Raw genomic sequence first — 288,358 nt, 5'->3', positions numbered from 1 at the left:
TGAGTAGTTCTGCCACATGCAGGTATCCCAGAGCACTTCTTTCTATATCTTCTTAATTGTAAACATTTGCCTTACTTCAGGAAGGCCTGTAGAAACACTTAAGAAAGAACATAATATGCAGCCTATGCAAACAGGCTACAGTGGTGTAATTCTTCGGATTGTACTTAGAAAAGGGTCAAAACATTCATATAAATGCATAATTTGAGGTAAATGCTTTACACAAGAACTCAGATCTCTTTCACAAACACTTTTCTGGAAAAGTAAGAGATGAAGACTAAAAGGACAGAATAGCCCCATAGGCTGCCATTATGTGAGTCTAAAACAGTGTCTGTGCCTTTAGGACTACAGAAACCACCAGTATCCCATCATGTTCAGAAGGTGGCAGTTGCTTCATTTGTTTTTGACGATAGTTACCAGGGATCAGTAAGTGCAATACTTTCCTCTGCTATGTCAACTGGGGAGGATGGAGGGCTGCCTATGATTTCAATGGAAATTCCCCTGCAAGAAAACTGGAGTTAGAGGTAAAAAACTATTTCTTCTCTCGTAGGGAATCTATCATTGTTAGTCATAAGCATTTGAATAGAACAGCTAGCCCATCCCCCATAATCATGGAGGAAAGAACAGCGGAAAGGAGATCAGACAAGGCAAATACATTCTGAGGGAGGCTTGTCCTACTTGAATATCTGTTCTAGCATGAGAGTCTAAACAGTAGTGTTCAGTTAATGTGTGAACAGATCTCCATGTAGCTGCTTTAGAAATTTCTGCTTTGCCTCTTGGGCCTTAGGTCTTGCTAACAAAGGTTTGTTGGCCTTTTGGTAACACAAAAGTATGCAGGATACTATCGAACGCAAGAAGGATTGTTTGGAAGTGGCCAAACCTGTACAGACCGGCCCATAATTGACAAAAAGTTTGTCCGATCAGCTCAGGTTGTGCGTCTTGTCCAGATAAAACTTCAAAACCCTCCTTACATTTATGGAACCAAGAGTTTACTATGCTGGAGTAGGAGCATTCTGAAAGAAAGTTGGCAAAGAAATTGTTTGATTGACATGAAAATTTGAAATAACCTTGGGAAGAAATTTTGGATGGTTTCTGAAAACTACCTTGCATGTGCTTCTCCCCTAAACATGATAACATTGGTGTATCCACAATTGGCATAGTTAATTTGCATGCAAGTCCCCTGTAAATTGGTATACCATTTACCAATGGCCTATAAATGAAATGCTACTAGTAGGCCTGCAGCACTGATTGTGCCCCACTTAAGTAGCCCTGTAAACATGTCTCTGGCTTACCACTGCAGAGCCTGTGGGTGCAGTCTTATTGCCACTGTGCATTTAAAACCCCTTGCTAAGCCTTAAACTCCCATTTCCTTACATATGAGTCACCCCAAAGGTAGGTCCTGTGTAGCCCATAGAACAGTGTGCCATGTAAGTAAAAAGCAGGACATATGTTTTTACGTTTACATGTCTTGGTAATGAAAAACTACCAAAGTCATTTTTCATTACTGTGAGGCCTGCCTCTCTCATATACCAGCATTGGGAATTCCTAAGCATGTTAAGCTGTAATTCCTGATCAGAGAGGAGCAGCTGCAGCATGTTTGGTATCATTGGAATGGTAATGATAAATCCTCTTCACTGGTAAAGATGGATTTATAATTACTGTTTTAGGAATGCCACTTTTACAAAGTCGGCATTTCTCTGCCCTCACTGCCCTGTGTGCCTACAGCCTCTCTCCAATACACTTCTGGCTGGGCTTGGTGACAACTACGCTGTGTATTCCCTTCAGACAACCACAACACAGGATACTCAACAGCATCTATATTCATCTGCATACTGATGGGTCTTTCCGGGGAGGAGGTTGGGTAGGGCTCCCAATTACATCTCAAAGAGTAGTGGCCTGAGCACACACAAAGGAGCTGATTACCTCCTGCTGATAGTCTGGAGCCAGGGCTGGGCTTAGAGGTGGACTGGTGCACTTCAGAGACACCTTTCGAGTTCATCCCCCACATTAAAGGCACTTATTGGTAGAAGTACTGGGTCTCTTACCCCCTAAAATCAGATCACTCCTGGACCTGGAAGAACCTTTGCTGGAGTAAAGGCTGCCCCAATGCTGTGAATGACTGCTCCCAAGAACTGCTGCCCTGCTTTGCTGCCCTGCCCTGAACTGCTGCCCTGCTTTGCTGCCCTGCCCTGATGCCTGCTGACCTCTACTCTGCCAAGAGGGGCTACAGACTGCACCCAGAGTGACACCAATGGCATGCTGGCTTTTCGCCTGTTCTCCTCCAAGGTCTCACAGACATCAAAGACCTTGTGAATTACTCTGGTGAACTGCCACACCAATTGTAAGAACTCCGGGCGCAGCTTCAACTGAGCCTGCCACTCTTGTTCCTCAACAACTCTGGGAGTGGCTTCATCTGAGCCTGCCGCCCCGTTCTGCAAAAGCCTCAAGAGCGGCTTCATCCTAACTTGCCATCCTGGCCATCAAAGATGCAAGAGCAGCTTTATTCTAACTTGCCACCCACTCGTTCCAGCCGCTGCTTCCTAAAGCCTCAGTAAGTGGCACCTTGGTTGCTCTCTTTCCAGCGCTGCAGCCTGTAGTAACTTGCCTTGTCCCCTTAGCAATGGACATGCTGCACTCCATCGGCCGGTGCGCCGCATTCCCACACAACTCTGCTTTCCTTCCGCAGTGCCGGCCTCATCCGTTCCCGGGTCCACTGCCTGAGGCAGCAGTGGTGTACCCCCAGGGTGACTAGACCCAAGCGTTTTTGCAAAATAAACGCACAGATGGATTTTTGTACACCAGCATCGGATCCGGACAGCCCGACCATATCTCCATATGCTCCTCATTGTGGACGGAGCGTGAGTTCAGCAATACACTAAACACTCTAAAATGAGTACTGCATAAGGCGCCCTTGGCTTGATGAACTGTGAAGTGAATTGCATGTGATATATGTATTGGATTTCTTTTTTTTGCTCTTAATCTACTCAGATAAATAATCTCTATTTTTCATAAATCTGCGTGGAGTCCTTTTGTGGTGTTTCCACTGTGGTTGCTGTGTGTGTATTGCAAAAATACTTTTCACATTGCCTTCTAAGTTAAGCCCTGCTCTGTGCCAAGCTACCAGAGGGTGTGCACAGGTTAATTTAGGTTGTGTATCTTACTTGCCCTGACAAGGATTGTTACCCCTACTTGGCCAGGGTGCATGACTACGCCAACTAGAGACCCAAATTCTAACAGTCTTTAAGAACCCAGGGACCACCAGTATCTCTTCATGCCCAGCAGGTGTCAGTTGCTTCAGTTCCTTTTTCCGACTCTTGTGGATAGGATCCTAGAGCATTGAGCTCGGCCTTTTATACTTTTTCTCATCAAAATGTTCCAGTAGAATCTAGTGCCAACCTTTTCTTTTGGTAGTTTTCATCTCTCCCTGATCTTTTCTGCCATTTTCTGACAGAAAAGTAAGGTATTTTCTCAAATAAAATTTAATCTTTATTTGACAAGTGTCTTACCTATGGGAGAAAGATTACCAAATCAGACCCTCAAGAGGTCTGTATAATCTGCCTTCCAGTAAGTCATGCCCCTGACTCTTGTCATCACTGCAGGAACTTTTCATGATGTACCTTGAAAGAAAGGAAGAAACTTAGCCTCCATGACATGGAGGAAAGACGGAGACAGTAAGCACAGGCAGAAGGTGGGACCTCAGAGTGAGGGGAAAGTCAGTCTTCCACCAGGGCTCTGCCATCTACCTCAGAAGGACGTGTGAGGTCCAAAAAGAGGTTTCCAGCCCAAAAAGGCATCAGTTATGGTCAATGTTGAGAGGTTTGACGTCAGTACAAGGTGCGGTTCCCACCTGTTTGCCATCAAGGGCTGGATTAACGTTGAGGAACAGACTTCGGTTGTCATCGAAACAACAACAGTCAGCGTGGAAGACCCATACAATGTTGACGCGCAGACCGCGAACAACATCGAGGAGTGTGTCGATGTAAGGGAGGAGTGGATCGACGTTGTGGCGCTAATGGAGGTCGACGTGTAGGAGCAGATGGACATTGAGGCATCATAGGAAGTCCAGGAGTCTTTCATTGTTGAGGACACATCAAGAGACAAGAAGAAGAGAAGATGCATTCACTCACCTTCAGATTCTCAATATTCAAGAATGTACTCCCCTTCTCCACCCATTGTTCTACCATATTTGTCTCCATCGCCTCCTCCTACTCCCCCTCTTCCTCCTCTATCACCACCACAACATCCAACATCTACTTCGCAACCTTCACCACCACCTTCTACTCCCCTCCCACTGGCACAAATTCCACCATCTGTGGAGGCTTCTTTGCCAAGACATAGATCGTGTGCCCGAATACGCCATCTCTCACACCATCACAGATGTCATGGTTCCAAGCCCTCATCACCATCTTCAGGAACTCTCACAGCACCATCGGTCACATGATATAGATCATATAACAATATCTCATCATCGTTCTAAAGACACAACCTCCACCACTATGAGAGGGTACCCACCAATATTGTCCAATTTCCCACAACCTTGTATCTCTCCAGTGGATGACATTACTATCTTCCAGCAGGTCCTGGTACGAGGCACTGCTAAACTTAATATACAGATGTCAGTTCCTTTTCCTTGAACAACTGTAATAGTTGAGACGCTACACCAACGGTCAGCATCAAGACCACTACTACCACTGGTGCCTGGCCTCCTAGAGCCATAGGACAGTGTTTGACCCCGGCCTCACTTGAAGCTGCTTGTTTGAGTCTACAGAAAAAATATCATCCCCTGACCAAGATTCTCTCTTCCTCCGCTCTGATCCACCTCTGGACTCAGCAGGGGCATAGCTTCAGGGGGGTGTTACACTCCCCTAATAAATGTATTTTATGATGAATAGTTGGGTACAGGTGATTTTAGTCAGGTATGGTGAGATGTCTGTTGGATTTCACCTGGGATTTTTGCACACACTGGCAAAAACACACACTCTTTAGAAAGCCCTAAAATTTTTTGATTATTTTACAGAATATTTTGTTTCTTTCACTTAGTACTCCTACCAATCTGCATTCCACTCTCTTTTCACTCCCTCCTAAGCCCCTACTATGCACCTTGCTTGTTATATAATGCATTTTAAATGTATATGCCAGAGTCTTTGTTGTGAAATCTGAAGCTCACTCCCCCCAATCTTACTGACCAAGCTACGACCCTGGGACTCAGTGGTCATTTTAGTGGCAAGAAAGCATCACTCCACTACCCTTTCTTCATCTGTACCTCCTGAGAAGGAGAGTAAAACACTGGACTCTGCAGGCCGCAAAGTCTATAGCGCTGCCGCAGCAGCCATGAAAACAGCCAGCACAGCTTCCCTTCTCAGCAGATATGACAGAGCTTTGTGGGACTCTATCCAACATTTTGTGGAGCATCTTCCCAAGGACAAATGGGGAGACTTTATGGAAATTGTTAATGAGAACTTGATGGTGTTGAATCAAGTTATCATTGTGGCAGTGGATTCCCTGTTAGCGGCACATGAATCCTGCCACGGAGTAGCTTTAAGGAGACATGCTTGACTTCGTTTAACATCTGTCAAGCCGGAATCTCAGAGAAGGATCCAAAATCTTCCATTCTCAAGCTCCACCCTCTTCGGAAGCCACACTGACAATGTGATAGGGCACATGAAAAATGAGATGAAAACCCTTTAAGCAGGAGGTCTGGAAAAGCCAAAAGAACAAAGAAAATCCTTCACACATTACCAACGCCGTTTTTACCCTCAGAGGGTTCAAATCCCTCAGTGGTATCAGGATCAACAACAGCAACACCAAAGACCTTACCAACAACAATTAAATCAGGCTAGAGGAAGATCTACTCATCAGCCTGCTCAAGGAGGTACACAGACAGCGGGATCCAAAACATGAGTTGTCTCTTGCCCCTCTTATGTTAACCACTCCAGTAGGGGGGAGCATTTCTCATTTTCTGGCAGAGTGGCAAAAAACTCACACAAGATGCCTGGGTTCTGAATATTGTGACAAATGGGTATTGTCTCAGATTTACAACCCTGCACCATCCATAACTCCAAAACTGTCCAATTACCATCCAACGTTGCTAACGTTGCAAGTCAACATCCTCCAGCAAAAATAGGCGGTGGATGCCACTCTTCTAAGTCAGCGGGGAACAGGCATTTATTCCAGATATTTTTTAGTAAAAAGGAAAGACAAGAATGAATTGAGACTCATTCTCAACCTAAAAGTAGTCAACAAATGGATTTGGAGTGAAAGGTTTGGGATGCTGGCCTTACATTAGATATATCCTCCTTACAACAGGGAGACTGTCTCTGCCCTATAGACCTTCAAGATGCGTAATTTCATGTACTGATTTCCAAGAAACATGGCAAATTACTAAGGTTCGTAGTGGGGTAGGATCAATATCAGTACAAAGTACTTCCATTTGTCCTCAAGTCAGCATCCAGAAAATTCTCGAAGTGCATGGCAGTAGTAGCTGCTCACCTCAGAAATCATTGACTCTTCATCTACACATAATTAGAAGGTTGGCTTATCAAGGTGTCCACTTCTCAGGAAGCCCATCTGCATTAAAACTGGACCTGCGACCTCCTTTGACAGTTGGGGCTTCATATCAATTACAGCAAGTCAACATCCATACCTGTTCAGACTCTTCATTATTTAGGGTCCTCCATCAACACCATTCAGTCAAGAGTGTGTCCTTCAGAGGAGAGATGGTTCTCGATCTACCTGAAGTGTCCTTGTCTCATGAAAGCCTCTAATCCCATGGTGGGGGCAGTGTCGTCTTTCCTCGGCTCAAAGACCTCCTGTATTTTCCTGACTTCAAATGCCCGTCTCCACATGAGACCTCTCCAGGAATGTTTCGAGGACCAGTGGGATCAATTAAGGGGCACTGGGAGGACAGAATCAACCTATCCTTTCATGCAAAATGTCCCTTAAATGGTGGTGCTCAGCAGACAATCTACTTCAAGGGATGCCCTTTCATTAACAGGTTCCCTCTCATACCATAGTGACGAATGCATCACTACTAGGGTGGGGAGCCCACATGGATCAATTCCAAATTCAGGGCACCTGGTCCCCAAGAGAATTCACCTACCACAACAATCTCCTCAAGCTCTGGGCAGTTCATCTGGCGCTGAAAACCTTTTGCCCATCCTTCAAGACTCAATCCATGCTTGTTCAGATGGACAATACTACCACCATGTACTACCTCAACAAGCAGGGGAAACAAGATCCAGACCCTTATCTCATGAGCAAAAACAATCTGGAAAGGGTTCATAGCCAGGAACCTGAGGTGCGTGGCCACTCACCTTCCAAGTGTACAAAATGCTTGTCATAGAAATCCCATTATTAGAATGAGACTGCTGGATTCGGTGCGGCAGTACCACCATTTGTGGATGACAGTCAATCACACACTGTCTTGGCAGTTGTCGGCCAAACGCTTTCAGCTAGCTAGCAGCACCACAACCAAATATGAAAGAAAAGGTGATTTGTGGCAGTTTGAAACATGACACTCTGTGGCTTCTCAGGGGAAGTCGTGGTCAACAAGTCTCACCCCTCTATCTTGTTAGCAAAAGGTCTCGTACGAACACACATAGGCCAAAGAAAAGATGTAGGTTCTTGAAAAGGCTGCAATCTACAATTAAATATATGAGCTGCAATTATTAGGGCAATGGGACATTACAGGAAAAGAATGGTGGTGACCAGCGAGAAGAAAATAAACAGTCCCAACATATTGAAATAACATACATAGATTAATTCTACCTAACCTCTAACTCCTCAGAGAGAGCATAGCGGTGATAGCCCAATCTGACCATTCTTAGTCCATGAGAGGAGCACCAAACCCCCATTACCTGGAAGATTCTCCTGGGTCAGTTGTAGAGACCAGGCTGAGGTCAGCAATGAAATGGCATGCAGTGTGGATGGAGTCCTGGCCGGAATGACCTCCCTGTTGTCCTGTAGCCCATACAGTGTTTTAATAAGCAAACATATTTCTGTTCCGTGAAAAGTGGCGTGGGCTTGTGCCTAAATATCAGACTGTTTACGTACTCTTGTGGTGACAGTTGCCAGATGGATTATCATGTACTGTTCTTGTCAGTCTTGGACAGAGGTACACGGTAAATGGTGTGCACAGAATAATAATAACAATGCTTTCGCAGAATCACAGAGTTACATCTGATTAGAAAATAAAAACATCCCACTGAAAGCAAGCTACCTAAAAATGCATAAAACTGAATGCATGAAATCAGAGCACATATGTAGGTGAAAGTGTACACGTTGCATGCATAAGCTAAGCTAAAATATGTGTGTCCAAGCAGAGTGTAAAATGAATCCACTACATGCTCAAGCAGACGCTCTCAGCAGAGTGCTGTAAGAACATCATGAATGGGTCTTGCACAACGACCTCATACAAAGCATTGTCAAACTGTGCGGCTCTACAAACATTGACCTGTTCGCCACCATGGAAAACGAAAAGTGGCTAAGCTTCGCTTTGAGGTACTTTCAACGAGGGACATTGGGAAATGCCCTCTGGATCACAGGCCAAAAAAAAGATGCAGGATCTTTTTCAATATATTTATTGAAAAGGCTGCAATCCACGATAAAATATATGAGCTGCAATTATAAGGGCAATGAGACATAACAGGATTAGAATGGTGGTGACCAGAGAGAAGAAAATAACATATTGAAATCACATACATAGATGAATTCTGGGACATGCCCTCTGGCGTGACTGATCTGGCAAGTTTCTCTACGCTTTCAGCCAATTCCTTTGATCCCGTCAGTCCTCATCAAACTATCCCACTATTTGAGAGCCAGGATGATCTTAATAATTCCAGAGTGGCCACACCAGTGGGGGTTCACAGACCTGGTTACCAGTCAGTGTATCCACATCTCAAGCTGCCATGCAGACCGAGCCTGCTAACAAAATTTGGAGGCCAGATGTTTCACCCCAATCTCTCCTCCTTGAATTTGGCTGCATGGCTCCTGAGTTAGTGCAATACTGACACTTGAACCTGCCACAAAACTGCATGGATATTCTTAAAGAGTCTAAGTGGCCCTCAACCCGTTCCACATATGCCTTTAAGTGGAAGAGATTTGGTGTTCTTCCAAGAACATAGACCCTACCGCCAGCCAGTAAGGTGTCATTCATCCATACTTTCTAAATTTGGCCAAATCTGGCTTGCTATTATTTTCAATTAAAGTACACTTGGAGCCCTTACTGCCTACAGAGAATGTCCTTCACAAACCTCCTTTTTCTAGAAGGGTTGAAGAAATTTGCAAGGCAGCATGGAGATCTGTTCAGACGTTCACCAAGCACTACTGCTTGGACTCGGATGCCAGAACAGATGGTTAAGTAGGACAAGCTTCCCTTAGACATTTATTTGCTTAAATGGCTAGATTACTCATCCCTCTGTCGTTTCAACCGCACTTGGTGGGTGTTGGAAAATGACCCTCTCTCAAGGGTCACTCCAAACTTTTTGCCTTTCTTCTTCCTCCTCTTTTTCTGACCTAGTTTTGCTGGCCTAAGGACTCTGGACACTTTACCACTGCTAACCAGTGCTAAAGTGCATGTGTTCTCTCCCTAAAATATGGTAACATTGGCTCATGCCCAATTGGCATATTTAATGTCTTTGTAAGTCCCCAGTAAAGTGCACTACGTATGCCCAGGGCCTGTAAATTAAATGCTGCTGGTGGGCAAGCAGCCAGCATTGATTGTGCCACCCGCAGAAGTAGCCCCTTAATCATGTCTCAGGCCTGTCATTGCAAGGCCTGTGTGTGCAGTTTCACTGCCAATTCAACTTGGCATTTAAAAGTACTTGCCAAGCCTTAAACACCCCTTTTATTACATATATGTCACCCCTAAGGTAGTCCCTAGGTAGCCCATGGAGCAGGGTGCTCTGTAAGTAACAGGCAGGACATATACTTGTAAGTTTTACATGTCCTGGTAGTGAAAACACCCAAAGTCATTTTTCACTATTGTATAGCCTGCTCCTCTCATAGGCCAGCATTGGAAATTCCCTTAAATAATTGTGTCTTTATCATTAAGAAAGAGGCTAAATAACATCAGTATGTGCAAATCGAGCTGCAATAGCCGTCAGAAGGACCATGTACCTTAATGGCAGTGCAAAAGACTCAGTTGTAGCAGAGTGCATCTCTAGATCACAGTTTATATGCGTGCCCAGCACCACCACCTTCTTCTAGTATCTCTGCAGTCTAACAAAGTGGTCACAGTCAAACCAGTGCAGTGGCAGTCTCAGTAGCAGCAATAACCGGTCCTACAAAATTCTCTCCGCACAAACAAGATGAGAGCCCACCTTGCATAATACTTGAAAGAAGTAGCAATCCTGCAAAAAGTAAGGCAGAATTTGCTCAGTGGCTTATTGTTGTTTTCTGTCTAAATTGGAGGCTAACCTTCCTTGTGAGCCAATGCCCTGGTAAATCAGAAATGTACAAAGCAAATAAAAAGTGAGGCAGGATGCATCCTTGCTTCAGGCCATTCACAGTGTATAGTTTCAGACTAAAGCCCTGCTTATTGGAAAGTTTTAACTGAGCCCATGTTTTCTGTGTAGTTCAGTCATAAGGTACAAAAGAGCTTGAGCAATGCCTCTTGAGTGTAGTTTTCCCCATAAACGTACTCTGTCCACTTTGTCAAAGGCAGTTGAGTAGTGAACGAAGCAGGTAAAACGTTTATTGTTTATTTGTTGTTTAGTTCTCCTGGCCTGTACAAGGCTATGGTGTTATCAGTGGTAGAACATTGTGCTCTAAAGCCTGTTCGGACGCATTAGATGATGTTATGACCTGAAATCCATTGTGTAAGTTTAGTTAGTAAGTACTTGGCTAAATTTGTTCCGCTCACATCGAGAAGGGCAACTAGTCAATAGCTGTTCAGTTCTGTTTTTTTGACCACGTTCATATATTGTTGTATAACGGAGCCTGTCCAGGAGGACGGTATTTTACAACTAGAAGGTACCTTAGGAAATAAACATGATAATATTGTAATGTGGTTCCTTGGATCTTTCTTTATTAATAATGCACTGCCTGAAATGTTCTACAGGATCAAAAGCCCAGAGAAGACCAGTGGTACATGCACAGTACGGAATCAGCCATGACAGTCAAGGTCACACATAATGATGACAAGGAGTGGCTACCCGAGGCAGATAAACAGAAGGGTATCGAGAAAAAGGAGTAAAATTAGTGCTTCAGCCAGCGAAGCTGCAAGTACCAAGATAGGACTAAGGGTTACAAGAACAAAGATTTGATAGAGCGATTTCTTAATTGCAAGTTCCTCTGAATCACATTTAGGAAATCACCATTTTAAATGTATTAAACACTTTTGAGTTTCATTTGCAACTTCTAGTGTGTCGCAAATAGACCTACTTCATGAATATTAATGAGTAGGTCACAACTTGTGACCCATTAGGAATCACAGCCATCACAGGGATAGTGGCCTGCTGGGGTCAGCACACCACAATATCTGTGATTATTTTCAAATAAAGCAATATTTTTTGTTTACGCAGCTTGTTTTCCTTAGACGAAAATGGGATGGGTTTAGAAAGAAATGAAACTTTAAAGTTTCATTTTTTATGAGTAGGCAGTGGTCCATTGGACCACTGCCTGTTCCAAAAAAAATACTTGTTTCCCATTCTCAAAGGGGGAGAAATCTCTTGAAGACTCCTTCCCATTTCCTTGAAGGAATCAGTAAAATTTGAATGTTTTACAACCGAAATTCAGTCGTAAAACATTCATACATCCCATTCAGATTCGGTATTTGGAAAGGGCCCCCTAAACATGCCCCCTCCAAATACCGAAACCTGTTACCGAATCACAATTTTTGTTTTGTACATATTTAAAAGCATTTTTGTGGTGGGGAATGGCCCGATCTGGCCGTTTCCGACTGCAAAAATGGTTTGTACATATGGCCCTTTGTGCCTATTTAATTTTCTAAAGCCACTGGGGGCATTGTCATGGAGACTGGTCACAGCTCTCCAGGATCTTTTAGGTGTATTTGATTAGGATTACGTATGACTACAGGTTTATATTTTGTGATCGTGGGAAGAAAGATTTCTGAAAGCAAAGTATTGAAGAAGAATGCAAGGCCATGGAACTTTGGACCGTTGACAAGTTGCAAACCTATTAACTTTCCTGCATTTCTGGGGTGTCACTAGCATTCACAGTTGCAGGCCCTCAATATACACCCACAATATCGTCATCATCAAACAATTTTATTTCGGTTTAAAAAACCATAACAGCACACAGATGAGGACAAATACAAATTTCATTGAACATAATAAATTACAATACTTGATCTGAGGCAATGCAGTTAGTTAGACTGGTGTAAGTTCTAAATGCATCCTATGGCACAACTGCTTGATGGATCAAGTGGACTACCCCCAGTAAAATGTCTACATACTAAAACAAGAACAAGAAGCCGGAAAACCTCAAGTAGAAGCACTAGACTAGCTCCAAAGGGGTCCGTCATGCTGTTTTGCAAACTGATAGTAACCGCGAGAGGCAACTCAGACACACTAGCTAGGATAAAAGTGCATTGTACGATTTGTCAAACAAGAGAAATTGAAAAAATATCGTTAAAAATTTGCAATAAAAGCTGTCTATAAAATAGTGTACACACAATATTTCTCGAACACAGTCTATGAAAAACGTTATAAATTGGGTATAAAAAGATACAATTCCGTTGTTTAAGGAGTGTTATTAGGGGGTCTAGCATCACTAGCATGAATACACTTGGACCGACAAATTCAGGCTGCCTGATGGTATCTTGCAACCGGAAGCACCACCAGCCTGGAGGTATCAGTTCTTAAGATCCTGGTGGTGACCAAGGAGCTCCTAAGAACCAGGGATCTGTGCAAGGGTAGTAGCCATTTTCTGCTCTGGACTTTGCACGCTGGACAAAAAAATAAAAAGTGGGGTAGACCCACAGTATAACCAGAATTTAAATATGGATACCCACTCATAATATAAATATAAATACCTAACTCCTATATTGCATTGTGCAAGATGAGAGCAGCTAATTTAGTGATTCTATCAGCAGGCTTCAAGGTACAACAAACCTGGCAAACTCAACATTCTAGGTGGAAACATAGCTAGAAATCCTGCCATGCTGTTGCTTTCCTCAATAGGGTACCAAGTTGGTACTGTAATGTTGTTGCTTCCATTCAGAATGCATGGGCCTCATAGCTGTGGAAGTAATGGAGGCTGGGAAGGGAATACCCATGGTATGGACTGAGGAAGCAGGTGCAACTATGGAACATTCCCTCTGCTGTGGTTCTTTTCACCTGATCTTGAACTTATTGCTATTTGAAGTTACTTGCTAAATAAAGAATATATTTTGCCTGCATAATGTGACTCCTTGTTGCACTGCATAGTACATACTGGCACTCCAGAACAGAAGCGATTGTTGCAATAGATGCACTGATAATCTGAATGCAGGATGGTGAAGCAACTGAAGATAGGTTTTCAGCTGGATACATAGATGGTCTCGATAATAGAAGTGCCATTTTTCCAGGGACGATGTGGTTCTCAGCATTACCCTGAACTTGGATCTAGCAAAGTCCAGGAATTTGGGACTCTGCTGAAATAGACAGTGCCAGGCATTTTGTGGATATTGCATAGATTCAAATGGGGATTTATCATACACTGAGTGGGTCATGATGCATCAGATATTTGAATGTACTGATGATGAATCAGATACATATGGGAAGCTAAAAAGCAGTTTGCCTCAATACAGTGTGCCTCACAAAAACCTGGACCATGAAATATATATTTTTTCTTCCTATGCATGGCAAGGCCAACCAAGGAGAAACCATCAATGCATGTCATTTGTAGGGGCTGGCGGAGCTCCCGGAGTTGTACTCTGCGGAAATCTGCTTAGTTGTCTAAAAAATCTGTGAAATTCCGTTGAGTACTGTGTGCGGCTGAATGCCACACGGTCCTGAGCAGCTGATGCTCACCCGGTCTCCAGCTCTCCCTGCTGGCTTCAGCAGCGTACCCCATAACACCACTCTCTTTCTCAAGGACTCTACGGAGACAGGTTCTTTTCAATTGGGCTCTGACAGCTTTTTCCAAGCACAGACCTTCCCACTCCCCATATGCAAATACTGTCCACTCCCAGTGCCGCCCCGTGTGCACATAGAAGAGAAAGCGACACCAGGGTCTGAATGCTGTCTGGGTCCAGGGTCCCCGTTGTCAGCGACCTGGCTCTTTGCCTCCCTCTGCCCACCCGGCTCCTGGGCTGCTGAGGACAGTGAAAGAAGGGAGGCCTGCAACCGAAGCTGGTGCCGGTGCATCCTCTCAGCAGCAGCTTGCGGCAGCTCGATGCCCACTGACAGAAAGCAGAGCCTTAGCTAGGGTTGCCCTTGCCTTTCGTAGGGCAAATGTTTTCTTCATTTTGGGCTGAGTGTAAAGTGCCTAGCCTTGCTTCCCACTGGGATCTAAGGTACTCACATAGATCTCCTTGTGGAGGGGGCTGCCGGACTACTACTCAGCAGCAGCTAATGCTCACCCGGTCATCAGCAATCCCTGCTGGCCTCAACACCACTTCTTTTCTCAGAGGCCCTGGGGATACAGGTCATTTTCAAGTGGAGCTCTGACTGTAAGTTTCCCTTTTTTCCAAGAACAGACCCCTCACCTTCCTCATACACAAATACTGGTCATGCCCAGTGCCCACCCCCATGTGCTAAAAAAAAAGAAGGGAAAGCAACACCATGGTCTGAATGCTGTCTGGGTCCAGGGACCCTGTTGCCAGCGACCTGGCTCTCAGTCTCCCTCTGCTCTCCCTGCTCCTGGGCTGCTTAGGACAGTGAAAGGAGGGAGGCCTGCAACTGGAGCTGGTGCTGGTGCAGCCCCACAGCAGCAGCTTGCAGCAGATCAACACTGACCAGCAGAAAGCAAAGCCTTAGCCAGGGTTCCCCTAATCCCTTTGCATCACTCACTGGCTAGTAGTACTAGCAACAGGTCTGCTCAACAGCCCTGAAGCGGAAGCGGCAGTAACAGCAGCAGGAAGTAGGGTGGGGTGGAGACGGAAGTGATGCACTAGTAGTACAGAGTACAGACTGGCTGACGCCACTGGCGTGCCAGTGTGCTCCACTTCGCTGCTGTGTGGCGGAGTTTTTTTTCCAAACTCTGCGCGGAGTGCAAAAACTTCGTGAACTCCGCCAGCGGAGCGGAGTTCACCACACACCCCTAGTCTTTTGACTCAAAGCGAGCACAAAAGATTGTGCCTTCAACAAATTCAGCAAGTCAGAGGCGTTTAAGTCAGGGACATGGAGGGCTGCAAATCATCCTCCTTGCACTGCAAACCTCTCCGAAAATTAAGGTTGGAGGGTAGTGTCTTGGTGAGGACACACTGTAGATATGGGTGATTAGTAAAGATAAATGCAAGGACAGAAAATGTGCATGTGAGACAAGATGCTGTGTCAAAAATATAACCCAACCTAGGCAGCTACACTGCAAATAATGTCCTTGTGGAGTCACATGAACGTGAATGTCCTGCTAGGTGTCTGGTCTTTGGCACCAGAAGGCAATGGGTTGCTTTACCCCACAGAAGGAAACGCTTGTACCAAGTCACTTGTCTGGAGTGGGTGACTACTCCCCAGTAAGATAGAGATCCTAGCAGACACAATAGTCAAAATGGGGAGCACCCTGTCTTCCATTCCAGCATTTGTGACCCCAAGGCATCATGGTAAATGCAGTCATTAGCACGAATTTGAACAGAGTTTTAAAAGTTTTTCACCATAAGTTGGTGCGGCGAGTGCCGTATCTTCGGACACGTGTTTCTGGCTATTTGGCCGTCGTCAGCGAAGAGCAACGTGTAGCTGGCGGGGTTGCTTGAAATGCCGCCTTGAAAGTATTCACAGGTTTAAGTACCACTCAAGAAGGCGCACAGGTGCTTCACCCGAGCTCGTCAGCTCAGAGGCTCACGGGAGCCTTAATTACAACAGTCAAAATGGGGAGCACCCTGTCTTCCATTCCAGCATTTGTGACCCCAAGGCATCATGGTAAATGCAGTCATTAGCACGAATTTGAACAGAGTTTTAAACGTTTTTCACCATAAGTTGGTGCGGCGAGTGCCGTATCTTCGGACACGTGTTTCTGGCTATTTGGCCGTCGTCAGCGAAGAGCAACGTGTAGCTGGCGGGGTTGCTTGAAATGCCGCCTTGAAAGTATTCACAGGTTTAAGTACCACTCAAGAAGGCGCACAGGTGCTTCACCCGAGCTCGTCAGCTCAGAGGCTCACGGGAGCCTTAATTACAACAGTCAAAATGGGGAGCACCCTGTCTTCCATTCCAGCATTTGTGACCCCAAGGCATCATGGTAAATGCAGTCATTAGCACGAATTTGAACAGAGTTTTAAAAGTTTTTCACCATAAGTTGGTGCGGCGAGTGCCGTATCTTCGGACACGTGTTTCTGGCTATTTGGCCGTCGTCAGCGAAGAGCAACGTGTAGCTGGCGGGGTTGCTTGAAATGCCGCCTTGAAAGTATTCACAGGTTTAAGTACCACTCAAGAAGGCGCACAGGTGCTTCACCCGAGCTCGTCAGCTCAGAGGCTCACGGGAGCCTTAATTACAACAGTCAAAATGGGGAGCACCCTGTCTTCCATTCCAGCATTTGTGACCCCAAGGCATCATGGTAAATGCAGTCATTAGCACAAATTTGAACAGAGTTTTAAAAGTTTTTCACCATAAGTTGGTGCGGCGAGTGCCGTATCTTCGGACACGTGTTTCTGGCTATTTGGCCGTCGTCAGCGAAGAGCAACGTGTAGCTGGCGGGGTTGCTTGAAATGCCGCCTTGAAAGTATTCACAGGTTTAAGTACCACTCAAGAAGGCGCACAGGTGCTTCACCCGAGCTCGTCAGCTCAGAGGCTCACGGGAGCCTTAATTACAACAGTCAAAATGGGGAGCACCCTGTCTTCCATTCCAGCATTTGTGACCCCAAGGCATCATGGTAAATGCAGTCATTAGCACGAATTTGAACAGAGTTTTAAAAGTTTTTCACCATAAGTTGGTGCGGCGAGTGCCGTATCTTCGGACACGTGTTTCTGGCTATTTGGCCGTCGTCAGCGAAGAGCAACGTGTAGCTGGCGGGGTTGCTTGAAATGCCGCCTTGAAAGTATTCACAGGTTTAAGTACCACTCAAGAAGGCGCACAGGTGCTTCACCCGAGCTCGTCAGCTCAGAGGCTCACGGGAGCCTTAATTACAACAGTCAAAATGGGGAGCACCCTGTGTTCCATTCCAGCATTTGTGACCCCAAGGCATCATGGTAAATGCAGTCATTAGCACGAATTTGAACAGAGTTTTAAAAGTTTTTCACCATAAGTTGGTGCGGCGAGTGCCGTATCTTCGGACACGTGTTTCTGGCTATTTGGCCGTCGCCAGCGAAGAGCAACGTGTAGCTGGCGGGGTTGCTTGAAATGCCGCCTTGAAAGTATTCACAGGTTTAAGTACCACTCAAGAAGGCGCACAGGTGCTTCACCCGAGCTCGTCAGCTCAGAGGCTCACGGGAGCCTTAATTACAACAGTCAAAATGGGGAGCACCCTGTCTTCCATTCCAGCATTTGTGACCCCAAGGCATCATGGTAAATGCAGTCATTAGCACAAATTTGAACAGAGTTTTAAAAGTTTTTCACCATAAGTTGGTTCGGCGAGTGCCGTATCTTCGGACACGTGTTTCTGGCTATTTGGCCGTCGTCAGCGAAGAGCAATGTGTAGCTGGCGGGGTTGCTTGAAATGCCGCCTCTGAGCTGACGAGCTCGGGTGAAGCACCTGTGCGCCTTCTTGAGTGGTACTTAAACCTGTGAATACTTTCAAGGCGGCATTTCAAGCAACCCCGCCAGCTACACGTTGCTCTTCGCTGACGACGGCCAAATAGCCAGAAACACGTGTCCGAAGATACGGCACTCGCCGCACCAACTTATGGTGAAAAACTTTTAAAACTCTGTTCAAATTCGTGCTAATGACTGCATTTACCATGATGCCTTGGGGTCACAAATGCTGGAATGGAAGACAGGGTGCTCCCCATTTTGACTGTTGTAATTAAGGCTCCCGTGAGCCTCTGAGCTGACGAGCTCGGGTGAAGCACCTGTGCGCCTTCTTGAGTGGTACTTAAACCTGTGAATACTTTCAAGGCGGCATTTCAAGCAACCCCGCCAGCTACACGTTGCTCTTCGCTGACGACGGCCAAATAGCCAGAAACACGTGTCCGAAGATACGGCACTCGCCGCACCAACTTATGGTGAAAAACTTTTAAAACTCTGTTCAAATTCGTGCTAATGACTGCATTTACCATGATGCCTTGGGGTCACAAATGCTGGAATGGAAGACAGGGTGCTCCCCATTTTGACTGTTGTAATTAAGGCTCCCGTGAGCCTCTGAGCTGACGAGCTCGGGTGAAGCACCTGTGCGCCTTCTTGAGTGGTACTTAAACCTGTGAATACTTTCAAGGCGGCATTTCAAGCAACCCCGCCAGCTACACGTTGCTCTTCGCTGACGACGGCCAAATAGCCAGAAACACGTGTCCGAAGATACGGCACTCGCCGCACCAACTTATGGTGAAAAACTTTTAAAACTCTGTTCAAATTCGTGCTAATGACTGCATTTACCATGATGCCTTGGGGTCACAAATGCTGGAATGGAAGACAGGGTGCTCCCCATTTTGACTGTTGTAATTAAGGCTCCCGTGAGCCTCTGAGCTGACGAGCTCGGGTGAAGCACCTGTGCGCCTTCTTGAGTGGTACTTAAACCTGTGAATACTTTCAAGGCGGCATTTCAAGCAACCCCGCCAGCTACACGTTGCTCTTCGCTGACGACGGCCAAATAGCCAGAAACACGTGTCCGAAGATACGGCACTCGCCGCACCAACTTATGGTGAAAAACTTTTAAAACTCTGTTCAAATTCGTGCTAATGACTGCATTTACCATGATGCCTTGGGGTCACAAATGCTGGAATGGAAGACAGGGTGCTCCCCATTTTGACTGTCCTAGCAGACACAATACTGGAGTACCATAAACGACAAAGGAAGGGGACAATCAGTCTATTTCCTTTGTTGGGATGGAAAATTCCTCTGCATAGTTTAACGCGTGCAACCCTGCCCTGAGTGCCCCAACTGTACTCATGACTGGAACCCTAATGCTGATTTTCGCTGTCATAGGCAAACAAGGATGATGCATGTGCACCATGACATAGGCTTATCTCAGGGATTGCAGTCTTGTTGGACCAGGATGGCACCAAAGCACTACCCTTAGAGCGGTAAAAGGCTACTACCGTAACCAGGAGTTAGGCAGAAAGAGCGCAGTGGTGGCAGCGAATCGTGTAGTGATCAGTTGGCGTGAACATGTCCTTTATAACCTGTGTCACTGGAGTGAGGCAGACAGGCTCACTCATTGAAAGTTCCGCTTCTGTGTGCTTAATTCGCCCCTTGACCTACACCGATTTAATGTGAAGTGGTGCACAGCGCAGGAGTGGTGTGAATGCGCTGGGTATTTGTGTACGTGGGAAGAGTACAATACAGGGATAATGTAGTACGGTGCAGTACATGCATACTGAATGCATGTGCTGAGTGAATGTATGCCTGTGAGTAGTACAGTAAACGAAAGATGTAGTGCTGTGCCTGCTAAATGTGTGTGCTGAGTGTATGTGTGTCTATGAGTGGTACAGTACACAATTGAAACAACGATGTGCAGTCCGTGTATATTAAATTCATGTACTGGGTGTATGTGTGCCGGTGGATAGTTCAAACCATGGCAGACAAAAGGTTCCATTTTAGAAGATCCAGGCATGCATAGTGAAACATGAGGAGAGTCGTTAGATGAATCCCCTCAGGCAGATATGTGTATTTCTTCATTCCTGTAAGCTGGGTGAGTTACACTGGAGAGGGGAGAACCACGCGACCCCAATGCACTTCAAAGGGTACTCTTTGATTCAGAGAAAGGTCACAAGGAAGTGGCCTGGTCACATCTCAGGATGGTGATGGGGTTGATAAGAGAATTATAAAGAGTAGGGCTGAGGCCCTGGACTAACCGTTTGGTACACATATCAATGCAGCTGACATCAAAGTGTGAACTCTAGTCACTCCAATGGCCTATGTTGTGAGTTTATCTGCTTTGGAGTCACTCCCACTGTGACAGGCTGCTTTCAGGAGGAAAAGAGGGCAGAGGAGTGGACACTTCACAGGGAAGCTGGCCCCCAACATAAACCTCAAAGACTCAGACTCTAAATCACATTTGGTGACTGAAAATGGACTATAAGAAGGGGAGCTTGAGACCCCGAAACATGTCAGCTACCAAGCAGCCAGATGGGCTGTGTAAGGAGGGAAAGCTCTGCAAGATGTCTGCCTGTGACCAGGATTGGGAGTCAAGGCCTGCTGATCTCCCTGCTGGATGAGGGGATGTCACCCAGGGAATCCTAGACCACCTGTCCTAAGGCCTGTAGCACCATTGTCTGCTTGCTTGCCAAGACTAGAATCCCCTGCAGGTGCAGGTAAGACTGATTTTGGGCCTGCCAAGCCAGTGGAACTTGCTAGATAGCATTGCAGCACTGGAACACTGTTGACTTTAATATAGACTTGGACTGCTAGTGGGGCTTATCTTGGATGTTCCCTATAGTGAGTGGGAAATACCCACTATCACTAGGAGGGAGGAGGTAGGAGGAAGTGGTACCCACGGAACCACCTGAAGAAACACTAGGGCCCTGACCTCAGGGGGACTGTGTAGTTGTATGTGAATGTCATATTTACCTCTGTGTTGTTAGCGGTAAAATAAAATACTTCTTTTGTTGCAAGAGTAAGTATTTGGCTGGACAATCATTTATTGCTGCGGCGCACATGTTGAGTTGCGAGCCAGTGTTCACCCACCTGTATCCACCTCCCATGGAGGGAGTCTTGGACAGCTCAGACCATGCTACCCTGAGAGTCAAGTTCTGAAGGGCTACTTGGCCCAGTTGCACAGGATCCTTAGTAGGTTTGGCCCTGGGACATCTGGAGTAAAAGGCCTCATCCTCCACGGCTGTGCCTAGTAGATCCTTCTGTTCCAGTGTTGCTCTGAACGGGGGTTCTGACATCAAGTCAATCACTCCTTCTTCCTTAAACCTCCAAGTGCTACTAACCTTTATAGTTCAGTGACTTCTGTAAAAAAATCAGACAGGAGCAGTAGTTCAATAAAAACAAACAGAAGAACTCCACCCCACTAGGAAATGAAATAATGCAAAGTTCCAGAAAAATGACAAAATACAGCCTGTTACCCAAATAACTTACTTTAGCAGCCAAAACCAGTATATACAGCTCTTTTTGAGGGATGCCTCAGCTACAACCAAATGAAACATGTAGAATTGTATCTTTCCATCTGTAGCTATTCCAGTAGATAGAATATTGCAAAGACCCTGGATCCTCATCAGTCGGCTGTTTGTGAAAGCTGGTCAGTCTTACCTCTTCCTCTATGGCAGCATTATGTCAGAATTTGCGCAAATCACCCGTTGGTTAATTTTTGACTAAATAGCTGTCTTTGAGTCATGCGGTGATGCATTTTGCTCTGTGAGATTTTATCACACTGCCTGCTCTAAAATGCCCACTCTGAGCACAAAGACTTATCAGTATGGGATAGCAGTGGCAGGAAGAAATGCAATTATCTGATTGTGGAACATCTAAACCACACCATCCATTGCGGTTGGGAGCCTTCTCTGGAAGCACAAACGACACAGTCTAAAAACTGCATACAAATTATTGACATGTTATGTACTGATTGCAAGAGCTCTTGAAGGCAGCCATAGTGCTCGCACACAGGCCCAAAAAGGGCTTGTAAAGGCTGGGTGCACAGGGAAATCCATTACTGAGAAAATGCATCGAATAGAAGAGTTATATGAAAACATCTCAATCAAGCTTCCAGGCATTTTTTTGAAATATCAAGCAACCTCAGTTTTTACAGGAAGGAGAATTATATCTCAAAAGGGTTAAATCTGTCAGTATTTGCCCTTAATTTTGTAAAGTGCACCGATAACCAGACATGACATGTCACTGTAACTGTGAGAGGAAAGAAGGAGAGACTTAGGTGAATCAAGGAGTTAAGGTCAGAATTTAAGAGATGAGTCTTTAGAGGTCTGCGGAATTTCAAATGGTTCCAAGCCACAGCGCTGCAGACAGGAAAAGAGCGACCTCCCAAATGTGTTTGCGGACGTTGGGGACAGAAGCAGGCGAGCTGTGGAAGACCGTAGCTTTCTGGAAGGGTTGTAGCTCACAAACAGCGAGAAAATATAGTTAGAAAGCGTAAGGGGTTTGAAAATAGCCTTATGGCAGAACCATAAGGCATTGAACAGGCAGCTTTTGTGAACTGGGAGCAAGAGTGAATTGTTGAGACGTGTAGAAATCCTGACCCGTTTAGGGATTTCCAGCACACGCCTGGCCACAACATTCTGTATCAATTCAAGTTTGTGTATCAGATAATAAGGGTGTCCAAAAAATAGCGCATTGCAGTATTCGAGCCCGCTTATTCTTAATGCCTGAGTAAGAAGATGAATATTAGAGCGGGAGATAAAAGGTAAAACTTTCATTAGAAGCTTCATCATGAAAAAGCAAGTGGAAGTGAGTTTATTGATGTGGGCCACAAAGTAAAACTTATTGTCAAAAGTAACATTCAAATTGCATGTGCTAAAGACAGGTGGGTGGCAGGAGCCTATTTCTGAAGGCCTCTTAGTAGGGGACCTTTGGAACGGACATTGGCTATGACATAAGTGCCCCAGCTGCATCAATATCTGGATCTTCGGTAGGACATTTTTGGTCACGGACAAACACGGATCATGCGTATATGCCATGGCCTAGGACTGTCTCACAGATTGCGGTCTTGCTAAATCCTGGAGGAGTGCACCTTACACAACCCTCCTATGGGTGAAAGGCTTCTGCCCCTATCCAGTCCTGGGTAGCACAGAGGTGGCAGCACACCGTTTTAAGTAATCATTAGTAAGACCCAGCCTTGTTACTTTTGTCATTGGAGTGGGGCCATTTGGCCCAATCATTTAAAGTTTATTTTTCTTTGTGTTTAGCTCACCCTTGACCTGCATTTGATTGAATGAAATGCCAGGTGGTGCATGCGTGTGCACAATGGGATATATGTGCACATGTGAGCGCCACCATACATGGGAACCAGTGCATGTATCTGTGTGCGCACGCTGGGATGTAGGTGCGTCTGTGAAGGGTGCAGTATATGGAAATCAGCATGTGTGTCTGTGTGTGCACGCTGGGTTGTAAGTGTGCCTCTGGGGAGTGCACTACATAAAAGTTAGAACATGTGGCTGTGCCAGTGGAATGGTACAATTTATGAGAGCCTGTGTATGTGTGCAGTGTACGTGCACAAAGATGTACGTGTGCTTGTGAAGGGAACATTATATAGAAGTCTCTGGGTTCCATTTTGGGAGAACCAATGCTTGCTGGGGGTCATGTGGAGGTAGAGAAGCCAGTCCCCCACAGGCAGATTTGTGGATTGCCGCATTCCTGAGAGCTGGTGGGCAACACACTGGAAGAAGGGAGAGCCAGACTCCTCAGTATACTTCAGGAACAGCTCTTTGACTCTAAAAGAGGTGATTAGTCAAAGGGGTCTGGAAAAATATTGGAAAGGAGATGGGGCTGATAAGGGAATAATAAGGAGTAGAGCGGGTGCCTTTGTAACCTTTTGATAAACATGTATCATTGAAGATGACATCCTGGTGTGATCTTCAAGTCTCTTCCATGGCCTGTGTTTAGGCTATCAGGTTTGGAGACATTCCTGCTGTGAAAGACTGCTCTCCGGAGTGGAAACATCAAAGTGGGCAATCCCAAGAACATGAACTTCAAAGACAGAGAAACTAAATCACTGTTGTGTCTGGATATTGATTATAAAAAGGGGAGCTCAGGACTCCCAAAGTGTCAAACTTGAAGCTGGTCATCAGAATGGAAACCTGGGCACAGGTTCTGACTTTGTGACCAGTACTGAGGACTGAGGGTCTGCTAGTCTCCCTGCTTGGAGAGGCGACATCACCTAGGAGAATCAAGAATAGTTGCCCTGGAGCACCAGCTTCTGCCTGATCCAAGACCAGTGGACCCTGTGAGGAGAAGAAGATTGTTTGGAGAGACCATCACATTGCTCATTCTGCTTGCACCCTCCTTATGCCCACTGGGGGCTGAGGTGAAGATTGAGGACTGTGGTCCTTGTGCATCACTGAATCGAGAAGAGGGCTGTTGCCCTGTGCAGTGCTTTGGTGTGAAGGGGGCATTGCCATGTATACACTGTTTTAACCCTCATATGCCAGGAGGGGGCAATGGTAACGTGAGAGGGCCGTCGCCCTGGGACAGTGTGCAGCCATGAAGGTGAAACGATTCAACTACCCAAATGGAGGAGCATCCAAGATCTGGCACCGGACTCAGAGAGAGACTGACCGCGTTACAGGAAGTAATTTGTATAACAACGCATTTAACTAATGTGTTTGTGGTCTGAGCACTGATTCCATTCTCTATCAGAATGAATGCTCCTTTTCAAATTGACCAACAAGTAATTTAAAAATTACTAGGCCCCCTCAAGGCTTTGAGCAAGAAAGGAGAAGCTAGTCCTCTGTTTCTGTTTGCCGAGTGCTCATGCTATGTGATCGACATTCCTGGATCTATGACCAGTTTGTTGGGTTTTACCAGCACACCTGACACGGATTACTGGTATAACATTTGTGGATCTATTGGCTAGCCTGTTTTTGGTGGTTAGTCATGTGTTCTTTTTTTATACATGCTTTCATGACCATAATTGTTTCCTTTCTCATACATTTTGATTGATGCTAAGACATGATTCTCTTTCTGTGAGTTTTATGTGCTTGTGCATGTTTCAATGAACATGTGTGTCTTCAGTGCCAGTGTATCTTTTATGTTCTCATTTGTATTTTAAGGGTATGTGTTCTCTTGTGTTTTTCATTGTTCATGCCTTACATACAGCCTACTATGGGCTCCATGTGCGCTTGACCCTCTGGGCTGTAGGCTCCGCAGGTGATAGAGCTCATGTGTGCACCTTAGATGCAGCTCGCTCCCTGCGACTGCTCGTGGGGTGTCAACATGACAGTGATCTGCCTTCCCCACCTGCTGGGGTGCAGGTGTGGGTACAGCTTGCAGGAGTTTGGAATGGTAGGCATGTCACACTCTTGAGAGCACAGGAATGAATGAATGAATGGAGGGATTTATAGAGCACACAGTTACTTAGAAAGTGTTCTGGCGCTGACAGCAAAAATGATATGCATCCAGGGACAGAAGCCCTATGCCCTAGAAGAGAAGAGCCAAGTTTTCAATTGTCTTTTAAAGGCGGTCTCAAGAGTAATCTTATGCAAATCACAAGGAAGCTTGTTCCATGTTTTAGCAGCGAGAAACGAAAAAGCTTTGACACCTTTCCTCAAGTGCATAATGCACTAGACAACCAGCGATGCATCAGAAGCTGAGCGCAGCACTCTAGAAGGGAGATAGGGCACAGATCTCCTGCAAGATAGCCTGGGCTGGTTAGAAACACTGCCCTGAGAACCAAGATAAAGGATTTGAATAAGATCCACTTCCTGACTGGCAACCAATGTAAGCATTTCAGTACAGGGGGGATAATGAACCTAGAATAATGCACCGAGCCGCAGCATTTTGAACCACTTGAAGGTGACTTAGCAGGGCTTCCAGTGCTCCCAGATAAAGAGCATAGCATAATCCAAGCACAAGGTAATCGAAGCGCGGATCAGTGCCCTCCTGCATTGAAGGGGCAGGAGGAAAAGAAATGTTCTCAGTGTACAGAACGTCGCAAAGCACTGACCCAATACTGTAGAGATCTTCGGTTGCCTGGACAAAAGGTTATCCTGCTTGCCACCAATGAAGGAGGAGGAGGAGGAGGGGCTGGCAAGACAGAAGGCCAGATGTCTTCCCACCAATTTGAAGTGTATGAACCAAACAAAAGAATATCTGTTTTATCAGTGTTGCATTTAAGTTGCCTGCCCTGCATCCGTCTAAAGAGTGCAAGCATGCAGTCCTTGAAGGTAGATTCAATCAAGGCGAGGGGGGGGGGGGGTCCCTCGAAGGCAAGAGGCAGTTGGGTGTCATCAGCGTATGTGATACTTTTACAGTCAAAAGACTCCACTACAGAGGCCAAAGGTGACAGGAAGACATTAAAAAGGGTGGAACTCAACGAGGATCCTTGAGCCATGACTGCACCTTGAAGTCACAAACAGTGAGTGACATTTCTTATCTGTGGGAGTGCAGGCATTATTGCAACTGAAATTAAACACACTGTCGGTATTGTGTAGGCATGGAACTATAATCTGCATGCCCCACATGTGGAATTCACACATGCATGTACACATGCACTTTAAAGGCCTGTGTGGTAAGTGGAATAATGCACCAGCAGAGGCACAGGCACCACTGCACCTCACAGGTACACATGAGGATCACCTTACCTGTATAACACCCAGAGTAGGAGTACAGCCATGGCTGCACCTTACAGCCACACAGCGAACGTTTTCTGAAAAGAAGCGCAGGTCAGAACACTTGGAAACAGTTGCATTGCTAACCCACTTTCAGTCCATATTCAATTATGGTATTCCTTTCACCTTCCCTTGTTGGAATATTGTATCTACTGCCCTTTGGCATTACTGTTAATAGTTTGCATGCTTTTAACCCCCTGCATTTACAACACACGATTTGTGAGCTTTCCCCAAGAATTAGCTTCACCATACTTGGCACTAGCAGGCAGGCACACTCTTTTTTGGACTTTTAGTGATGGGATGAACTCAGGAGAAATAGTTGTCATTTTTATAGTTAAGAAACTGGAGAAATCAATGACAAAAAATCAGTTACTACGCCTTCACCACCCTTGTTCAGATAGGGATGTGTGCAATACTTCTGAAACCTCTATTTCAGCGATATTCAAACGAGGTGGCACGCACCCCACCTCATGGGGCTCGGTGCTATGATGGTTGGAAGACCATTAGAAAATAAAACTAATTGCGTGGGTTGAATTGGTTCTTATCATAATTTAAATACACAGAACCATTTTGGGGTGGTTTCCTTTTCAGGTGCCTCGAAAGGCTGTTCTGCAGACAATGCCTTTGTTCAGATTGAGGCTCCTCACAACAAGGAAGTCTCCAGCCTGGAGTATCCACAGCAAAGGCACAAAGAGGTGTCCTCTGGATATCAATAGACACACACACACAATGATCAGGGAAAGAGTTAAAAGACTGGCCTAATTTCAAGAGTCCTTCTCACCCTTTACAACAGAAATCGCAGTACCACTGTTCAGCCCCACCATATACCAAGGGGCAGTGCTACAGGAAGACTTATCAGCAGCCCCTCTAGGCAAAAGACCTAATAGAATATCTATAGGAGCCCTGTCTGCACTGTTTGTTCTCCTTTATCATTGTCTCTTTCCACTTAGGCAGGTGTCATGCATTCTGCTATCTATTGTTATAAGTTCTGTTTACCTAAGTGCACATGCTTGGATTTTGTTTGTTTGACCAAAGTGGTGTTGTTTAGTTAACAGCCTATGTTTTCTGCTGACCTCAAGGTTGCCTGATGTGCTTGCTTGTTGTATATTTGTTAAACTGCCCAACCATCTAATCAAAGCCCTCTATTTCCTGCTTCATTTTCCTTTCAGAGACAGCCTTCTAATTGACAAGAAACACCGAGTAGTCTTCAGCAAAACTCCAGGGCCTAATGTGTTTGTTACCAGCCTTCTGTTTCCAGGCTCAGTCTCCTACTGAGGATAGCCTTCTAATGTTCAATAGTCTTCTAGAAGGCTCCAGACTAACATTTGCATGGCAGGCTATAAATATTGCTTTCAAACATATGCCTCTGCTTGGCTTCGTTGTTCAGTCTGAAGAGAGAGCCATCAGTGCCGTCTTTCGGTTTCGAGCACCACACCATGTGACAAGAGTAGCCTAGACACCTTCACTTGGAAGCTGGGAGCCAGCAACCCCTCTTGGAATTGCGTCCCTTTATGGTAGTTTCCAGCAGTCTTGAATCCTGGAACATGGTCACTCAGCTAGCACTGCAGTAGCCCCATTGCCTAGACTACAACCATCATTCTCTGACCAACGTTCGGTTTCCAGCAATTCTGGCTCATTAAATGGACCTCAAGGTATTGCACTAAAAGGGCACTTCTAGTTTTGGTATCACCTTTTATACACACTTCAATGGATCTGCTCCTTCCTGACTGGAAGGACCCAGTTAGTCAGCCTGGCAGCATCCTCCTCGGACACCTGCAACCTCATTTGCAGAGTTCTACAAGGAACCTCCTTGAGTCTAACTCTCTTCGAAGCATACTTGATCACTCCAGCCAGCATCATCCACTCTCACCACATCAATGTCCTCTCCTACGCTGATGACTCATCTCTCCGTCATGGACAAGGTGCCCAAAACCCAGATCAAGTTCAATGTCTGCATGACTGACATTGATCACTGCATGAAGATCAACTCTCTGAAGCTGAACACTACCGAAACTGAAATAGAGATATTCGGAAGATCACTTAACTGTGGGACTCCACCTACAGGCCAATAGAGCTAGGACCGACACCCACTCCTACCACCTGCGCCAAAAACCTTGCGGTCATCGTCGACAACAAACTCGACATGATCACCCATGTCAACTCCATACTGCTTCATGGTTCCATTTCCATCTCCTGAAGTTACTGTGGAAGATTTTCAAATGGCTCCCAATCAGCACCCAAACTGCCTCATACGCCCTCGTCACAAGCAAGCTTGACTATGGAACCACCCTCTATGCCGAGATCAACATAAATCTCACCAGAAGGCTGCAGAACTTTCAGAACTTGGCAGCTAGAATCACTCTCTACCTCCCTCGACAGGCTCACATCACACCACACCACACCTGAAGGAGCTCCACTGAATACCCATAAATAAAGGAGCACAATTCAAACTCCTCGCTTACACTTTCAAGGCATTACATAACACTTGCCCAGCTTATCTGAACAATTGCATCTGGTTTCACAAACCTTCTCGGTACCTCCACTTGTCCGGACCTCTACTTGAACACATCCAACATATATGGAAAACCAGATCCGGCAGTCTAGCCTTCTCCTGCATTGCTTCCAAAGTGTGGAACAATCTGTCGCTACACATAAGAGCCTTCCTGAATTCTGCAAGAAGCTGAAGACCTGGCTTTTTGAGTTCTCCCAAAAGGCCTTCTGCAATAGTCCGGGGAATTCAGGTCAGTGGACCTTGGTGTGAAATTCTCTGTCCCCACTTCAGTATCCAGGTCTCCTCTCCCCTTCTTCATGAATGCCAGCAATACACTTCTACTTTCTAGTGAAACATCCTCACCCCCATTGTGTGCACAGGAACGTGCCAGGGACTTCCAAAACGGAACACCTGTGCCTCCATTACAGATACATATAGGCCCTCATTATGATATTGGTGGTACAAATTACCTACCGCCACGGCAACGGCCGCCAAAAGACCCTCGCTGTGGCTACCAGCCATCTGCCATAGTATGACCACAGCCAGATTTCCGCCACAAGAAGGATGCAAATCCGTCTGTGGCCATACTGGCGGATGGCGGTACGGTGGCGCTGCTACCAACAGCAGCGTCACGCCAGTAGACGGCCACCAGCCATATTATGACAAATAATACGGCCTGGTGGTGTTCTGCTGGCGGTAGCAGCGTCCCGTCCCGTCTCCTGCCGGAAGACCCCCTGGATCCAGGTAAGTCGGGTCACCGACAGGGGTGGGGGGTGTTGTGTGTGTGGGTGTGTGCAAGTATGTGTGAGTGTGTGCGTGAATGTGGGTGTGTGTTTCATGTTGATTGCGTGCATGAATGTATGGAAGTGTGAGTGTGTGTATGTATAGAAATCGGAATGCGTGTCTGCATGTCTGTTTTGAAGTATGTGCAGATGTGTGTGTGATTGGATGTATGCATGTGTGTATGTATGTGTGTATGAGTGTGTGGGGTGAGGGGGTTTGGAGAGGTGGGGGGCTGGGGGCATCCTACCAGTGACAGGGAAAGTATTCCCTGTCACTGATAAGGCCTACCGCCATGGTTTCCGTGGTATTGCGAACCCCACGAAAACCATGGCAGTAGGCAGGGTCATAATCCCGCCGGCGGCGCAATGGCGGCCGCCGTGCTGGAGATTGCTATCTCCAGCCCGTCATCTGCTACCGCCATGGCGGTCGGAGTGGTACATTGGCGGGTTGGCTCCAGCCAATGTCCAATGTACCACCGTCACATTAATGCCGACCGCCGGAGTCATAATGACCCCCCTGATGCATGCACCACACTGGGTCATACACAAACATGTACAACATACTCTTGGGATTTTTGTGTTAAGTACCTTTGATTTCTTATATTGTTGTGCTGTGCTGTAAGGACAACCTAGAATGGAATTAAGTAATAAACCAAGGTATAAATCTGACTGCTCATTGGCGAAATGCTCTCAGTCTGTGCCAAATAACTCATGAGGGAGTGATACAATCTTTCATGCAGAATAGTGAGGGAAGATCATTAAATGAGACTGTTTTTAAAAGAAGGAATCTCCGTCATCTCCCCGTGACATTAAACAGACTTAGTACCAAGCTTAGAATACTCTAAACTAGGTTTAAAATGGCTGCCTTAGCCTTGGCACACAGCAGACTAAGGCTGTTAATGTTTAAATGGTCTATACACTCTGACTTGCATGTTTAAGCTGTCTGCCATGAACAAGAAACACTATATATAATGTTTCGTTCTACAGCATACTTTCCCAGATTGCTGGCTAGCTCAGAAAGTGTTCTCCCACTATAATCCTAAAACTCTGCATTAAAATTTTACCTTGACTTACTCCTAATTTATTTCTGTCTATGTAGCACTCAAAAATGCATTTTTGCTTTAGTAGTCGGGTTTGGGTACCCTCAGTTGGGTCTGCTATATCTGTGTTGATTTGTCTTGTCATGCTCCAAGAACAAAAGACAAAACTGTGACCTTTATCTAAAACAGGAGAAAGAGAGATAGAGATGTTTATCAGGTGGCTGAATTTCAAAATGTGAAAGCAGAAAACCTGGAATCAATTTTTAATCATATATAAGAGCACTTTTAAAAATTGAGTTCAGGGTGTATGTTGCACACTTTCCTCTTATGTTTCATTTAATAGACTATGATGTTATTCCATCTATAATAGGAATCTAGGCCATGTTCAGGATTTATATGACAACTGACTTGCTACTTTGTTCTCTAATGGCATTATCGTTGGGGGGTGAGCCATTAATGTTTCTAAGTTCATGTTTGAAAACTATCACTTTTTAATAATTGTCTGTGCATTCAATTCAATTTATTCGATCACTTAAAAATGGATCATAAAAGAACACATCATACAATACTGCAAAAATATAAAGCCATTCAACACTGTTGAAGGTCATTTTCGCATTGAGGGACAGAAGCGCCGCCTGCCCCTCTGTCCAATGGTCCGTCATGTGTAAGACCCCGTAGATCTTCCTCAAATTCAAGCGCGTCGATCTGGACGACATAAATCCCGATTGGTCCGGATGAATGAGCTTAGTAATAATTGCACGTAATCTAGTAGCCAAGACCTTTGCCAGGACCTTAACCTCCGCATTTAGAAGGGAGATAGGCCTGTAGGAGGCACATTTCTCAGGGAGTTTACCCTTCTTAGGGATCACTGCGATAGTCACAATTTGCTGATCCAGCGGCAGCGCCCTTACCTCCCTCGCCTCCAGGAACATGGCCAACATATAGCGTGTTATCTTGCTTCCCAGGCATTTGAATAACTCGATCGGGAGTCCATTCGGACCGGCCACTTTACCTGACTGTGGCCCCCTGAGTGCCACAGTCACCTCCTCCTCTGACAGCTCTGCGTCCAACACATCCCTTTCCTCAGCCGAGAGCCCTGGAAGCGGTATGTCCTGCAGGAGGTCCGTGAAATCCTCCTTCATCATCCGAGTCACCGAGGTATACACCTCCTCGTAGTATGCCGCGAATGCCTCCGCTAAGGACTCATTCATCTCACAGAGGCCGCTGTCCTTAGACTCTACTGCCCTGACCCATGATTGTTCTCGGTCCCTCTTGTCTAACCAAGCCAGCAGTTTATTGGCTTTGTCGCCCACATCATAGAGGAGACACTGGGTCACCAGCGCATATGCCCATGCATGATGTTCGACCACGGTGCACAGCTTGTAGCGCTTAAGTCATAGCTGGTGCTGAAGGTCACCCTCCAACCCCCCTGTCCGCCTCACAGTGGACCTCAAGAGCCGCGATCTTCCGTTTGGTCTGCGGCTTGTAAATTACGCTCCTTTTTTTTCCTGCCAATCAAGTCTTGTGCATGGCCCCTGAGTACAGTTTTTAGGGCCTTCCACAGGATATTTGCAGAGTCCACGGACCCTAAATTATCCTCGAAATATTCTCTACAAAAACTTTGTCTTTCAGGTGCCAAGGGTCAATTTGCGGCAGCAGAATGTAGGACCCAGAAGAACCCAGCAAGGCAACCCCAACGGGATAGTGGTCCGAAATCCCTCTTGAGTAATGAGCTGCCTCTCGAAACTCGCCCACATGGGCCCCTGACATGAGTAAGTAGTCCAGCCTAGACTAACTACCATGGGGGACAGAGGTATAGTTATATTGCCGCTTCCCCTGATTTAGTGCCCTCCACAGATCTGTCAAACCAATGGAGTCCATAAAGGAGTGTAGCGCCGCTGAGGCAGGGGGCCCCTTCACATGTAAGAACCTGTCTAACCCTGGGTAAGAAACCAGATTCATGTCGCCCCCCAGGATCAGAAGTCCTGGTGGGAAATCAAGGTGCAGGGCACCAAGGTCCTTCAGAGTGGCACTCTGAAGTCTTGGGGGAACATACACCGAACACCGATTGAGGACTCGGCCTTCCCAAACACCCAAAACAGCCACATACCATCCCAATGGGTCCCACCAGGTGCGTGACAGGATGAAAGGTATTGATTTTTTTAGGAGGACCCCCCCCCTCTTGAATCCGATGTGTAACCCACATGTGCTACCAGGAGGTACCCAAACCTGTCTAGAGCCTTATAATAATTCCCCTTCATGTGTGTTTCTTGTAAGAGGACTGCGCAGGTACTGAAGGACTATGGTGCATTTAATACGACTGCCCAGACCATTCACATTCCATGTCATGACCCTAAGGGTGCGTGTCATCATCCCTGCCATGTATGCACCCTCCTCCCCACCTGGGTCGCTGCGCCGCTCCCCAGATATGGTGTTCCCTTCCTAGCCTCTCCGTCCCCGGCAGCATCGCTCTGTAGCCCATAGCAATACAATGGCATAGGAACAATTTACAACCAAAAACAGTAAATCAACAATTCCCAACCAAACACTCCCCCCAACCTGCTACCCCACTTAGTGGGCTTAAAACCGCCCACCCCCCAATCAGTGGAGCGCCTGTCGCCCATAACATCTTCAACACCTGCGTGGGTAGGCAGGTACCAAGCTCCACGTCACTTCCAACAGTAATGCCAAGATAAAATGCAATTCAAAACCATCCCCCAATACTCATTACAAGCTGTGTGCCTCCCGAGAGTTCTTTGCAAGCACTGAGCCTGTGTCGTCCCCAGTCAAAGCCAGGGACCACCACCACATGGGCCCAAAAGTCTCTGCAATTTGTTACTGCCAACCTCACCATTCCTGTTGACTACTTTCCAGCTGCCTCCACTCCTTGTTCCTGTCTCTGGGAGGAGGGAGCCAACCTACCCCCCATCACTGCCACCTCCGGGACTCGGTCGAGCCGCATGGCCTGTTGACCGGGACCCCTCCAGCCACTCCCAGGCCTCCTCCAGACTGGCAAAATGCCATGCCTTACCCTCTGTAAAGAAACCTGCAGTAGCATTCTCGTATTGAAGATCTCGTGGTCCCCCGCTGTACCAGCCGTGCCGTCGCCTTTGTAGAGAGAAGGGGGGGAATGGAGGGGAAGGGTGAGCCAACCATCCACAGCTGCCCCTTCCCAAGTCCAGCAACCCCCAACGTGGGCCGCCAAGCTAGGGCCTTGGCTCGCGCGCACCGCACCCCCACCCCCTACCTTAGCCGTGTGTCTGCCACTCGACAATGGGCCTCCCTGCTCCTGGTTCTGTCTGCCTCATGGGCCCTGGATGCCGCCACCGTCCCGACCAGTAGAGGGGGGGCCGAGGAATAGAGACTCCACCGACTCTGGCTGCAGCTCCCCCGGCTGAGGCAACCCCGGACAGGGCCCCGCACCTATGGGCCCCCGGACCTGGGCGCCGCCCCAATTGCTGCCTTCTCCGCTCCACCGGCAGATGCAGGCCTGCCGGCCCAGCTCACCATTTCTCGGCGGCAGGTGTACTGACGCTTGACGCTCCCCCGTCCGAATCTGCACCCCCTACGTCAGAGGGTGCTTTTTCAGTCAGCTCTAAGCGGCTGCGCTGCCGCACACCAGGGCACTCCCACCCCCTCCTCAGCACCACTCGGGGTAAGATCGACCCTGGACCACCGCCCTGCCCATGTGGCCGCTCCCGGTCCTTCGCCGCCATCGGGAGGCCGGGTTATTGTGAGGATTTAAGGAGGATTAGAAAGCAGAGAGAGGAGAGAAGCTAAATGGCGCCCGTCGCGGTCGGCGCCTAGCCACGCACCCGTACCCCACAGCTTTGACTGGTTTACACAGTCAAAAGTACTGGTTAGATTCGTAAACGCCAGTTGGACAGAGGAACCCTTGGCGATCTTCTACTTAGCTATTAGCAGATGAAGTTTTAGGCATTTTTCAGTAGTCTCTTTCAGAACCCATACTGTGCTGCAGAGATTGTGTTATTACTAGAGATCTAATCCAACAAGCGGTCCAAGACAATCTGCTCAATAATTTTTGTATCAGACTGAAAGAGGGAGATAGGCATGATCATTCCGGCTACCCTTCTTAAACACTGGAACAATAACTGATTCCCACCAAGATCAGGAATACCAACTTTGGCTACAGAATTAAAGGCATTTGTAAGCAAGGGTCCCCAATACTCTGGATTTTCCTTAAATAGTTCCATAGGGGCAAATTAGTACTATTTTTGCTAGAAGTCTTATTAGCAATACCAATTGAAAGGGCTAGGGGGTTATGATTGTTATGTAGGGTGTAAATCACTTTCCAATCAGCCACCAAGTTACTCATACTCTTACATATAATGATGTAATTTATTACAGAGCCACTCCCCCTCCCTGTAAATGTAGGAGTACTAGCGGAAGTATAAGCTGGAATAGCACTAATTAGATTATACAACAGCACGCAAGAATATAAAATACACCCTTTGGGATAGACGGCATTACCATACGGGCAATCAACCTCATCTGGGTCATGCCACAAAATTGGGAGAGCCAGGGGCAACAGGGCACCTATCTTTGAATTAAAAATCACCTTTCAGAATTAAATTGAATGGACCAGATGAGTCTGAATGTTTGATCACCAAATCATCAATACAAGAGAACAGCCTGACCAGTATTCTATTTCCCTCCCAGAAAAATTATTTTTGTGGAAATTAGTCATGTAAATGACAGACCTACAGGACCTCCTTATCTGACAAGCTTGCATGAACACCTAACTCAGATCTAAAGGGATGATTCTAAACTCAAGACACAGTTTAAACCAGGCCACCAAACCCTCCTTCACTCTCCCAGCATCAGATGGACATTCAAAAAGATTATAGGAGACATAGCCATCAAGGAGAATATCCTCACGTGACCATGTCTCCTGGAGAAAAATAATGTCAAACCCCTTGATGAAGGTTGCTCAATCCACACCGCTCAGTTTGGAATTAACAACCGCAATATTCCAAGTAACAAATTTATGTGGGAAGCCCTCATCCTGTTCAGTGATACATGGACATCCCACATCCCGAATCTGGCTGGAACGCATGGTGTGCAAATTGGGAGCTTGGATCGAATTCTCCCCAGCGTTGAGACTCGCTCGGGGGGTAGGGCAACTATGGTTCACCGCAAGGGTGTTGTGCAAACCTGGTGCATTTAGCAGGGGAGTGGCTGGTTTGAGAGGAGGCTGAATGCACGATTTTAGGGCAACCTCCTTATTCCCCCCATCAGTATCGGCTTCACATGAAACATAGTTTGCCATCTTAAAGTACTCAAGTTATCCATTGTCTTCTAAACCTGCAAGGACACCATACTGATTCCCTCAAAGGGGATTGTGTTGTGTCCTGTTGTTATGTAATTATCTATGCTGCAGCCGTGCGCTGCAGAATGTTACATGTTAGTTGGAAGGCAGCCTTGCGCTGCCGAATGTGAAGGAGAAATTCGGAAGGCAGACCTCGGCAGTTGTAGAGAGTCTTCCTCTCGGTCTGACTACTATTAAACTACTTACAATCAACCATGTTGTAAGTAGTTTAATAGTAGTCCGCGTGATCTTTACATCACAACTAGCTCGTCTAGGAAAATTCCTTTGTAAGTGGATTTGTTTTGTCTGAGAATAATCGCGGAGACTTTTTAACGATTCCTTGCCACAACAAGCTCTGCGAATTTACCAAGTGGATTTGTTTGTTTGGGAACAATCGAGTATTGAATTTATTCCCAGAACAATTATCGTGTTTTACAGCTCAATGTTAACTTGGCAAATAGGAGCTCCTGCAATTGCTGCTAATGTTATAATGCATAAGCTATGAATTAGTACAAATAAAAAGTATGCTGATGAATCACTCTGCACTAGTTCCATTATACTAAGCCTACGCTTCTAGTTTCCTGGCCAAATTGCTCCTATTTTGCATATCATTTGGGTGTTTCGGCTTTCATTGGTGGTGTGATGGAAGGTTTTACAGTGCCTGGGTTCTTTTTAAACAATCCTGGCGAACCAATTACGCCCTGGGAAGACTGGAAAGAAGGCTATGTTTTGGCTGTGGGTGGTGACATATTTACAGCATCTAGAAAATTAGCCATGCTAAAACATTGCTTGGGAGTGGAAGGAAGACATATTTTGAAGCATTTACCTTATCCTGATGATGAGGATGATCAGGACAATGATGAATATGAATTGCGATGGAACAATTGGATGCCAACTTTGGAAAGAAAAAGAATGTAGTAGTGGAAAGATTTAAATTTCTAAAAAGAAGCCAATTATCAGGATAGTCGGTTGAAAGTTATGTGGCGGGGTTGAGAGTTTTATCATCTACATGTAACTATAACAATATTCAGGATGCGGTGTTAAGAAACCAATTCGTTTTGAAAGTAAATGATAAAAAGATACAAGAGAAATTGTTAAATACAGAAGACTTAACACTGCAAAAAGCCATAGGCATAATTAAGAGTGGAAATAACAAACGAGGGTTTGAAGGAGTTATCTACTTCTCCTGACCTGTGATTTCTGTCATTGCAGATTGCGCTAAGGTTAAAAAATGGATCAACTTAGTACTTCTGCTAAATCAGATGGAAAAAATGGCTTGATTTGTTTTAAGTGTGGGCTGAAGGGACACATTGCAGCTGATGCGTGTTGTCCTGCAATTGGCCATGTTTGCAGGAGATGTAAATCCAAGGGACATTTTGCTAGAGTAAGCAAGGGAAGACAAATGGGTGTAAAGAAAAGTAAAGGAATGATCAATTCGATGGGGAGTGACAATGAGGAAGGGGCTGTTCAACAATTTATATTGCAAGTGGTAGATGTTGGGAGTGTAAGTGCTGGTGGTCCTCATTGTGTCATCAAGATTGATGGAGTGGATATGTTGGTGATGGCTGATTCAGGGGCGAGGTACACACTGATTGGAAAGGAAAATATGTCAAAATTTCGGAGGCATGAAATCAAACCGCCGGATGTGCGTTTAGTGCCTTATGGAAACAAGCCTATTGAGCTAGTGGGGTACATGGAGGCCTCACTGGACTTTCAAGGGACAGTTGTAACTTCTAAGGTGTATTTTGTGGAGGAGGGTACCAATCTTTTGGGCTGGCCACAGCAGAAAGATCTTGGTATCATTCTAGACCCAAATCATCCTGATCAAGTGTTGGGGGCATGTTCTAATGTATACATTGTACAAAATGCCAATGTTGAAGAATTTCCGCAAGTGTTCTGGAAGGGTTTAAGAAAACTGAAGGGATTCATGCATAGAATTGTATTGAAACAAAATGCTGTTCCTAAAGCTCATAAACCATATCCTGTTCCTATGGTGGTAAGGGAAAAGTTGCATCAAGAATTATCTAGGTTGTGTGAGCAGGATGTGATTGACAAGATTGAAGTGTCAGAATGGTTGGCTCCAGTAGTGATTGCAAAGAAAGCTAACGTGGATATACATTTGGTTGTGGACCTCCGTGATCTAATTGATACAATCTGGGTTGACAGACATCCTTTACCTAATATTGGAGAAATGTTATCAACTGTGAGAGCGGCTAGTGTATTTTCCACATTGGATTTGTCATCTGCTTATCACCAGACAGAGTTACATCCAGAGTCGCATGCATTGACGTCATTTGTCACACCAGAGGGGGGTTACAGGTTCAAGCGTATGCCTTTTGGTTTGACGTCAGCGTCAGCTGTGTTCCAAAGAGCAATGCATCACTTGTTGAAGGATGTTCCTCATGTCTCTCACTTTCAGGATGACATATTGGTGTTTGGAGCAGTTCAAGCTGAGCATGATTGTACGATGAGGATGATCCTGAGTGTTTTGAAGGAGAGTGGTTTGACCATCAAATTGGAAAAATGTAAGATGAGTGTACCAGGAGTAGAATACTTGGGTCATTGGATAAATAAATATGGTATCTCTCCTAAATCAAATTTGGTGGCTGCCACAGAGAATAATGCTTCTCCTGTCAACAAGGATAAACTCTTTTTTGGGTTTAGCGGAGTATTACTCAAAATGTATTCCCATGTGTGCAGACATAACTAAACACATGAGAAAGTTACTGTGTTTGAAAGAACGGTTTGTGTGGAGCGATGTATGTGAATCAGAGTTTAGATTGTTGAAAAAACAAATAGCATTGGCGCCTGCTCTCAAACCTTTTGACACCAGAGATAGCATCTCCATTAACACTGATGCCAGTTCTGTGGGACTGGGTGTAGTGTGTTGCAGGTTAGAGATGGTGGGGAAGTTATCATTGCTTATGCCTCCAGACCTTTGAGTTTAGCAGAAAAAAAACTATTCTACTATTGAAAAAGAAGCTTTGACTTGTTGGTGGGGTGTAAACCACTTTCGCAGGCATGGGTGGGGAATGCATTTTGTAATTAGGACTGACCATCGACCATTGATTGAGGTGTTTTCGACTAAAGGTGCAGGTAGGGCTACACCTAGGATTGCAAGAATGTTGGAGTACAATTATGAGTTGGAATATCTTCCAGGAAAGAAGAATGTATTGGCGGATTGTTTGTCTAGACTTCTGGTTCAAACAAATCAGAAAGAAGATGATGAACCTGATGAACTCATAGCTATAGTTGAAACTGCTGTGGGAAATGTAACGGAGGGTAGGATTTCTCATGAAGAGTGGGTGAAGGAAATACAGAATTATGTTGTTTTACAAGAAGTGATGAATTATAGTCAGCATGGTTGGCCACCAAAGGTGGTGCTTCCAGTGATGCAGAATGCTTTCAACAAGTTAATGTGGAATTATGTGTGGAAGAGGGTGTAATTTTGAGAGGGGAACTTTTGGTGGTTCCAACTGTTTTGCGTGAACGTGTATTGAAGTTGGCTCACGAGGGTCATTTGGGAATGAGTGCGACGAAAAGACGGATCAGATCAGAATATTTGGTGGCCTGGTTTAGATAGAGATGTGGAGCATCACATTAGGGAATGCGTTTTGTGTGCGTGGAGTGACAAGCCTCAAAAAGTGGTAAGGAACTCTCCTGTGGAATCTGATAAGTCTGATGGTCCTTGGAAGCAAATAGCCATTGACATCATGGGTCTGTTTTATGTGTTGGGGAAGATTCCAAAATACGCCTTGGTTGTTGTGGATTATTTTTCAAGGTGGCCTGTTGTGAGGTTTGTGGAGAATGTCAGCACCACAAATGTGGTAGAATTTTTGATGGATTTGTTCGATTTGGAGGGGGTTCCTGAAACGATTGTTTCTGACAATGGAGTGCAGTTTGTGTCGAACATTGTGACTGACGTTTTGAGAAGGTATTGCATTGAGCACATAAGAGCTTCTGTTTATTACCAACAGAGCAATGGTTTGGTGGAAAGGTGGAACAGAACTTTGAAGGATGGTTTGCAATTGGCAATAAGTAATGGAATGAATTGGTGAAAGGCAGTAAAAGATTTGATTTGGTCATACCGTACAACTCCCCATGGTGTGACTGGGAAATCACCTTTTGAGATTATGAGAGGAAGGAAACCTAGGGCATTGTTTTCTAAAGGGGTGGAGAAGAAGAAGGTATCAGGAGAAGTGGGGTGAGGTGATTATACGGTTGGTGATATGGTCCGGGTTGTGAAGGGCGGGAAAACCACTAAGAGTGAGCCGAAGTTTTCGGAGCCCCTGCAGGTGATGAAAGTGTATAAATATTCCTTGTTGCTCAGTGATGGCAATGTGTGGAATCGTGGAAAGATTGTGAAGTTTCCGGATTGCGTTAGATGGGAAAATTTATCTGATGGTGACACCAAATCAGGGGTTGCTAAATCCTTGACCAATAAGAGTGATTATTCTAGAGTAAGTGTGCGTGACAAGTCAACAATTGCCCAAGAATTTTGAAGACTTTGTTGTACAATAAGTATGTTTTTGTTTCCTCTTCTTTCAATTGTTACATTACTATGAGAAAAGGGGATGTGTTGTGTCCTGTAGTTACGTTATTATCTATGTTGCAGCTGTGCACTGCAGAATGTTACGTGTTAGTTGGAAGGCAGCCTTGTGCTGCCGAAGGTGACGGAGAGATTCGGAAGGCAGACCTCGGCAGTTGTAGAGAGTCTTCCTACCATGTCGGACAACTATTAAACTAATTACAATCACCCATGTTGTGCCTTGGATTATTACACATTGCTTATATGGGGCGGTCTGAAAGATAGCTGCCACCGCCCCCCTCACCCTGGGGGAAGGACCAATGTGTCTATAACCGTTCCGCAAGGGATGAATTTTATAGGTCCAGTGTAAGACAAACCTAATCTTGCCCAAGACAAAATTTCCTCTGCCACATTTGGTCTGCAAAAGTTTATAATAATGCAGTCCCCTAAGAAGCACAGAGGCAAAGACCTAATTCTCCCCACCCTGCGCACAAAAATGACTTCCTCGTAGAGGTTACATAAGGAACCAACATGTTTATAGAGCCAAAGTATTGTCTTGTTTTTGAGTCCAGGGTATCCTCCAGCACCCCACCCGCAAGGGTGGGTATGTCGGCCAAGATCACCACATATGGAGAACAAGCCGGAGCTAGATCAATCACAGGAAGGGAGGGCAATCAGGAGTTCAGCCCCACATCTGTTGGTAGTAGCCCAGCCCTCACATCAGCATCTTCTATATTCAAGGATGATCTGGGAAGGGGGAGAGGGGTAGGGGGCTTTGTGGTGGACAGCAGAGGCGCAGCCAGCCCCACACCGACAGCCGCCTTACCCACATGACTTTGCTCACAAATATTAGACGTATTAACACAGGCTACAGATGTGGAATGTAGTAGGTCAGCAGTAGGAAGCATAGATTGCTCCTTTGTGGCTCTGGCTGACCACCCATCCAGTTTACTACATGCCAAAGATAATAAGGCCTCGACAGCAGAGAGGTGCTCATGTATTGGGCAAAGTTTAAAGTCCAATAAATCACCCAACCGCCCACAAATTCTGTCCCAAGGGGCTCCTGAGGATGCCAATGAATCAGGTTCTGATGGATCTGACTGTTTTTTTATTAATGCGAGGCAAAGTAGATTTGGGGTGAGGCTTGTTAGCATTTCTAAGACCTCTGCATCTCTAGGCCACATGGGGTTGGGGAAGCAATGACACATCAGACGCCGGCTCTGACGAAGAACCATCCTTATCGTCCTCCACAGGACCAAAAGAATCTTGGGTAAGTGCACTGTGAGATGGAAATCCCTCAAGGGACCCTGGCCCAGAGGATCCACATGCAACATTTTCGATGGAACATTCAGCTGGACAAGTAACCAAGACTGTTGAAAGGCCACTCAGCCCTTCCGAAGTTATGGAAAGCCTATGTTCAGAAACTATCAGTGGTGGTGTGGGCAGATGTAGTTACATCAGTAAAATGCCTTCTGCTTCCCCATTTCCCAAATACGTATGCTATAAGACAAGCCCAAAAAGAAAAAGAAAGAAAAACAGGCAAAACAGGGGCAAAACAGGAGAAAGAAGTAAACCCCAACAGTACCTTAGGGCCAGCAATAAGTCCAAAATGGTGTCACCAGACAAGAACGTAGTAGTCGGCAGGACCAAGAAGGGTGGCCCAGCCCAACCTCTACCAGGCAATGATGGGCAAAGACTGGCCTGATCTAGGCCCGGGCCATGCCCAGGGACGTACCATGCATGTCCCACAGAGCGGGACTTGCAGGGCACTTTGTAGCGCGTCTCACCTGGGCCCGCCTCTACAAGAAGAGGTATCTGGGGGACATAGTCCCACCCCAGAACCTACAGCAAGAGAGTCACTGTGGCAGCCAGAAACGGCATTGGAGAACCCACGTTGGGGGACTTGTAGGGCACTTTTGTAGCACGTTTCACCTGGCCCCTGGGACTGCCTCCACAAGAAAAGGTACCTGTGGGATGTATTCCCATCCCAGAACCTACAGCAAGGGAGACGCTGTGACGGACAGAAACTGTGTAGGAGAACCCATGTTGTGGGACTTGCAGGGCAAAAGTGAGTCTCACCTGGCCCCTGGGCCTGCCTCCACAAGAAGAGGTATCTGGGAGATGTAATCCCAGCCCACAACCTACAGCAACAGAATCACTGTGGCAGGCAGAAACAGTGTTAAAGATCCCATGTTGGAAGACATGCAGGGCACTTTTTTAGCACTTCTCACCTGGACCCTGGGCCTGCCTCCACCAGAAGAGGTATCTGGGAGACGTAATCCCACCCCAGAACCTACAGCAAGAGAGTCACTGTGGTGGGCAGAAGCCACGTTGGAGAAACTGTGCATTCATACAATCTCATGTACTAAGGTGAAACCCTTCTGCAATTTGAAGAAATGCACTTTTTTTTAATTTGAAGAGACTTTATTGTAAGATGTTTATTGCATGATATACATGTCAAATACTTTCATGGCTTGGCTCATGCTTGGACTCATAGAGCCAAGCCAGACCAGCTTTGCTTGGCTCTGGCTTGACTTGCCATATTAATTTCCTGGCGGGCCCACCTATATTTGTAACTAGGGTTCATAATTTGGGTCCTCAGCCACTTGATAAATTGATTTGTAACAGCTGAGGACTGGATACTTGGAGCCTCGCCTACATGTAGTGACTTGACAAATCTACTATCAAGGCTTCTCATAGCAGAGAGGGAGAACAGAGCATGCAGTGAAAATACATTTAAAATAAGTGATGCCAGGGCAAGGACTCCAGGCTGTTATGTTATATGTGACTGTAGGGAGAACTACCAGGCTCAGGTTCACCGTGCAAGGGCGTAGCCTCAGGGGAGCGTAGGGTCTTTGGAGTGTGCAAATGCATTCTTCACCTGGTAGTAGGCCCTGGGGGCCTTGAGTCAGGTTTGCTAGGTCTGTGTTGTTTTTTTTGTTATTCTCACTTTGCTAATAGCTTTTAACTTTTTTAGTTTTGGGGGGGAATCAAATGTAAATAGTGACTGATTTACCAACAAAACAGTGAATCTCCATCCATAGAAGTAATCCATAAATGGGCGCAAATTTACTACTTTTGGAATTCACAATCATTGGCAGCAGTAGACTTGGAAATCTGTAAGGGGGTTGGGAGCACACTGGGTCATATTCCAACACAGTTCGCCCCTTTGCATCCTGGTAAATGTAGTTCACAGTTAGCGCTTACTTGAAAATTTGCTGTAGTTTTTCACCAAAGTTGGTGCAGACATTGCTGTATATCTCTAGACACATGTTTCTGGGTTCAGCCCTTCATCAGTAGAGAGTAGAGAACAAAGAAAATTAATCTGGGGTTGCTGGAAATGCTTCCAAAATCCTCTCAGGTCAAGTACCACTCATAGGCACACAGGTGCATCTCCAAAGCTCGTCAGTTTTCTGGCTCAAGGGAGCCTTTTAAACAGGAAGGGGGGTTGGGAGCACACTGCCTCACATCCCAGCACAGTTCGCCCCTTTGCATCCTGGTAAATGCAGTTCACAGTTAGCACTTACTTGAAAATTAGCTGTGGTTTTTCACCAAAGTTGGTGCAGACATTGCTGTATATCTCTAGACACATGTTTCTGGGTTTAGCCCTTCATCAGTAGAGAGTAGAGAACAAAGAAAATTAATGTGGGGTTGCTGGAAATGCTGCCAAAATCATCTCAGGTCAAGTACCACTCACAGGCATATAGGTGCATCTCCAAAGCTCGTCAGTTCACTGGCTCAAGGGAGCCTTTTAAACAGGAAGGGGGGTTGGGAGCACACTGCCTCACATCCCAGCACAGTTCACCCCTTTGCATCCTGGTAAATGCAGTTTACAGTTAGCACTTACTTGAAAATTATCTGTAGTTTTTCCACCAAAGTTGTTGCAGACATTGCTATATATCTCTAGACACGTGTTTCTGGGTTTAGCCCTTCATCAGTAGAGAGTGTCCAGAGACATACAGCACTTCCTGCACCCACTAAGGTGAAAAACTACAGACTACTTTATGGAGTGTGAACAAATTTATACTGCATTTACCATGATGCAATGGGGCTGACTGCATGCTGGAGTGTGAGGCAGGGTGGTCCCATCTGTTTCCTGTTTAAGAAGGCTCCCTTGAACCAGCGAGTTGACGAGCTCTAGTTTAAGCACCTTTGTGCCAGTGAGTGGTACAGAAACCTGAGAGGACTGTTGGCAGCATTCCCAGCAACCCCACTGACAAAGCTTATCTCTGCTGATGAAGGGCTAAACCCAGAAACACATGTCCAGGGATATGCAGCACTAGCTGCACCCACTAAGGTAAAAAAACTACAGACTACTTTATGGAGTAAAAACAAATTTGTACTGCATTTACCATGATGCAATGGGGCTGACTGCATGCTGGAGTGTGAGGCAGGGTGCTCCCATCTGTTTCCTGCCTTGGAAAGCTGTGCCACTCTCAGGTTTCGAAGCATAATACTGGCAATTAATCACCCAAAATGTGATGGCAAGCATGCTTGCAATGAGTCTAACCAGTGGGATTCTCTAGGGGTAGCATTCCAACTCACTGTTTTTGCCCACTGCGCCACTCTAGACAGACACCCACCTAATGCAAATCAGTACTGACCCTGTTCCTCTGGAAACAGATAATTTTGAACCTTGATCATCTCACTCTGCCATCCTGCACCCCACTGCTTTTTTGTTGGGAAATTTGTGGCTCATACCCCCTGTAAAGAAATGGCTCCCTGTTGCAGTTACCCCCCACTTTTTGCCTGATACTGATGCTGACTTGACTGAGAAGTGTGCTGGGACCCTGCTAACCAGGCCCCAGCACCAGTGTTCTTTCACCCAAAATGTACCATTGTTTCCACAATTGGCACAACCCTTGCACCCAGGTAAGTCCCTTGTAACTGGTACCCCTGGTACCAAGGGCCCTGGTGCCAGGGAAGGTCTATAAGGGCTGCAGCATGTCTTATGCCACCCTAGTGACCTCTCACTCAGCACAGACACACTGCTTGCCAGCTTGTGTGTGCTGGTGGGGAGAAAATGACTAAGTCGACATGGCACTCCCCTCAGGGTGCCAGGCCAACCTCACACTGCCTATGACATAGGTAAGTCACCCCTCTAGCAGGCCTTACATCCCTAAGGCAGGGTGCACTATACCACAGGTGAGGGCATAGGTGCATGAGCACTATGCCCCTACAGTGTCTAAGCAAAACCTTAGACATTGTAAGTGCAGGGTAGCCATAAGAGTATATGGTCTGGGAGTCTGTCAAAAACGAACTCCACAGCTCCATAATGGCTACACTGAATACTGGGAAGTTTAGTATCAAACTTCTCAGAATAATAAACCCACACTGATGCCAGTGTTGGATTTATTAAAAAATGCACACAGAGTGCATCTTAGAGATGCCCCCTGTATTTTACCCAATTGTTCAGTGCAGGACTGACTGGTCTGTGCCAGCCTGCTGCTGAGAGACGAGTTTCTGACCCCATGTGGTGAGGGCCTTTGTGCTCTCTGAGGACAGAAACAAAAGCCTGCTCTGGGTGGAGGTGCTTCACACCTGCCCCCTGCAGGAACTGTAACACCTAGCAGTGAGCCTCAAAGGCTCAGGCTTCGTGTTACAATGCCCCAGGGCACTCCAGCTAGTGGAGATGCCCGCCCCCTGGACACAGCCCCCACTTTTGGTGGCAAGTCCAGGAGAGATAATGAGAAAAACAAGGAGGAGTCACTGGCCAGTCAGGACAGCCCCTAAGGTGTCCTTAGCTGAGGTGACTCTGACTTTTAGAAATCCTCCATCTTGCAGATGGAGGATTCCCCCAATAGGATTAGGGATGTGCCCCCCTCCCCTCAGGGAGGAGGCACAAAGAGGGTGTAGCCACCCTCAGGGCTAGTAGCCATTGGCTACTAACCCCCCAGACCTAAACACACCCCTAAATTCTGTATTTAGGGGCTCCCCAGAACCTAGGAACTCAGATTCCTGCAACCTAAGAAGAAGAGGACTGCTAAGCTGAAAACCCCTGCAGAGAAGACGGAGACACCAACTGCTTTGGCCCCAGCTCTACCGGCCTGTCTCCCCACTTCTAAAGACACTGCTCCAGCGACGCTTTCCCCAGGGACCAGCGACCTCTGAATCCTCAGAGGACTGCCCTGCTCTAAAAGGACCAAGAAACTCCTGAGGACAGCGGCCCTGTTCACCCAAGACTGCAACTTTGTTTCCAAAGAAGCAACTTTAAAACAACTGCGTTTCCCGCCAGAAGCGTGAGACTTGCTACTCTGCACCCGATGCCCCCGGCTCGACTTGTGGAGAAACAACACTTCAGGGAGGACTCCCCAGCGACTACGAGACTATGAGTAGCCAGAGTTGCCCCCCCTGAGCCCCTACAGCGACGCCTGCAGAGGGAATCCTGAGGCTCCCCCTGACCGCGACTGCCTGCTTCCCAGATCCCGACGCCTGGTAAAGACTCTGCACCCGCAGCCCCCAGGACCTGAAAGATCGGAACTCCAGTGCAGGAGTGACCCCCAGGAGGCCCTCTCCCTTGCCCAGGTGGTGGCTACCCCGAGGAGCCCCCCCCTTGCCTGCCTGCATCGCTGAAGAGGCCCCTTGGTCTCCCATTGATTTCCATTGGAAACCCGACGTGTGTTTGCACACTGCACCCGGCCGCCCCCGTGCTGCTGAGGGTGTACTTTCTGTGCTAACTTGTGTCCCCCCGGTGCCCTACAAAACCCCCCTGGTCTGCCCTCCGAAGACGCGGGTACTTACCTGCTGGCAGACTGGAACCGGGGCACCCCCTTCTCCATTGAAGCCTATGCGTTTTGGGCACCACTTTGAACTCTGCACCTGACCGGCCCTGAGCTGCTGGTGTGGTAACTTTGGGGTTGCTCTGAACCCCCAACGGTGGGCTACCTTGGACCCAAACTTGAACCCCGTAGGTGGTTTACCTACCTACAAAAACTAACTAACTCTTACTCCCCCTAGGAACTGTGAAAATTGCACTGTCTAGTTTTAAAATAGCTATATGTGATTTATGTGAAGACTGTATATGCTATTTTGATTATTCAAAGTTCCTAAAGTACCTACCTCCAATACCTTTCATTTAAAGTATTACATGTAAAATGTGAACCTGTGGTTCTTAAAATAAACTAAGAAAATATATTTTTCTATACAAAAACCTATTGGCCTGGAATTGTCTCTGAGTGTGTGTTCCTCATTTATTGCTTGTGTATGTACAACAAATGCTTAACACTACTCCTTTGATAAGCCTACTGCTCGACCACACTACCACAAAATAGAGCATTAGTATTATCTATTTTTGCCACTATTTTACCTCTAAGGAGAACTCTTGGACTCTGTGCATACTATTCCTTACTTTGAAATAGTGCATACAGAGCCAACTTCCTACACCCCCTGACTCACTGACTGAACTACGCCCCTGCCTGCCCTTTATTTGTTCAAAGTGACCCTCTCCTTAACTAGCATCTTCTACTTGTTTTCTATTTCAGAGTGTAGGATCCTCTCAATCTCACGCCTGTCTGCCTTAATCTGTTTTATTGTAATTCTGCAAATGGCTCATGTCTCATTTCATAGACGCAATCTCTTTGTCTTTAAAACCCTATTCCTCCAACCTCACAATATCTAACCCTATTCCTGCAACCTCACAATACCTAACCTCTGCCAGCATATTTATCTATCTCACCAAATATTTTCCTGAGACCACAGCCTCCGTTAATGATCACACGTAACTGGGATGTTTTTTGTCTTGAGAGTTGAAGTCTAATCTCAATTACCAACAATCCCACTTGATTAACCAATAACCTTGGATTATGGAGTCCCGTGCTACTGGCGGCAAGGTTCTTCAAGCCTCGTAGTGTGGTAAGCGCTGTATAATTGTAATTACAATGTGCATACTGCTTGTAAACATAGGTCCCGTTTGGTCATTGAAGGTAATAAATTGAGACTATATGCCATGCTGTTTTGGATGTCGTTTTATGATTCTGTGCTTCTGCAATTATAAATAATATGTTGACTAGTGAATTTCCATTTTCGAATATTACTATGTTTTAAGGCTAGTTTGTTTTATATGTATATCTGTGTATGTCCAGTATGTATGATACTATATTTTCTGTATGTGTTTTATGATCTAAAATATTTCTACATTTATTTGGTTCCGTAGGGAAAGAATGGTTTTACCAACTGTGCGGTATGGTGTAATTTGAGTATTAATGTTAATTCATAATAATACGGTTAAACACTATTTCTAAAATCATTTACTTTAAAAAAAGAAGCATAATACGAAATTACTCCCAACTGAATAGTTAAGAACTGGGCGCGAGGCAGTGGAGCATAAAGCCAACAATGGAACCAAATAAAGTAATTTTTCTGACAGCTTTTAGGATGTGCAAGGCTTTTAAAACATGCAACGTCCCGGTTTTCAATCGCTCTCTTTCCTGTTTAGCCCTCCCCCTCTGCCTGTCATTGGCCTTTTAAGTGACGCAGAGCGTCCCGATTAGTCAAGAGTACATTCCGCTTCAGGAATTGTCCTTTCGTTGCATCCTGCGTAAACTTGCTCTGATTGGAAAAACAACCAGCCAAAGAACGCCCTCATAAAGGAAGCACAAGACAAAGCCCTCAGAAAGTCCGATCCTGATTGGGTGTAGGGTTGTCCTTCCCAGCTGACTGACGGTGCAAGGGCAGCGCCCATTTGGCAATTCCCAGGAAAGGGCGTGGCTGGGGAGAACCGTGTGTGAGCTCGTAGGCGAAGTCGGGAGATGATCTGGGCGAGGGCGACAGAGCGGCCTGTGAGGCCGGTGGGGGACGTGTGACTAGGTACGAAGAACCGGGATACGTAAACGGACAACGCGTGCCAGAGAAGCACGTCCAGTATCGAACGATCAACCCACAGCCTCTTCGCTTGCAGCAATGGAAGAGACAGTCTACGGTAAGGAGGCGTCCCCAGGGCTGGGCGCGGTGGGGGAGGGGGCTGTCTGCTGTCGCTCTATTATTTCAGGTCATTGTAGAGGGAGGGGTTCCTTATACATGATGTGGTCTGTCGTTGCTAAGTGACCTGGATTAGATCAAACTGAGGTCTAAAAGGCATTCTTCGGGCCAGGGTGGGGCATGAGAAGCCTATGTGAATTTACTGTAGGCTGTGTGTGTGCGGTTACCCGCATACAATGCGACGATGATAGCATATACATACTTCTACTTAGAACTGGGGTTCTTTCATTTTAAAAGATATCGTAGGCTGTAAATGCACGCAACTGTGTTCTGCAACAAGCTGCGGAGGCTGCAGAAAGGCATACACCCATCTGCTCAACTGCTGGGCAAGGAGATCTTTAGAGATTAGAGGGATATAACCGGCTGCTGAGTGCAAGCCCCGGTAACCCTTGGGTGAGTTTGGGAGCTGCAGTACAGGGATAGCCGTTACAGATGACGTTAGCTTTAGTTCTTTTATTTGAAATGGTTCCCTCGCGTTACCGAAGTGATGCCCACGTCGTAGGCGCGTTTTTTAGGAGCATTCATAGTTTAAGTCATGGGATAGAGGAAGATAATGACTGTGATGGCTTGAGTGAAGTCCCCTGAACTCGAACGTTACTATATTTCGTGTATCACATGTTGGAATATAACATATGATGGGCAAACGTGAAAACTCCAGTTGTCTACATATAAGGCTTTTGACTAGGTGTTTTTTTTACCCTGCTGGCGAATATATCATACAGCCGTAGATGTTGCCACCTGGTGATACAACCGAGCGCAGTTTGTCACGTATGAAGTATGTTGTTTATTGCAGCTAGCTTAGTGTGCGCCTGTCCTGCGCTGGAGGTGGTAGAGTGATGACAAGTCTGTGTGTTTATGAAGATGTCAGAGTCCCTGTTTGCTGTGGGAAGCACTGGGCCTCTGACAGGCAGGCTTAGCTTGGTTGAAGCTTCTTGAGGTTAACTGTAATGACAACGTTGCGAAGGCAGTCTTTGTTTAGCTGTAGCTGCCTGAGTTTCTTAATGATTTAGGCTGGGCTTCCTTGTAAATCCGGGGTCTTCAAACTGGGTGGTCTCAAGTGATCTCGGGGGGCGCAAGGCACTGGTCGAAAGGAGTATCGTGCTGATAACAGTGCCTTTTACGGAGGAACAAAATTAGCAGCAGTAAACCGCTCTGTAATGGTCCATCACTAACATCTTTTGTCATTTATGTCCAAGCTGGGTGTTTGCGCCAAAAAGAGAAGAAACTCCAAATATTCTTCAAAACCCCCATTTCTAATAATCATGCTGTGGATATTGTTAAACATTAGTAAGACCTTGCCTGACCAGAATAGTATGTTTGGCCAACATGTATTTAATTGCCTTTTTAAAAAGAAAACAGAACTTAACGGCAACGTTTAAATATGCCTAGACATATTTAAACATTGCCCACATAAAAGAATAATTGTGAAAAATTCGGTGGGGGGGGGGGGGGGGGCGGCCATGGCATTAACAAGTTTAAGGACCACTGCTGTAGGTTGTCTCTAATGTGCAGCCAGTGGTTAGCTATTGGTGAAAGTCATCCATCTCTAATTGATAGCAGCTTCTTTGTAGCTGTGTGCTTCACTGTAGAGCAGTGGTTCCCAACCTGTGGCCCGAGCAGCCATAGGGGTCCACGAAGCCTCCTTGCGGGTCCGCAACTGCTTATAAAGTGAAATATTATCTGATTAGGTCCCCAGCTTTCAGTAATGACTCAGTAGGGGGGGAGGGAGTCCCTGGATTCCAGTAAAGATTCAGTGGGGATCCCGAGTTCCAGTAGTGATAAAGTTGGGGTCCACGGATGTCAAAAGGTTGGGAACCACTGCTGTAGAGCACGGGGTGACTTAAGCCCAGCATAGGCTTAACTAGATTGTGCTCACTATATAATGTGCTGTGGTGCTTCACTGTTGATAAAACACCATGCAGGTTATTGGGGTACGTAGTGTCTCCTAGGTTTTGATGTAAAAAGATACTGTCTGATGGACAGTCTAGGTTTCACTATGGAACCAATGATTGTCTTTGGGGTAGCCGGGGATCCACTATCGAGGGCTGTGAATCTGATCGACAGCCTGGGTATTGCTGTAGGATGGACAGAACCTGTGTTTTGATCGTAGAACACTGAGTGACTTATGCGGCCTGTTTTTAGCTGCAGGGAGCTGAGTGTCTCGGAAGCAGTCATGGATTCACTAGAGAGGGTTGAGTGTCTGATGGCTGCCAGGGTATAACTGTAGAGGAACCAGTGCCTGAATGTATGTGCAACGATTTTCATAGTCCCTGAACGTTTGTTCAAGTAATTAGTGATTGCTGAAAAGCCGTTAATATTTCATTATAATATGACTTGGTGAATGACAAAGTTGACTTACCATTTGGCCCCGATTATATCACTTCTCACGAAGTCGTGCACGAAACACGTTCTTTGGCTATTGGAAATCTTTAATGTTTATATGAATTATACTATTTTACGTTATGGACCCTACCATTAAGCTCTCCCTTTGTATATACATGTAATGCATGGTAAAATGCTCCACTACCTCGATTGTTCTGATTCACGCTGTGCAAAGGCTACAAATACGACTCCACTCTAGATGGCTGAATGTTTGATGTGCATCCTAGGCTTTACTGTATAGGATTCCCGTTTGTTCTGCTGTCTGTGGGGGTGGAGGGTGGAACTGATGAGACATTCAGCATGTCAGAACAAGCTATAGGGAGAAGGAAAGTGACGGTCAGAAGGGGAATGTGTTACTGGTTCAGGGCATTGAGTCGACCTTTGTACATCACCCCACTATGGTGCACGCAGTTGTAACATGTTGAGTGAGAAAGGCTTCAAGATCAGAGGAGGGAAGTCACCTTATGTCCCATCGTCAGTAGTCGAAACGGGTGCCAAAAGTAGGTCAAAAAGTGTCCCATTCATGCTAGATTTTCAAGATTTCCTTAGGATACATTCATCAACAAATAAAATAGAGTTCGTTTTTTCTTCATAGTGCGTATCCTGAAAGTATGGCATAAACTGGAACAGCAGGACACCTTTGGTCAAGGTGAACATGAAGGGTATGGAATTCCCGCTGCCTGGTGTCCAGGATATACTGTTTGTAGTCAAGGAATGCACATTTAAATGTTGTTGTCTACTGGGCAAGTAGGTCTAAATTCCCCTGAAGCACAAACACTTGCGCTCTCAGTTTATGGTACCACAGTATGTATCTGGAAAAAAGGATTGACCACTATTAAGGAAAGATTTGTATAAGTTGTTGAAACATAAACATATATTTTATTAATGCAACGCTTTTTTTTTATAAGTGTGAGTGCTCAATGCAAATGCTTTGAGCTCAGCTTGTAGTACTGACAGTAGTTTCAGCATAAAAACCTGATCGCCAAATGTAAGAATTTGAGGCAGGTCTAAAAGCAAGATTAATGATTGTTTGCTTTCAAAACATAATGTGGCCCTTGGAAAAAAGGTTTTGCTAAACCTTTGTGCAACATTAACAGACATTTCTCTGAGGCATCATTTATTTCAAAACATGTTTGATGTATGGCAATATTTAAAATAATAACAAATAGAGAATTAATATAAAACCAGTGTCTTAGGAGTCAAATTCTTAACAAGAGCACAAAAGTTCCCCACCGGTATGGACTTGAATTGGTGTAGTTGAACGACTTTCCATTTTTGGTCGAGAAAATATGCATGTTTATATTTGTTCGTGAAAATCTGATGAGTGGTTGCAAATTCTCTTTTGTCCCTTTTTTACCCCCTCCCCCCCACTGTGGATAAAGTTTTACTGTTGTATTTTTTTCAGGAGTAAATGTCCAATTTTTTCCTCTGTGAAAGGAAAATGGAGAGGAGTTGGTGAATACCCTTTAACACATACATTTGGGGTTGTGTACAGGCTCACATGGCATTTCGACCCTGACCGGAACGTTTCCTATATATAGAGGCAAAATCTAAGCTTTACAGGAATGCAAGCTTTGATGTATTGAGTTCTGGCATATTCAGAAATGCTGGTATCAGAGATGTGATATAATAACTGTCAACTCGCTGCCTGACACGAAAAGCGACAATGGATTAATTTTCTTTTTTGCTTAAATGTTTTATTATGCATTTTAATAGTTAACAAACAAGACACATTGATCCAGTTATCCAGCATACATTGAAGTAAATTATTAATGCAAATGAATCAAGAAAGCATGTATTATTTCAAATTATGACATAAGTCTACAGTGAGTGGCTGAGGTATGACGAAATAGGGAGATGTCCAAGATTGTCTGACTATAACCTTCTTACCCAGGGTGGAAAACGTTTGCCTTGGATAGGACGGCTATCCCGACATGTTTAGAATGGGGTGCGGGGAAGGGTCGAAGCCCTGCACCAAAGCAGTGTGGAGTAGCCATGTTAGGAGGAGTCTTCCGCTGACTCTGGGGACAAAAGGACCCACATGTTAGAAGCTCGAAGTGTCTTAGACATGGTGAGAACCAGGCCCCCTAACCTACCCTGGCGGCGGATATAAGTAAGAAAGGGGTGCCACATGCACTCAAATTTGGCCTGTTGGTCCCTAAGTACTGCAGTAAGTTTCTCCATGGCATACCTGAAGAATCCCTACTCTGGAAGAAGTAGATATATTAAAAAAAAAAAAGTTGCACCCCTGCATGGTGTTATGTGGAAATGCATAGTTCCTGGTGTGTAGAGGAGTTGGATGCAGCTTGTGACGTATCACAGTCGTCTCGAGTTGTCTTTTCTGGATTGCACATAGGACCTGCTGCTTGTTGGGTAAAGTGTCTTTAGCTGTTGTCATTCATGTTGATCACCCAGCCCTGTCTTTGCCATTGTAATTCATTGCTAGTAATTGCCTTTTTGTGGGTCACAGGAAGAAAACTTGCTACAGCGAACGCCAGGAAATTCTAGTTCCTACGGCTGTCCATCTTAGAATTAGCCATGATTTTCTATCACGCCATTTGAAATACAATTTTTTTGTTGTTGTGGTTGTTGATACCTATATAAGCTAAGAAGTGCATTATTTCTGGTGGGTGGCGCAGTTGAACAAAGAGCAGGCCAACATATACTCGGGTTTTGGCTGTTTAAATTCACAGATATTTCCTCGGGGGCCTGGGGTATGTCTGGGGCCACATTAATGTCTGGCACACAGTGAGGAGCAACAATAGTAGGCACAAATGTCCAAGAGAGAGAATTTATACATGGGATTCAGAAACTACCTCTTTCAAGAACCTTTTCAAAAGATGACTAGAAATGCTGCATTTTGAAAAGTAACATGAATTGGCTTGACAGAACTGGGCACAGTGGTGGCTGCAAAACAATTGCAGCAAAAAATGCAAGAGTGCGATCGCGCTGCGAAATAAAGAGATAAGGTAGTCCAGAAACCATACGGAAAACATGGAGGCTCGTATGTTTCCAGTTGTTGGTCGGTGCGCTCGAGGAGGGCTAAACACCGGAAAAGGCATGACGTATGCATGCCTTACACTAATGAAAGCAAACCGATTTTAAAAGGCAAGCCCACATACCAGTGTAAGGGACTGACGCGACATGGACATGGTTAGAATCCCAAAGAGAGATTACAACGGAACGGAGCGCTTTGTGCTCGTCCCTAAAAAGCGCATCTTTCACATAATCCGTGGTCTGCTATGTTAGCACATACCGTGGCTCAGATTTAGAAGTTGCAGGTTGTCCTCTATCAGTTTATTATACAGCTCTGATTTTACCTTTAATTTTCCAAGTACCAGAATGCAAAGTACACTCTCAACACTGGATAATTACTTGACTGGGGCAGATTCAGAGCTTGTCTTTGCCACCTATGCCTCTGCTCTTCCTCCCCATGCCTCACGTAGCAACGGACTGAGGCTTCGGGTACCAGCCCAGTGGAAATGCTAATTCCCCAACTGTTTCCAGTTGCTGGTAAGACAGTTTCTATATCTGCAATTAAAGTGAGGTTAGAGTCAGTAGGGATTTCTGGGCCCCATCTAACCGACAGATTTGAGATAAGGGGATGAGATGTGTGAAAAGAGAAGTCAAGATTGCTAGCTGCCTAGGTATTCCAGTGACCAATATTTTACAGACACTGCAAGAATGACAATTGGGAAATGCAACCATGAAACTGCAAAACCAAAATGTGGGGACTCATGTAGACCTCTCCAAACAAAAAAAATAAAATCAAAAGTACTTAGCTTTCAGTATTTCTGATTTTTAATTCATCAAAACGATAAAATGTATTATTAAAAAAGAGCTAAAATCATACATTTCAACTCGCCCTCGCTAGCTTGCAACACCCTTCATAGACTTCACTCTTCACAAAAAACAAAAAAAAAGCCTCCACTATATCACAATGGACTCATGCATGCTGAAAACTTTACTCGGTTTCCAAAATAATTCACTCTCCTTTGACTTCAGTAAACTTACTCTCCAACACCACTCAATATCGCCTTTCTAGGAGGCACACAAGCTGCGAGCTAAGCTAGAATAAAATTAAGTAAATAAAAGTTAGCAAAGGGACCTTGCCGGTTGTACTAAATCAAAATTGAGATTCATAAAATTCACTTCCGCTGTCTCGTGCATTCTCTGCTCACTCAGTGAGCAACCTCACTGACCTGATCAGTGAACTGCTCTGCCTCCGCATAGCTCCACCAGTAAGTGGAAGCCTGTCCTGGCTCGAACTCTGACCTCTGTCAGAAGTTCGAGGCCCTCTTCCATCCCTCTTCCATCCCCAGGCTTGTGCCTGCGCCTCATCTCTGGTGCCTAGTGGGAGAGCTCTGCTCTTCTGCTGGGCTGCCCTCTGCCTCTTTTCTCTCTTTCTCCTCCTTTTGATTCAGTGTGCTGTTTTTGTGACTTTCGCTTCAGCACTTTCCTCTTTCTCCCTCCTTTTTGTTTTTTAGTGCGCTCTCTATTTCTTTTTCGCTTTCAGTGCTTCTTTTCCTTGTTTTTTCTCCTCACTCCTCTCTTTCTCTCGCATTCTCCCCGCCGCTTCTGCCCCCGCTCCCCCTTTTTTCCAATCCGCTCCCGCCTCCCAGCTGTCCTCACCTCCCCCTCCCTACTTAAAGGCAAGCCCATCTGCGCCCAGCGCCAGGACCCCTGGACCTCTCACCAGCTACACGCCAGCAGCACTCATCGCACTCAACCCAGGACACAACAACTGTAAGCAGGCATCTCCAAGCAACACCAACGAACCCTTCACCTGTCGCCACTGCAAATTCACCAGCCTCCGTCACTCAAGCCCACGCCCGAGGACCCACAAAGCAGAACACAGCCTCATTGTATCACTCGCTCCATCCACATGCATGCCATCAAACTCTGGAACCTCATTGACACCACATCCCTGGACGTCGCCTTCCTCCTAGAAACTTGGCTTAACCCCTCCTCGGGTCCAGACATTGCCATCCCAGACGCTACAAGATCATCCGCAAAGACCACACGAACCGCCCTGGGGGAGGCATCGCCATCATTCACAAAGAATCCCTACGCCTAGCCACCAGCACCGAAGACTCCACAACCAACATGGAACTCCTCCACTTCCATAATGGAACCAACCCTAACACCACTCTGCGGGGCACCCTCATCTACAGGCCGCCGAGCCCTCATCCCCTATTCTGCGACCCCATCGCGGACCTAGCCACCACCCACACTCTTACATCCAAGGACTACATCCTACTGCGACTTCCGTCTGGAAAACCTTCAACTTCCGCCTGGAAAACCCAAATGACAACAACTCCACCACCCTGATTAAAAACCTCGCCAACCTCGGACTCAAGCAATTCGTCACCTCACCCACTTACTAGGCTGGTCACACACTGGACCCCATTTTCTCTGCCAGCAACCACGTCTCTGTCAGCCACACCACCGAACTCCAATGGACCGACCACTGCTGCATTCACTTCACTTTCAACAAACCCATTAGCCGACCCGACAGACCTCAAGAACTACATGCCCATCTCCCTGCTCCCCTTTCCGGCCAAAGTAATTGAGAAAGCAGCCAACAAACAATTGACCGCCTTCCAGGAAGCCAACAACATCCTGGACCCCTCTCAGTCAGGATTCAGAAGCAACCATAGCAGCGAGACCACCCTTCTCACCGCCACAGATGACATCCACACCCTCCTGGACCGAGGCGATACTGTCACCCTCATCCTCCTGGACCTTTCTGCCACCTTAGACACAGTCTCACACGACACGCTACGCACCTGTCTTCAGGACACTGGCATCCGAGACCCATCACTGCAATGGCTGTCCTTGTTCCTCACTGGGAGAACACAGAAGGTCCGACTCCAACCCATTCCACCCCCCCCCCCCCAACCTCCTCCTCACCCCCTCGGAAGCCACCAAGACCAGCTGCGGCGTCCCCTAAGCATCCTCGCTGAGCCCCACCCTCTTCAACCTCTACGTGCCCCTACTGGCCTCCATCGTCAGAAGCCATGCACTCAACATCATCTCGTACGCCGATGACACCCAACTGATAGTCTCCCTCACCAACAACCCGACCACCACCAAGAACAATTTCCACGAAGGAATGAAAGCAGTCGCCGCCTGAATGAAAGATAGTTACCTCAAACTGAACTCGCACAAAAACAGAAGGCCTCATCCTCTGCTCCACATCCTCTGCCTGGGACCAGTCCTGGTGGCCCACCACCCTCGGAAACGTCCCCATGCCCACCGACCACGCCCCCAACCTCTGCGACATTTTACTCATCGCTCTCAATGGACCAACAGGTGAGCGCAGTCTCATCGGGTTGCTTCCACACCCTGCTCATGTTTCGAAAAATCTACAAGTGGATCCACACTGAAGCCAGAAGGACAGTCACCCAGGCCCTAGTCAGCAGCCACCTTGACTACGGCAATGCACTCTATGCCGGAACCACCACCAAGACCTGGAAAAGACTACAACGCATCCAGTTTCCATCTGCCCGTCTCATCAAGAGTTACCTGTGCCAAAATGTAGTTCACAGATATTTCCTAGGAGTATAATTTCCTGACCCACTTCTATAAATTCTTGTGAATTCACAAAAGTCCTAAATCTGCACTACTGCAAGGACATATGTCATGGGTGCACTTTTGTGACTTTCTTTAAGAATTGGGCACCTAATTGGGTCTGACGCACTTTTTGTTCTTATTAAAATTCTTTCTATCGCTGGCATTACTGTGAGTGACTGCATTTTGCTCTTTCACGAGGAGAATATCTTCACACAAGTTTTGTTCAGTGCCAGGGACTTCTGAGCAATGTGTGCTTTTTGCCAATGTTAATTTCAAAGGTGCAGGCCCAGCAGCTCTCAAAACAATGTTTTACAAAAACCATGTCAAAGCAAGACACGCATTGGCCAGACTAAAAGGCTTACCACCAATGTTAGACCTGTTGGCTTTGCCAATGCTTGTTTATTTTCATGTTTCCTATAATCTTGTTAAATATGATTACACTGATTTATTTATTTTTTTTCCTCCCCATTATGATTTTGTTTTAGCATGCATCAAAACATTTTACTAAAGGATGCTTCAAAGAAAGAGTACCTAAAATTTCACAGTAGATTAGCAAAACCTTTTTTTTTTCCTAGTAGCATTTTTGTGAACGTTTTGATTCTGAAAGCTAAGAATGAGACTTGATTTCAAGCTTCTTCAAATATTTGCGTCTGATCCGAGAGCGTTCTGGGAGCATTATACATCGTTTCATATTGTTAAACTTTCCAAATGTCTGTACAAATTTTTTTATAACGGAACCAATCAAATCAGTGCAGTCGGAGCTTACAAACTTTCCTTAAAGCGATCACCCTAATAATAAATGGTTTGCATAATGAGCCATGAATACAAGTTCGAGCAGCATTAACATATGGACACAAATATTACCCTAACTGAAGACAATGCCCTTCCCTGATCCATAATGTGGTACTGTAAACTGGCAACCAAACGGTTTGTGCTGCAAGGGATTGGCCTACTTGTCCTAAGAAAAATATAAGCATGAAAACTTGTAGTCCTTGACCCCAAGCAATATTTCCTGGGTGTTCTGCTATAGGAATTCCACATCCCTGACTATCTACCACACTTCCACTCCCACTGTCCACACTATAACTGCACTCACAGATGACATTCTACTCTTCATACTGGTGTTTGACTTCTTTAAGTCCTTGTACACTCATGCAAAATGTCCAATCCTGCTACATTTCTTACATTCTTTGCCTATTGCTGGACAATGAGGCGCAAAATGATTAAAATTCCCACAACTGTAACACGGGGACTTATCAGTTATTTCCCATTTATCATATTTTTTTCCTTGTACGTTTCCATGAGAATTGCTATTTCCCGTTGTGCACACAACTTCACTTTGATCTCTGTTGACATTATCAGCCTCCTGCACAGACTTCATCCATCTTTCAGATTGCTTTAACGCCTTAGCTGTAGTAATCACATCACATAATTTGTGATCTCCCATTACCCATAGCTGTTCCTGAATTTTTTATTTACTCTTCACATGAACAATTATCTGATCCTTAATCATTTTGTCTGTCATCACCCCAAAATTACAACATAAAGATAATCTTTCCAACGCAGTAAGAAACTCATTAAGCTTCATCACTTGAAACTGTTTAGAGCCACACTTGCAGTGGGTTTGAATCGATTTTTCCTGCCTCAGTAATGTCTCTTGAAAAACATAAATTTCTTCCTCCTGATCTTCCTGAGTGACTGTTTATGGCAAGGTTCAGAATACAGTTTGTCCCTCTGAACCCAGGCAATGTAATAAAATATTTTTTCCATTCCTGCGACATAACATCAGTCATTTGCTTTCATACAAGTTAAAAACTATTCTTTTCATCGCATCCAAGGAATTTGTGGGTCACCCTTGTATTGAAAAAATTTAGTTGGTGGTTGAAACTGCATTCCCCCCCCCCCCCCCTTTTTTTCCTCATAACCTTATATGTGTGCAGATCACTAAATGTTAATCTGCATAACATATAAGTGCTGATCTGAAAAATATATGCACGCAAATCACTGATGATATTGTGAGAAATGTAGAAAGCACTGGATAGAGATTTGCAGTGTAGCATACAAATCACTGGTGATGTAGAAATTTTCCAATACTAGTGTGCAAATCGCTGAAGAATGATTTGCACCATACACTCATATAGTCTCTAAGTCTCCTTTTTATATTTCCATTGTATTGGCAGCCCTATTTCTCATTCTGTTACTCTCTGTCAAATGACGTACAGCTGAGTCAGACCTCATCGGGGAAGCGGCGGCTATGAGCGGCAGCTCAGCACTAAGTATATTTGTGATTAGGCAAAATGTAGTAAAAAGTCTTTCTTCCCACATAACTGCATAAAATACTGTATATTACTAAACTTGACTCATACGATCCCTGTAGCAGCGATTGTCCAGTTACAGTTACCAAGAATTTTGATATGCTGTGCATTTCGATCCAAGTGCCAGTAGCTATATAATATAGATGGGTTCTGATGGAGGAAACACTGCCCTGTGCTGCGTTGTAACATGTGTTTCTCCACCTCGTTGCCACTTGTAGAAATCTGTACTCGGTCCAAAAGGAGATGTCCAGGCGATATCTTGTACTTGTCCAGTGAGATAATTATCTAGTACAGGCCAACTCTAAAATTCCATGTTCCAATCTAGAGCACCAATAAAAGACTACTCTATGATATTGAATATTAACATGCATATCAATAGATTGAATATTAATGAAATATAACATATGTTCATGGACGTCATTTTGAGGTAGCTGCTGCTGCCACTGCCTTTGTGTCCTTAAGAGGTGGCAAAAGCAGCCCAAGAGCAGAAGATAAGCAGTTTCCTTATAAGCGCTATTTATGTTCTGCTGCTCAAACTGGGATTGAGTTCTATTAACTTTTTGCAGAATAATGCATACAATTTTGCATAAAGACGCAAATAAAATTAAAACATTGTTAAACAACAAATGGTTTGAAAGAAACCTTCCCTTCGTGTTTAGCAACAACGACAAACCAAAATGCTTTAACAGTGGTAAGGAATACTGTAAGCCAATAACATAGTTCATCTTCAATATATGGCCCACATAAGTCAGAAGAGGTGGACATAACAGGTAACTTTTTTTTCTTTTTTTGAAGTGTTTTCCTGTAATGTTTTAATAAATTTTAAGGCTTTGGTATTTTAATAGGCTAACCATACTGTTTACTTAGCATATCACGCTCTCATTCTTATTAGAATACAGGTGGTATCTAAAATAGGCATTCATTTGTGTAACTGCTGTGTTATTATCAATTGTTTACTTATTGTGGGATCAGAGGTCTTATGACAATCTCCTGTGATGTCATTGAGGTTAAAATATGTGTGATGTCACTTCCTCTACCCCTGGCATTTTAGTTAATCCACATCCATTCATATAGTTGTGAGTAGCCATGCATTAGTCAAACTCCCCTCATCTCAAGAACATTATGCAGATGCCATGTTTATTTTCTTTTTTTAATTAAGACCTGTCGCTGATTGCGTTTTGAACCTGTGGTCAGCCAATACTCTGAAATGTACTGTTTGGGTTTTCTGTTTATTGCCCCGGAGGAAAATTGTAGTGCTTTTCTTTCGACCGGTTTATGCTAGTGGCACGTCTCTTCTTCCCATTAGATTACTTGAGGTATGGATCTAACCCCACTCTCCTGCGAGAGCCGCTTACGTTTGGCTGTTTTATTACGCATAGGACTATCGCAATCAGACTGATTCTTTTCTCTAACTTTTACATATTTAGATGTTTGATTCCCATGCTGGCAGTTCCCATTGTTTAAACTATTAAACATTTTGGTCAGAGTAGGGCTTTGCTCGCTTGAGTTGGCTTGTCTCCAAATGCAGATGTTCTCAGAGTAATCATGTGTCTCGGCACATTGTTGATTCACTCCCGCTGGCGAAAGGTCTGAACTGTTAAGATGCCCTTCCTTCGAAGTTTTTAACTTGCCGATCAAACTGTAGGCAAAATGGAACGCTCAAAGCGTCTGTTTCCTCGCTCGTGTGATTTGTGACTCATTAAGTTTGATGACTCTTACTGGTGAGAGGGGAAGCTGATTCACACCTTCGGGATGTCTCTGCTGCTGGTTTCAAAGAATGTTGCCTTTAGCAAGCTTCCTCTTTTATTGTGGGATGATGTACAGGGCAACTGTCTTCATTACTTGTATTGTTTCCTGTGGTTATTTGTAAAGAGAACCACGCCTCATCCCGTACACTGTAATCTCGATTGTAAATGCTCTGATGGATGCTTTGGTGATGCAGACTATTGGAGATGCCTATGGAAAATTTCAGAATTTGCTTGTGTGCACGCCTAGTAAATGGAACTCCTTAGATAAAAAAAAAAATAATAATAATAATCTGGTTTGTGCATGAAGAGTTAATCACTGTTGACATCATTGTAGCTTGGAGCACATATTGTCGCCAGTTTTCTTTTGTTTGTGTATGAGAGAATTAAGACCTTTTTAGGGTCGAGCCTGCGTTGCATGCACTCGCGCATGCGTATCGCAGCGAGACTCTTTTGTATTTAGAAAAGGGCTCGGAGCCCTGTCAACTTCACGTCAGTGTTTTTTATTGGTTCGTGGGCTTGCCTAATAAAATCTGCTTGCTTTCATTAGTCGAAGGCAGGCATAACTCATTCCTTTTCCGTGGCTAGCCCTCTTCGAGCGCAGCGACCAAGTACAGAAAACATGCACAGCTCGCTGTTTTCCATTGGGCTCGTGGACTTCTTTTTCTCTAATTTACGAGCGTGATCTCGCTTGGCAGAAGTCGAGCGCTTTACATAGTTAATTTCACTTTTTCGGGTTATGTACATAAATGCACTTTTGCCCGATAGGTGAAAAGTCGGGTTAGGAGTTTACAACGCGATCCGCTCTAACATGAGCAAACGCGAGACCTGTTGCATTGTAAATGCTTGTTTTACATGCATCCTCTTTTGTACTGTGCTTCACACAAAAGCGTAATCGCTTTTGGCAGCTCTGTTGACAGTTTGTGCACATAGGGAAAGTGTTGAATAGATACCAGGGCCCAGATGTATCATTTTATCTAATAGCGATTACCTAATTGCAATTTTCTGGGAATCACAATTAAGTAATCGCTATTGGAATGTATGAAACTCCAAGAGTTTCATACTACGTTTCGCAAGGGCTCGCAAATGAACCTACCTCATTAATATTCATGAGGTGGGTCGCAATTTGCGAGCCATTGCGAATGGCTACAATCACAGGGATTGTGGCCTGCTGGGATCCGCAGACCATGATGTCTGTGAATGCTTTTCAATAAAGCAATTTTTTAATTTTTTTTTTAATGCAGCCTGTTTTCCTTAAAGGAAAACAGGATGCGTTTAAAAATGGAAAGTTTTCTTTTCATTTTTTAAGAGTAGGTAGTGGTCTGTGGGACCACTGCTTGCTCTTAAAAAATGTTTTCGCATGCATTCACAAATGGGAAGGGGTCCCTTCCCCTTTGCGAATGTGTTACCACCAATTTGAGATTGGTGGTAACTGCAGTTGTTTTGTGACCATGAATGCAGGCGCAAAACAATCATACATACCTTTGCGATACGATATTAGGAAGGGACGCCCTCGACACGCCCCTTCCAAATACCGAATCGGTATGTAGTCGCAAATCCAATTTTCGTTTCGGTAACAAGTTACCAAATCGCAAATTGGACTTGTTCGGTACCAAAATGCATTTTTGCGATCACAAAAATGTTTGATACATCCGGCCCCAGGTGAGCTTTCCTCACGCTATCTGGAGTTTGTTTGATTCCCGTTACTGAGGCCATGGCAAGGAGTCCTTACTGATGGGCCAGCATGAGGAGAGAACAATCCACTGCCCCTGAGTCAACACCAAGTCCACACCCAACATTCATCCAAGGCCCTAAAGGTGATTAACTTAACGTTGTAGGTAAGAGCCTATATGGGATATATTATATAGGCCTATGGTGCCCATAATTTGAAAACTGCTTTAAAATGTGGGCTGCTCCTTAGGGGGACAGGATGATGGAGCTAGAAACAACAGGACTTCCAAATCACATGCAGTCAGAGCTAAGGAAACACCATATAGATCCCATGTAGTTTTAGCAGGCTAAAATAATTCAAACTAAACATTGTGAAGATTGAAACAGTTGCACTGCTGGCCTTTTTTTTCTGAAGGCCCTACTACAGTGCCTTAGCAAATGTGAGGGTTTTCATTTGAGATGTGGATGCATCGTTCTGTTAAGAAGTGCTGTGCATGTATAATTGCCTGCCTTCTTGCAAACACCTTTTAAAGTAGTGGGTTAGGTACTTGCGTGCAGAGATCTTGTGTAACTTCCGTGCTGCAATACCACCTCCACTATGAAGAAGTCTATAAAATGATTACCATTTATTGGCCACATTTAGATGATTCACGTTCGCGGGGTGCATAATTCGTTTGTGGTGGCTGAGCACTCTAGCCTACAAGCGGACTGAATGAGTTGAGCACTTGTTGCTGACGTCTGTGTGACCTGTGCATTGTTTGTCGACAAGCTCTCGGACGTGCACATGCTCATAAGTATGCACACATGTTCATAAATTAATTGCCACATTTAAAGTAACATGTTCGCCCTATTCTTCCTGCTGCGTGACTTAGCCCATTTACAGTGAAAGTCCTGAACGCCCCTTGATGCCATTGTGTTGCCAGCTCCTGTTCCACTCTCAAGGGTGACCAGTGCTGCATAGACCCTCTAGCTGATATGTGTTTTTAGCCACGAGCTTGAGGGCGGTACTGTGGATGCCACACCAGGGAAGTGATTCTGATAGAAAAGCCCACAGACACTGTATCACACACTCACAACCCTGTGCATCCTCCTCCCTTTGACAAAGTCAGAGCAAAACACAGCCATCCTAGCTTATAAGTACAAACACTGCATCAGCACCATGGCAATGCATAGCCTAAATAACACGAGTGCAAAGTTCTTTGTGTTCTGACTCAAGGTGTAGCCTGTGTTGTGCTCAGACATCCAGAAGCACACCAAGTATGGAGCCTCTTATGCTTTTCGTTGTCCGTACCATCCACACAATCAACACTACCTCATAATGAGGTGGGTATTTGTAGCGTTGGACATGTGGCCCATCCACTCTCTGCAGATGGCAACATTGTAGAATTGCCATCCCGTTGCAGGGTGATATGCTTACAAAAGGAGATGGTTGCCTGCTCCTTGGGGACAGCCTGAGATGATTGTTCTACACCCTTCACAACTCTTTACACCACATCAACAATGCTTATGTGGTATTGCTGCCGGCCAACCAACTAAAATGAGGCATCAACATCTGTGGCCAACACTTTCGTGTCCTTGTTGATACAGAGACATCTCTTAGCCTCATGGGCAGTGTATACATCTATACTGCTGCTACTGGCAAGTGCCATCAACTGACTTAGCCATACACACTCCGACCTGGCATATACCATCTTTTGCATCGTGGAGCAAGGGCTGGATATCATTATTGGCTATGCTGCAGCTGGAGGTATGGGTAAAGATATGTCTTACCTGATCAAGCAGCGGCAATTCCTTCATTTTCCACTATTTAAAAGGATGCAAACGTGTAACTTTGCACATAGAGGAAACTTTGAGGCTTTAGTGGTTCCAGGTACTTCATGTTTCTTCTGCATAAAAAGGTGGAGTGGGATTACCAAAGATTTGAGAAAATTGAGATCGAGTAGGTAACATGTCTTCCGTGTCCTTGGTCCTCTGCCAAAAGACCTAATTAAATTAAACTTCACGTGGACATGTTGCAGTCCAATAGGACCATCAGTTATGTGAGGCACATCTTATCAATTAGTTATGAATTACCAACAACCCTCAACTGATCACAAGTGTTTGCAAGATGTCCTGAAACACCAGCTGGAACTATATCTCTGATTTATCACAACGTTCACCACTTATGCTCAGAGTGTCTTCTACTATTGTAGTCTTTGAGACCACAATAAAAGAGAAACTAGAAAGTCTTCAAGTGGTCCTACATGTTAGCTATGATATTGTAAGCCTCACACATTCCCATGCTGGCCTCAAGCTCAATAAGGAGAAATGTGAGATCACGATGTGGGTTATAACATTCTTTTGATTTATCTATTCTTGGCATTTCTCCTCACCTGCCAAAGGGAGCTGATTTCAAAAACATCCCTTGCTCTGTACATGGTTGCAGAGAGAAGGAGCTTATCTTCTTGAGGCTAGTGAACTATTGCAGATATTTCATTACTTAGAATGCAGCAGTCGCACAAGCTTAATGAAAGTAAGTGCCATATGTAATTGCCTGGAGCAGCATAGTCAATATTTTGAAATTGTGCAGAATTCCTTTATGGAACACCCCACACTCTCTAAATATTTCCCACAAAAACAACAAAGTAGTGAGTTGGCAGTATCCCCACTATTTAACATGCAAATAGAGCTCTCACCTCCACTGACAAGTCATATGCCTAAGTGTTGAAAAGAAGCATCTGCCATAGTGTGAGCTTGGGGGGGGGGGGTCGTGTCTGGCTCTACATAACAGTTCTTCACCTCGCTGTGTTATTACACCACAGACTGACACATTGTCTGCATCCCCAGTACATATAGAATGCTGGGTACTGCAGTTGCAACCTTGAGTATCTACAATATCAGCCAGTGGAGTCCAACCTGGCAGGTAACTTTTTTTGCTTCTCGTTTGTCATGACCACAAGCTATGTGGAGGGTGAAGCCATCCTCACAGAGAACCATTTCGGCTTCATGCTGTAGAATGCATGCCAGGGGCCATATTCTACATTGCACCGTGGGGGCGCAACAGGCATATGTGCCTACTTTGTGTGCCCCTGTGGCACAATGGTATTACAGAAGGGACAGCAGATGCTTGCGCGTCCCCTTCTGTAATTATTATAGCGCTGGTGCACATGTATTACCAGTTCTATCATGAGCGAGCATTCTCTCATTTGCAAGGGGGGGGGAATGACCCCATATCCAAATGAGGAATCACTTTGCCTCTGATCCCTCGCTGAATTATCGATGCAGGTGCAGGGGCAAACATGCACTTAGGATGCGCTTTGAAAGTGTACCACAAAAAGGTGGAACACTCTCCGTGCACTTCTTAAGGGCAACCCTCTGGAGGTGCGAAAGAGGGTCCCTGAACACAAAGGGACCTCTAATTCCTCCTCAAAGTGCAGGCGGCAACCCGCTTACACAGTGAAACATGGAGTGGCTCTGAAGCAGCTGCTCTGTATATCCTTGAATGTGCTGCCTGAGGGAAGCGCATTCTTTGTAGTACAGCGCACTATCCAGGTTGGTGCCCGGTGCACCTTTTTGAAAGGTGCTCCGTGCCTCAAACAGGTAAAGTGCTCCATATTTATATAATAATAATACGGCCGCAGTTGATCATGCAAGAATAAGTTCAACACTGTTGCCTCCAACTAGCCAGAGCAGTTTGCTGGCCATAGCCCTGGTGCAAGTAGATAACTGCCTCTGGCAGATTGTCCAGCCCAAGATAGAGGGGTGTTTTGGACCCTGTCTCTAATCCGCCATGAGACTTCATTAACTACGGATGGCAGCGTATTGAATGGGGTGAAATTCTTTGCATCATTACTCTCATACCATTACAGTTATACTTTTCACTACCCCCCAGTATGTAGTGAAAAGTTTGGCTATTAGGAAGGGGTGACCTAGTGGTCAGTGACTGTGCTATGTAGGTCTTCAATGAAATGACAGTTGTGTGCTATTTATGTAGGAACCATTATGGATAACAGTATTATATGATCCTATATTGCCATTGAGGAGTAATAATAACATGGTAAATTAAATCGGAGGGTCCTTGGTAAATCTCATCAGAATTTAGATTGCAGTGTGAAAATATATCTTGTTAACTGTTTTACGTATTTCTTGCACTTTTTTGAGCAGTTAGCTTGAACAGTGTCCCCACTCCAAAAGAGCAATCGTTATTATAGTCTTATTATGAAGAGTAAGTGAAATGCTGAACTATGCGGTTTGGTTGCCTGTAGAGAAATACTTGAGAATCTAGATTTTTTTTAAACTATTTTAGTTTTGTTATAATTGTGACTGTAGAAAGCAGAGATTGATATAGCCGTTCTCTGTAAAGCACAACTAACAATGTGCACTGATTGGAATTAGATTTCTCTATGTTTTACTTTGCCTTTCACATATAGAATGTTGATTTAAGAATTAGACAAAGGTAAAACAGTGCTGAGTGGTTGTGTGTGACTATCATTACGTTGATACAAAACCTAATATTCCCAGGGAGCCGTGACATATTTTCAATATTTCACTGAGACATGCTTATTATCGGTTTCTTTATCACTGCATTTTGTACAAGAAACAAGCGTGTATTTATTATATTATATATTTTATTGTTCCTGTTAGAGTTTTCCCATTGCTTAGTAAGGAAAAGTGAGCCATCCTGGTGCAGAAAGTGTGCAAAAGCCAGTTACCAGTGATTAACTCGAAGAGACAGTTGTAACCGCTTTTATGTTCTCACGGGAACCAACGTGATTGCTTCCAAATTGCAAAGAGTCGATTGAATTATTGCTCGGTGTAAAGTGGTAAAATAAAATACAGGGAGGTACATATTTCATGTCCATGGGCAGCAACATTACCATATGACACTTCTGCAGGCTTTCTGTTTAAGGAAGGATTTGAATTCGGTTTTATCAGCACAGCTGTAACACAAAGTACACTAGTGCATTGAGGGCTTGGTTTACAGGCTGGGGAGGGGCGGGGTGGCGATGACAGGTGCTTGGCGACGACAGACACGTTCGGTATAGCTGCGGCAGGGCTTGTAGTAGATTATCAATCCGTAATGGTTTTAGTTCGGGGTTATCTGGATGTAGGCAGAACTAATAGAAGCAGAAGACAGGTGGAGTGGCCACTGCCTCGTGAATGCTGGGCTACAAACTAAGCTGTCTTCGTATCCTTGCTGTCTAGTGGTCTAAGGCAAATACATTTATTTTATTGTTTGCGCTTGTTCATGTAACCACGGCATTCCACTGCTTACAAATGAGTATTTAATATGCTGTTAATTTCCAAATCGTCTTGATTTACTTCTCCCATTCATCCACTCCTTAACTACTGTGCAATTCCTTTTCCTTCACCCCGAAGCATATTCACCCTAACACATGACATCAGCCTTTCCTTCCACACCTCTTGCACCTTCCCAAATCTAACAACGTCAGCAGCGTTAACTCCTAAACCCCTGCACTGGCCACAGCCTGTCTAAGCCTCCAGCACCTTATTAACCAGGGCTCCATTTCTGCGTTTTCAGCTGACTGTCTCTGCCTACAAGTCCTCATATTACCTCCCCTGTTGATTCCACCTCACCTGCTGTTTCTGCCTCTACACAAGGGGTCTTCAGACCTGGGAGCGGGCTACCTAGGGGGCCCTCTAGTGATCCCAGGGGCACCAAGCTCTGGCCAAAAGCAGCATGACTATGCTAATAACAGTGCTTTGTTTTAAGCTGAAAAAATTAGCATCGGTAAACCGCTCTGTAATGGGCAATCACTAACATGTTTTATCATTTATATCCAGGCAGGGAGTGTGTGTCAAAAGGAAAGGCACTCCTAACACTCTAAGGAAAAAAAAAAAAAACACCCCACTTATATTAATCACACAGTGAGTGGATACTTTTACATGTTAGTAAGGCCTGCCTGACCAGAATATGTTTGCCATCAACTTAAGGGCAATGTTTAAATAAGTGTATACGTATTTAAACATTGCTAATTTAATATAATTATTGTGAAAAATTGGGAGGGGGGGGCCTCGATTCTTCCTCCACACCTCCCCCCCCCCCTTTAGGAGGGGAGTGGGGCTGCATTAAAAGTTTGAAGACCACTGCTCTAACCCCTGTTTCATGTATTACGAGGTAAACCAGTAGAGGTGTGCTTTAGGCTTTTGCAAGACCACTCTTGTCAGTGTATCAGACGTTGGGGCAACAGGACGTTTAATTTGATAAGTGCTGCCTGGTTTCTCTTGAATCGCAGAATTGAATTACTTCTTTGACTTTCTGCGTGCAACATAGTCAAATAGTTGAGTTTGCTCTTGAAGGATGAAGTGAAAAGAAAAGGCATCTATAGTGGCCACAAGTAATTCTCGCTAAATGAATTGTCCGCTGTGTTCCACTACTTTATTAACCAAAAAAAGTATAGAACATATTTTCTATTATATGCTAAACAGTAGTGCAAAAACTATACCGATACAGTTAAACAAAACTTTCTCGTCGTCTTGGGGGTACTGATTTCTATAGTAAGTGATTTCCCAATGCTGAAGTTTTATTGCTAAGTTCCTATGGGGGAGGGGGAGGGGGGGTGTGTGTGTGTGGTTCGCAGAAACTTGAGTGGGTCTGCGGTGATGCCTTATGGTTATTTGTCGTTAACCTTTGTTTGGGCAAGAAACCACAAGTCCACTTGTGACCACCTGGGTATGAAGGAGTTGTGTGGAGAATACAGTCAAACACCGGCCATGTTGTGTGTGTGTGACGGAGACGAGCTGTGTGGCAGGATGATAGGATCATTACGATGGCACAACTGAACATGGGTTCCCAACTCTGGTGCATCATTGGAGAAGCCCTTCACACTCGGTGCTTGCCAGAAGGCTATGTAGGAAATAAGCATTTGGAGTCCATGAGGTCACATTTTCTTTTGCCCAGTGATACTGGGAGACCGCAATATTGGAAAGCGGGCTTCTCGGGTAGACCTGGCAAAAAGTAACAGTTGACCTTGACTGGTTTGACAAGCTCTTCTCCCTTCTTTCCACCCTGGCATCAAGCAGTTATGAGGGTTTTTTTTTTTTGTGCTCATTCTTTGGATGTTGGTATGCGTTGGAGATCATTGCAGTAATTGGTACTTTGCTCTGTATTGTTGCCAGGCTGGGCAGTGATGGCAGTGCTCTTGTATCAATCGGGCAGCTGCTTGGCCTTGGACAGTGGATCCTCATGGTTTCAATCACAGCAGCTGGGCAAGTAGCTCTACTACTGAAAAAGGGCAGGTTTTCCATGCACTCACAAGTCTTCCACATCTTATTTCAGGAGCCTGGCCCCTTCTCCTTCAGACGAGGCAGTCAAAGTTCCTGCCTCAGATTTAGTTCTTTCATCAATGCTGGTACATGTAAATCCTTGAAGGTAAAAGGTGAGCTTGACTTCTTGGCTCCCATGGACAGTATATATTAAGAAAGAATGACCGTTTCAGACGAACTATCTGGCTATTCAGATTTAAGTTTGCATGTATACTTTGAGGCACCCAGTTGCTTTCGAGAAATCTTACTGTTGGTGTTATTCAGCTAGACTGAAGAACCCAAAATGTGTGCAGTCAATCTTGTTATCGTGGTCATCCTGAAATTTCCATTGGGTATTTCTTACCCATAGAATCCTTAAGCCAATTAGCTGCTGTCCCTCCCAGTGCTAGATACTGATGATTGACAGGCAGCCAATCTGATTGATATATTTTTTGTTTTTTTTGTTAGCTCAAGCCTACCAGACAGCACTGTTATCTGGCTTAAAAAATATATGTTGTCAGCTTACCTAGAATTTACAGTGAGTTTAAAGCCCACCATTCGCTTACCATTGGTTGGCTTTATTGGCACTCATTTACTTGCTTCTTACTTGATGGCCTGCGTGTTCATCTTATATTTGTCCCTCCCCTAGAACATATGTCCTTCTATTGCTCATTTTCAGGGAATTCGTTTTTCCTCTACTCTTAAGCACTCTAGGACAGCACATGTGTTTCCCAGCTGTTTCCCTTGTATGGTTCTCTCTTCCTCCACCCTGAGCTCTTTGTTGCTTTCTTGCACATGTGCTTCTATGTTTTTTTTTTTCTCCCTCTTGTCCTTCTCCCCACTCACTGGACCCTCCGTGTGCTGATTTCCACTTTATTCACCCCTCCTGCTCCTCTGTTACCCTCCCAACACCCTCAGGGCTTTTTCTTTATTGTTTTTTGGTGTTTTTACTCAAAAAAATCTTAGCTTTATTTACTGCTTCTATGAGCATCCGCCATCTTGGAGTGGTAAACTAAAAATGTAAGCAAATGGCACCCCTCCCGCGGTGGCTTTCCCTTTTTTATTTTTTTTTATTAAGTGTTACTTCCCTCGTGTAAAGTTTGTATGTGTAAAAAGCCCTTTACCGCACAGCTATTAGTCTTCTGCCTTCCAAAATTAGAAAATTATAATGTTTCATGATCTGGGTGTGGGGACAGTGGTCACCTCTGTTAAAAGTAGTTCCATTTTGGGCTGACCCATAGAACAGAGTGTAGAACTCTTATAGCGAGCCCACAAAATATTATGGGAATCACCTTTCAGGAAACTCTTGCCATAGGCCACCATAACAGGTCTGTCATGATAATGAAATCTTGAACTCGATAATAGATGGCTATTGTTAATGCAACTTTTGACTGTGCAACCTCCTTAAAGTTATCTTCTTGTCGATCATGGCCTGATCAGGTACAGCACCCATCCCATCCACTTTTTTTTTTTTTTAAACCTTTAAATTGTTAGATCATGCCAATGAACAATCTTCTCTCTCCAAAGAGGGGGTGGGGGGTCGAGATTATCAAGCCTTTTTTCACTCATCATACATATTTAGGTTGTGCAGTTCATCTCTTATCTCACCCCACCCTTACCTGCTCTTGTTTCTGCATTGCAACAGGGCTCCCTGTGCTTACCTCAGATCTTTCCACATTCTGCTGGCCTCCTGAAATCAAAGTAGACCCGGTGTTATTCCCAGGTGTCTTCTTCTGCAGGGTCGACACTGGCCCAATGCTAGAATTTCCACATTGGATCCTGGCCTCAATCTCACTTTGGCACCCATCCTGACAAAAAACAGGTCCTTAGCCTTGCACCATGCTGAGGAAAATTCTAGGGCAGTGGTTCCCAACGTGTGGTCTGGGGACCCTTGGGGTCCGCGACTGCTTAGAAAATTAAATAGTATTAACAGATTAATAAAGTGTATATAAATGTACAAATTAAATTTTTTAAATGTACTGTAAATGACAAGGAATTTGGAATTGGAGGCTAAAAATTAAATTAGTATTCTCCAATTGATTTTGTGGGAGCAGTGCAGGCGCATCAAACAGTATGGATGATGTGTGGCTTTAATTGACTTTAGAAAAGCTTCAGCATTACTATTAATTTTTTTTATTCAGATCGGTTTGCAACTTAAATAAAATGTGTTATTATTTGTGCATACGTTTGATGAATGCTTGTTTGTGTTTTTGTGTATTGTTATACGTTTCAAATTATCGACAATGTTTAGGTCACCGGTTTCCAGTAGTGACTCAATGGGGGGAGGAAGGGGTGTCCCCGGATACTAATAATGATTCAGTGTGGGTCCCCAGGTTCCAGTAATGATAAATTGGGGGGTCCACAGAAGTCAAAAGGTTGGGAACCACTGTTATGGGGTTGGAAAGAGCAAATCCCAATACGCTCCTGAAGGTATAAAAGGCGCTTACATCAGTTCCCAAATTATTCGACAAAAGTAACCTTGATAAGCACCCTAATACTCGAGTACGCTGTGAGGGCAGACACGAACTGCGGAAGCCAGCAGGTAAGGTGATGTGACTGCTTGTCCATGGCAGTGACAAAGGCCGCGGATTATCCTGCGTTATCAGACCCGGGCTCCTGCAGAAAACCCCCCTTATGTTTTGCGTGGCAGAAAGAGTGCAGTCTGCATGGCTGCCACGGGATGCAGAGCCCCGAGTGGGATGTGGGCCATTCTGTATAGCTTCGTGAGTAGGCCTGGATGGAGCCGGGAAACAGCGCAGGCCCCTCCCTCCGCGTGGCTGCGGCTGCAGACAATGGGATTCTTGTTTATGTACGGTCAGTTGGAACTCATCTGTTAATGAAGGCTGCATCGTGCCAGCCATGGGACTTGCTTGCCCTCCGGCTCCAGGAAGGGCGACAGCCAGTAGCAAGACGCCCCTTCTTGCGCTGGCGCTAATCGCGTGCAGATGACGGAGGTTTAGAATGAAGATCACGTCCAGTCTTCACCTGGCATTCTGTGCTCATTTCCTGGTGCCATTGCGAAGACGAGTATGCCAGCGGTTGCAACGTCACCTCTTCCTCGAGTTCAGAAACTTGCTAGTGTGGTGTAAACCAGTTGGTAATAACATGAAGTGCTGCTCATATTATCTTCATATTTACGTTTTCACAATTGTATGATAAGTAACGTGTAGTAATGTTATTGCACATTTTACCGTTTTATTTGCATTTGGTTTCCTCCCACCGCTTGTTAGAAACCACATTCCGTCATCCCGTACAATGCCTTTTTGGCACATTGCAGTAAATACTGGTGCATTCGTGCACATTAACGTCCCGTACCGCATTTACACTTCTGTGGTACACAATAGGATGCTGTAAGTGTAGCTTTTTTCTTTACTGAGCAGAAGAGAAGATCTTGGTTAAAAGTGTGGGATCAGGGATGGAAGCAGCAGCTTCCATCTATACCTTTGTTAACTATACAACCACGACTTTTTGGATGGTTGTGTGCGTCCATTGCTTTCCATTTCGGACATAGCAAACAGCATCACCTTTTATCTTGCAGTTTTATTTGATGCCTAAACGGACCTGCACTGCACCCCCTGGAGAGTTTCACGTGTGTCCTGTGACTTTAATGTCTCAGTGACAGGCAAGCTGTTAGCTGACCCTATGTGACAGCATATTTGTTACTTGGGCTGCAGCTTCTGATAAAGAATAGGCCAAGAAAGCGTGCAAAAGGCTTAAGGCAAACTTACATGATTTTGTGAACCGGTGAAGGGGTTGGACGCTTTATTTGCCTTCCAAAAAGAGGCTGATTCACTTGAGCTGAAGATGGCTATAAAGTGTCCATAAATAAGATTGTATAGAGTAGTCTGTAGATATGTACTCTTTCAGGAATCATTTTCACTTTTTAACACAAAGGTTTAGATTTTAACTTGGGGCACATCACAAACTGGTCACATTCCATAGATGGAGCCACGGAGGAGGGCTAATCTCGTGAGAGCATTAACCACAACCTATTAAGCCTGTGTGTTCAGCAGTGAGTTATTTCAAATATCTGCTTATTGTGTGCATGCTTATCTTTTGGTCCTGTGCGGTTGGGTGAATTGGGGAGATGAGGAGGACGGTGAGAAGAGGGACGGGGGGCCGGTTTAGACAACAAAAGATGGGTGCTGCTTTTCCCTCTTGGCATTTGCAGATGGGGACCCTGACTTTTGCTTAGTCTCTTGCTGTCCCTGTTACCAGAGGGGAATAAATTGGCCTTTGTGGGCTCCTTGGCTCGATTTGTCCATGTGGGTGGTAGTAGACTGCTAAACTGCCTATTTCATTCAGTGTTCTTCTTTCACCACACTGACTTTTCTATTTGTTCTATCTGATGCCTTCCATTAGTTAAGCAGCTATCAAACAGCGTGAGCTTTCTCCTTGCAGTAAATTCCGTTCAGACAAAGAGCCCCTTGTTGAGCCCCAACTATTGACGACAATGTTGCCCCGACACAGCTCTTCCTGTTGGGGACCTCTGAGTGCCCTAATTACACACGCTGCTGCCTTGCCGCGCGCCTGCTCTGACGACAATGGTGCTCTGACACAGCTCGGCCTGGTAGAAACCTCCTTGTGTTCTTGTTGAGCTCCACTTCTTGATAAGTGATTCCTCAATACAGCTGCCCTGCTAAACGTCTCACAATGCCCTGATCCTGCACTCTTCTCCCCTTGTCAAGCTCCATCTCTCGATCAACAGTGGTGCCGCAATATAGCTCTGCCTGGTAGGAACCTCTAAGTGTCCTCACCACACAGACTGCCCCCCTCATTGAGCTTCAGCTCTTGCCGACCATGGTGCTACAATACAGCTATCTCTGGTAGGGAACCACTGGGTGTCTTCTTCACAAAGGCAATGAATATTGTTGAGCTCCAGCTCTTGCCAGTGATACTCTGACACTGCAGTGCTCTCATCTCTCGGGCTGTTCCCCTTACCAAACCACCACACTCCACTCAATCCAGTCCACATCATTCCAACCCACTGCACCCCACCCAAATCCGATCCAGTCCTCCCCACTCCAGTACAGTTCACACGACCCCACACCACTTCAATCTTTTCCACCCCATCCAGTCAACTCCAATCCACCCCATCCAGTCAACTCCAATCCACCCCACTCTACCTTAATCCTCACCACCCCATCCCAGTCCACTGCACTCCAATCCAGTCCACCCATTCCACCCCAATCCACTCCACTACAGTCCACTCATCCCAGTTCAGTCCACCCTGCTCCATCCACCCCACCACAGTGGAATCCAGCCCAGTCCAGTCCACCCCACCCCACCCCAATCCATCCCACGACACCCCAATCCAATTCACCCCTCACAATTTCAGTCCACCCCCCCACTCGATCTACCCCATTCCCCACTCACTCCAATCCACACAGTCTGTCCCAATCCAGCTCACCCAACTCCAATCCATCCAGCCTACCCCATTCCTATACACCCAACAACGTTCCAATCCACCCCACTCCAATCCTATCCACTCCATTCCAATCGGCCACACTCCAATCCAGTCCACTCAGTCCAATCCTGTCCACCCCACCCTATTATTCAAAATCCAATCCCCACCCCTATCACTCCCGTCCAGTCCACCCCAATTCAGTCCACCCAATCACTCAAATCCAAACCACCCACCCCAGTTTAGTCCACCCCAATCCCATCTACCTCACCCCATTTCAATCCACCCACTCCAGTCCACCCCACCCACTCTAATCCAGTCTGCCATGCCATTACCTCAATCCACTCCACCCTGACACCCTCTGCCATTGAACCACTGAACTCTACTCAGCTCTACAACACTCTACTACTCCTACTCCGCTCTACGACATTCCAACAAATCCACTCTACAACACTCTACTACCCCACTCCACTCTGACATGCCACACCAGTAACTTTTAGCCATGCTGAACTGCAGCCACACTGATGTACAGCATTGCAAAACACATTGTCAAAGCTAATAGCTCTTGTATAGACGCGACCTGTTGGCTTTGCCAATGCTTGTTTGAACTTCTGATGTTGACTTTGGTTACGTCTTCATAAAGCTCTCCCATGTAGGAGACATTTGGATGCATCATGTATGCTGCTGTCCTTGTCAAACTCCAGCTTCTGGTGACCCAGGGTGATTTGTGTTGAGCATGCACCCTGTCACCCCCTAATGTTGTACCCCAACAGAGCCACTTCTGGTGCAAGACCTCGCAGTGCCTTACCACAAAGCTTGCTCTTATTGTTGCGCTCCAGCTCTTAAAAGTGCTGTCCTGACACAATCCTCCCTTGTAGGAGATCTTCTGTTACCCTCACCACAGGGGCTGCTCCCCTTGCCTAGGTCCATCTCTTGATGACATTGGTGCCCAGACATTTTCCCCTGTAGAGGACCTCTGCATGCTCTTATCCCACAGGCTGTTCTTAGTGGAATGTGTTTCTTGAAATTGGAAACCGAGACCACATCAGGAGTGTGGTGCAGGTGCCTTGGGCCCTAATGCAAGCATGGCAAATTACTTCCTCTTGTTTGGCAGATCCGGTCTTGTGCCTTGATTCCTGCTTTCCTATGGTTTTTGTTCTAGCGTGGCAGGGTTATTGTTGTGCTAGACTATGTAGTGTCTGGTTTGAATGCAGGTGTGAAATGTGATGCAGGGGCTGTCGGATTCCACTTTGTTGCGCTGTGTATGATTTGTTGCCTACTAAGTAGACACTTATTACGTCGTGCATGTTGATGCCAAAAGGAGAGAAGTCTGTGTTCTAGAAGCCTGCTGTAGCCCAGAGCTCCAGCTGCCTGTTCATTCTGGACGTCCAGTCATACGAATGGAAGAAATCCAAGGCTCGGCCAGGGTTTGCTCCCACGCTTGCTGTTTTTACAGAAAAAAACATCGAGTAATGTCCAGGGAGTTAAACCCACACTCGTTTCCATCTGGATGGGAATTTATCTAGGACTCCGGCCAGGGATTTTGTCCTGAAATTGTTTCCGTACAAACACCGAACGGCTCCCACGGTTGCTTCCATGGGGATTAGACTTTCAGGGAGTTAACTCCGTTTCTGCATCCATACGGAGAGAACAAATGTAGATCTTCAACTAGTAAATTACTCAATCATTTGCTTCTATAAGTAGACAACCAATTGGGGACTGCAGCTTCTCTTTTACTTCTGGTGTCTAATTCCATCTTCGCTTTTCTTCCCTTTGGCAGGGTGTCGTACAGCATCTGGTAGTTCAGTTGGCCTGTTCTGTGAGCTGCGGCTCATGAAGTCTGTGCTGCCATTTTCTTCCATGATATTTCTGAGTCTGCTTACCCAGTGGGACTACCACACGCCTACAGACCATCAGGGACCTGTTTTCATTTCTGCATGTCTTTGAACACATTTAGGGAATCGAGGCAATTGTGCCAAACACTTGCATTGGATCCTTTATCAGCCTTAATCAGGTAATAATGAATGCCGTGCCCCTAGTAGACACTGCTGCTTGGCACATACCGCGACCATAAGGCATTGTTTATGAAGCACTGTGTCTGAAAGGTGCAATCCCAGAAACAGTTTTTCTTTCATGCTGCAATTTAGATAGAGCAATTCATGGCTTGTTTCTCCCAAGCATGCTTCCATACAGAAAAAGTGAATAAAATAGTAATTATTTTTTAGGGCCACCCTAAGCAGCGTGCTTGCCAGCCTCATGATTACCAAAAAAGAAAAACAAATAAGCATTCATACAAGGGCTATCAGCCAGCCCTGTCTATTCGTATCCTCCCCCCCCCCCCCCTTCCTCAGCATACAGCTCACACAATGGGGCAGTAGGCCTTCCACCCACTGTCTTGCCACTGTGTGTGACAGCATTTTACTTGTGAACATGTGCTCAGTTGCCTGTAGTCCACTTTAGTGACAGGGCTGGCATGGTAATGTTCTACTTTTATTTCTGCTTTCGTTTCATTTCTATTGGTAATGAGTTACATTTGATCAATTCATTTTATCCCTGTTTAAATTGTCCCAGTAGTGCAGACTATTCTATCACATAGCTTGTGAGCTACTGGTATATCTTAAGCTACATGTAAGTAGCTCTCCTTTGTGCAGCCCAGCCTAATAAATTAGAAGCTTTTGCTTAGCTGAATTAGTATATTTCTACCAAAGTTGAAAAGTGTGTATTTGAGACGAAACATGTATTCTCAGTACTCATAAACTGAGGGTTGAAGGAAAATGGATGAATTTCTGAAATATTTTTTTAAACCTGATATCTCAGAGATAAAAGAAATGACACTTGTGAAACTTATTACTCTTATCACAATTACCGTGGTGCCACGAGCATCACCGCTAACATTTATTAACAAGCAGAGACATTAGGAAGTGACAAAACCTTTTTCACTTTACTACTGACAGTCCTGCCCAACACACAGAAGTGATCACTGCTGGTAAATGTGCATAGGATAGCCACTAATGTAATCTTGTCAGATGTGGTTAATACTAAAACACTACTAATATTAGTAGCTTGGCATGATTTTAGATTGAACATAAGTGCCTCTTAATATTTGAGAAATCTGGATACCCTTGCTATAGTGCATACCTTTTCAAAAAGACTGGGCGCCTAGCTGCTAAGTCGACACCTCCTCACCCCATTAGGGGATACTTCTCTTTGTGCAGAGTTCTTACCATTTGATATGGGATGTTTGACATTTGAGGAATTATAGTTCAAATCTTTTTATTGGTCTGATTATTAGCACCTGTGAGAAGGTAGCCTCTTTCTAGCCTTGTTACCCCCACTTTTGGCCTGTTTGTGAGTGTATGTCAGGGTGTTTGTCACTGTTTTCACTGTCTCACTGGGATCCTGATAGCCAGGCCTCAGTGCTCATAGTGAAAACCCCATGATTTCAGTATGGTTGTTATGTGTCACTGGGATCCTGCTAGTCAGGACCCCAGTGCTCATAGGTTTGTGGCCTATATGTATGTGTCACTGGGACCCTGTCACACAGGGCCCCAGTGCTCATAGGTGTGCATGTATATGTTCCCTGTGTGGTGCCTAACTGTCTCACTGAGGCTCTGCTAACCAGAACCTCAGTGGTTATGCTCTCTCATTACTTTTAAATTGTCACTAACAGGCTAGTGACCATTTTTACCAATTTACATTGGCTTACTGGAACACCCTTATAATTCCCTAGTATATGGTACTGAGGTACCCAGGGTATTGGGGTTCCAGGAGACCCCTATGGGCTGCAGCATTTCTTTTGCCACCCATAGGGAGCTCTGACAATTCTTACACAGGCCTGCCACTGCAGCCTGAGTGAAATAACGTCCACGGTATTTCACAGCCATTTTACACTGCACTTAAGTAACTTATAAGTCACCTATATGTCTAACCTTTACCTGGTAAAGGTTAGGTGCAAAGTTACTTAGTGTGAGGGCACCCTGGCACTAGCCAAGGTGCCCCCACATTGTTCAGAGCCAATTCCCTGAACTTTGTGAGTGCGGGGACACCATTACACGCGTGCACTACATATAGGTCACTACCTATATGTAGCTTCACCATGGTAACTCCGAATATGGCCATGTAACATGTCTATGATCATGGAATTGCCCCCTCTATACCATCCTGGCATAGTTGGCACAATCCCATGATCCCAGTGGTCTGTAGCACAGACCCTGGTACTGCCAAACTGCCCTTCCTGGGGTTTCACTGCAGCTGCTGCTGCTGCCAACCCCTCAGACAGGCAGCTGCCCTCCTGGGGTCCAGCCAGGCCTGGCCCAGGATGGCAGAACAAAGAACTTCCTCTGAGAGAGGGTGTGACACCCTCTCCCTTTGGAAAATGGTGTGAAGGCAGGGGAGGAGTAGCCTCCCCCAGCCTCTGGAAATGCTTTGTTGGGCACAGATGTGCCCAATTCTGCATAAGCCAGTCTACACCGGTTCAGGGACCCCTTAGCCCCTGCTCTGGCGCGAAACTGGACAAAGGAAAGGGGAGTGACCACTCCCCTGACCTGCACCTCCCCTGGGAGGTGTCCAGAGCTCCTCCAGTGTGCTCCAGACCTCTGCCATCTTGGAAACAGAGGTGCTGCTGGCACACTGGACTGCTCTGAGTGGCCAGTGCCACCAGGTGACGTCAGAGACTCCTGCTGATAGGCTCCTTCAGGTGTTAGTAGCCTTTCCTCTCTCCTAGGTAGCCAAACCCTCTTTTCTGGCTATTTAGGGTCTCTGTCTCTGGGGAAACTGTAGATAACGAATGCATGAGCTCAGCCGAGTTCCTCTGCATCTCCCTCTTCACCTTCTGATAAGGAATCGACCGCTGACCGCGCTGGAAGCCTGCAAACCTGCAACATAGTAGCAAAGACGACTACTGCAACTCTGTAACGCTGATCCTGCCGCCTTCTCGACTGTTTTCCTGCTTGTGCATGCTGTGGGGGTAGTCTGCCTCCTCTCTGCACCAGAAGCTCCGAAGAAATCTCCCGTGGGTCGACGGAATCTTCCCCCTGCAACCGCAGGCACCAAAAAGCTGCATTACCGGTCCCTTGGGTCTCCTCTCAGCACGACGAGCGAGGTCCCTCGAATCCAGCGACACCGTCCAAGTGACCCCCACAGTCCAGTGACTCTTCAGCCCAAGTTTGGTGGAGGTAAGTCCTTGCCTCACCTCGCTGGGCTGCATTGCTGGGAACCGCGACTTTGCAAGCAACTCCGGCCCCTGTGCACTTCCGGCGGAAATCCTTCGTGCACAGCCAAGCCTGGGTCCACGGCACTCTAACCTGCATTGCACGACTTTCTAAGTTGGTCTCCGGCGACGTGGGACCCCTTTGTGCAACTTCGGCGAGCACCGTTTCACGCATCCTCGTAGTGCCTGTTTCTGGCACTTCTCCGGGTGCTACCTGCTTCAGTGAGGGCTCTTTGTCTTGCTCGACGTCCCCTCTCTCTGCAGGTCCAATTTGCGACCTTCTGGTCCCTCCTGGGCCCCAGCAGCGTCCAAAAACGCCAAACGCACGATTTGCGTGTAGCAAGGCTTGTTGGCGTCCATCTGGCGGGAAAACACTTCTGCACGACTCTCCAAGGCGTGGGGGATCCATCCTCCAAAGGGGAAGTCTCTAGCCCTTGTCGTTCCTGCAGTATTCACAGTTCTTCAGCCTAGTAAGAGCTTCTTTGCACCAACCGCTGGCATTTCTTGGGCATCTGCCCATCTCCGAGCTGCTTGTGACTTTTGGACTTGGTCCCCTTGTTCCACAGGTACCCTCAGACAGGAATCCATCGTTGTTGCATTGCTGATTTGTGTTTTCCTTGCATTCTCCCTCTAACACGACTATTTTGTCCTTAGGGGAACTTTAGTGCACTTTGCACTCACTTTTCAGGGTCTTGGGGAGGGTTATTTTTCTAACTCTCACTATTTTCTAATAGTCCCAGCGACCCTCTACAAGGTCACATAGGTTTGGGGTCCATTCGTGGTTCGCATTCCACTTCTGGAGTATATGGTTTGTGTTGCCCCTATCCCTATGTTTCCCCATTGCATCCTATTGTAACTATACATTGTTTGCACTGTTTTCTAAGACTATACTGCATATTTTTGCTATTGTGTATATATATCTTGTGTATATTTCCTATCCTCTCACTGAGGGTACACTCTAAGATACTTTGGCATATTGTCATAAAAATAAAGTACCTTTATTTTTAGTATAACTGTGTATTGTGTTTTCTTATGATATTGTGCATATGACACTAAGTGGTACTGTAGTAGCTTCACACGTCTCTTAGTTCAGCCTAAGCTGCTCTGCTAAGCTACCATTATCTATCAGCCTAAGCTGCTAGACACCCTATACACTAATAAGGGATAACTGGGCCTGGTGCAAGGTGCAAGTACCCCTGGGTATCCACTACAAGCCAGTCCAGCCTCCTACATTGGTTGTGCAGCGGTGGGATAAGTGCTTGAGACTACTTACCACTCTTGTCATTGTACTTTTCATAAGAGAAAAATATACAAAACAAGGTCAGTGTATATACACATAGCCAAAAAGTTTTGCATTTCCTCTTTTCACTCTTTTCTAAGTGCTGAAAAGTACTTCTAAACTTACAAAAAGTTCTTAAAAGTTTAAAAAGTTTTTTCTGTCTTTCCAAAAAGTTCTGAAAACTTTTTTCTCTTTGTCTATCACTTTAACTCTCTCTAAAAATGTCTGGCACAGGCCAAAAAGTTGAACTGTCCAAACTTGCATATGATCACCTTAGCTGGAAAGGAGCAAGGAGTCTCTGCATAGAGAGAGGTTTGAGTGTAGGGAAGAATCCTTCCTTAGAACTGTTAATTAATATGCTTAGAGTACAGGATAAGGCCATAAGTGCCCAATCTGTAGAAAAAGTAGCTAATGGTTCTCAATCTGATCCAGGGACTCCCCCAGGAAAAGGTTCAGGAAAGAAACTTCTCAGCCTGCCCATTACTAGACAGTCTAGCATAGTTGGTACAGAGGTTGAATCACACCATACTGATGGTGTGCTCTCACATTATGCTGGTAGCCAAGCTGTTAGGGTGCCCTCTGTAAGGGACAGGTCTCCTTCTGTTCATTCCCATCATACCTCTGTATCTAGAAATGTCCCTCCCACCCACCCTGATGACAGATTGTTAGAAAGGGAGCTCAATAGATTGAGAGTGGAACAAACCAGACTGAAGCTCAAGAAGCAACAGCTGGATTTGGATAGACAGTCTTTAGAAATAGAGAGGGAAAGACAGAAGTTGGGTTTAGATACCCATGGCGGCAGCAGCAGTATTCCCCATAGTCATCCTGCAAAAGAGCATGATTCCAGGAATCTGCACAAGATAGTTCCCCCTTATAAGGAGGGGGATGACATTAACAAGTGGTTTGCTGCACTTGAGAGGGCCTGTGCTGTACAGGATGTCCCTCAAAAGCAGTGGGCTGCTATCCTATGGCTATCATTTAGTGGAAAGGGTAGGGATAGACTCCTTACTGTGAAAGAAAGTGATGCCAATAATTTTACAGTTCTTAAGAATGCACTCCTGGATGGTTATGGCTTAACCACTGAACAGTACAGGATAAAGTTCAGAGAGACCAAAAAGGAGTCTTCACAAGACTGGGTTGATTTCATTGACCATTCAGTGAAGGCCTTGGAGGGGTGGTTACATGGCAGTAAAGTTACTGATTATGAAAGCCTGTATAACACAATCCTGAGAGAGCATATACTTAATAATTGTGTGTCTGATTTGTTGCACCAGTACCTGGTAGACTCTGATCTGACCTCTCCCCAAGAATTGGGAAAGAAGGCAGACAAATGGGTCAGAACAAGGGTGAACAGAAAAGTTCATACAGGGGGTGACAAAGATGGCAATAAGAAGAAAGATGGTGAAAAATCTCAAGATAAGCATGGGGATAAGGGTAAAACCAAAGATCCCACTTCAAATCTTAAACACTCTTCAGAGGGTGGGGATAAAACAAATTATTCCTCTTCTTCCCAACCTGCACACATTAAAAAGCCTTGGTGCTTTGTGTGTAAAAACAGAGGCCATAGGCCAGGGGATAAGTCCTGTCCAGGTAAACCTCCTGAGCCTACCACCACTAATACATCAAGCTCTAGTGCCCCTAGGAGTAGTGGTACTAGTGGTGGGACTGCTGGCAACAGTCAAGCAAAGGGTGTAGTTGGGTTCACTTATGGGTCCATAGTGGAAACTGATGTAATCAGTCCCAAGACAGTTTCTGTCACACCTAGTGGCATTGGCCTTGCCACACTGGCTGCTTGTCCCCTTACAATGGATAAGTACAGGCAGACAGTTTCAATAAATGGTGTTGAGGCCTTGGCCTACAGGGACACAGGTGCCAGTTTCACTTTGGTGACTGAAAACCTAGTGCCTCCTGAACAACACATCATTGGACAACAGTATAATATTATTGATGTCCATAACTCCACTAAGTTTCTTCCCTTAGCTATAATTCAGTTTAGTTGGGGTGGAGGTACTGGCCCTAAGCAGGTGGTGGTATCACCTAGCTTACCTGTAGACTGTCTCTTAGGGAATGACCTAGAGGCCTCAGGTTGGGCTGATGTAGAGTTTTATGCCCATGCAGCCATGCTGGGCATCCCTGAGGAATTGTTCCCTCTCATTTCAAGTGAAATGAAAAAGCAAAGGAGAGAAGGCCTGAAAACTCAGGATCCCTCTCCATCAACAGGTAAAAAGGGTATCACAGTATCCCCTAACCACCCTACCATTCAGGATACTATTCCTGTGGTGGGAGAAACCTCTCCTGGGGTGGCACCTGTTCCAAGGGAATCATCAGCTGGCAAAGCTGGACTCCCTGAGGTGGAAGTACCTCTCTGTGGGATAACTAACATTGGTGAGAAAAAGAGCACCATTTTAGTTAACATGGAGCATCCCTCCAACCCTCCCAGAGAAACTTTAGTGCAGAAACTCTGCACTGCCTCACAACACTTAGGACAGCATCCCTGCCCTAGTGTGGAGCTGATAGGACAGCATCCCTGCCCTGCTCCAACCCAAGAGAAACAGCATCCCTGTTCTCTCTTCCAGCCATATGGACAAAGTTTTTGCCCAGCTATGGCTTTTCTGAGACAGCATCCCTGTCTGGCATTTCCATCACTACAAATAGGTTCAGTGGACAATTCCCACTGCTCTAAACTAAAACTTACTGATAGAAACTCTGAAAATACATCTTCACATTGTTGCTTAGCTAAAAAACTTCAAACAGGGGGGTTTACATCCCCACAGGGAAGTAACCATATAGTGGATGATAAAGGGAGTAACCAGTCTATTGCAGAGCTACTCTCTACTTATCACCACTTAGACAATAAAGTCTCAACTGGCCAAGGTTAGCCTTATTGTCCTTCGTTTGGGGGGGGGGTTGTGTGAGAAGGTAGCCTCTTTCTAGCCTTGTTACCCCCACTTTTGGCCTGTTTGTGAGTGTATGTCAGGGTGTTTGTCACTGTTTTCACTGTCTCACTGGGATCCTGATAGCCAGGCCTCAGTGCTCATAGTGAAAACACCATGATTTCAGTATGGTTGTTATGTGTCACTGGGATCCTGCTAGTCAGGACCCCAGTGCTCATAGGTTTGTGGCCTATATGTATGTGTCACTGGGACCCTGTCACACAGGGCCCCAGTGCTCATAGGTGTGCATGTATATGTTCCCTGTGTGGTGCCTAACTGTCTCACTGAGGCTCTGCTAACCAGAACCTCAGTGGTTATGCTCTCTCATTACTTTTAAATTGTCACTAACAGGCTAGTGACCATTTTTACCAATTTACATTGGCTTACTGGAACACCCTTATAATTCCCTAGTATATGGTACTGAGGTACCCAGGGTATTGGGGTTCCAGGAGACCCCTATGGGCTGCAGCATTTCTTTTGCCACCCATAGGGAGCTCTGACAATTCTTACACAGGCCTGCCACTACAGCCTGAGTGAAATAACGTCCACGGTATTTCACAGCCATTTTACACTGCACTTAAGTAACTTATAAGTCACCTATATGTCTAACCTTTACCTGGTAAAGGTTAGGTGCAAAGTTACTTAGTGTGAGGGCACCCTGGCACTAGCCAAGGTGCCCCCACATTGTTCAGAGCCAATTCCCTGAACTTTGTGAATGCGGGGACACCATTACACGCGTGCACTACATATAGGTCACTACCTATATGTAGCTTCACCATGGTAACTCCGAATATGGCCATGTAACATGTCTATGATCATGGAATTGCCCCCTCTATACCATCCTGGCATAGTTGGCACAATCCCATGATCCCAGTGGTCTGTAGCACAGACCCTGGTACTGCCAAACTGCCCTTCCTGGGGTTTCACTGCAGCTGCTGCTGCTGCCAACCCCTCAGACAGGCAGCTGCCCTCCTGGGGTCCAGCCAGGCCTGGCCCAGGATGGCAGAACAAAGAACTTCCTCTGAGAGAGGGTGTGACACCCTCTCCCTTTGGAAAATGGTGTGAAGGCAGGGGAGGAGTAGCCTCCCCCAGCCTCTGGAAATGCTTTGTTGGGCACAGATGTGCCCAATTCTGCATAAGCCAGTCTACACCGGTTCAGGGACCCCTTAGCCCCTGCTCTGGCGCGAAACTGGACAAAGGAAAGGGGAGTGACCACTCCCCTGACCTGCACCTCCCCTGGGAGGTGTCCAGAGCTCCTCCAGTGTGCTCCAGACCTCTGCCATCTTGGAAACAGAGGTGCTGCTGGCACACTGGACTGCTCTGAGTGGCCAGTGCCACCAGGTGACGTCAGAGACTCCTGCTGATAGGCTCCTTCAGGTGTTAGTAGCCTTTCCTCTCTCCTAGGTAGCCAAACCCTCTTTTCTGGCTATTTAGGGTCTCTGTCTCTGGGGAAACTGTAGATAACGAATGCATGAGCTCAGCCGAGTTCCTCTGCATCTCCCTCTTCACCTTCTGATAAGGAATCGACCGCTGACCGCGCTGGAAGCCTGCAAACCTGCAACATAGTAGCAAAGACGACTACTGCAACTCTGTAACGCTGATCCTGCCGCCTTCTCGACTGTTTTCCTGCTTGTGCATGCTGTGGGGGTAGTCTGCCTCCTCTCTGCACCAGAAGCTCCGAAGAAATCTCCCGTGGGTCGACGGAATCTTCCCCCTGCAACCGCAGGCACCAAAAAGCTGCATTACCGGTCCCTTGGGTCTCCTCTCAGCACGACGAGCGAGGTCCCTCGAATCCAGCGACACCGTCCAAGTGACCCCCACAGTCCAGTGACTCTTCAGCCCAAGTTTGGTGGAGGTAAGTCCTTGCCTCACCTCGCTGGGCTGCATTGCTGGGAACCGCGACTTTGCAAGCAACTCCGGCCCCTGTGCACTTCCGGCGGAAATCCTTCGTGCACAGCCAAGCCTGGGTCCACGGCACTCTAACCTGCATTGCACGACTTTCTAAGTTGGTCTCCGGCGACGTGGGACCCCTTTGTGCAACTTCGGCGAGCACCGTTTCACGCATCCTCGTAGTGCCTGTTTCTGGCACTTCTCCGGGTGCTACCTGCTTCAGTGAGGGCTCTTTGTCTTGCTCGACGTCCCCTCTCTCTGCAGGTCCAATTTGCGACCTTCTGGTCCCTCCTGGGCCCCAGCAGCGTCCAAAAACGCCAAACGCACGATTTGCGTGTAGCAAGGCTTGTTGGCGTCCATCTGGCGGGAAAACACTTCTGCACGACTCTCCAAGGCGTGGGGGATCCATCCTCCAAAGGGGAAGTCTCTAGCCCTTGTCGTTCCTGCAGTATTCACAGTTCTTCAGCCTAGTAAGAGCTTCTTTGCACCAACCGCTGGCATTTCTTGGGCATCTGCCCATCTCCGAGCTGCTTGTGACTTTTGGACTTGGTCCCCTTGTTCCACAGGTACCCTCAGACAGGAATCCATCGTTGTTGCATTGCTGATTTGTGTTTTCCTTGCATTCTCCCTCTAACACGACTATTTTGTCCTTAGGGGAACTTTAGTGCACTTTGCACTCACTTTTCAGGGTCTTGGGGAGGGTTATTTTTCTAACTCTCACTATTTTCTAATAGTCCCAGCGACCCTCTACAAGGTCACATAGGTTTGGGGTCCATTCGTGGTTCGCATTCCACTTCTGGAGTATATGGTTTGTGTTGCCCCTATCCCTATGTTTCCCCATTGCATCCTATTGTAACTATACATTGTTTGCACTGTTTTCTAAGACTATACTGCATATTTTTGCTATTGTGTATATATATCTTGTGTATATTTCCTATCCTCTCACTGAGGGTACACTCTAAGATACTTTGGCATATTGTCATAAAAATAAAGTACCTTTATTTTTAGTATAACTGTGTATTGTGTTTTCTTATGATATTGTGCATATGACACTAAGTGGTACTGTAGTAGCTTCACACGTCTCCTAGTTCAGCCTAAGCTGCTCTGCTAAGCTACCATTATCTATCAGCCTAAGCTGCTAGACACCCTATACACTAATAAGGGATAACTGGGCCTGGTGCAAGGTGCAAGTACCCCTTGGTACTCACTACAAGCCAGTCCAGCCTCCTACAGCACCTCGATATACAGTACAATATACACTTGCATAGCAAATCTCCAGTACAGCTGCTATCTAGAATAACAAACGACGAGGAACAAACTCCCACCTCCCTCTTCCTACCCCAGGGCACACCAAACTAGTGATCAAAACGTCTTACAGGTAGTTACCGATGTGAGACCCCCTTCTGTATCCTCGCGCTTTGGTTAAGCAGATGATTCTGAGAGTTGCAAAAGCCAAAGATATTTAGGGCAAGTCAACTCGCGAAACTCCTTGGAGAATGGGCCACAAAGTTCTCAAAAAGATTCACCCTGAGCGTTAAGTGTCAGGGTGAGCTTCTCCATCTCCAAATCATGCCACAAGCGATGTAGCCACCCCAGGTGAGTAGGAAGAGTGTCAGTGCCTAAATGAATAAGTATGTTCTGAGTGGCCGCTCCCAAGGCCAAATCTCTAAGTCGCTCCCTTCGAGATTTAAGAGGGTATGTTAAAGCATTGGGTAGTCCCATGAGGACGCAGGCAGGAAAGCGAGGATGCTGCATAATGAGGTGTAGGTCTAGATCGTCCAGTACCTTCTCCCATTAGTGTGCCAACTTCTAGCACTCCCAGGTAAGTGTACTGATGTACCCGTGGATCCGCATTTCCTCTAGCAATCCGGGGCTATGATTAAGGTTATCTTTATGGATACGCAACGGTGTGAAATACCAATATGTGACAGTTTTTGTTGCAGTTTCTACACTAGCCATGTTCTGTGCTGTATGGTGTGTCCTATAATGTACCTCCTATAATGTACCTCCTACTACTCCTTAGTTGTAAGCAGAGTTTCCAATTTCTGGTTACCAGCGTTTTTGCCCTGGTGACTTCGGCGAGACGGGTGTATTTTGCAAGATGCCATGACAGTCTGTGATAAGACCTTTTATCAGTGGATTTAATCAAGAGCTACTTTCTGAAGGTTGTGAGGGTCCCCTGTAACCCCTCCCATATTGCCAGCTGCATTACCCAGTGAACATTTTGTAGGTAGCACAGCCTCTCCGTCTCTGGGAGTGCATGGTTGGTTTGTCATTTTTCAGAGGTGTGTGGGACATCTTCGTCAAAGAGGCGTCCAATTGAGTGATACCCTAGTGTCAACCAGTGATGAGAGGCAGCTGAGTCAATTCTCGGTGTGAAGGACGCATTGCCAACGACTGTAGTCAATGGAGGAGGGGTGGAAAGGGCATTTCGCTTTATCACACTGTTCCATTCTTTCAGTACCGGACTCATGACCGGTGAGGACTACAAGCCCCACGGCTGTTTGGGGAGGGCCAGGGATGAGATCTTCCATAGGGATGTGCCCACGATTTCCCAATCCATAAACAGCCACACTTTTTGGACTCATCCCTGGACCACTCTACTATATAACGGAGCTAGGCAGCTTGAAAGTATTGTAGAAGGTTTGGAATCCCCAAGCCCCCTTGTGCTGGGGCCGAAAGCATAGGGTTTGGTTCAACAAAGCTTTGAAACTCCCCTTGCAAGGACTGAAGCATGCAAACATGAGGGTCAATTGGCAAGGTCTGGAAGAGGAACAAGATCCTCTGCAGTACGGTCATTTTTAGTGTGGCAATACATCCCAATCAAGCAAGTCGGTACAGTTTCCATTGAGGTAAATCACGTTGAACCCCCTGGAGGAGTGTTCAATAATTAATGAGAGATGTTTCCGTGATAGTTGGGGTGAGTTGGAGCCCTAGATAAGGAATACAAGTGGGTTGCCATTGTCTAGGGAACCAATGCTCTAAGAGGAGCTGCTCCTCTGGGGGAACCAAGAGAAAAAGGGCGTGAGACTTCTGAATATTAATCCGGAAGCCTGATACGCTTCTGAGTATCTGTCTCCTGTAGAAAAGCTGGAGGAGCATCTCATGGATTGTCTAAAGTTACAATAACATTGTCAGCCTATAGGCCCTTGGTATACATCTCTCCACCGAAGGTGATGCCTGTAATCTTTGAAGTCTCCTAAACTTGTTGAGCAAATGGCTCCATGAATAGGGTGAACAATAGGGACGATAGCGGGCACCCCTGCAGGGTAGGACTGAGAATAAAGATGACATGTGGCCGTTAACTTGCACCGTAGCCTTCGGCTGGCTATAGTTGCTGAGGATCCAAGATTGGAAACGTGGTCCAAAGCCATAGTGTGCCAGGGTTGCTGTCAGATACGGCCAGTGCACCCTGTCAAACTCTTTCTATGCATCTATGGCCAGAAGCATGTTTTTCCGGTTTAAGGATCTGCCTTTATCAAGGAGATGGAGAGGTGTTTTGTATTGTCACAGCATTGACTATGCAGGACAAAGCTCCCCTGGTCCGGGTCAATAAACTGGCATAAGTGGATTCAGCTGGTTGGCCAAGAAGCTTGATATCAAGTTTGAGAAAAGATATTGGTCTGTAGGACCCACACTGCTGGCGATCCTCCAACATGGAGGGCGGGATTGAGTCTGGGCCTGAAATTGAATTAAAAAGGCGAAAGGCGTGTCAGTATGGGCACCAGGGCTAAATGTTTTTGTAAAATGATTAAGTGAATCTGTCCGGTCCCACGGACTTAAGAGGTTTCAACCATGCAATAGCTGATATGATCTTTTCTAATCTGATTGTAAATTCTAGGTTTCGGCTTGCTCTGTCATCAAACGTACGGTGTGGGCTTCCCTAAGGTATACCTCAGGTTCCTTCCTTGACAGGTCACTATGCAAATAATGAGTTTCGTAAAATTGGCAAAAAGCAGAAGCAATGGGTGGCATCTCCTATATTTACTGTGCCATCTAGTGCTCTAAGGGAGTTCGCCCCTGCAGTCTGTCTCTGGGCCTGAAGTCGGTTGGCCAGTATGCAGCCACATCTATTTCCTCCTATGTAAAATGAATGACTGGGTCTGAATAAAGCACACTCTGCTCTGTCCTGATCCAACCCCGCTTGTTGTGTACGGGCTGTTTCTAGCTGCTGCCATACACATAGTGCACCAGTGCGTTTATCGATACGTTCCAGCTCCTATACCTACGGATGAAGTCAATCCCCTTTTCTTCCGTCTGAGCTTATCTGCCACTGAGATTGCTGTGAGTTCTCCTCTGATAACCGCTCTAAGGGCCTCCGAGAGGAGGAAGAATGAAACATCTGGGGTGTCATTTAATTCCAAGTATCTGAAAATGGCCTGTCCAATTTGTTTCACCACCTCCGGTCTCTGCAGGATATGTTTGTCCCTTCTCCAAGAGCAGAAGGCCCTCTGGAGAGTCGGGAAACTGAGGCCCATATAGACAGTCAAATAATCAGACGGGCTGCAAGGTTCTAAAGCAATATCTGTAAGAAGGTTCTGAATACCTGTGGTCCCCAGAAAGCGATCTATGTCTTGTGGGTGTGTATGAAAAGGTCTGGTCAGAGGGTAGTGTTCATGCTAGAGATCTGGGCCCAGCTTCCCCACCCACTGGGCTTCCTCGTTGGAAATCGCTCCTGCTGCCCCAAGTCGGTGGGCTGACCTATCTAAATCATTGTGGAAAATCAGGTTTAGACCCCCGTCCAGCAACACTAACTTCTCTTGAGAAGACATCACTTCAGCAAAAGTCCGCTTAAGGAATTTTTCTTGGCCCTCATTGGGTGCGTAAATGGAGCCCACCACTATTGAGTAGTTGCCTACATGTACCCTGTACGTTAATAGTCTCCTCCTGGCCTCAAAAACCCTGCCCCCCCCCCCCCAACCACCTTCCCTTGGAATAGCAATGCCACTTCTGCTGTCTTAGTGTCGGCAGAGGAAAAATATTGGTTGGGGAAGGCCCGGGATCTTAGTCTGTGGTAGTCCCCGGGGAATAGATGTGTCTCCAGCAGTAAGCACAGGTCCGCTCCTGAGTTTTCTAAATAAGAGTCCGCAGCATTGGTGGAAAGGTGAGCTGCAGCCCTACTAGGGGCTGCCAAAAGATGTGGCATGGGCATCTCCAGGGTCCTGTTCCTCACCTCCGATTGGAAGCCTCCGTGGGCTAGGCCACTTATTCTGACTCAGGTGGCCAAGCTGCTGCAGCGCACATCCCATCGTCGCCGATCACAGCCTCTGGGTGGTTCCAAGACTAGTGGAGGGCAGCTCTGGGCCAGAACCAGCAGGAGAGGGCTAATTCGTGTCCAGAGTTGGCGATATCTTGCGGCGCCATTATCGCTCCGCAGGCCAGCCTCCGCTCCTCTCCATGGTCCTCCTTTCACCTTCCGGGGCTGAGCAAAGCCCCTGAAGTGCACCCTGGGACTATGCTGTGTCACTGGACGAGGCCGGGAGTTCCGCACAGCCGACGCACTGCTCCGTCTGTGGGGCTGATGGGGACAGAGAGACTCAATAAAGCGTCCTACCCATCTGCCATCTTGGCCACGCCCCACCACCCCATTTGAGGAATTATGACCAAAAACGTACCACTCCATGAAGAAAATGTGAAATGAAGAGTCCTCTCTACATGTAAGTCTGTGTGATAAAATAAAAAAGTTACAATTAAAAGTAAATAAAAAGAAATGCAGTTTGATAAGGTAATTTACACGTACAAGGTGAAAATTAACATTTCATAGCACCCACCATGTAGTATTACTCTAATCAGTATATTGCTCACACCCCTTCAACTCAATCACTAACTGTTTTTTACATCACAAGCTGAAACCTCTAATCATGGTCTGAGGGATTTTAACATTTCTGTTCAGGATTTAGGCAGTCCCATGAATATTTTAAGAAGCTTTGCACAGTTAGTAGTCTGCACATGTAGTGAATTAAGGCAGACTCTGGGTTCTGCTCATCCACTGTCTCCTCTGCTTGTAAACATCGATGTGTGCAGGACAGAGGGTAAGAGCCGGTTTGGCTTACTCAGTCTACCTGTTTTCATAAGGACAACACACGAGTTTAACTGAGATGTTCTTTCATGCATGACACCATGGAATTCAGGAGAATCCGAGACTTCTAAAGTAACTGGTTCACCTGTAAACACTATCCTTACGTTAGAGTAAAGTAGGATCTGTGCACTCTTGCCATGAAGATGAAAGAATCGTGGTTCGTTCATGTAGTCTTAGTAAAGTTGAAGGGACTGCCCGAAGCACCATCTGTCAGGTCTTCAGTGTAATATTCTGCATAAATGCAGGAATAAATTATCTTCAAGCTGATGGTTCAGTTCATGCATTTCATCAAGATGGCGGAATACCAGGGCCTTCAACTGGATGGCTTTGCTCCAATTTAGCTGCTGCTTCCATGTTTTCATCTATAAACATGAAGGGAATTTAAAATGTATATATCTAAGATGTGTTTAATATTTAGATGGAAGAAATCCTTGATCATCACGCAGATGGCCGGTTAGTATATAGAACCATGAGAACCTTATATGTGTTTTATTAGCCTTTACAATCTACAAGGATATAGTATCCTGTTTGCAGGATCACGGAAAGGGTGCCTTAAAATCTAGAATTCAACAACGTTCTCTTATCTGCCTGGTTTTGTGACGTTACAAAATCAAATCTGCTTGAGCTGCAGGGTGAGCTTGAATCAATTGTTATTCTTCCTTATGAATGAGACATATGGAGCCTATTATGGCGCCTTCCTGTGGATCACCTAAGGAATTCCATTCTTCTCCCTTTATGATGTTTACCTCCTCCCTTTTTCAGTCCTGTCCCAGTGATACACATGCTTTCCTGTGAATGCACCAGCACAGGTTTACCCATGGCTGAGGATCTTATATTATTTGCAGCTGGGAGGAACCACACTGCACCCTATTACTGAAATGCAATTTAATATAAACCTCGTGACCTAAGCGTTTCTCATGTCAGAGGCTGTTAAGCTTGGCCCAAATATTTGCTGTGTGTGCCAGAACGTTCCCCGGGGGATTACTTTGGGTTTTGAAGGACTGAATCATCAGACATCCGGCTCTCTGAATTCCTAATGAGACTGCAGTGGAATCTGCCGATGACTTGTCCTTACTGCCAGCCAACCCCCTCGTTTCTGTGAGATTTTTATTGCTTTCACAAACAAAGGGTGCTCATCCGATTTGGTAGCTCCACGTTTTATTAAGAACACTTCCGGTCACACAGTTTGCATTTATTAATGAATATGTGAACTACTAAAATCTACATTCTGGGGCACATTTAAGCAGATGAATTACTAATAAGTTGGTTGAGTACGTAGCTTGGTGGTTTAGATGTATTCAGTGTGTCTATTTTATGTAGCTCTGTTATATTGCTAGAGACTACTGTGGGGAGCACATACAGAACCGCTGGGTTCTCTGTATGTGCTACGAATAATTAGATATACGAAGACCTGTGGAGTGCGTATACTCTCTCTTTATGCTACATATACTGTACACACTCTGCAGACTTAAACCTTCTTGTGATTCCAGCGTGTTCTGTCTGGGTTTTTTGGTGGACTGTGATTGTAGATTGATCGTTAGTTTACTAATCGGTTGCTGAAATGAAAGTTTGTAATATTAAAGTGGCTCCACGCTTTTTTTTCTCTCGGACTACTTGTTAATGTTCAGTATACAGGGATGTGGAATTCCTATCGCCCGGGACATCTTGTTTGGGGTCAAGGGCTACAAGTTTTTATGTTTACTTTGTCCTTGGGACAAGTAGGCCCAACCCCCTGCAGCACAAACCCTTTGGCTGCCTGATTACAGAGAGTGGAACTCTCTGCAGTTGAGTTAATGTGTTTCCAAAAGATAATGCTGTTCGAACTTGTATTTATGGTTCATTATTTGAAAGTCTTCATTATTAGGGTGAGTGCTGTAAATAAATGTTTTAAGGTCACACTTCACTACTGAGGTTGGTTCCAGTACAAAAAAAAAAAAAACGTGTATACACATGTTTGAAAAGTTTAGGCTATGAGGCTAAGTTTAATGCTCCCAGAATGCTCTCTGATTATATGCAAATGAAGTGTCATTTAGTAAAATATGTTGATGCATGCTAGTATTTCCCAAAAATATTTCTAATGGAAAATCAGTGTAACCATTTTCAACACGATTATGGGAAGCATGAAAATAAACAAACACTGACAAAGCCAACTGATCTGACATATTTTTTATAAGTCTTTTAGTTTCATCAATGCGTGTCTTGTTTTGACATGGCTTTTGTAACACTTTATTGTTGTGGGAGCTACCAGGCCCTCAACATTGTAACAAACACTGGCAAACCCCCCCCAAAAAAGTTTTTGAACTCTCTAAAAGCACACCAGCGGCATAACAAAGGCCCCGCAGCCGCCCTCCAGGGGGCCCCTTCAGCATAGCACCTGCCCTGAGTGAGTCTGGAGAGGGGGCTCCTCCATATTCTTTACAAAGGGGCACCCTCCAGTTTAGTTACGTCACTGATTGCCACTGTAGTTCCTGACACTGAACAAAACTACTTTGTGTGGCAATATGCTCCTTGTGGAAGAGCAGAATGCGATCACTCACAGTAAAGCCGGCTGAAAGAGAGAGAAATAGAAGTTTAATAAAAACAAAATGTCTTTGTTAACACCAGACCTAATTAGGGACCAAGACCCACATGTAGGTAGCTTTTTGCATGTCGCAAACAGCGACTTTCGCTGTTTGCGACATGCAAAAAGCACACTGTGATGCACAAACCCAGTTTTGCGATTCAGTAACCTGGTTACCGAATCGCAAAACGGGTTTGTGACTCGCAATTAGTAAGGGGTGTTCCCTTCCTAATTGTTACTCGCAGTGCAATGTAGGATTGTTTTGTGACCGCGAACGCGGGTGCAAACCAATCGCAGTTTGCACCCATTTCAAATGGGTGCTAACACTTTCGCAAAAGGGAAGGGACCCCTTCCCCATTGTGAATGTCACTGTAAACATTTTTTCATTTTTTCATTTTTCTTGTGGACCACTGCCTGCTCTGAAAAATGAAACGAAAACGTTTCATGTTTCATTTTTGTTATGCATCTCGTTTTCCTTTAGGGAAAACGGGCTGCATTACAAAAAAAAAAACTGCTTTATTGAAAAGCAGTCACAGACATGGTGGTCTGCTGTCTCCAGCAGGCCACCATCCCTGTGAGGGCCGCCATTCGCGAGGGGGTCGCAAATTGCGACCCACCTCATGATTATTCATGAGGTGGGCATTTGCGAAGCCCTTGCGAATCACAGATGGTGTCAGAGACACCATCCTACATTCGGATTTGCAACTCGCAATTTGCAGGTCGCAAATCTGAACCTACCTACATGTGGCCCCAAATTCTTAAAGAAAGTCACAAAAGTGCACCCATGGTATATGTTGTACCCTATAAAATATTTGTGAACTGTATTTTAGCATGGGTAAATACGATGTGTAGATTTGCTCATGTAAAAATCTATTGAGCATTTGCAAGTTCATTTTCCCTCCAGCCACTTTCTTCCCAACCCTGGAAGAAGTTCTAATTCTGCCATTGTCAGGAGTAAATGTCCAACCTTTCTTATTATGGGAAAATATTAGAGAGAAGCTGGTAAAAATCTTTAAAACATGCAGGTTAGTAGGTTTGCAGACTCAAAGGCATTCCAGCCCTAGAACTATTGCTTACTGCTTCCTCCAGCCCCAGTATGCAGATCTGCAGAAAGGTGGCAAAATAAGGAAATTGTTACAGTAGGGATTGAAACTGCAAGTATTTAAGCCCTACTATGGTAGTAGCCCTGGCATAATCAGAGAGGCTATTATCAGAGCACTTACATAATGAGATTGCTGCCATAATTTGTCGCCACACTACATGGCACCAAAGGGACAAGTAGATCTTTTTACAGGACAAGTAGATTTGAGAAGCAACCTGTCCACTGGACAAGTAGATATTTTAATAAATTCCACACACCTGGTATAGTAGATTTTTTGTTATACCCTCTGTCATTGCATCATCCTCCAAACTCCTGGGTTGCACATGATGCATTTTAAAGCGCCTTCTTTTTCTCAACACAAAGCAAATAAAAAATTAGAGCCTGAGAACATGCTCAATACAAATCATCCTCGGTCTCGCCCCCTAGAACTACTATGTTTGTTTTTCAGTCCCTTGCTATGATCTTGGTATGGCATCTACTTTCTCCCTCCCTTCCTTACATTTGTAACCCTTTTTAGGTCGAGTGCACAAGCGATCTGGATTGTTGTAATCTATCTGTGGGCTTTTAACCCGCCCACCACACGCCCATCGCTATCACTCGTTCATGGGCTTGCCTTTCAAAAATCCTTTGTTATCATTGGTAAATGCTTTACGTTTGTCCCTCCTTGGGGCAGTTTTGTTACCGCCTTGGCCATCAACCCTGTTACATGCATAATTGCACTTTTGCCAGTACGTTTGACTGCGAGTGAACTTCTTTTTCCTTTTGTGTCTCTCCTTTGTGATCACAGCGGCCGTGGCACTTTGAATCTGCTCGCTTATGTCAACTGTTTTACTTTTTATTTTCAATTTATGTGACAAGAAATGTCCAGTTACGAATTTACAATGCTACTAGTTCTTACTCAAGCCAACACAAGCCCCATTGCATTGCAAATCCTTGTTTGTCCTTGCTCTGGGTTGAACCTGTTAACTAAGATTTTGTAGTTCTTTCGTTTTCCTTTACTAGCTGGTGAATTTTGTTGCACTACACGCTCTTCGGTGAGTCTTCAGGACTGCGGTGTACTCGGACTACTACTGGGGTTTCACCAGGGCTCACGCAATTTTACACCTGCGTGACCTTTTGGCTAGTGTCCCAACCTGATGTCCCTCTGAGTGTAACATCAGGTTCACCTGCTCTTGTTAGTGGTCGCCATCACTTGAAGCTCTCTTTAGGTGCCTCTCTCGAAGTGCCATTAGGGCCATGTTTTTAGTTTCACAATTACCTTTGGGTTCTAATGTCAGGTTCTCTTTAAATTGTTTATCAAGGTCAGTCAGATGCTGTGCCCAAGGATCTTTATTGAGGAGTGCTACTGGATTTCGTCCAAATACTGTGAGGCAATGCTGACTTTTTCCCTTCACAGCTGTTGCAATTTGGCTGATAATCTGTTAGCTTTTTACCCTCTCAATCTTTCAGGGCCTGGTTTCCATTGTCTGCCAAGTGACTGAGACCTGACTAGATCGGCCCGCTCTTCATCATTTTGTAAGACACATTAGCAGCAACAATTTGTGCACACTGACACATTAGAAGACATTTGTTGGGAAACTGGGACTATGAGTTGCGTAGCTAATTTTTGTGGTTTTATTCCATAACCCTTCCTCTAAATCGGGCCCTTTTAAAATAAATAATTGAGTTGGATATTGATTCTGATTACTGCACCGTACTACCTTTGAGTTCCACGGAAGGAAGCTTTGTTGAAGAAATAAACGCCAAAGGCATGTTCACAGCATAGGCCCACAACATTTTTCCCTTCACATATTTACTGGTGTTACACCCAGATCTTTACATTGTCTGTTTGTTTGCATTTCTAAAGGTGACCCTGTCCCAAACGCTGCATTGTGGTAGCTCCTCCCTTACAGCCACAATAAGATGTAGACATCCTGCCAGTTGGTGGTGTGGAAAGAGGGGCGTCTGGCGACCCCACTCCTAAGTGTGTGCAGCAGGGCAGACTACTCAAGCGTGTTTTTAGAGGTACTGGGCTCCAGTCTACCAGCAGCGTCCTCTTAACTCTGTCCTGAGATCATCTGTTATGCACATGATCTGTGAGGGAGCTAGGCAGAACTGTCAAAGTCTTACTTAGGGACATGGCATGGGTTAGAGACTCAGAAATCAGCAGAGTTCAGTACCTGGTAATGCACCGCAAATGCTACTTGCAAGCAGCGACTAGTTCACGGCCTACCTGGTGTTAGTCGATTGTTGGCTTTCACTTGCAACCTATGTTGTTCCCCCCTTAAGGAATGGTATCATCAGCCCTGCCATGTGCCAGAGCGTGCCTTCTCTTCTGCTGCCCATTCGCGCTCTCTGCTTTGGCTGCGTCCTTTATTCTCTTCTAGTGCACATGTTGGTGTAGCTCAGAGTATGCTCTGCAATGAGGCCGACTGTTTCATTCAGGCACAGGAGTCTTCCCTGACTGTGCCATACTGTGGACTGGGAGCACGCTCTGCACGGCCACACAAACAGTAGAGTCCACCTTTGCAAACCAGAGATGATCCTTTTGGGTTGGGTCACTGGGTGGCACATCAAGAAGGCTCTGGACATTTGTTGGGAACTTTTATGAGGCTCCAGTGCTTCACCTCTGGAATCCTCATTGAGGTGGGGTCAAAGTTCAGGGCCCGGAGGCCACTGGATGTGGCTTCAATTAACAGAGCAAGCCCTTTCAGTGATGCGTTGCTTAGGTTTTCATCAACTGGATGGGTTCCATAGGCGTTATGGGCCTCATACCATTACAGAGGACGCCCTCTGTGAACATGCATGATTGTTGTATTCACTGAGGCGAAAAATCAAAATCTACAGATACGTGCCATAAAGTGGAACCAAACATTGGCATTGGGTTTAATGTGCTATTGCATGCAGCATTAGCACATCAGAGCAAGACAGACAGAAGAAATCATGCATTTCAGTGCAAGCACTGTAATATCCTTAGGTAAAAGATGAATACTCCATTGGGCTGACAAAGATGTGCTTGACATAGTAAATCTGAAAGAAGCTGGTTGAAGAAAGCCAGTAGTTGAAATGGGTGGTTCCAAAGCCCACTCTGTTAATTGTTTACAGTAGATCTTGCTTTGCAAGTACATGCTGGTAGCCATTTCTGCCACTAAACGGGTCCAACATTTGAAGCCTAGTGAATGACTTGAGTGATGTAATTTGGGCATTTTTCCTGTTCTACGCTTCTTCCAATTGTCGTCCTAATGTGTTCAGAGAGTGCTTTATCTTAGATTCAATGTAAAGCAGTGGCCCTCTAGGTGTTCACTTGCATATACGGCTTCTTTAGTAAGCATTCTTTTGAGCCTTTTGTTCTGAGCTTTTGTGTGTAACCTTCTTCCTGGCTGTCGGTCCTTCCCGGGTGTCGGTCCTTCCCAGGTGCCTTCGCCTTGACAGTGCCATAATCAGGTGGATGGTCAAAAAACGGTTAAGCTGCCTTTATCTGTGATTGACCATGTTTGCTCATAAACATAAAATAATATGGGTAGCAGAAAGCTTATGGGTATGCAGGGAGTTTGCTGGCCCACTGTTTCTTTGGATCTGGAGGAAAGGGGTCTTTGGGCTGCTTTTCTTCTGCATGGTTTTGTCTTTTCTCTAGCCTGGCACCCTGCATCAAGGAATATCTTGATGAATTGTGGATTGATTAGTATGGATCACTTTGAAACTGTGAGTCTCGTCTGTCTCTTTTTACCGTCATTAAAGCCAAATAAAAGGTCTGTATTGTCACTATGATATGTACTTGCACTTTATTGGTATTCAGCCTTGTTTACATTGCTTTTTTTTTTTTTTTTGGTCTCATTATTATTTCATTAGTCAGTGCGTTCATTACTAGGTACTTAAATAGTGCAGTCCTAGCTAGTACATTAGCATGAGTTAATGGATGGTTTACAATTATGGAGTAGGGGTGGTCGATTGCTGTCATTCAGAGTAGATTTAGCTGAAGAAGTGTGTCTTCAGATAATCGAACTGGAGGATCATTGAGGCAGTTGAGACATCTGTAGGATGATGATAATAATGATGATTCATACAGCATTTAAGTGCTGCAAAGAACGGATGTTACGATTCCACAATTTAGGGTACTGAATTTAGTGACCCTGGAAAAAATTGAAGGCTTAGTGTGCTTTGCTGAAGTTGAAACGTGACCCCTCGATCACCATATTTGTCAGCAGCGAGTGCTCAGTTATCTAAACCATACTGGTTGCTTTTCTTTTCTTGTTCCAGATTCCTCCAGAGGAGGAGTAAATCAATGTTAGTTGTTTTTTTTTTTTTTTTTTTTTTAAATGGAATTTGGTTTCTTCTAGGATCCGAGGGTGGCTCTGCCTGCTTGCTGTGTGTGTGTGTTTTTTTTTTTTTTTTTTTTTCCCCTCCACTGGTACTGTCTGGTCTTGCTGATGTTGTTTGGTGATGGAACTAGTGTAGTCCTTCAAGATTGGGAGAAATTATCAACCTTCTTCAGGCCTTTGGTAAGATGTTGTTCTGAAATGTTGGCAGTTTCTCGGTAAGGCCAGTGGGGTGTCTGGGAGATGATGGAACAGGACATTTCCTTAGTCTATCTGTAGGAGGAGTAAGGCCTGAATTGTAGCCCTGTAGTCTGTTTCAGGGAGGAAAGGCTTCACTATTCTAAAGATAGTCTATGCAATGCAGTTTTGGTTTTCTTGGTGCTGTATTCCTTGAAAGAGAGTTTGTGGTTGTGGGCGATTGCTCACAATTTTTGCATTGGCTATACACTGCAGGTTAATTTTGGAAAGACATGATTGGGTTTGTGGTGGTTTGCTGGTGAACACAGTTAATTTATTTATTCGGGGCTGAGCCGAGTTGTAAGTATGCTCTAGACATCCTGTTCAAGATGACCTCAAGGCTGATTTGAGTCACTGAATGCTGGGAGCTGTGAAGTTTTTTTTAGGAGAGCTGCATAATCCTGTAATATTGATGGATCTTGATGCAGCTGTCGTTGTATGAAATCACAAGGGTTCCACATAGGGCTTGAAGATAAAGGGACATAGGCTGGAGCACTGGTGTATGCCACAAGCGATGGGTAGGGTGTGGGATCTTACGGTTTTCATTTGGGTGAATTACTGGTAGTTGGTGCTGTTGAAGGAGAAGTACTGTAGGACTATGACGAAGAACTCCATGAGTTTTTTCCCAGTGTGTGGATCTCTGTTTGGTGGTTTACTTCAGGGAGGATGAGTAAGATTGAGGCAGGCAAGACTCCTGCCGGTGATCTGGAGTGCATCCTCAACTTTCTGGACAACTGCATCCTCTGAAATCGGACCATTAGTCCTAGTGGAGGCTGTTCTTTCTTATCTGACTTCACAGTTGAATTGAGACTCTTTTCTCTATTTTTCGAATGAATGGGTGGGTGATGGGGGGCTTTAGTTGGTAAGATTGTCGGGATTCAGGCCTTTTTAATTAAATAATGGAATGTCTGGCCGTTTTGAGTTCCTCTATGGAAGATTCCTTGAAAGAAGGAGGTATTGAATATAGTAAGGAAGGGGCTATATTTTTATGCATCCACTTGTTGCTGTCTGGTTGTAGGCCTCTTTGCTGACTAGACAATCGCTGAATCATGTGTCTGTGTTAACACCCATGTGCTCATTCTTACTTGGCTTCTATCTAATATCTTATCTCTGTCCCTTCAGTACCCGCCGATCTGACTCCTGAGGAGCGGATGGAGCTGGAGAATATCCGCAGGCGGAAGTTGGAGCTGCTGGTTGAGATACAGAGATTGCGGGATGAACTGAGTGACGCAATGAACGAGGTGGAAGGGCTTGAGGCTAATGAGGGCAGGTAAGATTGTATATAATTTTCACAGACACAAAATGGTAACATGCATGAGAAGAGAAAATAGGTGCTGGGGAAAATGAATAAAATGGACATGTGTAGGAGGGTGACTTTATGATGTACATACTGCAAATACGTAGGGTTCGCTCAGACCTTGTCCTAGATATGCTACTTTAGTTTGGTGCATTTTCCCTCAAATGCTGAAGATCGTGTCAGCCCGACCCATTTATTTTCAAGGAGTACTATAGTCTGATGTATGTATTACAAATCACTGCAGTTGAACCTATAATGAGCTCTTGACCTGTGGTTTCAGTTTCTTTCTTGGTAGAATTGCACAGAGCAGTGTAATGACAACATGCTCACTACAGCGTATGTCAGTAACAGGTTTGCAGTTGCAAAAAGGACATATGTATCCCACTAGTGGAGGCACTGAGTCTGTATGTTGTAGTGTCTGGGGTGGACCAATCACATGAAAGACGCTGACCTCCTCATGAGAACTCCTTGCATTACCCCCATTCAGCTCCACTCATTCTGTTGCATTATACTGCTCTACTGTTGTTTCCTCCTTCACAGATTTGCCTGACTTTGCTTCCAGCACTCTGCACACTATTTCTGCTACCCTTTTAGTACTTCTTGCTATCCTTTACCCCTCTTGCCCTCCTAACCATCTGGCTCCTTGCACTCACATCCTTTTCCCTGTCTACTTGAATTGTTGATGATATTTGTGTTTGCAATGACTGCTCAGGTACGCAACAATTGTGGCCCAGCTTTCTCTTGGTAGGCAGCAGAGATAGTGTTTTGGAAATAGTTCCAGTTTAATTTTTCTTGCCTTCATTGCCAATAAAGCCAAAATATGAACATTCTCTACTGGGGTCTTGGAATGTCCACTTACCTTGAATAAGAAGGGTTTGGTTTCATGAATTCCTATTGCAGTATTTAGAAGTCCAGTCCTTTTGAATATTTAGTAAGAATAATGGACTTCGTTGCCCTACCTTGAATTTCTGATCTTTTGTTTGACTGTGAGAGGTGTGAAAGCGCCATGCTAAAGCATCACTCGGATTATATTAATGTGTGCCCTTCAGATGTATAAACCATTCAATCTAAGTGGTGTGTGAGCATGCAAAGACTATGTAGTGCCATCAGGACAATGGAATCATTGCACACGACTGGCAGGTTAGAATTGTGCTTTGAAAGTGCGCATGCGCGCAGTTTGTGCACATTGTTCATGGAGTGGTATATGTGTTTAGTACCATTATCCAGGGTAAGCCTGTGCACTGTGTACTTTGGTAATGGTGTATTTAATGTTGGCGTCTTGCACACAATGCAACCTCAGTTTAGACCCAGCTGTCTGAAAATCAGTCTTGACCTTGCTCAAATTGGAACAGTCCAGCCCGAACTGCCAAGTCCGGTCCTCCCTGAACTGTAACACAAGCAACACAGGACCACTTTCGCCCTTGTTATGAGCTTATCAGCTGCGTATAGCTTTGTTCCAGTGACAGTGTGCATGGGACCCACGTCTGGTCATACCCGTCCCACTTGGGGGACATACAAAAAGCGATAGATGGAATTTTGAATTAATCTCAGCCACTGGTAATTACACGTACCGCATCCCAATCTTTCAGTCCCAGGATGCTTTTTTCTGGCCCTGGGATGACTTGGCCTGGCAGTTTCGACTGGACCGTTCCCATGGGGAGCAAGGTCAAGACTGATTTGCATATGGCTGGGTCCAAACTGGGGTGGCATGGTGGGAATAAAAATGGATTGGGATGTGGCCTGAGCAATTACCAGAGGCTGAGATTAGTTCAAAGAGTCCATCTATCACCTTGTTTTTTTTAGTTTTTTGTTTTTTTTGCATTTGCATTTGCCATCCTAAGTGTGCATGGTTTGCCCATACGTGGGTCCCAAGCTCACTATGCTACTGGATTCAAATTAGATGGGCTAATGAGAGGTGATATCTGGAAACTGGTCCCAGGAAGCTTGTTTTCGGTCCAGGGTGGACCTTGCCTGGCATTTCGGGCTGGACTGTTCCCATAGAGAGCAGGGTCAAGACTGGTTTGCAAATGGCTGGGTCCAAGCTGGGGTGGCACAGTTGGCAAAAGAATGATGGATTGGGATGCAGCCTGAGTGATTCCCAGGGGCTGAGATTATTTCAAGCATTCCATCCATCCCCTTATTTTTTGTTTTTGGTAATGCAGTGCAGCACGGCCAAATGGGGGAAAAAAAAATGACGAGAGGAAAAACAAAGCAATGACATGGCCACAGCGGACATGTAATTTTGTAGGAATTCACATTCATTATGATGTGGGTGCATATACATTATTATTACATATGTGTGCGCCCATAAAATGATGCGGACCCCATTATATTTGTTTATTTTTATTTCTGAATCCAAGATGGAGAATTAAATAAAACAAGCAATAGGTCTCGCATTTGCTTGAGTTGGAGCTATTTGCATTGTAAATTCATAACTGGACTTTTCATGCCACATAAAGTGGTCAACGCTGCCTCATAATTTGGTCTTTTCCTGCCACATAATTCCAGTGGCCCTGCATATAACTAGAGCACTTCCATTTGCCATCTTCCTCTCTCTGCAGCCAAAAATGAAAATGTTGCCATTTAGCATCCTAATTTAAATCTGCCATATTAATTGTAATAGAATACCGCTTTCACCACCCCACCATCAGAGTTGCTGAAAGGCTAACACAATTCCTTTTTAAAAAAACAAAAAAGACACAAGAAAGCCACAGTGGAGTAATGAGAGAAATAAACTAGAAGGGTCACCCAAACATATCAAGAGTGTTCAAACAGTCATAGTGTAATAAGAATGTTACGTTGTCCTGAATCATGGTCATTATTGCAATGAGGCTGGATTATTAAAAACATATGCAATTATCACGTAAACCCAATAAAAACCTTTTATCAGAAATACATTTTTGACATTGGACAGTAATGCTCAGAATAGCCCCTAGAGGACACCACAATGAAAATAGCATTTGTAAGAAACATGGTCATGTAACCATATAGTTAGCCACTGGAGAGAATAACCACATGAAAAGAAAATGTCAGAAAATAATACACTCTAACTATATATTTAGCCCCTAGAGGGCATCGCATATTACATATTTTTAGGGCTAGCAGGCCTACCGCAATGAAATTACAAACAAGGACTTTAAAACACAAACTACTCCCAGCTGTAAAACAAAAGTTACAACCAAGAGTGCGCTTAAAAAGACACTTACTAACAGCGTAGGGACCCAGAGATGATATAGACAGAAAGAGCACGTCATGGTGAATGTTTTTGAAGGTAGTTCCATTGTCCTAGGACCACCACAGGCTGAGTTACGAGCAAAAATGGTTTCTAAAAGTAATGGTCTGCAAAGCATTATGGGGTGACTTTCCCGAGTGCAGTGAATGTTGTAGTATCTGCTCTCCCACTAGGTCGGGAGAGCCGCTTAAATGCTTTACGTAAAAAACGCAGAAATCTTCCATCAATTGCAAGTGTTTTTCTCAAAGCTATGGGGCGTAAAGGGGAGAGCCAAAAGAGATTACTTTGATTAGGTAACAGTGTGAACAATGTGACCAGCGCTTCAGTACCACCAATTGAGTTCGCGCTGTTTTGCGCTGTGAGCGCCAGGGTTGCCATGGAGCACGAAGGAGGGATACAAAAGAAAACAATAGTTTGCCCACGATGAAGTATATCGGCAATTGTGTAATTATCCGTGTAGCAGGGTCCGTCTGCAAGACGGTAACAAAACCTCCCCAAGGCAGGACAAACGTAAAGCATTTACCAGTGACATCAAGAGATTTTTGAAAGGCAAGCCCACGAACGAGTGAAAGTGATGGATTAAAAGCCCACAGAATACTTTACAACAGGTCGAAAATCACTTGCTCGCTCGACCTAAAAATGAAATAGAAGTAGCTTAAAAGTGCTTTTTTAAGATGAAGGGGCCAGCAGCAGTTTGCTGCTTGGTGGCCCCCCCAGAAAAAAAGAAAAAAAAAAAAATATATATATATATATATATATGTGTATATATATATATATATATATATTTTTATATATATATATATATATATATATATATATATATATATATATATATATATATATATATATATATATATATATATATAAATGAAGATGGTGGTTAGCAACAGGAGAACAGGTGGGGGGAAGCAGCCAGGTGTGTAGGGGGGAGGGAAGCAGCACACGTGGGAGAGTAAAGTGGGATGAAAGGGACACGAGGGAGGGCAACAGTATGGGGAAGGGGTAGTTTGGCTGAGGAAAAGCACATGTGGGGGACAGCAACATAGAGGATAGTGACTGATATTTAACAAGGGGAAGCACACGAGAAAGATAGCTGGAAAACACATACTCTCATGGAATGCTTAAGCAAAAAGAAAAGAGTAGTTCCCTAAATGTGAGCAAGGATACAAATCATCCAACGCTAAGGATGGTAAAAAGGCTGTGTTTCAGAGAGGGATAAACACAAGCTGGGTCAAGAAAAGCCGTTGAGTAAAAAGCAAGTAAATGACCTGTATATACAACCAACGGTAAGCAAGGAGTGCGCTGTACGCTGTAAGCCTGCTATAAGTTTTTGGTAAGCTGACAGTAGGTCTTTTCCAACCACACAATTTGCGCTTCCTGATGGGGGAGGTTTAATATCTTGAATTTTGCCAAACTTCAGAAAGTTAATAATGAGTAATATGTTAAAAACCAAATTGATATTCCATGTTAACAGCACTGTTCATTTACAGTACTCACAAGTGCTTTGGAATGTGCTGTGCACTAAGAATGTGCACATATATATTGGTTAGATCAAATTTGCAGTTGCTCTGACTCATTCATTTACTGTAGCAGACACCATATAACGGTGCAGTTGTGGCCGTGATTGCCGAGTAGAACTGTCAGTAGGACACCCAAGTTCCCTTACTCCTGACTTTCACGGCAACGCCTAATTTATTGTGCAAGTTGTAGTCCTTATTTGATTTGATTGAAACAACTGCATTAGCATGTTTGAAAAAGTTACTTGCAACAGAAAAGGCCAGAACTGAAAACATATTTCCTTGATGACCATCAACGAGGTGCTTCCCACAAGGAGTTGTCAAGTGGCACCATTTAAAATATGGCACATTCAGTTTACTTGCTGGTATTTATATGCCACTATTCTTATTGTGTCCATTAGAGCTGTGAATCACAAAATCTAAAGTATTGTTGGCTACAATCCAGGACCGGATGCCGCATATTGCATGGGTATGCTTGGCCGCGATGGTCTGGATTTGAAAAACACTGACATTTCCACATGTGTGATGCACTAGGATCCTTACATAAATGTTCATTTTGTTTTCAAGGGGCGTTTACACTGATATGAAACATGCATGATCAGGAGAAGTTAAGGAAGCAGTAGGCGTCCTCCTTAAAAAAGAACTGGTAAAACCCAGTACGTTTTGCTTCTAACTGAAGATTTTTCTTCATTGAATGCAGTGTTGAAGAGGGAACGTACGAAGGCAAGAACGAGTCAATGGGAATGGGTGGGTGAGTGAATGTAACCAATCAATGGAAAGGAACGATGACTTATAGCACCAACATGTTGGCTTCGCCAGTGCTTGTAAAGGTGTGTTAGTCCGTCTCAAGTACGCCCAGTTGCATGACAGGAATGCGCAGGTTAGGCACTGGTAGATACTATTGATATGGAGTAAAGGGTGTCTCCAGTTTATGGTTTTCTTTCTGGTAATTATCGTTTTAATTCACACACATTTTCTTAGAAAGGCCTATAAAATTAGTATCTGACTAAAGAAGCCAAGAAATACTATTGAAGGAAATCCTGGTGTAATTCCATTTGGACTTGTTTATGTCCACTAGGGGTAGACGTTGAATACTAAAAGGTTAAGAGAAATGTGGTTTACTTGGATTCACAGTATTATTAATAATTTATTATTGATTTTTCTATTGATTAAGCCCAGAAGGACGCTAAGTATTTAGAATGCATATTGACAAGCCCAAACTTTAACAAATGTATTTTGTGATTAGTTACAATGTGACACAAGATAATTACATGTTTACATGAGACATTTCTCATCAATGAAGTGCCATGTCGTATATTTATTTATTTTACATATAGCTTAGTCTGTATTCTGATCAAATGTTCTCACACAAAAATGAATACGATTTTTTAATATATATTTTAGTAAGTATTTCTTTCATGTTTCATGTCAAGTGTACAACACAATGGGAGCAGCCAAAATGTCTTAATCTTCAATGTATTGCATTACGAAAAGTGCAGCAACAGAAGCCCCAAGTCCGTCAGTTTCTGAACCACATTAACAAAAATAGGACCCAATATCACCTCCATAAACATGAAAGAAATACTTACTAAAATATATATTAAAAAATCTTATTCATTTTTGTGTGAGAACATTTGATCAGAATACATACTAAGCTATATGTAAAATAAATATACGACATGGCACTTCATTGATGAGAAATGTCTCTTTCATGTAAACATATGTAATTATCTTGTGTCACATTGTAACTAATCACAAAATAAATTTGTTTAAGTTTATTATATATATATATATATAAATATATATATATATAATATGGTTAGAGAGCTTGAGGAAAGCCATATACAGGGAGTGCAGAATTATTAGGCAAATGAGTATTTTGACCACATCATCCTCTTTATGCATGTTGTCTTACTCCAAGCTGTATAGGCTCGAAAGCCTACTACCAATTAAGCATATTAGGTGATGTGCATCTCTGTAATGAGAAGGGGTGTGGTCTAATGACATCAACACCCTATATCAGGTGTGCATAATTATTAGGCAACTTAACAAAAAACAAATATATACCCATTTCAATTATTTATTATTACCAGTGAAACCAATATAACATCTCAACATTCACAAATATACATTTCTGACATTCAAAAACAAAACAAAAACAAATCAGTGACCAATATAGCCACCTTTCTTTGCAAGGACACTCAAAAGCCTGCCATCCATGGATTCTGTCAGTGTTTTGATCTGTTCACCATCAACATTGCGTGCAGCAGCAACCACAGCCTCCCAGACACTGTTCAGAGAGGTGTACTGTTTTCCCTCCTTGTAAATCTCACATTTGATGATGGACCACAGGTTCTCAATGGGGTTCAGATCAGGTGAAAAAGGAGGCCATGTCATTAGATTTCCTTCTTTTATACCCTTTCTTGCCAGCCACGCTGTGGAGTACTTGGACGCGTGTGATGGAGCATTGTCCTGCATGAAAATCATGTTTTTCTTGAAGGATGCAGACTTCTTCCTGTACCACTGCTTGAAGAAGGTGTCTTCCAGGAACTGGCAGTAGGACTGGGAGTTGAGCTTGACTCCATCCTCAACCTGAAAAGGCCCCACAAGCTCATCTTTGATGATACCAGCCCAAACCAGTACTCCACCTCCACCTTGCTGGCGTCTGAGTCGGACTGGAGCTCTCTGCCCTTTACCAATCCAGCCACGGGCCCATCCATCTGGCCCATCAAGACTCCCTCTCATTTCATCAGTCCATAAAACCTTAGAAAAATCAGTCTTGAGATATTTCTGGGCCCAGTCTTGACGTTTCAGCTTGTGTGTCTTGTTCAGTGGTGGTCGTCTTTCAGCCTTTCTTACCTTGGCCATGTCTCTGAGTATTGCACACCTTGTGCTTTTGGGCACTCCAGTGATGTTGCAGCTCTGAAATATGGCCAAACTGGTGGCAAGTGGCATTGTGGCAGCTGCACGCTTGACTTTTCTCAGTTCATGGGCAGTTATTTTGTGCCTTGGTTTTTCCACACGCTTCTTGCGACCCTGTTGACTATTTTGAATGAAACGCTTGATTGTTCGATGATCACGCTTGAGAAGTTTTGCAATTTTAAGAGTGCTGCATCCCTCTGCAAGATATCTCACTATTTTTGACTTTTCTGAGCCTGTCAAGTCCTTCTTTTGACCCATTTTGCCAAAGGAAAGGAAGTTGCCTAATAATTATGCACACCTGATATAGGGTGTTGATGTCATTAGACCACACCCCTTCTCATTACAGAGATGCACATCACCTAATATGCTTAATTGGTAGTAGGCTTTCGAGCCTATACAGCTTGGAGTAAGACAACATGCATAAAGAGGATGATGTGGTCAAAATACTCATTTGCCTAATAATTCTGCACTCCCTGTACTCCCATTGAGTGCTAAAAGAAATGAAAAAAGTCGCTCCCTGCAATGAGCAATGGAATGAAACGGCTTTTATAGTTGATATAATGGTAAGGAAGCTATGCTCCAAATTTGGGATAAAAATTAAAATGGGGGGAAAGCCATCAAATCAAGAGCATCAAACAATCAGACAGTATCACCATCTAATCGTGAGGAAGAGGTCATGAGGATGAGGCTGACGCAAAGTCCACTCTCTGTATTATTGTAAACAGTAGGACTTTGACAACAGACAGCTAAATGTATCTGTAGGTGAGACATAAAAGCACTTAAAATTGTCAAAATCATAACGAGGAAATATGATTTTTCTATCCTCTCTCCGCTTGCATTTCCTATCCAGTGTCATTTTCATGGTCAAAAATGTGTTTCTGTAAGAATAGTGTGTCAATACGTCCAGCTGTGAGCTGTTCGTAGAGATCTGCAATGCTTCTGTTCATACATATGCTCCTGTTATCTGTAAGGCATGTCCTGCCGCAAATATGATATCCTTTTTTGCCTTTTTTCCAATCGTTCTAGTACATTACTGATTTAGCATAATTTGTTGCTTTCCGAAATTAGACTGGAGTGCAATAATGTGCATGATATTCTTTGTTAAACTGCTATAGATTTCTTCTGAAGAGATACCCCTGGCTCTCGTACTTGTGCAAAAGCTGAAGAAAATATTGTACACCGGAAGATAGCTCAGTGAGTTAGTACTCACCTTTTACATCTGCTGTGATCAGCAGGGCACAAGTTTGAATAGTGGCACAGCCGAACATCGTTCCATATTTGCTAGGCTGGTAAATTGAGCTCCATTAAATTATGTAAAATTGTGTCATAGTACCCACTTATACTCACAGCACTGTATAACAAGTTCATTGTTTATATGTATGACAGTCATTATCTAACTATTTTTAGGTCGCCCGCACAATCACTTTAACCTGTTGTAAGCATTGTGGGCTTTTAACCATGCCCACCGCACTCCCATCACTTTCACTTGTTCGTGGGTTTGCCTTTCAAAAATCCTTTTTTAGCATTGGTAAATGCTTTACCTTTGTTTTCGCCTTGCAGACTGCCCCTGTTACATGGATAATTGCATGATTGCCGCTACGTTTGACTGTGAGCGAACTTTTTTCCTTTTGTGTCTATTTCGCGCTCATGCTCGTGGCCCTTTGAATCGGCTCGCTTATGTCTTTCATTTCCGGTTATGTGGCGAGAAAAGTTCTTTAAGGCATTTACAACGCCAATAGCTCTAACTCGAGCAAATGCGAGACCTATTGCATTGCAAATGCTTGTTTCATTCTTCATCTGGCAGACCCAATGTATTGGTTCAGAAAAAGCACCCATAAATGTTTCTTTAGCTTCCTCACTTCTTAAGTAAGACAAATGTTTGAAATTAACTATGCTGCTAGTGGCGCGGGGGTAGTAAAGGCACTCAACATTGGCTTTTGGGCCTTATAGAGAAAACGAGAGCCACTTATTTTAGTTTGGAATTCAGATTTCCAGGACAGTGTCTCTTTGGAGCCCCGACAAACAAGTGTTTTTGATAGGCATTTTAATGTTACTGATTCTGAATTTCACACCCGAAAAAAGCTGTCTGTCTGAAGCCGCCATGCTGATAACAGTCAACTCTGCTTTTTAACGTGTGGGTATTGATAGCAGAGCTTGTTAAACACACCTGTTGTGAACAATATACATTGAGTGGCCTTTGGGTCTGCCCGTTTCAACCAGTGGCTTTCTTTGACCAAGTTTTTTTCATGCTTTGGCTTGAGATGTCAATCACTTCTCGGCTCAGCCTAGTGGTATAGTCATCTCTCACTTAATGTAATTGATTGTTTGGGTGTATCCTTCCACCTCTTAAGCTCTTGCATTGAACTGCATGAGTGGCTACTTCACAACCATAGTTCTTGCTGCGTGCTCTTGTTGGCTGCCTCTTTAACGCTGCATGTGTTAGAACACTTAAACCTGTTGGCTTTGCCATCCTTCGAGGCGAGATGTCTGTAATAAAAACGTTTCCGGATATTAGGTCAGTGACGTGGTTTGAAACTTATTTATATCATCGTCAACCATCGAGTTGTACCTTGTGGTTTTGTATTATCGGAGTGTCGCCATTTTCTTGCGTCTTCCTTAAGTGAGAGTACAGCTCTATGAACGAGGAGCCTGTTGGCAAGAGTTTAGCAGAACTCCCCTTCCAATGACAGCCAATCCATGCGTACTTCATGGCACAGGGAGAGAACGACTATTGTTCATTGGTAAGTGGGAGCATTGCATTCTTTGTGTGGCACAAAGATCTGGTGGCAACGGCACCCTTGCACGTGCACAACCCCTTTCCGAAACCAAATCTTGGAGGGTTTGCCTCTTGTTGGGTTTGAAGGGATTTTGTATTTTCAACCTTTTCCGGACAGGGCTGGCTCGTAGTTTATTACTGCTGCTTGCGGCTGCATGTTGAGCATCCTGCGGAAATCCCTGCGTATGTAAATAAAACTGCGTGTTTGTAAGAGGAAGTAGTCTCTCCTCTTTCACTGCTGTATTGACACAAGAGGGTCACTGTGGTCAGAGGGCAAGAGGTGAAAGAACTGCGCCTGGGAGCGCCCGGCCATATGTGCAGCAAACTTATCGCACCCGACATCCAAACGTCACATCTCGCGCCATAAAATTCCATTTTGTACGAGTGATTTTGTCCTTAACTGGAGCAGCAAGTAGAAAAACATTTGTGTAGCTCTCTGAAATGGTGGAGGTGTCGAAATAATGTTAAGTTAATGGATGCTGTTCCTCGCTCTTCACCCAGATTACCTCCTCAGTGCCTGTAAGCCGCACTCTTGGATGGCACATTAATGGGGGTTGTCCTTCCACGAGATTTGCTGTTCTTAAACCCACCTCGCAAAGTAGCACAACGTTGGTTTCTTCTAGAAAATGGTGCAGCGAAGCAGCTTTTGATGAATTTTCCATTAAAGCAATATGTGTCCAGTTGTATTTTGTCAGTTCTCTGGCTCCGACTGTATGATGCGCGTCTGTTACTTGTTTCAGACTGTTCTGTTAACCAAGTGTAAATCTTAGGGCTGGCTTTAGCAAAGATCTTTTGAGTGTACTATAATTAGGGTGCCGGCCTTCATGGTATTTACTTTTTAACATTTCTATCTGTATTTATCCATATTTATGTTTGCCATCTTCTCAATTATCCATATATATATATGTTCGATGGCATGTGTAACTGCAGATACACATGCTGTGCACATCCCGCCATCTGGTGTTGGGCTCGGAGTGTTACAAGTTGTTTTTCTTCGAAGAATTATTTTCGAGTCACGAGACCGAGGGACTCCTCCCATTTCGACTCCATTGCGCATGGGCGTCGACTCCATCTTAGATTGTTTTTTTTCCGCCATCGGGTTCGGACGTGTTCCTTTTCGCTCCGTGTTTCGGGTCGGAAAGTTAGTTAGAATCTCGGAAAAATCGTCAGTATTGTTTGCGTTCGGTATCGGGTTAGTTACAACACATCGACACCGAATTAAGAAGAGCTCCGGTGGCCCTTTGGGGTTTTCTTCCATCCCCGTCTGGGCCTGGTCGGCCCGGCCACGTGTCTCTTCAAGGCTGATGGAACGGACCCCATTCCGCTTCTGTCCAGAATGCAATAACAAGTATCCATATACAGATCAACATCTGGTCTGTAACTTGTGTTTGTCACCAGAACACAAGGAGGATACTTGTGAGGCCTGTCGAGCGTTTCGGTCCAGGAAAACACTCAGGGACCGAAGAGCAAGAAGACTGCAAATGGCGTAGTTGCCGACAGGACAAGAGCGTTTCGAGGAGGAGGAAGAAACATTCTCCACCCAGGAGTCGGACTCTGAGGAGATCGATCCTGAGGAAACGCCGAAAACCGTGAGTAAGACGTCGAAAACAAGAACTCACTAGAAAAGCGCTAAAGCCCAGGGGACGCCACCGCCAACAGGCCATGGCTGAACCCGAAAAGTAGGTGACCGTTCATCGGCACCAAAAAAGGGCGAGCTGGTGTCGAAGTCATCCAACTCCGGTCGAGATACCGGCACACAGCAATCTCGGGCCCGAGATAGTGGCTCAGAGAAGATTCGGCACCGAGACAGCGGCACCGAAACGGGTCGGCACCGAGAGAGCACGACGCCGAAAGTAAAAAAGGTTTCGTCGGAGCCGAAAAAAGCAGCCGAAAAGGTTTCGGTACCGAAATATCCGGCCTCGGAACCGAAAACAAGTTCCTGCACTGAGGAACAAGGACTGTCCACACAAATGAAGACACATAGATTTGGACAGGAATTACAGGCAATAGAGCCAGATCACACACAAAGATGGCTCTTTATTCAAAAAGATACAGGGAAGATCAGCACTCTTCCTCCAGTCAAAATGAAACGCAAGCTTGCCTTCCAAGACAAAGACAAACAGCCACACGCAAAGGTGGCTAAACAAGTAACACCACCACCATCCCCACATCACTCTCCGCAACCATCACCGGTAGCCACTCCACCAATGATGCAATCCCCAACTCATACAGGAATGAGTCAAGATGACCCCGACGCATGGGACCTTTATGACGCACCAGTGTAAGATAATAGTCCAGAATGCTATCCAGCTAAACCATCGCCACCAGAGGATAGTACAGGCTACGCACAGGTGGTGTCAAGAGCAGCTGCATTTCATAATGTCAGCCTTCATTCAGAGCCCATTGAAGACGACTTTCTTTTTAATACACTGTCGTCCACACACAGCCAATATCAGAGTCTTCCTATGCTACCCGGAATGCTAAAACACTCCAAACAAGTGTTTGAGGAGCCTGTTAAAGGGAGAGCCATTACTCCAAGAGTAGATAAAAAATATAAACCGCCACCAACAGACTCAGTGTACATTACACAACAGCTAACACCAGACTCTGTTGTAGTGGGAGCAGCGCGCAAAAGAGCCAACTCTCATACTTCAGGAGATGCACCACCTCCAGATAAAGTCGAAAATTCGATGCTGCAGGCAAAAGGGTGGCGGCACAGGCAGCAAACCAGTGGCGTATTGCAAATTCGCAAGCTTTGCTAGCCAGATATGATAGGGCCCATTGGGATGAGATGCAACACCTTATTGAACATTTACCCAAGGAGTTCCAAAGAAGAGCGCAGCAAGTAGTAGAAGAAGGACAGGGTATCTCAAATAATCAGATACGGTCAGCAATGGATGCTGCAGACACAGCTGCTAGAACTGTCAACACAGCTGTAACAATAAGGAGACATGCATGGCTGCGTACATCAGGATTTAAACCAGAGATACAGCAAGCTGTGCTGAATATGCCATTCAACGGACAGCAGTTGTTTGGGCCGGAGGTGGACACCTCGATCGAAAAACTTAAAAAAGACACTGACACGGCCAAAGCCATGGGCGCACTCTACTCCCCACAGAGCAGAGGCCCATTTCGAAAGACACAATTTCGAGGGGGGTTTCGAGGGCAAACCACAGAAGCCACAACCTCACAAACAAAGCCCACTTACCAGAGCCAGTATCAGCGGGGAGGTTTTCGGCGACAATATAGAGGGGGACAATTTCAAAGGAACAGAGGAAAGTTCCAAAGTCCCCAAACTCCTCCAAACAAGCAGTGACTTCAAGGTCACAAATCCCCAACACATAACACCTGTGGGGGGGAGACTAACCAAGTTTTACAAACATTGGGAGGAAATAACAACAGACACTTGGGTCTTAGCAATTATCCAGCATGGTTATTGCATAGAATTTATCAAATTCCCTCCAAACATCCCACCAAAAACACACAATATGTCAAAACAACATATAGATCTTCTAGGACTAGAAGTTCAGGCATTGCTACAAAAAGAAGCAATAGAGTTAGTATCAAAACAACAAATAAACACAGGAGTTTACTCCCTGTACTTTCTAATACCCAAAAAAGACAAGAGTCTGAGACCTATACTAGATCTCAGAACATTAAATACCTACATCAAATCAGATCACTTTCACATGGTTACATTACAAGACGTAATCCCACTGCTCAAACAACAAGACTACATGACAACACTAGACCTAAAGGATGCATATTTCCATATACCAATACATCCTTCACACAGAAAGTACCTAAGGTTTGTATTCCAAGGGATACATTACCAATTCAAAGTGTTGCCATTCGGAATAACAACTGCACCAAGAGTTTTTACAAAATGCCTAGCAGTAGTAGCTGCACATATCAGAAGGCAGCAAATACATGTGTTTCCGTACCTGGACGACTGGTTAATCAAAACCAACACGCTAAGACGGTGTTCACAACATACAAAATATGTCATAGAAATCCTCCACAAACTAGGTTTCTCAATCAATTACACAAAGTCACACCTTCTGCCGTGTCAAACACAGCAATACTTAGGAGCAACAATCAACACAGCAAAAGGGATTGCCACTCCAAGTCCACAAAGAGTTCACACATTTCACATTGTGATACAGACCATGTATCCAAATCAAAAGATACAAGTCAAACTGGTGATGAAACTACTAGGCATGATGTCTTCATGCATAGCCTTTGTCCCAAACGCAAGGTTGCACATGCGGCCCTTACAACAGTGCCTAGCATCACAATGGTCACAAGCACAGGGTCAGCTTCTAGATCTGGTGTTGATAGACCGCCAAACATACATCTCGCTTCAATGGTGGAACAGTATAAATTTAAACCAAGGGCGGCCTTTCCAAGACCCAGTGCCAGAATACGTGATGATAACAGATGCTTCCATGATAGGGTGGGGAGCACACCTCAATCAACACAGCATCCAAGGACAATGGGACATACAGCAAAAACAGTTTCACATAAATCACTTAGAACGGTTAGCGGTATTTCTAGCGCTCAAAGCATTTCAACCCATAATAAGACACAAACACATTCTTGTCAAAACAGACAACATGACAACAATGTATTACTTAAACAAACAGGGAGGCACACACTCAGCACAGTTGTGTCTCCTAACACAGAAAATATGGCATTGGGCGATTCACAACCACATTCGCCTAATAGCACAATTTATTCCAGGAATTCAGAACCAGTTAGCAGACAATCTCTCTCGGGATCACCAACAGATCCACGAATGGGAGATTCACCCCCAAATACTAAACACTTACTTCCAAATGTGGGGAATACCACAAATAGATCTATTTGCAACAAAAGAAAACTCAAAATGCCAAAACTTCGCATCCATGTACCCACAACATCAGTCTCAGGGCAATGCACTATGGATGAACTGGTCAGGGATATTTGCGTATGCTTTTCCCCCTCTCCCACTTCTTCCATATCTAGTAAACAAGTTGAGTCAAAACAAACTCAAACTCATACTAATAGCACCAACATGGGCAAGGCAACCTTGGTACACAACACTACTAGACCTTTCAGTAGTACCTCATGTCAAACTGCCAAACAGGCCAGATCTGTTAACACAACACAAACAACAGATCAGACATCCAAATCCAGCATCGTTGAATCTAGCAATTTGGCTCCTGAAATCCTAGAATTCGGGCACTTAGACCTCACACAGGAATGTATGGAGGTCATAAAACAAGCTAGAAAACCTACCACTAGACACTGCTATGCAAATAAGTGGAAAATATTTGTTTATTACTGCCATAATAATCAAATTCAACCTTTACACGCATCTGCAAAAGAAATAGTAGGATACTTACTACATTTGCAAAAATCTAACCTAGCTTTCTCTTCCATTAAAATACATCTTACGGCAATTTCTGCTTACCTACAAATTACACACTCAATTTCATTGTTTAAAATACCAGTCATAAAGGCGTTTATGGAAGGCCTAAAGAGAATTATACCACCAAGAACACCACCAGTTCCTTCATGGAACCTCAACATTCTCCTAACACGACTCATGGGTCCACCTTTTGAGCCCATGCACTCTTGTGAAATGCAATACTTAACGTGGAAAGTTGCATTTTTAATTGCCATCACATCTCTAAGAAGAGTGAGTGAAATTCAAGCATTTACCATTCAAGAACCATTTATTAAAATACACAAGAATAAAGTTGTTCTACGGACCAATCCTAAATTTTTACCAAAAGTAATCTCACCGTTCCACTTAAATCAAACGGTAGAATTACCAGTGTTCTTCCCACAGCCAGATTCTGTAGCTGAAAGAGCACTACATACATTAGACATCAAAAGAGCACTAATGTACTACATTGACAGAACAAAACTAATTCGAAAGACAAAACAACTATTTATCGCCTTTCAAAAACCTCATACAGGAAATCCAATTTCAAAACAAGGCATTGCTAGATGGATAGTTAAGTGCATTCAAACCTGCTATCTTAAAGCTAAAAGAGAACTCCCTATTACACCAAAGGCACACTCAACCAGAAAGAAAGGTGCTACCATGGCCTTTCTAGGAAATATTCCAATGAACGAAATATGTAAGGCAGCAACGCGGTCTACGCCTCATACATTTACCAAGCACTACTGTGTAGATGTGCTAACTGCACAACAAGCAACAGTAGTTCAAGCTGTATTAAGAACATTATTTCAAACTACTTCAACTCCTACAGGCTGAACCACCGCTTTTGGGGAGATAACTGCTTACTAGTCTATGCACAGCATGTGTATCTGCAGCTACACATGCCATCGAACGGAAAATGTCACTTACCCAGTGTACATCTGTTCGTGGCATTAGTTGCTGCAGATTCACATGCGCCCACCCGCCTCCCCGGGAGCCTGTAGCCGTTAAGAAGTAGATCTTAAACATTTGTACATTTGTAAATATATTACTTAAAACTTTATTAAGTACATTCGCATTCACTCCATTGCATGGGCACTATTACTAGCATACACAACTCCTACCTCACCCTCTGCGGGCAAAACAATCTAAGATGGAGTCGACGCCCATGCGCAATGGAGTCGAAATAGGAGGAGCCCCTCGGTCTCGTGACTCGAAAAGACTTCTTCGAAGAAAAACAACTTGTAACACTCCGAGCCCAACACCAGATGGCGGGATGTGCACAGCATGTGAATCTGCAGCGACTAATGCCACGAACAGATGTACACTGGGTAAGTGACATTTTCCATATTTTTGTTGTTGTGAATAAATGAAGTTGTAAAATTGTATATTTCCACACTTATTTAACAGGTACACGTTCACTTTTACTTTGATGCCTTTTGTGTTTTAGCAAATTAAGCGAAATACAACAAAACAATAGCCCCACAATTATAATTAGCGTTATAATAAGTGAATGTTGACATAGACCATTATTTACAGAAATCGTATCTTGTTTTTTAACTCCCCATGCGATTTATCTGCTGACTGTTGGCCTGAATTGATGAAAGAAAACAAGAAAAACTCCCTTAAAAGAAGTCCACTTTTATGTATTTTTCTGCTTTTAAAAATAGAGGCATAAAAACATCTTCTGTCTGTGTTTATCTGTAGAAATCATTCAAACCAGAAAACTCGGAGGCTGAACTATAATTATGTAACTTGTGGGAATTTTCAGTCATCTTTTCATCCATTGGTCTGTTGTGCCTTTAGTCCACTATAGGATAGAGCATGTGTCAGCTCTTATGACTTAGGCTAACTTCATTATGAGTGACATAATTCTTTTTTTTAAATTTATTTTTTTATTTTTTCCACAAGGAATACATCCACACGCAAAGTAGTTCCCTTCGGTGCCAGGAACTACCAGGATAATATGTCGTTTTTGCAGGGGGTGGGGGCAAATAAAACCACGCAAATGCTGCTTTTCCGACGTGTTGGTATGTATCTGGGCTTTTTACCACACCCACCTCACTCCCATCACTACCACTCGTTCGTGGGCTTGCCCATCAAAAATCCTTAGACATTGGTAAATGCTTTACGTTCGAGCAAATGTGAGCCCCATTGCATTGCAAATGCTTGTTTTTATTGCTGAGAGTCCCGTAGAGTCTCGATCTCCCCCTCTCTCCCCGTCCCCCCACACACACAGACACACAAACGCGAACCCCCTTGTAGTGTTTAAGAAAAATTAGGGCAAAACAAAAGGAGCACCAGCAAAATGAAAAGACAGATAACCGATGCCAGACTAGGCGCTTTGACAGTGCTTGTTAAACATTCACTGTTAACTGTTTTACACGTGTCGTGCCTCTGGAGTGCTTTCCCTGCATTTAGCAGGATCATTCATTCTCACTTGGATTATAATGAGTGAAGACAAGCAAGCTGTAATATTTAGGTTGGAATTGACAAATTGCTACTTCTTCAAAATAATTTCCTCCATTAATTTAAGAATGTAATGGTACCGTTTCATACGGATCCTGTTGAATTAGAGTTACGAAACAGTGTGATAATGTTTAGGATTTATACCGATACAGCCAATGAAGCTGACAGGCAAGTGAGGGTGATGGGTTGTGTAGAAGAGGTGGTCACTGGAGCCATTGGTTAGATCAGCCATTTTTAAGTGGTATTTTCAGATCGGCAACTGTGGAGCACTGATGCTGTTGTGGCACCGGGGAACTGCAGTCAGTAATGGATGTTTCCTGTCATCTGTTACCATTTTGTGTTTTAGGTTCTGCTTAGCGTATCTGCCTAGTTGCACTGCTGTTATCTGTACAACACATAATCAGCCTCATTCATAGTTGTTGAAAATGAGGTGTTTATGGGGTAAACCTGAGGAAAAGGTCCAGTCGGGTTTCGCAGTCTCTGCTCATTTATAAACCTTGATCGCACTAGAGAATAAGAAGCATTTGCAATGCAACAGGTCTCGCATTTCTCTGAGTTAGATCTATTAGCAGTTGTAAACTCCCAACCAGACTTTTCTTGCCACATTAAATGGAAAAAAGGAGCGCGATCGCGCTGCTACAGTTCACGCGTAGTGAAACCTATCAGCAAAAGTGAAATTATCTACGTAACCGGCAAAAGTGCAATTATCTATGTAACCGGGTTGATGTCATGGAAAGTGCCCGACTTCTGCCAAGCGAGATCGCGCTGCGAAAAGAGAGAAAAAGTAGTCCACAAACCGGACGGAAAACGGTGAGCATCGCATGTTTTTAGTACTTGGTCGCTGCGTTCGAGGAGGGCTAACCACCGGAAAAGGCATGACGTATGCATGCCTTCCACTAATGAAAGCAAGCAGATTTTAACCGGCAAGCCCACGAACCAATGAAAGACACTGACGTGACATGGACGGGGCTCCGAGCCCTTTTCTAACTACTAAAGTGTCTCTCAAGCGAAACGCATCCGCAAGCGCGTTTACGTAGGCTCAACCCTAAAAAAAGCGGGTTATAGGAGCACATTTTTTTATGTGAAAGGTGAGGGCAAAAAAGAGCGTTTTTTACTCTGCTTTATTTTTTATTTTTTTCCTCCTACCTCCTATTTATATTTGGCTGAGGCCTTCTTCAGATGGCAGGGGATGCTACTGAATTTTCCGCCTTGGTTGAAGTATCGGTGTTATGAATAGTTAGTTAGAAATAAGCCGTCCTTCCATAGTTTTCACCAGGGATGTGGAATTTAATAAAATATCTACTTGTCCATGGGACAGGTTGCTTCTTAAATCTACTTGTCCTGTAAAAAAAAAAAAAAAAAATCTACTTATCCCTTTGGTGCCATGTAGTGCCACTACAAATTATGGCAGCAATCCCATTATGTAAGAGCTCTGATAATAGCCTCTCTTATTATTTCAGGGCTAATACTATATAGTAGGGCTCGAATACTAGCAGTCTCAAGCCCTGCTATAGCAATTTCCTCATTTTGTCACCTTTCCACAGATCTCCGTACTGGTGCTGGAGGAAGCAGTAAGCAATAGTTCCTTGGAGTCTGTGCAAACCTACTAACTTGAATGTTTTAAGGATTTTTGCCAGCTCTTCTCTAATCTTTTCCCATAATGAGAAAGGTTGGAAATGTATTCCTCACAAGGGCAGAAGTAGAAGTTCTTCCATGGTTGGTTTAAAAAAAAAAAAAAAAAAAAAGTGGTTGGAGGGAAAGTGAACTTGTAACGTTCAATAGATTTTCGCATGAGCAAATCCACACATGCAGATTTGCATGTGCTAAAATACAGTTCACAAATATTTTCTAAGAGTAATATTTCCTGATCTATTTCTGTAAATTCTTGTGAGTTCATGAAAGTCACTAACTCAGAGACATATACCAGGGGTGCACTTTCTGACTTCCTTTTATGAAATGGACCCATAATTAGGTTTGGCATTAACCAAGACATTTTGTTTGTATTAAAATTCTATTTCTCTAACTGTCTATTGGCTGGCTTTACTGTGAGTAATAGCATTCTGCTCTGCTACAGTGGTGAGGGCCTGGCAGCTCCCACAGTAGTATTACAAAAGCCATGTCAAAACAAGACATGCAGTGAAAAAAACAAAAGACTGACAACCAGTGTTGGATCATTTGGCTTTGACAGTGCTTGTTTATTTTCATGTTTCCCATAATAATGTTGAAAATGGTTACACTGATTTTCCGTTATGAATACGTTTTGGAAACACCTGCATCAACACATTTTACTAAATGATGATTTAAAGAAATAGTACCTTTAATTCAACAGCAATTTTGCAAAGCGTGTTTTTTCCCAACTTGCATTTTTTTCCCCTGAACATTTTATTTTTAAAGCAAAGAATCTTCAATCTTGCTTACAATCTTCTGCAAACATTTGCATCTAATCAGAGAGCATTCTGAGAGTGTTATACATGGCCTCATATTGTTAAACTTTTCAAGCATGGGTACACTTTTTTTTTTTTTTTTTTTTTACTGGAACCACCGTCATTGATTCAGTGTGACCTTACAGCGTTTATTTAGAGCGCTCACCCTAAGAGTAAAGTCTTTGCATTAATGAACCATAAATACAAGTTCGAACACCATTAATATTTGGACACAAATATTACCTCAACTGCAGAGAATTACGTTCCTTGTCAACAGGCAGCCAAAGGGGTTGTGCTGCAGGGGGATGGGCCTACGTGTTTCTGAGACAGAATAAACATGAAAACTTCCTGTACTTGACCCCAAACAATATGTCCTTGGCGTTGGGCTATAGGAATTCCACAGCCCTGTTTCTCTAGTAAACTAGCTGCAGTGCAGACGAGGGAGTTCATTTAGTGATTCCAATCCCCAAAAATGCATAAAAATGTGTGTCTTACCAGGTCAGAGACAGTGACTGCACTGATCATACTGCCTCTCACCAACTCTGCCTCTCACCTCAGAAAATGATGGCCCAACAGGAAGCCAGGAGGCAACACTGCTTGGGAGAGCCAAAGGGGCAAAAAACAGAAATGACAGCGCATGTCTATGCGGCCAATGAACATGTTAGAAAATATAACTTTACTCAAAGGTGTAGTTTTATATAAATTTGGTGCATGAGCGGACAATGTGTGAAAAAGTACTTCAATAAGCATAAAGTATAAATTATGCTGAATGTGTTTAAAAGACCCCGGTATTTTCATGTTTCTGTTTCTGAACCCAGATGCCAGTTCTTTCATGCTTTGGTTCCCGAGACAGTTTTTCGGAATCTTAAATATGTGAAAAACAAATGTTCTATTTGGCCCGGGAGCCTTTTTACACTGCCCTTTTTTCACGGTTCTTTGGAAGCTGTGAGTGAGCTTGATTGCAACACAACAACTTTGGGGGGGGGGGAGGGAGGAAGTTCCCAGTATTTCGTCGCGAGAGGAGCGGTAAAGCTCATCTTTTATAAACCCATTGACTGGAAGTCTTGTTCTCAAAGCTAATCTTCTTTATGACTAGTCCAATCTCAATCGATTTGATTTTCAGAAATGCTTTTCTCTCTAAGAAAGTTGTGTACTAGGGTGACCAACTGCATGAGAGGCGAACTGTGGGCAGAGACTAAACATTCAGGGCAAAGGGTCCACATTCAGGACAGAGGGTCCCTTTTACGTATACTTCTGTGTAATTCACAGAATAATATAACAGTAAGCAAATAGACCTCAGACACAAGTGCAAGTCGATTTATGTACTTTGGCTTGTATAATGCACAGCAGAATTGAGCATTTTATATAACTGTACTTATTTATAGGTTAAAAACTGGAAAATATTTGCAAAATTTGTTTCTGACATAAGCGATGGTTGCTGCACGAGTCGCTACTTACCCTGAATGACAGTACCAGAAGGAGTGCTCTGTTGCTAAACATGGATTTACTGCTCATAGGTAGTAATAGTCCAGAGACGGGGAGGGAGAGAAATGTAGAATACGTGGTTACAGCATACTTGAGGGAGGTAGTGTGTAGAATACCAAGCCCTCTTTGAGTAAGTGTAGAATACAATATGTTCACCAACAATGATGCAAGGCAATTTACACTGTAAACCCTAGAAAAATGGCTGAGTAGTAGAGAAGGAACAGAGACAACGGTCTGAAATATGAAAAACCCCACACATACAATCAGCAGTCAACATATACAAGACACATGCCAAACCGGTCACCACCTTATGCTCTGGACCCAAACACCATAGTTCACCATCACATATAGCACATCCACTACTAGTTGCAGAACAGTGATCCGTCACCCATAGCTCATCGAAATTTTACCTGAGACATACTTCACCATAATCCTCAAAACCTTTCACAAGGACAATGCAGTCGGTGGTAGTCGTTCATTTCCTCTTTCATGTTTTCTGGCCTTAAAATGTTGAAAAAGTCTTAAATAAAATCTACCTTCTTATCTAGTGCAGCTGCGAAACCTACTAAACCTCATATGGGAGCCCTTTACAGGGAAGGGAAGTGATCTGACTGGCTTGTATAGCGCTAGGCAAACAAGCCTATAATCATTTGGCAGCATAGTATTATCTTGCCATTGTCAAGGCCACAGGCTTGTCAGACACTCTTGGATTGTACCAAGACCACAGTGAATTTCAGACTACCTCTAGTGTTTCGCATAGACCTTCCTGGTATTTATATGAGTAGCAGTATAGTTCTTTATAACATATTCCACCCCAGAACTCCTTTTCCGCTGGCAAATACAGTAAGCTTGTGCTCATGTAATACTGACGCTCACCAGAGAGTGACATCACATACCCTATGACTTTCATAACATCACAAGAAGTGACATCGTATGACTGACCCTGATTTTTTTTTTTTCATCTTCAGGGAAGGCATGAAATTGACATTGCAGAAGTTCCTAGTAATTGCATGATTAGTATAACACAGACAAGTATTTATTTTAGATTCTACCTTATATTACAGTGCTTACTATATCTTTGAAAGTTCTGGGGCTTAATACTTGTGCATTTTAAAGCAAAACGTTCACATAAATTTGCTAACATGTCACTGGCGCTGAAAGGGCACCCATTAAATATTCAAATCTTTTCATGGTGTCCCAGCCCCATGAAACCTGATATCCTCAAGGAGTTAACCCTATTTTTTTTCAAAATGTTGTGTGGGTGCCCATGTATATCCAAAATTACCTCCACTGTGCCAGGGCCAGCATTTGATCATTGGTGCCTCCTTATGTTAAAATATGCCAATGCCAGAATTTTGCAGTTTGTTTTCTAAGTGTCCACATGCCAAACTTTCCGCAAGTATGCAAGTATTTTTCTAAGGGGGTCATATATGCCATGAAATACCCCCATGGACCAGTACCAGTGTTTTACACGTGTGTCTATCATGCTAAGAATTGCTGCAAATATGCCAGCATCAGTATTTTGACCTGGATATATCTATAAGACCATAGTTACCTGCACAATGCCAAGCCAACCACAAACTTGCAAGCTTTACCCCAAATTCTTCCTCACATTAACCCATTCATACTCATTCTCATTCTTTCATTCATTTTCACTCACATTCTTACACCCCGTTACACTCATTCCTATTTATTCACTGTAGCTCACTCATTCTCACCCACTCATACTTACTGATACTCAGGCCCAGCTTTACTAACACTTTTCGCTGGGTTTGTGCCACTTTTGTGACACAAACACAGCTCAAAGTATTAGGGTAGGATTTACTATTCAACACAAATCCTGGTTTGTGTTTGATACTATCACAAAGTAACACAAAATTGTGATATGCCATGTTTTGCTGTGTTCCATGGATAGTACATGGGTGTTCCCATGCAACCCCCCATGGGTTTTGATGCAAATCCCTATCTACAAACATTTTTACGCAGGAATTTATACTAACATCTTAGCTAACTCTAGGCAGGAGTAATGAGGAGGAATGTTTAAATTTGTCCTCCTTTTTCCAACTTTGCTAATGTGTTTTGTACAGCACACAAACAAAGTGGGGAAATCATTAAAGCATAGTTTTTGTACTAGGGGGGACTGCTTCCATTACAAAGCCGATGCTTCAGAGAGAGTACATACCTTGTGCATAATGGCGCAAGGATGGGTGCATTGGGCATCCCTGCCAAAAGTGCACCTGCACAAATGGAGAGACAAAATGTAGATATGGTGCATTTTTTTTCTCTCTCCATTTTATGCAAGGCAGTGCAGCAACTTTGCTACAGCATTGTCTCGCATCAAAGAATGGTAAATCTGGGTCTCAGTCCCACACAAGTCTACTGGCTTACTGTCACTGACTCTCACTCACTTTCACTCACAAGCACGTTCTTACACATAGACACATGCTCACACACACTCTCTCACATAAACACATGCAAGCACACACACAATATACATTTCAAACTATTGTTACTTCAGCTGCCTTTTTATTGCCCTGATAATAAATAATAAAATATAATTTACTATTAGTATAATAAAAAAGGACAAAAAATTAGAAATGTGGAGGTACCCAATGTTTTGGCACTGATTTTGCCACTTCTGAGGCCAGGGCTCGCAAAGGCAGGGCCAGGGGTTGCACGAGGGAAGCCATGAGTTGCAGCACCGACCCCTGGTGACACCTAAAGGACGTCCATGCTCACTACATCCTGTATTTCATTTTTTCTTTCCAGCAGACTTATTGCTCCTCGGTATGTGATTTATACATTGTGAGAAACAAGTAAGTTGCCTTTCCCAGGCAAACTATAAAACAGACTTTGGCAAAGCCAATAGGTCTGCCTTTTTGTTACAGATATTGTTTGCTAATAGTTGGGTGTCTTAGTGTGTCCCAGAAAAAAAGATCTCAAATGAACAGATAACAACATGGATGCGCAAAGTGGACTCTTTTGTTGAACAGTTGCATTAGCGGAGCTAAACTGTACTGTAAAAAATTAAGTGTTATGACCCAGAAGTTAAAGTTTGTGTTATAAATGTTGACCTTCAAAAGGGGCACACAGCAAAATATTATGTATTACATACTTTTAACAAATATCCAGTATTTTCATTGCACCTTTAAAAAGCCTATTTGCATGCACGTTTGTGCTGTATGAGCAATAAAATCTATAAATGTAACATGTTATCATGACATCAAAATGAATGTGCAAGAATGATAAGTGATTACCACTAGGATGTAATGAGAGGCTAAGGAATCCAAACAGCAAACCCCTCCTACAACAATCATAGGCAAAGCCAGTAGGTCTCACTTTGGGACACATTGGCTTTGCCAGTTGCGCTTGGGGCTGTTGAGCATCAGGACAGTGTGCAGCATCATCAACCACCAAAACGGAGAAAAAAAAAAATGCTGTGGCGCATGTGTCAAAACTAATGACAAGCCAGAAAAATGATGAGGATGCCTTTTGCTTTGTGTTTACCGAACAAGACAGCTTTCGGATAGGTACATAAATTATTATTTTTTTTTTTTTTGTATTTTTAAATGTGAAAGCACCAGTTAAAAAATATAAGCACAGTGGGTCTTGGGGCAGTGATGCAGGGTTATGGAGGTGTGGGTGGGGAGAAGAAGAGGGAAAGAACATGGAGGGTGAGCGGAGCACAACTGCTATAGCTCGCTGAAGAGAGATCAGCACAGAGTCGGATGGGGAAACGCGGACAAGAGCAGCGCAGTATGGAGAGTGGGAGGGAAGCACACAGGAGGGAGAGGAGCATACAAAGGGAGACAACAAGAGAAACTCACCTGTGGAGTGCAAAAAAAAAAAAATTGCAGAGCAGGAAAGGATACAGACAAGTAGCCACATGGCATTTGGGAGAGGGGAGCACATGAGGTAGAGAGCTGGAAAACACATGCAGTCTTGTGGAGTGCTTAAGCAAAAAAAAAAGTTTCTTGAAAGTGAGCAGTGGAAGGACATAAGTAAAGAAGCAAATGAGTGACAATAATGGCAACCAGTGATAAACAATGGGTGTGCTTAAGGTCTGGTTAGCTGACGATTGATGTTTTCCATGTAGACAGCTTGTATTGTCTGGTTGGCTCGACCTAAGAAGCCATAAATCAGCAATTAACTGTCAGCAAAGTGAAATTATCAAAACAACACACTGGGTTTCAGCCTACATGTCACATCTACAGTCTAACACAAGCACCACTTGATACCTCCATCGCCAAAAACAAATCCGAACACAAACGTAGTGACAATTTATGAAAATACTGAAAGGCTGGTGGCTGAGGGAAGCTGACCAAAAGGCCATTCTCTCTCTGCCCTAGTTTCTAAAGTATTGATAACATGAGATCTTCCAGACACCTCAAAATCTCAGTAGGAAGCCCTACGTAGCGTGGAAAGCAGCTGCAGTGGGCTAGAGTGTTTTGGATGGTTTATTTGTAGTCAACGAAACATTTACCAAGAAAACATTTTTAAGAGTGTTTGCATGAAAGCAGGTTCTTGTATTCCCACATGTACTGCTAAGGGGTCATTGACCACGGATTAGCCATCCCTTCCACTTCTCGCATATTGACTCATCTCACACAAGAGCCGTATTGCTTTTTAGTTTATTTAATGGTTCTTTTACAGTACCGCGTTAACATCCATTTATGTTGGCGTTGATCTAGTTATCTGCGTGGTCTTTTAAACTGTAAAAAAGTAGTAATTTGTTTTAAAATTCGTTGCCTCCATTAAAGATTTTAAATCTATTTTACCCTGGTTATGAACAAGATAAACTTGTATCCACGCACAACCTCTATACGAGTACAGTTCCTGTTCAACGCACGGTCGCTTCTCTCTGTAATCCTACGACAAGCCCTGCTGGCTTTGTCCATGCTAATATGTTAGAAGCATGTGTATATGTTTGGGAGCTCGGTGTCTGTATTTTTTTTTTTTTTTTTTTTTTTAGGTCATGCGCAGCTGCTCGCTGCTTTCGGACGTGTTGTTATATGTGTGTGGGCTTTAACCACACCCACCTCACACCCATCACTTTCATTCGTTCCTGAGCTCGCCTTTTTAAAAATCCCTTGATGTTGTCCCACCTTGAGCCTGGTTTGTTAACGCCTTGCAGACTGATCCTGTTACATGGCTTATTGCACGATCGCCCATACACTTTTGTGCAGTTGAACTAATTTTCTCTTCCCCGTCGCGTTCCATGGCAATTTCTAGTTTCACGCACTGCAAAAGCTCGTGGAGGTATTGCAGTTGATTATTTCCAGCTTTATTTATGTCTGTGAGCATGACGGTGTTGTGTATGTCTCTTTTCGACTCCGTGTGTATGTGTGGTGAGTGTATAAATGTATTCGAGTTTGTTCTGATGTACTCCCAAAAGTAACTCCGTATTCGCAAATCGGAAGTGGCGTGGAAGGACGGAAGTGTCGTAGTAGAAGCTGCTCCTTTAAGTAAACCTGGCGCCATCACCTGTTTCTGCCGCTGTGAGCACAGGGGGCGATCCTTTGGGGGCATTTTTGTATTCCTGATTATGTTGTAACCAACATAGCACTGCACGTACCATGATATATCAAAGCAGGACTGGATGAGTTTCTGGCTTCTGCAGTGAGACATGCTGGCAAAGAGACTGTTCTACAACTGGGAAACGGACAGGATTAAAGTTCCTATTGCTGGATTGTGTAGTGTGGTATATTGAGAATGAATACAAATCCCACAATAAAACAATTTTTGCCCCGCGCACTAGCGCATGCGCTCTTGTTTATTAGATGTTGGTGAGCAGACTGTGGAGATTACAATCTAAAATGGCAGGGTGAGATGATCTGAAAGGATTTGTTTGTGTTTTACTTGAATTAAGTATGCATCACAGTCCCTTTTTTTTTTTTTTTTTTTTTTTTTTTTTTTAAGGATGTTTAAATTGTACTGTGGGTCTTCTTAGGTTGCTCTTGTTGCTCTGTATTAGTTCAGGGGAGTTTACTCACAGTAACCCTTTATTAAATAACAGATGATTTAGTCTGTCGTATTTTTTTCAAGGGATTACTTTACTACATTTCAGACTACAGCAAGTAATTGCCCATATTACGGTCCTTTATATTACATTGCGGAAGCAATTTACTCCATGGAGATCACCGCCCGAGAATAAAGAAAGTTACTGTGACTACTTTATCTCTGCATTTCATTACAGATTGAGATTACTTTGATTTCTGTAGCATGCCATATACGACAAGAGATTATTATGATTACTTTGCAGCATTCGAGATTACAGAAGGATTGTCCAATTTACATTGTTCCTTCTTTGTTTTACACTGCAAAACGTGATTGTTCTGATTTAGAGTTCCTCAGTAGGTTAAAAAGTTACAATCTGGACTGTTTTGGGGGCCAGAAGACCCGCAGGGGCAAGTGGTCTGCAGCTGTGTTTGCGTCTGCTGAAGGTAAATGTAAGCCTGTTAGTTATGTGCAGGGCCATTGGAATTATGTGGCAGAGAGGACCAAATTATGGTTATGGTTAATGTTAATGTTGTATACTCCGTTTCTGAGAAAGTATTCCGCGAGTCTCCCGGTGAACTTGGAAGTCCCTTCTGTGGTTGCAGTGGAGTTTTAAACGTTGTGTGGTTTCCTGTGCATGGAATGGAAAGGTTTCCTAATCCGTCCGCATTTAGTATCTCGTAGCTTTTTGCCCTGACTTGCCTAGTGGGAATTAGCCGTCTGCAGGGTTGTCTGATTCCTAATAGTAATGTTCTTTCAAGAGTTCTGTTTAAGGTAAGCCGTTCAGTCTTTGATGCAGAAAGAGACCCTTTGTGGTAGACTGCATGTGCTGGCAGGCACGCCTCCCGTGTGCAACGGATGGTCTCGGATCTTGTCCTTGGCTCTCAGGATGTTGATCTAGGTTATATATATTTTTTTTTAATATATTTTTTTGGATTGTTTGAACCGTTTTTATCTGCGCATCAAGACGATTGTCTGGAATAGTATGTTATTGTTGTTTTTAAAGTGCACTGCTAACACTTGCGCATCATAAAGTACGTTTCCGATTTTGCAGAAGGCTCTCTAGAGCTTAATTGCCATGAGAAGGTCAGAAGCGCGCTATTTACGCCCGGTTTCTGGACTCCTCCTGGTGCACACTTGAACAGGTGTTAGTTGTAGTTTAGACAAAATTGGAAAAATTGGTAGTGTGTACGGCTTGAACAAAATGGTAAGCTGCATGAGCATTGCAGAGAATGTGAATAGATACAGCCGAACATGAAACTGGGGGAATTTTACCTCTTCCCGTCATGTTTTTAGGCAGATTGAAAATCGACAATTCGTTCCATGTATCCCTGCTGTCCCTCTTGTGACTTCATTTCACTGGTCTATCTCAGTGTCAAACATCTTTTTATGACTCAGTATCTTATTGTATTTATATAGTGTTTGATATCTGTAATCGCCAGGCATATTTACTTTATTTAGGATGGTTGGGGAACTGCTTAGTGGTTGCTTAATGGAATTGTGTAAAATCAGTAGTTCCTCTGGTTGCCACGGGCTAGTAGTTCCAGTTGATGCTTTGCTGGCTGGATGGGAATCTTGTTCGTGGTCTGAGCATAATAAACTAATGAAATCGTTGACTTCGCTGGGTGATTCCTTGTGCAGCAGTTAACAAGTGCAGCCTTGTTTATAGCTAAGGCTGGGATGTCAATACAAAAAGCTAAGGCTGCTTTGACATGTTGTATCATTAAGTTTCGTTTTGATTTAAGTTCTTGATCTACCCCTGACGTCTAGGATTGGATGAGGTTGAAGTAAGAATTCCGTTAGTAAAGGACATTCACTGAAGGTACCATGTCACAAAGTTGATTGTTGTATGTGTATTACTGCATAGTAATTTCCATTCCATATAGAAGTTGAATTACAGGCAGACAAAAATCGATTCAAGAGAAACCCTCAAGCTACTATAAGTACGTGTATCTGGAGGCTTTCATTTGGACAAACTGCTATCTTTCACCAAGAAATAGCCTAAACTGTTTCAGAATGATGGAGCCATTTGACTCCCGCCTCTAATGGTGAACATCTATTAAAACTAAGGTGTTGAGATTTAGATTATCTCAATGCTTGTTGACCACTATCTATCTAGCCATTAGTTTGGGACATCTGCCAAAACCTTCTATTTCCTGTGATGCAAACTTTGGGGATTCACATTGACGCAAAGCTCTTCTTACATCCAATTTTAAAATCACAATGGAAATAGTCATTTGCAATATGGCTTATTTGTAGGCTATTTGACCTTCTTTACCACCAGCACAAAATGACGCCATTTTCATTTCAACCTCTGATTGGTCCAGAAGAATGTACATCGACCTTCGGAAATATTGTCTCACGGGACTTAAGCATCTTCAGAATTTAGAAGCTTTTTCTGTCTTTTATGTAGTTGCTGCAGATTAGGTTTCTGTCACCGTTTAGTCCCTCTATGGGCTTTCAATCTGTTACTACATTAGTGTTATATTTTTATGAATGGCTTATGGAGTTTTCAGTTGAATAGGAATCGGAACTCTTTAAATTAAACCACATATTCCTTGAAAAACTTCAACCGTTTTGCAACCCTGTGTTGAAGATTTAAAAAACAGGTTTGTGGGTGAGCTACTGTTCAGGTTTTGCCTTTATGGGCTAGCCTCCCTCTTGACCTGCAAATGACGGAGCATCATCTTCTATTTCAACGGAGTGCTAATTGGTTGCCTTCAATTGTGCATTTACAGTATTTGGAGAAAGTTACACTTTAGTCCAAATATATTATCTGGTAGAGACTTCTAGCTACTGATTCCTCATTTTAGAATAATTCCCAGGCATCAAACTGGATTCTGAAAATTTTCATAAGCAGTCCCCCAGCGCACCAGAAGGTGACATCATTCAGCTCTGTGTGTCATTGTCTGTCCCAGAACTGACATGCGTGGTGCCAATATAGGCACCACCCCAGCACACTGATGTCAGTTCTTTTCTTTCTGTATCAGTCAGCGCAGATCTGGAGAAGAGCTACCTCCAGTAGCTTTTTGGCTCTCAATTTTTTTGACACTTTTGTTGAAGGTTTTTCTGACTTTGCCTCCTGGTGTGAAGGATGTCCACCAGAAGTGCAGGTTTTAAGCCATCTGGCGCCTGTCATCAACAGATGTCTATGATGGACCTACATTTGGCTCGTCTATGGTGTCTTGAGCGAGACCAAGTCACGTGATAAATGCTATGCACCTTAAGAAGTTGATGGAGCTCCTCGCCAACTGACTTCAATCGACTCCGAGGCTCTTCAGATCTTGGCTGCGAAGAAGTTCCTGTGATCGATCACAAAGGTGGACCAGATGATCGTCATCCCACTCCAAGAACTGGGTAAGTCTCACAAGAAGAAGTTATCGAAGAGGTCTTCGACTTCATCGTGCGAGTCTTCAGACAAGTCGCAGGGCTATTGGCACTCAAGACCCAGCTGTGTGGTGGACCCTTTGCCTGGGCTATCTTGGCACCTTCCTGAATTTCTGGGCACCAGAGCAACACCCACCCAACTTAGGGAATTTTATGAGTCCACGTACCTCATTTTGGGGTAGCACAACACTTCTCGAGCTCCCTCGGTTCCCACAGGTTTGGGAGGGGCCCTGTAGTGAAATGTGTGTTTTTGACCACTGACTTTGTGTTGCACCACTTCGCACCTGGAATTAGCTGCCTAGTGTTCACCAATTGCAGATTACATTTTGTATTCAGTTTAACTGCCTATTGACTTTATCGTAGCGTTAGACACTTCCGTGTTAAAGGCTGCACATTGTAAACTGTGCTTGTTTTCATATTCTTTTTCACTGAAGAGCTAGGACATATTATGGAGGAGGTAGGCAGTCCGCATGATGAGAATGTACCAGACTGATGTTTTTGTAGTGCAATTAGGGAACGGTTTGACCTTGAGAGAGACAATTTGGGAAACTGGCCAGTTCCAACCTGTTTCTTTCAACTCTGACCTACATTAGCCAGCATGTTTGAATATTTATTTTTTATGGGAGGGGTTTTTCCAGAAAGCCCTTCTCAGTTTCTTTAAGATATAAAAAGGTGGCCCTGCTCAGTAGCGGTGGAATTTCTGAGACCTCGGTCAGGATTGGACGTCAAATGCCTGACATCTGTCCCGTGAGGGTGGACATCTCTTTCTCACAGTTGAACAGGGTCATCTTCTTTCTGGCATGAGAAAGATGAAGCATCTGACAGGCCCTACGGTGATGAAGTTTTACTTCATTCTTTCCTTTGCATAATCATAACTACATATATTTGCTGTGTACATTGCAGTTGAGAATCATTTTGGTATATTTTCCTTTCATTGCTGTGACTATTTTTAAACGTGTGCTTTCAATCTACTTAACTCCTTTTTAGGAACCTCATGGTGAAATAATAATAGTCTTTTTTGAATGGAGAAGTGCATTCCAGAGATTTTTGTCAGCTCGGTCATTAGGGAAAGCAAAACAGGCCCCTACTGGTCTTTCACTGGCAGGTTCACCAGTCGGCCCCTAAGGATCCATTGATGGATCCAGAGTGGCGCCAGTCGAGCAACATTCCGAAAGCGCCCACTCCAGTGCAGACGTCAGTGGCACCACCAACACCCAGTGATAGCACTGCCCTCATCTTCATTCTCTACTCCAATATAGAGCCGGGCGGGCGTCGTCAGACACTGACTGGGGGCAGACTCTCCATATCTGAGTCAGTGCCTTATTCATACAACAAGTCTGGATTGTGTGATGATTGGGAGAGATCTGCGGACCCTTATGGATACCAGTTAGAAGATTCTTATAATGAGAATCTGGCAGGTGCCTGTGGACTGGACACCTCCCCAAACACTGGCATGGTCTCTCCCCTATCATAGCTACGAAGGAGGGTGCCTCATTTAAAATGGTGGTGCGATGGGCAGCTGAAGTTCTAGACCTTAGTGTCAGTCAAGATGAATGTCTTGGCGGGGGTGCTTCAGCTAGGAGTTGTCCCCACTGAACAGTTACTCCCATTGAATTAAGCTTTTACCAACGTCCTATTCAGGGCATGGTCTAAGCTCTATTCAGGGGCTCCTTGGCATATCACAAAAGCCGACCGCTATCACTCCATCCCAGGGGCCCTAGATTCGCAACCACTACTTCTGATAGGGAATCCAAAAAGCAGGCTACCTTTGGAAAGAGAATGTTCTCTTCTGCTGGACTAGCACTGCTGTCCGTGAACAACATGTGCTTTTTGGGCTGATATACCCATATCCACCTGAGACATTATTGCACAAGTGCTGCCTATGGTCTCAGAGGAGTCCCCAGTCATACTCTTTCTAGGAACTGCTGATGGGAGGGATGTAGCCAAGTTTGCCATACACTATGGACTGGATATGACTGACTCGCTGCGTAGAGCGACTTCATCATCAGTGGCCCTTTGACATCATGCCTGGTTGAGAACCAGTGGTTTTTCTGGGGATGTCCATCCTCGCTAATGGACATGCCCTTTGATGGCTTTGAGCTGTTTGGATAGAAGGCGGACTCTGTGCTAGGGTGCTTTAAGGACAGCACAGCTACGGCCAGGACTTTGGGCTTTTCCATGGCCCCTGAACAACCCCAGTCCGCCATACGCCTGTTTCTGCTCAACTTTGTCATGGTAGAGTATGCGGTTCCCACAGACCAAGGGGAGTCAGACAGCAATAGGTTGAGAACCAATGGCTTTTCAGGGGATGTCCAAGCCTCGCTTATGGACATGCCCTTTGAACACCGTGCCCACCCCACCCCACCCCACCCACCACAAGCAGCAGTTGCACTCTCCAAACCCCTTTAATATCCGCTTCAGCCATCACATGTGTGGCAGGATGCGCCATCTCCTGTACCACAGGAGGTCAAGTAATATCTGACCATTGGGTTTTGCAGCTTGCCCAAAGGGCATCAGAAGTAGGTTGTAGTTGGTAATCCCGTTACATTTTGGTCCCCAAGAAGGACAGATGCCTTTGTCCTATTCTAGACATGTGCCTTTGTCCTATTCTAGACATGTGCCTTTGTCCTATTCTAGACATGTGCCTTTGTCCTATTCTAGACATGTGCCTTCTCAATCTCTTCCTTAAAAAGGAGAAATTTAAAGTGCTCTCACTTGTGCAAGTCCTGCCTGCTGTGGATCCAGGCGACTGGATGCTATTGCTGGACTTACAGGAGGCTTATTTTCGCATCCCTATCCTGCCTGCCCATTGGTCTTACCTGCGGTTCACAGTCAGTCAAGAGCACTTTCAGTTTTCTGTGTTCCCCTTCAGCATTAACAACGCCTTTTTGGTCTTCACGGAAGTGATGGCGGTGGTTGCAGCTTATCTGCGGAGGTCTGGAATGCTAATCTTTACCTACCTCGACAATTGACTGTCAAAGGCAGGCTCACCCCAGGCTGTCATCTCCCACCTTTGTACTACGGCAAACCTTATGAAGTTGCTGGGGTTCTCTATCAGCATGTCAAAGTCACATCTGACTCCTTAGATACCACCCTTTCATTGGAGCTGTTCTAGACACTGCAGTTTCGGGCCTATCCTCCTCAGCAGCGAGTCCAGGCTACGCTACCTATGTCTCTGCCTCTATTCTGGATTTTGGTGAGACTGACCCGGAAGCTGTTGGGCCTCATGGCCTCCTGCATCCTTCTTATGACGAATGCCCATTGACATATAGGGGCTCTACAGTGGGAACTGTAGTTCCAGTGGGCACAGCATCAGGGGACTCTCTCTGATATGGTCCAGACCTTGGTTGTAACTGCGAAAGACATACAGTGGTGGCTAATAAACTGCATTGAGGTCAGTAGACACCTCTCCCTTCCCCCAACCAGAACTGACTAATGACAGATGCATCACTTCTGGGTTGGGGTGGCCATCTGTGAGAGGTGGAGATCAGAAGACTGGTCTCCTGCAACACCTATACTCCACATCAGCCTGTTGGAGCTCCGAGTGATCTGGTTGGCAGTGAAGGCCTTTCTTTCTTCAGTCAAGGGAAGGCTGGTTCAGGTGTTCACGGACAACATCACTGCCATGTGGTATTGCAACCAACTGGGCGGAGTGGGTTTGTGGACACTTTAAGAGGCACTGCACCTCTGGACATGGTTGGAACGTCAGGACATATTTCTGGTGGTTCAACACCTGGTGGGCTTTCAGTGCCACTGCGGCAAACTCCGACATCTATGCCTAAAGGATCACAAATGGCGTCTCCATCTCTCCATCTGGAGATGGTTCAATGTATCTTCCAAGAATAGGGAGATCCTTAGTTAGGTCTGTTCGCCTCCACAAGGTCATCAGTTTAGTCAGCTGAAGTTTCTGACTCCGAGACGTTTTTTTATCTCAAGTGGAGCTTAGGCCTTCATCTAAGCCTTTCCGCTAATTCCACTCCTACACAGAGTTCTCAAGAGGATTAGGACGGATTGGGCCCAAGTCATTCTTGTAGCTCTGGATTTGGCACGGAGAGTCTGGTATCCCGAGCTGGTGCGCATGAGTACAGATTCTCCAATCAGGTTGCCCTTTGGGAGGATCTTCTGTCACAGCATTAGGGCAGGGTTCTGCACCCGAACCAGAAAATACTCTGTCTTCATGCGTGAAGATTGAGCTGCAACAGTTGACAGCTTTTGACCTTACACCCAAAGTCTGCAGTACTACCTTGGTAGACCGGTGTCCCTCCACCAAAACTGTGTACGGCTGCTGTCGGAGCAAGTTTGTGGCATTGTGTACAGGCAGACACATTGACCCTCTCTGCACTCCCTTCCCAGGTTCCATTGTTCATACTCACATTAACCTCGTTACCTCGTTGTATATTCCCCTCCACCCCTTAAGAGGGAAAGTTTTTTATCCGGCAAAGCCTGCGTTGATTTACTTGCAAATGTTGCAGTCTCCCATTGTTTGTATTCAGTTGGCTAAGTTTCTGGCTGGGGCTGTTAGAGTAAAAAAACAGATATTGTGGTGCTGTTGTTGGATAAAGTAACTTGCTTTTAAAAAGCCAGGAAAAAGTTTATATTTTATTTGAAAAATTGATTTTTGAGATGTTTCAATAGAGGTATTTTGGAACTTATTTATCGATTGTAAGATGTATTTTTCTGTTTTGGCTGTTTTATTGATTGTGTTATTGACCGTATATGGATTTGTCTTTTATGGGTTGTGTTCTTAATCCGAAATAAAGAAGACACACATACACGCACGTACACACGCACACGCATACACACACACACATATACGCACACACACACACACACACACACACATATACACACACTCACACATACATACACACACTCACACATACATACATACACACACATACACACACACACACACACACACACACACACACACCTACACACATACACACACACATTCTCTCTCTCTCTCTCTCTCTCTCTCTCTCTCTCTCTCTCTCTCGAACAAGGTACTTACATTCAATAACGCCTTATCTGATAGAGATTCCTTACCGACCTACCCATCCTCCCCATGCTGCCAGCGGATTTCAGAGAAAAAGGTTGTCCCCTTTTAAGTGCCCTAGTTTAACGGACCATTGGTCAGTGTTCTTTATGGCTCCATGCGTCTGACAAGGAAAGTCACAAAAAGAAACTTAACATCTGTGTGCTAGGGTGGCACCTATATAGTCACCATGCACGCCCCTTCCGCGACGCCAAGTGGAGCAGAACAACGCCAGCTACTGATGCATAGGGGTGCTGCTCACAAAACATTTCCGCATCCAGTCTGATGCCTGGGGATTATTGTAATCTGCAGCTCGATGGATTCTCTACTAGATAAGGTGTTACTGAAGGTAGATAATTTGTTCTTAACTGGGGTTACTCTAATTCAGGGATGAAAGCTATACTTTTTAAAGATATTCTAGTAGTGGAATTTCTACAGAAGAATACCATCTGAGGCAGTTTTAGCCACTGCTGTCTGATTGCAACTATAAAGACAAAATGCCCAAGGCATCTGTACCTATGGTTGTATCTCATTATAGAGCAAAACATACTTGAAACCTGTCCTGGGAGATCTTTCTCTACAAACCTGCTGCCTCAAATGTTTATGAATGAATTATATTTCCTTTATGTTAAATCCATTCATGTAGAAAAACACATAACTGTCCTCTTTTGCAGAAGGAACTGGCATATACTTCATCCTTCTCTTTTCTCGCTACCCCATCTGTCCTGTTTGAGAGGTTCTTACTCCCCACCCTTCACACACATGCTGTTTTTTTTTTTTTTAGAATAGAATAGCCTCAAGGAGTTGGTGGTCGCTGTGGCTGCAGGGGTTTTGAAACCGGTCCCCTCTCTATCATTTTTTTATTTATTTAAAAAAATATATATTTTCTCCAGGAGGTGGTGGTCCCTGGGGCAGAAAGTGGGGGGGTGACCTCCACTTCATATTACATTAAAGCCCCGGGGAGTTGGCGGTCACCAGGGCTGCGGAAGGCTTTGTCGTCCTGCATCATATTTGTTAAAAGCCCGGGGAGGTGGTGATCCCTGGGGCTAGGAGGTGGCCCCCGCACCCCACCCCCATTACAAATAAAAGCCCCGGGGAGGTGGCTGTCCCTGGGACTGTGGGGGAGAGGGGGGGTCTAGTAGGCCCCCCACCTCAGTTAAGACCCCCCCTCAGTTATGATTAGTACTACTGGGGGGGAGCAAGCGGATCACCCCACCCGCATTACTTTACTTTAGTGCCCCAGGGGGTGGCTGTCACAGGGGCAACAGGGGAGCCACCCCTGCATTTCTTTTTACAATAGCTATGGGGAGGTGGTGGTTCCCGGGCGGTGGGGGCAAGCACCCCCCCCTCCCTTCCCGGATCTCCATACCCCAGGGCCAGCTCCTACTATGTCTCAAAGTGCCCACCCCCGGAACATAGTGGTTTCCCTGCCTGAACTGGCGTGGGCAGGGAAACCTTTGTTTCTTCTTGCTTGGCAGGAGCAATTACAAAGCTCACACCAAGGGAGAGCAAACATGAAGTTCTCTCCCAGCGGGCGGGAGCATGTAAAATGCTCCCGCCCTGCTGGGAGCAGACTTCAGATCTGTTTCCCTGCCGGCAGTGATGCGGGCAGGGAAACAGATCTGAATATTGCTCCCACCCACAGCTAGAAGCATTTTTAGCTGCTCCCTGTGGGCTGGCGCAATGCCAGCTCCTGCTGGATGCGGGTAGCCGGCTGTGGCTGCGAGGGCCTTGGGGCTCTCCTTGCAGGCCCCAAAGAGGACATAGTGGGTGCTCTGGGTGGGTACAAGGCCATCCAGACTTATTGACCAGACCCAAGAGTTGGGTTCCTTGGGGCCAAAATCAACATTTGGGCACGTGTCACCCCTTTATAATTTGCGGAGCTTCAAGGGATGGGGGTCCCCGGGGCCTATGTCAGCCCAGGAGGGGGGCCATGTGAAGCCCCTTCCACCTTTTAGTAATCATCTGGATCCCAGGGGAAGGGGTCCCTGGGGCTAAAAATGGCCTGGGGAGGGAAGCCCGGGTGGATGTGTTGGCCGCAGGCCAGGCATTGTGGCCAACCGCTCGCTGCCCACGGCAAAGACCCTCCGTGGCATATGGTTGGCTGCATGCAGGGAGTGGTCCTCCTCCAGGCGCCACCCTGCGCCCTCGCCATGTATTGCTAATTTTCCCACATATTACATCAGTCGTGACATCTTCTATGACATCATTGATAATATCACTGCAACATTTACAATAAAATTATTGATGAGAAAACTGAATGACAAGGGCCAGAGTTATAGTTACCCTAGGGCATGAGTTATAGTTTCTTGAGATAAGTAGAACTATAACTGCTGAATTCTGGTGGTTTTGTGTTGTGTGTGCAAAATCTGAACATAACTATAATGTACGTGGAACCTTTGTTTTTTGGGGGGGGGGGGGGTTTGTGTGAATTTCTGAAGTTATTTCTATTTCCTGAGTATAACGTCCCCATAACCTTTGTTTTTATCAGTAAATCTGTTTATATATATATATATATATATATATATATAGATATAGTGTGTGCACTTATGTATATCAATAAAGAGTGTCACCAGGACTCCATACGGGTACCAACCCCGGCTCCAAAAGCTGTAGACATCCTCCATGGAATATTCCCCATCAGAAACACTCTCTGGTGTCTAGTGTTCGGATCTGAGCACAAACCCATAGAAAACTCACATGTGTCTGATAACTCCACACTCAAAGGACCTAGTGTAATGTAAGGATTTTTTCTTGTGTGGTGGCAACTAATGGAAACTTGTTTTGGGAAACAAATGCTGGTAATCTGATTAATATCTTATTTAGCATGTTGTCCTAGTAACCAGTAAGGGCAGTCTGACACTCAATGAGAGAAACCTTAGAGATGTGTAGGTGTTAATATACAATTGTGGTATTTTTTTTTACATATAGCCCATGGGCAGTGCCTGCTAACAGAAGACAGATAGACTAAACCACACCAGCATTTTGCTTTTAGATGCTTTACGAATTCCGAAATGCATTGCTTCCTGTTCACTACTTGTGGGCACCTTTATGATGGGTAGATGTTAAAAACATGTGGTTGCAGTGTTTCCTTACAGCCCAGGGATATCTGTGGCCTAGAGACTTGAAGCCTAAACTGGCTTTTCGCTTGCAGTTCTATTCCAAGTTTCCTGAAGCTCTACACCCATTGTATCGTCAGTGGGCGCCCTGAACCCATAGAAAACTCATATTTTTTTCATTCCCCCACACTCATGAGACCCACAGAAACAAATTTAAGGGAGGTCAAGCCTTGGCATGGATATGTTCATGTGTGAGAAAGACTGGCGGGATCATATGTATGAAACAAAATTGTAGAAAGTCTGACAAACTTCATTTCAGTTTTGACCAAGTAGTCCAGGGAAGTGACTTGCACCAGTAGGTTGCTTGGGGTGTACAGTACTTGTAAATACGAAGTAGTTATAATTTCCATACAGTAATGAGCTTCAGCTCCACTGACAAATGAACTGTGCACCATCAACAGTGATTGAGCCCCAATTTAGTGATCTGTTCTACTATTACATAATAGATTGTGCAGACTAAAGTTCCTAGGAAATCCCACTCACTCCAAAGATTCAGGGCAACATGTCTTTGCTTATGGTTCTGGGATTCCATTTGGTAATTTGGTATGTACAACAAAATATTAAGCATATTTCTTTACAAAATTAAAATATCTCAGTTGTTTGTTATATCTTCAGGCTTCAATGAGATTATTGTGGGTATTGAACCAATACTTAGTCCTGAATTTGCCAAAAAAAAAGTACACTTTTATTAGATCGCTCAAAGACGTACATGCTTGTAACACTCTAAATCCATTAAAAAAATAATTATAAAAAAGCTCTGGCACACAGGTGTTCATACAACGTGACAGTGACAGAGAGCAGTGGTGTTTTTTGGCACTCCTGCTGTTTAAAAAAAAAAAAAAAAAATGTCTTTATGATCTCCGTCATAAATTTAAAATCTACATAATTGTCCCCAGAGGGTTGTAATTAGGCCTATGTCAGTATTGGTGTATGCTAACAACCTAGTGGTCGTTGATGGAACCAAAGTTTGGTTTCGGCTCCAATTAAATTGGCTTGCACAGTACTGTTGAACTAACGAATTGGAAATCAATGTGCAAAAAAAATACGTTACTTTTGGGACACCAATGGAAAAATTGTTTTTGATTCTTGAATGGCGAGAGACTAGACTCTACTCAAACGCTAAAATATTTTGGAGCCACTTTTACGCCTCTGTTGTAATCGAAGTTGAATGCAGCTTTGAATGCCACTAATGTTCTTGCTTTTTGGTAAGTTGGTAAAACTGATAAATGGTGGCCTAACGATAGCTCTATTAGTTAGAGTTTTTAAGGTAGTCTTTGAACCTTTAGATTTGCATGATTATCTAGCTTCTGTTTACAATGTATTCATAATTTTTACTAGAGGTAACTGTTGAGAGAACCTTTGCCTTCCAGTTCTGGAGTTACAGGTTAAGCTGTGCCTACAGTTGTTCACTATCACGAGAGAACCATCCTTCTTTTCAAAGCTTGTCTCGTAGCACTAAACAGACAGTAGAATCTTGTTTTCATGAGTTTTTAAATGGTAAATGAGTCTCTGCTAATTTTTATTGAGATACATTTATTCAACCAGCTACTAAATTTCATTTAGACCTTACATTGGGTAATTATTTAAACCCAGTCCAGGTAAAGGAAGACACTTGATTACAATCCTGTATTCAAGATCCTAACAAAACTAAGAATTATTTCCAACCTTGGTTGGAATGTAAAAATTTGATTTTACTCCTGCGTGCAATAGTACGCGTTTATAAGAATAGGCAAGGCACCCTGCATACAGGTTACTTGAAGTGTGACTGTGTTTTGAAGCGCTTAAACTATTTTTGTCATTTTATTTGTCCAAAATATATGAATTTACACTCAATATTTCTTCCGCTCTATTGCTAATTCCGTAAGAACAGAGGCATATATGCATTTTTTGTCCTGAGAAGTCCATGTGCTGTTTTATTGTTAACTGTTTTCTTGTAAAAAAAAAAAATCCTACAAATGTACTAAGGATTATTTAAAAAGGTTGTCTGTGTACATATTATGATGTTCGTATATTTAGGCTGCAGTAGTTTCGTTGCTAATAATTATAAAACTCTCTCGTCAAATAAAAAGCATAGGCTTAAGAGGTGTCATCATGTCCCTTGATCCATGGTTATAAGCTTGTCCTACTCTGATATCGCTCCCTCAGCATTATCAAAATGTTGTGGTCCGTTGCTGTTTGTTGAGCTACTTGGAACTCTGCAGGCTTATGCCACTGATCTTGTCTTAACTCCCTGTCCAATCAAGTAACAGAAGGTGGTGCGTGGTTGGTTGGATAGCTGAGAGTGTGCAATAAGCAGATGATTTAAAATATCATGTGATTGGCTAAGTGGGAAAGGTGCTTCATTAGGAGATTTTGTATACAGTGACAAGTTCTCCTTGTGTTCTGCGTGTGGTATATGTAGAATACTGTAGCAATCTGATATGAATTGGGTAAAGGTTGGAAATGAAATTGCATTTGCCCATGTTTCTGTTCCATAGTCTTTTCTTGGTTGCGTAGCCTGCTTGGTCTGTTTTCTGCAGGTTTGCTGGCAAAGCAGGCAGTAATCAACATGAGGCATGGTGTCTCAGCGTAGAGTTGTGATATGATGTCTGCATATTCTTTGGGGGCTGTAGATTAGGGATCTATGTTCAATGTGTGAATATTGTAGTGTTTATTGGTATGGGAGTTTGATGAGCTGATGGGAAGGGCTAACCGGATCGTAAGGCATGGTGTTGTGTACCTGATTTTATGTTGTGCTTTGCATTTTGCTCAAACTAATTTAATGAATATATTATGGGAAGTTTCAGCCACGATAGGCTGTTGTTGTTGAAGGCTGAATTCTGTGCATGTGTGTCTGTGTTCCTGGTCTTTATGGAACGTGTTTTGTGTTTTTAGCACAATCCTCTGATGTGGTGATGTTGTTGCTGCGAGTATTACATAGCCCACCAGAGATCTTGATTGTGCTTGCTATGTAAGTTAGGTTTTGTTAAGAGATATTTACATGGTGCTGTATTGCCATTATTGTGGCCTGGCACTGCTGATGGGCTCTGGTTTGTATGCTGGAGTAATTAAGTTTGCCATATAGTATATGATCCAGCTGTATTTGTACTTTGTGTTTAAGGACTGCTTCAAGATAGTGTGAATTCAGAGACACTACAACTCACCTCATCATTCATTACATAAAATAGATCATTTTGTTATGTCAGTCATTAGTTATTCATTGGTATTGATCTGATTTTTATTTATTTATTTTTGTAAAGAAAATTCAATTTTAGTTATGCCTTAAATGGGCCCTATTGAGGTCAGTTTTGCCTAAATTGGGGAGTGTCACTAATTGCACTTGGCAGTTCCTTTTTCACATTGTTAATTAATTCAGCTGACTTTGAAGGTGATGTAGACTGGTAAAGGGAACCAGTGGAGTTCTTTAAGGGTGCATGAAATTCCAAAAGCTTTGATCAGTCAGGGAGTAGTGTGCAGTACTTTTTTCAAGGTTTAGGCCCAGTGTGATTCTGGAATGCTATCGAGCATGTTACCTTTATTCAAGTGAGATGTGGGCAGTTCTTGTACGTCTGTAGAAGCAAAAAGCTTTCACTTTCCAAGGCATGATGAGCTGGTGGAGGTGGCTTGTGTTTTTTTCTTCATTTTTTCATTTTTGTTTTATGTGTTCCCTGAGTTGCAGAGGGTGCTTCTGGAATCTTGTGCAGTTGCTGGGTGAAGCCGTCCTAGCTCATCTCTGGCAGCCAGTGTGGCACAGATTTGTGTTTCTTGCTGCCAATTAGTTGAAACTGTCACCAGGGGATTTCGCTTTAAATACAAATTAGACATTCCGGATTAGATTAGATTAGATTAGATTAGGTTAGATTAGATTAGATTCAGATTCAGCAGTCTTTGAGCTCTTTATCTAGTGTGATCTTTAGGTGAATTGAATATTGTCTGCATTCTGATGGATCTTGATGTTTTTGAAGGGCTGGGTGACTCTCTGAACTCAGCAGGTTGCCAGTGTGAGGATGGATATTGAGAAGTTCATCTAGATGAGCTGAAATAAGTTGCTCAGTTATGAACCACTAAAAGCAATGCCATGAAAACACATTTTTCAGTTGAACAGTTGCTTGACTGTTTAAGGCTACAAGGTTCTAACCTTATGAGGTGAGATGTGATTGCCTTTATTGAGTACTTTGTCTACTTGGATGGCAGCTTTGCAATGTTGCATTGGGATCTGTAAGCGGGGATGGTAATCATGGAGTAGTGTGTTCTTGAGTTGAGAGGCAACTTTTTTACAATGACCTCCTTCAGGAATGATAGGTGTCTCATGGGTTGGTATTTGGTCAGGTCGCCAGAATTTCTGATCCTTCAGGTGGGTCAGGATTAGTCCTTTGAGGAAGATGGCTTGGGTGAGGGAAATTGATAATGTAAAGGAAGTTGGACATACTACTTCTCTAATAGTTTTACATAGTAAACAGGAATGCATTCACTCGATTGATCTTTATAATAAATTGTATAATAGGTTTCCTCTGTATTAGTCCCTTGTACCACATTTATGCAAAGGAAATGATAGTTTTTCTGGTTTACAAGATTGCAGTTTTAGTTATCCAGACAGCGTCTGGATAACTAAAACTGCAATAAACAAAGAGTGTATTTTTGTGGGATAATGTGCATTTGTTATTTTATATAGCGAAATAATGTGCTGCACCTTTGTACAAGTTGCATTTCTTGCGTTTTCAGGTAAAAACTCAAAGCTTTATTGGCTACTCTGCTAAAATCTACCTCAACATTCTGTTATGTCCTTCCACAATTTTACAGCCAAAATAAAATATTATCAAGTCAACATTTGACAGTAGTTTCCACCTTACTTTTAAAAATGTGCAACATTGCAATTTAATATCGAGGGTAAAGGTATCTCTGTCTTATGTTGTTTGTTACCAAATGCGATTTGTACCAATTAAAGAGGATGCCAAATCCAATCCTCGTTAATTATTGCAAACTACATTCAATGTCAAAGATCGTTATACTCCTTTAGCCTTGCTCTAGCTCTATTTTAGGAAGGGCAGACTTGGACATGCCCAAAATGAAATGCAAACCATTTCACGTATCTGTGGTAAAGGGTAGGAATCAGTAAACATTTTCACATTAAGTCCTCTCTCATTAACACTTATTCCGAGGCTGTCATTCTCTTTGTGGGATAGAAAAAGGGTAATACCCACTTGAACGACTCCACCTCTTCATGTGTGTTTCAGTACTCCAACCTGGTTTAATGTAGTTTAAGGATTAGTCTCCATGCCAACACACACTCCCCTTTTCACCACACATCGTTAACAACAGATTTATTTCTTTATGTCGCCCCATTGTTAAAAATATCTACTAAGAAAAATCCAGTTGCCTTCAGATGGTCCTAGAACAGCACTCCATTAAAGGTTGCGGCTTCCAATTTTTCCATAAAGGAGTCCTCCAGGATTGTCATATATATTGAGACTTAGATGAAATTGTCAACGACTTCATAGTTATTTCTGCAATACATTTTGTGGATGTGCATTCTGGTGGTACGTTACTACTTTAATTCACTTATAGCACACAGGCATATTGTATCCATACTATTATTCTCAGTGCAAAGTATCCTACGTTTCATTGTTCTCTACTCCCTGAACAAATTTTAATAATGATCCTTCCTTTCCGCAATTCCCAGACATCCTTTAATACACACTACAATGCTTCACGTTTCTCGCTGCCGTGTTCATTGATTTTGCCTTCTGCTTTATCATTCGCCCTGATGATGACTTCAGATATATCACCCATAATCTTTCCTGGCTATTCAAATTTGGACACATCCAGCGCTAGAAAAAAGATCGTAAATGAGCAGAGGCAATCTTTCTTAAAACTGCCCTAAATTCATCCTCCTTTTCCGTGCCTCCATGTTTTTTGGTGGCGTTTTAAAGCCATAACGTTTTCTGGTTTAACATGTGCAACTAAGCCTAAAAATCGCCACCCTAATTAATCAAGTTCATGCACCTCTACCATAACGTCTATCACTGTTGGGGTTCAGGGCATTTTGCGGCTTTTATCAGTGTATTTTATTTATTTATTTTATTTTCTACATATAGTGTATCAGCATTCCCTTCCAACGTAGGAGTCATAAATAAATGTTCTACACCTTCCAAGGCATTGGTGGATCGACTTCCATAATAGTATTAGTATAGTAATAATTGTATTTTGGGTTTTACTAGGAGCAAGACTTTTCAGATTAGAGTCGTTAAGGAAAACCGGGGCTAGACAACAACATTGATAAGGCAACCAAACATTAAGAAAAAAAATCTGTTTTAGTTGGCCATGTTACATTTGAAGAGTTGGCTCTATGAACTAATGCGCTGATACCAAAAAGAGAAGCTCTTTCTTTAAGACCAAGTAGGGCGAAGGGCCCATGCCAGCAACCCAGATTAACTGCATCTGTAACCGTTTTAAAGGTAGTTCACTTCCTTGCATGCTACACTAGGTAGGCTCACCTATGTATTCCATGACCACATAAGCTGGTGGCATCCATATGGATCGTGATTGCACAAGCTCGAGATCAGCAGTTACTGCACTGGACGACCTACTGCAGTCATAAAACAAGTTATATTTAGTTTCAGTAAAAAAGTTATTGAAAGTGGTAGAAATAAATCAACTTCCAACACCAACCATAATACTTGTCAGCACTGTCATTTGTGAAACATTGGTCATCAGAGAGAGTATCCGAGTTCCAATGCTTCTCGGTGGATACCAGTCGTGAAAAGAGCTTCTCGGCATTGAAGTGTAATGATAGCTGTGCAAATTAAGAGAATAATAGACTTTAGTGGGATGAATAGGCTTTACCATGGCAGGAAGGCACAATACTGCATACCTCCATCTCCTGCCCCCTCACTCCCCCGCCCACCCCCCCGTCCCCAAGATCCTCCCATAGGTCCAATCCAGAATCAATTCCCACATATAGCGGCACACTCATTCACTTCACTCAAGCTCTCACTCTCTTTTATCTAACAATGACAGGACTAGAAGCAAAGCTGTATTTTAGTGGATAGGAAGTATTTGAGTTTACGCTCACCCTCTCCCCAGAATAACACTAGTTCACCCTCTCCCCAGAAAAACACTAGTTTGTTGGCTACCTAAGGCAGGAATCAGGCTTTGGTAGCAGCTTGGTTGGACATTTTTGTGGGGTATAGTTGGCTCTGACTTTCTTGTTTACTTGCTCTTGGGCATTGGCCTCTCGTTTGTGCTAGAAATAGAAATGTAAAGGAGATTATAAAACGGATCCATTACATTTCACCATATGTGAGTAAAACGCATTTCAAACCTTCTGGTAGAGCTTCTCACAAAAAATTGAATCCATGCGTGTAGTGCAGGACTTTGTGAAGAAAGTTCCAGAAGATTAAATCCGTTGTGCACCATCCGACCCCATCCCACGGTGTCCTCAAATTATGATCTCAGCTGATAGTATTCCCTTTGGAGGACGCCTGGCTCTTATCAAGGAGCATGCTAAGAGGAGATGGGTACTCTACTCAGCACGAAAGGAAATTGGTTTGTGCTGGTTTTCACTTGGACGGATACATTGCAGTTAAGGGGAGAGAAAGCTATCAAAATTGTGCACTTAAAAATTGATGGGGGGTCATCCCACCTAAAATGATGTGGCTTATATGACCGATTTGTTTATTTGTGTTGGTGACACACATACGGACCTCTTAAGTTACAGATTATTTTGCTCAGATATTTGTGTGTTCAGTTCTCCGTGATTAAATTGAATTTATGGTGCGATCCTGCCTCTTTCTTGTTAAGCCTTATTTTTTCTTCTGTAGCATGCAAGTCTGTAGGGATGGCTATTTAGCTTAGCTCGGTCATTTATCATAGCAGTTTTCCAGGCTAAAATCTACTGTCAATGGCTGTAATTTCAGTGCTCTCATGTGTGCTATTACAATTTTTATTAGTTTGCAATTCTTAATAAAAATTAAAGCAGCAAAAAACTATTTGTAAAACATGAATGCTGCTGTTGAAAATGTGGCTTTCAACATTACCTCGCACAGTGATTTTTGTCCCGTCACCACTTAACAGAGTGGCTTACCACTCAGCTTCAACTTAAAACGGGTGGGAATCGAGAATGAGTATATGAGGATTTGCAGATGCACAGAAGTTTGTAATGGCCACAGTGTTGTGGAAAATGTTGACCGTGTCCAGCTGTTATCGTTTGTGTTAAAAATGATCGTCTTGATATTGTTTCTGCTTTCTTTTCCCCTCCTCCTCAGTAAAACCCTGCAGCGAAATCGGAAAGTGGGAATGGGACGCAAGAAGTTCAATATGGACCCTAAAAAGGTATGTCACCAGGTTCTGGACTAGTGCCCCAAGTCTCTCCCCCCCCCCCTCCCAACAGTACTTCATTGCCCTCTTAGCCTACTTTATTTCTTGCGCTCCCTGCCTTCTTTGTGCTTTCTGTCCCCTAACAGATTGTCATTAGTTCTTGTTCCCGAGGCCTTATTGTTTTGTTTTTTGTTTTAGTTTTTTTGTTAATCCCCTCTGATGTCATCTCTGAACTGTGTGCCCTCTTATTCTTTGTGTTTTGTCCCTCTGGTTCTCGGAATGGGTTGTGCCCCTACACTCAGCTTCGTAACCCTAACATTTCTCTGTGCTCCATGTCCCAGTTGGCCCTATTTTTGGTTTGTGAACCTCCTATTTATGGCATGTTTTTTTGATGCACTTAATGCCCCTCCTGTGTACTTTGTGCCCTCCTGGTCATCTTGGTTCTCCTCGAAGTCCACCCCTCCCATCGTGTGTGCCCCACTCCTAGGCGCTGGTGGTACTTTGGTTCACCTTGTACTCTGGTTATTTCATAGTGACGTATCCACCCACTCCTTTGTGAGCCTTCCAGCCTCTTTGTGCCCCGCTCTCTTGGTTTTTTGCGCACCCCGTGGCTTTCTGGTTCATGCTCACGACCATCTTGTTTTGTGGGCCTTAAGTCCTTTGTCCTGCTGTGTCTGTTCACTGTTCACGGCAGTTCCTCTCCGGTACGTTGTGTCTTCCTTTCTATTCCCTGTATCCCAGTCCCTTCCCTCGTTACTTGGTATCCGCACTCGCGCCCCTCAGTTCGTGGTGCAATAACTTCGAACCCTCTCCTGTTCTGGCCTCTGCTGTGGCTCCATCCCTAGCTTTTCTGCACAAGAACACCCCCCCCCCCCCCCCCCCCCCCGATGCATCCTTTATCTGCTTCAAATCAACACGCGCCCTGCCTCTAGTTTACTGTGTTTTATTTTTGATGCAGTTTGCTGCTGTGAGAACAGGAGGTTTCACCATGTGCCTCCTGATCATATGATTTGCTTGCTCTGTTTGGATGTTTTGAAACCTGCTAATTGTAAACATTAGACAGCTTTACGACCCAAGTAAATTGACTTGGTGTCTTCCCGTTGTTGGTAGTTAATCTGGGTGGGAGTGGGTTCGGACGCCAGTTTGTTCTGCATAGGAGGATCCGAGAAGCAGGAGTACAGCTAGCGAGATTTCAAGACCATGCAGGACCACCCTACACATTGTCCGCGAGACTTCTTCATGTCCTCTTGTTCTGAGTGATGCGATTGTTTGCAGTCGGTCCTGATAATCCGGGGAGTGTGGTAATTTCGCAAACGCTCCATTTTTCCTATGCACATTTTGCAAACCAATGCCTCGTCAAATTTGCACGGAAAAACCTTAGGAACGAATTAAAATATGCAAAATTTAGATGCAGTAACTCCATTAGTGCACCTCATACCCTCTTCCTAACTGGAAAACTAGGAATGGAAACGATAAAATAAAACGCAAGGTGCAGTAATGAATCAGCTCCTGGGTTACTTCACTGCTTTGTAAATCTGAGAATCAAAACAAGACCCATTACTCTTGCCGCTCCCAGAATTGTGCTGTACCCTACCTTTCCAAATTAAAGAACACCTCGTCTTCAACAGTTGCGGATTCTTGCAACCATCTGTTATCAGAAATGAAAACCTATAATCTGGACATTGCCGGAGTACATTGCTGGTGGTGTTACGTATAACGTGCATTACGATCCCCGTTTTGGCCTGCCAGATTTTCAGTGCACATCCTCAATTTTCTTCCCCAAGCGTCTCACCCAACAAAGGTGAGAAAAATCAATCCACTTTGTGTGCACGCCCGTAATGGCGCTTTTTTCAAGCATTCTAAACGCACAGCAGGTCCTCCTTCTGTACTGAACTGACTGCTGTTAACAAAACATGACTTATTGTGCCAGTCAGGCGATCACCCTGCGCTTGGCATCATGGTGGTGGGACTGGTGGTTTGTATTGATGGTTAAACCTTGTAGCTTGGCTGATCTTTTTTGATCTTTTGTCGTTTTCCTTTCTCCGTGTCCTACCTATTCTTAGTACGACACTGGTCCTCCGGGAAAATAGGATCTCTTTGCAATAAACTCTAGCGTGCCTAAAATAGAGGCTGATTAGCATCCATTTCTACCACTCAGTATAATTGGAAGAAAGCTGTTTAAGATTATAGCGTGTGCTAAAAGAGGAAAACTTGTTTCACTGATTTGTCTCTCAATTCTATTTTGTGCTGTAACTCGCAGCAAAAGGCAAACCGACATTATAGCACTTGTAAGGAAATGAGGGGGTGGCCATCAAAATAGACAGTGAAGTCGGTGTTACAGGTCATGGAGAATGGTGAGGAAAACTTAGCAGAGGATACTTTTTATGCAGCAAGTTTTTCTAGGACAAACACACAGGCATCTGAAGTCCTTTTTTAGGTTGAAGCTTACCAGTCAGTGCCACACCACACCATGCATACTCCACACTGAAGCACTCTATGCCACCCCACTCCACTCTCAGACACTCCATGCCACTCTACTCCATTCTGCTCCGCTGTATGCCACTATCCACCCTATGCCACTCCACCTTGCGTCAGTCCACCCTGAGCCCCTTCACCCTAATGTGCTCTCCGCCACTTTTTTACACCCTAATATTTAGCCATGCCAAACAGCGCCACGCTTCTGTACAGCTAAAACCTTGTCAAAGCCAGTAGCTCTTCCATAGGTGAGACCTATTGGCTTTGCCAATGCTTGTTTCTACAGTGTGGCTTGTGCATACAAGATGGTCAGATAGCACCTTTGACTTAAGTTGGTTGACCCTAGCTTTCTTGACGCATTATCAAGTGTTGAATCAATTGGAATTCATTACTATCAAATAGACCGCTGTGTTGTACCTTTATTATATGTTGACTAGTGAGAAGCCACATCTCAGGCAGGTCCACTTTTAGAACACATCGGCCAGGACACCCTTTTGAAAAGGGTGATGACCGTTTTAGTACAGTGGAGCGTACATTTGCACTCCTACTGATTGTCCAGACAAAGAAGAAACGAGTAACCTTCGATTGCCTCTAGCTGGGCACACCTTTGCACACTATTTTTTTTAAATCAGAGGCCTGATCGATTTTGTCCCCTAAACTTTAGTTATTTGTTAAATGTTTAGCTCCGCAAAGACACTGCTAGGTGGTTGTTGATGTTAATAGCTGTGCAAGCCATGTGGCTGCCTTTCGAAACAGATTTGTCTTTGTTTTTCAGCCACAGTTAAGACTTGGCATAAACACATGCCAGAATAGAAGGGCACACACAAAAATCCGCTTCCACTGAAAATTCTCCTCTAAACAAACACGTTACTTATTTTCAGTATTGCTCTCTTATGGATTCTTCTAACTACACTCCTCACCTTAGAAGTACCCCTAGGAGCTTGACGTGATCCAGAGATGTTTCTCAGCAGTGCCCTTGCCTGCCGTAGGTGGCATCACGCGACTTTGCGTTGGGTGTGTCCCTTTTTTGGAGTGTCATAAGCTCCAAAATGCAAGTCTAAGTTCCTTTCTTTCTGTGCCTTCCAACATTCTTCCAGAGCATGCATCCTCGATTTTTCTCATTCTGACAGACTTTTCCAAAATGTTTCCAGTGTGCAAGGGACATGTCTCCTCCTAAAAAGACAGGTTTTAAATGCTGCATGGACTTCCACCGACCAACGTCAGTGACAAACCTATACAAGTATGTGTCAGGTAGGGTGACAGATTTGCTCAGATGAATCCGAAGGTCATCCAGGCCCATGAGGACAAAGTCTGCTGCTGAGCACCATAGGAAAGCTGAAAAGACCTGGTCTCGCATGTGTTCTTGATCCCAAGAAAGGTCGTTAACCGATTCCAAGTTTTCAGGTAAGTTGAAAATGAAGAACCATGTCAAACAAAACATGGCCCCCCCGCCCCCAACACCCTCAACAAAAGTTACTAGTGATGCCAGGGTACCGCCAAGTCTCAGTCTTGGTCCCTCATTTCAGAACTGATCCTCACACTAGTCCTGATCTAGCCATAGTTGCTAATGACATAAGCAACGTTGCAACTAATTAAAGTCTTAAAAGAGGCTAAGTTGCTGATCTGCGGATCCTTTTTGATCCTTCTGGCGCACTTCTGAGCCCCATGGATCAAACGAGGTCTCCAGTCTGTTTTTCACCAGTGGATCCATCCCGAACGCCAGCTGTGCCTCACGACCCTGTTCCAGGGTCTGCCACAGCTCCTTGGCTGATGCCTGCTTCGATTCCCAATACAGTACAGAGACCTGCACTGGGGCCCAGAATGTTAACACCATCAGCATCGCCAGCAGAGGACCCCATAGCTCTTTTGAACCCTCAAGCAAATCTACCACAACCTCGTTTTAATGTTGCACCCATTACTTGTACAGTCTGATTCTAATATGCTTCCTTTATATTATAGAATCTTGGACCTGGAGCACAACATGATGACTACGATGACAAATACCCAACTATATGACAACGTGAACCTATATCTGGCCCTTGAAAAGGCCAATGAACTTGATGCCTCGTCTGACACTGACCTCCACGCTCTACCTGGAGGGCGGCAGAAGTACTTGACTTTCGGCTTCTCTCAGTGGAGGTAAAAAATCAATGTACTCACTGAGGCTCTGCAGCCAGGACAGGTCTCCTTAGAACCACTACTGCCTTTTAATGAGACATTGACAGGCACAATTTGGGCACCTGGACAAAGCCGGGATTGTGTCCTCCTGTCAATCACCAAATAGCCAGGGGATACTTACAAAAAATCGCATCAGAACAGGTGATTTAATAATCCTCATTGCTGGAAGATGCTCTGCCCCACCTTGGGGTGTAACTGCAGTTCATTATCCAACCAGCACTGCTGGCTGAGTTTGTCTGCCCTGGTGTTCAAAGAGCCCGCCAGGTGATTCACGACCGGGTAGATGCCCTGGTTATTCAGTAACCTCCAGAAACAAAGTGTTTCCTGGCACAGGAATCAAGACGACACCCTATTTTGCTTGTTGCAGTACCACATGCGGGTATTGTTGTCTATGCGAACCTGAACCTGTCTCCCTTTGAATGGATGGTAGGAAGGCTTTTAACACCAGATGGCCTACACCTTCAACGGATTGATGTGTAGATCGGTCTAAGCCGAACACCAGAGCACTCTTATCGCCACCTCTTGCATGTTTAATGCTCATTCAAGTAGTGACCTATCGGCCACCACCCTCCGCTTTAAGGGGAACAAGGAGATGGGTCTGCTGCACTCTTTCTCAGTCTCCTCAGAAACCTGAATGGAATCGGATAGGTTCCCCTGGTGCTGGGCCCATTGAGACTTCAGCTTTCACTGCAGAGCCACATATGTCACCTGCCATAGTTGACGACCAGGATGGCAAGAGGCTCAGAAGACTCGGAGCCACCCTCATGAAGTCCCGGTACCAGGGCTAAAACACGAAGATCATAACTCAAATGTCTTGGACTCGTTGTGATAGAGGAAAATCACCAAAAAGCAATGTATCCAAGATGGCTACAATGAAGGGAGCCCTTGTGAGGAGTTGTGTGACTTTGGCACACGATAGTCAATTCCAGCAAAGTTGGGAGGTTTGCCATCATTTGAAGGTTGTTGACTACCGACTATGGCGAGCTTGCCTTCAACAGCCAGTCGAGATAGAGGAAAACTGGAATCCCCATCCCCTGTAAGGTGTTCTACCTCTGCCATGGACACATAAAAAGCTTTACACATTAGCCCTACATACCTTAACCTCCGCATAAATGTTGACCCACCTACCAGATTCCTCCGCACAGCTGGACTCCTACGCTCTCCCCGAATAGGCAGAACCAGATCCAGTGCGTGTGTCTTATCCTCCCTTGCTCCTAAAGCCTGGAACAATGTTCCTCGTGCACATCAGAGCATCCTCTTGTTCAATTCTTGAATTCTGCAAGAGTATGAAGACCTAGCTCTTCTCCAAATAGGCCCATAATGCGTCTGCCTCAGCACCAGGGTACTCTTCCATGTGAGCTGTGCTCTATACAAATACACATATCATTACTTGTGTGAACACCCCGAGGGCACTGGTGAGGCTGAAGGGAAGCACAGCAAACTGAAAATGCTCATGGCCCACTTTGAACCACAGATGGTGTAGGTGGGGCTGCAAGATGGGTACTCTAAAATAGGCAACCCGCAGGTCCAAATCCACCATTCAGTTGCTTGGATCCAGGGCAGACAGAAGCTGGGCCAGTGGAAGTAGCTTGAATTTGTTCTTCCGCAAGAAGGTGTTTAGAGGGCAGAAGTCTAAAATAGGGTGACAGCCAATCTATATTTCTGTCTTTATTTCTGGGGCAGAAAGAGCTTGCATTTCTTGGCGCAAAATGGACAGGTGCTCTCCTGAGAGATGCTGTGAGTGGGTTGGAGGTGTGGTGGGTCTAAAAAGATATGGCTGGGTGTATACCTGTTGAACGATTGAACCATTTTCATTGACTGTGATGAATGACTCAGATGGTTTGTCACTACCACAAAAAGCAAATCACAGGAGCTGGGCCTGCAACCGGGCAGAAACCTCCTAGAAGAAAAAATGCCAAATATGCAGGAGTTTTTAGTACAGTCTAGTTGTATGTCATGCCCTTGAGGTAGGATAGATGATAGTCCTGTGCAGGCAGAAGTGTACCTAAAGCATCCTAGGAAAGAGAGGTTAGATCTTTACTAAATTTGTGTATTGCTGTAAAATTTATATAGCACGTCATGCCCTTTTAGAAGCACTAAAAAAGTATGTTAAAATTGATTCTTGGGCAATATAAAGATGAGAAGTCAGTTTTTAAAGTTCTTTCTTTGTTTCATTTGTTTGTCCTTTCTTTGATATAATCAAGCAGCTCTCTTGGACATAAGGGCCCATATTTATACTTTTTGACGCTAAACTGCGCTAACGCAGTTTAGCGTCAAAAAGTTTTGCGCCGTCTAACGCCATTCTGAAGCGCCATGCGGGCGCCGTATTTATGGAATGGCGTTAGACGGCGCAATCAGACCGGCGCTGCCTGGTTTGCGTGGGAAAAAACCACGTAGACCAGACAGCGCCGGCGTAGGGGGAAAATGGCGCATGGGCGTCTTAAAATGGGGCAAGTCAGGTTACGTCGAAAAAATCGTCTTAACCCGACTTGCGCCATTTTTTAACGACGCCCATCCCCCATCAACATGACTCCTATCATTGTAAAGATAGGAGTCATGCCCCCTTGCCCAATGGCCATGCCCAGGGGACTTCTGTCCCCTGGGCATGGTCATTGGGCATAGTGGCATGTAGGGGGGCACAAATCAGGCCCCCCTATGCCACAAAATATTATTAAAAAAAAAAAAAAAAAAAACTTACCTGAACTTACCTGAATGTCCCTGGGGTGGGTCCCTCCAGCCTTGGGTGTCCTCCTGGGGTGGGCAAGGGTGGCAGGGGGGGTCCCTGGGGGCAGGGGAGGGCACTGTGGGCTCATTTTGAGCCCACTTGTCCCTTAACGCCATGCCTGACCCAGGCGTTAAAAAGCGGCGCAAATGCGCCGTTTTTAGCCACGCCCACTCCCGGGCGTCACTTTTGCCCGGGAGTATAAATACCACGTAAAGGCCTGGGAGTCATTTTTTAGACGGGAACGCCTCCCTTGCATATCATTAACGCAAGGAAGGGGTTCACGCTAAAAAATGACGCACATTCCGGGAACTTTGGCGCTATTCGCCTCTAACGCCATAGTATAAATATGGCGTTAGTTGGCGTTAGTTTTGCGTCGAAATTGCGTCAAAAAAAACGACGCAATTTCGGCGCAAACGGAGTATAAATATGGCCCAAGGTTCTTTGTGAGAAGGTACAGAGGCGGCAGATTTTGCAGATAGTTGAGGTCTCTTCCAGCTGGCCTTGTGCATAGCAGACACAACTTTGAAATGAACGTTTTATTATACTGAAAGCCAATAGTTATTTTGAAGCCCTGGTGGCATGTGTACATTTGAGATTTAAACACATTCTCGCCACCTGAATCTGGATGTTTTTCAATTTTTATATTTGTGACTTGTGTAAGACTTCAGTGACTATGATCAGGGCCACTGGAATTATGTGGCGATGAGGACTAAATAATGTGACAGGATTGACTTAAGTTATGTAGCACAATGTGCCACGTTATGCTGCAAAATTAGCATATTTTGTGAGTGTTGCTTATTTTTCTGAATACTTTGTTGTTAGTTTGAGAAGGGATGCTGCACATCTTTGGCATGCGTCCTTCATCTTGCGTGCCTTCTGGCCCCAAGGATTCGCAGGGGCATCCTGACAGATCAATCTTTGGTGCTGTCTGTGCCCTTTGAACCTGATTCGGGTTCCCCAACGTAGTCTGTGCCAAGTTCAGTTCAACATATTGTGGCAACAGACTCTGAGCTGAATTTGTCTTGACCTTGTCCAAGGCCGCACCAAGATCCTGATGTGTTGCAGCCAATACTCAATCCCTCAGGCACAGCCACTCTTCCATTACACGCATTTGTGCTGACACTGCACCAACTTCTTCGCTCTGACTCCGACTGGAGGCAGTCATATGGAGATGACAGTGGAGGGAATAGAGAGGAGTTTGCCCAACTGTATGATGAGGGTAATTCGTACACTGATCTGCATGACTCGGGTGTGTTGGAGACCTCTGTTGGTTCACCGCACCCCCTGACCAGCAACGGAGGAAAATAGGTCCTTTGGGGGGGTACCATTAGAAGGCTGCTGAAGCTCTTGACCTCCACTTCCCCAGTATTGAGGCAAAAATAAATGTTTTTACTGAAGTCCTTCTTCTGCCTTGTCCGGCACTGACCAAACCTCTCCTACTCTTCAGTGAGGCTCTCACTTAAAATATGCTCTGTCTAGAACTTCTGTAAGGTAGGTACATGGCATGAGCGCACACGTTCATGAAGCAGTATTGCCTTGACAGGTCTGCCGGAATGGGCATTAAGTTAGCCCTTTTGGTCCTGGAGGTCTTGTAGTCTGAGCCAACCCAAAGATCCTCCTCCTTGGGGGATACTGCTTTCGTATCTGTTGACAAGGTGAGAAGTATCCATCAGAAGAGCAACTTACTTACGCTTGGCAAGTAACTGTACAGTTGCCTTTGCTTGGATTTGGCCGGTCTGCTCAATAGACACTTGATCAGCTCTTTCTTTTTTTTTTCTTTTTCCTAGTTATAGAGGATTCTTCCTCTGAGAATGTTGACCAATGTGGTGGACTGTTCCCTTTTCAATTCTGTCCACATTTAACGCTAAAAATCTGTAGTTTTATCAGCAGTGTGATCTGTAACCTCTGCCTTTCTCCAGGACACCAGAAGTGGAACTGAAACCTCTGCCTGACCTCCTTTGGAAGAAGACACTCTAGTACCGACAAGAGAGGGAGGCGCAGGACACATTCAAGGATTCAACTTCAGTCCCTGTCAGACACTCAAGACCTCTTTGGGGGAACAGGATGTTCTCAGCCTTGAGGAAGAATTGCAGGGGTTATTGTTTGAGGCCTCCAATGAAGAGCCCGGCCTTTTGAATTTGAAGCAGACAGGGTCTCCTACAAAGAAGGTGCAAAGGTGTGTGCAAACTGATCCATGGCACGGGGGGGGCAGAGGAACGCACCATCACAAAAGCCTGTATGACTGGGAAGCACCATCACAAAAGCCTATATGATTGGGAAGCACTCCACCCCCAAGACAGTCCGGCATCCAGCCATAAACTTGCTAAAAAGAAAACTACGGACCCACCACTTTACTCTGGCCTCGTTTGCAGCCGAGAAAAGGTTTTGGAGCTGAGACACCTGACACGTACCCCTCACACTTAAAGAGCACCAAGTCTTCTTCGGAGCTTAAAACACCCCAGACGAGAGCGAAGTCAAATTCGAGGCTGAAAATCCCTCTTACACCCAGCTGGAAGGCCTCCGTTTTGGAAAGACTGGTGGAGAGCTCGATGTCTGGCAAAATGGCTTTATTTACTCGTACGTGGGCTGAATCACAACAAAACATCCACAGCAAAAGTCTGTTACAAAAGTTCCTCCCATTCAAGGAAGAAAAAGCTCACTTACTATGAAAAACTCCTAATATGATGCGCCTCAGCACTTGGGGCACAAGAAAGGCAGGGAACAGATAACCACAAAAAAAATACAAGGCCTCTACGGATGGCCCCTCTATACATCAGGGACAGGTTTCCCTAGGCTCACTGACAGTGCATAAGGCCTGAAAGATAACATCAGGCCAGCTCCCCGGAAATACCCCACTTCCCAGATAAAGAAAGCGAGCGCATCGCCAATCCAGTGGTGTTATTATCAAAGTATGAAAGATTTCATGGAAGGAGACAGAGGCATTAATGCAACATCTCACCAAGGCATACAGTAAGCATGGTGAGATGATTGTTGAGGAAGGGAAATAGATCCACAGTGCCAGTATCTGCTGTGCACTAGATGTTGCAGACATTGCCTCAAGCAGTCTGAATACCAGTGTACTGCTCTGTAGACATGCATGGCTCCGTGTATCTGGTTCTAAATAAGAGGTGCAGCAATCCCTACTCAACCTTTCATTCGCTGGGGAACACTGCTTTGGATCCCAGGTCAACAACATGTTGGGGAAAATAAAAAAGGTCCACATATTGCAAAATCGATTTGGGAACTTTATCCTCAGGTCTTACAGCAGTACTTTCACAAGTAAGGGAGTTCAACACTCAACCTGTTTGTGCCTAGAACTCTTCAAGCACCTTTCTGGAACTTGAACATGGTTATCAGTAGGCACATGGGACCACCTCTTAACCTTTGCATTCAGTGGCTTTTCAGTTGTTGTCATGGAAAGTAGCCTTTTGGTAGCTGTGACGTTTTAAAAATGTTTAAGCCTGTTACAGGCACTCACTGCCCAGGAGACTTATATTCAGGTAAATAGGGATAGAGTGGTCCTTCGTGCTAAGCCAGAGTTTTTACCCAAAGTGGTTTCTGCTTTCCAATTTGAAATCGAGAAAACCCATTCTGAACGTTATCCTGCTATACAGGAAAAAAAAATCTAAGGGTGAAGTTGATGCCCATGTGCATTGTAGACAAAGGGAGGATGATTTGCAGTACATCTTGTCCTTCTACACGTTTTTGAAGAAAAACAACTAGACCCAACAAAAGGCTACAGAAGAAGGCTTGTGTTTTTTTTCCCTGAAAATGGCATCAACAAAGGGTTTGCGGTGCTAAAATCACCAGCTTCCCAGATTTCAGGAACAGGCAGACTTAAATCAGAAAACCCAATTTTTCAACACACTTTTGACATTTTACTGGGACATACCCCATTTTTACTATTTTTTGTGCTTTCAGCCTCTTTCCAGTTAGTGACAGAAATGGGTGAGAAACCAATGCTGGGTCCCAGAAAGCTCAACATTTCTGAAAAGTAGACAAAATCCTAAACTCAGCAAGGGGTCATTTTTGTAGACCCTACAAGTGTTTCCTACAGAAAATAACAGCTGAAATAAAAGAATATTGAAATTGAGGTGAAAAAACCAGCCATTTTTCTCCACATTTTACTCTAACTTTTTCCAGCGATGTCATATTTTCAAAAGCAATATACCGTTACGTCTGCTGGACTCATCTGGTTGCGGGGATATATAGGGCTTGTAGGTTCATCATGAACCTTAGGTTTCCAGAGCCAATAAATCAGCTGCATCTTGCAATGGGTTTTCATTCTATACCAGGTAAACAGCAATTAATTTGCTGAAATATAAAAAGTGAAAAATAGGTATCAAGAAAACCTTTGTATTTCCAAAATGGGCACAAGATAAGGTGTTCAGAAGCAGTGGTTATTTGCACACCTCTGAATTCCGGGGTGCCCATACTACTATGTGAATTACAGGGCATTTCTCAAAAAGACATATTTTTTACACACTGTCTTACATTTGGAAGGAAATAATGTAGAGAAAGACATGGGGCAATAACACTTGTTTTGCTATTCTGTGTTCCCACGTCTCCCGATAAAAATGGTACCTCACTTGCGCGGTTAGGCCCACTGCTCGCGACAGGAAACACAAATTGGACACATCACATTTTTACATTGAAATCTGACATTTTTTTGGAAAGTGCCTAGCTGTCGATTTTGGCCTCTAGCTCAGCTGGCACCTGGGTAAACCTAGCAAACCTAGGGGAATCCAAGATGGGGTGAATTGTGGGTCTCTGACCAGGTTCTATTACCCAGAATACTTTGCAAACCTCAAAATGTGGCCAAAAAACACTTTTTCCTCTCCTTTCCGTGACAGAAAGTTCTAGAATCTGAGAGGAGCCACAAATGTCCTTCCACCCAGCGTTCCCCCGAGTCTCCCGATAAAAATGGTACCTCACTTGAGTGGGTGGCCCAGGTGCCTGCAATAGAAAAATGCCAAAAACCTGTACAGATTGAGCGGATAGCACAGCGATTTGATAAGCACTTATTTTTCTTTTATACATCTTTTAGGCTGACTCTGCTTTGGGGACCCACTCAAGTGACGTATCATTTTACTTGGGAGACTGAGGGGAACTCTGGGTGGTAGGAAATTTGTGCCGCAGCGGTGATCCCACAAAGAAAACTGAGGAAAATATGCTTTTTAAAGCAAATGTTGAGGTTTTCTGAGGAGTCTTGGTAAGAAAGTGTTGGGGGATCCAGGCAAGCCACACCTCCTTGGACTCCTTGGGGTGTCTGTTTTTATAAGTGTCTGGGTTTGGTAGGTTTCCCTAGATGAAGGCCTCACCCGGGACCAAAAACATAGATGCCCCTCCCCCCCCCCCCCCCCCCCCCCCCCCACACACACACACACAGGCAGTTCTGTAGTAGATAAATTTGATATGTCCACCTACTTATGTGTTGTTCCAAACACTAAAATTGTGAAAAGAAACGCACTTTGGTTATGTTAAAAAGACCCCCTCACCCACCTACCAAGTTGGTGGCATGCTTCATCATCGGGGTCCCACCCGAGACACCTAGCTTGTCATAGGTTTGCTGCGACGCCTGATTACAGCGGAGCAGGTTTTGTCATTTTTACCACACATACTGGTTGGATTTAGCATGAGGGTGGTTGATGGTTCAGTGGATCAAATTTTATTCACAAGAGATTTCACAAAAATGAAATGCACTGTTAATAACTGAAATGCCAAAAAACTGAACCAATCACTCACAGTTCGTGAGCTGTAAAGCCACGACAAGGCACCAACCGCTTTATAGTCCATTCACACAACTTCCAGACACAACATGCACAAGACCATTCACACCGCCAGGCCACGGGCCCAGCACATTACAACACTCACATCGACAGACAGCGCCACTCAAGGGCCCATCACTTTCATATGCCCACATGCCTGATACAGCAATCACACCAGCTGATGAGTGTGTGGACTGGCGTTCGGCTGGCACCGCCAGCCAAACGCCACCCCACGCCCACCGCCAGCCAAGCGCCACCCCACGCACACCACCATCACTTTTTTTGTTGTTGTTTTTAAACAACAAAGAAACCACTAATCATAAATAAGTACAAAACTACAAACACAAAAGCTCTAACTGAATACATGACAGTAATGCCATCCGTGAAACTGAACATATCGAAATATAAAACAGCAGTTTACGCTCGCGGAATTTCCCAATAATTCTGTGTGTGGTAGCTCCTGAAACAGCCACCCACACGCAGCACAGGCTTTGAAGGACAATCAGGGCAGTACATCCTAGTCTCCTTCCTGATACCTGTTCGAGCACAGACTCTACATCTCTTAGCAGGAAAGTGTTTTTTGGCCGTGGGAGGAATGTGCTCAGCAAAGTGACTATCTTTCAGTCTAGCCACATCCTCCACCACTGCTTCTCTAGGAACTCTTACCTGTTCCAGCACAACAAGGCTAGCTATGATAGACTCCTGAAATTTCACAAATTTCATCATTGACTCTGGAGAACTATCCTTGAACACAACAAAAGCATTAAAAGTTGCCAAGTGGAACAAGTGAACCGCTAATTTCTTATACCAAACATATGACTTACGAGCAGCAGTGTAAGGTTCCAACCTCTGATCTACTCAATCAACGCCACCCATGTGCTTATTATAGTCTAAAATGCACACAGGTTTGCACACGTCTGCAAACTGGCCCCAAACAGCCACAGGTGAAGTACTCTCATCATGGATGGTACTTAGCTTGTACACATCCTTCTTGTCTACAAATTTCAGAGCTAGCAGTTCATCATTCCGCAAGGCACTGCACTGCCCCTTCTCAAGTTTTTTTACAGACCAGCTCTCTTGGATAGCCTTTCCGATTAGAGCGGATTGTGCCACCAGCAACAGTGTCCACTCTGAACAACTCCTTGAACAACTGAACTCCAGTGTAGACGTTATCTACATATAAGTGGTGACCTTTGTTCCCACACAATTTTCTCACTAACTCCAAAAGTGGGTGGACAACCAGGGGGGTCAATATTGGAATCCCTACCAGTGTGGACCCGGAAATTATAACCATATCCTGTACTACTTTCAGGCAGCATATACAGCTTAATTCCATACAGTGCCCTCTTGCTAGGAATGTACTGCCTAAAAACCAAATGATCCTTGAACAGGACCAAAGACTCATCTACAGATATTTCTTTGCCTGGAACATAGATCTCTGAAAAACGATCTACCAAATGATCAAGGACAGGTTTAATCTTAAAAAAGACAGTCAGAATCAGGGTGATCTCGTGGCAAGGCTAAAGCATTATCTACAAAATGCAACATCCGAAGAAGAAGCTCATACTGGTTACGACTCATGATGGCAGGAAATATAGCAGTTGCCATCAAGGGACTAGTAGACCAATATGAAGACAGTGAGGGCTTCCTTATCAGCCCCATCAAAAAAGTTAAACCCAAGAACTTTTTCAACTCTTCCAAATTTGTGGACACACACATGAAACCTGGCGCAAAGTGGATTCTGCCCCCCTTGAGAGCAGATGGGCCTGAAAAAAAAAAAAAAAATTGCCCTGCCCAATAGTGCTTTTTGCCCCTTGGGGGCACACCCCCCAACACAAAAAAAGAAAAGTAAAAAATCCCTTGTGTCTTCATGGTTCCCCCCCGCCATCCCCCCAAGGGGCAGAATGGCCTACAAAAACTAGGCCAATCTGGCCCCAAGGGGGGCGGAAATGGCCTACATTACATTGCCCCCTTTGGGGGTGACCCTTGCCTCCCCCACAAAGCACATACACACACATAATCCCTGGCGCTAAGTGGAAAGGTCTCAAAGAAATAGGCCGATCTGCCCAATAGTGCATTTGGGCCCATGGGGGCGACCCTTGCCCAAGGGGCCGCACCCAACACCAAAAAATCAAACAACAAAAAACAATCCCTGGTGTCTAGTGGCTAAAAATAAGGCCAGTCTGCCCCCAAGGGGGGCAGAAATGGCAAAAGAAGGTATTGCCCCCCCCCCCCGATAGGAGAGCGACCCTTGCCCAAGGGGTCGCTCTCCAATACAATAAACACACACACAATAATTCCCTGGTGTCTAGTGGGCATTCCTATTCCCTTTCCTTTCCCTTGATGTCTCTTTTACAGGCATGACCCCCCCCCACCCCTGAGTTAAAAACCTACCTACTTGCTTGTAGACACGCTGGAAGCAAATGGCTTCCACGCGTCTTTCCTCCCTTTCATGATGTTGGCGCGCGATTGCTTGCTGTCGTCATGGGGGGCGGGGTGGAAGGGATTCCCCTTCCAGCCCTGGCCTGAGGGGGTGGGGGTGGCCCTCTGGGGGGAGCGCTAGCGCTTCTCCCAAGGGCTGTGCAATGGATGTAATGGTTACGTCCATGGCGCCTCACAGGCGCAGCCATGGACGAAACCATTACATCCATGCAATCAAGGGGTTAAGGGAACTACATTGTAAGTGCTCCTTGTGAGAGGGCAGAATGCAGTCAATCACAGTGAAGCTAGCTAATGGCTCAAGTGGGCAGACTTGTTACCCCCATGCTTGTAGGAAAGTACCATCTTGCCTGGCATGTTACCCCCATATTTCACTGTGTATATATATGTTGTTTTAGTGTATGTGTCACTGGGACCCTGCCAGCCAGGGCCCCAGTGCTCATAAGTGTGCCCTGTATGTGTTCCCTGTGTGGTGACTAACTGTCTCACTGAGGCTCTGCTATCCAGAACCTCAGTGGTTATGCTCTCTCTGCTTTCTAAATTGTCACTAACAGGCTAGTGACCAATTTCACCAATTCACATTGGCATACTGGAACACCTTTATAATTCCCTAGTATATGGTACTGAGGTACCCAGGGTATTGGGGTTCCAGGAGATCCCTAGGGGCTGCAGCATTTCTTTTGCCACCCATAGGGAGCTCTGACAATTCTTACACAGGCCTGCCACTGCAGCCTGAGTGAAATAACGTCCACGTTATTTCACAGCCATTTACCACTGCACTTAAGTAACTTATAAGTCACCTATATGTCTAACCTTCACCTGGTGGAGGTTGGGTGCTAAGTTACTTAGTGTGTGGGCACCCTGGCACTAGCCAAGGTGCCCCCACATCGTTCAGGGTAAATTCCCCGGACTTTGTGAGTGCGGGGACACCATTTCATGCGTGCACTATACATAGGCCACTACCTATGTATAGCGTCACAATGGTAACTCCGAACATGGCCATGTAACATGTCTAAGATGTAACATGTCTAAGATCATGGAATTGTCACCCCAATGCCATTCTGGCATTGGGTAGACAATTCCATGATCCCCCGAGTCTCTAGCGCAGACCCGGGTATTGCCAAACTGCCTTTCCCGGGGTTTCACTGCAGCTGCTGCTGCCAACCCCTCAGACAGGTTTCTGCCCTCCTGGGGTCCAGCCAGGCTTGGCCCAGGAAGGCAGAACAAAGGACTTCCTCAGAGAGAGGGTGTTACACCCTCTCCCTTTGGAAAAAGGTGTCAGGGCTGGGGAGGAGTAGCCTCCCCCAGCCTCTGGAAATGCTTTGATGGGCACAGATGGTGCCCATCTCTGCATAAGCCAGTCTACGCCGGTCCCTGGAACTCAGCAACTTTGTCCAAGTGAGACCCACAGTTTAGTGACTCTTCACTCCAAGTTTGGTGGAGGTAAGTCCTTGCCTCCCCACGCTAGACTGCATTGCTGGGTACCGCGTGATTTGCAGCTGCTCCGGCTCCTGTGCACTCTTCCAGGATTTCCTTCATGCACAGCCAAGCCTGGGTCCCCGACACTCTAACCTGCAGTGCACAACCTTCTGAGTTGTCCTCCGTTGTCGTGGGACCTTCCTTTGTGACTTCGGGTGAGCTCTGGTTCACTCTTCTTCGTAGTGCCTGTTCCGGCACTTCTGTGGGTGCTGCTTGCTTCTGAGTGGGCTACTTGTCTTGCTGGGCACCCTCTCTGTCTCCTCACGCAATTGGCAACATCCTGGTCCCTCCTGGGCCACAGCAGCATCCAAAAACCCTAACCGCGACCCTTGCAGCTAGCAAGGCTTGTTTGCGGTCTTTCTGTGTGGGAACACCTCTGCAAGCTTCTTCACAACGTGGGACATTCATCCTCCAAAGGGGAAGTTTCTAGCCCTCTTCGTTCTTGCAGAATCCACAGCTTCTACCATCCGGTGGCAGCTTCTTTGCACCCTCAGCTGGCATTTCCTGGGCATCTGCCCACTCTCGACATTGTCGCGACTCTTGGACTTGGTCCCCTTGTTTCACAGGTACTCAGGTCCGGAAATCCACTGTTGTTGCTTTGCTGGTGTTGGTCTTCCTTGCAGAAACCCCCTATCATGACTTCTGTGCTCTCTGGGGGTTATAGGTGCACTTTACACCTACTTTTCAGGGTCTTGGGGTGGGCTACTTTTCTAACCCTCACTGTTTTCTTACAGTCCCAGTGACCCTCTACAAGCTCACATAGGTTTGGGGTCCATTCGTGGTTCGCATTCCACTTTTGGAGTATATGGTTTGTGTTGCCCCTATACCTATGTGCTCCTATTGCAATCTACTGTAACTTTATATTGCTTGCATTACTGCCTTTTGCTATTACTGCATATTTTTGGTATTGTGTACATATATCTTGTGTATATTTGGCATCCTCATACTGAGGGTACTCACTGAGATACTTTGGCATATTGTCATAAAAATAAAGTGCCTTTATTTTTAGTATATCTGTGTATTGTGTTTTCTTATGATATTGTGCATATGACACCAGTGGTATAGTAGGAGCTTTGCATGTCTCCTAGTTCAGCCTAAGCTGCTCTGCAATAGCTACCTTCTCTCAGCCTAAGCTGCTAGAAACACCTCTTCTACACTAATAAAGGATAAGTGGACCTGGTACAGAGTGTAAATACCCCTTGTACCCACTACAAGCCAGGCCAGCCTCCTACAATGCTGTATGCTGTAGAGGATGGAAGAAAAAAAGTGTATGACACCACAACAGACCAGTGGATGAATGGACTGACTGAAATCCCTTGTAAATGTGTATTATACATATATTGAAAAAACTCTGAAGGTCTGGGCTAACGCTAGGCCTGGAATTAGACAATTACTTCATTATTAATACCCATATAAAGTTTTGCATTTAGCCCAAAAGCCCGAAGGTTTATTTCGGACCTTTCCATACAAAAGTAAAGAAGCGAGAAAACCTTAGCCTATAGTGAATAATCACATCCTTCAAGATGGCCTGAGGGTGCTTTCAATTCCTGGGCAAAATCCTTTAAACTAACCAAAATCTTTCTTTACCTGCCTCTGAGTGTCTGGAATAGCCAGTGGATATTTGTCAGCCCTAAACTTGAGATGTAAATCTATGTAGCAGGTGGATGGGCACGAAATTCTGGATCAGGGCAGGATAAACGGAAAACATGCAAGAAATGACAGAAAATCAGATAAGCATTAAGGGGCCATATGCAGATTAGATGTTTGAAAACCACAGCACCGCTCCTGATTTTATGTATCTAGCCTGGTACTGCCTGGAGCTTCTGGATTTTAGGATATAAGTTGCTCCTGCATTGTCCAAAATAGTGATTATGAAATTGACATCCTCCTCATTAGTTGAATTACCTGGTTATGTTCTTCTAATTTGAAAAATGATTACAAGTCTTGAAGCTTGTGGCATTGGTTTACTGCTGGCTAGGCTTCGAGAAGCCCTGACCTGGATGTGAGGTCCATAACAGAAAATTAGGAACTGGTTGTGTGACCGTGAAGTCTGCAGTAACTCGGGTATGACTTATACTGATGACTGCTTGCCCTAAAGCCATCTAGGAAGTCTTGCATTATTTATTTGTCTGAATGTGAAGGAGTTACTGAAAAGTAATGAGCTTAACATATGATAAGTTTCACAGTGTTGCTTCTGCTCAGTCCTACACAAGATGTTAAACCATGAACCAGGGAGGCTGTCTTCTGGCATGTTGCGGTTTGATGTGGCGCTCTTTATAAGGTAGCCCGTAGACGGACATATATACACTATTACATAGGCTTTGCTTGGTGTGCAGCTGTCACCTAAGCTAGTAATATGTGCTACAAGCTTATGCAGTGCATGATATCACTAGTACTTTCTTGTGTTTGCATTTATTAGAACATGTGGCACACAAAATCAGAAAAGCATATGGTGAAGGCAGACTCATCAGGCAATGCGCAATCATAGCGAATGGATGAAAATTTAAGAATATATTGGTGTCAAAAATCTGCAGTGGGAGTTTGTGGCCTTAGTCTGCTTGCTAGTTTGCAAGCGAAGAATGAAGGCAATTCTTAGAGACTGTGAGGTACTTGTCGCCAGTCACTGAATCTAGGCCAGGGGCTGAATTTGCTGGATATCTGAAGTATTTTACTCCAAGACATTGCAGCTTGTAAGTAGCTTGTGCTATCCTACTAGTGCTTGTACCGCATTTGTGGAAAACACCAACTGGTGATCTGATTCATTTCAAGAGCAGGTGGCCCACCCACCGCTGCATTGCCTTCAGATATTGTCAGAATGCTTTGGATTTTAGATTCCTTTTACAAGCAGAGATCTGGACTGAGTAATCCCTTCCCAGACGCTCTTGGTGTGGCCCGTTATGTGGAACATGTGTTCCCTTTCCTCATGCTCTGACTCAAACTTCTCTCCGCAGGGAATCCTGTTCCTGCAGGAAAATGATCTTCTGAAGAACACGCCTGAGGAAATCGCCAGGTTCCTGTACAAAGGGGAAGGATTAAACAAGACAGCCATTGGGGACTACCTGGGCGAGCGGTAAGAGGCACGGCATTGGAGAAGGTGTTGCGCTTGATGGGGAGGGTGGAGGTGCAGCGTGGAAACTTTCCACCGGTGGTGAATCCTACTGCTAGCATAAAATGATATCATTAATCCCCCATGCTTCACTGAAATCCCAGCTCCACGTTGCTGTCTTGAAGATAGACTTGGTCTTTCAGGGCCTAGTCCGGCTGTGTTCTATTTCTGGTGACACGTGCAGCCCTGCCCTTACCTGGCTGTCTTTTTCTCTGCCCTACGGAGTCCCATGAGTGTCCAAGGACTCTCCTGCCGTAGCTGTCTTCCTCAACACCGTGGTCCTGTAGCTCCCTCTTGCCCTACCCCCACAAGTCAGTCGCGACGGTGTGCCTTTCCTAGCCGTCTCTGCTTGACCGCCATACCTCTGTATCACACAGAGCTGCCCGTCTCTGGCAGTCTCTGGCAGTCTCTTGCTCCTCCTCCTCTGCATGTCTGCCTCAGCTTTTTCCTCGCGCTCGCGCTGCCGCTAAGTCTGTCTAGTTTGTGTGGTCTTCTGTTTTATACTGCACCCGTTTCCCTCTCTAGGTATCTTCCCGTTGACCTCCGCCTGTCATCTCTACCTCCTTCTCGTTAACTCCCTTGGACTCCATTAATTAATTAGGTTTATTTTCTGTTCTTGCAGTATTTCTACTGTATTTATTTTTGCACTTCCTTACACCGCCCGTCCCTGCCCTTCCAGCGCTTTTCACTTTTTGTCTGTGTGCGAAGCTTTTTCGTCTAGAGACCTTCGGCGGGCCATCCACTGAGTTCGATGGTTTGTCTAAATTGGCTATAATGTCTGCACTGCTGGGTGAGTCCAACCCTCCGCGTATGAACCTTTCAGAAAGTGATGGTGTTTGTGTCACGATGCAGTAAGTCTACTCTCGCTCTTAGTTCCCCATTATAATTTTTTTCGCTGAAAGGACTTAACAAGCGAAAAGGAAATGTTCAACTTGACCGCATTTCTCCCCAAAGCAGCGTGCGTGTGTGTGTGTGTGAGAGAGAGAGAGAGGGGGGGGGGAGGGGGAGGTGTCATCCAGGAATGTGTGTGGTTTTATTTAGGCCCAACAAACATGAAAAACGTTGTTTCTTTACTTTTCTGCATAGTTTCTGTCAACAACTATGTTGGGCGAAGTTAGTGACTATGCCAGCTACATTCCATCTGTGTTTTTCTTTCCATAGAATGTGTCCCTCCTTGGTATGTGGTGTGCCTGCTTTCAAGTGAAAATAACAAACCACAGTTGCAGACAGAATCTGCAGGGCGGACTGATGTGTGCCTGGAATGAGTTCCTTTGAAAACCTGGCGAAACGCTTGGGAAGAACACGTGCTTTAAAGCTGGCAAGGAAGTAGTTGATTATTTTGTGACACATACATTTACAGCAAAAACGATCACCAGATCCGTCTAGCGACCTTTTTAACCTGCTCAGCGATGTCGTAGACCACACAGTCTTCAGCACAGTAAAGGATGTGACAAACTGATGTTTGGCATAACTAGAATAATAAAATGTCGCTTGGGCCAATTGTTAACAAGGGACATATTCCTTTTGCACTGTTTATTCAGTGCACATAACTAGATTAAAAACAAACCAGTCTCGTGTATAAGGTGACCCCATGTCATCAAGAACATTGGGCTTTTATTTTACAAAACATTGTCGCCTAAATGTGTGTGAATTCGCACTTGTTCCCAGTGTCCTTTTTTAGGTTGCAGCTTACCAGACAGCACAGCTGTCTGGTTTGCTGAAGACAGCTTGAGGACATTCAGAAAGCTAACCTAGGAATGCATTCTGCCTCTTGCTTGCCATTGGCTTTGTGGTATGTAACTCACATTTTCTTGCTTTCCACTTGATGGCTTTATTTGTTTTCGGCTGTCTTGCTTGAGTTCATACCGTCCTTGCCAAAACCTTATTTACGGTATCCTTCAAGTGCTCTCTTTCTGTAAACAGGCCTGTAAATCTTGTTCTTACCTCGTCACATTTTCTGTGCATTAAGAGACCATGGTCAAAAGTCAGGCTCTGTCCTCCGTGGCCCTTGTTTACTTTTCTTTCTTTGCCTTGAAAGTGAGGGGATTTGTGACAATCTTGCTGGATACTGGGGTAGAAAATAGTTTTTTTTTTTTTTTTTTTAAGCACACCACGGCATTTAAATAAACTTTGTAAGTATTTCAGAGTGTATCAGAATTGGGAACACAAGCACATTTTTTCTTATTTCTGAAGTGTTGGAAACAAAAACTTTAATGTGATAAAAAAAAATCATTATGCTACGTGATGCAGTTTCCATCTGTGCACTGCATAGTTTTATTAGTAAAATTGTATGTCTGTGCAAATGTAATGGTCATTTAAATTGAAAATTTGTCGTCTGTAATGGCAGTGTGCTACCACACCATAAATACTCCACTCTTTAACACTCTATTCTACACTGCACCACTGCACTCACTCTATGCCACGGCACTCAATGCCTCTGTACTCTACTCTCTAGGACTCTGCAGCACTGCACTCTACACTACTGGAGGCCATACCAGTGTAGTCTGCACAACTCTACACCACTCTGCAACACTGCACTCTACGCCACTGCACTCTTTGCCAATACACTCTACGCCAATACACTCTACAACAATGCACCTTAATATGCAACACTCAACTCTATGCCCTTGCACTCCATGTCAATACACTGTATGCCACTAACGTACTCTACACCACTTTACTCTACGTCTTTACACTCTAGGTCACTCTATGCAACTGCACTGTACCCTGAACCACTCCTTTCTACACCACTTAACTCTGCTCTGAAAAAATCTACCCTACGCCTCTGCACTCCGTGCCACTCTATTCCACTCTGTGCCACTCCACTGCACTCTGTGCCACTGCACTCTACATCAGTGTACTCTTTGCCACTCTACTCCTCTTCACCACTGCATTATGACACTACTCTGCAACACTGCACTGTCCACCACTCCATCCTGTGCCACTCCACTCTGCACTTTACACTACTCTACTTAGCATCACTCTACTCTGCGCTACTGTATCACTCTGCGTTGTACGCTGCTGAATTCAATGCCACTGCACTCTCTGCGACTGTACTCTGCAAAACTCCACACCAGTCCACTCCACTGTGCCAGTCCAGTGTATGCCACACTATGTAGCTCCACACTATGCTACTCCAACACAACACTCTCTGCCACTCCACTCTACAACACTCTACTCCACTCTTTGCCATTCCACTCCACGACACTCTACTCCAGTCTTTGCCATTCCACTCTACAACACTCTACTCCACTCTGTTATTCCACTCTGACACTCTGCTCCACTCTTTGCCAATCCACTCTGACACTCCACAGCACTCTCCTGTGTGCCACTAATGTTTAGCTATGCTGAACTGTAGCCTCGCTATTTTACAACATTGCTAAAAAAACAATCGCAAAGCCATTAGCTCTTGCATTGGTGTGACCTAGTGGCTTTGCCAATGTTTGTTTGCTTTTTGTAGCCTAGCTATATACTTCTGTCCCCTCATTCCTCTTCGTGCTTTGTTGCAGGGAAGACTTCAACATATCAGTGCTGCATGCCTTTGTTGATCTCCATGAGTTCACGGACTTGAATCTGGTGCAAGCTCTGCGGTGAGTACTGGGTCCAGGCATGGGTTGTGGAGGATGAATGCGGGTGGTGGCTTCAGGAAAACCTCAGGGTGCCTTCCTTCCTTTGACACTGTGAGCACAGAGACGGAAGTTAAAGGGGAAGGGCACTTTGCGGCACCGACGAGAGATCGCAATCCTCACTCAGGAAACCTACAGGGAGATATGTGAGGTTTTGCTGGAGTCATGTTCTGCATCACCACTTCCTGCTGAAAACCGACACGCCGTCAGCGTTTCATGTATTTTCTGTTATGCTGAATAAGCTCGCGCCTAAACATACGCCTTTAAACTTTACGCTGTGGAAACGTCCCTGATGTGCTAATTGATCTGATTGAGTAAAATGAATGTCATTAAATCAAAGTTTTTCTTTGATCTCGTGAGATCAGACAAACCTCGTTCTTCACTGCTAAACCTTTGTTTTATATCCTCCAGTGACTGAAGGTACTGTTCGTAAAGTTATCCATGGTCAGTCAGTGCATTACTTGTATTAGAAAGCTGTGTAACTGGAGAGTATGAAATCCTGGCCGTTGAAGTAAAAAAATCCCATTGGTACGACAGGACTCGTTAAATTACACTTTTTCATTGGCTCCTTTCACCTATTTTTTTTATTTTTTTACCCAGTGTGATTTCTTTTTTTCCCCCTGATAATGCTGCCTCCCTCATCCCCGTTAATTAACTCAGTTAAGCAGCCGCCAGTTACCTTTTCCTTAATGATCTCACCTTCCTCCTGTCATTCGTGGCTCTTCCTCGCTCCCTCTTCCCTCCCCACCGTCCCTGAATTTAACACCCAATTTCCTCCCATTTTTTCATTTCATTGGCATGGGCCCTGGTCCATGTACTTGGCTCTAAGCCTCCTGTATCTACCACTGTCCCCAGTATTCAACGTACTTTGACCTGCTTTGGACTGCTTGTTGCAATTCTGGTACCCTAAGTCTTTTCTTGAGGGATTGCAAGTCCTTTTTTTATTTTAAATAGCAAGGGCGGTGATGGTGGTCCCTTTGAGTAACTGATCCCTTTTCCTCCATGTCAGCCATTCAACCGTCTTCACTTCTGATGCCAGCTCTCTCTTCCCACATAGGCCCCAGCCTCACTGCCCCGCCCCTCCCCTTTCCTTTCCCTCTGGTATTTATCTCTGTACTCTTTAGCCTTGCTAACTTTTCCATTGCTTCTAGCCTTCCCTTACTGGCCTTCCTTTAGTGCGTTTCTGTGGGAATGGCTCCCCCGTCAAACCGTTGACTCCACAACTGCTGTCCCCACTAGTACCACTGCCTTGACAGAACTAGAATTGCCCACCTCCACTTCATTTTGTTACTGCCTCATTTCATGTGTCTGACTTAAATTGCCTACAATACTATTGTTATATTCTTTTAAAATATATTTTTTGTTGGGCTTTGTCTCCGCCCATATGGGTTTTTAATTTTTTTTTGTATCCTCTCATGCTGTTGGCTGTTTGGCGTAATGTTACACTTTCTAGGAGATACTTTCAGTGAAACGCATGAGAATCTATTTTACAACTGAAAGGTACTCTTAACCATCACATTGTCCGTCACATTCTATTCCTTACCTCCTATAGACGTTCTCAACCGAAAACAATCCTTTTTTGCTATTTTCCCCCCCAGGATTGGCAACGGCAAAAGAGCTGGTTTCTGATGAACACTAACTGCAAGATTCCTCGCTTCTTGTGTATCCCCCAAGGGACCAGACTGGATCTGAAATTGTTCATAGCAGTTCTGTGCACTGGCAGATGGTGCTATCGGACTGCACAATGGTCCAGCACCTCCTCTGGAAATGTCAGAGCAGAGGCACATGTAGGCGCTGCCTCTGCATGCTAATATCAGTTACTTTCTTCATGAAGAATTTGACATGGATCTGGAACGCTGCTCATTGCCCAAAGGGGTGTGATGGTGGCAGAGGTCATGTCATGCACATGCCCAAGAGCAACAACATTACACTTGGCCCTCACTTGCTACAGCTAAGCCACTTTGATTTCTCCACAATGGTCATACTCAGCGAGTAGGGGGCAGGATATTTTTTTTCTATCTGACTGACACACCATTACATCGTATTACTGGATATTGCAGATTGTTCAGAATGGTTACACCTTACTAATTCCCCTCCTCCCCTATATGCCAGCTGTACCTGCTAACACTTCTACAGATTATGACTCTTCTTGTGCATGGGGGTCAATCACTTTTAGCCAGATGAGCCATAGGGTGGCTTCAGAGAATAGCAAGGGCTGTTACTTTGCTACTTCGTCCTCAGAAAGGATGGAGGACTCGGGACAGTTTTAAATCTTTTCCTTAATGCTTTCTTATGGAAGGACACATTTTAGATGCAGAATTTTGTTTAGGTCCTCTTGAGCTTGATGCAGAAGACTGGATAGTGCCCTTGGGCTTGCAAGACACATACTTTCATGTGTATATTCTGTAGTCCTGCAGGTGCTACCTTTAGTTCATGGTGGGGTCAGAACATTTCCAATTTGTCGTTCTACCCTTCGGCCTCACCTCTGACCCTTGGGTGTTTGTGAGTTATGAGTGGTCGCTGCCCATCTTCCCATGTTTGAAATATTTGTATTCCCATCCCTCAATGAGTAATTGCAGAAAATGGGTCTGCCTCAGTCAGTTGAAGACCACTTCTAAGAGATAGTCACCCTTTTTACATATCTGGGGTTTTCCATCAACGAGTCAAGTCCCACTTGATACCTGTACAGAGGATTCCTTTCATTGGGGCTGTCCTGGACACTGTGGTTTCAAGTCTTCCTCACCCCTACATCTAATCTCAGACGTTCAAGTTATAATGTTTTGGGTTCAATCCTGAGTTCCAGTGCAGACAGTTCTGTTGCTTCTTGGATCCTTACATACTGTTGGTCCCACGTACCTATTGGCATATGCAGGCCTTGCAGTGGAACCTCCGTTTCCAATAGACTCAACACCAGAGTTGACTTTTTTTTTTACCAGTGTGCATATCGAAGGGGACAGTCCTGGACCTTTAGAGGTGGCGTGGCAGGTGGATGTCAACCTGCTGTGCAGCAGACTGCTCTTCATGCCTTTGCCAGAGCTCACAGTAGTGACTGATGCACCTTCCTGTGACTTGGGGCAGACATCCAAGAGATGTGGAGAGCAGAAGCTACACATGAATCTTGTGGAGCTCTGCGCCACTCAAATGACTGTGAAGACCTTCCTCTCATCTGTCAAAGGAAAGCCCTTCAGGTCTTGACAGGGGCAGGTGGTACTGTAAAATTCTGATTATTGTGTACCCTGGGGCGGGAGACAACGCGCCTTTGGAAGTGGCTGGACCTACATGGTACCTCACTACTAGACAGTAATTCGGTGGGCTCAATAAATGCCAGGTTGGGCAAGTTCAGCGTACATTAGGTAGTCTTCATCTGAAGGTGACTCAAGACATCTTTGCCCTGTGGGGTGCATCCTGGTTTGATCCATTTGTCAATGCCAAAAATGCAGTGCCATGATTGCTGTGCACTGAAGTTTCCACTAGATGACTCTCTGGGAGGCCTAGTCCCTCTGCTGTGGGGCACAGGTCTCCTGTACACCTTCTTCTGCTATCACTCTTGCCCGGAGTATTGAAGATGAGCAGGAAGAACAGGGCTGAGATCATCTTAACTCCCCCAGATTTGGCAAGGGGACTTTGGGACCCTGATACGTTGAGCCTGAGCATTTGCCCGCCAATCATTTGATCTCTTTGGGAAGACCACTGGTCTTAGAACAGAGCAGGGTCGTACCCATGAATCTCCAAAACCTACACCTTCATGGAAGGAGATTGAGCATGAAAAGTGAACAGTTTTGATTCACCTTTTGAAGTAGTAGCTATTACTTTTGTGGCTAGGCTCCTGTCTACCAAATCTGTTGTCGTAGGCCAAGTTTGTGGTCTGTTGTAGAGAACGTGAAGTTGATTCTCTGTAGGCCAAGTTGTCCGATGTTTTGTTGTTTGTGTTGTCATTTTTCAAGCAAGGCTTTGCAGTTGGCACCTTAAAGGATTTTATCCAAGCCCTTTTGACCTTTTTTGTTATTCTAGTCATCGTTTCTGATGGGTTTTCTAAAAAGAAGTTATGTATTTGTTCCCACTGACAGTTTCCTTATATTTCTCATGTGCACACCTCTTGAGCCGAGCACAGCAATTCTCTGCAGCATTGCACCTGCTTCTGCTGCATCAGTGAGCTGCAGGCATTGTTACGACAACCCCTGTACACCACTTTTTTCCTTGACACATTGGCGCTGTGGGTACATGCTTCTTTCTGCCGAAAGTTATCACATGGGTCAGTGCATTACCCTCCCTGTCTTTTTCCTGTCCTCAAAATGCCTCGAAGGAGAGGAGAGGTTTAACTAGCTTGGCTCAAAATGAGGCTCTCCGCTTTTACATTGTGCGCACAAAAGAGTACGTAGTGGGCACCCAGCTTTTCGTCTGCTTTGCCTGTGCTAAGAAGGAGGCATTGTAAAAACTAAACCTGTCCAGGTGAATCGTCCTGTGCATGAAAACATGCTTTGTCCTGTCCAGGAAGGAACAATCCCCGCCCCCTGAGGGCCTGGAGGCTCATTCCACCGAAGCCAAGGCTGCTACTAAGTCGTTGACATGGGGTATTCCAGTATTGGGCAACTGCTGGGCCCTTTTCTCACACCGTCCACCTTTGCAAAGTACTGTTTTGCTGTGTTTTCAAAAGGTGGAATCTGCGTTAGAAGTGTCCATCAAAAGAGCAAATTACTTACCTCGAGCAACTCCTTGTGCTGAGGTAACTATCTTTCTGATGGATACTTTATCTAACCACTGATTTCACTGCCCCGCTACCTCCCTGTTCTGTAGAGTGGACTCCTATGGTGTTAAAAAGTCCCAAGTAAGATATGGCAAACTGTCATCTCCAGTCTTAAGGTTGATTCGTGTCTGTCGACATCAACAAGTTTAGGGTAAACACGTCAGCACGTGGGGTGCTTCCTATATGCAGCTCTGTTCAGTCACTTCTGGAGGCTCTGCAAGGCAGAAGAGGTGTCCAGTGGCCTCCGCTCCCAGTGCACAAGAACAAATTGCAGATCCAGGCTTGCATGTCATGTGGGGATATCCAAAGGTGAGGAATCTCCAGTTACCTAATGTATCCATCAGGATGATCTTTAGAGAAGGGAAGTAGCTTGTGTTATAACTTCGACTATGTTGGTAATATATTGTCTGCTGGTTTAAACTTTGCAACCTCGGCAAAGTTTAAACCAGCAGACAACAAGGACTTCGAGGGAGAGAATAATCTAGGCAAGGTTAATCAGTTTTGTTAAACCTTAAACTGGTTGTCTTTTCATATTTAAATGGATAGTTAACAAAAGAAAGTTTTCATCCTTTTTTTTCACCCCCTGGAAGTTTGAGGCAGGGAAGGTACTGTGTGGTGAACACACAAAAAACAATGACTATTTTGAGTTTGATTCTGGAGAGAAGAACTATAGCGCATTCACTGATTATACTCTTTCTCAAAATGATTGAGGGGGAGGGGGTGTTGAAAACTGTGTGCCTCAGAACTCTCGACTTCTTACCAGCAGGCACAGAATCACCCTTCTCCTATTTGCTAAGATCTACTTGAAAAAAGCAAAATCACATCCACTGTAATGTCTTCATTTTGTTTGCGAGAGTAGACGCTGCCATAGAAACTCCATTCTGCAAAACAATTATGTTGGGTATCCCGACAGTGGTTGTGTCCCACTTAACTGATTGACCAAAACATGGAAAAATAAGCTTCATGCAGTTAATTTTATTTTATGTTGCTTTTTGCACTTGCTAACAGCTGCTGAAAGCGGGTGGTTAGAGTGAATGCAACACATGCGCTCTAGTTCTGCACATCTCGAAGGTGCAGGGAGTTTTTACACAGGCAAGATTTAAAACATCAGCTCTTAGTAGCGCCATCATTCCCTCCTTTGCTTCAAAAGACCGAACCCTGAGCTAATTTGAGGATTTTAGAAGACACAAGGCCTTCATGCTATAGAGCAAGTGTCATGTTTTCTCCACATCAGAGGCCTGAGCTCTACTTCTCTCCTTTCATCCGTGAGGGTCTCAAGGTAGTAAAGTTGCCAATAACAGGCCAGTCCCAAAGATAGTTTAATTTAACCTGCTGTTTATCTTATTTGCATTGAGCTTTTCTCCAACGCTTGTTTAGATTAGGAAAAATGGATTTGTGTCTGACTCTTGTTATAGGTTGGCGTGCTGTCTGTCCCATGACATTCTCTTATGTTTTTGGTCACACACATACCTTCATTTTAATAACCCCCAGGCAGTTCCTGTGGAGTTTCCGGCTGCCAGGAGAAGCGCAGAAAATTGACCGCATGATGGAGGCTTTTGCACAACGATACTGCCTGTGTAACCCCGGGGTTTTCCAGTCAACAGGTAGGGAACAGCTGCATTTTTTTGTGTTTATTCTCAATATGCCATCTTAAGTGGAGATGAGTAACAACACCAAACATACTGTGCATTTGTGTATGTGTGGTTGAGGTAAAAGTACAAATATGGCTAGGGGCATCTGAGAGCTGTACATAGATTGGGGCCAAGGGTCAACACACAATAATGTACTGAGATTGGACAAGGAAGGGGTGGAGCTTAAGCTATCCTACTTATACAGCAAAAGTGTACATCTGCTTGTTGATCATTTACAGAAGTGAAGTTGTCTGATGGTGTCAAATGGATTGCCCAAAAATAAGACCCCTTGGAATATGGCCATCTTATTACCTACCATCCAAAATGTCTCACTTAGTTTCAGGTTTGCCTTTGCATTGAGAAGCATTTCTTTGTTATATGGCACCAGTAAATTCTTCCCATTCCATACTGCTTCTCTACTGATTACTTTATCGCTGCCCTTTTAGATGTAGAAACAAATCTTCATTGTCCTGGCCTTTCAAATAGATTTCTACAAATACAGTAATGCCTCCTGCATGACTTTGTGAAGCTGTTCTGCCCTGCCTGAGTTTGTTTCTTATCAGCCTTGTGCCCTTTTCCCCCTCGTCAGCTTGACAAGCCTGCGAGGATAAGTCTGTAGCGTTCCCGAACTTCCCGTATTTTTGGGACATCAATACTTAACTCCTCAGCCAACGCTGTAAGTCGGGACAAATATAGATAGTTAACTGACAGAGGTTGCTTGAGTCTGAAACTACTGGAATCTGCTTTCTAGCTGCTTCAGCTCTGGAAAGATCACATGATAAAGCTCGGTTCAAAAGTCCCTTTGTCCAGACCCAGTAGCTAATATCCTAATGGGTTTTATTGTGCCCATTATAGGTGCTATCATCACTGTAGATCCTCGATTTGACCAGCGTTTCATCGTATACAGAGTGCTTCCATTAGAGTACAAAACCAAAGGGAGTCCTAGAGTGTAGTAGCAAAATAGCCAGCAACTGTCACCACCTTCAAGGCCATTTGGGCAAATTCACATTAAATCCAGTGACTTAACTGTGCCTCCCCAACCAGGTACTAGTGACCAGACACTCTTACCTCATCAGTAGCCTATGGGTCCTCAGTAAGTTTCTTATAGAAACCTATTATCAAGCCTGGGTCCTTTGTGTTACAATCTTCATCATTGACGAAGAGGTTCAGACGCATGAGTAAAAAAGACTTGGACTTAAACTTTAGGACTGGGATGCTTTTAGGCTTAACCACTGGAGAAAACTTGAAGGGAATCAGGTTATTATTGGACATAGGCTCATAGTTAATCATATTCCTAATGCATATGAGCAATAAATACTTGTGGGCTTGGTTCTTGAGCCCAGAAGGTGCTCGGTACTCCATACTACAATGTTCTTCCTAATGTCTTGTGTAGAACAGTTTACCTTCTGTATAAAGTCCCTGGTCACAGCTTCAGTGCCTCCAGAAAATGCCTCTCCTATGTGTCTGTATGTTTTCTGAGGATCCCTGGTTCCCTACCATCTTCTTTTAGGTAGATCATTATGTACACGCAGATGTCTTTTCCTCTAACCACATCTTCAAATTAGGACATTGCCGCTTTTTACAGTTCAACTCAATGCCGCGTTCGTCTGCCTCTCATATGGACTGCGAGTCCTAAATTACCTCTGTTGCACCTGCGAGTACTTGTGCTTTCAATGTTGTTTCTTTTTGAAGCATTTGAATGTTTCCATCATGATCCCACCTTTAATGCAATTTTGAAAGGAACTGCTGGCTGCCAAAGGGCATCAGTAACCAAGAGAGTAGTCCCCTGCTTGGGCACCGACTGAATAATTCGTTTGAAGAACACTAGGAGAGTTAGACATTGTGCTTATGTCTTGGACTGAAGCAGAAATTGTCGCCATTCATAAAGAATTGACCTGTTGGAGATAATCTTGTTAAATTAAATTTAACCATTCTTTTGTTGTTAAGCCATTTCAGTGAGAAACCCTTTCACCCGACCCTTGTTTGCAGCATTACGGAGAGAAATGGGGGTGGGAGGGAGAGCAGAAGTTGGTAAAATACTACCTCTGACAGTCTCATGGTTTTGCATTTTTTAGACACCTGCTACGTTTTATCCTTTGCCGTCATCATGTTGAACACTAGTCTGCACAATCCCAACGTCCGTGACAAGCCAAGCGTGGAGAGGTTTATCTCCATGAACCGTGGTATCAACGATGGTGGCGACCTTCCAGAAGAGCTTCTAAGGGTGAGCCTGAACATTTCCTGGAGGGAAGTGCAATTGCGATACTTTGTAAAAAGTGTCTAAAAGATCATAAAAATTGCAAGGAGCCAGCTAGCATACATACAGAAGCTAGTGAAACCAAGGGCACCCTTTACCAAAGCATCAGTGGTTAATAGCAGATCACCTCCATTTTTTTTTTTTCTTTTTTTTCTGTAGCGCTGTCTCCTTGCTCCAGTGTATGAGACAAAACTGTCCTTATGTTCTGGTCCTGGTCCAAGCCCTGCAAGGGGGAGCTCAGCAGGTTAGGGTCTTAACAGTGCATCACCAGAAAAAGTCCCCTCTCCAGTCTAGCCTCCAGACAGGAGCATTAGGTTTGCTATCTAGAAGATAGACAGACCAGCACACATCCCCTTAATTTCCAGCTGGCATAGGAGCTGCGACCCCTTTCTTAGTAAGGATAAGGGAGGGGGGTATTTAAAGTCTTGTCACCCTCCTGCACCCCTTGTTCTGCAAGGCCTCTGGTGGGCCACTGGATCTGCTACCACTGCTATGCAGAACCCAGATTTCAAATACCAACTTGCATTTCAGTACAGTCAGCGCATACATGAAACTAAATTCATGAAACACCTAAGTCTGATTCCCTCCAGTGAGATTCATTATTTTAATTCAAAGAGCATGGTTAAGCTTCCAATATCCTGCAGCCCTCTCATCCACCTCAACAAGAGGCTTCTCAAATGCATTCATATTATTACAGGCACAAATGACACCCACAGTGCATCAAACTGTCTCTTTCCATACCTTTGCTGTCTCAGAGCATTAGTGTTTTGCTATAACATGAGTAGCTCCTACCACTAATGAACTAAGTTGGGATCAGAATTTCACTGAACCGCTCACCCAGGGTGGTTTGACTTTGTGTGTATTATGAAATAGATATATCAGAATTGTAACCTAATTGCTGTTAGAACATGCAAGTATGCTACACTTTGTTTAATGGGCAACAAATGCTGTTGTTTTGCAGCATGAATCTTTTCTGGATTCACATGCTGTGCATCATTCCACCATCTAGTGGTTGGTTCCAGAATTCTCCACTTCTTGTAGCCCCCCTTCTATTTTTTATTTTTCTGTTGTTGTTTGGTGTCAACGGATCCCCTTTGTGGTGCTTCCTGTGACGTTGTATGCCCTCCTTCGGAAGCTTCCACCTTTGGTCGCCATCTTCAGATTCAGTTTTTTCCGCTGTTGGGTCTGGATGCTTGGCTGAAGGCTCTCCAACACGAGGAAGAAGAGAGCTCGGGAGAAGTCACCAAAAAGTTTGGATGAAATTCACAGAAGAAGTTGTACCAAAGGAGACTCCTAGAGCGAAGGATACTATAGAAAATGAACTGTTTTTAGAGAATGCCCGGACAGAGGGCTCTCTGTTCGCCCTAATGGAGAAGATTTCATTTCAGTTCGGCCTGAATTGTCATAAATTCTCTCTGCAGGATCAACACCCGGTCTGCAACCTCTGCCTGCCCATTGATCATCGAAGCGACATCTGCAAAGACTGTGCCGTGTAAAAGTCGAAGACGCTGAGGGCAAGGGAGAAGCAGAGCAGGCACATCACACCATGCAGGAATAGAAACCAACTTTATCCCTGAGAGACCTGGGTCTGTCAAGCGACGAGGAGGAAAACGTTGCACAAGATGTTGAGGGAGAAACATCGGATGCCAACCTTGTCGAGGTTGAAGCCCAGGCAACCGATAAGGACAAGAGACCAGAGATAAGCAAGACATCAACTGAAAAAATTGCCAGTCTCGAAAATCGAACTCAAAAGCCTCAAAGGGAGTCTGGTTGTCGAAACACTTGCCAACTGATGGCAGGTCCAGAGATCCCTCGAAAGGGGCACAGGAGGAGGAAAGTCTCCCGAAAGTACCCACTCGTCAAAAGACGCATGATGTAGAGACCCTTTGACCGCAAAAAAAGAGAGGTCTTGAGATGAGCATAGAAGCTCGACAACCGATACATTGTCAAAGTAATCTTTGTCTTCAAAGAGAAAATGGACCCTCGATCCAGAGGAACGCTTGGCGGAGATTGAGAGGAAGAAGAGGTGCCTCGAGGTTGAAATGCCTGCGTTGCTTCAGAACAAGAAAGAATCTGGCCTCAGTTCTATTACATTCCACCAAAAATGTTAACGCCAAGGGAACAGGGCAAGAAGGGCGTTGAAGATACAGAACCTCCTTTAACACTTGAGCCACTAGAGGAGGAAGAGGAACTCTTCTGCAAAGAATAAGAGCAAGAGGGTCTGGGCATGTTTCAAGGCTCTAAAGAATCTGAGTACACAAAATCTCTGTGGTAGGAGCTGGAGACTGACTCCTCAGAGGACTTTGGGATGTATAACAAGGTTATAAAAAAAAAAGGCTGCAGACAGATTTGGGGTGCAACTGGAGCAGGTGAGACCACAGTCATGTTTCCTGCCAGAAACCCATTTTCCATCCCAAGCCAAAAATCAATTCCTTCTAATGTTACCTAGTGTCCTGGACCAAGGAAGGGAGGCATTTAAGGAACCCGCCTCTTGTTGAGCAGTAACTCCCAGGGGCGGAGACGAAATATAAATATTCCTCTTAAGACACATCCTGTGTCAAGGGAGCAATCCTGGCTGATTCTTTAATCACCTCTACAGCACGGAAGAGGTCAAATATTCCTTTTACATCGGGGCCACCTCTTGACAAGGAGAGCAACAGGATGGACCTCATGGTAAGGAAATTCTAACAGGGTGCAGGGAATCAATGGCACGTCACAAATTTAAACACCATCCTAAACCAGCATGCCTACCAGAACTGGGAAAAAATTGCTTAGCTAATGAAGCACCTACCAGACCAATACAAAAAGAGAGCTGCACACCTGGCATAAGAGGGTAACAATATTGCCAACACATGCCTTTTAATTGGCATTGGATGAGGTAGACACAGCAAGCCGCCAGATGACGGCTATCACACTACACTGACACTCATGGCTGAGAATATCCGTTTCAAGCCTAAGGTACAGGTAAATGTTATAAATTCCCTATTAAATAGGGAACAGTTGTTCTGGATTATGGTTCATGACACCTTGAACCAGCTCAGAAGGGACAATGAGACTGCAAAGTCCATGGGGGCATTGCAGTTTGCAGGAAGTATTTGAAGCAGGATAGTGCCATCATGGAGGCCTTCTGGAAGAGTCAGCTTCCAAATGAGCACTTCACACCAGGCGTTCCTGGCAAGCAGTCAAACTTCGGCAGCACTGGCAGTATCAGCATAAATGATGGCAGTCCTTTCAAGGAAGAACAGGAGGAAGGGGACAACCACAGGGAGGCACAACCGCCATGACAAGTGACTTTTCAAAAACACACAGCCTCTCGCTCACAACACCTGTGAGAGGCAGAATAAAAAACTTTCTTCAGGAGTAGAGGAGGATCACATCAGACAAATGGATCTTAAACATCAAGGAGTTTAGATATTGCATAGATTGGGAAATGATACCGCCAGGAAGGGGACCAAAAAAGATGGTGCGTTCAAGAGAAGGAACATAATGTCTACTTAAGGAGGTGGAGGAATTGCTGAGGAAAAAAAGCGATAGAAAAGGTGCCCTGAGCAGAGATCAAGAAAGGAAGGTACTCAAGATATTTCTTAAATATCAAAGGTAGTCTGGTCTCTGCGAAAGATGCAAACTGACAATCTTGCAGAAAGTCATCCCACAATTGCAAAAAGGGGATTACATGGCAACTATAAATCTAAAAGATGCTTACTTGCACACCCCAATGAATTCAAAACAGAAGAAGTACCTGAGGTTTGTGGCAAATTATACTCATTACCAGTTTACGGTGTGGCATTCGGAATAAAAAGCAATGCCGAGGGATTTCACAAAATGTCTAGCAGCAGTAACCGCTCATCTAAGAATACAAGGCATACATGTCTGTCCTTACCTGGAAGACTGGTTAGTAAGAGCAAACTCCCACAACAAGTGCAAAGAGCATATACAGCAGGTAATAAGAACACTATTCACATTGGGTTTCTTGCTAAACATAGGGAAGTCATCACCAACCTCAGAACAAGAAAAAATGTTTCTGGTAGCAAGGATCAACTCAATCCAAGGGAAAGTGTATCTTGGTGAAAGGAGAATACAGTGACTGTTGCTGGAAACTCACCTTTTCCAGAAGGGGCAAGCTCTGACAGTGAGGACTGAGGGGAAACTGTTTGGGAAGATGGCTTCATGCATCCCATGGAATCCATATGCTCGATTACACACAAGACTAATTTAAGAATGACTACAGAACCAATGGTCACAAGCCACAGGGAGTTGGGAAGATCTTGTGGTTGTCATGCAGAAATTGCAGCAGGAAATGGCATGGTGGAACAAATTACATGTAACTCAAGAAAGGGTATTTGTACAATCAGCTACCATTACAACAAATGCCTCTGATATGAGCTGGGGAGCGCACATAAACACACTCAAAGTACTTGGAGTCTGAAAGGAACATGGTGCAGTACAGCATATCTGTATCCTGAAACTAAAGATAGTGTTCCTAGCCTAGAAAGTCTTTCAGAAAGAGCAACTGAGAAAGACAGCATTGGTCCAGACAGGACAATACAGTTTGTGTAATACATCATCAAGCAAGGGGAGGGGTGGCAGGGTCAGGGGTAGCCTAAACAAATCTGGAAGTGGGCAATAAAGAGGAAATTAGAAATAACAGCAGTTCATCTACCAGGCAAGGACCATGTAAAAACGGACAGACTGAAGAGACAAGCATCATGCTCTCACAAATGGAAACGTACTCGGAAAGATCTCCAAGCATTGGGGAACACCAAAAATTTATCTATTCACAATACCAAGGAAAGCAAAATGCCAAAAATATGCGTCCAGACACCCACACAACCAATCCCTAGGTAATGCTCTGTTGATAGACTAGACTGGTCAGTGATATTTGTGTACACTTTTCCCTGCCACTGGTACACAAAGTGATCAACAAATGCAAGAGAGGCAAAATGACTAATACTAATTGCCCTGCAGTGGGTGAGGCAGACATGGATTTCAGAGCTGATAGAAATAGCAAAAAGAAAAATTCTAAAACTACCAACACAACTAAACCTGTTATCAATGGGAAAAGGAAGGCTGCTACACCCAGACCCAGTCTTTGAGTCTGGCAGCCTGGCACCTGAAGACTTAGAATTCGGTTATCTAAAACTACGAGAGAACATAATGGCGTTTCTTAGAGAAGCAAGAAAGCCAACAAAAAGGAGGTGCTTCATGGCTAAATGGAAGAGATACTACTTATGGTGTCTTAAAAGGAGTCTATTTAGAAAATACACTAAGAAGGCAACAGTGTTAACTTATCGTCTAGTAGGTGTGTTTGATATTTTAACACATGCATCTTTGAATGTACACTTAGCTGCAGTAGTGGCCTACACAAGAGATCACATAGGAAGGCGCTTCTTAAAAGCTCTGGTAATGAAATGGTTCTTAGTAGAGGGACAAAGAGAATTGCACCATCAAGGAAGGTACCTGCACCCACATGGAATCTAAGTGCGGTACTGACTCAAATAATGAAGGCATTTTTTAACCTTTACATAAAGCCACATTAAAGATGCTCACGCTAAAGACAGCATTCTTGGTGGCCATAACATCTCTTTGCAGGCTGAGTGAAATACAAGCGCTCACAATTCAAGAATTATATTTATAGGTTCACAAAGAACAAAATTGGCATGAGGATATGCAGTTTTTATCCAAGATAGTTTCACACTTCCACATAAATCAAACAATACACATACCAAGTTTTTTCCAGAACCTAAAAAATCAAGCAGAGAGCATTACACACGTTGGACGCAAGACACGCTATAATGTACTACATGGAAAAGACGAGCAGGAAGTCAAAGCAACTGTTTGTTTGATTTGCAGACAACACTGTGGGAAAACCAGTAATTAAAGGCGCAATTGCCAGATGGATCCCACAAACCATTCAACTATGCCACATTAGTGCAGGGGAGAAACTAAACTCAACCCCAAAGGCACACTCAACAAGGAAAAAGGAGCATCCATTGCTTTTTTGGCAAATACACATTTAAAAGATATATTTGAGAGCAATGTGGTCATCTCTACGCAAAAGGTATCAAAGTATCTGTTTACAAATTTAAGTCCATCTTCGCCCAACCACCGCAAAATGAACAAAACTGCTACAAAATAGATGCACATTGTGTGAAGCCAGAAAAGATTCACGCTGCAAAACAAATAGTTTCTTACCTCCCGTGTAGATTTGCAGCGTGAAGAATTTTCTGGATTCACAAGAAACCCAACCACTTCCACCAAGAAGATGAAAGGAGAAAATAGTCCTGACAAAAAAAAATCTGAAGATGGCGACCAAAGGTGGGAGCTTCTTAGGCAGGGCGTACAACGTCACAGGAAGCACCAAATGGGAGAACTGCTACTACAAGTAGAGGGACTACAAGAAGTGGAGAATTCTGGACCCAGCCACTAGATGGTGAAATAATGGTACAGCATGTGAATCCAGAAAATCCTTCAAGTTGCCAAACACCTACAGGTAAGAAACTATTTGTTCTGTCACGCTCCTTTTATCTGTACGGAATAGGTAGTGGTCAAGGTGTTGTCACTAGGGAGGTGACCCTGCGCCTTGCAAGATGCATTTTAAATTTGTGAGAGTGAATTAACAGACGAAGTAACAGATAGTGGATGAATAACCAAGATAATGAAATACTATGAAAAGCTGTTTGTCCTACCGCACCAGCCTGGCGACTGAAAACAAATGGGTGTCAGTAGTAATGGGACAGTGAAACAGTTGGGAATGCAAAAGCAAATGTTAGGAATTGCTCACACTGTGACATAACGGACTTCTGATTTGCAACCAACTGTCTTGCATTTCCATCACCTAGTAGTTCATTCTACGGCAGGTCTTCCTGCAGACACGCTCAGATTTGATAAAGTAATGTATACTTTTATGATATATATACTCTGAGGGCTGAGTAGATTATCGTACAAATATTTTCTTCACAATTACCCCCTCCCACCATGTCACACAATTTTTTTAGCTTTACATGTGTGCTTTGTTTCCAAAGTTAGTAACAAGCAGAGTCACTCAAATCATCCTTTTGTTATTATGGTTTTAAGTATTAGACACAGCAAGACTGCAACTTCCTTAATTCATGTTTACAAGTAATCTTGGGAATGTGCCCTACCTGACACCAAAAGTTCCCGATGGAGGGAATGGTCAAGACATCAACAGACACTTTTAAAGAGCCTGCGAAGGCGGGAGTTGTCACCCATCTGATTGATAAGAAATATAAAGCCTCCCCAAATGATCCAGGCTGCATCCCAGGACATCTCCCACTGGATTCACTAGTGGCCGATACCACACGCAAATGTGCAGGGCACAGGAGATTGTCCCCCTCCGGATAAGGAGAGCCAAAAGATGGATTAAGCAGGCAAGAGAGTAGCAGTAAAGTGGCTACAGACTGGAGAATCACCATTTATGTTGGTTTTCCCTTTAGAGGTGACTGGGCACTCTAGGTTACGGTACATGGCCTCCTTAAACATCTCCCATAATATAGACAAGGGGGTGAGGAACGTGTAACAGAGGGAAAGGGAAGGACAATTTCCAATACCACTATTTGTTGTGCCCTCAATACCACTGACCGTGAGGCAATGAGTAATATTCAAAGCATATTGATTAAATGACAAACCTGGCCACGTGCTGCTGATTTCAGGCCAGATGTTCACATTTGCTTAACACGCTATTCGCTGTGGCGAACATATATTTGATCCCCAAGTTGATCAAATGTTGGAGAAGCAAAAAAAAAAAAAGATAGCAAAAGCCATGAGTGCACTTTAAATAGCAACACCAAGGGGTTCCTTTCTGAGGCATCAGTTAGAAGTAGGTGCTAACCCCCCCCCCCCCCCCCCCGATCCCCCACCGCCCCCCTTGTTGATAGAGCAAAAGCCTTTCGCAAAACTGATCAGCTATATGTAGTCTTGAAAAAAAACAGCGGAACGGCATGACATGGAGAGTCTGTGGGTGGAGCCAAGGCCCGCTCTGCCTATATATTAAAGGCCTGGGAATAACGTCTGGCAGATAACAGCACTATTGGACCAGACCTCAACTAAGCAGAATAGTCGTCTTCACCCTTTGGTGATGGTGTGTGATTACTGGAACGATAACTGATAGGGTAGCGATCAACAGCCCTAATAACTGATTGGACATGATAACCAGCACAATACAAGTTGACGCACCTTTCTAATGGACACATCTAAGTCTTCTGCAGTGACGCATGTTTTTCCTCCTTTTTTCTAGAACCTGTACGACAGCATAAGAAATGAACCCTTCAAGATTCCAGAAGATGACGGAAATGATTTGACCCACACGTTCTTCAACCCTGACCGAGAGGGCTGGCTCCTCAAGCTGGGTGAGGGCCTCGTGGGCAGAGTGGTGACCCGCGGAGGGAGGGGGAAGGACTTCTTTTGGAATCTAAGCACGTGGGTTACCCATCTTGACTGCATAGTTGCAGCCTTTAACCGTGTTCCTTCTGGCCATGGCATTGATGTGAGATGCAGTCGATGCTCATTCTCATCTTTGCTCACAGGCCTCAGGTTTTATTTCGATCTACTGTTAATAACAGTACTAAGGGAAATATCTCGCATCACATGTTTGGACTCGCAGGCAAAGATGCTGTTCACGGTGCCTCTGTAGGATGGTGGTCAGAGGGGGATCATGCAGGGCAGGCAGAGTTGAGATTCACCTGTTGGTAATGCTGGAGCGAGTCCGCGGGCCCCCAGCTCTTGTCTGTAAGCAATGATGGTGACATTTTATAGTGTGCTTCTGTTGATTAGCAGAACAATTGGTGGGAGGGCGGTTAGTGTGTGGATTGCAAGTGGGATTTGTGATCTGGACCTCTTCGAAATGGTGAGAGGCGTTCAGGTGCTTTGTGCCTTGGGGAAGGTAAAGAGACCATTGTTTGCGATGGTTGGGAGAGTTGGGACGCGGTGGTGGGTTCATTTGGGAAGTGACCAGCTCATACGCTAAAAAAAAATGGAGCAGCTAAGTAGTAAGCTCGGTATTGGTTGGTTTGGGCTACTTGTACGAAGTAACCAGCTCCGGTGTGTAGTGGTGGAGCGAGTGTCATTGTCAGCTGTTAATCCGAGTGCGGTGTGTAGTTCTGAGACCAGAGCTGAGACAGTCCAGTACCGAGCACAGATCTGGGAGGATTCATTGGGTTCAAACCTGGTTCTCCACGCCTCCAAATGACTTCTGATTGTGCTCTAGGCAAGGTGGACCACGTAGCACTGCAGAACTATAGTAATCCTTCTTAAAGTGGCCTTTGAAAAACCTGAGGAACGAGCCGAAGAATCATGACTTTGCTTATATTTTGATGTTTGCATCAAGCTGTGTCAAATAACGTTGGAGCGTAAATCTGAATGTGGTACTGGCTCATTTTGACGTATTCCTTCCTCGGACCTCTCGCTGGGGTTCTTATACAAGAGCCGCACGGCGGGGAATGTTCGCTGGCCTTTGGGCCTCAAAGCTGGGCGCTGGTCCCAGTGGCCCGGCCTGAGGGGAGGATGTGATCCTGTTCCTGTTTGCAATTCTTCTGGCTCTCTTTGAACTAATCCAGATGTTTTCTTGCATGCTAGCTTCCGAGGTCTGCTCGGTTCTCTGTATCTGCACTGCTTGCATTTTGTGCTTCTGGAACTGTAAGAATGTTAATGGCAAAGGCAGGCTGACGTTTAAGACAGTTGGCTATTACTGATGCCCACGAAATTGCAGTAGAGGTGGAGCAGAGTTTGTCACCTGCCCCGCCTCTGGTGGCCTTTAATAGGGGCTGCTGGGCTTTAATAGGGGCTGCTGGGCTGTGCTGTAATTCCCACCTGTCCTAAACGCCAGCCTTCGACTGCCTGATGGCACTGTACAGAGGACAGTCCAGCCTGCGCCATATCTTTTGAATGTACCTTGATTTTTTCCGCGTTATGTTGATGTAACTTGTTTTTTTCCCCTTCTCTCTTTCTCTCTCCTCACTCTTTGCTTCTCACCCCTCCCCCTACCGCCTGCCCCCTCCCTTCCTTTTCTCTGCTCCCCACCTGTGTACGCTTTTGCTGCTGATGATAATACCTCTCCCACCTGCTCACAATAACTCCCCAGGAGGTAGGTAGAGCTCCGCGCTTCACTTGCCCTCTGCTATCTGCGCCTAGAAATGGGCGTCAGTTAACTAACATGCTTACCTTTTCAGATGGCGATAGTTTTCTCGTTCACTGTCCTCCTTGGTGCTGGGGGTTGGGGCATGCAGAGGGGGGCACCCATCACTGTTAGGCCATTGACTTTAAATAATCTTTCTTTCATTGGTTACTGAACAGTGTGGTGATTTTCGGAAGCTCGTCGTTGGCTTCCATAACACAGGGTCAAAGGTTGAATGGGAATGAGTCTGTTGTGGTGTTCATTGGTGGAGCTGTAGGAAGGGCAGGGCAGGTCAGGTCAGGATATCTCTTACCTTTGAGGTGCTTCAGCTGACCCGTGTGGGGAATAGAGCTCTGTTGAGCCAAGGATATGCACCATGGGCGTGGCTTAGGCAGCCAAGAACTGGTAGCCTGTCTCCGCTTGAGTAGCAGAGGCAGTGAGGGGCGGGGTTGCAGGACCTGGGCCCTGGCACGCTAGCAGCGGGGAGAACGTGAGCTTTCCTGGGAGATGTCTGAATTGACCAGAGGCTACAAAGACCACCTTGTCAGGGGGCCCTGCGAGTCGGGAAAGGATGCATTGAAGGGAGCTGTAAGGGATGGATGTTGGATATAGGAAGAAGGGGCGGCTCAGGAGCTCTCGAAGGGCACTGCAGTGTACCGATCGAGCTCTGCTGGACCTGATTCTGCAGTGGGAGGTAATTTCTCGCTGCACACCACTATTAAAGGGTATACCACTGTTCATGTGTATGCTGGCTTTTATCAAAGCAGGGGCTTCAGGGCAGCCACCCGGATCAGTGAGGGGTCCTGCCCCCACGCTGAGCTGGTACTCCTCTTCCAGGCCTCGCCGAAGGCAGCAGTTTGGAGATTACCGGCGTCGGCAGCGCTCTGCAGTCACCTGGCGGCGGGAGATGGTTGTGGCTACAAAGCCGCGGTTAAGATCGCTGGGTAGCGAAGTGTTTGATGAACAGAGCGGGCGAATAATTAGACTTTCTGGCTGTTTTACATTGGGTGCGCAGGTCTGTAACACATAAGTCCCAGCACACACAGAATAAACCGTGGAATTATAAAAATAATTATATGCACGTGGAAAACTGGAAAAGCTACTGTCCCAGCGGCTCACATTTATGCACCCTCGGATGCTGCACAGAACTAGACCGGCACAGCGCTGATCTAATTTTAGGTGTTTACCTCCGCAACACTGTTGATCTACCTACCATTCATTGCCGGTGAGGGAATATGGTGGAATTCGTTTGCGAGGGGCATGGCAGTGTGGTGGCTGGCAGGCAATTTCGTGTCCACCTCCGACACCGCGTTCCACTGCTATTCCACTGTTGTGGCTTAGAGCGCTCCTAGATTCACAAAGTTGTATTTCCCTGCCATCTAGTGGTCACGCTCGGAGTAGCAGCTTGTTTAAAGAAATGCGAGGTTGGAGTCCCGTCTGGACTTAATGATTTATTATATTGAGGAGAAACCCTGTGCCGCACATGTATGTTCTCCATCATCTGGTTCGGAGCCCTAGTGCAATTGATAGCTAAGGAACCTTATTACCGAGCGACGTGGTTATGAACAAACCAGCTTTAAGCAAAGCTGTTTTCATTTTGAACGTGCTCGGGTCAATTACCATCAAGAACCAGTTTCACTCACTTGTTTATTGCTAGCCAGTAGAGCACAACAATGTCACACATCATGTCTCTAGGTCACATTTAGTAGCGAGATTTGGATCAGATCGTTTTTCGTGCCACATTCACAGCCAAGGGGGGGACAACAAATCAGGGTGTTTTCTGCAGCAACAAACATCTTGCACAGACTACGTGCCCTTATTCTTCGCCCGATGGCAGTGCGTTGTGGGGCATTGTTTATTCTTTCCATCCTTGTTCCACAAGAAGAGCAGCCTATGCAGCATGAGACGTTTTATATTAAACCCACAAGGGTCACACGGTCCTGCTGTTCACACTTGATGAGCACATCCTTGGACCGTATGAAGTGGACAGCACATACCATCTGCAGTCATAGACCTCACCCAAAATCCAGGGGGCTAAACGTTGGATGTACAACACATAAATATATATCTGTAGTCTGGGTAAGTGCAGAGTTGCACTTCATTTTCAAAGAGACAAGAAGGACGCTACAAGAGCTGTTTGTGCCGTAAAGTGCGATCGTTTTGTGTTATGCTGTGAGCAGAGACACCGTTTTCAACCTCTGTGTAGGACACTTTGTTAGTCCATGTTACAATCCCGGCAGGGTGTTTAAAAGAGGTAGCCCCTTTTAAGTGTATCAGTCATACACACTTTCTTTTAATTTAAGGACTCTCTCAGGCAGCTCTCGTCTGCCACTCTCCGTCTCAATTTCTCTTTATTTCTCTCACACATTACACGATTAGACCATGAGTATGAAGACATAGCTGTTTATCTGTTACAGGACACCACCCTGGGTAGTCTTAGAAGGATTTCCCTCTGGATTTAATGCATACAGATTTCTTTCTCATTTAAACACAAAACACTTACTTTCAGGCCGGAAGTTCACACCACCCGGGAAGAAACCCGTACATTTGACCTTCGTTATGAGTGTTTCCTTATTGCTCATGGGCGCGTGGCTATTTGGTCCTCCTTGCACACATTCATTATGCATTACTCTCGTCGATACTCACGCAAGACGGAACCACTGTGGGACAGTCTGCTTTACAGAATCTGCTACCACTCCAGGCCCCTCCTAGATTGACGTGCAAGCCTCCCACTTCCGCCAGTGCAAAGGAAGGGCGGCAAACTCGGGCGTTGGTTCTTAATGTAGCACGCAGCACTTCAGTGATTAGGTGATCTGAAGAGAGAGAATCTGAAAATGAACCCAAGTGTGCGGCATTGTGGTTTGCAGGTCGATACCATAGTGTCATTTTGACTATGCTTACAGTCCATACTCTAAACCTTTCGGTCGCTGTGAACAAGATGTTATTCTGATCACTATATGGCGGCATAATGCATAGTATTTAAATCTACAAGACCTTTAACCTTTGCAACTATTATATGGAGAAAAAACTTTCTGTACTTATGTAGCCTATACACAACATGCATGAGAGAGTCTGTAGGAAAACCCAAGCATTGGTTGACTTTTTGGACCGGATTTCTAGCATGGGGCTATTGTGGGGAGGCTACCAGTTAGCACTAAGAACATTAAAAGTGGAATCGTTGAAAGTTGTATCGTGTTGGTGGCAATGAGGCAACAAAATGACTCTGGTGACGAAAGAGGTGCGCATGCGTACTAGGAGGTGGTCATTGGGCGGGGGACATCTGTATGTTCAGGATCGAAGGACCCTGGCCGTGCCGTGCTGTGCAAGGCAAGCTGCACAGCCCCACCCTCTTCCTAGCCAGCTCTAACCTTTTCTAGTAACTCACTTGATTTCATTAGCGCCCCATTTTAAAATCTTAACCACATTTACTTGTGACCAGAGTATATTATCTGTGGCCGGCAGAAGATTCGTCTGGCGGAGTTTCTTACTGAACTCTACCCCACCTCGGGCTTTCTTGCAGGTGGACGGGTGAAAACCTGGAAGCGTCGCTGGTTCATCCTGACTGATAACTGTTTGTACTACTTCGAATACACAACGGTGAGTCTCAGTTTAAAAGTATTACCTGAAACCTACTAGACTTTGAAAATCAGTTTCACTAGGAGCTCCCTGTTCTGGTCACTCATGCGTGTATTTCATCTCTCCACAGGATAAAGAGCCCAGGGGCATAATTCCTCTTGAAAACCTCAGTATTCGAGAGGTGGAAGACCCCAGGAAGCCGGTATATTAATTGCTTGATTTTTTTTTTTGCAAATTACGTTCTCCCAATCCCCCCTTTTTGAGCAGAGATTCCTGGTCAACAACTTACTTGACCTGCCATTTAAACTAGAGGGATTACATTATTGGTAACAACTTCTATTTCCAGTATGGCTGGTATTGCAGATTTTATACGTGGACAGTGTTTTTAATTGCAGAGGTTACTATATATCTCCTCACTGGCTTGATGTATCCATCTCTGAAGGATTACAGGTTCAGTCTGACCTTTTGCTTAATAAACCTCTGGCCTGCAAGTTTCAGACACATCTTCAGAGCGCCCTTAAGCCTCCTGAGCTAGCTTGTCGACCATCTGCTTGTGTCAGCGTTTTTCTGCCTTAACTCTAGTACTGTAGCTCTTCCTATGCTACAGATTCTGAGGGTTTGAAAACAGTTATTTTGGAGCGGTCCTACCCTGTCCCTTTTCATTATGCATCAACACTGCAGCCAAGTGTATGCTATGACAAAGTGAATCTTGGTCCTTTCATACTAACCTGGCTACACGTCTCTGCAAGCCGGTGTGCCATATTTCTGATCCTTTAGTCCACTGTGATGGCCTGGACCTTGGTTTTGCAATTCCAGTAGCAACATTGAGGTTTTAGGTATACATATGTGTTCATTCACACATGCTTCTCTCCTTGACCCTAATTCTGCTGCTGGTTTCTGGATTACTGTCCTGGATTTCAGGAATAGGGCTCATTGAAGACTCTGATGTATGTCCCATTCTACCATGTAGTCTGCGTAATTTTCATGTGTACTATTACCTTTCACCAAACTAGTTGGTATAGGACATCTGTATTAGTAGTTGGCTTTGGCACCATGGATCCTGCGTTCATACCGGGTAGACCTTCCTCACCTGCTAGTTCAGCCTAGCAGTTCTCAGGAATTGTTTGCTACAGGAAGCATTTGATTGGATGTGGTATTAGGAGTCTTCTGCAGTTCTGTTCACCCTGTTACCATTGTCCTTCTGTCCAAGACCACCTACGAGAGCACCTTGCCCCAAGCAGATTTTAACTATCTTTCCTGTAACAAGAAATATATGAATATAGGTTCTGGTTGTGTTTTGGGGCTGGTCTTCTTTACAGGTTCACCACATGCCTCTGAAGCACAAAAAGATGACTCTGCCAATTCATTAAATAGTAACCTCTGAAAAGTGTTTGGAAGTTAAGCATAGTAGGATGTAATAACTAATGGATGGCACTTTCTGCTGAGAATCTACACACGGACTAAACTAATCCTTTTTGACTTTAGCCTGTGTCCTAAGAGGAGAGGATTTTTGACGCCTGGTATAATGTGCCACTTGAGCCACTCCCACTCTCTCAGATAGCTCTTGAGGATAACATGCACACATTATGCCGACAGAAGTCTCAAATCTGTGCTCCCAGAGCACGCAGTCTCTGCGCCTATCTCCCTTTGGAAGGGGAGATAGGAGATAGAGAGTAGGGAAGTTACCAAAAGGTGTCTTCTTTCTATAAGGCAAGATCACTGTTTAAACACCCCCCCCCCGCCCCCTCATCCAAATGAGATTTTAACAAATAGTTTTTGACACCTTAGACATTTCCTGCCGTGGTAGCCCCCTTCCAACTTAAACCCTTCACTGGTAGCAGTAGCTGGGTAGCCAAAAAACAAAGATGCCCTTACCCCTCTACCTTGTGTATATAGTCAAAGTTACAACAAAGAAGGGTTTCTATAGTGAGATGGTGAGAAGAAAAAAACATTCATCCCTCTCAATGTACCATAAGCTCAAATGTATGTCAGTAATAAGTCTTGGTGCGAAGGAAAGAGTAAAATATCTTAACCCTTGCTCTGCCCCTCTGTTTCCAAACCGAGCATTCCAGAAACTCCACATTTGATTACACGAGAGAATCCTGCACCTGACAGACTTCATCTTTAGGGAGCTTACCATTTGTGCTTGCAGCCCATAATAATGAGGTTTACATTTGAATAATAATGTTGTGCAGTGCTACTCACAGTCCCACATGTGCCTGTGTGGGGAAGAGGAACGTGCCTTGCAACCTCATGCATCGCTGACCCATCACCCCATTCTCTTCTTGAAAACGATATAGTGTGATATTCTTCTAACGTAAATGTGCTATAATGCAAATCAAGTCTGTCAGCAACAGAATGCGTCAGCTGAACTGACACTGGGCAGAATCGTCTCTAACTTATAGACTGATGCCCTCCCGGCAGCGAATGAGGACAACAATTAATTCTTCTATTCGATCTCTGTTGCCTTTTATCTGACTAGCATTCAAAATCTGGAGCGTGAGTCTTTTCTGTATTCACTTTATTCCATCTAGTGGTTGGGTTTGGAATTTTCCTATTCTCATCTCTTCCCCCATACCCATACTCCTCCTTGAGCATCGTCGAGCACCATTTGGTGACATGCCCGTCCCCTTGAGACATAAGATGAGCACCCTGGAAGCTTCTGTGCATGGTCCCCATCATCAGATTATTTTTCCCTGGATCATCTGTCTGCCCAGGAACCACAGTCAAAAATACGATGCATATGTTGAGTTCCACCTGAAAACACACTGCACCGGGGAAATGAAGAGGTGTGCACACTAAGCAGCAAAGCATATGCAGCACACGCAGCAGGTCTCCCTCCAGGACTTCAGTCTATTCAGTAATTATGCAGAAAACAGAGAAAATCGAGAGGCACCAGGGGAGGAGTCTGACGTTGAAGAGTTATCAAACCCAAAAGGAAGTTGTATCAAATAAGGGGTCAAGAGAAGGCGAACACACAAAGTGTACACAGGTAACACTTCAGAAATGCTGCAGGCCTGAGCCAAAGCCTTCGAACTTAATAAACCCGGAGACACCCGCTACACAGATATCCTCAATGAGCAAAGGGAAGTCAAAACAAAGAGATCCCATGGGTCCTGGTGCTCCAACTGTGCTGATGGACACCAGTTAGACACCATTGTGACACCAAAAAGGGATTGAGACCACAAGCATGAGAAGGAGCTGAAGGCAAGACACACCAACTTTGAAAAGAAAGATGGCACGCATCCTCAACACCAAACAAAGAGTGCTCGAGTTTGAAAGGAATAAGGGTTGCTTTCGAAGCAGAAATGGCAATGATTCTCAAAAAAAAAAAAAAGAAGAGGGATTTCGATGAATCCCTAAAAGGATCTTAAATCCCTTCAAGACCTGTGGAAGACCAGGGCCGTGAAGAGGAGCAAGTCATCAACTTCACCCAAGATAAAGAGCAGGACCTCTTCTATGAGGAGGAGCAGATCTATGGACAAGGCCATCCAGGACTCTGAGAGCACTGAGACTGATTTGTAGTATCTTGAACACCAGATCTCCAAAGGAGTGCTGCGACTCCTACTCTTTAAGGTCTTCATCCCAAGAACGTCACTATGTAGAATGTCCTGGTGAAAAGAGCTATAGATTAATATGGAGTGCAACTATAAGATGAAGCCTGCTTATGGTGCCTAGGGTGGGAGCACGACTTCAAGGCCTGACACAATTGCACCCAGATGATCCAGAAGGCTATACAGGATCGCAAAAAGGCTCCACCTCCCGACTGGTTGAGGTCAAAAGAAAGCTTCCTCTCAGATGGCAGATAATCGTCAAAGTCTTCTGGTAATTCCAAGAAAAAGCATTAGAAGTCAAAGCAGGACACTGCCCTCTCGGGTGGGCAATCTGCTGTTTGGGGTTTCTGTGGTGCAAAGCAAGGCTGTGCAGAAACAGACGATCTCACAACAGACAGTCCTCTGTTTTAAAATCTGACACACATTGGCTAAGAAGCAGCCACCAGAAGGTTTTAGTGCCACCAGGTTTAATGCTGCTACCATTGTGTTGGCATACGGAGTACATGTCCTAGATATCTGTCAGGCAGCTGCGGGGGCATCACTGCACATGTTAACAACCCACTACTTTCTTGACAGTTCCGGTCCACTGGGGTGGCCATTTAAGTATCCATCAGGGCAGCAGTTTACATTACTTAAGTAATGCTCTGTTCGGTGGCATGTGTAGCTGCAGATACACATGTTGTGCATAGTCCGCCGTCTGGTGTTGGGTCGGAGTGTTACAAGTGTTTTTTCTTCGAAGAAGTCTTTTCGAGTCACGAGACCGAGGGACTCCTCCTCCTTTGTTCCATTGCGCATGGGTGTCGACTCCATGTTAGATTGTTTTTTTTCCACCATCGGGTTCGGACGTGTTCCTTTTCGCGCGGGTTTCGGGACGGAAAGATAGTCAAAACTTCGGAAAACTACGTCGGTATTGTTTCGTTCGGTATCGGGTTAGAATAGAATCGACACCGAATCGTGAAGAGCTCCGGTAGCCCTTCGGGGTAATTTCGATCCCCCGTCGGGGCCTGGTCGGCCCGACCGCGTGTAAGATCGACACTGATGGAACGGACCCCGTTCCGATTCTGTCCTAAATGCCACAATAAATATCCATATACAGACCAACATTTGGTCTGTAACCTGTGCCTGTCCCCCGAGCACAGGGAAGGGACGTGTGAGGCCTGTCGTGCGTTTCGGTCCCGAAAAACGCTCCGTGACCGGCGAGCCAGAAGATTGCAGATGGCGGCCACACCGACAGGACACCGAGGAACATGGAGAAGAAGAGGAAGCCTTCTCCATTCATGAATCGGACTCGGAAGAATTCGACGTCGAGGAAACCGTGAGTAAGACGTCGAAGCAAGCACCACACAAGAAAACAGACAAGGCCCAGGGGACGCCACTGCCAACAGGCCATGGCTCAACCCATAAAGTAGGTGACCGTCCATCGGCACCGAAAAAGGCCGAACCGGTGCCGAGGTAGTCCGACTCCGGTCGAGACACAGGCACGCAGCAATCTCGGGACCGAGACAGTGCTGCCGAAAAAGATCGACGCTGAGACAGCGGAACCGAAGCTGCTCGACGCAGAGACAGCGGCACCGAGGATGATCGACGCCGAGAAGGCTCGACTCCGAAAAAGAGGAAATTCTCCTCGGAGCAGAAAAAAAGTCAAGACACAGTTTCGGTGCCGAAACGACCGGCAACCGAACCGACTGCCAGCTCGTATTCAGAGGAACAATCACTGTCCTCTCAAATGCGCAAACACAGATTTGAGGAAGAGTTGCAGACCACTGACGTGGACCACACACAAAAGCGGATCTTCATACAAAGTGGGACAGGGAAAATCAGCACCCTTCCCCCAATCAGGAGAAAAAGGAGACTCGAGTTCCAACAGGAACAAACACCACAAACAAAAGTGGTTAAAAAGGTAACCCCGCCACCCTCTCCTCCACCTGTGACTCATATATCACCGGCACAGACTCCGTCACATTCACCGGCTCATACCACCATGAGCCAAGATGACCAAGACGCTTGGGACCTGTACGACGCCCCAGTATCAGACAATAGTCCTGAGTCGTACCCTACCAAGCCCTCACCACCTGAGGACAGCACAGCGTATGCACAGGTGGTAGCTAGGGCAGCAGAGTTCCATAACGTGTCGTTACACGCAGAACCTGTCGAGGATGACTTCCTTTTCAACACCCTCTCTTCCACCCATAGCACCTACCAAAGCCTGCCTATGCTTCCAGGAATGCTAAGGCACGCAAAGCAGATCTTCAAAGACCCTGTCAAGAGTAGAGCGATAACTGCAAGGGTGGAGAAGAAATATAAAGCACCGCCCACGGACCCTACTTTTATCACCTCACAGCTGCCACCAGATTCAGTCGGGGTAGGGGCAGCTCGCAAGAGAGCCAACTCGCACACATCAGGCGAGGCACCACCTCCGGATAAGGAGAGCCGCAAGTTCGACGCAGCTGGGAAAAGGGTAGCAGTACAAGCTGCAAACCAGTGGCGCATCGCCAACTCTCAGGCGCTCCTAGCGCGATTGGGACGAGATGCAGCATCTCATCGAGCATCTACCCAAGGAATTTAAAAAACGGGCAAAACAAGTGGTTGAGGAGGGACAAAACATCTCCAATAACCAAATACGCTCCTCTATGGACGCAGCGGACACAGCTGCAAGAACAATAAATACAGCAGTAACCATTAGAAGGCACGCATGGTTGCGCACATCTGGCTTTAAACCGGAAATACAGCAAGCGGTGGTCAATATGCCGTTCAATGAACAACAATTGTTTGGTCCCGAAGTCGACACGGCAATTGAGAAATTGAAAAAGGACACTGACACAGCCAAGGCCATGGGCGCACTCTATTCCCCGCAGGGCAGAGGCACTTTCGGCACCTTCCGCAAAACAACCTTCAGAGGGGGGTTTCGGGGTCAAGCCACACAAGCCGGTACCTCACAATCAACACCGTCTACATACCAGGGACAGTACCAAAGGGGAGGCTTTCGGGGCCAGTACAGAGGAGGACAATTCCCTAGAAACCGGGGAAAATTTCAAAGTCCAAAAACCCCTCCAACCAAACAGTGACTCACAAGTCACTCAACCCCTTCACACAACACCAGTGGGGGGAAGACTAAGTCAGTTTTACAAATCTTGGGAGGAGATAACAACAGACACTTGGGTCTTAGCAATTATCCGACATGGTTATTGCATAGAATTTCTCCAACTCCCTCCAGATGTCCCACCAAAAACACAGAATATGTCCAAACAACATCTAGACCTTCTAGAACTGGAAGTTCAAGCATTACCTCAAAAGGACGCAATAGAATTGGTACCATGTACACAAAAAAACACGGGAGTTTACTCACTGTACTTTCTAATACCAAAAAAGGACAAAACACTGAGACCAATCCTAGATCTCAGAACACTAAACACCTACATCAAATCAGACCACTTTCACATGGTCACGCTACAAGACGTGTTACCACTGCTAAAGCAACAAGACTACATGACAACCTTAGATCTAAAGGACGCGTATTTCCACATACCGATACATCCCTCGCACAGGAAATACCTAAGGTTCGTATTCAAAGGAATACATTACCAATTCAAAGTGTTGCCGTTCGGTATAACAACCGCACCAAGAGTATTTACAAAATGCCTGGCAGTAGTAGCTGCACACATCAGAAGGCAGCAAATACACGTATTCCCGTACCTAGACGATTGGCTAATCAAGACCAACTCCCTAACAAAGTGTTCACACCACACGGATTATGTCATACAAACCCTCTACAAACTCGGTTTCTCCATCAACTATACAAAATCTCACATTCTGCCGTGCAAAACACAGCAATACTTAGGAGCAACAATCAACACAACAAAGGGAATAGCCACTCCAAGTCCACAAAGGGTTCAAAATGTTCACAAGGTTATACAAGCCATGTATCCAACACAAAAGATACAGGCAAAGATGGTATTAAAACTCCTAGGCATGATGTCCTCATGCATAGCCATTGTCCCAAACGCAAGACTGCACATGAGGCCCTTACAACAGTGCCTAGCATCACAATGGTCACATGCACAGGGTCACCTTCTAGATCTGGTGTTGATAGACCGCCAAACGTACATCTCGCTTCTATGGTGGAACAGTATAAATTTAAACAAGGGGCGGCCTTTCCAAGACCCAGTGCCACAATACGTGATAACAACAGATGCTTCCATGACAGGGTGGGGAGCACACCTCAGTCAACACACCATCCAAGGACAATGGGACGTACATCAAACAAAGCTGCATATAAATCACCTCGAATTGTTAGCAGTGTTCCTAGCGTTGAAAGCATTTCAACCAATCATAACCCACAAATACATTCTTGTCAAAACAGACAACATGACAACAATGTATTATCTAAACAAACAAGGGGGAACACACTCGACACAGCTGTGCCTCCTGGCACAAAAGATATGGCAATGGGCAATTCACAACCACATTCGCCTAATAGCACAATTTATTCCAGGGATCCAAAATCAACTAGCAGACAATCTCTCTCGAGATCACCAACAGGTCCACGAATGGGAGATTCACCCCCAAATTCTAAACACTTACTTCAAGATTTGGGGAACACCTCAAATAGACCTATTTGCAACAAAAGAGAACGCAAAATGCCAAAACTTTGCATCCAGGTACCCACACAGGCAGTCTCAAGGCAATGCTCTATGGATGAACTGGTCAGGGATATTTGCGTACGCTTTTCCCCCTCTCCCTCTCCTTCCATATCTAGTAAACAAATTGAGTCAAAACAAACTCAAACTCATACTAGTAGCACCAACATGGGCAAGACAACCTTGGTACACAACACTACTAGACCTGTCAGTAGTACCCCATGTCAAGTTACCCAACAGGCCAGATCTGTTAACTCAACACAATGAACAGATCAGGCATCCAAACCCAGCATCGCTGAATCTAGCAATCTGGCTCCTGAAATCCTAGAATTCGGACATTTAAACCTCACCCAAGAATGTATGGAAGTCATAAAACAAGCTAGAAGACCATCCACTAGACACTGCTACGCAAGCAAATGGAAAAGATTTGTTTGCTACTGCCATAATAAGCAAGTTCAACCATTACATGCATCTCCAAAGGATGTAGTGGGATACTTACTACATTTACAGAAATCAAATCTAGCCTTCTCTTCCATAAAAATACACCTCGCAGCAATATCTGCATACCTGCAGACTACCCATTCAACTTCACTATTTAGGATACCTGTCATTAAAGCGTTTATGGAAGGCCTAAAAAGAATTATACCACCAAGAACACCACCTGTTCCTTCATGGAACCTCAACATCGTCTTAACAAGACTCATGGGCCCACCTTTTGAACCCATGCACTCTTGCGAAATGCAATTCTTAACGTGGAAGGTTGCATTTCTCATTGCCATCACATCTCTAAGAAGAGTAAGTGAAATTCAGGCGTTTACTATACAAGAACCTTTTATTCAAATACACAAAAATAAGGTAGTCCTAAGAACCAATCCTAAATTTTTACCAAAAGTTATTTCACAGTTCCACTTAAATCAAACGATAGAACTGCCAGTGTTCTTCCCACAGCCAGACTCAGTAGCTGAAAGGGCACTACATACATTAGACATCAGAAGAGCATTAATGTACTACATTGACAGAACAAAAGAGATTAGGGAAACAAAACAACTGTTTATTGCATTTCAAAAACCTCATACAGGAAACCCAATATCAAAACAAGGTATAGCCAGATGGATAGTTAAGTGCATCCAAATCTGCTACCTCAAAGCAAAGAGAGAGCTGCCCATTACACCAAGGGCACATTCAACCAGAAAGAAAGGCGCTACCATGGCCTTCCTAGGGAACATTCCAATGAACGAGATATGTAAGGCAGCCACATGGTCTACGCCTCACACATTTACTAAGCACTACTGTGTAGACGTGCTATCCGCACAACAAGCCACAGTAGGTCAAGCCGTACTAAGAACTTTATTTCAGACTACTTCCACTCCTACAGGCTGAGCCACTGCTTTTGGGGAGATAACTGCTTACTAGTCTATGCACAACATGTGTATCTGCAGCTACACATGCCACCGAACTGAAAATGTCACTTACCCAGTGTACATCTGTTCGTGGCATTAGTCGCTGCAGATTCACATGTGCCCACCCGCCTCCCCGGGAGCCTGTAGCCGTTTGGAAGTTATCTTCAACATTTGTACATTTGTAAATATATTACTTAAACCTTATTTGGTACATACTTATTCAATCCATTGCATGGGCACTATTACTAACATACACAACTCCTACCTCACCCTCTGCGGGGAAAACAATCTAACATGGAGTCGACGCCCATGCGCAATGGAACAAAGGAGGAGGAGTCCCTCGGTCTCGTGACTCGAAAAGACTTCTTCGAAGAAAAACAACTTGTAACACTCCGACCCAACACCAGACGGCGGACTATGCACAACATGTGAATCTGCAACGACTAATGCCACGAACAGATGTACACTGGGTAAGTGACATTTTCATTCTGGTAGATTCTGTGTTGCAGATTTTTAACCACCCTCTCACTTGCCTGTTCTGTCGAATGGTCTCTTTTCTTCTCTAAAAAGGTTCCAATTTAGGAGTCTGGACACTGGTTTTCCCAGTTAGGTGACAGGGTTAGTGAAAGGAAACTGATGTCAGCCTACATGAGTGGCAATTTTATGCAGCACCACTCACTTCTTCCAGAGCAGAATGCAGAATCTCACTATGCCACCTGCATGCATGCAGAAGCTGTGCTTTTGAGTTATCCTTATCCAGTCTGGCATCCAGGCGTTTTCACATGGTGAGGAAACTTTAGTTGGAGTATCTACCAGAATGCGCTTTACCAAAGGTACGTTACTTGCTCACTATTTTTTTCAAGAATGAGGCAACTCCAGAAATAGACCTGTTTGTAGCCCTAGAAAATGCAAGATGACAAAATTTTGCATCTAAGTATCTACACCACTTGTCCTTTGGGGAATGCTATATTGATAGATTGGCAAGGGAAATTTGCATATATTTTACCTCCCCAATACCACTGTTAACACTAGTCATAAGTGCAAGCAGCCACTTATGATGCTAATGTTAATAATACCACAGTGAGCCGGGCAAATATTGTTCTTCGACCTGATGTTTTCTCAGGGACAAGTAGTAAGGCTACAATCCTTACAGAGCGTACTATCAATGCAAAGGGGACAGGTCTGTCACCTGGAACCAGCCATCCTTAGTCTGGCTGCCTGGTTCCTGAAGACTTAAAATTCAGCCATCTGAACTCCCACAGAGAACCATGAATATCCTGCAAAAAACAGAAGACCTAGCACTAGAAAATGCTACGCGACAAAATGGAAGGGATGTCCAACAAGGAAGGTCTTCTGGACTGTAAAATACATGATGTTACAGTTAACATACTTACATGATGTTCATCTGATCTGCACATCACTTAAGCACATCTATCGGCCTTAAGTGTGCGCAGAGGTAGAAATTTTTTCAGAACACCAGACATTAAGATATTTTCTAGAATGTGCAAAAAGAATAGCCCCGTCCGGATCAGTACCCACACCCAAGTAGAATCTAAACTTGGTGCTGACACAATCAATGAAGAAACCTTTCAAGCCAGGTCTTAAAACAGGGCTAAAAAAAGGAAACAGCGTTTTTAATAGCAATCACATCACTACACCGGGTCAGCTACAAGCGCTCACAATGCAAGAGCTCTGCTTGGAAATCCACAAAGACAGAGTGGTCATGCGAACCAACCCACAGTTTTGCAGCATAAATCCTTTTCTGGATTCACATGCTGTGCATTATTCCGCCAACTAGTGGTTGAGTCCGAAAAGTTGTATTCTAGTCCTTTTTTTCTTTTTTGTTTCCCTCCCCTTTTTTGGGGAATCATCAACCATGATTTGGTGCTTAGTCCGTCCTCTCTGTGACGTAATATGGCACCCTGAAAGTTCCTGTGTGTGGCCTCCATCTTCAGATTTGTTTTTCCGCTGTTGGGTCTGGAAGTATGACGGAGGAGCTCTAAAAATATTTTGAATTTTTTTTTTAAGGGTTTTTAAAAAAAGAAAGAAAGGAAACTCAAAAGATTACTTCAAAGGAGTCAACAGTACCAGCAATAGGAGAAAGAAGACCTTGCCGCACCCCACCATGGGCCACCGGCTGGAAATAGCCTTGTGGGCAAACCACAGAAAAAAACATTCCTGTACCTAGTCAGGGTCACCGGAGGAAGAAATCTGACCCACTACAGAAGGAGAATGAAGAGCAAGTAAGGGCCATGGAAAATACCCCTTTTAAATTTTGCTCAAAGTGCCACCACAAGTTTGCGAAAAGGTACCTTCACGAGGTCTGCAACCTTTACCTGACCAAAGACCACAAGGATGAGGACTGTTTTGTGCAGAAAACACTAAAACAGTACGACTCAGGCAAAGACTGGAACACTACACCATGTCCCAGAAGCAAGAGTCACTCCGGCACCTAGGCCTCTCGAGCAACGAAGAGGGGAACGTGGAGGAGGCCAAAACAGCAAGAGGGGGGAGACTCGGACATCAAAATATTTGAGTCACAAATAGACGAGTTCCAGCCGCAAAAGAAGGCTTCGAGGAATGCAGAGAAGAAAAAGGTCAAGCCACCGAAAGGCTTGGACCCTAAGTCCTCAGACAAATCACCAAGAGCAGCCTCGGCGCCAAAGACAACGGTGACCGAAGGTCATCCGAGACTGAAGGAGCCAAACAGATCCTGACCAAAGGATACAGAAGGCATTGAGAAAATAATCGCCGAAAGCCCCTGAATGTGAGGGAGAAAGTGAGAGCTTCAAAGACGCTGGAGCATGCAGTCCCCAAAAGGAAAGCTTCAACATCAGACCTACGGGCACAAGAGCTCAGAAAAAAAAAAAAGCGAGAGAAAGCTTGTATCAGAAATAGCCGCTCCAAGCCAGAGAAAAAAGGAATTCGACAGTTCCTTGAAGGAATTCTGCATCCCAGTGAAAACCTCAACAACTTTGGCCGTGGTGGAGGCCGAATTGGTGCTGGAGGCACCAGCAACTCTGGAACTACACGAGAAAGAACAGGAAGAGTTCATCGACGTAGATAATGACGAGTATGCTCAGCGCTTCGACGATTCCAGCCAGTTCGAGGACACATGGCAGGATCTTGACGTCTGTTCACCCGAAAAGAGTATAGACAACTACCCATCGAGGCCATCTCCACCGGATGACCTGGCCATGTACAACAGCCTAGTGAAAAGGGCTGCAGACACAAATGGGGCTACAGCTGGGAGAAGAGGAGAAGAAGAGATCATGCTTCCTCCTAGAGACAGACACTATTGCCACCACAAAAGGGAAACCTTTACTCGTTCATCCTGCTCAGCATCCTGGATCAGGGTAAGGAGGCCTTTAGTGAACTAGCCAACGCAAGGGCACTCACCCCCAGAGTGGAGAAAAAATACAAACACTCCCCGCAGGACCCTAAAAACGTTAAGGGCAATGTCCCCACAGATTCCATTGTCGTGACCACGTGAGGAAAAGAAACAACGCACCCCCCTCCCTGGGTCCACCACCCAAAAAAGAAAATAAGAGACTGGACCTGGTGGGAAGAAAAATGGGAAGGGAGGCTACCACGCAATTGAGAATAGCCAACTTCAGTGCCCTGGTGAAGTGTTCCGGACACCAGCATTGGCATGAAATCGAAGACCTCATGCAACACCTTCCAGAGAAATACAAAAAGAGAGCCAAGGAGATCATTCAGGAGGGGATGGGCATTGCAAATACATGCCTAAAGTCAGCACTAGATGCTGGCAGATACTACTAGCAGACAGATGTGCACAGGTACCACCCCGAGGAGATGCGCCTGACTCAGGATCTCTCGTTTCAAGCCAGAAGTAAAGGCATCAATAATAAATATGCCCTTCAGAGGGGTACGTCCTATTTGGACAGGCAGTTGATGACAACCTGCAACAAATAAAGGACAACAAGACAGCAAGAACAATGGGGGCTCTATATTTCAGGGGCACACATAATAGGGGAACCCACAACAAAAGACCCACGGTGAGAGCACCCTTTAATGCAGGGCAGCAACAGGGGTCTTGCCTCCAAGCCACACCACCACAGACTTATCGTCAATGGCAGTACCCAGCAAGGTAGCCCGTCAAGGAAGGGCAAGAGGAAAGGGGACACTGGATCCTCAAACAAATGACTCCCAGGTCAAGGACGCCAAACAACACCAGTGGGGGGCAGAAACAAGGGGTTTCTTCACGAGGACTTCATGTCACTGCCATGAAGCTTATGGGTATAATGGTGTCATGCCTACTACTGATCCCTCACGTAAGATTACACATGTGACCCATCCAGGAATGGATCTGCAGCAGATGGTCAAACGCCACAGGGAGCTGGGAGGATCCAGTGGTTGTCACAACAAAGTACAAAAGGAGATGTAATGGTGGCGCACAACAATCATAATCATAGGGAGAGCTTTCAGGACACCAGGTCCAACTGTGACCATAACAATGGACGCATCACACAAGGGCTGGGAAGCTCACACTGGCCCTCTAAAGGTACAAGGCCTATGGAACGACTCATATACACAAACACATCAGATTCATGGAACTGAAAAGTCTTTGTAGCCCTAAAGGTCTTCCAAGCACACTTGACAGGCAGAACAGTTCTAATACAAACGGACAATACAACCACCATGTTCTACCTGAAGGAGCAAGAGGGAACGAAATCCTTCACCCTGTCAAAGCCAGCCTAATACATTTGGCCCGGGCACTACAGCACCAAGTAACTCTTCAAACCATTCACCTACCAGGAGAACTCAACACAGAAGCAGACAAACAGCAGAAAAGAACAGCTCATATGAATGGGAAATAAAGCAAGAAGTAATCCAAAGGATTTTCAACACCTGGGACACACCCAGCGTAGACTTGTTCGCCACAGCTACAAACGCAGAACGCCAAAACTTTGTCTCCAGGCTTCCATACCCCTGGTCAAAGGGGGAATACCCTGTTAGTAAATTGGTCAGGGAAATTTGCATATGCTTTTCCTCCAATTCGCCTAATACACATGGTGCCTGGAGAATGCTAGACACTGGAGGAACATAACCATCCTCATAGCCCCACAATGGGCAAGGCAGACCTGGTACTCAGGCCTACTGGAGATGTCCAGTGAACAGATAATCACACTGAAACCAGTGAAGAATCTACTGAAAATCCAACACAGAAGTATATCGTCCAGAGCTAGCCATACCCATCTACCAGCTTGGCTCCTAAATACTTACAATTCGGCCACCTACAGCTCCCTCCAAGGACAATGAAAGTCCTGAGGGAAGCAAGAAAACCAAGCATACCGAAATGCTACACACTTAAGTGGAAAAAATACGTCCAATGATGTTCAAACAGCAATAAGATGGACTCAAAGACACATCTGGACGCAGTACTAATACACCTCACCCACCTGCTAGACAATGGCCTCACCTGTGCATCAATAAAGGTACATCTGGCAGCAATAGTGGCATACACTAGAGGCACATCAGGATTAAGCCTCTTTACATCCACAGTAGCAAAGAGGTTCCTAGAGGGATCAAAGAAAGTGGCACCACCAACAAAAGCAACACCTTTGTGGAACCTGAACACGGTGTTAATGCATCTGATGACAGAACCATTCAAACCAAATCGGATCTAGAGTCACTCACCCTAAAGACAGCGTTTCTGGTAGCAATCGCATCGCTACGCAGAGTTAGCGAATTGCAAGCACTAACAGTACAGGAACCATACCTACAGATACACAAGGACAAGGTGGTCCTTAGAAGTAATGCTCAATTCTTACCAAAGGTAGTAATGCAGTTCCACATTAGTCAAAGCATACTACTACCAGCTTTGTGCTAGGACAAGAAAGGGCCCTCCACACTTTGGATGTTTGAATGGCCTTAATGTACCACCTACAGGAGACTAAAGCATTTCTCAAGGGAAGCAAGCTTTTCGTGTCATTTGCCATAGCAAACAAGGGATCTCCAGTATCCAAGGCAACCATCACCAGATGGATTGTTGCCACCATCTAAATTTTCTACCCATAAGTTTGGAAACTGCGTACCTAGCAAACTTACCCATTGAGGTAATCTGCACTTCAGCAACATGGATATCGCCACACACCTTTGCAAAACACTACTATGTGGACATTCAAATGAATAAGGAAGCACAAATTTGACAGAAGGTACTGCAAACCTTATTTGCTAACTCCTCCCCATTTCACCACAGCCAGCCCAGACAAGGGAATACCACTGTATAATCTAATGCACAGCATGTGTATCCAGAAAAGGGTTCATGCTGCAAAACTAAATGATTTCTTACCTGTAAAAATAGTTTTGCAGCTTGAAGAGTTTTCTGGATTCACATGCTACTCACCCGCCTCCCCAGAAATGGGATAAGAAACAAACAGGTGGGAGGACAAAAAAATAAATAAAAAGGAAGACAAAAAAAGAATCTGAAGATGGAGCCCCTGCATAGGAACTTCCGGCGTGCCATCTGACGTCACACAGGGCAAACTGAGTACCAAATGGTGCTGGACAACGCCCAAAAAGACTAAAACGCAGCTTTCCAGAACCAACCACTAGATGGCGAAATAATGCACAGCATGTATATCCAGAAAACTCTTCAAGCTGCAGAACGACTTCTACAGGTAAGAAACCATTTTGTTCCTTCCCAAGGCTGTCTCACACTTCCACTTTAATGAAACCATACTGCTGCCAGGATTCATTGAATAACCAAAGACACATTCAAAAAGAGCCTCCCATGCGCTGTACGTTCATAGTTCAGTCATGTATTGTTTGGAAAAAACTAAACAAATCAAGAAAGGAAGCAATTTCATTCAATCAATCAATAGTTTATTCGGTCCAAATTTGGGCCATTTAAAAGGTTAAAAAATATATACATACGTACAGAAAGATAAAAACCATAAACCAGTACACAATAAAAGGAACAATAGTAAAAAAAGTAGGGGTCCAGTAGCTGCCTGAGGAAGATTACATAAATAGGTGGGGTGAAGGAGGTGCTCGGAAAAGTCTCTGGATCTTACCCTGTACATAACCCTGAACAATAAAATAATAATAACGTAAAAGCTGTTGTGTGGCACATCTCTATATAAAATCAGACATTAAAACTCCAAACAGTAAAACTGATTAAAAATTTAAGAAGTCAGACAGAGGTAGATGATGCTCTAGGTTAATTTGTTCTTTTGGTGTTAATTAATTCAATAAATTGCATCTTGGCAATTATAAAATTAAATATAATTTAAAATTTATAAAACACTTTAATTAAAATAACCCGATGTAGCACTTGTTTAGAAATACGGTCTTTTGTGCTCAATAAGTCGCGGTTTGCAATTAAAGCCCAAGGCTGATATAACAGGATGCTGATTTACTGTTTTCTAGACAGCTCTTCAAACAGTGAGTTAAAATCTAGAATAGTCCTATTACGAATTTTCCATGCTGCTGCCAGATATTTAGAAACAGCGCTGATTATCAGTATGGAAGTGTCGTATTTACATATTCTGAATAGGCTGTTGCGGGATAGTGGATGGAGTGTTCTGCACAGGGGAATGATCCACTTCCCTCGGGGACCTTTGTACAAAGGGCAAAAAAATAGGATGTGTTCAGCTGTTTCCTTGCATAAATGACAATTTATGCATTTGTCCGATGGGGAACTGTTAGTCGACCAACCAGCCGTGTAGCTATTGACCGCCAGTGTCCCGTACCTGAGCTGGAGTAGTAGAGAGCGAGCACGGGCTGGTATGGGTAGATCCAGGGAGCTTTCAGGGAAGGGAACGTGTTTGACCAGCAGGAAATCTGCTGTCAGCCGACCTGACCCATTTGAACCGAGAGATTCCTCGTTGATTTTTGCCCAATAATGTTCTTTGATCAGGCGTTTAGCACTGCCAGGAATCATCTCGGGGTTCTCCCAGTACTGGGATAGACTCAGTTTGGTCCATGCCGCTTTCATCTCCCTGAGCCACCGTACCTTTTCCCATCCGCGATGAGGTGGTAATAGTTCTTTAACTGCTGACCTGTAGGGTTCAAGTTCGTCTGTTTTCCATAGTCTGACCCAATACAGGAGTGGTCTTAGATATGCTATGTCTTTGATACTATTTAAGCCCAGGTCCAGTCTGAGGGGGAGCATTGGCGTGCCCCTCCCCAGTCTAGATATGTGTCTGAGGAAGTTATTTTCTTTGGTTTGGAGAGTATCCATCTGTCTGTGTGATCCCCAAAGTTCTGCTCCATATAGGGCCGCAGCACGGATTTGTGCTTTATATATTTCAGAGATAAGAATCAGAGGGGGGCTTGTGGCAGTGCTGGCTTTGCGTCCTATTACTCCACATCTTTGGCTAATTGTTAGTGCCCCTTTCCTTATGGCTGGCTCCCAGCTGCCCTTGTCAGATAGTCTAATGCCCAAGTAGTCATATTCCATTACTCTCTCCAGGGGAGTTAAATCCATCTTTATGTTTGCGCTGAGCTTCTTGTTCGGGGCGCTGTATATCATGAGTTTAGTTTTCTTATGGTTTATGTCTAATCCATAGTTTCTGCAGTATACACCAAACTGATTTACCAAGTTTTGAATTCCCATGGGTGATTTAGACAAAAGAATAGTGTCATCTGCGTAGAGTAGGCAGGGGACTTTAGTTCCAGCCTGCTTGGGAGAATCATTTGTGCAGTTTGCTAAGTACTTGATACAGTTGTTTATGTATAATAGGAAAAGAGTTGGGGCCAGGACGCACCCCTGTCTAACTCCCCTCTCTATAGCCACTGGTTCTGTGAGATCACCCTTCTTGCCGTTCCTGATTTGGGCATAGGTATTTTCATGTAGGCGGGTAATAAGTTTCAGAAGGCCATGCGGGACACCCATATTGGCTAGCGTCAGCCATAACTGGTTTCTGGGGACCAGGTCGAACGCGGCTCTGAGATCAATAAAAACTACGTAAAGGTTACCCCTTCCTATTTCTACAGTTTTCCATTTTATTGTTAAAAATCTTAGCACCTGATCTATAGTACTGACTGCTGGTCTGAACCCTGCTTGTAGATCAGAGATGGCGTTTGTTTCTAAAATCCAGTCTTCTAGACAGGACAAAATTTGCTTTGCAAAGATTTTTTGGAAGTTGTCGAGTAAGGAGATTGGGCGGTAGTTAGCGGGGTTAGAGGGGTCGCCTTTCTTAAAAATGGGGACTATCTCTGCTCCCAACCAGGAGCTCGGAACAGGTGCTCCAGCAGCTATCTCATTGGAAATGAGGTTTAAGTATGGGGCCCATACATCTGGATTCGTCTTGTAAAGGTCTCCTGGTATTTTGTCAAGGCCGGGGGCCTTTCCCCATTTCATTGAGGCAATCGCAGCCTTGGTATCTGCCAAAGTGAATTCAATTTTGGGGGTCTCGGAGGTCATGATATGGATCAGATCCCGGGAAGCAGCATCGGCGGACCCCAGGTATAATTGGGAGAAATGGTCGGACCATTCTGCAGGGAGTATTGAGGCACCAGGCGAACGGTGTGGTTCATTGCTGGCATCAGCTACCAATTTCCAAAATTTCGTGGTGTCGTTAGTTTTAGCAGATTCCAGGAGGAGGTCCCATCTTGATTCATCCCATTTCCTACGGGCTCTACCTTGTTCCTTTTTGTAGTCTTTTCTAGCTTCCCTTATATAATCCATCTGGCCACCTCTTAGGGCTCTCAGCAACTTATGCTGTGCTTCTCTGCATGCAGTGTTGAACCATCTTGCGTTAGAGTTCTGTTTGGGCTCTGTTGCCGACTCTTTAGTAAGTAGAGTTTTTAAAGAGTTAAAAAACAGTGTGTGGGCTGCTATAAGCCCACCACTGTCTTTCGTGGGTTGAAGTATATATTCCATATGATCCGCCAGCTGCCTGTACACTTTTGCCAAAGTGGTTATGTCAGTGTTCAGGGATTTCCATCTAACATTTCGCCTGTTGTTTGTCAGTGCGAGCTGCTGTCTATAGGACTTGGGGCAGGAGACTTCAAGTAGGGGTAGTAGGTTCCTGAGTGATAGAATCAGTGGTTCATGGTCGCTTTCCTCATGTTCTGTGATGTTCATATCGACCATGTGACCCCAAAGGCGGATGTCGAGCAAGATGTAATCAATCTGGCTCTTCTGCAACCCACGTTTAAATGTGGGGTGAAGGTTAAGATCCGAGCGGGAACGGCCATTGCAAGCCCGGAGGCCGTGTGTCAATGTAATGTCCATGAGCTGGTATGATAGTCTGTTGATTTTAGGTCTTTTGCTTGACACCAGCTGGGGGATGCCCCAATGAGCATCTTCATCTTTATATAGTTCCTGGGCCAGCGAGTAGGGTTCAAAAGTGGTGTTAAAATCTCCGGCAATGAGAATAAAATGAGAGGGTGGTTTATCGGTGAGAAAATTGTCTAAGATAGTCAGTGCGTTGGACTCATATTTATTGCCCAGGCTCCTATTATAGATGTTAATTATTAAAAGTGGTTTCTCTCTAAGAGATGGTATTGATAGACCCATTAGATCAGGGCAGCCCAAATCAATTGGTTCAATTTGGCATTTGAGAGAACAGCTGAGCCATATTAGCAGGCCACCTGAGGGTCTCCCTGAATTCACCTTATTTGCTGGAACCCAGTAGCTTTTGTAACCGATTCTATATTTAGGCTCCAGCGCCCATGTTTCTTGGAAGAGACATATTTTATGTTTGTCTATAAATTTTCCCCATTCAGGGTTGTTCATTTTACTCTCCAACCCGGCAATGTTCCAACTGAGGATGGTATCTAAGCCATCTGGTTTGTTATGGGGAGCTTCAGCCACGGGATTCTCTCTCGGGACTAGGGTACCGTGGGGAAGAATTATGCCCTTCTCAGTCGTGTCTAGGGTGCTTCCAGCCCCATCTAGGACAGGGGGTGGCCTAAGCCAATCAAATACCTGGGGTAGAGGTGGGTCTGCGGGTTTGCTGTGATCTAGTGGGTCTGTAGCTAAATTAATCTCAATCACCCTGCGCTCCTTATCTAATTCCCCGAAATGGATTTCAGAACATTTAAGATAGTCTGACTGGGCGAGAGCGGGAGTTAGAGTAGACTCACTAGTGTTGCTAATGGAAGTATATTCGGCCCCACAGTTGATTTGCCCTGTTTTATAAGTTTCATTTTTCCCAGCTATAGGATAGTTTTTGTTCCAGTTGCTTGAACCTCGGGAATTAGGAAAAGTCGAGTGTAATAGTCAATCGTTTTCGGAGAGTGTGGGCGAGGCAGGATTGCAACTTGGCAGGAAATCAGTTGACATCTGAGCCCTAGGAAAATCTCTGGACGTCATTGTCACCCCCTTGAAACCAGGTACAGTTTTATGGGGGTAAAAGGCCTGAAGCCTGCAAAGTGAAGTGGCCCCCCCTAAGGGGTTAAGATGGCATGCATTTAGGGAAAGCTGTTCGACAAGGGAGGGCGCATTAAAGTTAATAACAATACAGTCCCCAGTACCAGGGTTTTTGAGTGGACCCACCCAACCCACCCTCCTCACCATTAATATTGAGGGTATCATATGGAATGCGAATCTAGCATGTTTATGCAACCAATGAATAACCTTGTTTTTCAGTTCTGTGAATGATTCTGGGATGGTGGACTTGAGCTTAGGGACGTTCGTAATAACAAGCACGTAGGGGCAGGCTTCTGGTGGTAGATGTAAAGTTCCCATGTTAGTTCCTGAGTCCCTGCGCATCCGATCTACTGGGATATTTGGGTGGGTTCTATGGGGTTTGGCGCCCGTGTTTGTGGAAGGGGCAATTTCACCAGTCCGCCTTAGGTAAGAGGAGTCGCTCTTTGCGTACCACTTTTTAGGGAGATTAGTCAGACTAGGTGTAGAGAGCTTCGGTAGTTGATGTAGTGTGTCAGAGCAAGGTGGTTTTGGCTTGTGAACCATAGGTGGTGGGAGAAGGGGACTACTGGCATTATTGACAGGGGGGCCAAGGATAGGGTGTTGTCGCAGGCAGTGCAAACCCGATGGGGAAGGGGGGATTGGCTGGCTGGGTTTAATGAGGGCATCGAGTTTCTCCTCGATGGCTAATAGACGGATTGTTATAGGATGTAGTTGTTTTAGAAGCTCATCTTTAATAAAGTCTGTGATAGAAGTAATATCCAGGTTGCCAAAGTTGGTAGTTTGGGCAGGTATATAATCCTTAGGTCTGGTAGATACGGTATGGACAGAGGGGTCCAGGACACGGGCCCGTTTGTTCTTTAGATTCGTCTCCCCCCGTTTTCTTTTGCCCTTTGTGCCATGATTTGGGGAGGGTGTAGGCCTGATTGGCGTAGGCTGGGTAGATCCCGAAGAATGTATGGTTCTGTCCAAGGGTTCTGTGTTGAGTGTTTGAATTGTGAGGGTGGTTGGTGCTGGTGGTTCTGCAGAGGGGGGCTGGGAAGCTGGTGAAAAGAAGGATGGGGGAGCAGTTAGACGGCGCTCAACCAGTTCAATTTCTTTTTCTAGTGCCCCTACCGCTTTTTGGAGGAAGCCGTCTAAGGTCTTGTTATTGCCTGCTTCTTCCAAAGGTATCCCTCCCTTCCGTCTACCCATCTTGTTTTGGTAGGACAATCAGATCCTGTGCAAAAGTTTAGCAATCTATTTCCTGTGAGCACTCTCCCTCTCTTTTCCTCACCCTGTTTAGCTCTGCTGAGGTTTGTGTTAGGGGGTGCTGAGATATCTAAGAGGCATGAAGGGCTGATCACCTCTGTTTGAGAAGGTGTCCGGGTAGGTGGATAGTTGTCAGCCACTGCCCAAGTCCTACATCTGTGGAACCTGTTTAGGGCGTTGGAGTTCCGAACTGTTGAAAATCTTTCTGGGTGCCTCACTCCACCCACAGCACCATATGGTGCTTCCTTCAGGCAGCCTTTACCTATTACAAAGTGTCAGGGGGGTGGCCCTGCCCTGGCTCTTCCTGGCAATGACGGGCAAGGACGGGCCCGCCCTTGGCCCGGGCTTCGCCCGGGCGCCGCCCGCGCGCGTCCCGCGCGGCGGGAGCGCGATGAAAATTTAAAGGGCTCCTGCCCTTCTGATTGGACACTGGGCTCTGGTCTCAGGGCTCCTGCCCCCTCCTGATTTCTCGGTCGATGCGCGCTTTCCCGCGACGGCGGGAGCGCGATGAAAATTTAAAGGGCTCCTGCCCTTCTGATTGGACACTGGGCTCTGGTCTCAGGGCTCCTGCCCCCTCCTGATTTCTCGGTCGATGCGCGCTTTCCCGCGACGGCGGGAGCGCGATGAAAATTTAAAGGGCTCCTGCCCTTCTGATTGGACACTGGGCTCTGGTCTCAGGGCTCCTGCCCCCTCCTGATTTCTCGGTCGATGCGCGCTTTCCCGCGACGGCGGGAGCGCGATGAAAATTTAAAGGGCTCCTGCCCTTCTGATTGGACACTGGGCTCTGGTCTCAGGGCTCCTGCCCCCTCCTGATTTCTCGGTCGATGCGCGCTTTCCCGCGACGGCGGGAGCGCGATGAAAATTTAAAGGGCTCCTGCCCTTCTGATTGGACACTGGGCTCTGGTCTCAGGGCTCCTGCCCCCTCCTGATTTCTCGGTCGATGCGCGCTTTCCCGCGACGGCGGGAGCGCGATGAAAATTTAAAGGGCTCCTGCCCTTCTGATTGGACACTGGGCTCTGGTCTCAGGGCTCCTGCCCCCTCCTGATTTCTCGGTCGATGCGCGCTTTCCCGCGACGGCGGGAGCGCGATGAAAATTTAAAGGGCTCCTGCCCTTCTGATTGGACACTGGGCTCTGGTCTCAGGGCTCCTGCCCCCTCCTGATTTCTCGGTCGATGCGCGCTTTCCCCATTTCATTGTTTCCTTTCAGGGATGTGGGAATTCCTATCGCTGACGCCCGGGACATATTGTTTGGGGTCAAGGGCAACAAGTTTTCATGTTTATTTTGTCCTTGGGGCAAGTAGGCCCAACCCCTTGCAGCACAAACCCTTTCGCTGCCAGTTTACAGAGAAGGGAACTGTCTGCAGTTGAGGTAATAGGAGTGTACATATCTTAATGCTGTTCGAACTTGTATTTATGGTTCATTAATGAAAAGCCTTCATTATTAGAGTGAGCGCTGAAATAAATGTTTTAAGGCACACTGCACTACCGACAATGGTGGCAGTAAAAAATAAAGTGTAGACACGTTTTGAAAAGTTTAACATTATGAGGCTAAGTATAGTGCTCCCAGAATGCTCTCTGATTAGATGCAAATGTTTGCAGAAGCTTGTAAGCAAGAGTGATGATTCTTTGCTTTCAAAATAAAATGTTTACAAAAATGCTTGTAGGAAAAAAAACATTTCACTACTATGAAAGTTTAAGTGCTATTTCTTAGAAGGGTCATTTAGTAAAATGTATTGATGCTTGCTAATATTTCCAAAAAATACTCCTAAAGGAAAATCAGTCTAGCCATTTTCAACAAGATCATGGGAAGCATGAAAACATACAAGCACTGGCAAAACCAACTGATCCGACATTTTTTGTGAGTCTTTTGGTTTCGTTAATGACATGGTTTTTGTACCACTTTATTGTTGTGGGAGCTGCCAGGCCCGCACCATTGTAAAACACTGGCAAAAAAGAAAAAAAAAATTGTGGTCTCAAAAAGCACACACTGCCACCAGTGGTGTAAGAAAAGATGCCACCGCCCCCCTAAGCACAGTACCTGCCCTGAGTGAGTCTGGAGGGGAGGCCTCCATGTTCTTTGCAGGGGAGATCATTCCAGTTTTGCTACGCCGTTGATTGCCACAGTAGTTTCCCTGCACTGAACAAAACTACTTTGTGTGCCAAAATCTTTGCGGAAGAGCAGAAAGCGATCACTCACAGGAAAGCCTGGCGATAGATAGAGATATAGAAGTTTAATAAAAACAAAATCGCTTTGTTAACGCCAGACCTAATTAGGCACCCAATTCTTAAAGAAAGTCATAAAAGTGCACCTATGGTATGTCTTTGAATTAGTAGCTTTCGTGAATTCACAAGAACTTAGAGAAGTAGACCAGGAAATTGTACTCCCAGGAAATATTTGTGAACTGTATGTTAGCATGAGCAAATATGCATGTGTAGATTTGCTCATGTGAAAATAGAGCGTTTACAAGTTCACTTTCCCTCTAACCACTTTTTTTCCAACCTTGGAAGGACTTCTACTTCTGCCATTGTCTGGAGTAAATTTCCAACCTTTCTCGTTATGGGAAAAGATTAGAGAAGAGCTTGCGAAAATCCTTAAAACATGCAAGTTATCAAATTTGCAAACTCAAAGGCTTTCCAGCCCTGGAACTATTGCTTACTGCTTCTTCCAGCCCCAGTATGTAGACCTGTGGAAAGGTGGCAAAAACAAGGAAATTGCTATAGTAGGGATCGAAATTGCAAGTATTCAAGCCTTATTATAGTAGTAGCACTGGCATAATCAAAGAGGCTATTATCAGAGGTCTTACATAATGAGATTGCTGCCATAATTTGTCGCCGCACTACGTGGCACCAAAGAGACACATAGATTTTTTTACAGAACAAGTAGATTTCAGAAGCAACCTGTCTCGTGGACAAGTAGATATTTTAATAAATTCCACACCCCTGTTCCTTTGCATCAGCAGGCAGGGGCTCACCAGTGACGAAGGGAACCATCGCACAATGGATTTTACAGACAAGCCAGACATAACCCAAAAGCAGCTAGAGGAGAAACCTAGCATTTTCTTCACAAGGAAAAAGGGGACAATCCTTACCTTTTTTGTGAACAATTACATTAACAACATGGAAGACATCTTGGTTGTCCACAAAGCACTAATATTGTGTGAACATTAAAATCAACAGAGAGGTGTAGGTGGGATAAAAAGTCTTAAAGCACATGTTTCAGATCACAAACTAATTTCAGCCCAGTCTCCATAGGAATAAAATGCAATTAAATGAGTGCACAGCATGTGAATCCAGAAAAGATGAATGCTGTGAAACAAAACGGTTACTTATCTGTAAGAGTAGTTTTACAGCTTGCAGAATTTTCTGGATTCACATGCGACTCTCCCATCTCCACATAATGAGGTGCCTCACACACGAACTGCGGTGGATCTGCTTTTTCGCACGGCACACAGAAATCCCAAATAATACTGCCACAAAGTCCCCAAATGAGGGAGGAAAAAGTAATCTGAAGATGGTGACCTTTTACTGGAACTTCTTGGGCTTAAGTCTGAAATCACAAGTGGACAGAGTGCTACAAAATGGTGGTTGGCCATAGTCAAGAGTAAAAGGTAAAGAGGAAAATTCCAGTCCCAACCACTAGATGGTGGAATAATGCACAGCTTCTGAATCCAGAAAATTGTTCACACTGCAAAACTGCTTCTACATGCGAGTAACCATTTTGTTCTTCAGGAAGCTACCAGGACTTTTTTCCTCACTGGTCGAACTTTACCTGTTGTGTTCATCTCTCTCCCCAGTCTCTTTCTCATTTTGGCTTCCAAATTTTCAATACATGCTGTGTGCCAAGTTTCAGTCATTGTGGCAAAGGTGTCAAACAGAATGCCAAAATCTTTCAGGTTTGATCCAGTAGACCTGCTTATTGGATTCACGTTGTAGCAGCTCTTGGGATAACTGTGTGCTTGAGCCAGGTGGCTTAGGTTCCACCAAATCAACACAAATTGAAGTCGACCAAAAAGCTACCACCCAAAATGTGATTGAGTTCCATGGGCTAATGGGAATTGTTAACGAATCTCAATGTGCTCTTAAATCCTCATATTGGACCCAGTCAAATGCAAATTCTGCCTGAACTGCCAAGCCTGGGCCCCTCCGAACCGCAACACAAGTAATCACATTGAGAGGAACAGACAGTCCATTAGAATAAATTTATATCCACCAGGGATATGTTCCCTAATTCACCAACTATGTTCAAGGGAAGATGATTCAGCGGACCATCCACTGCCTCTCCCCAGCCTGTGTTTAATCTAGAAGCATGCAGTATTTCATATAGAACTCTAGCACAGTGGTTCCCAACCTGTGGTCATGGGACCCTTCGAGGTCTGCTAAGCCTCCTCAGGGGGTTTGAAACTGCTTAGGAAATTAAATAATATTAACAGAAAATAAAGTACATATAAACAAAGTGGCTAAATGTACACTTGAACATTTAAAAATGTACTGTAATTGACAAGGAATGTAAAATTGGAGGCCAATAATTACATTAGTATCCTCAGATTAATTCATGGGAACAGTAGGTGCATTAAACAGAATACAGTATGGAGGATGTATGGCTTCAATTGAATTTAGAAAAGCTCCAACCTTCCTATTAAAATTACATTTTTAATGTTTATTTTTTATTTATATTTGTTTACAAATTAAATAAAATGTGTTATCATTTGTATATGCCTTTGATGAATGCTGTGTCTGTATTTTTTGTCTATCGTTTTGTGTTTCAAATCCTCAACAATGTTTAAGCCAGGGTCCCCAGCTCCAGTAATGACTCAATGAGGGGTCCCCGGATTACAATAATGAATGGTAGTGGGAGTCCCTGGTTCCAGTAATGATAAAGTGGGAGTCCACAGAAGTCAAAAGGTTAGGAACCACTGCTCTAGTCCATCTGTTCTGACAGCCTTCCACTGGTAAGCCATATTACTTGTTTAAAGTTCCAAGTCACATGGCATCCTGAAGTGGCTGTTCAAATCACGGAAGCACACAATCTTGAATCACAACTTTCTTTGCCTGCAGTAAGGGGGCATGTTTAGTGTTTACTTTTCACTGAATGAATGTTCCCAGTGCAGTTTGGTCACCTAACCCACCTTCTTTTATTTGTCCCAACAGAACTGCTTTGAGTTGTACATTCCGAACAACAAGGGTGCACTGATTAAGGCATGCAAGACAGAGGCAGACGGTCGCGTGGTGGAGGGGAACCACAATGTCTATCGGATTTCAGCACCGACGCCGGAGGAGAAGGAGGAGTGGATAAAATCCATCAAGTACGTCTGCAAGAAAGGAATTAGAAAGTTACTTAGGAGAAAGATGTGTGGACTTTTGTTCAACAGTGATGAATGCCATAGAGACAGCTAGGGTAGAAGTAATGCTGCTTGTTATTGCTTTTAAATGGTTTGGGCATTTTAAGGAAAGAATATATCAATTTCATATTTTATTTTGTTTTGCATGACTGGTAACTGTCTCTGAGCACTTTTTAGATAGAATAGAATAGAAACTGGAGGAGGGGGTCTATTGGAACTTGGGTGGTGGATGGTCTGCTGGCCTTCCAGTATGAAGACCATTGAGGCCTTATAGTAAATGAAAAGAAACAAGAGGGCCAGGCTTTAGGTTTTGGAGAATCTATTCCAACCTGATTTGGGTACGTTTATCAGCAAAGGCAGGCCTTCATTCCAACACACAATACTAAATAAACATCTCATTAGCAGTTTGTGGATATCGGTGCTCAAGATATGTTCAACAGAAAATGCATCCAGACCTAGCCGTTACCTTATTCACAAGCAGAAAGATGCTAAGTAACATCTTTTTGTCCAATGTGACAGTTGGCAACCGGAAGAAGTTCGCTCATCAGGTTGTTGGCTTTTAGGTGGGCAAAGAGATGAGTTATGAGCAGGATTTCTGTTGCCTTGTTAATACAGGGTCTAGATTATCCTGTAAATGGTCATGGTCTCTTGATCACCATTTACTTTTACTGGAGTAAATAGACTGGCAGGTTAGCAGTATCCCCTTTCCCAAAGTGTTGCTAGACGCCCAGGCCCTGCCATCTGAAAGGTGAATGTGGTGCGCTGCACTACCTCTCCACGGAGCAGTTCTGTGTGCTGATTGCAGTGTGCGTGCACCTGGTACAGATAATGTCAAAGTTAATTGGTCTGTTTTAAATGTGCTGTTGCATGCAAACATTTGTGCAGTTGTGAATTTGCGTGCTTCAGAAGATTCAATCCAGACTTACTGATGATGCTAAATACTTGTGAAAGTGCCACTTGGCAAATTGAGGGATGTTTCTAGTGCACAAACAGCCTTGACTACTCTGCCCCACACTCCCTACCCATCCGCCAAAGATGCACTTTCTCCTATTGCAGGACACATTTAGCTTTAAACCAGGCTGGCCCTTTGATGGGCTCAAGATTATTGCCTGTGTACCCAGGTATGAGAAACGCTGCCCTTCCTCAGTCTCCATGTCAGAAAGTAAATTGTACATAGTTTGACTTCGAGGTAACTGTACATCATTGCTGAAGTGACATTTGCAAGAAACTGGAAGAGTAGAGCTGACCCCTGCCTACTAAGTAGGCCCACATAAATTCGATCTGACTGTAAATATTTACCCGAACAGTCGCTCAAGAGCTGCAAGGTCCTGAACCAGTGCCGAAGAAAAGCCACCTGAGGTTGAGGGCTTCTTTTCCACTTTCCTTGATGATGCCCTTGGTGAGTCTGCACTCTCCTGACCTTCCAGTACATTAGAGAGGCTAATATCTATCTTTAAGGCTGGAGGCTTTCCTTCTTCATCCTTGCCAATGTTGTATTTCATTGGTTGTGGACAGTTGTCCTAATCTTAGGACAAAATCTAACTAGCTTTGTAACGTGTTCGATTTTAATTATGCGTTAATTAAATTGCCCTGGAAGTAGCCCTCAAGTCCAGCTCTCAGATGGGACCGTTTGAGCCTTTGGGAACTCTGTTTCCCTTCCAGGGGATCCTCATCAAAGTCATAAACCCTAAATATTCCCACCCACGTGCAGGGACCCTGGAGCATATACAAACGCACATGTATATATATATGAACTATATAAATAAAATGTAAAATATTTAGTAGAGAATTTCAATACAAATATATAAATGTTTAAGCAATAATGCAGTCTATGTTGAGAAAACAGGCTACAAATGTTTTTTATTTTTTGTAAAGTGTTTTTGTTTTTTTAACATTAATTCAACTCTTCAATTAAAGGTAACAAAAAACTTCTACAACCAAAGTAGAAGGCATAGAAAGTATAAACCGTGCATTGTAAAAGAAAAAACTAAATTGAAAATAAAGGGGCATTATTAGCAATAGGCTTGCATGCAGGATAACACATCAGAACAAAAAAACTGGCACCGTGCCTTTAAAACCCTGAGCACCTCCAGTATTTCACCATGCCTCAGAGGTGAGAGTGAGGTGACAGTTGGTTCACAGTTAGGTCAGTTCTTTTTTTCCAGCTCCTTCTGTGAGGATCCTGGAGCATTGAGCTCTCATTTTCCGGTGTTTGCCAGAAAAATATTCTAAAAACCTTTTTTCTCTGCTTTACTCAACGGTTTACCTGAAAAGTAACCACTTTTCTCAGAAAAATGCCTTCACTTTTTGTAAAATGCCCTTTTTGTGGGAAAAAGAAGGCCCAGTCAGATCCACACTCTGTGTGCATAGTGTGTTTACCACAGAGTCACTGCCCTGACACCTGCAAGCACTGTAAGAATCTGTCTAAGAGAACTCTGAAGGACAGAGAAAGGATTAGTCTACATGGGCTTCATGAGAGAGAGAAAACATCATCCTCCTCTTTTCCTAAGAAGATTTCCAGAGATTCTTCTGACAAGCGACGAGCCAGATCAGCGTCAGCCGGTAGCAAAATTCCTGTTTGTTCACCGTCGACATCATCGCTTCCGTCGTCGCATCAACATCGCCAACAGACTTCAAACAGTACACCGCCATCGACGGCGATTTAGACGATGTCAAGAGACATGGCGTCAAAGAAACAACTCCCTCATCGGGATAGATCTCCGACGATGGGCACCCACTGATCGACGTAGAGTAGGCACAGGAGTCCTCATACGCCGTCAAAGGCAAGTCAAGATCCTCCGACTTCGAGACTTCCAGCGTCAAAGTCGACTTCGAGAGCAAGGTCGAGGTCACCACGGTCAAGACACCATTCAGTGTCAAGACACTCGCCATCGCTCGACGGCGAGGCGTACCCCTCTGTTGGGCCATCAGTCACTGTCCAGGCATTCGACGTCGAGACTCAAAGTCAGGGAGGTCACATTCGACATAAACGGCTCTTCTGATGGATACAACTACCTGAGGACATCGAGGCAATCTTCACCGTTGACGACCGCATCACAAAGAGTGACTCTACGTCCCAGCCCTTCTCAAAAGGCAACAACAGGGCAACAATCACCTGCTGAGACGGCTGTACCTCCTCCGGGCCTGGTGGTCACCATACAGAGTAGATCATCTGGGGCTTCCTCAAGAGCCTCATCCGAAGGACAACTTTCCCCCAAGAACCTGTCTCCGAGGTAGTTGGATAGCCTTGACAAAACACCGGCTTCTCCAGATCCGCAATATTCACGCCTATATTCTCAGTTGGCTTCTTTTCCACGAAAGCCATCTCCAACAACTCCCCCCGAATGGACAAGGCCACCACCTGACCAGCCCAGTCCATGACAACGGTGCAGCCCTTCACGATCGCGCACCAGAAGTAAGTCGCAATCCAGGTAACGGTTAAGATCCTGAGCCGCTAGATCTCGTCAACAAAGACGCAGATCCCCTTCATGGTCTACAGCATCGGAGTCTTCGATTAGAGACTATTCACCTACTTTGTCAAATACTCCGGCAATCAATCAATCAATCATTGGATTTATAAAGCGCACTACATACCCGTGAGGGTTTCAAGGCGCCAGGGGGGTGGGGGTGCTGGAGTTACTGGTTGAAGAGCCAGGTCTTGAGGAGTCTTCTGAAGGTGAGTAGATCTTGGGTCTGTCGCAGGTTGGTGGGGAGGGTGTTCCAGGTTTTGGCGGTGAGGTATGAGAAGGATCTGCCGCCGGAGGTCTTTCTTCAGATGCGGAGGGCGAGGTTAGAGGAGCGGACGGGTGGGGGTGTAGAAGCTGAGTCTGTTGTTTAGGTAGGCTGGTCCGGTGTCGTGGAGCGCTTTGTGAGCGTGGGTAAGAAGCTTGTAAGTGATCCTTTTGTCCACGGGGAGCCAGTGAAGGTTTCTCAGGTGGTGGGAGATGTGGCTGTGGCGGGGTACGTTGAGGATCAGTCAGGCAGAGGCGTTTTGGATGTGTTGGAGGCGTAGTAGGTCTTTCGATGGGATGCCTGTGTAGAGTGCGTTGCCTTAGTCCAGCCTGCTGCTGACGAGGGCCTGTGTCACTGTTCTTCTTGTTTCTGTCGGGATCCACTTGTAGATTCTGCGGAGCATGCGGAGTGTGTTGTAGCAGGAGGAGGAAACTGCATTGACCTGTTATGACAAGGTGAGGGAGAAGTCGAGGATGAAGCCCAGGTTGTGAGCGTGGTCGGTCGGTGTCGGTGGGGTTCCTAGTGCTGTGGGCCACCAGGAGTCGTCCCAGGCGGAGGGGGTGGATCCGAGGATGAGGACCTCCGTCTTGTCCGAGTTCAGTTTCAGACGGCTGATTCTCATCCATTCGGCGATGGATTTCATCCCCTCGTGGAGGTTGGTTTTGGCGGTGCGCGGGCCTTTGGTGAGTGAGAGGATGAGCTGGGTGTCGTCGGCGTAGGTGAGAATGTTGAGGTTGTGTTGTCGGGCCACTTGTGCGAGGGGGGGCCATGTAGATGTTGAACAGCGTCGGGCTGGTGAGTGAGAGGATGAGCTGGGTGTCGTCGGCGTAGGTGAGAATGTTGAGGTTGTGTTGTCGGGCCACTTGTGCGAGGGGGGCGATGTAGATGTTGAACAGCGTCGGGCTGAGGGATGAGCCTTGGGGAACGCCGCAGATGATGTTGGTGGCTTCGGAGCGGAAGGGGGGGGAGGCAGACTCTGGGTTCTGCCGGAGAGGAATGAGACGATCCAGTCAAGGGCTTTTCCTTGAATTCCGGTTTCGTGGAGGCGTGATTCCAGGGTGCGGTAGCAGACTGTGTCAAAGGCGGCAGATAGGTCCAGGAGGATGAGGGCTGATGTTTTGCCGTTGTCCATTTGGCGTCTGATGTCGTCTGTGGCGGCGAGAAGGGTGGTTTCGGTGCTGTGGTTTCGTCTGAAGCCGGACTGGGAGGGGTCTAGGATGTCGTTGTCTTCGAGGTGGCTGGTTAGTTGTGTGTTGACGATTTTTTCGATCACCTTTGCTGGAAAGGGTAGCAGGGAGATGGGTCGGAAGATTTTGAGGTCGTTGGGGTCTGCTTTGGGTTTCTTGAGGGCGCGGATTTCGGCGTGTTTCCATTTTTCAGAGAATGTCGCAGTTTCAAAGGAGATGTTGATGACCTTCCGTAGTTGGGGTAGGCGATGGTGGCGTCGGCTTTGTTGTATACAAAGGAACATGTTTCTTTGTTGTATACGTGGTGTGGGCAGGGTTCTGATGGAGATCCTGAGTGGATGGAGTTCATGATCTTGCGTGTCTCTGTGTCGCTCACGTTGGTCCACGAGGTCAGGTGGTTTGCACAGGTGGAGTGTTCGGGGGTGGGGGTCTGGCGTGGGAGTGGCGTCAAAACTGTTGTGGATGTCGATGATCTTCTGGTGGAAGAAGGTGGACAAGAGTTTCTCCAGTGGACATTATAACCACTTTCAATGAAGTGTTGGTTAGAGGGGCCCAGAAGCTCAATATAGGTATTTCGGAACCGACAGCATCATCGTCTGTAATTTTTGAAACGCTACACCATCGTGCATCTTCCAGGCAGCTGTTACTACTAGTTGCTGGTCTTCTGCAGCCAACTATGGACACTTTTTTGACTCTTGCGAGCCTGCGTGCAGCTCCGGCACGGATCCTAAAGAAATAAAAGGCCCCATACCAGGATCCCTTATTTCTCAGAATTGATCTTCCAACGAACTCTGTCATTCTAGCTGCCGCCCGCAAGACCCATTCGGTGGCATCATCATCAACGGTCCTGCCAGCGGAGCACGCATCTGGACTCGTTGGGCAGGAAAATGTGTGGTACTGCGGCAGCTTTCATGAAAGTTTCTAGTGCCTCTGCACTTTTGGGGAGATACAACCGTTCTTTGTGGGATTCTCTGAACAGGTTTGTAGAGAAATTGCCTAGAGAAGATAGACAAGACTTCCAAGAGACCCTTCAGGAGGGAAGTTTGGTGTCCAACCAGGTGATCAGTGCAGATGGCTCGGACTTAGCGGCTCATGGCTATGCACATGGCATTTGTGCAAGGAGGTCATCTTGGCTGCGCCCTACAGGTTTAAAACAGGAGGCTCAACATCGCATCCTCAACCTGCCATCCAATGGGAACTCCTTGTTTTGGACACATACCGATGATGAGATGGCCAAAATCAAGTCAGAAGTGGACACGCTGAAAGCCGTGGGACTAGACAGACGCAAAGAGTATCGGAGGAGGTACAGGCCATGTGATAGGCGCCCATATCAACAGAGGGTTCAAACCCCTCTGGTCTCAAAGACCCCAGCAGAGGCAAGGGCGACCGTTTTTTCAGTCCCACAAGACAAGAGCGCGAATTCCAAGTAGGCAACATCCTTCTACCCCCAAAACATCAGGCAAACAATGAGGATTCGACTCCCCTAATTCTGTCCACCACTCCATTGGGGGGGGAAGTATTGCAAATTATGTACCTGAGTGGCACACCATAACAAATGACAAATGGGTGCTGAATATTGTCGAGAATGGATATTCTTAGTTTCAAGTCTCCTCCTGCTCCAGTGCTTCCAACAAAAGCAGAGTGTCTCTACCAGTCGTTGCTGAAAAAAGGTGGTTATCATTCTGTTACAAAAAACGAGCTATAGAAAAGGTTCCATCTTCTCAAAGAGGAAAAGGAGTGTTCCCGATATTTCTTAGTGAAAAAGAAGGGCCAAGACGGGGTTTTCAGACCCATTTTAGATCTGAGGCATCTGAACAAGTATATTTGAAAATAACAGTTCAGAATGCTGGCCCTTTGTCACCTTTTTCCTCAGCTTCATCAAGCGGACTGGATGTGTTCCATTGATCTACAGGATGCATATTTCACATCCCGATTATAGTGAAGCACCGAAAATGTCTTCGCTTCGTAGTTCCATCCCAACACTACCAATTCAGGGTGCTGCCCTTCGGGCTAAAATCAGCTCCTCAAACATTCTCCAAATGCGTAGCAACAATAGTGGCGCACTTGAGAAAAAACAATATCTTCAATTACCCGTATCTTGACGATTGGTTACTGAAAGCCAGCACTGCAGAGCAAACCTTGAATCACCTCAGAATAGTTTTGAACACCTTCAGTGCTCTGGGTCTGCAGGTCAACTTTCAAAAGTCCATTCTCAATCCAACACAGACACTCCATTACCTAGGGGCAATGCTGGACACCAATCTAGAAAGAGTGTATCCTTCGGAGGAGAGACTATCATCACTCAAATCAAATCATTAACATTTATAAAGCGCGCTACTCACCCGTGCAGGTCTCAAGGCGCTAGGGGGATGGGGGGGGGTTACTGCTGCTCGAAAAGCCAGGTTTTGAGGAGTCTCCGGAATGCGGAGTGGTCCTGGGTGGTCCTGAGGCTGGTGGGGAGGGTGTTCCAGGTCTTGGCTGCCAGGAAGGAGAAGGACCTCCCACCCGCCGTGGAGCGGCGGATGCGAGGGACGGCAGCGAGCGCGAGGCCAGAGGAACGGAGGAGACGGGTGGGGGCGTAGAAGCTGAGGCGACGGTTGAGGTATTCCGGTCCCCTGTTGTGGAGGGCTTTGTGTGTGTGGGTGAGAAGTCGGAAGGTGATCCTTTTGCTGACTGGGAGCCAATGCAGGTGTCTCAGGTGTGCGGAGATGTGGCTGTTGCGGGGTACGTCGAGGATGAGGCAGGCCGAGGCGTTTTGAATACGTTGCAGGCGTTTTTGGAGTTTAGCGGTGGTCCCAGCATAGAGGATGTTGCCATAGTCCAGGCAGCTCGTGACGAGGGCATGGGTCACGGTTTTTCTAGTGTCTGCTGGGATCCAGCGGAAGATCTTGCGGAGCATGCGGAGGGTGAGGAAGCAGGCGGAGGACACGGCGTTGACTTGCTTGGTCATGGTGAGAAGAGGGTCCAATATGAAGCCGAGGTTGCAGGCGTGGTCTGAGGGGGTCGGTGCGGTGCCGAGGGCCGTGGGCCACCAGGAGTCGTCCCAAGCGGACGGGTGTTGCCGAGGATGAGGACTTCTGTTTTGTCAGAGTTCAGCTTTAGGCGGCTGAGCCTCATCCAATCTGCGACGTCCTTCATGCCCTCTTGTAGGTTGGTCTTGGCGCTGGCGGGGTCCTTGGTGAGGGAGAGTATAAGTTGGGTGTCGTCGGCGTAGGAGGTGATGTCGTGCTTACGTACGATGTCGGCGAGGGGGCTCATGTAGACATTGAAGAGTGTCGGGATGAGCCTTGAGGTACGCCGCAGATGATCTCGGTGGGGTCTGAGCGAAACGGTGGGAGGTAAACTCTTTGAGATCGGTTTGAGAGGAAGGAGGCAATCCAGTCCAGGGCCTGGCCTTGGATCCCGGTGGAGCGGAGGCGGGTTATTAGGGTGCGGTGACAGACGGTGTTGAAGGCAGCCGAGAGGTCGAGGAGGATGAGGGCGACTGTTTCACTGTTGTCCATCAGGGTTCTGATGTCGTCTGTGACTGAGATGAGGGCGGTTTCAGTGCTGTGGTTGGTTCGGAATCCGGTTTGTGAAGGGTCGAGCAGGTTGTTGTCTTCCAGGAAGGTGGTAAGCTGTTTGTTGACGGTCTTCTCTATTACCTTGGCAGGGAAGGGGAGGAGCGAGATGGGGCGGAAGTTTTTTAGGTCGCTAGGGTCAGCCGTGGGTTTCTTTAGTAGGGCGTTGACTTCGGCATGTTTCCAGCTTTCGGGGAAGGTAGCAGAAGAAAAAGAAGAGTTGATGACGGCCTGGAGGTGCGGGGTGATGATGTCGTCGGCTTTATTGAAGATGAAGTGAGGGCAGGGGTCCGATGGGGCGCCGGAGTGGATAGAGTTCATGGTGGTTTTGGTTTCTTCAGTGTTGATGTGGGTCCAGTCGTTGAGGGTGATGGCCGGGGGTTTGGGTTCAGTGATGCTTGGTTGGGTCTGGTGTCCGAAGCTGTCGTGGAGGTCGCTGATCTTGCGATGGAAGAAGGTGGCGAGGGAGTTGCACAAGTCTTGTGAGGGCGTGACGGCGTTGGCGTTGGGGTTGGAGAAATCTTTGACGATGCTGAAAAGTTCTCTGCTGTTGTGGCTGTTTTTGTCCAGTCTGTCGGTGAAAAAGTTCCTTTTGGCTGCGCGGATCAGGTGGTGGTGTTCGCGGTCATGTTGTCGGCGGTGTGGTACTTGCGCCAGGCCTTCTCGAGGGCGCGACATGTTTTCTTCGATTCTTTGAGGGTGTCAGAGAACCAGAGAGGTTTTTTGGTGGTGGCCTGTTTATGCGTGCGTCTGAGGGGAGCAAGGTTGTCTGCACAGTTGGAGATCCAGTTCGAGAGGCTGAGGGCTGCGTCGTTGGGGTCGGTGGTGAGGGTAGGTTGGTTGACGGCGAGTGCGGAGAAGAGTTGCTCTTCGGGGATTTTGTTCCACTGTCGACGAGGGATGGGTTGAGTGCGGAGGTGGAGGGTCTCGCGTTGGAATGTGAAATGTACACAGCTGTGGTCGGTCCAGTGTAGAGCGGAGGTGTGGCTGAAGAAGACGTGTTTGCTGGCGGAGAAGATAGGGTCAAGCGTGTGTCCGGCGATGTGGGTGGCGGTGTTCACCAGTTGCTTGAGGCCGAGGTTGTCGAGCAGGGCGGTTGTGTTGGGGTCGTTGTGTTGTTCCAGATGGAAGTTGAGGTCGCCTAGGAGGATGTAGTCCGGCGAGGGCGTGCGGGGAGACTAAGTCGGCGATGGAGTCGCTGAAAGGGGCGCGCGGTCCGGGGGGACGGTAGACGAGGGATCCTCTGAGGGTGGTCCTGGGGTCGGTGCGAATCTGGAAATGCAGGTGTTCAGCGGCGAGGGGGGTGTCTTCGGTGGAGGTGGTGACGCTGATGGAGTCTTTGAAGACGATGGCGATACCTCCTCCTACTTGGTTGGTGCGGTCTTTTCTGGAAATCTTGTAGCCTTCGGGGATGGCAGTGGCGATGTCTGGGGCCGAAGAGGCGTTCATCCAGGTCTCCGTGATGAAGGCGACATCCGGTGCTGTGGAGTCCAGGAGGTCCCAGAGTTCAACGGCGTGCTTGTGGACAGATCGAGCGTTGACCAGGATGCACTTGAGGTGGTTGATGGCATGTGGGCTGGTGGTCGTGGTAGTTGCGTGGTGGAAGATGCGTTTGCAGGAGTTGCAGGCGAAGGGTCCATGGGTGCGTTTGGGGTGAGCTTGAAAGCAGGTGTTGGAGCGCCCTGGGTTGAGGGCGTGGAGGGTGGTGGGGTCATAGCGGAGCAGCGGGGTTTGGGAGAGCTGGGGACCAGGGGTCGTGGCGCTGGGCGCGGGCCAGGCGCAGGCGGGCTTGCCTCTGGCGTGCCAGCGGCGCACCCGCTGCGCGGTCGTGCGGCGGCCGCCATAAGAGGGAGGAGGGAGGAGGGGGGGAGGGGTCAGCTGGGGGGCGGGGGCGTGCAGGAGGTCGCGGCGGGAAAGCGGGAGGGAGGGGGGGGGACAGGTAGAGTGAGAAGAGCTGGGGGTGGGGGGTTTAAGGGTGGAGGGGGGTGAGTGTTAGGAAGTTTAGGAGATTAGGGAGAGAGATAGGAGTAGGGTTGGGAAGATAGGGGAGGGGGGGTTGTAGAGGTGGGTGAGGGTGAGAGGATAGGAAGATAGGTAACAGAGGGGGTGGCGGGAAGGGGGGGGAGAGATAGAGAAATAGGTGGAGAGATAGAGAAATAAGTAGATAGATAGAGAAATAGGTAGATAGGAGGAGATGGTGAGTGAGGGAGATAGATAGAGAGATAGGTAGATAGGAGGAGTGAGGGAGGCAGATAGCGAACGGGGTAGATAGGGGTGATAGAGAGGGGGAGGCGAGTGAGGGAGGGAGATGACACAGGAGCAGGAGGGCAGGCGCGGGAAGAACAGAAGACGGAGGACGAAGAAAGCAGAAGATGAAGAACAGAAGACAGAGGACGAAGAAGCAGAAGACAGAAGATCACAGAAGAAGATACAGGAGATGAAGAACAGAAGGCAGAAGACCACAGAAGAAGATGAAGAAGAAGAGAGGCGACAGGAGAGGCTGAGAAGCACACAGATGAAGAGAGAAGACGGGGAAAAGAAGAGTACAGAAGAAGATTACAGAAGAGGAGCGAGGAGGAAGAACAAAGAGGAAGAAAAGAAGCAGGAGAGAGGGTGAGTAGCGCGGGGCAGGGTGAGGGGCTGGGAGGTGGGGGGTACTTACTGCGAGGTAGGTCTCAGGAACCTGGAGGAGCTGCAGCGGCAGGGGGAGCGACCTACCCTTGGGTCAATAGCACAGAAGTGTCACACACTTCTTAACACTCTGAGGCCTACTGTCAGACAAATAGCATCGCTACTGAGCTCCATTCCCTCCTGCATTTTCATTGTCCCGAACGCCAGATTAAACATGAGTCCTCTTCAGGAGAACCTGGAAGATCAGTGGAGCCAACTCACAGCCAGATGGGAAAGCAGAATAATCCTTTCAACTGTAGCAAAAACATCACTACAGTGGTGGACTCGCCGTCAGCATCTGTTGGTAGGAGGTTCTTTTCTTCAGAGCACTCCTGCTGAGACCCTTGTAACAGCTGCATCACCACAGAGTTGGGGAGCTCACATGGGGCCTCTCCAAGCACAAGGCCTGTAGTAGAAAAAGGAACAGAAATACCACATCAATCTGCTGGAACTGAGAGCGGTTCGTCTGGCTTTCAAATCGTTTTACCCATCGATCAAGGTCAAATCCATTTTAGTCCAAACAGACAACATGACCTTGATGTACTATTTGAACAGGCAGGGGGGAACAAGAACTCGTCCTCTGTCTCGAGAGTCACAAACCATCTGGCACTGGTTACTAGCGAGGAGGCTGTCAATCACAGCGGTTTACCTTCCGGGGGAACAAAATTCAAAAGCGGATTTCCTAAGTCGAAATCTATCAGACTTGCAGAACTTGGTGCTTCACGAAGACGACGTAGCAGACATTTTCCATCGGTGGTGTCATCCTCAATTAGACCTGTTTGCAGACGAAACCAACAAAAAATGCCCAGACTTCGCATCCAGGTTTTACCGACAAGGGGCGAAGGGGAATGCCCTGTTGATAGATTGGTCAGGGACATTTCTCTACACTTTTCCACCGATTCCCATGATACCTACAGTGATCAACAAGTTTTACAGGTCCAAAACCAGGATACTGATACTAATAGCCCCAGAATGGCTTTGACAATACTGGTACACAGATGATCTCCAGTTGTCAGAAAAACCTCACAAGAGGCTGCCGTGCAGACCGGATCTTCTCCACAGATTAGGGAGGAAACTTCTGCATCCCAACCTTCCCTCGCTGTGCTTGACGGCATGGCTCCTGAATTCCTGCAGTATAGACATCTAGGACTCTCGCAGGAATGCATGGATATTTTAAAGGAGTCCAAAAGACCATTGATACGACGCTCCTATGCGTTCAAATGGAAGAGGTTCTACATATGGTGCAGACAGAATGATTTCACTCCTATCCTGGCCCAGGAGTAGGTTATCTTGCCTTATCTCCTCCAGCTTGCGAAGTCAGGACTGCAGTTTTCATCCATTAAGGTACATTTGTCTGCCATTGCAATTTATCGTAAATCACCCTTGCAAAAGTCATTCTTTACTATGCCAGTGGTTAAGGATTTTTTAAAGGGCTTGGAAAGTTTTTCCACCAATCCGTACACCTTCACCTCCATGGGAATTGAATGTGGTCTTGTCTAGACTTAGGGCCGCTCCCTTTGAGCCCATCCAAAAAGCTTCTTTGCAACACCTTACGTGGAAGACAGCTTTTCCTGTGGCCATTACTTCAGCTAGAAGGGTCAGCCAGATTCAGGCTCTTTGTTCAAAGGAACCGTATACAGTTTTTCACGATAACAGAGTAGTTCTAAGGACCCACCCGGGGTTCTTACCTAAGGTGGTTTCGGACTTCCATATTAATCAAACCATATCGCTTCCAATGTTTTTTCTCAAACCTGTTACTCCAGCAGAGAGAGTCTTGCACTCTCTGGACTTGAAGAGGGTGCTAAAATGTTATCTTGATAAGACTAAGGCCATCAGACAATCTGATCACTTATTTGTAAATTATGGACATGTGAGAACATGGAGGGCGGCCTCAAAACAGACTATTTCTATATGGATAGGTTCATGTATTGTGACTACATACCAGTTAGCTAACAAACAATTGTCTGCCAAACCTAAAGCTCATTCTACAAGAGGCAAAGCCGCAACTACAGCCCTTCTTAAGAATGTACCCATCTCCGAAATTTGCAAAGCTGCCACATGGAGATCGGTACATACTTTTACGAGGCATTACTGTCTAGATTCAGATGCTAAAACAGACACTCAAGTGGGTCAGGCTTCTTTAAGAAATTTATTTAACTAAGACAAATGCACTGCCTGGCTTCTATCACTCCATCCACAGGGGTAAGGAATGGGCTTGTTAATCTATTCAGTGTTTATGGCTATTGATGAGGATCCCCTGGAAGAGAAGGATAAGTTACTTACCTGTAGATCCTAGTTCTCTTCCAGGGGTATTCTCATCAAAGTCATAAACAGCCCACCCTCCTCTCTGGATGTGACTTTAGAAGTACAGCAGTATTCATTGATCTAATCTTTTTCGTCCTATCACTTGAAAAAACACTGACCTAACTGTGAACCAACTGTCACCTCACTCTAGCCTCTGAGGCATGGTGGGATACTGGAGGTGCTCAGGGTCTGAAAGGCACGGTGCCAGTTTTTTGGTTCTGCTGTGTTAACCTGCATGCAGCCTATTGGCTAATAATGCCCCTCTATTTTCAATGTCGTTTTTTCTTTTACAATGCACTGTTTATACTTTCTATGCCTTCTACTTTGGTTGTAGAAGGTTTTTTACCTTTAATTGAAGAGTTGAATTAATGTTAAAAAATAAATAAAGCATTTTTAGCCTATTTTCTCATCATAGACTGCATTATTGCTTACACATGTATATATTTGTATTGAAATTCTCTACTAAAATTTTACATTTTATTTATATATTTCATACATATACATGTGTGTTTGTATATGCTCCGGGGTCCCCGCACGTGGGCGGGAATATTCAGTGTTTTTTTACTTTGATGAGGATACCCCTGGAAGAGAACTAGGATTTACAACTTATCCGTCCTCCATCTTTCGAGGTTCTGCTACAGTAGTATAACACGGAGTATCCACAGAGCATACTGTCTATTAACCAATTTCTGCACCAGTAGTTTAAGAAAAAGCCTCTCGCCTGGCGTGATAGTCTCTCTGTGCATGTCAGTGCTTAATTAGTGCCGTCGGTAGCTGGGGCACTGGTGCTTATTCTGTTTCTCAAAGGAAAGGACAGTGGCAGCGCATGGTCTCTGGTGTGAGTCTGGCACTCAGTGTGATTAGGAACCTGTGGCCATTTACAGGCAGCAAATTAAGATGAGTTTAGTGAGTACAGAAGAGCATTGGTTAAATGGCAGAACCTTTGTCTAATGCACTTTAGCTTAAGGCAAGAAAAAGCTCAGAAGCTAGAAATTACGGGTGCTTGAGTCATAACTGCGGCACTCAACCATCTCACATACGTTACAATCCTGTACGCTGTTTAATAATAATTATCCTTCAAAGTGTTATGTGGAGTAGTATCATTTGGGGCACAAACATGAGCTATTACATGACTAGATAGACGCTGGAGGCAGATGTCACTGCTGCCCAATCAGGCGCCACCGTCTATGCATATGTTTGTAAGTGTGCATGCTGAGCATTTCCAATGAGGGTGGGTCACAGGAACCTTAAAGCGACAGAGTGGAAAAACATACAGATTATATTCTCCAGATCACGTTTCCTGTGAATTATATATAAAAAGCAGGAAGCTTTGACATCCACCTTTACATTATAGTAGCCACGGGTTCCTTTAGCCAACCAAAATGCAGTTCCAAGTCTGTAATTGCTAAAGTTACATTTGTCAGCTATATCCCAGACATGCCTAGATGACCGTTTTGCAGGTGTTTTAATTTAGACATGACAGTTAATCACATTGTCGAAAGTGGTCCAAGGGAGAAGTTGCCAGTATGTTGGACGCTGTTACGAGTTGAACCCTGACCACCAGTTTGATGTAGGGTGGTAGAGGTTTAATGATTAAGGTTCCTTAGTTGGTCAGCGGTCGTTGCTGAGGTACCTGGAGATGATGTCCAGAAGTTGTGATGGTGGTTGGAATATTACATACTTAACGATCTAGGAGCAATTGTAATACTCTGTTTTCTGTTTTTAGGGCAGCGGTTAGCATCGACCCCTTTTATGAGATGCTGGCAGCTCGCAAAAAGCGGATATCGGTCAAGAAGAAGCAGCAGCTTCAACAGCAGCAGCAGGAACAGGCCTGAGGGCGCAAGCTCGGGTGACACAACAAATGACACTTCCGCCCATCTACCTGAAGCATCCTGCACTACCTTCTGTCCCTCCCAAAGCTAAAGACCATGACAGAGGAGAGACTTGAGACCGAGAGACTGTGGGTGGGGGATGACCGTCTCCCACCAGCCAATTGCAGCTACTCCCCCAAGCAGGGATTTTCATGCCACAGGAGGATGGGCTTCATGCGCCACTCACTATACATTTTTGACCACTAGGCTGTAAAGACCCACATTTTCAGTGTGGATATAGGAGTGGTTTTGGGTGTGATAATGGAATTAACTGGTGTTGGAAGAACTGAACCACCAACTGGACCACTACTTTTTTCCTATAGGTTATTCCCAAACTGACAGTTATTTACTTTGATGTAAAAAAATGCAGGAGATGGAAAAAACTGTGATATTAATTTGTGCCCCTCGAGGTGTGAATCTGACATTGTTCTAGTGAACCCTGCAATTCAGTGCAGTTCACTCTGTGTATTCCTTCTGCATGGAAATAATACCCATTTCCCAGCTAGCAGTTCTTCTAAAAGTCTCTACTGTTGCCACAGTGAGGGTGGTGGCTGGCAAGCATTATTCTTAGTTCCTCCTGGAGTTGAGGAACAATGGCCAATTCTCCCTAAAGATTACATCCTTTAAAGCTGGATTTGCTCTGTTCTTTCTTTTGCAGTGGCTTACAGGCGTACTAGAAAGACCCATCTTCTCAATGTAAAGCTGTGAAGATTGACAACATTGGAGTGCAAGAAACTTCAGAAGCACCAATTCAAGATTTCGTCACCTCTGTTGGATTGGTCATAGCTGCATGCACTCTAGGCATGATGAAGTAGTTGCCAAGCATCCTTGAGTCAGAATCGATTTTTCTATAACACCAGATATACCAATAAAAGAGAACCAAAAGCATCACTCACAAATAAAACAAACCAGTGAACATTGCAGATAAGTTGGGTAAATTGGCAGGCACATTCCCATTGTGAGAAATATAAGTTTGGTGTGTTTTACTTCTTTTTTTTTTTTCCTTTACTGAGAAGAATTTCATATTTAAGGGTCAAAATGTGGATATTCCACTTTAGTAGTTTAGGGGTAGAGTCACTTTACCTCTTTTAAACCTTTTCCCCTAAACTGAGATTCCAAACACACTCCTGAAACTAAGTGACTGTGCCGGACATTTGGGCAAACGTGTTTTCCTATTAGCTGCCCCAGTTAGAAGTGAATGTTATAAGCTGAGAGTCTTGTTTGACAGATAGATTTCAGAAGAATAGAGACATTCGAAGAATTGTTTGCTCTATCCAGATAAGGAGTTTTGTTTGTAAGCTGTGGCAGCACATTTATAGTGTAATTAACTCTTATTTATGTTCTATAGATATTTACTCTGATACCACCTAAAATGAAACTCTTTACTAAAAGGCAAGCCAATTTTATGTCTCTTTTATCAGCTAGAGTTGAACGTTTATGCACTGTATTGCTTATTGTGTTACACGGTTGATTCTGTTCCGTGTTGCTTTTATCAACCCAAAGCACAAACCATTCCTCTAGTTGTACACTGTTCAATTTCACATATTGCCTGAACCGGTTTACATGGGGCTTTGACCAGACCTAGGGGGCCAGAGTTTATCAAAAGAAAAATGGAGAGGAAGAGTGTGGCACTCGTCACATTAACTGCGTGTCTGCTTGCTGTCCTGAAACTCAGCTAGCAGCTTCTGCAGATCACAGTGGAGAACCCAATCTATTACATTTCAGATCTCGAGCAGTGGATTGGAGAAAGCTATGGCTCTTTAGCTTGGTGTTCTGTTGTCCTGGTACTTGCCTGTGCAACCTTCAAGGCTGTGGAGCATTAGCCTTTGTAACAACTGACACAGAAGATGGGAAGTAGAGGTGACATGGTCATGGTCGGTACATTTCATTGAGTGGGAGGACGCGTATCAAAATGGTCAGTTTCATTTTGTCTGCAAGGTCCCCTGAGCTCAGGGGTCACAGGCTAGTGGAGTCCATGGCCACTAGACGGGTATGTTTCATTTGTATTAGATAGTTGGTATACATTTGAAAAAAAAAGAGTAGTCTTGAGAAATAAAAGGCAGGTGTTTTACTTAACAGTAACCAAGTCATTTGAGCCGCTGCTGCACCAGCACCTAAGGACAATATATCAGAATTGTAATGGAGACATGAGTAATTTGAGCTGCTGGATTATCCAGGACACACAGATCACAACATCCATAACCAGCTTGCAAACACGTTTGTGATCCGTAGAACACAGTGTGCAGGCATTCCCATAAACCAGGGTTTATAAGGCCCATGGTTTGTAATCCCATCAGTTTGGAGAAAGACACTGATGGGTATGCCTGGTGTGTTCGCATCATCAGTTGACCGTTACCAAATGAGTTATTGGGTGTAGTGATAATATCTTGATCCTCAATAATTTATTGAAAATGGGCTTCTTGTTCTAAACTATGGGTCTGAATTTGGTTGTTGTAGCACTGACTGCACAATAGGAGAGTCTTGTTACAGGCTCTGCAAACATCTCCCATCCGCTCGCATTTCTTAGATTTGTTGCAGCAATAAGATCCTCTAATTTTAATATGCTTCGTAGAAAATGGAAGCAAACACACTCAAATATTACTTGATTAACCTTTTTTCTGCATGAGCAAACTTAAGGGGAAAAGGTCAAGGAGTTTAAAAAAAATAAGTGATCCGTTTGGACAAAGCTGCCTGTTTTCATAAATGCTTTCAGAATATTGAATCAGGTGCATGGCTGGTCAAAAACGACCCATCAGTAGATCCGTGGTAATATTTCTTTCAAAATGGCACTCGAAAAAATTCAGGCCGAAGTCCTTTTCCACAGTGTTACTTATTTTTATTCCTTATTAACACCTCCAATGGCTGGACAGTGTCACACTCTTAGAAATTAGGATCCTTCTCTGCTTTCATAGCAGGCTAGATCGGTCTGTGCCAAATGGTGCGGGTAGAGCACTCCTTTCTTCCTCCAGAAACACATCAGACTACTTATTATAAGAAATGCAACTGTGAACATACATACAAATATCTTCTTTCCACCTTGCATATTCCCGCTTCCCAAGTGAAGCAATTAGTATTGTTGGATTCCCTTTTTTGTAATTTCTCTTGTAATTCTTTCTTTTCTATTATTTAAATTAAATGTATGACAGTTTTGACTTAATAAAAATCTATATAAAACCCCATCATCCAAGGTTGTGGAGCTGGATTTCTTATGCATGTGGCCGTGTTGGTGTGTGGCTTATGAAGAACTTTCTGGAATGGAAAAGGATTGTGCTAGGCCACTTGTTGGTTAGTCAGTCTGAAATTGGCCTCAGTAGTGCATTGAACTTCCACTCGTTGCCAGCTGATAAGTTTAGCATTGCTCAGCTTTGTTGTAGTAGTCAAGGAACATGGACCAGAAGTTTGAAGGTCATAGACAGACAAATTTATTTGTATCTCATTATGTACCATCTCTAAATTGATTCTAAGCTATGTTGTAATAAAAACACTTTCAATTCACCAATGGACACAGGAGGCACCTGAGAGCTGTTGGTCTTTTCATATGCATCATAGGCAGAGTCCCATCATGACCGGTGTAGATGGGCCTTTTAATGTCTATAGCCAGTGTAAATTTTGAGTAAATGACCACTGTTGTCATCTTCTCATATGTTAATGTTATTTCAAATTTAATTGATTTTGAAGAGGTGTGTAGTCGCTTAGTTAGTACCCTATCCCTTTAACTTTTGCTGTGATTTTGTCTGAAGGTGACAAATGGTAACCAGTTAGAATCTACCTGCCTATTGGATTTGGTGGTGTTAGGTAGGTAACATGTCTCTCAGCTAAGGCACACATGGAGGAATTGCCATCCATTTGAATATGGTAGGTATAGTTGCCCAGGTTTAATGAATATTCAAGCACCAAAGTTTTAACTTTATTTTTCAATCTGGTAATACTTAACCTGAAATGTAACTGATGCTTTTGATATCTGTATTGTAGTGTGAATATTTTCTGGATTCACATGTTGTGCATTATTCCGCCATCTGATGGTTGGGTCCAGAATTGTCCACTATCTTTTAGTCCTTCTCTTTTAGATTTTTGTTTGTTGGTGGGCGCAGCTCCATTTTGTGTCCCCTGTGACATCATCTTTTTTCCTCCAGACGCTTTCACCTTTGTTTGCCATCTTCACATTCTTTTTTTCTGCTGTTGGGTCTGGAAGCCTACCAAATGATCTCCTATACGGAGAAGAAGTTTTGGATGGAAAAATTAGCAGAAATATCTGAAAAGTTCACCGGATTCATTTAGAATGCCGACTGAGAACTTCAAGAGGAAGATTAGGAGAAGGAAAGTTGAAGTTTAGGAGAACGTCTGAGAATGCCCAATCAGGGGGCTCCATGAAGGGCCTTGATGGAGAAAACACCTTTTCAGTTTTGCCAGAACTGTTATCACAAGTTCTCTCAAAAAGGTAAGCACCCATTCTTAACCTTTGTCTCCCCGTCGAACATGAGTGAAGACTGCAACGCCTGCTCAGCCCTCACTTCATAGATGCTGAGGGTAAGGGAATGACAGAGATGGGCAAATCAAAGTATGCAGAGCCAGCAGACGACACCATCCCTGAGGTATCTAGGCCTCACAGTGAGGATGAAAAAGCAGGGGAGAGATGTCTGACGCAGAGGTAAACAATTGAGGATCCGTCAATGAAAAAGAAATATGCGTTGCAGACATTGAAGGGGGCATTGGCGCCAAAACACTCGCCGACCACAGGTATGCCGCAAGATAAGAAGCCCCACGGATCCCTCGAGGGGCACCCCAGTGGAGGTAAGATTCCAGAAAAACCCAAGGCGTTGAATGACGTGCCAGAAAAGATGCTTCAATGTCAAAAAAAGAGACATAAAAGCAGAACACGAAGCTTGATGACTGTGGGAAAAAAAAAGTTTCTTTACTTGACATGAGAGCTCCATTTTGTATATGCTGTTGATTTCTCTAGGTATGGACTGCGTGCAGAACTGCACATTGCCCGCGGCTGCAGCTGCTCTGTATTAACGTTGGAACATGTTTTTCTCTGAAATATTTTTTGAAGCTTCACAGATGGCCTGTGGGCTGCTACCTCGCCTATTTTGAGATGTTTCAGTTGAGATATAATCTGTCTTGTTAGCTCGAGATGTTTCAGTTGAGATGTAATCTATATCCTGTTATCATAGTTTAAGCAAATGTGGGGACAGGTTTTGTACGTACATGGAACTAACGAAGCACCCACGTGGTGCCACGGTGGGGTGGAAAATACAGTATGAAGGTGATCAGGGAAAAGGGTTTTTGGTTGCTACTGCTTTGCATGAAGAGGCGAATGTGCTGTTGTGCTTGTAACCCGCTGCAGCGAATAAACTGATGCCACTGAAGACCAACTCTGACTCTTCATGTTCATTAGATAGATCGAGGTGATCGCTCCTACTGGAAGACACCTGGGAAACATTGGGTTCACCATAAATATGGAGGCCCTGCTGAGATCCTCATGGCAAGAAGTTCGACAGACTGGAAGCCTGTGACAGATGGAGGAGATTAGAGACTGTGGATCGTGGGGGACCCTGCCATAAGACAAGTTTCTTGCAGCTGCCATCGAACATCGCCAACATCCGTCTATCTGTAAAGAATTTCTTCCACTGCAAACCAGTAGGAGGTCAGATGGAATTGCGTCACACGAATATGAAGACCCAGCCCTGACTTGACCACACCACTTGACCGCAGTTAATTGGTGACACTGTTCTATGTCACTGGTACCTTTTGGGGTTTTGATGTTTGAGTATTTTTAGTTTTAGTATATTGATACGCGACTTTCTCATGACCACAATCCACTTTTAGGATAAGGATGAGCAAGTTGAAGAAATGCATTTCTAATTGTTGCTGTTTTGGGACTTCCAGTCTGGATGAGACAATACTGGTACCAGATGAGGGAATTCTGGCATGGCTTATGTTAAAAAAAAAGATATATGGTGCGTGCCCGACCCTCTGGGGGTCCATTGTGGCACAAGTATACAAAGAAAGGGAGGGATAGCCAATGGCCATTAAATGGATCTTGGGATGATGAGAAGTTTTATTTTCTCGAGCAAATGTTGAATAAACAAAGTACGAGGGGCTATATGGGATAGTTATCGTACATAAAGGAAGGAAGGAAGGAAGGTTAGAATAAAAGTAAGGAAGGAACGAATGGAAGAGCAGAATAGATCACCAGCCCAAATATTAATCAATTATTCTAATGAAACGAGAGAAGAACTATAGAAGAAGGAGACCGGGAGTTCAGGGTGACTACAACCAAAATGTACCCTTCTATACCTCAAAAGTCAAAGGAGGAGGAACACTTGTCACCCATTGACCCTTTATTGCAACACCTCCTTGACAATCCCCCTCCACCATACGCCCCTATTATACCTGATGCACCACTCAAATGTAGATGGGCAAGTTCACGACCTGCCTGGGGGCCAAAATATGTCGATGACAGTTTCTTCCCAGCCACCGCTAACATATATTGTTACCTCAACCCCTCCCTCACATTCCACGACCACCACCACCAGTAGTACTCCATCCTCCTCCACTACCACCAGTACTAAGCATAGCGTCCCATTAGGGACAAGTTGACGGATGTCCAGTTGGAAGTACTTCACGTTCCACCCTTTGTCATGAGAAAGACGATCCAGAAATAAAATTCCCTGCACTTAGATTTAGTCAGGAAGATTTGACCCCAGGCAGGACCACTAGGTTCAGCACACATAAATTTAATCTCCCGAACGTTGCCAAGAACTGGATGGATGAAAACAGGAAACTATCCATAGCAGATATATTACATCAATACAAGAATTGCAATGACATCTAACAGGGCACACTGCTCCGGTGTATGCATAAATTATTACGAGATAGACGTGGTTAAGCAGGCTCCCCGCAGACATACAGGTAGACGAATACAGTCTGTACAGGGATAAAAAAAAAAAGGGTTAGTGGAGAAATGTAATGCAGTGGAGCGTTGTTTAATTAATGCTCATGCTGTAAAGGAAATATGTTGTCCGCTCTCCATGCACGTACTTCATCTCCAGGTTGATGCAGGGGGGGGGGCGGGGATTCATTCGCCAGTATGTGCATACTCCTTGGCAACGTTCAGACCTCCTTAGTATTGGAAAAAATTTGCCTGCTTATAGGAAAAATACTACTTTGTTTTACGAGGAATTAGAAGCTGCCAGCAGGATGGTCATTATGACGTATATGAATGTAGACATTTTCTTTGGTACATTACTCCCACTCACTATTGGGCAGCAAATAAAGAAAGTAAATGATCGTAATGTTTTTGGAGCTACTTGGGCGGATTTAGAAGGGGATGGCGCTACACAACGGCCAGGCACCCTTGCCAGTGAACGTTTGCATGCCCTACCCGAGCGCATTATAGCCCACCTTCAGACCATAGTGCCTCGCACACATGTAGATTGGGACAAATTAGCCACCTGCAAATAGAAGGTAGATTAGGAAGTGGATTTTTTCCACCAGATTTGAAGATACATTCTGCTCCTTTAGTGGACAGGACATTAACATACAGACAAGGCAGCAAATGCGGACACATTTGTGTCTAATTTACAGAAGGATGTTTGTGATGCTATTAAAACAGAGTACATGGCCCACGAAAAGTCCGTCCAAATTGTTAGTTATGGCCACTTATTTTGAAAACATGTCTAAGGCTAGAAAGAAACATACGGATAAAAAATTGAAGGACTTAAAAATAAAAGCACTTATGGTGCAGACATTCCCCCAACAGTATCAATGTAATAACATGGGACAGAGAAGAAGAGGATGTGGAAGAGGGATTGGCTGGGGGCAACAAATGGCCCCGGGGCAACAGGGAAAGAACATTAGGGCCGAATGCTTGTGCCTATTGTACGAAGGAAGAACATTGGAAGGACGCTTGCCCAGAATTACAGGGCTCAGTGCAACAAGGTCAGAGAGGAAATGGATGGGGATACCAGACAGCGAATAAAGGGGGAATGGTCAGACAAGATTTTAATGCACACGCTGAGCTCCAACAGCCGCACCAAAATTACTTTGACAATTCCTACACGGTGGACGATTATGTTAACAATATGTCATAGGGATGCCCAAGAGAGGGTAATGGGAGAGTGGCCATACCTGTTGACCAGCGAGGACGTAATGTACCTGTGCATGTAGAAAATAGGTATCATCCATTCTTGTTAGACACTGGTGCCACACGAACTTCAGCAATGCGCAACGCTGTCCCTGGGGCGCCCCTCTCCGTGTCTATCAACATTTCGCTTGGGTTCGCAGGAACACCAGTACATAGCCCCATATCGAAGCCACTTGATATTACAGTAGGACCTTTTTCCATCCCACACCCTCTAGTCCTCAGTGAGTGGTGCCACGAGAATTTGCTTGTTTTAGATCTTAAGAAATTGCATGCTCACATATATTGTTCCCCAGACGGTATATATGTTAAGATAGCCTATCCCAAAACAGCGCGCAACTATTCAGTGTTATCCCTTCCAGACATACCTCAGAGCTTTATACTATAGACCCTTCCCTATGGGCCACAGACAAGGATGACGTTGGTACTGTTAAAATGGACCCCATTAAAATACGGGCGAGGGACAGTGCACCTTTACCTCGTATTCCCCAATATCAGTTTGCCCCAGAAGCAGAAGAAGGACTATTCCAAGTTGTTTAACACATGCTACACCAAGGAGTAGTTAAGGAAAGTTTTGGTACCCCTGCAATAGCCCTATACTCCCGTGGTGAAAAAGAGCAGCCGATGTCCCACCCGAATATCGATTGGTTATTGACTTGCGAGCCATTAATAAAATTGTAGTACCCCAGTTCCCCATTGTCCCCGATGTCACCACATTATTTAACATGATTCCACCCACAGCCAAACATTTTTCAGTTATTGATCTAAAGAACACCTTCTTCAGCATTCCCATTGACTATGAAAGCCAATATTTGTTCTTGTTTACCCTAACACACAAATGTTACAAATTTTGCAGAGCCCCTCAAGGTTATACAGAAAGTTTGTCAATTTGTTCACAGATTTTGAAGAATCCGTTAGATTCTCTGCACCTACCTGATGGCACAGTGCTATTCCAGTATATGGTTGACATACTGGTAGCAGGTGATACTCTTGACCAATGCAAAGAGTCTACATTACAGGTTCTGACACATTAGTCCACATTGGGTCACAAAGTGTCCCTCACCAAATTACAGTTCTGTCAACAGGAGGTGTCCTATTTTGGGCACCTCCTGTTGAAGGGGGGGGGGGGAGGGGTAGACAACTTGAACCACAGAGAATTTCAGCTGTTGGTGCCCTGCAGAGACCCCACACACAGAAAGAGGTGAGAGACTTTTTTGGGAATTACCTCATATTGCAGACAATGGATACCAAATTTCTCACTAGTAGCCAAGCCATTAGTAGCCGTCACTTTCAAGGATGTGCATGCACTCTCACAGTGGATGCAGGAATGCGATCAGGCTTTTGAACAATTGAAAAGGGCTGTATGCAATGCACTAGTATTGGCCACTCCAGACTTTCAGAAAGAGTTTACTCTTTTTGTACATGAACATGAAGGATCTAGTTCAGGTCTGCTAACACAGCTACATGGAGAGAAGAACAGACCATGTGCGTATTTCTCATCTTGGATCCGGTGGCCCGGGCATTGCCCCGATACCTAAGGGCAGTAGCTGCGGCTGCTGTCAACCAAAGAGAAGGGTATGTGTTGGGCCACCGATTGACAATAATAGTACCACATGCAGTAGATGTTTTATTAAATAAAACACAGACTCAACATCTGACCAATGCTAGACTGACTGGATATGAGTTAGTGTTGTTTGCACCCAATATCTCCATTAGAAGATGTAATGTCCTAAATCCAGACACTATGTTACCCCTCCCAGACTGAGACATTTCTGATGGACTCATTCATGACTGTATTATTACCACAGAGGAAGAGACAAAAGGAAGAGTTGACCTTATCGATCAGCCACTACAAGACTGGGAGGGGGAACTGTTCATGGATGGGCTTGTTTCAAATTGCCTAACAGAATGACTACTGCTGCTTATGCCATCACTACACTGTTAGAGACTAACAACATATCTCATAATTCTGCACAAGCAGCGGAATTGATAGCTCTAACAAGAGCGTGTGAACTGAGCCAGGTGTTGAGAGTAAACATCCATACGGATAGCCACTATGCTTTTGGGGTGGCACACTTTTGGAAAATTGTGGAAGGAAAGGGTTCATGACCTCACATGGAACAAAAATACAACATGGGCATCTAATTGTACGGTTATTGAATGCCTTGACGATACCCAGCAATGTTGCAGAGATAAATTGTTCGGCCCACAAGAAAATAGAGAATGATATGGGAAGGGGAAATGCCTATCAGATTGTGAAAGAGACAGCATAGAGTGAACAGACTTCTATTTATGTGACAGGGACAGCTAGATGGATTCCGGAAGTAGGCATGATGGATCAAACGATAAACTTTGTAAAGGATATTCAGGATGCAGCAGCACCAGATGAACTTGAGCGGTGGCATAGTAGCACCAGCGTGGATAAAGAAGGGTGTTGGGTGGATAAAACAAGGAAGAAAATGTGGATGTTACCAGACGCCTATGTAAATGCTATTTTTTCTTTACAAGGTATAGTGGACACACTAGACCAGGTCTGGTGCAACAATAATATTCCTAAATGTGCACAATCACATGTTGAAAGATGCATGATATGTCAGACATACAATGTGGGAAAGGACACCCTTGTTCCCAAAGGAAACTTTGCACCCCCAGACCTTCCGTTTGAGTTCTACAGATGGATTTTGTGGAGATTGAACAAGTAAGAAAGAAAAGGTACGTGCTGGTGGTGGTGTGCACTTTCATCAGATGGGTTGAGGCCTATCCGCTGACTGATTGCTCTGCTGCCAGTACGGCCAAGGTATTGAAGAAGGAATATTTTCCTAAGTATGGTTTGCCTCGAACAATTTGGAGTGACGACGGCAGCCATTTCACAGCTCAGGTGATGGACTTGGTCTGTAGGCATTTGCAAATAAAACAGAAATATCATTGTGCCTATCATCCACAAGCAGCAGGCTTAGTGGAACGCTATAATGGTGTCCTAAAGAGTTAATTGGCCAAAATATGTGCAGAAACAAAGTTAAAATGGCCAGATGCGCTCCCCATAGCGCTACTGTCCATTAGAAACACGCCACACTCTAGAACTAAGGTGTCGCCTTATGAAGTGATAATGGGACGAACAACCAAATTGTGGGGGGGGTGGGGGGGAGGGTGTCTAGGAAAAAAGTGTTCTCTGACATTGATTATCCATTGTTTTGGATTACTGTGTACAACTCACTGAACAATTGTGTTCTATTCATGAACAGGTCAAAGAGGAACTACCCAGGAGGCTGGGGGGGGGGGGGAGGGGGGGTTCAACCATTCCTTGCAGCCTGGGGACTGGATATTTGTGAAAAACTTCCAGAAAAAGTCCAGCCTTCAGCCCGGGTGAAAGGGACTGTTCCAGATCCTCCTAGTGACCCAGACAGCCCTGAAGTGTGACAGTAAATGGAACTGGATACACGCTTCACATGTGAAAAAGTGCTCTTTGCCTTACAATCAGTGGGTTGTTGACAACATACAGGACTCCGAAACTGAACACATCCCCTATGAGGTACCCTTTAGAGATGGAGAGGTGATCGTGAATGGGGAGATAAGGACTCCTGAGGAACACGCAGATAAGAGCACTTCTCCTTCTGAGTTGTTTGAGCCAGAGTTCAGTGGACCTAGATATTCTCTGAGAAGGAAAGTTTGTGTGACTTATAAAGAGGCTTAACAGAAAAAAACAGTCCTAGGAAGGACTGCACCCCTTGCCAGTGGTCAAGACCGCCAACGACCGTACCTGTACATAAGCTGACCAGTGAGGCTTGCAAACAAAGGACACTGGGGATTATTGTAAATAGTGCCCGATCGAGTAGATAGGGAAATGGCTAGGTATAACAATGTCCAGGAGGAGAAAAGGGGGATGAACAAGAAGAGGCGGGGTATTGTATTATTTACTGCATTACTTTCTGTGTGCTCAATTGCATTAGTGGGGTTTTTAATACTCGAATGGCACGTTCCCATGCATGAGATCCTACCCACAACCGCTCCCCCTCCAGAACATCACTTTATAACATTAGAACACCATAAGGAAGCCCACAGGGTTGATTATATGAATAATACTTTCATAAAAATGATGGGAGCGGTCCAGCAGATTTTCAACAAGTCCAATTGCTATGTTTGCTGATTCCTTTCCCACTCCACTGAGAGTAGCATGCCTTTTGGTACTCTTCCCCTCTTCTTTTAATGGTACATGCAGGATCAGTCAATTTATAGCAGGAATGGTGCTCCTTTTGAAGAAGTCCATAACGAAGGAGACCCTTGGGTTTCTCGATTTCCTATCAAAACTGAATAATACGTGTTGAACAGACAATGGGAGGAGGGTTAATTAACTGGAGGGCAAGGAATATGAAAGTTATAACAACTCCTACACCACATCATAGATAAAAAGAAGATTGCAGACTACGGTGATAGTGACTAGTGTAAAGACTCCCTCCCCCCCTCCCCTTTGTTTCTCCCGCCAGGGACAGAAATGGATAGGCCAAAGTAAATGTGGTACATCCGTACATCTAAATGTGTCAGCCCCTCATGAGTTTGCAGCGACACCAGTTACTGTGTTTGTGTGTGTGTGGGAAGAATGCCTTCATTCGTCTCCCACAAGGATGGTCCTGGCGCTTGCTACATAGCCTTTATGACACCCCCTGTTTATATTGCGCCTCCTAGCTCACAAAGATCCATCGATTGCAGAAAAGAGAAGTTGACCAAACTGACACTGGAGGGGAAGTGACTAGGGATTTCTTTCTGGGCCTGTTATTTCCTGTTGGAGCGGATCTTGCGAGTAGAGACATTAGGAGACTAACACGAGTGGTTGAAGCTGTCATAAACGAGACTGCAGGAGCATTAGCCAACATAACTATTGAGATGCAAGCCAATAGATTAATGACTCTTCAAAACAGAGTTGCATTAGACATGATATTAGCTGACCATGGTGGTGTATGCCACATAATTGGGTCTTCTTGCTGCATTTATGTACCAGATAATGCCCCCTCTGTCCAATTGGCAATAAATAAATTACATAGAATAGCTGAGGAAATACATCACAATACCGTAACTTGGACATTGTCGGGTGGTTCTGGGGTATCCTTAATACCTGGGTTTGGAAGATAGTGATAGGACTACTAATTATTGCTGGTATTGTACTAGGATGTTGCCTCTGTATCAATGGTCTGCCCGTCATTTGCACTGCATGTATGGGAGCTTGTCACCCACCTTCAGTTAACACACGTGCAGCAATGCTTTGCTTGCTCAAGAAGGAGTGTTTTATGAGATTTGTAAAATAGAAATTTAGACCCAAAATGTTCACCTCATGGCAAAAGGGCAGTTTGTGGAAAAAGAAGTTTCTTAACTTGACATGATGGCTCCATTTTGTATATGCTATTGATTTCTCTAAGTATGGACTACGTGCATAACTGCTCACTGCCTGCGGCTGCAGCTGCTCTGTTATAACGTTGGAACATGCTTTTCTCAGAAATATTTTTTTAAGCTTCACAGATGGCCTGGGGGCTGCTGCCTCGCCTATTTTGAGATGTTTCAGTTGAGATATAATTTATGTCTTGTTAGCTCAAGATGTTTCAGTTGATATGTAAACTATATCCTGTTAGTTTGAGACGTTTCAGTTGAGTTGTAATCTCTATCCTGTTATCATAGTTTAAGCAAATGCGGGGCAGGTTTTGTACGTACATGGAACTAACGAAGAACCCACGTGGTGCAAGGGTGGTGTGGAAAATACAGTATAAAGGTAATCAGGGAAAAAGGTTTTTGGTTGCTACTGCTTTGCATGAAGAGATGAATGTGCTCTTGTGCTTGTAACCCGTTGCAGAGAATAAACTGATGCCATTGAAGACCAACTCCGGCTCTTCGTATTCATTACATAGATCAAGGTGATCTCTCCTACTGGAAGACACCTGTTAGACATTAGGTTCTATACATGACCGATATGTCGTCAAAAGATTCTTCAACATACCAAAGGGAATCTCAAGTCTCAACCCCGAAGAACAGGTTGCCGAAGTTGAGAGGAAGCGAAAGAGACTGGGGGCCGAAATGTCCTTCCTTCTACAAAAGGAGTTCAACAAGAGGAAACTGCCAAAATGGAGGTCAAGGATTTACAACCCCCTTACTCCTGAACCTTAGGAAGAAGAAGAAAGAGCTCTTCTAGGAAGAAGAGGAGGGGGAACTGCCAGCGCGGTGTACCAGGGTTTGGAGGAAGCTGAATACATCTACATTCAATGGCAAAACCTCAAGACTCATTCACCTGAGGAGGGTTTCTTGAGTTATCCGTCGAGGCCTTTTTCTCTGAATGACATTGGAATGTATAACCAGGCCAGCAAACATGCAGCTGAAGATTTTGGGGTTGCAGCTGTGAGAGGAAACCCCATAATCATTTCTCCTGCTGGAAACACTATTGGGAGTCAGGCAAGGAGTCAGTTTTTACATATGCTTGACCAGCACTGGGAAGAAATGGGAGAACTCATGAAGCACCTCCCTGAGCAGTACCAAAAGAGAGTGCAGCACATCTAGCTGAAAGTAGCTAGAAGGTCGCCAACAACTGTTTAAAATTGGCATTGGATGTTACAGACACATGAAGTCGACAACTGACGAGGCGACATTCATGGCTAAGGATTTCAGGGTTTAAGCAGGAAGTCTAGGCCAGCATCTTAAAACACCCCCTTCAACGGGGAGCAGTTATTTGGGATGAAAGCCTTAATCAGTGGAAGAAAGACACCGAAAGAGCAAAGTCAATGGGTGCTCTTCAATTTCAGGGTAGCATGCCAAGGAGCACATTTGCACTAAGAAAACCTGTGTCATAAAGACTCATTACAGTAACAAGACTGCTGGATTTAGGCAGCAGCACTATGGGCGCGGGGAACTGAGGTGGTCATTATGAACATGGCGGTAAACACTGCCAGCAGTTGCGGAAACTACCGCCAACAGGCTGGCGGTCCTGACCGCCAAATAATGAACCGTATGAAAAACAAGTAGCGGTCCATCCACACACCGCCGTCTTTGTAGTTCTGACGAGGACGGAGGAGGCCATCCGCAGGCCAGCAGAAAGGACCTTCCCGCCCACCAAATAATGAAACACCGGACCGCCAGCAGTTCCGGGGCAGGAACCACATAAAAGGAAACACTCACCGGAGGCACAGAGAAAACGCGGACGCTGACATGGAGAAAGAGTTGGGAATATTGCCAGTTCTGCTCCTTGCCATATTCCGCCGTGACCGACGACTAAGACGACGACAGTAAGTACAGCAGCCTAGTACACGTAGGAAGAAAGAGCATAGTTAGACAATGCAACGCACTCCCAACACCACCCACCATCCCAAGCCAAACATACCTTAACCAAACCAGACACAAGCCAGCAAAGACCTGCACCAAAGTACACACATGTGCACACCACACCCCCACAGTGAAACGCTGAACAATATAACTACATTGTGCCAACAGCACTACTGGGCACTCAACTTTTTTGCAAAGTAAGAACCGTAATGTCCAAATAAGGCCATTGGCCAGTCCATTCTCAAATCACAGAAGGGCCAATATAGGCCCAACTTGACTTCCACATGTGCAAAGGGTACTCCGCTCGAAAGGGGCATCAGTGGGGCAGCCAGGCATCTCAGGGAACAGGGGCAGGGGGTGTCGAGGTGGGGGACTTATGTCTGGGAGGGGGCGGGGCGGGGGCTTGGGCTTAGGTTTGGAAGGTGGAGCAGGTTTGACCTTGCCCTTGGAAGGAGGGGGAGTGGGCTTGGACCGGGGGGTGGCAGAGGGACCTAGGGCAACACGTGGCCTCTTCCTCCCTGGGGAAGGGGCTCTGGAATGTTAAGGGCGGACTGGGGCGGGCTTGGACAAGGGAGGAGTGGACTGGGCAAGGACATGGGCATTGAGGGAGTGCTCGTATCAGGTGTAGGTGTGGATGCAGGTGCCTGTAAATTATGCTTATTTGTGGTGGATGTGTGTGGTGTGGATGTCTGTGAATGACTAAGTGTTTTGGGAGGAGGGGGATGGACACAGTGGGAGAAGACAGGCTGCCAGTGTACATGGATGTTGTCTGGGTGTCTGCAGGTCTGGTGAGTGTGCTGCAAGTGTCTTTCAGTGGAGTCGTGGTTAGTGCAGGTGTGGTATCGGGTGCATGTCTAGATGTCCGATGTGGTGACTGCATGAATGGGGGCAGCAGCAGTGACTGAGGGTGCAGTGCATGGTGAGGTGACAGGGTGGCGGGGGAGGTCACCACACTGGGGGAAGTGGATGTTGTGTGTGCTTTTGTATGTTGGGTGTCTGCATGCCTGTGGTGGGAAGTGTGGTGCTTGTGTTTTTCAGTGTGCTTCTTGTGTTTTGATCTGTGTGCATGGCTATTTGTGTGTGCTTGGGATGGGTGAAAGGAGTGGGGTGCTGGAAGGGGTAGAGGTGGTGGGAGGGGGGATGGAAAGACCAGGGACACTGGCTGCTGTCAAAGAGGAGGCCAGAGCCTGAAAAGATCTCTGTAGGCCAGACATGGTACCATGAATGCCCTCCAGGTATGCCTTGCATTGCTCCATCTGGGATGCTAGCCCCTGGATGGCATTCACAATGGTTGTCTGCCCTACAGAGATGGTTCTCAGGAGGTCAATAACCTCCGTGAGGGCAGCAGGGCTGACTGGGGCAGGGGATGAGGCACCTGGGGTGAAGGAGACGCCCACCCTCCTGGGTGAGTGGGTACAGGCAACTCGGAGGACAGTGCTGGTATAGGGGGTGGCGGAAGATGGCAAAGAATGGGTGGGCCTGGTAGGGTCCCCCACCACCAGGGAGCTGTCATCGGAGGAGGTATCAGAGTCACTACCTCAAGTGGTAGTTGCCTCCCCCGTGGTACTCCCTTTGCCCTCCAACCCACTGGTCCCCTTGGCTTTGCTTGAATCTGCCTATTTGGAACCGTGGGCTGCTGCATCCCCATTTGCCAGTGCCTCAGCTCCCTCGCCAGATGATGCTAATGTACACAAAGGACACAAGAGCACAGGGGTGGGGAAACAACAAGGGAGAACTTGTCAAATCCTGAATATATGTCTATTTTGGCTCACACACACTCCCATCCAGGTCACTCACGTACACTCAGCACAGACAACACAATTCGTATCTTTTATTGACGAGGGACATACGATTTGAGTGCAAAGGTGTATTTATTGAATGGCAAAATGTACATAAGTGTTGGGACAGTGAAAGGGTGTGGGCACATGGTGCATATACATACTCAGGTACATATGCTCAGCTGTTGGTAGCACTGGGTTTTGGTCCATGTGGCCATTGGAAGATGGTGTGATGGCAGTGGCATGTCAACAAGGTAGCTCAGTGGCACACAAGGGAGACAGTTCAGGGCAGAGTCACTTCCTGGCGCTGAGCTTGGTCTTGGCTGGTGTTTCAGTGGCATATCTGGGTGTGAGGGCACATTTGCGAAGGTGCAGCTGGGCTGCAGGGGTAGAGGTGCTGGTTTCCTGTGTGTCCTCTGGCAGTGCCACCAGTCCAGTAGCTGCTGCAGATGTAGATGGCAGGGCAGTGTCCAGGCTAGTGGTCGGGGCTTGCAGGTGGGTGGAGGTCTCAGACTGGCTGTGGTACTGGTGCTGCAGCACCCCTGCAGTGGAGGCCATGGTGGCATTGAGCTGTTTACATTGCTCCATGGCCTCCTGGTGGTGTGATATCTGCAGCCTCTGATTCTGCTCCAAGGTGGCCAGGGTCCTGAGTATGGTGGTATGCTCCCAGGACCTCAGATATCACCTCTGGGCTGCCATCCTTTGGCCACCCCCCCTGGGCCACCAATGCCCTCCCACTGACCCTACCCCCCTGTGCCTGTGTCCCCTGCACAGGTTTGGCAGTCCCACTTGCACTGGGCCCTTCGTCATTCTGTCTGACATTTGTGTACGTTTTTCCACCAATTCCACTGTCACACAGAGTATTCAGAAAATGCAGACGTAGCCAGATGACTTTAATCTTAATTGCCCCACAGTAGGCAAGACAAACATGGTTCTCAGAGCTAGCCCACGGAAACTATCAAACGTTACCAAAACTACAGAACGTCTTGTCAATGGAATTCCACTCAAAATCTTTTTCTCTTCCTTGTGGGGTCCCCCAGGGGTCATGGCTCAGCCTTACACTGTTTTACATTTATGTGGCACCGTTAGTAAAGCTAATCCATTCCTGCAGTTTTGCTTCCATAGCATTTACTGATTACACTCAGATCACAATATCAATTCCAGGTAATGTGGAAGAAGTTGCAGCCAGGTTTAATGACTGTATGAGTACAATTATTAATTGGATGAACATCAGATGTCTCAACCTAAATTCAGATAAAACAGAAGTCCTTATATTTGGAAAGGAATTAACCTTTTGGGGACACTCTTGGTGGCCTCAAGTGCTGGGATTTCTCCCAGAGCATGTCTCCAAGGTAAGAACCTTGAGGGTAGTTTTTGATGCTGATTTATCTGCATCTACCCACCTCCTAAAGAAAGACCTGAAATACAGCTCTGTGGCTAATATTCTAAGCAATTTGCTTTGGCTTCCATTTAGGAAACTAAATTAGTACTAAATTCAACTGCCAGTCTGAGAAATTCAGATGGTACCAACCAATCAGAAATTTGAGATCAGCTGCATTATTTCATGTGCAAGTCCCGAAGATACTTTGTTTCCTGGGGTGGAGGCTGCTTCATTTACTCTAATTGTCTAATTTTTATAATTTCCAGATGTAGTTCAATTCCTCGCTTTTCTCTCATCCTCTCTAAGGTGTTCTGCCTCTCAGCGTTTTTTCCACCAGGTTGTAGTTCTCAGCGCGTGACACCCTTGGGTAATAACGTGCTTTAGAAAACTCACTAATTCATTCATTCAAAAGGTAAGAGTAATTCACCCAGGATCAGAAACTTTGAGTCTAACATCACGGCTCCTGAAGACTTAGAATATGGTCATTTGAAACTGCTGTAAAAACAAGGGCGGTTTTAAGGAAACCAAGAAGGCCAACTAGAAAATGCTTCATAGCCAAATGTAAAGGATAGTCACTATGGTGTATACGACTTAACGGATAAAAATACCAAGGAAAATTCAGTATTAAAATATTTAACTTACCTTCTAGATGACGGACTGACTTAGGCATCCCTAAGACTCTTCCTGGCAGCAATAGTGGCATATACAAGAAAACATATTGGAAGAAGTTAGTTCACATCACCAGTAATAAAGAGGTTCTTGGAGGGAGCAAAGAGATTGACACCACCAAGAAGACGAACATGTGGTACTCACGCAACTAATGAAAAAAAAAACCTTCGCACAAAGCAGATGCAAACCTTAGACAACTATCACGTCATTATTCAGAGTGAGTTACAGGCACTCACAATTCAAGAGCCCTATTTTGAAATTCACAAAGAGAGAGAGCACACCCACAGTTCTTGCTAAAAGTCATTTCACATGAATCAAACTATACAAATACCACATTTTTTTCAAAGAACCAAAAAATCAAGCAGAAAGAGCTTTACATACATAAGACGGAAGGCGTGCCATGATGTACTACTACTACTACTACTACACATAAAAGGACAAAAATTAACAGAAAAACTCAACCACTATTTGTATCATTTGTGGATAGTTTCGCAGGAAGACCAGTAACTAAAAACACAATTGCACGATGCATTGCGCGAACAATTCAGTTGTGTCACACTTACACAAGAGAAACTTAAACAGTGGCATGAGACACATTCGCCCCGAAAGAAAGGAGCAACAAGTGCCTTTCCGTCAAATACACTGTGGCAAGACATTTGCATGGCAGCAATATCGTCATAAGTACAGAGGTTTACAAAACATTATTGTATCGCCATACAGATTAATAAGGAAGCTCAAGTAGGACAAAGGGCTTTACAGCATTTATTAACAAGTCAATGTCCATCTTCAACCCATCCACCACAAAGTTGGAAACTGCTACGAAGTCCATGCACAGCATGTGAATCCAGAAAAGATTCATGGTGCAAAATGTATAGCTTCTTACCTATAGGTGCATTTTCTTTTTTTTCACAAGCGACCCACCCACTTCCACCAGAAGATGGAGAGGAGAAGAAAAACAAATCTGAAAATGGCAAACAAAGGTGGGAGCTTCCATAGGAACAGGGGCACCAAATGGAGCTGCCATTGAGGCCCACCTACAGACAAATCTAAAAGAGATGAAAGACTACAAGATAGTGGAGATTTGCAGACCAGACCTCTAGATGACAGAATAATGCACAGCATGTGAATCCAGAAAATACTTCAAGCTGCAAAACTACTCTTACAGGTAAGAAACTGTATGACTTTCTGCAGCAGATGCTTAAATCAATTGAGTCATGTCTTCAGCCTACACAAATTTAGCTTCTCAAGTGTGCTGATGTTCCCAATTCAGGATTCGGAGGATGTACACTAAAGTAGCCAAACTGGACCTTTGCTAGAGGGCCCCGTTCAGAAGTTCATGGGATTTGCAACAAAGACCTATCAGAAATAGGGCTGCCCTATCAGGATGTGCTTTTTCTTTGATTGCTATTCCATGAACGGTTGATTGGGAAGTCTTGTAGGTACCAAACTGAGTGGCAGTCCTTTGGCCCACATTCTCTTCACACCTCATTACGCTCACTCTGTACAGACCCTAGTCGGTGGCTGTCTGCCCTTTGGTACTCTTTAATTTAAAACTACAACAGTCCCTGTGGGGACAGGAATTAAATTATGATGAAAATAAATATTATAGATTCAAACAATAATGCCTTAATATCCCAAATTTTTACATTTTTGCAAACATAAAATACAGTGGGGTGTGAACAAATGTGAAGTGACAGTGCTCAGACCAAAATGTGATTCATGTGTTTTGAAGGTGTAATGTTTGTATCATAGTAAGATTAACAAGAATTCACCCCATCAATTTAATAATGAATTGGTAGAAAAAAACATCTATATATAATGTCGACAACGGTTCAATCTTTTTGAATGGAAGGATCATCAGGGCAAATTTAAATGTAGACCTGGGTTACTACACCCTTGTAGTTTCTGCTAAAATTGGGAGATCAGTCTCATGGGGACTGGGGCGTGGAGGACCATGTACAAGATGGTGTACAGTGGATACCAGGCAGTGGAAATACTGGTAATATAGATAGATTGTCCTCAGTCTAGGAAGGTGCAGATCTCATCTGTGGCACTGATGAGTGCTGTCTTTGTGCTGTGATTGCTTAGTAATCTATATTGGGAGTAGTCAAGAAGGTTGTGGAGTTCCAGGTGATTAGTGAGTTGCTGGTTGATAGCTTTCTCTATCAACTCTGCTGGGAATGGTGGTAGGAAGATAAGTTTGAAGCCGCTGAGTTTGTTGGGTTTCAGCCGATGGCTTTTTTAGGAGGGTTGTGACTGTGGCATGCTTCCACTACTTGGGGAAAGTAGGGGACTCAATGTAGCGGTTGATGATATGGGTCGGGAACTTGCTGATCACAGGTTCCCCTAGGTTGAAGCTGTGGTGTGGGCAGGGGTCAGTGAAGTTCTGGAGTGGACAGTCTCCGTGACTGAGGTGGTGTCTTCCTCAGTGAATCTTCTCCAGAAGTAACTAGATTTTCTCAATTTTGTTGTTGAAGTAATTTGAAATGTAGTCACAGAGTTCCTGGGAGGGGGTGATGGAGCTGGTTGAGGCGTCAGGAGTGGTGAATTACTTGACAAAGGCAAATAACTCTTTGCTGCTGTTGGAACTGGCCTTGATCCTATACATGAGGGCTAAATGTTGGTAGTTCTCAGGAGGTGATGGTAGTGCCTGAAGACAGCCTTGTAGGTTGATCTGGCATTGGCGTTGTGGTTGGTTATCTACTTCCTTTCCAGCTATTTGCAGAATCTATTTGAGTCTGAGTTCTTCAGTGTACAAAAAGGCCCGGTTGTTGGTTCTGTGATATTTGTGAGTTTTGTTAGGTGGGTAAGCATCTGTGCAGTTGGAGATCCATTGGCTGAGGTTAGTGATGTCCTCGGCTAGGTTGTTGATGTTTTGGGCTGGTAGCTTTCAAGAATGCAGTACCAGTCTGTTTCCGTTATTTTGCTCCAGTTCCGGCTGATTAGGTTGATGTTCATGGAAGCTTTGGTTTGAGTCGTGGAAATGTTGAAATGGATGATGTAGTGGTCTGTCCATGTGAGTGGGAAGGCAGAGCGGTAGCTGATGCAGTTGCTGGAAGCGAAGATCGTATCTGATGAGCATCCTGCGTTATGGGTAGGGTCCCTGACCAGCTGGGAAAGTCCTATATTGTATAGAGTTTTGGAGAAGTCGGTGGAGCAGTAGTTGGAGGAGTCTTCCATGTTGAACTTAGTCACTGAGAAGAAGGAAGTTCTTTGAGTTGATGGTAAGGGGAACAATGAAGTCTGAGATGAGGTGGCAGAAGTGGTCTGCAGGTTAGGATGCCCTTCACGGTGGTGTAGTTGTTAGCTTGCATGTTGAAGTGCAAGTGTTCCATGTAAGAGATTCCGGGTCAGTGGTGGTTGTGCAATTAAGTGTGTCCTTGTAGATGATGGAGAGACCTCCGTTGGGTTTCTGGAGACGGTCCCAACATGCGATTTTGTATCCTGCTGGGACGGCCACAGTGATGTTGTGAGGTGAGGTGGGGTTCGTCCAGGTTTCGGGTAAAATGCAGAAGTCCTGTGTGCTGTTGTTCAAGAGGTTCCCAGATTTCAATGGGTTTTTTTTTTTTTTTTTTTTGAGCAGGTGTTTACGAGCCTTCATGCAAACATAAGCTGAGGGTTGCTAAAATGAGATTGTGAGGCGGTGACGTGGGAGTTGTTGCAGGTGTAGTGACAGTGGAAGAAAGGTCCTACTGTGCTATGTGGTGTGGAGAGGCATCAACAGGTGGAGGCGCATCCAGGGTTGATCGCATGGAGGGTCACTGCAGAGCAGCAGTGGTTCTGACAAATCGTGGCGCTGGATGTGGTCCAGGAGCAGATGGACTTGCCTTTGGCACGCTAGCAGCACCTGCTGCATGTGGTTGCATAGCACCTGCCATTAAGTAGATCCTAGGGGAGAGGAGGAGCACAGGGTGGTGGGAGGGCAGGGTTAAAGAGAAGACGCAAGAAGATGATGTACGAGAGCAGGTAAGGAGTGAGGGAGGCAGGAGGAGGAAAAGCACGGGAGGGAGTTGGGGGGGGGGGAAAGATGGAAGAACAAAGAAAAGAGTCATAGAGAAAAGAAGTACAACAAAAAGGTGCACAACAAAAGAGGGGCACAAAGTAAGAGTGTGCAAGACAAAAAAAAGCCACAGTGATGGAATAGAAGCAAAGCGATGGGAACGAGTGGAGGAGGGAGCAAAGCCAAAAGGGAATGAGAAAGAGGCAAAGTAGTGTAAATGAGTGAGGGAAAGAGGCAAAGTAAGGAAACTGGAGACAGAGTGCAAAGCTAGGATAAAGAGAAAAAGGAAACTAGTATAAGAGAGAAGAGTGCGCTAAGGCACAGAGAGAGGGGTCAGCGAGGCCGGGTCTGAAAGTGCCTTAGACTGGTTGGAGGACCAGTCCAAGGAAAGCAGGAAGCTTGGTCCTAGGCACCTGCATGTGCCAGCGCTCCTCACTCAGCACCATGGTCAGCTCATACATCTACATCCGGAACAGATGAGCTTCTCATTTTGTCACCTGTGGTCCTAGAGTTTGGTTAATCTCCCAGAGGATTGTATAGATACTGTACGATAATCCTGCTACTTGCGCCTAGTGTGCAGCGAAGTGTAAAACATTTATATATTACTGCATTTCCAAGCCGTTAAATCTGCTTAAAGTCTCTCTGTAGGACATTATTTCATATCCCCTAAATTTATATAAAGTGGGTCTTGCCTACATTCCTACATGCCTTCATCTGGGAGTCATTGCACCTTACCTCCAAAACACTTCAGTGTTTAAAGCTTCAGTACTTTAATTCTTTATGGGGAGCCTGAAGGGAGTAATTCCTCCAAAGACACCTCTAGCATCTGCATGGAATTTTGTTATTGTTCTTACAAGACTCACGGTTCTTGTTTTTGAACCTCTAGACTCAGATCAACTACAGTTTCTGTCCTGGAAGATTGCCTTTGTAGTCAAAATAACTTTACTTAGGCGAGTTAGTGCGTTCTAAGCTCTCACAGTACAAGTCCTCTTTATAGGGATAGAGTTGTTTTACGTACTGTTAGACTTTTCATCCTTGGCGTGGTCTCCCTTAACTTTTTGCCTCTGTTCCCCAGGTTGTTGATGTGTGCTGGACTCTGATTTTACTGTTTTTGTTACTCTGGGCACTTTACCACTGCTAACCAGTGCTAAAGTGCAAGTGCTCCTTTCCAAAATGTGTATGTGATTGGTTTATCCATGATACGCATATTTGATTTATTAGTAAGTCCCTAGTACAGTGCATTAGAGGTGCCCAGGGCCTGTAAATCAAATGCTACTAGTGGGCCTGCAGCACTGGTTGTGCCACCCACATAAGTAGCTCTGTAATCATGTCTCAGACCTGCCACTGCAGTGTCTGTGGGTGCAGTTTTAACTGTAAATTCGACTTGGCAAGTGTACCCACTTGCCAGGCCAAAACCTTCCCTTTTCTTACATGTCAGACACCCCTAAGGTAGGCCCTCGGTAGCCCCAAGGGCAGGGTGCAGTGTATGGTTAAGGTAGTACATATAGTAATGTGTTTTATATGTCCTGACAGTGAAATATTGCTAAATTTGTTTTTCACTGTTGCAAGGCCTGTCCCTCTCGTAGGTTAACATGGGGGCTACCTTTAAATCTGATTAAAGTGGATTCCCTTTGGGAGCGGATGGACATGTGGAGTTTGGGGTCTCTGAGCTCACAATTTAAAAATACATCTTTTAGTAAAGTTGATTTTAAGATTGTGTGTTTGAAAATGCCACTTTTAGAAAGTGAGCATTTTCTTGCTTATACCATTTCTGTGACTGCCTGTTTGTGGATTCCCTTCTCTGGGTCAGTTTGACAGTTGGGCTGGTTGCACCTCACACTAGACAGTGACACAAAGGGAGCTGGGGTGTAGCCTGCATATCCTGATGAGCCATCTGTGCTAGGAGGGACGGGAGGAGTGGTCATTCACACCTGAAAGGGCTGTGCCTGCCCTCACACAATGCAGTCTCCAACCCCCTGGTGAGTGTCTGGGGCCTGGCCTGGGCAAGGCAGGATTTCACATTCCAAAGAGACTTTACTTTGAAGTAGGCCTACTTCAAAGGAGAAATTGGGTATAAAAAGGGCACCCAAAACCACAGACTTGATAAACACTTCTGGAACCAAGAGGAGAGCTGAATAGCTGAGGAAGAAGAGCTGCCTTGCCTGTGACTGTGCTTTGTGGAGCTATCCTGCAGTTGCTGCTTCTGCTAGAGTAAGAGGGCAAAGACTGGACTTTGTGTGCCTTCCATCTTGAGAAGAAATCTCCAAGGGCTTGATCTAGAGCTTGCCTCCTGTTGTTTGAAGTCTCAGGGACAGCAAAGACTTCTCTCTGCCAGCACCTGGTGTCGCTGGAGAGACTCCTACTCTGCCCTGTGGTGCCCATCCAGTTCCTGGGACCCTGAAAGGAGAAGCTGGCAGCCTAAAGACAAGAAGATTGACGTGAATCCGATCTGCGGCTGAGAAAAATGATGCGCCGCCGGCTCTGCAGCTGAAAAACGACACTTGCGGGAAACGCGACCGAAGAATCGACGCATGGAGCAGGAGAAACGACGCGCAGCATCGCTGACGGAGGCTGGGAGATCACAACCTGCTCTGCTGGATTTTCGGATCATCGTGCGGCTGGATTTTCGACTCGCGTACCGCCGTGCGGAGTTATTTTTGACGCACACCCACCCGTGCAGGGTTATTTTTGACGCGCACCAGGTACATTTTCACTCTAGCAGCGCTAGTGTGTATTTAAAACTACTTAAAGACTCTTTTTGATTTTTAATTGATAACTTGACTTGTGTATGGTGGATTTTTGTCGTTTTGGTCTTGTTTTGTTTAGATAAATATTTCCTATGTTTCTAAACCTGTGTTGTGTCATTTTGTAGTGTAGTGTGTGTGTTGGTACAAATACTTTACACCTAGCACTCTGAAGTTAAGCCTACTGCTCTGCCAAGCTACCAAGGGGGTAAGCAGGGGTTGGCTGAGGGTGATTCTCTTTTACCCTGACTAGAGTGAGGGTCCTTGCTTGAACAGGGGGTAACCTGACTGTCAACCAAAGACCCCATTTCTAACACATACCAACTGCAAATGTCTGCCTAAAGAAACATACCATTGAATTAATTGCCGGTGTTCTTTCCTCAGCCATAGTCTGTGGCAGAAACGACCTTCACACTCTGGATGTCAAAAGGGCGCTCATGTATTGATAGAACCAAACTGCTTAAGAAGTCTACTCAACTTTGTGATCTTTGCCATACCACAGGGAGTTTCTCCCATCTGTAATGTTGGCATTGCCAGGTAGATACTGAAGTGTAACCAGATTTGCTATTATAAGGCAAAACATTCACTTCCAGTTCCCACTAGAGCTCCTTCTACACACAAAAAGGGGACTAGTTTAGCATTTTTTGGCAACAATTCTTCAATTGAAATATGCACTGCTGCTCCTTGGTCAACATCACCTACATTTACTAAATATTAATTAGATAGATGTAGATATCCTCCAGTGTCCACAAACTTTAGTTGGCCAATCAGTTTTAAGAACACTCTGCATCATCTACTCACTCGCTACCACTTTGGAAAGGGGCTGCTTTATGGTCAATGCAGAGCATGTGTATCTACAGCCATACGTGTTAAGAACAGAAAATGTTACCCTCTAACCATCTGTTTGTAACATGTAATAATGTATATTTGCCCACTCTCTAACCCTGAAGTGACATACGATTACAGATAGTATCTATTTTCTTATGTTAATATATTATTTACCATATTATGCACATCACACTGTGTCTTTAACCTTGCACTCCACTTACTCTAGTCGCTCGTTCAGCAGGAAAATAATCAAAGGTGGAGCCAGTGTGCTGATGCATTGTGGACTTTAGGTGAAGTCACAACAGAGCTTGAGACTCAAACTTCTGTGAAGAAAAATAAGTTGCAAACATCCAGGCCTAAAACTTGGTGGAAGAAGTATTACGATCATGGGAACCTACAAACAGATGGTTCCAAAATAACATTTTCTTTCCATATCCTTATAACTGGATGCTGAAGTCAGCCTTGCCCCATTCTGTCGCCAACCACGTACATATCACGGCTTTGTTGATGTCCGCTATGGGGCTTTCCCATCATTTAGTCTGAAATCCTATTGTCAGGCAGCGCAGAGGATTCTCTTTATCGAGCCATTTTAGGCACAGTAGCTTTGAATGCCTTTTTGTTCTCTCAAATGTGTCTGGGAGATTCAGGCTATGATCCTGTTGTTTTGGGCTCGTGCCTGATTTCTGCCCAGGTGGTTCTGAGGCTGTTTAGTCTCCTTGCCTTGTACATCCTGCTGGAAACCCATGCCAGTGGTATATGCAGGCTCTGCAGTGGAACCTTCGCCTTCAGTGGGCTCAAAACTGGGGGTGCCTCTCCGATAACATTCACATCTCTAGTGAGGCAGCCCAGAATCTTCAATGGCGGATCAGAAATGCCAACCTGACTTGCAGTAGACAGTTATCCTTTCCCCTCAAGAGCTCACGCTGATAACAGATGTTTCATTTTTGGGCTGGGACCAAGCTTGACGATGGACGCCAATGGGACCTTAATTTTGTTTTTACCATTTTGATGTGCACACTTTTGAGTCCATACCCCGCTTCGCCCTAAGATTACTAACTTAAAACTCTTCCTTGTTATGATTACTCTGGTGTGGCACGTCAGAGTGTATATTATCTTCTTTCTGGACAGATTGGTGCTTCCAACAGGCTTCTTTTCTCCTAATGGTGGTGTCACCCTTCCATGTGGAACTGTCCATTGTGCTCTCTGTGTTGTTCCTGCCACATCCCTCTAAAAAAAAAAAAAGAGAGGTTTCTCTGGCTGGATCTTAAGTGGGCCCTAAGTTGATAAAACTAAGGAGATGTGGTTGGACAAGCAGCCTTTGTTGGATTCACTGTGAAGAAGCAGTCCAAACATGAACCTCATGTAGATTGATCATCCTTTTTTATCAAACTATCCTACACCTTGGTCAAGATGGAGCCAACCGAGTGCCTTAGCGCTCACTCCACCTGGGTGAAGGCCACAACTGCAGTGTTAGCTAAGGGTGTTCTGATGTCTGTCAGGCAGCCACCTGAACTTCATTTCATACCTTCATCAGGCATTACTGCCTCGGTTCTCAGGTCTACAGGGAGGGGTATTTTTCTTGTTTGGTCCAGCAGGACTTCATGGTGTGAAGTCCATTCCCCATACCCCATTACCTTGGCATGCATACTGCTTTGTTATTGATTTCAAACTGTGAGGAATCTCCGGTTATGAGTCATTATGCTCTTTTCCAGTAGATAATCTAACTGCAGACTCCTCACCCCCTGCCTGCTCCCCCTTCTGTGGCATGGGCTTGTTAGATAATAAGGTCCCAAATTAGACTCAGCACACTGTCCTGCATTTGGGGGGGGGGTAGATGTCAAACTGATGTCAGTGAGAAGGAGTGCCATCTATATTTGGCTTCATAGCATCCCGTCTGGAGGTGGAATGGAACTCATGGAGTATCCACTGGAAGCACCTTCTGGCACGTGGGAGCCATAGTATGAAACTATCTCAGATCCAGTCTAGCACCTGAGGGATTGAAAAAGTGAAGAATCTCTGGTTAGAGTATTCACTAGAAAGAGCATTACCAAAGGTGACTAACCTGTTCTCATCCAGGACCTCTGCTTGTCAATCCTTTGCCTAGAGAGCCAGAATTCTAAAGCAAGATTGCGTAATTTTACAAATCCAGAAAATCAATAGAGAAACGACACAACATTTTACAAATACAAATTTTAGACTACTTATATCATGCTTTTTAAATAAAACCATACTAATGGCAGGTTTGATATTCAAATATTAATTTTCTGACAGGCAATTAACCTTTGTCTAAGTGCATGATTATTGACTGATGTAAACTGTCCAGTGTAGTAAATACTGGCCAAATACGAAGGTCCTGTTGTCAAGCGTTTCCTCAGTGGTGAAAAATGGTGAACGGCATTTACAACGAGGCCGAAGCCACCAGATCCTAACAACGCAAGCGTTGTCACACTTGCCCTGAACCATGCAAATCTGTGGTTAATGCCCCATACATACCTGTGGCTCAGGCAGACAGCGGGGAGAGGAACGCAGTGGCAGGGTGAGTGAGGATGGGGCGGGTTGGGGGATAGGTAGGGGTAGTTTTAATGACAGGGTGGGGTCGGATGGCTGGGGGGGGAAGGGGCAGTTTTGAGGGTTTTTAATTTTTTTAAAATTATTATTATTGTTTTTTTTTAAAGGGATCAGATTTAGGGCTTAGGGTGGAGGGAGGCCAGGGTACTTTTTAGGAAAAGGTCGAGGGCGGAGGGGCGGATGGGGCAGTTTTGCTGGAGCAGTTTTAGGGCTTAGGGCTGGTGGGGGCGTCGTGGTACTTTGGTTTTTAGGGGTAAGTGGAAGGTTTTAAATCTCAGGGCGGGGAGGGCCTGGGGCCAGGCTTTGAGTTGGTTACGTTTTTCAGGTCGTGGGAATGTTTTAGGGACTTGAGGGTGGGGAGATTATTTAGCTTTTTGTTTGGGGTACGTTTTTAGGCCTCAGGGTGGATGTGGGGTATTTGGGATAGCTTGTTTTCATCTTTGAAGGCTGATGAAGCAGAAAATGAAGGTTTTGATTTATTAACGCATAAACGTAGTGTGAAATAATCATGTGTGATATTAACCGAACTAATAAAGATTGTACGGGGACAAAATGTGCCCTCAGAGTAGTTTGCCAACATTTATATGCGTGCTTTATATAACGTGGTGTATTAGAATTGCACTAATCCGACATAATCATAAACGTGTGCTACGATTTGCTCGTTTGAAATGTTTTAGCTTAGCATTACTTTAGCGGAGGCTTTGGCCTAGTTGCCTGGTCTCACGGTTTAGATGTTCGTATTTTTCCACTGTGCTATTAAACGTGTATTTCTGCTTGAAGCTGTACTTTTCCACAGAAACTGTTCACATGCTTATCTTAAAGTTAGTGCCAGCATGGCATATTTTCTCTTTAATTCAAGGTCGACTTGCAGGTGCGGACAATGGAGGCTCTGAGAGTAAGCTAATCGAGAGACAATGTTGCAATTTGCGTACCCATCTCCAAGGATAATGTATGCTTAAGTAAAAGCTTGAGAACTGTCGTTTTTGATTGGTCAATTTGAAGCTAACCTATGAACCCTCCAATGGAGACCCTACTGGACTTGAACTGTTGTCTATAAAACCCAGGTGCACGAGAAGAAGGGAGCCATTACCAGCTCGATACCCGCCATTTTGCAGACTTCGTAGCTATTATGGCCCACTTTGCTGCGACGCCATTTTGAGAGACTTTGATGCTTTCTCTAGTCGAGAGAAAGAGACTTTAATGATTCTTGCCCTAGAGACTGTAACTCTGATTTGGTCCCTTCGCATGAAGTAATAGTTTTACCTTGCCGCCGTGAGGCAATTGCCCCGTCCACCCCTGCCCCTTTGTCCCGTCCCATGCTGATCGAGAAACGGTACCTGTGAGACGAAGACTTCATTGATTGCTGATCGGAATTGGTAATTATGAAAGGAAATTGTAAATTGCATTGTGTTTCTTTTAGGTAACCAACTGCTGATTTTGATGAGGACCCTAGTTAGGAGTTTTCTAAATTGATGTTGCTAAATTGTTTTTGCATGAAGTCCCACATGCTGATGCTAATTTGAGGTTAGACGAGGATTCCATATGTCGCACGATGCAATTTGAGACCTTGTTATGCTGACTAAATGTACGCAATTAGTTCATTACACATTATCGTATTAGTGCTTTGCATTGCCACTATCGAATGCCTTGTGATTCAAATGCTACATAGATTACACTTGTTTCGACGATATGGACAGCTATTAATGTTCATTTATGTTTATCATTTGGTGTTGAGACACATCTATATCGTGCTAGCTTTGTTAATATAGGGAAATAAATTCACTAACTTTGCAATAAACTGGTGTGGTTATTCCTGACTGAAAGGTCAGGGTTCGCCGAAATGTATTCTGGATTAATTGTTAAGTGTTATGTTGTTGCCTATGTTCGTTATTGATTATCGATTTGATGCGATTGATCGATTAAGAGTACAGAGAGTTCCCACTTAGTCAAAAGATTCATCGGCCTAAAGAGCGTCCGAACACAGGTAAATTGTTACCACGTTCCGCTCTATCAGTAGATGGTAGCAGAGGACGGTTACGTCTTTTGGGACCCTGTACTATTAAAGTACATGGTGTCGGATTAGCGGTTACGCACTTTGAGGCCTCATTTGAGAAGTTGAATTAGATTTTTCTTGGATAAAACTGATTGACAGAATGATGATGGGCTAGGTCCACCGCGACTTTCCCGGGATCTCGAAGCTTGCGAATGGAGAGAAAGGAGATGTGGAAACAGCGTTGGCAGTACTAGTGATGGTATGAGTGAAGTTAGGGTTTTGCGCTTGCACAGCTTATTGCCGCAGGGTGTGAGAAAAGGTTGCGAGGATTTTCTTTTTAAGGATAGCGGAGGTGCGACTCCGAGTGTAGAAGTAGAGAAGTCGTCGAACTTCATAGAGATATCGGAGGTGCGGCTCCGAGTGTGAGAGTAGGGAAGTCGTCGAACTTCATGTGCGTCTGGCGCTTTGTGCATAAAAAGGTCCACGTGGTTGTTGTTGTTGAGACGGGCCCTGCGAGGTCAAGAGACTCCGGAGTATGTTGATCCATGTTGTGGTCTGGGCGGTTTAGTAGGTTGATCGGGCGTGGTCAACGAGTCGGGTACGTGTGTTAGGGAGTGAAAGAAACTTCGACTTCGGGCTTTGACAAGATTCTAAAGTGCACTAGAACAGATCATTGACAAGTTGAGAGTAGGTCTGCGGGTCAGATTTGCTTGCGAATGTGGGGACTGAGAAAGACGGAATAGCGGCCAGAGGCTAGTGAAAAGTCCCGAGGCTAGTGAAAAGTCCCTAAGGTCCTGAAGCGATTATGTTACCCTTCCTGTAGTAAACCGACAGATCTGTTTTAGTTTTGGTAGCTCGCAATATATGCAAGAAGTTGTTACGAGAGGAGCTGAGTGAAGGAGGACTAGCCGCGAGGCTTTGTCAGCCGCAGTGTGTGTGAGTGTGACGTCACTAGGAGCCGCGCTGGGATAGGTTGGTTGGAGAGAAGGGTCGCGCACGGATTGGACGCAGTCCGTGGGACTCGATTGGAAGGGGAAAGGCAAGTGAAGAGTATTCCGGGAATTAAAGTCACCTATTGATTACAAATTTTGTGGAATAAAAGTGACCTATTGAGTATAAACTTTGGAAAATAAAAGACGAGAAAATGAAATTCCTTAAAGCATTCAGGAGCGCGATGAAGGGGGAGACTTACATTAAAGCGAGCGTAGGAGAGGAGACGCCGCCCGAGGGTACACCAGCTTACATTGTAATGGAGGAAAAAGGGGTAGCTCCGTGTCTTTGGCTAAAGCAATGGCACAAGTGGACAGAGAAACATGGGAGCGTAGCATTCCCGATACATGGGACATTCAATATAAGGATCCTAGAGAATTTGAGATTCACGATGTACGACATGAAGGTGCCCCCAAGGCCAGCACAGTTTGAGGCTCTAGCAATCTGGGAATTAATGGCTAGACAGCAACAGAAGAACAAGTTTGAAACAAGGATGAGGAAGGTAGAAAAGACACTAGCGGATGCTAGATGGGATAATGCGCAGAAGGTGTGGAGGTCAGATATATTGCAGGGGATAAAATTGTTTCCAGCAATTACTAAGGAAGAAGAGGAGACAGGTAAGAAAGCTACCTGTAAGACAGACAGGAAGTGTTCCAAGGATAGAGAGGACGAGGAAAAGTTGAGAAGAGAAGAGGAGTTAGAGGATGAAGAGTTGATAATGCAATTGCTGAACGACCGTCCACCACCTTATGCAGAGAATGGACAAGGTCCAAGTACCAGTTCTGCCCCTCCGGCATCGGTACAGAACAGTGAAACACAGAGTTCAGGAGCACCATCGGGATCTAAGGACCCGAGTTTACTGCTCACCCCGCAGATACCGCAGGTTAGGAGAATATATCCAGATGTGCCCGTGTTGAAACCAGCAGAAAATTATCAGCCGCAGATGCCAGGGTACTACAGCAGTGACAACAGTGGAGGGATGATTATAGACCCAACCGTAAGGGGCATACAGAATGGTTACAACCCAACAATGGCACAAGCTGAATCAACTCAGTTTATGATGCCTCAAAAGCAGATGCAGGGAGGAAACGCATATGCTCAAATGACGGGGAGCCAGATGGGCATGCCGGCAATGATGACCCATAATATGGGGATGAACATGCCCCAGAATATGGGGAATGGACAGAACCCAGACGCGATATCCTTACCCATTACCGTAGGTCCAGCGGTACCTCTGTATAGTCAGCCTAACTTAGGCATGAACAGTCAGGGATCAATGCTGCAGAATGGGACAGAAAGAAGGTGCATAGAAAACACTCCAGGGATAACTCCGATAGCGGCTCAGCCAACTGGGTCTGGGTCCCTGATGGAGTTTAGTCCCATATGTGCTCAGTCAACACTGGTGAGGTCGAGCCCCCCACTGATAATACCTTTAACCTCGAATACTGAAAAGTTGCCGCAACCATCGATGGCAGTCGATGTGAATGCTACACTGATGGGGGTAAATGCGCAACAGCTGACACAGTGGTTCAACAGTCTAAATTCCACACAAAGTTCAGACAGTGGGAAAGGAGAAGATTACTTGAATAGGATGAGGCTGAACATGGAAGCACAAGAATTGGTGGAAGGGAATATGGGTGTGAACAGGTTAGAGTCCTACACGGAAGAGGAGTTGAGATATCTATGTCCAAAGATCACGAAAGAAGTAAACAAGGTACATAAAAGTTTGCAGGAAGTAGCAGACAGGAACGGGATTGACATAGGCAAGACGAAACACTTGAGCAGGAGCTATAGGTTGGATTTTGGGACCACAGATTTTGAACACATGAGATCAGCAGGCATGAAGGCACACCTTAGAGAATTGTTGCAGAGTGCCCAAGTGTGGAGGTGCTTAGACAAGTGGGAAAGCAAATGGGTAAAGAGGAAGGATAAGAGGAGGGACAGTGCTACAGAGCACAATGAGAAAAGACCGCAGAGTAGTGAGACAGTAACAATGTTACCAATGAGGGAGACAGCAGGGGGAAAATTAGTACATGTACCATGGCACAGGAGCGACATTCAGTCTTTTACAAATGATTTTCCCAAACTGAGAGAGAAGCCGATTGAATGGTATCAACAGACTGATAGGTTTGTGAAGCTTGCAAAATGTCTCTGGGAAGACCTGAACACTCTATTCGAGATCGTGGTTCCGGCAGATTTGTGGGAGGATTGCAAAAGAGCTGTAGGTTGGCCGACAAGTGAACCAGAGAGAGACAGAGAGACGGGTGCACCATCACCTATGGTGATGAGCTTGTACTATAAGGTGATTGAGCATTTGAAGACGAAGGTTGCCGCGAAAAATGTGGATTGGCAGAAAATTGATCGAACTGCCCAAGAGGCTAAAGAATCGATTCATAGTTACTATGAGAGGTTGTTGAAGGCGTTCAAGAATTACAGTGGCACGGAAGCAATCGAGGCGAAAGATATGCTTCATTTTGTGTTCAGATTTGTGGAAGGGCTGAGACCAGAGATAAGTCAGATGATAAAATCGCATTTGATCTGCTGGCAGTCGAAACCGATTGATGAAGTCTTGACTTATGCGAAATACTGTAGCGACGAAATTGAGGTGAAACAGAAAAGGCTGAAAGAGAAGGTGATGATGATGCAGCTTAAAGCAGCTCAGACAGGGTTGCAGGGTTTGCAAGGGATGCAAGGGTTCCAACAGCAGATGCCGCAACCGCAGCCGCAGTTGCAGGGAAACATGGCGTTTCAGCAACCGCAGCCGCAGTTGCAGGGAAACATGGCATTTCAACCACAGGCCAGAGGCAGAGGCAGAGGAGGTTTTGTGAATAATGGTCCGGATTTGAACACTGTTGTGACGGGTGTGCAGGCAATGAAGAAAGTGATGCCGTGTCACGCGTGCGGAAACGTAGGTCATTGGAAACGCGAGTGCCCGATGGTGGTGCAGGTGCAGGTGTAGGTGTTGGTCAGCAAAACAATGATGTCAATGCATTTCAGACAATGAGAGGACCAAAAATGAGAGGTCCAAACCCAAATTTTCAGACCATAAATCAATTGCAGGGATTACAACCTATGCAGCCGCAGCAGATGCAGATGCCCCGTATGCAGATGACGCAGATGCAGCCGATGCAACAGCAGTTACCTATGGTACCTAATCAGCAAATGCAAATACCTTTGGCACCAATGAGTCAGCAGCAAGTGATGGTTCCTCCACAGGTAACGGGTCAGGTAATGAGTACAAACGGCACAGTACAACAGTTCCCATTACACAGTGAGAGTGGAATAAACAATGTATGGGAGAGGGAAAGCTCAGAAGAGGAAGGAGATTGTGTGCTTGCGGCATCCCTAGAAGTTGATCAAAGGGGTCCGTACGTAGAAGGAAGAGTAATGGGTCATCGTGTCTCATTCTTGGTTGACACGGGAGCCACACGTTCAACTGTTAAGAGCAGTGAAGTACCAAATTTGCCGCTCTCAGGGAGGACAGTTCAAGTGGTGGGAGTAGCAAACAGACATCTGACGAACCCAATTACAGATCTGGTACCAGTCAGCATCGGTAACTATCAAGGGGTACATCAGTTTGTGGTATGTGACTCAAGCCCGATAGCACTGTTAGGGAGGGACCTATTGTGCAAATTGGGTTGTTCGATCATGTGTTCAAACGAGGGGATAACGATACAGACCAGCAGTGATGGAGAAGAAGAGGACAGTGTAGAGGGGGATGAAATGGAAACGGTCGATGAAGAGTATCCTCTGATTTGTCTTTTCCCGATGATAACTGAAGAAGATATCCCAGCAGAATTACGAGAAACAGTCGGAAAGGAAGTGTGGGACATGACAGGGAAAGAGGTGGGATTGATGAAAGGAGTGGAACCAGTAAAAGTGATGGTAAAGCCCAATGCGATCTTTCCCCAGACCCCACAATACCACATGCCACAAGATACCCTCATGAAAGTTGCCCAACTTATTGACGAATTCGTAAAGCAGGGAGTACTGAAAGAAGTATTAAGCAGTCCATGTAATTCACCGATAATGGGACTAATAAAGCCAAGTGGGAAAGTCCGACTCGTGCAGGATTTGAGGAAAATAAATGACATCATAATAAAGTGCTGTCCTGTGGTACCGAATCCAGCTGTGATAATGTTTCAGATCCCTTGCGATGCTGAGTGGTTCTCAGTCATCGATTTGTCACAAGCATTCTTTTCTGTGCCTCTTCATGAGGACAGCCAATTCCTCTTTTGTTTCAAATTCCTAGACAGAGTGTACAGTTGGTGTCGAATTCCTCAGGGGTTTTCTGAGTCACCGTCGATATTCAATCAAGTTCTAAAGAAAGATTTGGAAGAGTTAGAATTGCCATTCGAGTCAACCCTAGTACAGTACATTGATGACTTACTAGTTGCATCAAAGACAGAAAGTGGCTGCACAGCCGATACCATTGCTCTGTTGAACCATTTGGGAGGGAATGGACACAAGGTGTCTCCTTCCAAATTACAGTTCTGTCAGAAGAAAGTGAAATACTTGGGTCACCAGATAGAGAAAGGATCACGGAGACTAATGAAGGAAAGAATTACAAGTGTACTTCAAATGAGTCCACCTAAGACAAGGAAGGAGGTGAGGAAGTTTTTGGGAATGGTGGGATATTGTCGCCAGTGGATTCCCAACTTCTCGACTCTAGCGAAGCCTTTACTGAAATTGACCCAGAAGGATGCCTTGGATCAGATCGAACTGAAAAGGGATGAGATGGATGCTTTTGTTGAATTGAAAGAGTGCATGTGCAGGGCTCCAGCTTTAGGTATGCCTGATTACACAAAGCCTTTCACATTGTTTTGCCATGAACGTGATGCATGTTCTTTGTCTGTCTTGACTCAAGCCCATGGTGGCGTAAACAGACCAGTAGCGTATTTTTCAGCTACTCTGGATCCGGTTGCAGCAGCACTCCCAGGGTGTTTGCGCGCCGTAGCAGCAGTTGGTATCAGCCTCACTCAGAGTGAAGGAATAGTGATGGGACACCCAGTAACAGTCATGGTCCCTCACTCAGTTGAGATACTTTTGACCCGCTCCCGAACGCAGCACATGACTGGAGCAAGACTCACAAGGTATGAAACGATTATTCTGGGCTCACCGAATGTGCAGCTGAAAAGGTGCACTACGTTGAATCCAGCTACCTTGCTTCCTGGAGAAAATGCTGAAATTGAGAACGCTGAAGATGTCGAGCATGACTGCCTTCAGGTGACTGAATTTTGCACAAAACCCCGACCGGACATCAAGGATACAAAACTTGATGAAAATGACCAAATTCTTTTTGTTGATGGTTCGTGTCTAAGAGATGGGATGGGAATTTTAAAAGCAGGATATGCTGTATGTACTGTAACAGGGGTCTTGGAAGCGGGATGGCTCCAAGGAGTCTATTCTGCACAAGTAGCAGAACTTGTAGCCCTTACTAGAGCATGTCAATTGTCTGCATTGATGAAAGCCACCATCTACACTGATAGTCAATATGGGTTTGGGATTGTGCATGACTTTGGACAACTATGGTCACAGAGAGGTTTCCTGACTTCTTCAGGATCCCCAGTGAAAAATGGGGAGAGAATAAGGGAATTGTTACATGCCATTCAAGTGCCAGCTGAAGTTGCAGTGGTAAAGTGCAGTGCTCACACGAAAGGTCAGGAGTATGTGTCTCTGGGAAATGCATATGCAGATCAAGTCGCAAGATTTTGTGCTTTGAACTGTATATTGCTAAGGGATGATTGGAATACAATAAGTGAACCAGAACTCGAACCAGCTGAAGCATTTGCCTTGAAGGTCATAGATACAATAGAGGAACTAAAAGCACTACAGAATAATGTCAGGGAGGATGAAAGAGATTCCTGGATTAAATCACAATGTATAAAGAGACAAGACGAGTTATGGGTCTCACATGAGGGAAAATTTGTTTTGCCAAATAGTCTCTTATCACAGCTTGCGCGGTTCTATCATGGGCAAGCTCACCTAGGGAGAGATGCCATGATAAGATTGTTCAAAACTGATTGGTTTAACCCCAGATTTCGTCAAGCTGCAGAGGCAGTTTGCCATCGATGTGTCACTTGCCAGCAGATGAACCCAGGAAAGGGAACAGTTGTGAACGCGAGTCACATTGGTAGGGCAAGCGGACCTTTTAGTCGTATGCAGATGGACTTCATTGAGATGCCTGTGCATGGAGGCTTAAGATATGTGTTGGTGATTGTGTGTATTTTTAGTCATTGGATTGAGGCATACCCCACACGTAGAAACGACAGCCTTACAGTTGCCAAGCTATTATTGAGGGAGTTAATACCACGTTTCGGATTCCCGATCTCTTTAGAATCAGATAGGGGAAGTCACTTCAACAACGAGGTGATAAAGTTACTCTGCGAAGCACTGAACATTGAGCAAAAGCTGCACTGTAGCTATCGCCCTGAAGCATCAGGACTGGTGGAGCAGATGAATGGTACCCTGAAATCGAGAATGGCAAAAATATGTGCATCGACAAATTTGAAATGGCCTGACGCATTGCCCTTAGTGCTAATGTCAATGAGAAACACTCCTGATAGAAAAACTGGACTGTCTCCGCACGAAATTCTCATGGGCAGGGCTATGAGACTTCCTGCAGTTCCCGCAAACATGCTTTTGAATATTACAGATGATATGGTGTTAGACTACTGCAAAGGACTGGCTGACGTGGTTCGCTCTTTCTCTCACCAGGTGGAAGCGACCACCTTGCCACCGATCCAAGGTCCAGGACACGCACTGAAAGCAGGTGACTGGGTCGTGATAAAGAAGCACGTGAGGAAGTCGTGTCTGGAACCCCGTTGGAAAGGCCCTTTCCAAGTGATCCTGACGACAACTACCGCTGTGAAGTGCGCGGGGGTTCCCAACTGGATTCACGCCAGTCACACAAAGAAGGTGCTGTGTCCGACAGATGAGGAAGTTGAAGCGCTGAAATTGCCAGTGCCTGATAAAACAGTGCCGAGTGCTGAGAAAGAACAGAAGCGAACTGAAAGCGAACAAGCAGAAGCAGGAGAAAAAGAAATATTATTGGAGGGCGAAGAGTCTGACTCGCTTGGGGAAGACCAAGGAGAAAGCTCAGACAGCGACGAAGAAGCTGCAGGTGACAAAGAACCCGAAGCAGCTGAGGGTAGCAAAAAGCCTGAAGCAGCTGAAGGTGACAAAGAACCTGAAGCAGCTGAAAGTGATACAGAGCCAGAAGAAAGTAACGGTGACGAAGGGCTCGAAAAAGGTGAAAAGGCAGGAGAGCCTGAGCAGAAGGGGGCTTTCCCAGAAACAGACGATACAGAAAAAGAAAAAGAAAACGTGACTGATTCCCCTGAAGGTGGGGACAAAGAAGAGCAGAACGAAAGAGTTCAAACCTCTACAGAAAGGATCGCAGGTCCATCAAACGGACACGGTGCAAAAAGAAGACTAAGTATCTCACCGGTAAAAGAAAAGGGTAAAGAAGGTTTGAATGAAGGAGGAAGGCCAAAAGTGAAAGAGAAAAGAAAGGAAGTGACTGTCGTGGAACAATCGTCAAGTGAAGAAAAAGACTTGGCGAAGGAGGAGAGTGCCAGCGAAGCAGAATCGAAAAGAGAAGCAAAATTGAAAAGGAAAAGGATACCAAACAGAAGGTATTCCGGTCCTGAATGGGCATATGCGGTAAACGATGATTGGACTGATGAGTTCGTATCTCTAAGCATCGAGAACGAGGAAGAAGAAGAGATACCAATAGAAAAGAAAAGTTTCATAGACTCTGTTGATTGAAACGGAAGTAAATGGTATTGCTTACTGCAATCTAACGTGAGACAAACAACCAGTTGAGACATTGCTAAACGGAATTGAGACAAATGCTGCTAACCGATAAGTGACTGGCCTTTTGACGAAGACGGTGTGAACATTGTGCTCGTTCAGCTTTGTAACTGAATTGCTAAGTAGTTTCATTTATAGGTGCTTCTAGCTCTCTGATTCTATACAGATCATGACGCAAACCAATAGAAAGAAATATTGTAAATACGTGTGTATAGGCTTGGTAGTAACATGTGTACTAATAATAATGGCAATTGTGTTTGGAATGCATGGAAAGGGTGAGAATGAGACTATTGCTGCTTCTACTATTGTTCCTGTTACTGTCACTGAACTAACACCATTGAAAAGACTAGCATTAGATGAGAGGCTCTTGCACGATAAGAAAGAGCTTTCGTATAACGTTTTCTATCGCTTATTAACAGAGTATGTTGAGACTATGGATGCGAAAGATTGTTATGTGTGTACCCAGATACCGACATCAGTAAAGGAAGGGGTGACTTATCACCACATGGATTACATGTAGTATAGTAATGTCTAGGTTTTATGGTCAAACTAACATACAGTATTTTTACTCGAATTATGATGTTACATTTGCTTATGTTCCTATAATAGCGCAGCTAAGCCAGACTGCAAAATATTGGGATTATAAAATTATGGGGGAATTTTTCGAGCCAATGCAACCTTTTGAGACGGCTCATGCTCATAGGGAGAACCTTACTTGCTCAGTCTCTGCTGTAGAAATAAGCTTTTTAGATCGCACAGATGATAGGAGGGCTCAAATGAAAGCGAAATTAGAAAAGGAGCTACATAAGAGGACTTCAGTAGATAATTATGACTTTGCTGCTATAAAGACACAAGGGAAAATTGCTTTAGATGCTTGGCATGTAGGGAAGTTTTGTATATATCGAGGAGAATCTTATTATGACAATATTTTTGTAGGAGCGAGTGAATGCAAACATACGTTTATCTTTAAGGCCAAATGGACATTCATGATGGACGGACTTGACCCTGTCATTCCAGGGGTGTATTACATTTGTGGGCATAATGCCTATTATCGTCTTCCAAAGGGATGGTGGGGAAGATGTTATTTGGGTATAGTGTTTCCAAAGGTTTATCAACTGGATGACATATCGATGATTCAAAAGACACCTGGATCCCATCGTATCCAGAAAAGAGAGACCGCAGCTGCTGTGGTAGGTGATATATTTGGAGCCATGATTCCTTCATTAGGAGTTGTGTTGAATTCTATCAAGATACGAAAGTTGTCTACTATAGTGGATAACATGTTGACAAAGTTTTCAGGTGCTATAATCCTGATAGATGCTGAACTTGCAGCAGAAAGAGCTATGACTCTTCAAAATAGGCTTGCTTTGGACATTCTTTTAGCAAAGGATGGAGGCGTTTGCAAAATGATTGGTGCACGTCACTGCTGCACCTATATACCTGATAATAGTGTGAAGATTAAAACTATGCTTGCTAATCTAACAAAAGAAAGTGCAGATTTGAAAGAACTGAAAGAACCAGGAGTGTGGGAGAAGGTTGGAAAGGGACTTGCTTCAGTGGGACATTGGATTGGGGGAATTTGGAATGGAATATTATTGAAAATAATAGAAGGAATATTAATAGTGATAATTTGTGTATTTGGAATTTGGGGAATAAAAAGGGGAATAATAATGATAATGGAAAGAATTAAGAGAAGAAAAGAGGAGAAAATTATGAAAAGAATGGCAGAAGAATACAAAGCGCAAACTAGGGGTACTAAAAGGAAAAGGGAGCTGACAGAATTTTAATGGGATAAAATTTGTGGGCTAAATTTGTGTGATGACAAGTAGTCATCAGAGGAGGGATTGATGAAGCAGAAAATGAAGGTTTTGATTTATTAACGCATAAACGTAGTGTGAAATAATCATGTGTGATATTAACCGAACTAATAAAGATTGTACGGGGACAAAATGTGCCCTCAGAGTAGTTTGCCAACATTTATATGCGTGCTTTATATAACGTGGTGTATTAGAATTGCACTAATCCGACATAATCATAAACGTGTGCTACGATTTGCTCGTTTGAAATGTTTTAGCTTAGCATTACTTTAGCGGAGGCTTTGGCCTAGTTGCCTGGTCTCACGGTTTAGATGTTCGTATTTTTCCACTGTGCTATTAAACGTGTATTTCTGCTTGAAGCTGTACTTTTCCACAGAAACTGTTCACATGCTTATCTTAAAGTTAGTGCCAGCATGGCATATTTTCTCTTTAATTCAAGGTCGACTTGCAGGTGCGGACAATGGAGGCTCTGAGAGTAAGCTAATCGAGAGACAATGTTGCAATTTGCGTACCCATCTCCAAGGATAATGTATGCTTAAGTAAAAGCTTGAGAACTGTCGTTTTTGATTGGTCAATTTGAAGCTAACCTATGAACCCTCCAATGGAGACCCTACTGGACTTGAACTGTTGTCTATAAAACCCAGGTGCACGAGAAGAAGGGAGCCATTACCAGCTCGATACCCGCCATTTTGCAGACTTCGTAGCTATTATGGCCCACTTTGCTGCGACGCCATTTTGAGAGACTTTGATGCTTTCTCTAGTCGAGAGAAAGAGACTTTAATGATTCTTGCCCTAGAGACTGTAACTCTGATTTGGTCCCTTCGCATGAAGTAATAGTTTTACCTTGCCGCCGTGAGGCAATTGCCCCGTCCACCCCTGCCCCTTTGTCCCGTCCCATGCTGATCGAGAAACGGTACCTGTGAGACGAAGACTTCATTGATTGCTGATCGGAATTGGTAATTATGAAAGGAAATTGTAAATTGCATTGTGTTTCTTTTAGGTAACCAACTGCTGATTTTGATGAGGACCCTAGTTAGGAGTTTTCTAAATTGATGTTGCTAAATTGTTTTTGCATGAAGTCCCACATGCTGATGCTAATTTGAGGTTAGACGAGGATTCCATATGTCGCACGATGCAATTTGAGACCTTGTTATGCTGACTAAATGTACGCAATTAGTTCATTACACATTATCGTATTAGTGCTTTGCATTGCCACTATCGAATGCCTTGTGATTCAAATGCTTACGACGATATGGACAGCTATTAATGTTCATTTATGTTTATCATTTGGTGTTGAGACACATCTATATCGTGCTAGCTTTGTTAATATAGGGAAATAAATTCACTAACTTTGCAATAAACTGGTGTGGTTATTCCTGACTGAAAGGTCAGGGTTCGCCGAAATGTATTCTGGATTAATTGTTAAGTGTTATGTTGTTCAAGGGGTTGCCTATGTTCGTTATTGATTATCGATTTGATGCGATTGATCGATTAAGAGTACAGAGAGTTCCCACTTAGTCAAAAGATTCATCGGCCTAAAGAGCGTCCGAACACAGGTAAATTGTTACCACGTTCCGCTCTATCAAGGCCCAGGGTTTTTTTTTGGGGGGGGGGGGCGTCGGGCTACTTTTATTTTTTTGCAGCGGGAAGGGTTTTAGGGCTTAGGGTGGAGAGGGGCTTAGGCTTTGGTTTTGGGGGGGATAGTTTTGAGCCGCAGGGCAGGTGGCGGGGGGTTGGGGTAGATTTTTAGCTCAAGGGGGAGGGTTGAATGGCTGAACTATGCATGTGTTTAGCACATATACCTTTACTAGGCATGCTTCTACAACGACATTTGTTGTAAAGGCATGCGCAGTAAAGACGCAGTCGTGGTTCCGACCGCGCTGTTTTACCATGTGTGGTTCAGTCCTACAACCGTGAAAAATTAATGTTTGCAGCTGGTGTCCTGACTCCCTGCAGGGATGGCACAAATGTTTAATTGAATCTGCGTTGGCAGGGTTAGGGTCTGTAACGGATGGAGGTTGTGGGGAAGGCAACATGGAAACTGTCTAACTTCGGTGTTTTTTTTTGTTTTTAACTCTAAACATCGCTGCGTTTCTACCTGCACAGACGCGCATCTCGTTGAGAATGGAAGGGTAATTCTCCTTCCTTTATTGAGCACATCTGCGGTGCTTTCCTCTCACAACTGTCAATTCACAGGCACTCGGCACTCACTCACCCATTCCTAAAATTCCTACATCCCTTAAACACAGCATTAGTCTACAAAAAAAAGCCCTCGTATTTAACTGGCAGTCAGTTCTATACGCCCTTTGGTTACTTCTGTTGGCCTCAACCGAATAAATCAAGTGAAGCATTTTGGAGGAATGGCAGGAGGGCTGGCTTGTGAAAATAATGCCCGAATGCATGAGGAAATTGGTGGCTTATGCAATGCTGCAGTCTAATTGAAATAATCGTTGAAGTAGGGCTCTAGAAATGCTGGATGAGGGCAGTTTCATGACGTGGCATTCGGCAAACCCATGCACCGAGGCCCCCATCCAGCTCTGCAGAACTTGGGTGCGTCAGGCCAGAAACTGAGTTGGGGCTCCCACTCCCGAGCGTGACCCCCGACTACGGCCACCAAAGGCAAACTTGGCTTCGATACCTGAAGCTGCTGTGAGGATGACCAGAGCTCGTCACAGAACCAAGAGGAACACCTCTTAGGTAGCAGGGGTCTGCCGCTTGCAAGTATGAAAGTTGCTGTTGCCTATTATTCGCCAGTCTGGGCTCCAGGAATGTGCGTCTATAGAAACAGACACAGCGCACACCCTCTAGTGGCTGGACCGATATATCTGATCCCTCACTGTTAAGGACTTCCTCCCAGTAATTGAATACTACTCCGGCGCGCGACCAGAACCACCTTTTCCTCATCGACCAAGCAGCTTAGCATTCCGAAGTGGCTGCAAGGAGACATTGAAGCACACTATGTATCAATAAAATAAATGGCTGCTCCTTTGCTGAAGTATCTAATCCTTGCAGACCTCCCCATCTGTATTTAGCATCTGGCAAACACGGAAGGCTACTGAGAAGCTCTGTTGTGCATAGAAGCCACTTGATAAGGCACTACAGATCTTGGCACTGTGGAGAAGATGAATTCCCTGCTTTGGGGACAATGCTATTTCACTCAACAACCTGCATGAGTATTAATGAAAGACTACCCAAATTGCATCCAAGAGAAGTGAGATAAAGCCACATCATCTGTCTGGTGGTGATGTGACCTCCCCGGCTGCTTCAGTGACTTTACAAGTTCCTCCTGAAGTAATTCAGCTTCAATTAACTATATTTCGCTTCACTCTGTCAATGAACACCATTAAATATTGTTGAGCAGTGCTAACAGTAACAACGTCCATATTAAAAGAAGCAACTCTGAGAAGCCCGGATGAGTCTGTGAACTTGCAAGTGTAATTAGATGCACAGAAGCAGTTTTGACCATGCATATGTGTTTTGTCGCAGCTGTGATTTATTGGTGTTTTTGTCAAAGGATTTTTATGGACAATTCTAACCGCAGATTCCTCACCTTGGGAATATTCCCAGATGCCAGAATGGATCTAAAAAACTCAAAAGCAGTGCTCCTGTGTGCTTGTAGGTGGTGCCGTGTGACTCCAGGTTGACGTTCCGCTCCAGAAGTGATACGTAAAACTGCATGTAAGTGCTATCTACGCACGCTTACACTCGTCAGTTTTCTTCTTTCCGCACCCTCAGATGTGGATCCAGAGCTGTGCTCCTTTTGTTTCTTCACTCTTTTAAGTGATATTGTTTCTTTCAGAATTTTCCAGTATGCAAGAAAACATGTTATCCCCTAAGACGACTGGGTTTAAACCTTGTAAGGGACTTTTGCAAACAGATGTCTGTAACAGAGCCCCACGATGTATGTCTCTGGTGTTGGGTTTGATGCATGACTCAAAGGCTTGCAACAACGTCACCCAGATGACTCTGAAGAACATTCGAGAATGAAACAGTCGAATTGGTAAATCTCTGCCAGACTCTATGCGGGTCCCACTCCAGGTTGTAGTTGAGAGTGCGGAACCTCTTTCACTCCAAGCAGGACTCAGCCCCTTCCTGCTACTCTAGTTTTCCAGAGAATGCACCGGCATCACCATGCTTTCCAGGTCCAGCCTGTGTTATACTGAGGACCAGATTTAGTCTTTGGTCCCAATATAACCCGAGTGCCTGGGTCCATCGGTGACATTGCAGCAGGTGAATACCTTTCGAAAAGCCCTATCGCATCATCTTTGGCATGCTTTGAGTCCCAAAGATCCAATGTGGTGCCAAGTCAGATTACTGCCTGCAGGTGCACCCTAGGTGATGTCTGTACCCTTCAACACCACTTTGGGTTCCTCCCTGGCATCTTTGCCTACTCCAGGTTTGGTGCTGAACTCTACTCGGATCCCACAGACACTGATGCAGACTGGAGGAGCTAGCCATGGGAGGGGATTAGAACCCATTATGATCTATAATGATCTCAGATCCTGAGACACATTCATCTCTACCTCTAACAAGGCCACACCCAGATCCCAATGTGGTGCAGCCAATACTCAATCCCCCAGGCCCCCACACCATCCCTATACTGTATGCTTGTGTAAAGGCAATACACTAAATGTTTGGCTCAGACTCCAACCAGAGCCGGCCATATGGTGATGACAACGGAGGGGATGGGGAATAGTTTGCCCTCCCTGTGATGATGACAATTAATACATAGATCTACAGGATGCAGGATGCCTCCTAGAACCAGCTATGGAAGAAAGTGTATCTTTTGGCACTGTCACTTGCAGTGTCGCTGAAGTGCTTGATGGCCACCTTCTCAAAAAAATCTGGTCAATTGACAGGTTGCCTCTCCTCATAGATTTGCTCCATGTGACCCCGACTTTTTAACTCCTCATTCAACTGTTGAGAATTTGGAAGTGCAGGCATTCACCAGCAGTGTCAACCTAAACGCCTTTCTGAGAACTCCTCTTGACTGATAGTTGAAACCTATGGAAATATTTGGCAAGAGAATGTTCTCTTTGGCCTGCCTTGCCTCGATCTCGTTCAACTCCAGCTCCTTTCTTAAACGTTACACCAACGCACTTTGGGACATGGTTGGTGAGATCTAACTAGCAGACCCAGAATACATACAGGATTCCTTGGCCCAAAACATTCAGGATGTGGCTGAGTTGGTCATCCACTTGGCCCTAGACACCACAGATTGTCTAGGAAGGGCTGCTAGGACAAGTGTGGTTCTCAGGTGCCATGCATTAGTAATATGCACTGGCTTCTCAGGGGACATCCAGGCCTCAATGGCCATGTCTTCGACAGCACCTGCTTTTTGGACAAAAAAGGGAGAGTAAGTACTGGAGCATTTTAAGGACACTCCTTTGAACTATCAACACTAGTCCAGCAGTCTCCTCAACAGTTGTGAC

At 45.0% G+C, this 288,358-nt stretch overlaps 1 protein-coding gene across 1 annotated transcript; it reads left to right on the top strand.

Moving 5' to 3' along the window:
- Positions 1-49,338: 49,338 nt before the first annotated feature.
- CYTH2 (cytohesin 2) lies at positions 49,339-244,086 on the top strand. Its single transcript, XM_069200692.1, has 12 exons — positions 49,339-49,553; positions 103,657-103,804; positions 151,871-151,937; positions 171,938-172,056; positions 175,602-175,682; positions 181,954-182,066; positions 184,169-184,317; positions 192,605-192,716; positions 198,000-198,076; positions 198,186-198,257; positions 225,390-225,544; positions 240,760-244,086. Exons 1-12 carry the CDS (start codon positions 49,535-49,537, stop codon positions 240,866-240,868), a joined length of 1,221 nt encoding a protein of 406 aa, XP_069056793.1. The 5' UTR covers positions 49,339-49,534; the 3' UTR covers positions 240,869-244,086.
- The last annotated feature ends 44,272 nt before the right edge of the window (positions 244,087-288,358 follow it).

This window comes from Pleurodeles waltl, chromosome 7 (genome assembly GCF_031143425.1).
Source record: "Pleurodeles waltl isolate 20211129_DDA chromosome 7, aPleWal1.hap1.20221129, whole genome shotgun sequence".
Lineage (NCBI taxonomy): Eukaryota > Metazoa > Chordata > Amphibia > Caudata > Salamandridae > Pleurodeles > Pleurodeles waltl.
Note: the sequence above shows the minus strand (reverse complement) of the source record. Positions and strands in the feature narration are given on the sequence as shown.

Bases quoted from the DNA above. Each gene is read 5' to 3' on its own strand.
- CYTH2 (XM_069200692.1), top strand. The intron at 151,938-171,937 runs GTATGTCACCAG...TTCTCTCCGCAG, and splicing joins TCAATATGGACCCTAAAAAG to GGAATCCTGTTCCTGCAGGA. The intron at 198,258-225,389 runs GTATATTAATTG...TTGTCCCAACAG, and splicing joins TGGAAGACCCCAGGAAGCCG to AACTGCTTTGAGTTGTACAT.